The 288,358-nt window shown below is 39.3% G+C and overlaps 5 protein-coding genes across 15 annotated transcripts; 3 read left to right on the top strand and 2 right to left on the bottom strand.

The window, feature by feature from the left end:
• Positions 1-9,811: 9,811 nt before the first annotated feature.
• On the bottom strand, positions 9,812-29,746 carry mdfic (MyoD family inhibitor domain containing). The gene is made up of 5 exons (XM_079869042.1): positions 29,425-29,746; positions 29,005-29,152; positions 27,100-27,234; positions 16,699-16,992; positions 9,812-11,023 (listed from the first exon to the last, which is right to left on the bottom strand). The coding sequence occupies exons 2-5, from the start codon at positions 29,084-29,086 to the stop codon at positions 10,773-10,775; spliced, it is 762 nt and encodes a 253-aa protein (XP_079725168.1). The 5' UTR covers positions 29,087-29,152; positions 29,425-29,746; the 3' UTR covers positions 9,812-10,772.
• Positions 29,747-50,425: 20,679 nt separating this feature from the next.
• foxp2 (forkhead box P2) lies at positions 50,426-196,498 on the bottom strand. Of its 10 annotated transcripts, XM_079869937.1 has the most exons (22): positions 196,318-196,498; positions 191,831-191,917; positions 164,566-164,611; positions 146,328-146,394; positions 145,846-145,911; positions 109,061-109,238; positions 90,498-90,587; positions 81,128-81,265; positions 79,230-79,319; positions 76,670-76,844; positions 75,740-75,953; positions 74,042-74,146; positions 69,278-69,365; positions 66,181-66,264; positions 62,865-63,075; positions 62,266-62,342; positions 62,036-62,137; positions 59,929-60,050; positions 59,771-59,840; positions 58,930-59,141; positions 58,532-58,561; positions 50,426-53,921 (listed from the first exon to the last, which is right to left on the bottom strand). In XM_079869937.1, exons 6-22 carry the CDS (start codon positions 109,226-109,228, stop codon positions 53,777-53,779), a joined length of 2,121 nt encoding a protein of 706 aa, XP_079726063.1. In that variant the 5' UTR covers positions 109,229-109,238; positions 145,846-145,911; positions 146,328-146,394; positions 164,566-164,611; positions 191,831-191,917; positions 196,318-196,498; the 3' UTR covers positions 50,426-53,776. The 10 variants fall into 10 exon arrangements, with proteins under 10 accessions (XP_079726063.1, XP_079726065.1, XP_079726069.1 ...); XM_079869939.1 differs by lacking the exons at positions 164,566-164,611; positions 191,831-191,917; positions 196,318-196,498 and adding an exon at positions 154,545-154,820; XM_079869943.1 differs by lacking the exons at positions 109,061-109,238; positions 164,566-164,611; positions 191,831-191,917; positions 196,318-196,498 and adding an exon at positions 154,545-154,848.
• ppp1r3aa (protein phosphatase 1, regulatory subunit 3Aa) lies at positions 157,790-163,176 on the top strand. The gene is made up of 4 exons (XM_079869933.1): positions 157,790-158,716; positions 159,013-159,065; positions 159,147-159,223; positions 160,528-163,176. The coding sequence occupies exons 1-4, from the start codon at positions 157,926-157,928 to the stop codon at positions 162,334-162,336; spliced, it is 2,730 nt and encodes a 909-aa protein (XP_079726059.1). The 5' UTR covers positions 157,790-157,925; the 3' UTR covers positions 162,337-163,176.
• A 1,594-nt stretch (positions 196,499-198,092) lies between the features above and the next one.
• On the top strand, positions 198,093-202,205 carry gpr85 (G protein-coupled receptor 85). The gene is made up of 2 exons (XM_079868762.1): positions 198,093-198,231; positions 199,372-202,205. Exon 2 carries the CDS (start codon positions 199,531-199,533, stop codon positions 200,662-200,664), a length of 1,134 nt encoding a protein of 377 aa, XP_079724888.1. The 5' UTR covers positions 198,093-198,231; positions 199,372-199,530; the 3' UTR covers positions 200,665-202,205.
• A 54,728-nt stretch (positions 202,206-256,933) lies between these two features.
• On the top strand, positions 256,934-265,785 carry tmem168a (transmembrane protein 168a). 2 transcript variants are annotated; one of them, XM_079868313.1, is made up of 5 exons: positions 256,934-257,012; positions 257,739-258,898; positions 259,779-259,921; positions 262,520-262,785; positions 263,526-265,785. In XM_079868313.1, exons 2-5 carry the CDS (start codon positions 257,810-257,812, stop codon positions 264,071-264,073), a joined length of 2,046 nt encoding a protein of 681 aa, XP_079724439.1. In that variant the 5' UTR covers positions 256,934-257,012; positions 257,739-257,809; the 3' UTR covers positions 264,074-265,785. The 2 variants fall into 2 exon arrangements, with proteins under 2 accessions (XP_079724439.1, XP_079724438.1); XM_079868312.1 differs by having other exon boundaries at positions 256,952-257,012; positions 257,767-258,898; positions 263,526-265,779.
• Positions 265,786-288,358: the final 22,573 nt, after the last annotated feature.

The raw sequence follows: 288,358 nt of genomic DNA, 5'->3' as shown, positions 1-288,358 counted from the left end.
ATTAGGCATCTGTGGACAGTTTCAAACACTATGCAAGCCAGTTTTGATGTCCTAAAGGCATCGAGAATGAAATACACATCATTAAAAGCCACAAATTCTGTTGCACATGCTGGAAAACATCTCTCTTGAATTAGAGCTTTGTTTACCGCCTATAGTGAACAAACTCCTTTTTTCACAGTCTGCATTTATGCACTACTTAGGAGTCTTAGCAGTGCATGCAAACCAAACCATTCCTGCATCCGGAATCGCATACTGTATAGTAGGTACGACATTTGATTTGAAACTTACTTTGCGACCATTAAAAAGAATGTTCTATATAGTATGAATGAAATTAAGACATACTACATCTGCCATGGTCATGTGACCCAAGGCGTTCACTTCTATACACAAACCTCTCCCGTGGCCTGACTATGAGTTCGAACTGCTCGGCTCACATACTGTATATTCGGATGCAGTGCATCATGTGTTTGGTTTTTGATGTATTTTTATCTCTGACTTGAAAAATATTGAACTAAACTTCTCTAGTATTGCATTTTTTCATACATTTGGGACATGGGCATGATTTTTTGCCAATGAAAATGTTATTTTCTTGAACACATGGGCTAGAAATGCTGCTTTATTTGAAAATTATTTTTGCAATATTTAGATTTTGTGCTAAAACTACATTTGGAACATTCCAATTGTTTTGTTTTTTTTTGTGGCCAAATTACCATTTTTCTTTCTTGAAAACATGGATAGAAAATCCTGCTTTATTCAAAAATAGTTTTGCGATTTTTTTGTGTGCATACATTACATTCAGAACATGGAAACAAAGCTAACTCCTGATGGATATAATCAAGCAAGTTCCTACTTTTTGTCATGGCATATCCTTTTTCCCTCTAAATTATCACATTATGGAAAATGGGTTACAAAAGCAGTTTTATTAGGACAAACAAACAAAAAAAAAATCATCCCACAATTGACACACGGTAGCCCTGTCAAAGAGTTTTTAGTCGCAGACTAAATGAAGGATAAAAAAAGCCCCCTTCCCTAGCGACAACTTCCCCATTCTCCTTGTATTGATATTAAAAAGCTTATGTGCTGCTAGTTTTTCCAGTAAATTAGAGAAAACAAAATCTCCTGATTAGTCAATTAAGTGGCACATTAGTCTGGGACTTCATTAAAAGATAGGGCAGCCTCTTTAAGGATATGCTACAATGTGTATGGAATGTTTAAACAGGAAATTGAACAAATGGAGCTTGTTAAAACTCGCTTGAGTCACTTGACATCTTACACGACTGCAAGGGCTTCACAGAGAGAATGTCAGGCTGCGGCGCTCCCCGGATCTCGCTATGCTAATCTGGGACGGGCGAGAAGTAGTGCCACGCAACAACAGCTGGCACAACAAGATGTAAACACTCATGAAATCACAGGCTTAGCGGCCCCGAAGAGCTGACGCAAGCACATGTGGGTGCAGACGCGCACGGATACACTTCCGCATGGTCAGGCACATAGGTAACCCTGCTTGGATTGCACTTTGAAAGATTGAGGGAACCTAAAAGACGTAATATAGGGAGGAAAACTCACAAATGAGATCTCTTTGAAATCACAATTGTTTATCTTAGACAGTAATGAAAGCAAATGGTGATTTTATTGCTCAAATCTCAGATGTTTCTCCTCTCGGTTGTGACCTAATGGTTCGAAAGTCGGACTTGTAACCCGAAGGTCGCAGGTTCGATTCTCAATACCGGCAGGAAATGACTGAGGTGCTCTTGAGTCAGGCAACTAACCTCCAATCGCTCCCACTGCTTCGGATGTGTGTCCACGGTTTGCAGTGTGTGTGTTCACTACTCACGTGGATGGGTTAAATGCAGAAGACAAATTCAGAGTATGGGTTACCGCTTGGCATTCACGTCACTTCACTTCTTAACAATGGTCTCAAACTGTAGTGAAATTTGCTAAGACACAAAAGTGTGCAATCAAAATTCAGATCTCAATTTAAACATTTCTCGAATTTTCTCGCAATCCACAATAAATGATTTCTTTTCAGAAACATCTGAGAAGCAGGAGACTAACAGTAAGTCTCTGTTTGCTCTGCATTTACTCTAATTTAGGGTAAAAACAATAAAGATACTGAAGTTGTCACTTAAAAAGTTTCCTGTAAGACCTAAGACCAATTTGATATTAAAACAACTAAAATCCTATGACAAAGCAACCACTGAATAATAAAAATTCCCCTCTGGGTAGACGTATATCTGCTCATTGACTTCCTCAGCAGTTGCGAAAATAATAATAGCAATCAGGTATATCACGTCATTTTCAGGAAATGGCGACAGTAAATTCACAGAAGATGGTCCAGTCGCGGCGCTACCAAATTCATATCCGTAATTTAAGAGACGAGAAAAAGGCGGATATTTCCTTTTGAGGTGGAATAAATTATGCATCATTTCATTCCAAAGAGAGGTAATATTATACTGGCTTTGTCTGTCCTACTTCATAAATCCTGAGCTTTAAAACACTCACGAATGCACGCACACCAACACGATCCCTTTCACGCTAACACACACACACAAAAGACACAAATTTTGCCAGTGCCCTGAGATTTAGGAGCCGGTACACTAAAACATCACAGTTCACTGGCTGCGTTGCCGTCTCAGCGTCACATTCTATCCAGAACAATGCGACAGCTGACAGCTTGCACAGAGATTCATCACGCTAAGCAGAATTATTTCTGCCACGTGCTAATTTATTAACAACCTGTGCATGCTCTAATGTAGTAAAATTTGCATATACATTTTTAACCTGGAAGCAAGATCATGAATATTCCTCAGGCAGTGGAGTATTTCTCTTTGTTAGTCACTTTCGATTCTTAGAAGAAGAACTGAAATGGGGAAAGAGAAGCCTCAAATCGCTCCAATCTTTTGCAAGGCACGTTTTCTTCCAGGGAAGTATTCCAGTCCTTCCTTAACCTTTTGCTCAGAACACAGCAGAATCTGACATTAAACCTTTTATGCTGCAATTTACTGCATCCACATGCGTTTGACCTGAAATAACATAATAATGCAAGAAATATATCATATTCAGTAATGCAGAAGTACTGAGAGCGCAGTGGATTGAAGATGGAGATTATCTGAATGAATGAACAAGTCTAGGTCGGGGTGGCAGATTTACAAGAAAGACCACAGGATGTGCAGCTATTATAAGAGGTGGTTACACGGCGTCGGGGCACAAGCAGTTATCCCTGCGAGAGAAGGCTGCAGGTGCACATTTCACACACCTGTGATGTTTCCCTGTATTCCCTCGCGTTACCCAGGGATGCAGCGATCAGATGCAGGCATAAACACCACGCTCCTGCTGCAATGCAACAAATCCTACCTGTCAGACTGACAGGTTGCCTCTATATTGTGAATAAACAAGTATAACAGAGACATAAACAGGTGTAGCTGTTGTCTGAGGAGCCTGACAAACAAATCAAGAGCATATGTAATGGTGTAATTACAGCAGCAAACAGATTTAATCGGTTTAATTATCTAACCTTGTTCTGACTGATGATGTATAGCGCATCCGAAAAGATGAATTAGCCTCATCATTGATGTAAAAACTGTTAAGCTGATCAAAGAGTGGAAGTTGTTTTGTTGGTTTATGTAAAGAATAGCATTGAAAAATATGAAAGGTTTGTTTGCTGTTCTACAGATGAAGCCTCTCATGTCATCCAAACAAACTCAATGAGAAGAGGCTTCTAATATTAGGGTGGATCTCATGAAAACATGTCCAGGCCCCAGGTTCACTCCTAAAGCAAAAACAAAAACAACAATAATAACATCAATAAATAAACAATGTATTTTGAATAAATTATGTATTAACATTTTTTAAAAATTAAATAAAAAATAATTGTATATATATATATATTTTTTTTTTTTTTTATTTATATAAACATTTGTGTTGGTTTAAAATAACATTTCTCATTTTTACATTTAGTTTAATTTGTGCATGTACTAAAATAAACTAAAAATGATATATGTATGTAAATATGTATATGTATGTATGTATGTATATGTATGTATGTAAGTATGTGTATGTATGTATGTGTATGTATGTATGTATGTATGTATGTATGTATGTGTATGTATGTAAGTATGTGTATGTAAGTGTATGTAATCTATGTATGTATGTGTATGTATGTTTGTATGTGTATGTATGTTTGTATGTGTATGTATGTTTGTATGCATACCTACATACATACCTACATACATACCTACCTACATACCTGCATACATACCTACCTACATACCTGCATCCATACCTACATACCTACCTAAATACCTACATACATACCTACCTACCTACATACCTGCATACATACCTACCTACATACATACATACCTACCTACATACCTGCATACATACCTACCTACATACATACATACCTACCTACATACCTGCATACATACCTACCTACATACCTACATACATATCATTTGTAGTTTTAGTTATTTTAGTACATGTACAAATTAAACTAAATATAAAAATGAGAAATGTTATTTTAAACCAACACAAATGTTTTGTTTATGGCTTTAGTTTTACTTTCTGTTAACTATAATAACCCTGATATAGGGTAATTATAGCAGTGAGGACCTTGGAGAAAGTCATCATGAAAATATCACGACGTAAAAATCTTAATGGTTCTAAAATATACAATTTCTTTTCTCAGTTGATTTGGGGGTTAAATACAGGTTTCGTGAGATTCATACTTGCATACTCTATCATAATTATTTGATGTCAGTGCCAAAATAACATCAGATCTTCACACTGAAAGGCTTCAGTAAATATGCTAGCCAGATTTGACATGCCACTGACTCTTACCACAAGATATCAGACTGAAAAAACAAAGTGATTAAACTGTTTATCTTTCATAAACCATGCCTGCCACGGCTGATTGACAAAACCATAAATAGAAAAAGTATGCTGCACTTTCAGACGTGTATTTAAAGGCCAGAAGAAAACCGATAGCATGTTTTTTTCTTAACCTAATTGCCGCCAAACCCTGTGGATTGTAGCAGCGGGTTGAATCACAACACACAAGCTCAAAGCATCATGGTAAACAAAACAGCCAATCATGGAGAATGACTACGGGCTATTGAGGCCTTTCATTTAAGTGATGTTAAGAGCAAACAATCAACTCCCTGCTTTGGTTCCCACAACACATCCATATCAAAGAATGACAAGTAGCAAAGGTGACATCCAATTTATAACTCAAGGACTGCGGACAAGCAAATAAACAGGCATTTCCGGACCACGCGTCAAACTCAATTTGCCTCTCCCATGGTTCAATGCATTTAGGGGGCGCAGAAAAAAAAAGTTGAAGGTGCAGAACTTTAATGCCTTTCTAATAGGCTAGACAAGCCCAGTCATTTACGTTCACAGGGAACGCACAGGCAATCCCATAGTCTTGATACGCGGTTGAAAAAGTTGCAAAAATGCGTATGAAAAGTTAAGACATGTGTCTCAATGTGTCTCTTTCATTTTAAATCCAAAGCCGGTGTTGTCAGCATTCGACTTCAAAAAGGCGAACCGTAGAAACTTTGAACCACTCCGTGCCCCGTCTGTGGCTGTGGGCTTGTTTTCCTGATCTCGCTAACTACCGCTTGCTGTCGTTACATTGCTGTTGCTTCGCCTGCAGGTAAAGAGAGATTAAACAGCATGCGGTGCCCTTGTAAAGCAGCAAAGGTTTTATGGAGGGGGTCTTTAAATATTTAAGGTGTGAGTACAATGAGGCAGAGCTGAAATACAAAATACAAACCTGCAAATCATTTACATTTCATTCGCCGTGTCTATTTTACACTTAATACAATTTTTTAAGAACAAAATTCCAAAAAGGAAGATAAATGCACAATATGACAAGCTGTTTGCCGTGAGGTGATTGTCGTAGGTTAGAAAATAGATGCTTTTTTCAGCCCATCATCCCTGAAATAATACACAAAAGAATTAGAATAAACCATCTCCCGCTACATAAAATAGTAGGTTTTCATGTTGCCATTTTTTGCCACTTCTCAACTGTATTTCAGTAAATAACCATTTTGATCAGCAAATTCAAGATAATTATAAGAAAACAAAAATATCGAATGCAAAACATCCCCAGCCATTGTCACACTCAATTAAGTGTGGCTAGGTAATGAGGCCATTTGCATTGTAAAGCATCCCCCATGTGTTAGGGTTTTAATGGGGACAGGACCTGAGGAGATTAATTGAGAGTGACATTTCTTGAACTCTATTTTTCCCCCTCCGTGTCTTCCACGTCTTGCCTTTGCTTACCTGACTGACAGATCTACCTTTCAAACTCAAATATCTGAAAGACTGTCCACTCAAACCCCTCATTGACTCTGATGTTTAAAAAGGGCAGGATGGTACATTATGCATATGGCTCTGGCGATGAACAGAAGTGCTTGACTTCAAGACAAGGGGTGGATTTGGTCCTGTGCCTGTGAACGTTAAAGAAATGGAAAACATCAGAAGAATGATGCACTGCCGTGGATCTACAGTCCTTATATCATTATTAGCACTTAAGAAGCCATAACGTTGGGTTAGCTGAAGGCCAAGTGCCAGTAATTATCGTCTTCAAATGAGATAAAATTCATATTATACTTTTGTACATTTTCAACTTTCTTTAGTGTGTGATGTTGCTGTTTGAGTATGAAAAATGTCTGCAAAGTTACAAAGCACAAAGTCACTCCAAAGACTGTTATTCTCTATATCAGAGCGCACTGTGTCTGAACTTCCTGAAACGCCTCCATTGTAGTCTTTTCTGGCAACACAAACGTCACAACATTACACATTTAAATCATTCCCGCCCACGGCATACACGGAGAAAAGAGACGAGGCCTAGTTGAGTTAATAGTGTGTTGAAACTCGCGGTTATGGTGGTAAGGGTCGTGACATTTCCCAAACACACTCAAAACTGTTGACCAATCACAACACACTCATCCAGTGACCAATCAGAGCACAATGTGCTTTTCAGAAGGATGGGGCTTCATAGAGACAGAAACTAAACAGAGATGCTGCAATGTAAAATATGTGAAAAATTATGTTTTTGAACATTCAAGCATGAAATCCTGTTTTTGTAAACCCTAAAAACAAAATCAAGACGGTAAAAAGGACATAATAGTTCCCCTTTCCCCTTTATCTTAGTTCTTTATCATTCAATTTCATAATACACACTTGCACAAATCAAACCGCATATTTGTGTCCTCTTATGATGCAAGCACGATGCAACTAGAACTTTGAATATGCGCTACGTAAGGTGGCGGGTAACAGCAGATAGTCATTTTCCGCTATCTAAGGTGGGGGTGTTGGTCACGGGTCTCTAATGACTTATTTAATATTGCAAGAGAAATGACCCAGGGTCCAAGAAACACTACGTCTCTCCAGCCTGAAAACAGAAACAATGGAGCCACCTTAATTGTGACATTACAAGCAGTGGCACAGCGAGGAACAGAGGGGGTTTGATTAAAAGGAGAAGAGGTGGGTGACTTTGTGAAAAGGTCACTGCACACTTACTGGACTTCTCAACTCCCCCTCTTTCTGAACAAGAAAAAAAGTGGAAGAATATGGAGAAAAGAAAAAAAAAAATCTCCCATGTGATTAGAGACGACTTCCAATATTTCCAGCAATGCCATTAGTGAAATAAGATGGTAATTTTCTGGCAGGCGGTATCTGGGCAGAAAAGGACAGAAGGAAGTGAGGGGGAGGCAGCAGGTTGTGGCTGGGAACAGAAGGCAGCACAGGTGGGGTGGTGTCGAGGTTAATTGAGAGGTTAACAGGGACAAAGGTTTGTCAAAGGTCAGGGAAGACCTCCATCCAGAGGGAAAGGCACCGGTTCCTCCTGACTTATGCATGTTCCTGGTGTAGCAGCACAATCCCTATGTGAGATTGTTTAGAGAATGAGTTTTATCAAAGGCAGATTTCAATATCTAGAAACCAAGGTGGCTGATGGCTAATACAATAATACAATGTCCAGTATACACTACTGCTCAAAAGTTTGGGGCCAGTAAAAATACTTTCATTCAGAAAGGACAAATTAAATTGATCTATATATAAAATCTAACTAAAATAAATGCTGTTCTTTTGAACTTTCTATTCATCAAATAATCATGAAAAAACTTTTTTTTCACAGAAATATTAAGCAGCACAACAGTTTTCAACATTGATAATAAAAAGAAATATTGTTGACCACCAAATCAGCATTCGAATGATGACACTGAAAACTGGAGTAATGGCTGCTGAAAATTCAGCTTTGCAATCACTTGAATAAATTATTTTTTAAATTCTATTTAAAACAGACAACAGTTTAATCTGTAATAATATTTCACAATTTTATGGTTTACCTGATTTTATCAAAGAGAGACATAGAGACCTCTTTCAAAAACATTTGAAAAAATCGTACCAAATTGAACAGAATTAACAGTAGTGTAAATATAAACATAAATATGCACACATTAAATGGCAGCAAAAGGGATGGTTTATTTTTACTCAATAATACTTATTCAAAATTACCCAAGAAAAAGTTTAATTGCAAATAATGATGGTATAATTATATAACTGACGAAAGGGAAGCAATTCTGTACATTGACAAAAGGGCACAAAGTCACGTCTTTTGGAAGCATTATCAATCACCTTCCAAAACTCCTCAGCCAATTTAATAGAACGTACAACCTTTAATTCAGTGTGACATACCGTCCTGAATCTATCACAAACCTTCAAAATCTCTCTGGAGACATTACAATTTGATACGCCGACTATGATGCTAACGATTTACATTATATCCATCTCTGAACCTTGTACAGGTGAGTCAATTACCGCATGCCTGAACGTGATGGCAAACCGCCGAGCTGCACTGATGCATGACATGCACCCGATAAACATTCAGACCACGGGCGGCTTTCTGAGAAGAAGAAAAAAAAAAAAAAAACGTGTAGACGATTTTCAGTGAATAATCACACAATTCTGCATCACAAAACAGGTACAGATGTCTTAGTCTCCAGTTTAAGGTTTTATTTTTAGAAAATTGTAATGTTGATGGTCCATTAACAAAACAACGCTTGGTACATAATGCAGTGATTTGAGGACAAAGAAGAAACATAAAACCATCAAACTGTGCTGAATACAGTATGCTGGACAGATAAAAATGCTAAGCTCGATTCACATTCCTTTAAAAAATATATATATATATATGTTTCATAAACATGGAACCTGCATTTCTGAATGTGGAAAAAAATATTTTTTTATAGACTATTACATTTTCGTCTGGTCCTCTGACATTGCAATTAGCTACAGAATTGCAATTAAATTTAAACCGGTCTTTTAAACGTATTTTCATTTTTATCTCAATCTTTTTTAATTAGTTTCTTTTTCTCTGAGAGTTTACATCAATGTATTTATGTCAATGTATATATTTTGTGTCAATGTATTCATGTGCATTTTCATTCTAATTAATTAGAAAATCTCAAGAAAATGACTTGAGTTTTAGTTTGCTTACTATTAAAATGCATATAAAAAGCCTTTACAGTAACAACAAACTTCTCTAGTATCTTAAGTCAACTATACTTTTTTTTCAGATTTTCAGTGTTAAAGAGCCAGTCCTAGTCAGTTTGGTCTTAAAGTGGGTCTCGTCAAAAGACACACTCCTTCTGGAGAGGTAAAGTCTGTAGAGGTAAAGTTGTTTGTTTTGAACCGGGTTCAGTTGAATGTTTCAGGTCACACTGTGTTTCTGAAGTGCAGTTTGGCAAGTATGTCGTAAGCAGTTTTGACGAGATGAGTCAGACGAATCACATACACACGACGTACCGAAGGCTTTACGCACTTTGAACAAAAAACAACCGTGTTAATGTTATGATGCTAACATAAGCTTACGTAATGCCGACAAATGCCAGCTTTGTACAATTCACAAGAAGGTCTCAGGCAATGCAATCTGAGCTATATAAAACAATTTTCACCTACGTACTAAAGCAAAAAGATGCTTTTATAGAGTATCTTTAGCAGAGGCTTAATAAAAGAAAAACAAAGTCAAGTTTACACGTAATTCGCAAGATGCATAAAGTGAATTTCTGCATCTGCATTCTACACTATGCGGTGTATCCAGTTCTTTTGTGTATCTTTAAAACACCAGCAAGCTAACTGCTAATGTTGTTTCAAGAACTTAGGGACATTTAATTAAATGAGCTACAGTAGACGCAGTTTAAATAAAGACTTACAAAATTGGCTATCATTTAAACAGCCCTGTCTGTTTTTCAGAAACAGTTCAAAATAAGAATTCCACTTAACACCCACAAAGGCTTGACCTCTGACAGTGTGAAAGCAATGTTTCCACTAAAATTACAGTGATGTGCAGTGCGACCTCAAGTCATGTGACGTCTACTGTTTTAATTCCACCATTTGCAAGTTTTTAAAATGATAAAAGTGTGAAATGTCTTTGGAAACAAAAGAAACAATGTTCAAAACCTCTGCAAAGAGAAGAAATGTAGTTAAAACAGTCAATAGAAGAAGCTTTGATACATTAAAGCATTGAATATAAAGCTATGAATATGCTTTTGTGCACTTTTAGTCTACAAGGATATGTGAAGTACATAATGTTTTTTCGTCCTTTTGTATGACCTTTATGGTCATTTTGAGCTCAGGAACAGACTTTTCACAAGTGTGAAAGGGACACACTAAGTAGCTCTCATCCACACACACACACACACTCACACTCACTCTTGCTCAACATCTGTCCTGGCTGTCGCCTGTATGCATCTGGGCTTTTATGTTGGGAAACAGATTCCGCAGCACTCCATGCAGATCTCCAGGCAGTCCGAGGACTCACAGCACGCATCCATAATGCCACAGTCCATGTCACAGGGGCAGTTGCAGTCGTCTCCCAGGTCGTCTCCGCAGCAGCAACAGCAACAGGCTTCTGACGTGCAGGTGCCGCACGAGGCCTGAGCCACCACCATATTGCACAGAGTGACAAATTCACAAAACAGGCAGGCCAGGATGCAGTGGACACAGCAGTCTGCTCTCGGAGGATTGCAGCAGGCAGAACAAAACAAAACAAAAACATCGAATAAACATTCAAAATGATTTTGAAGTATTGTCACTTTTCTTGTGGGATCATTTTTGCTATTTTGTCTGATGTTGCCAGTGGCTCAAATATTACGCACTTCACCTTTAAAATCAAATTTAGGCTTAAAAACTAAATTTAGCTTAATATGAAATATATAAAAATAATAGAAATAAACTTTTAAATATTTATAGTATTTTACAACATTTTTTTTGTTTGTTTTGATCATACTGGCTAAGAAGACTAGCGTACGCTTGTCTATATGCGTCGAGTGTGTGTGTGTGTGTGTGTGTGGGAGGGTAAGACGGTGGTTCAGCAGCGGTGAGAGCAAAAGAGGAATCAGAGAAATTCAAAAGGAACGAATTCCACTTTTGGGTTGATTAGTAGCTTTGTGAATAATGGGGTTATTATCATGCAAAAGCACAGGGTCGGTCACGTAAAGCTGATTAACAGCGTCCAACATTTTCACCAGCAAATTGGCGTGTTAATGCTGTCGTTTCTCTTATCTCTGATTAACATTTAACCTTCCTCTCGCAGGTGCACCACATACGATGCCAAATTACAGTTGTTTAAGGTGACATGGATACACAGTTTTACAGTAGCATTGACAGCACAACAGGTAATGTATTCTCTCTCTCTCTCTCTCTCTGGTTTTACCATTTATAGATGTGTATTTGGGTAAAATTTACATTTTTGTTTTATTCTATAAACTACTGACAACATTTCGCCCAAATTCCAAATAAAAATATGCAGTGTTTTTAGACCTCAAATAATGCAAAGAAAATAAGTATATTCATTTTTAAACAACACAATACTAATGTTTTAACTTAGGAAGAGTTCAGAAATTAATATTTGGTGGAATAACCCTGATTTTCAATCACAGCTTTCATGCCACCAGTCTTTCACACACTGATGTTGGGTGACTTGGGTGAGCACCCCCAGACCATCACCGATCCACCACCAATTTTCACAGTGGGTGCGAGACACTGTGGCTTGCAGGCCTCTCCAGGTCTCCGTCTTGTCTTGGAAGAACACTTCTTTCTGCTCTGACAATGTTCCCCAACTCTGAGGATTGTTTTCCAGCAGGACAATGCTCCATGCCACACAGTCAGGTCAATCAAGGTGTGGATGGAGAACCACCAGATCAGGACCTTGTCATGGCCAGCCCAATCTCCAGACATGAACCCCATTGAAAACCTCTGAAATCTGATCAAGAAGATGGATGGTCACAAGCCATCAAACAAAGCCGAGCTGCTTGAATTTTTGCACCAGGAGTGGCATAAAGTCACCCGACATCAATGTAAAAGACTGGTGGAGAGCATGCCAAGCCACATGAAAGCTGTGATTGAAAAATCAGGGTTATTCCACCAAATATTGATATTTTCTTTCCATTATTTGAGGTCAATATTTTACTATTGACAATTATTTAGAATAAAATTATTTGGAATTTGGGAGAAATGCTGTCAGTAGTTTATAGAATAAAACAAAAATGTTAATTTTACCCAATCACATATCTATAAATAGTAAGACCAGAGAAACTGATAATTTTGCAGTGGTTTCTTTTCCAGAGCTGGCTGTGTGAGAGTGGTCTGACAAATAATTTTATTTTTAATATCATTTATTTTGAGATATATATTTAAAAAGAAATGATCTTAAAAATAATAATATATATATATATATATATATATATATATATATATATATATATATATATATATATATATATATATATATATATATATATATATATATATATATTTTTTTTTTTTTTTTTTTTTTTTTTTTTTTTATGTATATATGTATATATATATTATTTTTAAGATCATTTCTTTTTAAATATATATCTCAAAATAAATGATATTAAAAATAAAATTATTTGTCAGACCACTCTTTAGCCATCAGTTGAGATATTTAAGGCAAATAAAAAAATTAAATAAAAAAATTATTTAATATTAGCATAACCAAACCAAAAGTAACCTGTTTGTGCATGGAAATATTACATCAACCAAAATTCTGGTACATAATTGACCTATCAAGAGCTGAATCCTCAAATCGCTAAGTAGAGAGTTTGCAATATGATACATACAATACAACTCATATTTAATAAATGGTAAACAACCAGACTGCAGTGTGCTAATTAGATACAAGGCATACAAAATCTGTTACAGAAAAAAAATAATGCAACTATAACAAACAACACCAACGTGAAAAAAGAACATCTTTCACTCAAACTAAGCTTCAATAATCGGCACGGCGCTCACACTGTGCTCCTGCATAAACAGTGCCGTAGAGAATAACAGTGAACCCCTACCAGCCGGACGTGCCGCTCGGACCTCTAATCAACTGTAGAACCCAAACCGCGGTGCATTGGAGAAATCACTGCAATGTGGTGTGTATATCGTTATCAGTTTAAAACGTGAATTTGCATGGCTTTCATCAGTCCGGGGTGAGCTGTCAGAGAGATTGCTGGGTTTGATTGGGGCTCTGGTGGTGGGGGGGGAGAGAGAGCAAGGACGAGGCCTGAAGACCACTGGATGTTCATGTTTGTTTGATCAAAGTGATTTTTTTGTAGGCGGTGGAGCTGACCAGCGGTGGTGCTGTGCAGCCTGGACAGTGTTTGAACATGAAACAAGTTTGCATGCAGGCCCACCAAAGGCTTAAAACATCAGCTTTCTGAAAGGTCAAACGGGCGTACTTTTAGATTTCGCCTGTGCCGACTACATCAGCTACATCAACTGTTTGCTTAATTCATCTGCTTAAAGTACTCATAAACAGTACATGCTAATCAAAAACGCATACTTCCTACTTGATTACCAATTCATTTAATAATGATTTGATTTGGGGCATCCTATTAAACAAGTGTGAAAAATTACACATGTCCACACCGATTCTTTCGCTCTATTTTTCTTGCCCTTTTTTTAACTAACAATTTCTTTCTAGAAATGGGTTTAAAAGCAACAGTACATAATGAATTCCCTTGGATGTATAATTTATCAGCAGCGATTAGTGTGAATCTTAAGGAATGAGAGTCTGTGTAATGTACACAGGAGACAGGCTGCCTTATCTCAGCCGCAAAACCGGCATCGCCCCAATGAGAGGGTTCATGTTTAATGTCAGCCCGAGCGGAGTATGCCCAGATTCAGCGAGGCCAAAAACAGCCCCAGCGCCTTGGAGGAAATAGTTTGAGACATCTGGAAAACTCCAAAGGCTAACATCAAAAAGAAAGGCAGCGTGACATAAAACAAGTGAGCTGTGCAGGAACATTCAAATGAAGAAAGACTGACTGGTCCATGGGTTGTACATGGCGGCTTTAGAGACCAAATGAGAGGGAGATAAAATAAAATAAAAAAAGTTGCCATTGAGCAGTTAATTTGCAGTCAATAAGGAAGTGGGTGCTGTAAACTTTCTGAAAGAGAACTCTGGATACGCTGGGGAAGCTGCAAAGACGGGAAAAACATGGCATTACGATGCACTGCTAATGACCGCGCTAGCTTTCTGCGTACATCCCGCAGCCTTAATTGAATTTGTCAGAGGGATTTTAGACTACTGCGTACTTGCAACACAACACAATCACAAACACGCCATCACTCAAGGTCCTAACCCACCCGCAACGGAACAAAAGATCTCTCAATTAGTTGATTTTCTGCTGGGGTTGCCGTTATCGCAGCTAGCGACGGCAGCCAAGAACACGAGGAATCGCAATCCCCTGAGCAGAGATCTTGTAAAGCTTTATTCTTCAGCTTCCCAGGCTGTTTAGAAGCTAATTTCACAGGCAAACAGATTATGGTAATCCGTGTAAACATTAAAACACAACAGCTTGCTGTTTTCCAGGGGGAAATTACTACTTGAGAGAGAACATATTGATTCAAAACACAGTTCTACAAATAACACACGCACGCACACAAGCTGTAATGAGACAGACTTATTGAACTGTTCATGCACCCCCCCCCTCTCCAATTAAGATGTGAAAACTATGACGCCTTTTAAGATACACATTTCCGTTAAATCCGCAGGGAGATGATAGTGTTTGTTACATGCACCTCGTAAAAGGCTCCTACTCGCAAATCACCTGAGTGATAAATCTGATCTTAAACTTTCCAGTGTTGGAAAATGTTCACATTCTTTCCTGACTTTTCACACACAGGATCAAGTGTCTCTAATAAGTGCGGGCCTATGGTTACCTTTGTGCAAATAAATCTTAAAATCAAACTAACAAACCAAGCAAATAAATTAATCCTGCATGCAAGACTGTATTATTCAAATTATTATTTATAAACGTATAAAACCGTTTCCAATTATTATATTACAAGAAAGTCCCCACTTACTTAAATCAACAATTGTAGCAACAGCAAACACCAATGATGTACTTTGAAGAGCATTACATATTTAACCAATAAATGATAAATTAATAAAAAAAATTAAAAATTAAATATATATATAAATGAATAATTAATAATAATAATAATAATAATAATGATTATAATTATTATTATAATTATTATAATTATTATTATTTTTATTATTTTTAATATATATATATATATATATATATATATTAAAAATAATAAAAATAATAATAATTATAATAATAATTATAATCATTATTATTATTATTATTATTATTAATTATTCATTTATATATATATTTAATTTTTTTTATTAATTTATCATTTATTGGTTAAATATGTAATGCTCTTCAAAGTACATCATTGGTGTTTGCTGTTGCTACAATTGTATATATAATATAATTTTATATACAATTTTATAAAATATATATATATATATATATATATATATATATATATATATATATATATATATATATATATATATATATATATTTATATATATATATTTATATATATATATATATTTATATATATATTTATATATATATATATAATTTTATTTATTTATTTTTTATTTTTTACTTCCTGAAGCTATTTCATGAAAACAAATTCCCAAATTATCCCTTTTAATTTAGCTAAATGCCAGGGCATGTTGTATGAAACATACAAACTGCTTTACAGAGAATCTAAAGTTCTCAGCAGGTGCAAGACTTTGCTTGATTTAAAAGGGTTACGGTATCAGACAAGCATGATTGAACATCACGCAGTAAAGAAAACTCAATACATGAGCCAGGAAAGTGGCGCTGGTACACAGAAGCAAGGCATAGAGCCGGTCTTAATGAGAGGACACTGTGAGAGAGGCTAGCGATAGCCCCTGCTGAGGTGGGGTTGACACATGGCAGACCCCCACTCTCCGCAGTCTTGTTAAAAGGTCACACCTTGGTGACCATTACTAATGCACCAGCGATCTCCTTCATTACTGCCCTCTCCTTACCATCACACCTGACAATGTGCAAGCTGCTTTTTTCAGATCGGCCTTCTGTTTTTCCTTCCCATTTGCGAGACAATACAACACCACAGAAATAAAGAGATCAATCTAGTTGGGAGTTATGAAAGATGAAATAAAGCAGTGCATTTACAGGACACAGAACAGAAAAGTCACAGATTAGTTGCGGTTAAGCGGAGGGAGGGGAAGACCAGAGAGTCACAAGAACAGAGGAAATCTGCAAGCACATACGAGTTTGTGTGCGAGTGTATATTTGCGTGTGTGTCATGTACCCTCTGGAGTAGAGCCGGGTTTATGGGAGCCCGTCGAGCTGCTTTTGCTCCTTCTGCTGCTGTTGCTGTTGACCGACAGGCTAGAGCGAAGCTTTCTCTGCACGCGGTGTGAGACAGGCGATGGGTGCTTCTTGGGCTCGGAGGTGTGGCAGGCGGAGGGCGGTTGTGTGACCCCGCGGGGCGAGCCATGGCCATTACTTAGCACTGTGTGCAGACCGTTCTGCTGCCTGCCAGCCTCTCCATCAATGGCATTCTGCATGGATGTTGCTGGCTGGGGCAGAGGCTGAGGTTGAGCTACACAGACAGAGACAGAGAGAGAGACAGAGAGAGACAGAGACAGAGACAGAGACAGAGACAGAGAGAGAGAGAGAGAGAGAGAGAGAGAGAGAGAGAGAGAGAGAGAGAGAGAGAGAGAGAGAGAGAGATTTTTTTGTAATCATCTGTTTTTGACCAGAAAGACTTCAAGGTGACTTCAACTCAAACGAAATTAATAACCTTTATAGCATTTTTTTAATATAAAATGCAAAACAGGAAAAGTTTTACTCTAGTACATTTTCAAGTAAGAAACAAACCAGGAAATGTGTGTTCAGCAAACATTCACCAAATTTTAAACGTCAACAGTACGAGTGACTCATGTTGTTGCATCATGCCCTGTAAAATTTTAAAGAAATATTCTGGCTCCTATTCCAATTCCAGTTAACGATTATGGCATCTTAATCATCCAATTATCAATATTTTTAAGTCATTTTAAGGAAGAAAGAATTTGGGAGGGGATTGGGGAGGACATGCAATTACCCGTTCACATTTAAACTGGCTCAGACTACTACTGGCATTTTAGGGCGATTTATCCTGATTTACCCCTCCTGGCAATCTGAGAATAAAATCTTCTCCAGGACCTTGGTTGGCTAAGATGTTTGGCCCTAATGTGAGGCGCTTCCAGATCAAATCTTAAACCTCCCAATCTGCTCACAGACACATCGGGCCCTGATAATATCAAACATGTTTGATATTTAGGATTTTAAACCGGGATGATTATGACTACGATTGCATCAGTACTTTCACAACAGCCAATGAGAAACAAGTTTGCAAGGAGACGGAGGTGAATGCGAGAAAACAAGCTGCTTTATGGCTCTGTTGGACAGCAGAGATGGCTTGTGGAAGAGTGGCAACAAAACGACTGCCGGTATAATGGTGTCTTCTAGAGAATCGTGTCCGTTTTGAAAATACTGGGTAAGTGTAGAAAACTGCTAGTGCCTAGCGCTATAAGCTAACATGTTGACGGTGTTGCCAAATAACAGTAAACATTATATCCCCTTGAGTCTGTGTGCGATGCAACCAGATTTCATAATCGGTAAGGATTTTAAAACTCCTGTAGTCTGAGCCCAGATTTAGTGCATCAAGGAACCGGTTTTGAATAAGAACCACTTCACAATTCCCAACCCTAACCCCCTGTGATCCATAACCTGAATACAGTCTACCTCAAACCTAGACCCACGTGAGACAGAAACCTAGTACTTCCAGTCTTCATACAAGTAACAAATGTGAGGAGGTGGTCATAGCCTGAACCGAGAGGCTCTATATGATGCAACAGTAGTGATGGCAAAGGGAGCAAGTGACACTAGTGTGCATTCAGCTCTGCTGGGAGTCTTATTGTACTCTCTTTCAGGATACGCACCTCATGTTTATTGGGCTCCTTTGAATTATTCATCATTTTCCTGCATTTTTTTCGACCTTATTCTTGCTTTTTGCAGAGATCTCAGCATTCTGTCTGGTGTGTTGTAAGGTAGAGAGCCTGAATTTCCCAATGAAATCTCAGTGAAATTAGTTCTCTTAATTACTTTGTTCTTTTGGTGGGAGGTCCACATTGACTGTGCTATTATTGTTAACAAGAGAAGAAATCCAGCCCACCTCTTTATAACATCATATCACCCTGGGAGGACACTGACACGAATGTAAAATTACAATTAAAAACAGGCCATTGCCAGTTGTCAAACACATGTAATGAAATACTTGAAATGAAGCTGAAATAAAATAAAATATAAATGTTACATGAAAAACATTTCTAGTTTTCGTATAGGATGATAAAAATGACAAAAACTAATATAAAAATAAATATATGCTAAACAAAAAGCGCATAAAATGACTAAAACCAACTAAAATTAAAATACCAACTGAAAGTATAAAATGTTGATGGAAGTAGTGAGAGTTCAAAACGAGTAGTTTTTGCAGCTCAGTTTCAATAACGTTCTGATGTTACTCCAGGAGTCGCTTCTCCATGAATTTACCGTAAGATGCTTTAGATAAATGATTACTGAAAAAAATTATTCACCTTTTTACATTTTTTTGCACATCAACAGCCTTCAAGGTCACAAAATCCTCAATACAAAAGTTTCCATTGTCTCTGCCTGCTTGGTAACTACCTTAAGCACAGGGAAAGTTGAGCTTTTAAAATGTATAAAAGCAACAGCAGTTAGAAGAAAGCAATCATTTATTAACTGATGTTTGTACATCAGGATAGCCCACCCGGAGCAGCCTGGTGTTAAGCGTCTAGCTCTAGGGCACAACGGTGATGGTTTATGGATCCCCCCCTTGAAGTGTTTTGAACCAGACCTGATCTTTAAACACAACACTACATTTGCCTTCTGCTTCGCCAGACAGCCTCAAAAGCGGCCCAGTCAAGGAACACGTTGCACATGCATCTTGCAATACATTGCTAGAACAACAGAACAGAGAACGTTGCGGGCACTTGGTGCACGCTGATAGGATCGCATGGGCCCGACGAAAGCCCAAAGGCCAACGCAACCCAAAAGTAAAGTTACCCCTCCATAAAATATAAATGTTGCTTTCAACCCAAGGCATGATAGGTGATAAAAATTGAATAGCGTAAGAACTAAGCGTAAAAACAAGTATTGTCTCGCAAACGGTGATTGTACACAAGCTGACAGGTCGCATTAAAACACCATGTTATGGTGAGGAACGGAAGGAGGGGGAAAAAAGAAAACAGTTCAAATTGGTCTTCTAACCGCTCTGCTTCCAACATATCAACAACTGTTGAGAGTGTACATTTGTAGTTGAATAATACATGGTATTCCTCTACACACGCTGTCAAACACATCACAGGCAAACAGGGGGTGAGTGCTTCTTGACTGTCTAAGCAGCATCCCAATTTGGTCCCCTGGATCTGACAGCCTCAAATATCCTGGGAGCATTTTTAAAAGGCCAGTGTTTGATGGATTCATGAAGAACACACAAATATAATTGCCATTTGTCACCGCACGTTCGGCGCACACCCCACGCTGGGACGGCGGGCCGGGACGCCCAGGAGAGACGCCGTGCCACCGTGGAGTCGCTCTCTATGTAAAACTGTGGATAAACACCCCTTTGCCTCGGTGTCACAGAAAATAGCTCCGCTGGAAGAATTCGAAATTGTACCCCAAAGACATGGAAGCAGAGCATGGCGGACCTCCCAAGAACGAATATGTATGAACGTCAACGGCATGGAGCGGCATAAACAAGACGGCGAAAATTCGGTCAAGCAGGAGAGATGTCGGAAAAGAGGTGAGACGGGGCAGGATGTTCTCTCATTTACGCTGATCTCTATGGAGACTGAAAGGTAAAGAGAGAGAGAGAGAAGAGAGAGAGAAAAGAGAGAGAAAAGAGAGAGAGAAAAAAGTAGGTCCCTGTATTTTTGCGGCTCGAGGCCTTTTAATATTTCATCCTGAGAGTGGAGCTGTTTGCTGTGCCCCATTAGGACGCCCATCAAACGGAACATACATTAATTCACTTGTCAACTCATGTCATCCAGCTAAACAGCCCCCATCCATTTCTTATCATCATCTGCTAATGGCTAACAATCATTACCTGTACAAAAGAGTTGGCCGGTGAAAATATGCAAAGTACTGTGATGGTGAAAAACCGCTATCTAAAGTTAAAATGGTCAAGTTAGTGGAAATTTCTCTTTAAACGGCTTGATCTTTTGTAGGTTTACTTGATGTAGGGGAAAAGTTACATAGATTACGTTTTATTACAAATGATAAAATCTGTGCACAGCTCATTTTGAACCTCATACCGAACTTACACAGTATATACACACAGTATGAGTAAATATAAAAAAAATACAGTTTGCATAAATAAAGACATCCATATATATAAGGACATCAATATATAAATAAAGGGCGTCTTTCAAAATGACATTTTGAGAATGATAAAAATTCAATTTTCAATTTACTTTTTAAATTTTTCAATAATATTACTATGAACCAAAGATAAAGCAAAAAAAAAAAAAAAAAACATTCTTTGAAAATCCATAAAAAAGATTTAAAAATAATCCAGGCCAGGGTTGCTGCATTAGAATTTGTTTAGCTTTGTGTATAAAATATGAATGCAACACAAATAGCTGTTTAATGCTCCATGGGCCAGTCTCTCTGATTGAAATGCTAATTTGCAAATGTGCACTGACCTACCAGGAGAGTTCCCACCATCTCCCAAAACAGCCCGGGGTGGCATTTCTCCTAACAAACACCTATGGCAAGCTTACACCTTTCAATCCAAAGCAATATACTCTTTCAGTTGAAATGATTTCCCCGTATTTATAGAAACAAAACCATGGGAATTTGGTTGGAGGGGAGGAAGTAGAATGAATATTATTAAAAAAGGGCTGTGACAGAAAAAAAAAACCTTCAGCATTTTAAAAATCGTTTACTACTTGACCTTCCGACTCTGTGGCAAGGTCTTACTTCCCGAGGAGAGAAGTAAAGAATTAAAAATTTCACTTAGCTGATCTATTGCCTGAGCTGGATCCATTATGTACATAAAATGAATCTGAACCTACCGAATAAAGTGTAAAACGAAAGGTGCAAATTGCACAAAGGTGTCTGGTACACCCAGAACTTTCTTGATATTGTCTTATGCACAACAGTTATCTATATTTTTTAGTTAGCTTATTTAAACTTTTGTCCAATTGTGTCTTTAATACATTTATTTGAGACTACGGTGTGTCTTGATCACAGTAATTGCCCTGTTCTTTGAAGCCGCCCCAAATGTCACATGCCAGAACTATTTTAACTCCATTACAGCACCTCCTCCGGTTTGCTGGCACCCTACAATATCTAATTTCTGAGAGACACCGTAGCTCACATCTTATTTTATACTCATTTCTAGCAGAAGATGAATAGGTAGTCACTATTACTCAGCTTTTTTTGTGCTACAGCACACTTTTAATTCTTTCTGACAATCATTTAAATTTGGCTGTTCGAATGAAACCTGCCGTAGAGATGTGACACCTGAGAAGGCGTTTAATATTCCAGGGCTACCCTCTTTCGCAGTCATTCACTGTCTGTCCCGCTCTCGCTCGGCTATTCTTTCACTCCATCTCTCTGTAACAATGACAAGCCGAGCCAGGCGTCTGGGATTTACTAATTTCAAATTTAGTAATTTGGCTGCTGATTGAGTGGAAAAAAATAACCCCTTCGGACCTTGTTCTGCTTAATTACATTTTATAAGGCAGCCGGCAACTCCAAAGACAAGGAGAGAGATTGTGAAGGCTTAAGCTTTTCATCTATTATACTCCTATTTCAAATCTGCATTTGCAGTATGTGGCATGCTAGCCATCAAAATCATTAAAACCCACCAGAAAACCTTATGATAGTGTGGAGCAGACACAATCCATCTGAAGTGGGGATATGCTAAACTACATATTTTTAAATTGATACAAATCGATTAACTAATCTTAAGGATGTTTCGCATTACCCTGACTCTGATTAGACATTTCACCATACACTTCAAATGGATTTCCTACATTAGGCACATTTTGTGCTCAAACACAACATAAAAACATATCAAGATGCACTTTTTAAAAGTTTAAACATTATCAATTAGTCAACCACTGTGACCATCCCTAGAATCAAGGTATTTTTTGTTTCCATTTAGATGCATGAATTTGGCAGACGCTTTTATCCAAAACAACTCATCTCTGAAAATAGGACTCATGAGGTTGCCGTTGCTAGCACAGTGCTCTACTGATTGAGCTGGAGCTTGTGGTTGTTGCTGCTAAAGTAGGCCGAAACTGTAGTTTTTATACTTTCACCTCGTTTCGAAACCTGAAACAACATTCAAGCAATCCATATCTGCACCTCCTTCCCTTCCATCCGTTTCCATCACGGTGGAATGGAAGAATCCCATAAACGCAGAGGTTCTACACAAACGCGGTTATAAAACGCACATCTTGCACAGATTTAGCCGTTTTACACAGCTACCACATTTTCTCGAAAGATCAATTATGACGTGACTCAGACCGAGCCTGAGGGAGCTGCCAGACTTCATACGTCGAGTGCTCCACCCTGCCTCCCGACAACTGCAAACAAAAAACCCCAGCAACACAGATGTGAGGAGTCTGGGGGTGTGTTTTCTGTTTCAGTTACATCGGTGACTCAATGATTCCACCAATCTCAACAAAAAAAACATCAGTAAAATAATCCTTGCATAAGGATCAAGAGGCAGCAGGCATCTCTTGGAGGACTTACAGAACGAGGCCTTACAGAGGGACTCCAGGGGCAACTAAAGCCAGCCAGGAGAGTTTATTAAAAATAAATATATCTATGGACAAGGTTCCTTTATTTGCTCCGTTTCAATCTCAGCATTAACTGCACTAATGTGACAGCTGTGGGTCACTGGACTCTGTCTTCGGGGTGCCAATCAAGACCTTAAGCCCGGGAATCAGGCTTAAGGACAGGGGTGCTCGTCTGTTTCTGAGAGGCTTTTTAAAGGGAGATGGCCATATCGATTTTAGCCGTGGCAGGGAGCACTGTCTGAATGGAGTGAGTCGGTGGCTCCCTGGTCACCCCCCAGTGATCAGAGGCCTGACGGAATGACCTAGCAGAGGTGCGGTGAACCTGCAAACATGCAGGGCAGGATGGGAGCACATCACGAGAGATCACTGTAATAGAAAAGGGGTTTAACCTTAATGTTGAAGCCAAAACCCTGTTAGAGGGCCAGTAATCCCTCCCGCTCAACTCTCATTTCAAGTGCTTTTCTGTCTGGAAAAGGCAGCGTTGTGTTGGGGTTGCTGCAGCGGGAGCGTTCACGCTCTCGAAGATGCAGCGCTGTGCCGTTAATCAAAGCGTGGGCCTCAAATCTACATCTTATTAACAGACAGACTCCACTTTCCAATCTATTATTCCTTGCATAGTTCAAACCCCAGTGCCGTTTCCCATAATGCCCACCCTGCGAAAGAAATAACACCGAGCTGATGGTCAATGAGTACAATCAGAAATGCTAATGGTGTGCTAAACCTATAGCTCACAGATGTGTAGATCACCTCTTATCTGAGGTAATTTAAATAAATGTTACACTCATAAATCTGCAGAGCCCCTAAAAGGGATTCGGCACTTTGCGAGGACGCTAATTGAAATGCTGGGCATTTTTACATATGAAATATGTCTACACCAAGACAATGAGGAAATAATTAGCACAGAGGTAGAATCACAATGGCCATTTTAATCAACCCCTGCGCTAGCATTTCACCCTATTTATTCCAGTTTTGATTCCATGACCCACGGCTAAGTAATCACTTGAAAATTACTCCTGTGTTCTAATGGGCTCTTGCTTCGGAGGAACACGTGGTCTGAAAAATTAGCATCTTGAATCAATCAACTCTTTACGCCCAAAATGATTGAAATAAAGGCACTCTTCAAAAGTGAATGCAGGTGAAATGCATGTGTACTCTCTTAGAAGCAATGATTTGATTTTGAGGATTAACAGCAGAGCAAAATTATGAACGTCAACAATAAATACCTGATCCTGAACCTAATGTAACCCCTGAGTGAGAGCACAAAAATTCCAGACATAACGCAGAGGCGTTGTCATCGTACAGAATGATATACATAAAAAAATGACTGACGTTCAAGTGAATTATTCAGTGATTAAACACCTCTTGATCATTACATCATTACCCTGAAATTCTTACAGGCCGGAACAAGTTTTTCTGTCGTTCAGCTGTGAGGCTCGCCACATCCCACACATATGAGACTGAATGTGTAATGCGTTTGTTCTTTCTGTCTCTACTGGACTGTCTTTTTGAAGCCTAATAGAGAAGTATGCGATTAAAAATGACACCGATAACTCAAGCGGAGTATATTCAACCATAGTCCATTTTTATCTGCCCATGTAAGTCAACGGACAGTGCTGAATAAGTGCGATTCATCTTTAGACAGTGAATTCTGCTAGCAAATTAAAATGGAAATATTATAATAATAATAAAAAAGATAAACTGTTGTAAAGTGGCCAGTCAAGTTGATTTCCTATCGATTTCCCGCTCTAGACTCTAAATATCACATCATATTTCCCAATCCAATTAGTGCACTGCCTTACAGCCCTGCTCTATCCATACTTGGCCAGACAGCCCCTTATAGTGTACATGGTATAGTCGCATATTGTAGAGCCTTATGCAGATATCCAATCACTTGAGATTTAAAACAAGTCAAACGTGGACCAAACTACTCGGGTTCGCTAAGATTTTTTAAGTCTATTATGCTCACCAATGCTGCATTTATTTGAACAAAAAGTACTGTTGTGAAATATTAATAGAGTTTAAAAGATTTCAGCCTTTCTCTGACGAGGTTCATGTTGTAAACACAGTGCAGCGATTCCAGGTTCGCTGGCTCAGTATTGCCCGGCTCCTGCGTAAGCACCGCACACACGTGTCATAGTGCTAACGTGAACAGGAACAGGAAGAGAAGAAATTGTTGAATAAAGTTGTTATTTTTGTGCACAAAAAGTATTCTCGTCGCTTCATAAAATTAAGGTTGAACAACTGTAGTCACATGGACTAACGATGTCTTTACTACCTTTCTGGGTCTTGAAAGTGGTTATGACGTTGCTGTCAGAAAGCTCTCGGATTTCATCAAAAATATCTTCATTTGTGTTCCGAAGATGAACGAAGGTCTTACGGGTTTGGAAAGACATGAGGGTGAGTAAATAATGACAGAATTTTCATTTTTGGGTGAACTAACCCTTTAGTTTGAAATAGAAATGTAACATTATAAATGTCTTTACTGTTACTTTTGATCAATTGAATGTGTTCTAGCTGAAAAAAATGCATTAAATAAAAAGTTGATGGGGAGAATTCTTTTGTGGCAAACTTGCATCTTCCGTGGAACGTGTTTCTTGCACGGTCCACCAGATTTCTACACAAAGAGACTGTGGGAAGTAGGTGTGTCAGGACTTTTTCCCCCTCCAAAAACAAGTGGTGAGAATTTTCCAAACACATCCTTTGTTTCAAATCTTTGTTTCCCTAATTATTTCCAACCGACCTAAGTAGTGATGAGTGAGATTTTCCATCACTCCTCATCCATTTGACATCATTTGCCTAAAACAATGCCCTGACTTAGTTCCACAACTGAGCTGATCCACCATTGATTTTTTGGAGGAACAACCTCCAAGATGTTATCAAGCTCAACATTTTTAGGGTACACAAACCCACATGAGCAGAACAAGAAAAGTCTCTATGATGCAACTCCATGCTTTACTAGGTAAGAGAGATACTATTTCAGTACATTCTAGTGCTCAGCCGTGATTTCCAGATCCAGGCCAACCAAGGCCAAACCTCAATGGGATATCCTTGCTCACTAAGCTTTCAAGACTTTGGCAGGAGAACAACTGAATGTAACAACTTCACTGCAACAGAAATACGCTGGTTCAAATCCAGTACATTTTCTTTTAATCAACACTTCACTAAAACTAATGCTTAAGACTCCGTGCTACTGCACCTATAGCATTATCTTACCAATGAAAATAAAAAAGCAAAGCAAGCCGCTTGCATACTGCACATATAGATTGCGCATTATCATAATCTCAAATCAAAGCTACACCCAAAGGCAAAGAATATCTGCGCGGCAGTAAATAATAAAATCAATTATCATCACAGTAAACGTTTTAAAATCACATCAGTGTTTTCCAGATGGAAGCTTCAGTTTTCAGTAACGCAGAACTGTAGAAAATGCTGACAAAGGTTGATGTCAGTTGATAATCCAAATTTGAGATTGGATCACAAACCCTTTGAAGTTTATGGTAAAGTATAGACTGGTAACAAATGAAATGCTTTATATGGAAACAGATCAGTTTCACATATACATCACTGACTGATTAAAAAAAAAAAAAAGGTTCAAGACTAGATATTTCAGATTGGATAAAACTGTTAAGAGAACCGTTTTTTTCCTGTCGACATGGCATCTGCTACACTGCATTGGTTATAGAAAGTGAAAGCTATGAATCATACTCAGTCCAGCGAGCAACATTTACCAAAAATATGCAAAAACAACAGTTACTGGAGTCTAGCCAATGATGTCAAGCATGTTTGATTAACACGTGTTTGTAGACATGACTAACACATTTGTCAGCACTTACTTCTAACAAGACCATCATGGGTGTGGTTCTCCCCTGTCATGTGACCCTGCTCGTCTGAAGTGTGATCTCCTGGTATCGGAGTTTGGGATGTTTCCGTAGCATCTGAGGATTCATCAGAGCAGCTGTTGCATTTATCTGGACAAAAAAAAAAAACAGTCATATTTTAAATCTCTGAGTTTTGTGTTACTTCATAGCTGCCAGAAGCCAAGCATGCAAAAGGCCAATATTGACTCGCCTAAGCCTCAAGAATAGAAAGACGAGCTCTAATTTGCCAGATAAAAAAGATTCCTTTGGAGAACAGTTGCAAAACCGGGTGGGCGGATCAGGTAGGCCCAGGCCAGAACTCTGGATCTCATTTTCTCGATTCTGCTCCCGGGTACACAACACCTGCCAAGGTTTTTACAGCTATAAAGAGCGCATTCATCTAAATTGGAAAATGGATGTGGGCAAAACCTGCCTGATAGGCATACAAAAAGATAGGCAACCTTTAAACGCAGCACTTAAACTTATTCAGCTCCCTATTCCATCGAGTAAACGAGACGGTATGGTGCTCCGATTCGTGCTATTTGTGGCGGCCCTCGATGTGGCCACACACGTACAGAGGCAGCAGGCAACTGCTCATTTATTTGGTATTGTCAAAGCAGTTCTGTTGCACAAACCTGTACTTTTCCATCACTCAAGTGCATTCTGGGGAAAAAGCATGTGACTCAGCAAACAGAAGCTTGTTTTCACTTTTGGCGAGCATAGAGTGTTTGGTTTAGTTCGGTTTTTTTTTTTTTTCTACAGCCCTCGTTACAGCGTATTATGGGACAAGATCAATACAATACAGTAGCTCTAGATACAGAGATTGATATCACTTCATCTGGGCTTGAGGCTGATGAATGGAAACCCTTTATTCCAGCCATGACTCCTCAAATGCACATACAGTACCAGAAGCCTTGTGATGCATCGCTGTATTTAGTGATTACAGTTTGAAATAAATTGCTCTATTCTCTAAGCATACACAGTCCCCGAGGAGGGAAATCCAGTCTTAACGGAGAGACTTTGAAGGCCCTACAAAAATCCATTTGTCACCGGAGCCTGTGATTGCTTACTTTGTCCTACTTTGCCATTTTTTGACAGTGCTATAATGATGCTTGGTATAAATAGGATGGTTAACGGTTCAGTGCCTAAGAAAAAAAAAGAAGAAGAGGGGGGCCAAGCTTATTTTACATGTGATAATCTCACAAGCAACTAGAAAGTTAATTAAAAACTATAATTGGCAGTGGTTCCTGCTAATAGTTACCAAGGCGCTCCTTCAATCTTTATTGGAAAATAATGAAAACATTATCATGCCTACTGGCGCAACATACATATGGGGAATCTGTTTGCTAGTTGCCATTTATGCAAGTCGGTTACTGGTGGGACACCAGGTAAAAATCAAGAGATAAATCAAATAAGTCAACATTATTAATGATTGTCAATAAGGTCATTCAGCAAATATTTTCAATTGCCTGAAATAATCACAGTGGATGTGGTCAAGAGATTTAACATGTTAAAAAATAATTACAAAAGAAAACTGCTCTAAATGCAGCAAACATATTTGCTATGCATTCAAAATCAGTGCCACATTTTTGCACATGATCTGTCACAGTTTTAAGTCAAGTGCAATGACTAACTGTTTTCAAAGACCTACAATTATCAAACTGAGCTATATTATTAATTGTTTAGAGGCAAAGTCATGGAATCAAAAGAATTAAAAACTTTATTGTGCAAAAACTCCCACTTTTTTCATAGACCGTCCGACTACTAGCCAATACAAATCACCATTTTATGCTACAAAATATGCATTAAACACTAATTAGTCAGTGCATCCATGGTATACAACTGAATCTGAATCTCAGAAATAGTAAATCAATCTCTTACCTCTTTTTGACAGAAGTTGGTTTGTCTCCTGCTTGTTTGGCCCTTCAGGCCCCTCCGGAGGTAAAATAGTCTCCGAGGACATGAGCCAGATGTTTAGATACTAAACACACCCAAAAACAACTCTGCCCCACGCAATTAGCCCTCAAACCTGTAAGATAACAACAAACTATTATTATAATATCAATCGCTGATTCACTGCGGAAAAGTAAACAGACGTGACCAATATATTTCCTATGGAGTGACGTCATCCAGCGAAAAGACGTTAAACTCGGTGGAAAGTTTTTCTTAGGTTTGTTCTTCTCTAACGAAACTCAAAATGTCGCAAACACACTCCTAAATATCTTATCAACTCGTTAAGTCAATATTATTTGTTTGCCAAGCATGTAACAGATCATTTCAAAGTTGGTTGATTAACGTTACCTTTCAAACATGTCAACAGAGAAACTCCTTTATTTGCATCCTTTCTTCCGGCAAAACCGGCGTGCCGTTAGGAAAAGTTTCCTTAATACCCTGCTTGGAATCAAAACTCCGTAAAAACTATCAGATACCTCCCCAAAATAGTCCACAAAATCCCTGTCAAGCAGATGCAGACGTTGGATAATGAGTTTGTGCGCGAGAGTCCCGCGCGCTCGAGCTCCTGCTCCTGGAGAAACTTTGAGCTGAAACATTTTCATCACATCCGGATTCCGATGATCACAACCAGCTGCATTCATACATTCAGATGTTCCAGCCGAGACTGTGTGAATTGTTCGTGAAGTGAGACTATTTATAAAAGAGACATGTCTGTCTGTCAGACTTGCAGGGGTGTTGTTTACCTAGATCTGAAGGAGCATGTCAGATTGACTTCTGTTGTTCCCAAAAATGTGCTTTTGAAAGCGTCAGTTGTTGATGTAGCCTAAATATTTATAACATTCAAACTTCTTGATTTCGTTTTTTTTTTTTTTTTTTTATTAAAAATATTACCAGCCTCGGCAATTGCATAAATAAATAGGCATTCATAGCTTGCCTTGCATGCATAAATCGCTTCTTATATTGTAAAGTTTACTATTGGGTCTAATACTGAGGATAGGATTCCTTATTTATGATAAATATTAACTGTAGGCTATAGCCTATCTTAACTAAATCAGTTTACACTCTAAGAAGTGTGTCATTTTTTTTCAATTATGCATTGCATTGCCTTGTGTTTTATGGTTAAGGAAAATGTCTGTAAACTTAAAGGGATAGTTCACCCAAAAATAAAAAAAATTATTCTGTCATTAATTACTCATGTCCCTCATGTCGTTCCAAACCCGTAAGACTTTCATTCATCTTCGGAACACAAATGAAGATCTTTTTGATGAAATCTGAGAGCTTTCTGTCCCTCCATTGACAGCGATGCAACTACCACTTTGACTCTTCAAAACGTTCATAAAGAGATTGTAAAACGAATCCACATGAGTACACATTAGTACAAATTTTCTGAAGAGACACGATCATGTGATGAGCAGGATGTTATTCACAAATAAACATTTATCAACTCACACATCAGTTAAACGTAAGCTCAAGCATGTTCGCTTTAAGTGCGAAAACCAATGAGGTTCATTCTCGTGTTACACAGAACGTTTACGCTTCCGCAAGAACAATGACGTTCATTCCCATGATGAGCTTCAGCAAGAGGTTTGTTCTCGTGCGTCAAGTTCGGTTGAATTTCTGTGTATGTTCTCTGATCAATGTTTATATGTGGATAAAAGCCTAAATTCAATCTGATCATCATATAAAGAAGTGATCGTGTCTCTTTTGTACCAAACCGCCCAATTCATATGGATTAGTTATACTTTCTGTTGTGATTGCATCAATGCTTACTCAGTGTCTTTAAAACCTTTACATTTTCAGCTGTCTGAAATCTGCACGCATACATACACAAAGAGCCCTCAACTGATTCAGTCCATTCTCGTGGTGGCCTTGCTGGTGCTTTAAGCCTATGAGCATGGAAGTGATTGATGTGAAATATGCCCTCCTCATTGACTGGGTGAACTCCATTTTCTGCTCCTAATACAGAAATCACTCCAGGTCTGTGGCATAATGATTTACGATGAATCTGTGTCAATGTTGAACTCACAAACCCCACCTAATCCATCTTGCAAAGACCCTCCTCGCTGTGAAGAAATGCTGCATTCTCCATTTATAAGTGTTGAATCTATTACCCCACTGATTGGTAATAACTTTCGGCCTTTGCGCCCCTTAGACAGTGATTACTCGGATACTGATGCTCTTTGAGACCCGGCAGCAAAGGTACAACTCAGTATCAGCAGGGCTTAGTTGACCCAGCTTGCTTTCAAAGTTATCACTTTAAAAGTTACAACTACTTTTAAGGAATAGTTGACTGGAAATAAACCAAGAAAGTATTTCATTTGACTTATAAGCCATATAATCGTGTGAGAAACAGAAGATGAATGTGAAATTGTTATTTCCTTACAATATTCTCCAAATCTAAGTTATAAGGACTTCTTTCATGATGGAAAGGTGCACCGTACTGCCATGAGACATGATTAAATAACGGCAGAATTGAATTTTTTGGGTGCGAACAATTCCTTAAAGGGATAGTTCACCCAAAAATGAAAATTGTGTCATCATTTACTCACCCTCAAGTTGTTTCAAACCTGTAAGAATTTCTTTTTTCTGCTGAACACAAAAGAAGATATTTTGAAAAATGTCTGTAACCAAACAGTTGATGGACCCCATTGACTTCCATAGTATTTTGGAAGTCAGTGGGGTCCATCAACTGTTTTCAACTGACATTTTTCCAAATATCTGGGGGTGGTGTGGCGCAATGGATAAGACACATGCCTTTGGTGTGAGAGACCCGGGTTCGAATCCACTGTGAGACACCAATGTGTCCCTGAGCAAGACACTTAACCCCTAGTTGCTCCAGAGGTGTGCGACCTCTGACATATATAGCAATTGTAAGTCGCTTTGGATAAAAGCGTCAGCTAAATGAATAAATGTAATCTTCTTTTGTGTTCAGCAGAAAAAAGAAATTCTTACAGGTTTGAAACAACTTGAGGGTGAGTAAATGATGACAGAATTTTCATTTTTGGGTGAACTATCCCTTTAAAAAGAAAGTATAAAAAAACACCACACTCTATGTTTCCATGAAGAACCTTTAACATCCATGGAGGCTTTCTATTGCACAAAAGGATCTTTATAGTGGAAAAGGTTCTTTAGATTATTAAAATGTTCTTCACACTTTGAAGTTCTTTTGGGAACCAAGAATGATTCTTCTGAGGCATTTACTGTGAAAACTACCTTTTGGAACCGGTGTAGTTTCCTGAAAGCCAAAATCAGACATTCCCATTTGAATATTTCATTGTGTTTTGTTCACACGGGACAGCGGTTCTATGATTTCCTGTGTATTCCATGGTGACACCGCTGACAAACATTTATCTTGTGTTAAATCATGCGCCTCTGAGCCGGAATAAGTAACTGAAGTCACAGAGAGTGCGTGAAGCCGTCATGTCGTGTCACCGTAGTGTCAGCAAAGCATCTGTCAGAGTCACATTTCAGAGGAAAGGGGAAACGTCTCTATTGACTTCATCTGTTTGTGTGGCAGGATGCCTGATTGCTGAAACACTGCCAAATCACCCTGGGTAATCCCGCTCGATGGAGTCCCACCGAACGCTGGGGTTCACAGTGCATGCATGCAAGAAAACCGCCTGTCACCACAACAACATTGCTGACAAGAAGCCACCTACCGTGATTTAGTCAATATTGGAGCTATCGCAGCAGGCGTGGAGGAGGAACAATCAGCAAGGAAAAAACAAACCAGAATTTTTAGGAAGCTACACTGACCCAAGCCAACTTAAAATTGGTCTTTGAGTAATTCTCACACTGCAAAGTAATTAGCATATGAATAACTCAGAGATCCTACTAGTGCGAGAAGCGATATGCATTCGCTCAGAGATCCGCCTACTGAAGTGGCTTCGGTGTTCGATGTGAGGTACCCACTTTGAAGTTGGCGATTTCCTCAACTTCTAGATTGGCTTTGCAGAGAAAACTGTGCCACTCAATTATACCTGTTATTCATCAAGGAGAACAAATTGCTGGAAGCAGGCGAGCGGGCAGGGAGGGAGGGTTACCTGTAGCTAACAAAAAGGCGCATGAGGCCCCTTGTGGAGCGCCGTGACTCGGCTCTCTGTGTTCTTACCATTTGGTTTTTGTTATGGAATTAAAATTTCACACCAAATGGGTAGAAGGAAACGTAGTGGAATAGGAAACCTGTAATTAGCACTAATGAGCTTATTCTTGGGGTCTGTGATTGGAATAAAAATGGGAGACTTACTGATTCTTTTCCCATCTCGACTTTAATGGCCAGCAAAAGAAAGGTGTCACTTTGAACCACGGCGCAGCCACAATGCACATCAGTAACTGATCAAATCTTCAAAGAAAGCTCGCAGCAGTCTCAGCTGAATATAAAAAAACTTAATAAATCCCTCTTTGAAGCCGAGAGAAAGCCCCCCTACTTCTCAAGCGGACCGTGAAAACTGGACGAACCCTGGCGACCTGGATGATTAATGGCGTTTGGGTTATTTTTGACGATTTTTTTTCAGATTCATACTTCTTTTTTAGTTCACTCTCTGATCAACACGCTAACGGCACTTGCCGTCTGTTTTATCAGCAGGGAGATGTTGTTTCAGTCGTGCTAAGTCAAGGGACATTATCAGGGCAGAGCGAAGGTGGCACGGATAAATAAACTCATTAAAACAACAGGCCTCGTGATTAACGATGTGTAATTGCTTTGATAGAAATGAAAACAAACATCATTTATAGCACGGCGAGAGAGAGAGAGAGAGGCCGAGAACAGTGGGGCGGCTTATATACGCTAATGCACATCTGGAAGGAACTATTCGACCTCTGAAATATGCAGGTATAATCAGTAGCAAATGTCCACACCGACATGTTTCAAGTTCATAAATATGTATCTCTCAAATAAAAGGAATGTTGTTTTCTCTGGGCCTGGGAGTTATTAGGTAACTAATAACATATTTTGAAGTAAAAGGCCATCGCAGTGTCTGCTGGGAAGACTGGAGCGTGCAGCCGCGCAGCCGTACACGTGAACAGCTGCAAAATAACTTGGGATCAAAGTACTAAGCCATATGCAGACAATCTGACCCAGTTGACATTTCACTAACAACCTAAAATATATGTCAAATTATCCAGTCTGTCGCAATACCGCAGGTTTGCTTTTAAGGACGTGGGTGTTCATGTATATTTAAAGAGAGAAATCTTGGAAAGGAAGACTACACTTTCTGCAAAGTCTGTAAAGAAATCAAAAACCATCCCATTTACTTTCTTAATACACATTCCTGACCTTACTGCACCAGATTTATCAGTACACACTATCCCATTTACTTTAAGTCATTTATTTTAGCAAGTTCATGCAGAATCGAACCCATGACCTTGGTGGCACTATGGTAATGTGCTGCTGTCTGATGGCTGAGTTACGGGAACGCTATAGCCTACTTCAAAATGTTAATCAAAAACTCTCTCAGCTTGCACACATGCAGCTTTACTTCACACAATGATATTTTGCACTGCTTTTCCATTGTTTTTCTGTGTAAGCATCTCACGTCTTTTGCAGTGTCTTGCTCATGACACAGAATTCTAAAAAAGTAAAAAAAAAAAAAAAACACCCACTGCCCTGTGACCGTGTTTTTGAATGCAAAAATGTGTTCTGTGAATAGTCCCTATGACTAGAAAAATGTGAATAACATAAGCAATTTGAATGCTTGGCGAACACATCACAAGCATTCTCTCACTTTGCACATATTTAGTGCAATAAACTATGCAAAAATAAAAATGAAAGGAAAAACAGTAATTAGAGAAGTAAACATGTTTATACATAGGGGGTATTTAAACACAGGGTATAAAATATGTCAATAATTTCAAGTACGGAAGTCTCTATTTTGTTCTAATCTCAGTTGTTTATTGTGACTCACAGGTGTGGATTTAACATAAACATTAGTTGGTATCACGGGTGGCGTACAGGCAGGGGGTGTGCGGCATGTATTCCAGGCATACGTGACGTCCCATATTCACACTGTTCTGGAAGTAAGCCACCTCACGCTGAGCATACATACCCTTGAGTCCTGTTAACCCACCCCTGGGTAACCGCAAATCAGTCGGGACACACACGCTCATGCACGCGCGCTCCGGAGAGAAGCCTCCATGCATTATTGAAATACAGAGAGAGAACACTAGCATTTCCACCCACTCTGATTAATTTAACGCTCTCCCTAAGTCCAAGATTAGGCTCTGGCATAGGTCGTTATTAAATATTGAAAATACGAAAGTGCAGGAATATTCAATTCCTTTTTTTTTAAATCAGAGTTTTAATTTACCTCATGTGGCGGCAGCCTCGGTCACCTGCCGAGAGAGAATCCACACCGCAACACCACACGCATGAAGCCGGGTTTGGCGAGGCCGTTCCAATTTATGGAACGGGAGTCAAATATTTATCCAGTTGATGAGGCAAACGCAGCGTGCCGCACTGACAATAATTAAAATCCGGCCCAGACAAAGGTGAACACCTGATCATTTCTAATAGTGTGCCTTCGTGTGGTCAGGCCTGGCTGCTGATTTCAGAAGCTGCCTGCTAGATGTGTGAAGCAGTCTGAAGTGTATTTACAATACGGTAAACACAGCATGTTGGGCCCGACATTTGTCAAAACGAATGTTTCTGTGTGGTTCGCCGTTATTAAACTGTTTAGATCACGTCCTACAGGCTATTTTAAAAACTCAAGTCACCCACTTCAGAGCAGACCTTTGGAGAGACTGAGTAAGAGGAGGACAGCTCTTTCATCTTATTGCTCTTTTAATTTCCTCTCCTCCTCTTCAGAATGTGAAGAACAGCTTTGACTTCACAACGGCTGGTGGACTGGAGCTGTATGTCTGAAGAGAGAAAACCTGTAGGACGTCAAGATTTAGCTTTGTAACTTCATAATCTGCCAACTTGTCTCACAAAATAGAAGAGGATAATAAGTAAGCTCAGTTCTCTACTCATGTTTTGTTCATATGTGCCCTTAAAAAGCAATCAATCAATCAATCAATCAATCAATCAACCAACCAACCAATCCATCAATCAATCAATCAATCAAGCAACCAACCAACCAATCCATCAATCAATCAATCAATCAAGCAAGCAACCAACCAATCCATCAATCAATCAATCAATCAAGCAACCAACCAACCAATCCATCAATCAATCAATCAATCAACCAACCAACCAACCAATCCATCAATCAATCAATCAATCAACCAACCAACCAACCAATCAACCAATCAATCAATCAATCAATCAATCAACCAATCAACCAATCAACCAATCAACCAATCAACCAATCAATCTCTTGAAAGACAGACAGACCGACACACATCTGTCTGTTCTGCATGTGTGTGGTACTTATATAAGTCCTGCTGAGAGACCCTGCTTTCATTGACCGAGAATCACAGTCTGACGCTTGTGTCTGCTATACTCAAACCCTCTGAGAACAAAACAAAATCAATGAGACACCACATTGCTCTTACTCATATACATCATATATGACAAAAATACATCTAAAAACACTTTACTGTTTTTTTGAATTACAGTAATGAGAATTAGATTTTTTATGTTATTTTATTTTAACAATGAAAAATCTTAATTGGTTCAAAAAATAGATATGACATTTGTATTTCCTTTGATTTCTGAAATATTCCTCAATCTGGATGGATAATTGTGAGTGTTTCCTCTTCAGATAAACATTTGAAACATCAGGCTGTGTGTCTTAAATATATTTCTGAACTTTTTGGTGTCGTACAGTTAAACATGTCCTTCTAAATGTCATATCTAAGCCAGGGACTAGCCGCATCGTGGCATGGCACGAGAGATGCGTGTTAAAATGAGGATTCCACAAATCACAGATCAAAGTTGTCTAATTATGTAAATCATGAATTCTCCAAATGTCAGCATTAGGAAAGAGGATTAGGATTTGCTATGGTAAATGATAAATTACCTATCAAGCAGACGAATCAACAAAAAATGCAGCTATTTGGTCTCCACGGTTGGAGTGAGTTGGGTAACTTATCAAATAAACACAATGAAATGTATTTAATCAGTTTAATGGTGGAAAAGCAAATACCATCAGTCAAATGAAAGGGGTTCTGTTAACATTTGAGAAAGATACCAACAAAACACGGACAAAGCCTGTGAAATCTTAACCACAAAGAGTTCCCAGGAATAGATGCTCTGTCTTCAAACAGAAACACATGACAGTATACAGCTGTTGAGATGTTATCAGATTGTGCGCGGTCTTGATGACAGCGGGATGTTGGAGACACATTCTCCACAGATGGCATCAGCAGCCAAGAATCTGACTGATTTTCCCAGTTTCTCTGAAAGACAGGCCAGCCTGCAGACACGGAGCGCTGGGCTTATGAGACCATAATGCATGTTCATTGATTTCTTGTATTGATGTCCAGCCAACAACAAATAAAACACAGTCACATAACTCAATCATGACTGCTTACCATGACACTAAGGCTCTGTCAAATTTATGAGGGCATATCCGTTTTAGAATGTGTGTGTGTGTGTGTGTGTGTGTGTGTGTGTGTGTGTTATGGTTTTAGAGTCAACTTATCATGTTTATGAAATCTATTCAGAAGAAAACTGATGTCACACTGGTGATGTCAGTTACTGTTTTGAAAGCAAGTTACTTCAGGGGTCAATAGGCATAAATAAATGTAATTATCATATGTTATACTGTCTGTATTTTGGCACAAACGTGCGTTTTGGATGAATGAATAAATAAGGTTATCAAACTTGAACAGGTAAATACTAAACACAACAACTAATTAATGCAAATACAGTGGACTCGAATCAGTGAATAATTTTTGTGATTCGATTTATGTACACGCACCGTCTGAATGAATTTGACTTTTCAATGCTACATAACGGATATATTCCCCAATAGCTCTACAGAAGTCTGTACTTTAGCGTTAGCAAACCCGGGCCTGTGTGATTGCACTTGGTCTGTCTGTTGTAAAATTCCTGAGATCCACTGTAGCATCATGCATAAAAAAACATCCCTGTTGCCTGCAGGTCTGTGGTGTTACTCACCTCCACGCAAAACACACCGGAATAAACTTGAGACAGAACAAAACATTTGATATTACACCCCATTTGCATATCATTAGCAGAGCAGGGACCACCACCCCCTATGGGTTACTCGCTTATAAATATATTTAAATATATAAATATCATGAATACATTAATTGATATTGCCCTCACATCCTCGAAAATGCATTGCCATCATTGTATAGCTACTTCTCCAGGGAATAAAATGACATATTTGCAGAATCTCGGCACTGAAAAAAAGCACTGAACAAGATGCTGTTGGTGTGTTTTTCTACTTTTATCATCCTCATGCTGGAGTCGGACTTAAAGCACACTACTTTTTCTATTTTTGCGGTTCACAGGACAGAGCGATTACATCAGCATCTTCAAGCCTGAAGACGTGAGCATGGCTCGGGGCGAACACCTGGCTGTGGTTACAGCGGTGTTTGAAGGGCAAAGCCTGTATGTGTGTGTAGCGGAGAGATACACAGCCACTCTGATGAACTCCCTCACAACCTCAGAGAAGCCCTCAGAAACTCTTATCACATTCGATTAATATTACAACCCTTCAGTTATGAGACAAGAGGCCACCCAAGTTTCCCATAAGGCTTCTGGTTTAGCGCTGCTGGCCTGTGTCTCGCTGTGTGTGTCTGAGGAGCGAGAGTGAGATGTGTCACCCTTCCTGTTTCAGATTCAACCGCTTGCTGCATGCGCAATATCCTGGAGATTTAACAACAAGTCAACAGTGACCGTTAGAGATCAAAATTAATCAAATACTTTCTTTTTTTTTTTTAAGTACAGGATTCGTCGGTGAACATTATTATTGAAAAACATTTTTAAATAATAATATTAATCAATATAGTACAATATTTACATAAAAATATTATTGCTTAAAGATTTAACAAAACATAATGGTTTTATGTTCATGTTTTGATGTATTTTATTTTGAAGTTAGTCATGTTTCCCGTCATGTGATTCCCTTGCCCCTCATGTGATCTAGTCATGTGCTTCCTTTTTTGTGCTGATTGGTTCATTGTTTGATTACTCACAGGTGCATCTTGTTAATCATTAGTACATGTATTTATAGCTCTCTCGCTTCCTTTGTCTTTTGTCCAGCTTTGTTTGATGGAACCCACTTTTGCTGAGTCATGGACTATTTATTTATTTATTTATTTATTTTTTTTGTATTTATTTATTTGCATTTATTTATTTATTTATATGCATTTATTTATTTATATTTATTTATTTATTTATATGCATTTATTTATTTATTTATATGCATTTATTTATTTATAAGCATTTATTTATTTGGGAACTTTTACTTATTTAGAAATGTTTATTTATTTATAAAATGTTTATAAATAAATAAATTAATTAATTTTTGGATGTTGACTTCCCCTGGTTGCTATATGCATTTATTGTATGCAAAAAAAAAAAAAAAAATTGTTTCCAGTGCCATTCCATGGAAGAAAGTCATTTGTAAGTAAATGAGTTTTCATTTTTGGGCAAACTTCTCCTTTAAAGACAGTTTATAGGAACACTTTCTTGTAAGTGACAAGTTTGTTGACCCCTGTGTGACCTCAATATCTAAGCCTGTCACGTGACCGTGATTCATCCAATCCCCTGCCCTCTTTCGTTGTTACTTGTTGCTAGCTCATTGCTGCCGTGCTCCACTTAGCCAATTAACAGTAAAATAAAGCCAACAGATTTGAGCTGATAAATCTTTAATGGTACGAGGGATTTTACACAAATGCACACTTGACAGTGCTAATTTAAAATAAATACTGAGCTTGATTAAAAATTCCCCCGGCTGATGGAAGATAAATGTTTAAATAATTTATCAGATTTAATTGACATGACTGTGATGATGTAAACAGAAATGTTTTGATGTTCTTAATGTATTTTGACACCATGGCTTCTTGGGCTGAATCCAAAAGAGAAACAGCAAAAAAAAAAAAAAAAAAAAGTGAGAAAGCTGGGAAAGCGGTGAAAGGACGTTTGTGTATGTATGCATGCAAATGTGTGTGTGTCTAGCTGTCTGTTCATAAGATGGCTATGCACTGTGTAAATGAACTTTTTCTCATCTGTATTTACATATTACAGAGTTTGAGTATAAGCTGTACCGTTGGGCATTTTATAATGAGTAATTATGAGAAAAAAGATGAAAGGATAGGGAGAAGACAAACGAGGAAATGAGGGTAAATGAGATGAAATGAGAAGAGAAGAGAATTGCATTCCTGTAGCTCTAAGAGTAAAGCATGGTGTTTGCAATGCCAAGGTTATAGGTTCGATTCCCAGGGAACATGTAAACTTTAAATGCATTATAAGTTTCTTTGGATAAAAGTGCCTGCTAAATGAATAAATGTTAAAAAAAAAAAGCAAGGAGAAGTGAGAATGAGAGGAGAAACTGATGACCCCAAAGGAATTCTCTTTAGGTTACGTCTACATTAATCCAGATATATTTGAAAATGGCATCCTCATCCACACTGAAACTCTCTTACTGCGCATGCATAAAATGCATTCATAATAAAGTTCTCACACTATACAGGCCCCAGGCAGCCTGGGCCGGATCTGGGCCGACACTATGTTGCTGTCTGGGGCATGATCATTTTATTAGCAAAATATTTCCCCACTCACTGGTGCATCCAGGATTCACTCAAAATTCACTCGAAAACACAATTGCCCTCATGCTTTGATGCAGGACAGACATTTTCTCTCATCTTTACAGGAATGTAAAATGAAGATTGTACAAAACTGAAAATGATACGAAAATGCAAAAATGGTGGTATTACCATTGATATCTATGGATACTATGTGTGTCATGACTAAGCATGAATCATTCATTTCGAATGCCTTCATTTTCTCAGTTCACACTACAGCGTGAAAATGGTATTTTCAAATTTAGCATAAAACCTCCATCTCAGAATGGACGGAAGGCCGAAAAATGTATTAATGTAGACTTATAGCCATAAACACCCCTAACAAAAATATGTATAAGAATGTTCTGCTAACTTTCCCATTACGTTATGAAAATGTTCTCTGAATGTTCAAAACGTCCAGTGTTTTAAATGTTTTTTTTTTTTCTTGGTTATGCAAAAGTCCTGCAAACATTATGGGAACGTAATTTTTGAAAGTAGTAACATGTAAAATGTTAGACGAACATCCAATTAAAACATTTCAGAAAAATTCACACTGTAAACAATTATTTACATGATTTGTTATCACAATTTTTTTATCTAAGATAATTAAAGTGGTTCAGATAACAATATTTTGAGTTTCTATTTATTAAACCAATCTCCACTGTATTTTAATTTCAATGAACTTCAAATTTTAAGGCAACCAGGGAACTTACTTTTTTAAGTTAAACCAACAATAACTTTTAACAGTGCAAGAACATTATTAAAGAGCAGATATCTTCTATTAATGGAAGAACGTTTCTTGGTAACTTTGAGAGAACGTTCAGAGAAGGTTCCCTGTTAGCTGGGACAACACAAACTCTGAGCGTGCTTCATGCAGGCAAACGGTCTTCAGCTTGAACCCTGGACAACTAAACAAACATGTAAATACAGTGAGCACATCTACTCACCGTCATCCAGCAGGGCAGGCCACGAGGGACACGAAACTTCCTGAGACGCTGTGGCATGTCCACCCCAGATAAGACTCATCAGAATGCTGGTGGCCGATATCCGCCAAGCAAACATCTCATCTATAAACAAACACTCTCACTCACCACTATAAATGAATACATCAAAATTTGATGGAGCGGCCGTGTTGCAGATCCACGACCCACGGCGAGACACGCCATGATACAATGTATACCAGCATACATGAATAGCAAACAAGAGGCTCGCGTTCGCCAGACTCTGTTGACTGAATTTTTAAAGATGTTTTTTGGGCTTTAACACATGCGGGTGTGACAGGGAAGCACGGAGGCATACATACCAACCCAAGCGTTCTGACCTGGTAAACAGAGAAGATGTGAGGGGTGGAGCACAAAATCTCACTTTCAAAGCCATGTGAATCACATTGAGTTTACTGAGAACGCAGCGTTTTCGTACACAGCATCTGCGCAAAACAGAGTCTGCTTTGTGCTGACATTACAACGCAAGACAGTTTATTGTGCCCCGTCGTCCCGCACATCAAAGGCAGACGATGCCTTTAAATGAAGTCGCCCAAGTGGCGGAGCGTTTTATTAACTTCCAATCAATAAACATGCAGTCGGGGCGAGAGGTAATCAGGAAACACTGCCAAATAAGCTGACAATGAATCAAAGCCTCCGCTCGCAGGCAACAGCTAAATCCTAACAAGCAGTTTATTACCGGTAGCTGTTACTGACATTAGTCAAAACCAAGAAAGATAAAATAGAATAAGGAATGTGATGCTGGGAAAGCGCCCACGGGCTGCGGGTTCCTCGCATGCTTTTGATAACTGCACGCCTCCTCTTTGATATGATAACAAATATAAATTGTTTAAAAACATCAAATGTGTGGGAAGTCAAGGCCCGTGCTTCTGTGAAACACTACGGTAAACTCAAGGTGCTGGAAGTTCTGCTGTATGGGTCGATTAGCGGCTTTTCTGCTAAAGTTTGCTTGTGTTTACCAATGCTACTCTCTCTCTCTGTGTCTCTCTCAAACCAGTCAATCAGCTTTTTAATGCTTTTTCTGAGAAAAACCTGATTTCCGCCCTCCCGTACAAAAGCTGCTATACCATGATGCTGCGCTGTGAGCTGCAGCTATAGGACGTTGTATTCTGGTCAATGCTAGGGCATGCTTGGTGGTTTAATGCTTAAGTTTCAGGGGTTTGATCAAAGTCCAGAAGTTCTCTGTACATTCTGGCATAATGTATCCGAATCTGTGCTGGTGCGTCAGACAGTGTGAAGATCTGGTAAAACTCACCCCAGCTTTAACCTCAGGCGGAGGGGCAGCTTGAAATACAGCCTGCTCTTGTTCAGGGGTTTGTTGTTTCAATCCTGGGATAAACTCAAGCAGGAGTTATTAAAGGCTTGCATGGTGGATGGTGTGTGTGTGTGTGTGTGAGAGAGAGAGAGAGAGAGAGAGAGAGAGAGAGAGAGAGAGAGAGAGAGATCCATATGCCTCTGGTATACTAAGAAGATGCTACTGAGAAGAAAAAAAATCTCATCCAAATAATTTTCTTGCCCCACAGGCAGTTACATGCAAATAAGAGATCAAAAGCGTGTTGGATGAAAAAAAAAAAGGAAGATTGGTGTGAATATCATCAGGCAGCGGACTACATGCACTGGAGAAAAATGATGCTGATGCTCACTGACCAGGTACAGAGAGAGAGAGAGAGAGAGAGAGAGAGAGAGAGAGAGAGAGAGAGAGAGAGAGAGAGAGAGAGAGAGAGAGGCAGGAGAGCTCTTCACATGAAACCACAGCATCTTTGATCAGGACACACACTCATACACGGGCACCACATTTCCTACATGTAGGTTCAGCATCACAAAGTAAAGATGTGAGACTGTTAAGGATAGATGTACAGTTCTTTGCTGTTATATACATAGCACACACACACACACACACACACACACACACACACACACACACACACACACACACACACACACACACACACACACACACACACACACACACACACACACACACACACACACACACACACATACACTCTCTGTTTCATTACACCTTCCAAAACTTGTTTGGATATTTGAACATCATCTTGCTGAAGAGAGGACAGAAGTTAAAAAGAATTTTCACAATATTACATACAAGACAATACATATCATCCAGTCCGAATGAAAAAAGGTGCAAGTATTTGTAATTTCATTCTCTAGTTATAGTGACTATTAAAATGTTAAGGCAGTGATCTCTCACAGCATCCGTTTCAATCACAAAATTACACTGACGGTCTATTAAGACAAACCTAAAGAAATATTTTAGAATACAAAATATATAGCCTATTATGAATTAGGCTATTTGTACAATTAAGATACATTCCGAGAATATCATTTATTATATGATTTATTATATTATCACCACTTTAAATGTTTGCAGTGATGTCTGCTGATGGTCCATAATACATGACCTTGACCAGAGGTCACTAGGCTATATTACAACATCTTTAGTGGAATTCCTAATATTTGCATATTTAACATCCGTTAAATATTTACACATTTAAATGGCCAAATATATATGAAAACTACAAATGATAAAAACTATTTTATTCAGCTCCAGAAGAAATGTGATTAATTGTGCTCTAAGAGTCGTATTTTTAATTGAAAGATTTCGGCATGTATAATTTAATAAGATGTACATTTGAAATCTTATTAATGTGATGTTCTAGGGCACAGGCAAACCCTGTGTATGCATTGAGACACCCGGAAAAAAGCGAGTTAATTTCGCTGGAGAAAAGATATTTGCTTTAATCTCTGAGGAGTCATGCCATTTAAATCCTGCAGTCATGGCGCGTGAATGCCAGCTATCCGGAGCAGCGCGAGAGGGTTCATCTGGCCGGATTACACACACACACACACACACACACCGCGGCGTTTTAACACTGGTCAGCAGAAGCATTGGACAAAAAAGGAAGGCTTTTCCATTCAACATAAACCTTTAATCCATCTCCTCCTGTCTTTTTCACCCTCTCGTTCCACGCCTCATTATTGCCAATCATCTGAACGCGAGTGCCCACTGTCACCTGCTCTGTAATCTGATTACTTCATGCCAGAATTAGTATGTATATTTAATGCAGGATTTTCTTTTTTTACCCCTCTCTTCTCAATCTTGATGAATGCAGTGACGAGGAGCGAGCGCGCGCGCCCGCCAGCGCCATGCTAATAAATGACAGCTGATTTATGCATCTGTATTCTTTTATTTATAAAAAAATAGCAAGCCGTCCGATATTCCGATATTAATAATACAAGTGGATCCACTTTGATTAGGCCAGCGCGGCGAGCTGTGCATATTCAGCATTACAATTAAATCTTCTGATGTGAAATAGGAATGACACGCTAATGAAGCGAGCCAGCGAGCCTGAACCAAGACTGTCCAACATCATTATGGGATATCTTAGATGAAGAGTAATTACGCGCGGAACACTGAAATGTCATTAAAAATCTTCAGTAAGTGATTTAACCCACTATTCCTCACTAATGCCAGACTGTTTTTTCTCCTATTTCCCCCTCCACTCCAGGCCGAGGCCGAACAGAAAGTTCATCTTCAGAAGTTGATGAAAAGGGAAAAAGAAATAAATAAAAGAAATGCATGGACTTAAGAGGGTGATACAATCGAGTGTCCTAATTAAATTTTAATTCGGTGCGTCAGTACTCTATACTGGTGGTACGTAATTGAAATCATTCTTTAATAAATTCTGATGAATTGGCAATGAGGTCGTGATCTGTTTCCCGAGGTCGGCCTGAAATTGATAGAGCTGAAGGTCCGAGAGCAATATTACTCAAGCATTTTTTATATAGACTATCAAATCTCATAGTTTGATTTGGACAAGTGTTCATTTCATTCATAAATGTTCATTTATTTGATTAGACAGTTCATCTGATTTCATTTTGATTTGACAGCAGGGTCTATGAATTATACCTAATCTAGCCTATATCTATATATGTCAAATTAAAATTATTCTTATTTAGAATTTTTAAAACACAATGATCCAGAGGGATTATCTGTTATCTTTTGAATAAAACAACAACAACAACAACAACATAATTTATGATCCAGGAAATTATATATATAGGCCTATACATTATATATATATATATGTTTATATATGTGTGTGTGTGTGTGTGTATAGTGTCTATGTGTGTGTGTGTGTGTATACATATATGTATGCATGTATGTATGTATGTAATGTATGTATGTATGTATGTATGTACGTACGTACGTACGTACGTACGTACGTATATGTGTGTGTAATCTGTATATATACATAACAATATAAATTATAAAAATATAAATTACAATTTTGATTTGATGTTAATAATAATAATATTAAACAATAATAATAGTTTTATTAATAGTAATTTACAATACATTTTTTATTTATTTGATACATTTTTTTAAATAATTTTAAAAAGTATTTTATGTAAAATAACATAATGATTCAATAAATGATTCAATAACAATAGTGTATAGAATATGTATCTGATAGAAATCCCCAATATGTAAAAATATAGGAAAATGTATCAATGTCAGCTAGTATTTATGACTTTCAAAAAAAGAAACAAAAATAAATCTTTACTTGGAAGTCTAAAAAATGTACCTTACAAATTCACCTGCTTATGTAAATCAGTTTGAATTATCATTGTGTATCATTGTATCTTTGATGTTATAGATTATACAGCTGAGCTCTCTTAATTTCATCAATGTTTGTTGTTAACCCCTTACATTAAAATACATTTCATCATGCATAAACACCCATAACGCAAACAATTTTTTAAAATCCTATTTATACCATAAACATCCACAGTAATTCTTGCATTTTAATTCAAATGGTCGTCTGCATCTTTAAGTGGCTCAGTGATCTGTGATATAATGTGTCAGTGGTTTTTGTGGCGGTGCAGAAAAGCAAATCAGTAATGGGGACATCCAGGAGACAGGGTGTACACCAGCAACCCTGAGGAGGAGAGACAGAGGGAGACAGATAGACAGAGAGAGAGAGAGAGAGAGGGAGCTGTCCAACCCAAACGTGCCTTGCAGCCATGCAATTATTTTTTGCAGTGTGTTCCAATATCAACTCGAGAGCAATGCAAATTATTTAAGACACACTTTTTTTAGGAGCTGCAATTATAATAATGATGATCTCAATTAGCGTTGCCATCGCCTCAGACTATTTAGCAGGCGATTCTGCAGCCGCAGGCGAGTCCCCAATGGAGATCAGGAACACAGTGTCAGGCCTGAGTGGAGAGGGACACTTTTGGCCTCTCAATCTCTAAACCCAACGTTTTTTTCCCTTCAAAATAGCACATCATTATTGACGCCTTTTGCTGAGCAACAACAAAATTAGGCTGTTGTATGTATACACACTGCATATAAAAGATGCAGTCGACTATCATGCACGTTCATTTCAACAGGCCTCTCAGTTTGTAGAAAAATCCTGTGTAATGCATTTAAAATGGTAGTCAATGGGGCTTTGCACTGGGATATATGTTTAAATACACACTGTTTTGAGAGTACAGCTCTGCAAGAACCACAAATTTCTTAACATTATGATAAAATCCCTTGCCGATTCATGTCGGTCTAAAGTTATATCACAGTTATCAACTACTTTTTACAATTTTAACTTAGTAAACAGTAACTTTTTGCATTCACTTACATGTTCATCCGCCTAGAAAAATAGTACTAAAGGGAAGACCTGAACAGTTTAAAGCTTGTATAATGACATTTTTTGGTACAGAATAATTAGGCCAAATACAAAAACTAGATGTAGAAGCAATTTGCACTCAAAAATTACAAAGAAACTGCACTGACATTGAATTTTGAGGTAGAAAGGCCGATGCTTTTAAACCCTGCAGAATGTCTTGCCCCATAGACTTCCATTCTTAAGTGCTTCACTGTAAACATGATTTTTTGCTTGTTTATATGGAATGAGGAACAAATGTATTTGTTTGTTCTGTGACAATTCATATATTTTGACTTATAATAAATCCCGAAAACATTAATTTCGCAAACCGCTTTTTTATTAGCGACACCGGTGGCCGTTAATTGAACTGCAGGCAGGAACTGATTGCTCGTGTTCGCACTCGTGCACATGTAAAGAGCCTGAATGTGATTCGAGAAACCAGGCCTTGTTAAAAAATCATCTGATCATAGCGGTGCGGATATGTTTGCACCAGACCAAATTCACCATCATCATGTCGACAGATGAGGTAATTAAAATTACACTGTTATGATAGTTTGATGAGAATGTAAGACTATATATGTCTATGCGAGACTGTAGTTTGAATTACTCCCTTTTCTTTGCATGACACATTAATATTACACTTACAGTAGAATAGCTCTTTCGGCTTTATCCTGAACAGCATTAATTCCATGTGTTATAGACCTTATGTAGCTCCGCCCCTTTTCAGCGCTGCGCTCATTGTCTTTTGACTTCCGGTCTGTATTTTCACAGCGTTTTGCGTGTTTATTAATGAACGGCTCGTTTTAAAATCTTCCCGGTCGATTTACATTTGTTAAGTCATCTGCTTTAAACATTACAGTCCTCATGATAACTTTCGTTAACTTTACATTAAGTAAATCCACTTAAAAAGCTAATTACTCCTGGACAGAAATGCCATATAAATATACAGAGCGACCGCAAAACGGAAGTTAAAAGACAATTTTCCAAAGATGGCGGCGCCCTTGTTTCTCTGGTGCATAAGGTCTATAGAACGGAAGAGAGGCTCTCGGGAGCGCGCGTTAACGTCACATCCTTTTGATTTTCCCGGCTAAAACGCCCCGAGTTCTTCACATCAAAATCAGTCTGCAGGCTTTCATAGACAACCTAGGAAGAAGGGAAGGTCTCGTGTTTTAAGTTTTGGTAATCTGTTCAGACATTGGCAATAAAAAAAGCGATTAATTCATAAGAATTATTATATATATACCCCCTTTAAAGAGTAGGCAATTGTCATAAGTAGGCAATTGCACCAGTGGATGTTTATGAGGAGACCTCTACCTAAAGAACTAAATTTATGCTGACCTATTTCAGCTCTTTCAGTTCATGTGGAAAAGGCTTGCACCACTATCCCATTCTTTTATTCATTGCTCTGTAAATAACTCCGCTTTATGAAAAGCAGCGAATGTGACTCACGGATACCTCTAACCACAAGCCATTATTATTTCATGGCCTTTGAAAGAGGGGTCTGTAATGTGGCTCACACTTTAATGTCTGCGCTCACTCTGATGTTGTGTGGTACACAGCGGCCCTTGTTGCACGTCGTGTGCCATCCCTCACTTGAATTCACAAACACTTCCAAGTGCATAAAAAGCACAGTAGAATAGCGTCCTGAGAGGTTCTGCAACGTGGAAACAGCCGGAGTAACTGCAGCAAACTGGGCGCAGGGGGGCGTTTTGATTGGGCGAAGCCTAAAAAAATCCAAATTCTTCTCAGTGACCAGTGGAGAACCTGCTAAAAGACATATTCTCAGGCGTCTGGTAGCTCAGTCTTTGTGGTGAAGTCGAATCCCTTCAGAGTGAAAAGCCAGTAACGGAGCGGCCCATCAGTCAGGCTAAAACTGTCATGCATGAAAATGAGCGACGGGGTCACACCAGGGACTTGGGTTCAATCACGGCCCGCCTGAGCACCTACCCGTGACTTTGACAAGTTTGCTTTAAGAATTTGACAATTTCTTGCAAATTTGTGGTCAACGCATTTCAATTTCAAAGGCAGAAATGAGGTTAAATCGCATCTGTCTGTGCTGACCTCAAATAAAACGTGCCATTTCCTTGGGAAAAGGGTTCATTTGTTTGATCAGAGTAAAACCCAAAACCAGGATAAGAATAAGATAATTTAACATCCACAAGCATGCTTTTCTTAAAGGCACAGCGTGCAATTTTTTACAATCTTAAGAGCTAAATTAAAATGCAGAGACCATTGAAAGTTTGACATCCGTCATCGATCTGTATGTATTAGCGTCCTGAAACAGCAAGATTGGCTCAACAGATAGCGTGAGTTTGGGGCGTGACTATCTGGTTTAAAACAATCAACTTTTGTTTGCTTCTAAAGTGCAGAAAAGTCAATAACAAAGAATCTCAGCGAATCGACTACATGCAGGCTACGCAGAAGGCCCAGCTCTATGCATTATTTCTTGCAAATAAACCGATCCTCTACATTGTGCTTTCAGTGTTCACGTAAACACATAACACACGCTGCGACTCAACTAGGGGCCTCGGATCGAAAGAAAGCAGCAGAAATGCATGGAAGATGTGCCGTTTCCCCCCACAGAGGCCCGACTGCATCCCAAATAGCCTTTTCAAGTAAGCCGTGCCGGGCCACGCTCTCTCTCCTCAGATCAAAGCCGGGGACGGAGAACACGGGCCGAGTCCATTACGAGCACCTCATCTAAACAACACTCGAGGTGCCGGGAGCCGGAACAAAGCCGTGTAAGTCCGCTATTAAAGTTTTATTGTTTTTCTTTTTCCCCGCCTCTCTTTTCAGAGATGTTTTTGAGTTCCTGCGACAAATTCCTCCACGTTGCATAAAAGCATAATGCAGCCCCATTTCCACAGGCTGCGTCTTTGTAGAATAAAAGATATACGTGTACAAAAAAAAAAAAAAAAAGAAGAAGAAAAAAAGTAAGAACTCCCTGATGTTGGAGGTAGACAGTTGCTTTTCAAATCCTAGTTTTGGTCCTTTATTTTATTCAGCAGTGAAAAGCCATGAATACAGAAAATAATAACGGCCGTTACAGTTCTCAATCGTGACCTCTACTCTCGCAGAAATCCGTAACATATGGACACAGTACACGGTAATGAAAAGTATCAAAAAGGAGTCTCGATTCGAAGGAAACGAAACCAAACTGAAAGGCAAAAACAACCAAAAGGTATTCACCAATTACATAAACATGTTTTTTTTTTTTTTTTTTTTTTTGCTACAGTCCCAATTTACTGTATACATAGGGGATCATATTCCCGGAGAATGATAGTTATTAGAAAGGATACATGACTCAACTGCCTGACGTAATGCTTCAGAACGTATGCACAGAGGTACAAGCAATAAATACACACATTAGGAAAAGCCTTACAGCTACGCAACGCAGATGCAGGAAAAGCAGGTTTGCTATTCTTAGCAAGCAATGAGAGAACAGTAAAAATTCATGAAATTCAGGAAAGAAAACAAAAAACAAAAAAACACTTAGCTTTTTAGCTTAGAAAAAAATGTCTGGTAAATTCATGGGTCCACCAACATTTTTTTTTTGTATCTTTTTACATAATATGCACAATTATCAAAATACAGACAAAATCATCCCAGAAAAAAACCCAGACAATCCTAAAATCTATTGGAGGAGATTGCCGATCTGGAGGTTCTTCTGGTATTATGTGCAAGCAACTATTTTAGACATTTTTTTAAAATGTTTTTACAAAACCCATGCAAACTCTACAGGAAATATGCATTCTGTGGCTGAGAGTTTCTTTTGTCCATCATCATCATCATCATCTCCCCCCGGAAACAGAATAGCTGAGGTATGCACACTTTATGCAATTAGTCCATCAACATCATCATCATGACGCTTTATTATATGTGTTAATTAATTCTTATTTCCAGTCCACCAAATGAATTTAGACATGCATTTTTTAATAACACAATATCATCCCCTTACAGGTTATTTTTACATATTCATTCTACAAATGTCTGAGGACAAACTAGTTCAATGCAAACCTTCCACATCTGCCTTTGGGAATGTAAACTGGCGCTTTTGGCGAAGTCCTGCGTGAATTAGGCGGAAAAATGTGTTGGTGGCGTTCTAACGACTCGTGCAATCTGCCATTTTTTCATGTTGTGAAGAGGTAGAAGCCTTTTTTGGATAAGTGGGAGAACCCTTTTTGTATCTTCTTATTCAAAGACGCTGCGTCCTTTTATTTGGTGCCATAAAATTATTATGAATGTCATCTTCAAGTCAATTTGCTGACTCCAGCAAAGGATAAGGGATACGCTTTGTTCCTGGATCCAGCTCGGCTGTCTTATTATTAGTGTGTGTGTGTGTGTGTGTGTGTGTGTGTGTGTGTGTGTGTGCTAAACTAGCAGCCAACTCCTCGGTTTGGCACGAAACGGGAACAACTGCACAGTATGTTTCACACAGACAGATACAAACTTTGACATTATCGGTTACAACACAAAGCAGTTATCCGTTTCAAATGGGTTTTCTGCATTAGAGAACAATCAAAGAAAGCGAAAGAAGAAAAGGAAACAGGCTTTGCGTTATTTTCATCTGCTGTATAAGAAGAGGCAGAAATCTGTATAACTTTGGTTTGACTGAAAAAGAAACTTTTAACTTTAAAGCAACAACCGCTTTTCCTCGATGACATCAGCGACGTTCGAATAAAAGCGAGCGATCACTTCTCGTTCCACCTCAAATAACGGGTTGCTACTTATACACCACAGACGGTCTAACCACAAACCTTCCCATGATCCAACACTAGGTGTGTCTGTATAGCCATGAATTATACAATGAGTCTGAATCAATGGAGCAAAGCAAACGTCCTCTTCCTGTCATGGCTCTGTTATTTGCTTTTACAATATAACCAAGCCACATCATTTCATATCGACTTGAAATCATGACTTTTTTGGCTTCACTAGATATCTTAAAAGTTTGGTTATTATATTTTCGGTTTCGGCTCTGAAGAAATTGACGGATATAAGACATGACACGCTGGACAGTCACAATGAACAGTACATTTCACTAGTAAAAACGATGACAAGATGGCTTACGCAAATAATAATAAAGGAATACAAAAGTAAATAAAAAAAACCTTTTTCTTTTTCTGCACTTCCACATAGTTATTTTGGTCATGATCCATTTATAGCTGCTCTCTGGACCTCATGACGGTAGTTGAATGGTCTTCCCGTTTCATTGGCAGACAGGGTCGAGCGACATCGCGGGACTCCGTCTGTCGATCAAATTACATCTTTATCTTTGTACAGGGCTAAAGGAGACAATCCCAGAGGTTATTCGAAGGTAGTTAGTGGAAAACAAAAACAAAAAAGCTTCTCTTTGTACTAGTTAAAGTCACAGAAGACGGACCAAAGAGTCTGGCGGCTTCTGTCTAAGCTATTGGCCGTTGATAGTGTTGGCTTTGGTTTCTAGCTGTTGCCTGTGACTCTTTGCAGGTAGACAAAGCTTTAGAACAAGGAGGTAAAGAGACTATGCAGAAACGCATCTTTTTCTTGCGTGTTTTTCCTCTCAGCGTTTTCAGCAGAAACAGAGCTAGTGAGACTCGAGACCTACTTTTTTTGTGTACTTGTTTTTGGACGGCTGCAACAGTCTTGATACCACGGTTGTGTTATTGACGTGACTTTAGGAAATGCCATTTACAGTTGGTGGTGCCGCAAACATGACTGGAAATGAACATAAGCTTAGTCGCAGGAGGAACAAAATGACAACAATGGGAAAAAAAAATAACAACAACAAAAAAACTGCTTTTTTTTCTCTTTTTTTTAACATTTTGTCGACATACAGGCAGTGATACTAATTTTTGATACTACTCATGTGCAAAAAATAACAGAGCAACAACTTGAATTGAACCAGCAATTGCATCTAACACCGACGACTACTGTGGCTTGGATATTCACAAACTTAAAACTTCTTTTTTTTTTGGCAGTATATGTGGCCGTTGGCTTTCTACAGAACGGACTCGCTCCCGTTTCGCTTCTGTCTTTTTCGGTCCATGAGCCTCGTGTTCGTTGTGTGAGGTGGCCTAGCTGATTCGAATGAAGTCTTGTCCTTTTGTTCTTCCTTTTATGTTTGTTTTTAAAAAGCAGACGTCTCATGTCTGTCCATCTGTGGTCCCTAAAGATCTGCGGTATAGATTTTCTTCGGGCCAGTCTCCAGATGCATGCTAAATAAATACTCCCGCCTGCTGCGTCCAGTCTTTCTGCTTTTGCGGTGGTTGTGTATTAGTTGAGGGGCGGGGCCTGAAAGGGGCAGAACCACTGCAGAGGGGTGGGGCAAAATAGTCATTCCAGGTCCTCCGATAGGTTGCCCTCCTCAAGCTCCCGGTCATCATCCAGCTCAGGACTGTGATTGGCTGTGGTCACCAGTGACATCGGACAGTCCTCGTCGTCCATGTTTAGCGGCTCCTCTTTGACGTGAATTGGATGCCTGCGTAAAAGACAGATTTTTAGAGAAAGTTCTGGTCAAATATGAATTCAAAAGATTTTATTACAATTTAAAATGTTTCTATTTTTATATTTTTAAAAAGTAATTTATTCCTGTGATGCAAAGGTGAATTTTTAGCAGTCATTACTTCAGTCTTCAGTGTAACATGATTATTCCCAAATCATTATAAAATATGCTGATTTAGTGCTGACATTTTTTTCCAGTTTTTTTTAAATGTTTTTGATGAATCGTCAGATCAAAAGAAAAGCATATATTTGAAATACAATATATATATTGTAACATAAAAGTCTATTTTCTGAATAAAGGTTTTTAGGTGAAAAACATTCTTACAGATCCCAAACTTTAGATCAGTAGTCCATATAATAATAATAATAAGGGTAATCAAGATCCTATATGACCATTTAAGAGATTTATTTTGCGATAATGATCATCTAACTGCACATAATCCCACTTATTACTTACTACACAGATAAAGAAATGTACATTACATATGATTAGAGTTGGAATGACTTTTTATATACGAGAAAGAAAGAGACAGCTTGCATAGCTACATAGAAAATTGGTTCTTCAAAATCTGACCAATCACACTCAAGTATTCCAGGAAGCTGTCAAAGTAAGTTCTCCTTAAGCACTGTCAACAGAAATGCAACTCTAAGATCTAATTACAAAACTGTAATGAAATAAAAGTGTAAACTCATCATCAACACAAAAAACTTAACTCAAGATGTCTCTGTTTTCAAAGTTGCAAAAAAAGCGTTAACAGCAATTAAACCCCGATTAATGAAGCGTGTGTGGAAACGCGAAAGCGTTGACAGTAAAATATGCTCGCCGCTGAGAAGTTTACTGATGGCACCTGCTATTTAAAAGGGAAAAAAGAAGTAGCTGCAGCCCCATTATAAATAATGGAGAATTTCTCATCCTCTCGCCCCTGGAGCAAGGGGGGGTTTGTTGGGTGGGTGGGATAGAGTGGAGCTTTTTTTTATTTTTTATCTTGTTAATAGAAAGTGCAGGCCTTCGTTAATATGCAGGGGCCGTGGTGGCACTTCTCGAGTGAGGAGACAACCTGCAGCTAGACTCCACCATTAATCAACTTCAGACTGCCAGTTGCCTCGGACACCATGATCCATGTTTTTAACTCCAAATGGATGAATATCTTTACCGACTGTCAATAAATGTAGCAAGGAGGGTTAAAAAAAAAAAAACACGAAGCGGTTTGGCGAGGAGTGGCGAGATGCCGAAGAGAGGGCGGAAGTTGGGTTACTAACAAGAATAATAACTCTGTCATACACAAACAAGGCTTAACATGATCTCGGGCACTTGGCAGGGAGAGAGGTTTGTGCTACCATGATAAATCTGACAAAACCTAATTATTTCTGACACGTCGGATGCATCAGGAAATCCCGCTGGACTGGAGAGAGAGAGAGAGAGAGAGAGAGAGAGGGAGGAATCCTTATCAACTAGTCTCTGTATTAGGCCGTGTCTGGCTGCTCTCTCCTGGGTCGCGCTCATCAATGGCACGGGGAACTTTGAATATGAAAAGAATTTTAAAAGGTACAGATTACTTTAATATTTATAGCAAAATAGATTAATATTCAGATGTGGAAGCGGCAGGATGTTTCTGTCTCCTGTACTCGGCTACGTGAGCTGGAGAGAAATGGGGCGACTCTGTCGGACCACCGCAGTGATATATTTCACACCCTCAAGAAATACCTGCGAATTAAAAACTTCTCCCTCCTTTATTAAAGCAATTAATTCAAGCACAATAGCGTCTGGTTGTCACACAGTGTAATCTTGGGTAGATACAGCACCATCGGCCTTCAATGTACCGGTAGTTCTTTTTCATTTGACTAATTTAACAGTTTTATACAATTTTAATCATTTTTTATGATTTTAGAATTCATTATCGTAATTCCCATTAGCGTTTGTAAACATCTAGTCATAGTCAACAATGTCTTTTATTGCAACATTTTGTTACAGTCGCTGCTTATTACTGAAGTTCTTTCCCGTATTTCTCCGCTGCATTTATCCTACAATAACAAACTGATATCCACTTGAGGAAATAATGTCTTCAAACTATGCCATTTTGGGTGGGAATAACCCATCATGCCTTGCTCTCATTGGTATATTCATCTGCAATTTTGTTATTTTAATTTGTCATCAATTTCATTAGTTTTTATCATTTAACAGGCATTACAGCCATTCCAATGAATCTATAATGTTAACATCTATTTTGTCATCATAGTTTTACTGTGTGAAATGTTTTATTCCCGTCATTTCTCTGCCATCATAGTCATAATGATGATGCTACAATGTTTAGAAACGTCTATTTGGGACCAAAAAAAAAAATGGGGCAATGTTTTGTCCGCTGCATTTATCGTTCAATAACAAACTGATACATACTTATATTTACACAAATGATCAAGCTTTGGCCTTCAAAAAGTGTTGATTTAGGCAAGAATATCCCATCATGCCATTCTCTCAGTATCTTCACCTGCAATTACATTTTTTAATGTTGTAATTTGCCATTTAATTTTTTTTTTTTTTACTGCTCTTTCAGCCATAATAATGAAGCTATAACGTTAGTAAACATCAACTTTGTCATAATGTTTGATGGAGCTACAAAAGACACCGTTGACCGTCAGCGCTCAGCTAATGTTCCGCTGGCCACATTTATCGTACAATAACAAACAGAGATACTTAAAGATATTACGGCGAGACAAATGATCCCGGTCGGTCCGACGTTCCACTGGCCATTAAGCTCGACACAGGCCTTTACTCCTAATGTGAAGAAGCATGGCTTACAGCTTTCATTTGCATTAATTATAAATCAGCGGCATGCTAGTGAGGTTGGAGGAGGAAGGAGAGAGGAAGAGAGAAATGATTAGTCCTCGCCGTCCCTTCTCCACTGTATTAAGATGTCAGGATGAGACATTTAGTGTTTAATGAGAGGCTGGCATGAGAAAATCTGGAGCCGGAGTCTGTGCCAGTCTGTGTCTGTGTGTGTGTGTGTGTGTGTGTGTATACACTGGCACAGCACTCAAGTAAGACACTTCCCTAAACCAAAATGATCAGAGATGACTATTACGGCAAACACCACTATTTTCAAGTGTGTTTGTGCAAACGTGTGGGTTTAACCACGTTTTATTACATGGTTCTCTGGAATGCTTGATTTTGATTGGTCAGTCACAGCAAATAGTGATTATATATGTATCTGTCTTTATATCCTGAATGATTACTGCAAAAGTTTTTGGCGCAAAGCTTGCTTTTTTGAAATGACTGCACATCATCCCTTAAAAACGAGGGTAAACGAGCAGTTTGCAACCCATTTTACTTCAATGAAGTGAGTGAAACTGGATAAACAATGAGCAAAAATGCAGGACCTGATTTTATCCATCGAGAATTCACTGGATAAAATGTGCATTAATAAATTAATTTTTATTTTACATTGAAGAGACTGTTAGATGATCATATTGTATTTTGCTTATATAAAAGCAAGCTTAAATTGTTCTCCTCTAAAGAGATATGGCAAAAATCATATATGTGTACACGTGTGGTTATCTGGTCTGATGCCATTAATGCAACATGTTCAGAGAAAGGTTAGTCTAATTGTTCTGTTTCTCAGGAGACAAAATGTGAATGTGTTGTCCTCTTTAGCTTCTTCATTATTAAATGCAGCCCGGAAAAAGCCACTCGCAAAACATACTTCTTCCATTTTGCGCATGTACAGGTCATGTAAGAGAGATTTCACCTTTATTGAGCATTTATGTCTTAACGCTTCAGCCAGAAAGAGAGAAAATATGAAAGACGGAGAGGCAGAAGGAGCGAAAGAGAGAGAGAGAGAGAGAGAGAGAGAGGGGTCTAAAAACACCAGACTTAACTGTCCATTATTAAAAGTTAAATAACCTGAGGGAGTGAATACACAGGGATTCTGTCTGGATCTCAGATTTGGCCCACTTCACACTACTGTCCCACTTCTGAATCAAACACACTCCCATTAACACACATTTCTGGAGCGTGCGGTGTGTTTTTTTTTAGCTAATAGTGTCTTTGGGTTAGCATTAGCAACTGAAAACGCATGAAACTCAAATGTGTGTGTGTGCGCGAGTCTGACTGCGTACGACACACTTCCCGCTGCCCTTGTGCTACTATCTTTGGCTCGGTAAACACAGCCATCCAGCATGAGTGACATCACTGATTAGGGCGAGCACATGTTCTATATCACCATTCCTCCGACCGACACCGCATTAATCTTTCATCAGCCTGTGCTCTCTCTCTCTCTCTCTCTCTGAGCCATTAAAAAAGATGGAAAGGCAAAGATTTTAAAGTAATTAATGATATAGTTAGCTTCTAAATATTAATAGGAACGGTCTTGCATAAAATATAACATCTAAACCTCTGCGATGTGGACAGTGGGGTAATTACAAGGGAATCTGTAATTATGGCAGCCTTTCACTTCTTACCTATTTATAGGTAAGAGCTGTAATCCAAGAACCAAATGTACACTTAACCTCAGGTCTAGATGATTTTGTGTGTTTCTTTTTTTGAGCATATGAAATTTAAATGTAATTTAGGAACCTTGCAAATATACATACCACTGCAAGTTCAGTGCTAAAACTCCTGATCTGAAAGAACAAAATGTTTAAATATTTTATTATAAATAATAATTTTATTTTTTTATAATAATTAATCATTTTGGGATCTTAAATACAAAACATAATTGACCCCCATAAACTTTAAAAAAAAAAAATGCACTGGCCGTTTTTTTTTTTTTGCACAATTCATTTTTATACATCATTTTTACATTGTTTTTCTTTTCAGCTGGTGTAATTGCAGATTAAAAAAACAAGCAATATTAGCCAAAAAAAAAATCATAGTATACTTTTCATGATCCAAGCAAATTTTGTTGGATAAAATCAAGCCTTGCCCATTACATCCCATTGAATATTGTCTAAATAACTTGAGATGTGTCTAAATGCAGGAGTGAACTTACAGTTGGGTCTGCGGGGAGTATCCGGGACTGCTGTGTCCGTTAGTGTCCAGGTGATCTAGTGTGCCGTTGAGATCTTCATGCGTGGTGCCCTGCAATAGGCCGGTCGGGCTGCCGCTCATCAGTCCATGAGGACTCGCCCCCATCATACCTGACGCGCTATTCATCAAGCCTGGATTACCCAGCAACGGCAAAGAGGTCTCCGCCAACGCAGCCTATGAGAGAAAGAGAGAGAGAGGGAATAGTTACACTCAAGCATTTTCAAGCCGTTTCAGCAGGCGGCATGTCACAGCGCACGGCTTCCAGCTCGTTCAAGATTATCTCCTCTTTTTTTATTGAGTCACTTCCGAATTATTGCTGAAGAATCAGTCTCGCCGTATGATAAAAACAGAAGAGAACTGCCAGGAAAAAAAAAAACTACGGGAGAGTTCTGAAGTTGCAAAAACAATCTCTTCACCCTACAAGACAGGCCTCAAATGAACAGCGAATGAAGAAAGCACAAGCATCCACATGATAATGAAACCATCCAAAACTTTACCTCAAAACAGTTAAAGAAAAAAAAAAAAAGACTCCTGACATTTTTGCCTCCTGCACATTAAAGTTAGATACAGTAATTAAATTTTAAAGTTTTTGCCACGAGCAGCTCGCTGGCCGACACTGCGAAGCCAAATCATTTATGACAGTTTGGATAAATATTAATGATTATGCCCTCGCATTTGCACAGGCTGCTATCAATCTGAGGCCAGGCTGGGGGAGAAGGTACCTGCCTCTACCACACGGTGTCCTTCTAGACTCTCACTGCCTGTGCCAACCTCACTCACACACACACACACACACACGTTACCTGTAAGCTGGCGTTGAGAGCCGCCCCATAACCCAGACTGGATGGCAGGTTCTTGACCAGCGTCGGGCTCCTGAACACAAATGTTAAACAATTACTATTAATCTGACTGTAACAACATCTGAAAGACATTTATACTGTGTGTGTGTGTGTGTGTGTACCCTGTTATCTTCTGAGATCTGCGTTTCTGATATTCCATTTCATCCACGGTCCACACGGCACCCTTCACGTTCTCCACCCGGACAAAACACTTGTGCAGGCTGAGGTTGTGTCGCACTGCGTTCTGTTAAACATACAAATATGGAATTAAAGTTGGGCATATTTACTCCAATAGAGGTCTCAGTGTGCATAATTAATCAATGCACATTATTCTAAAGAATAAAACTTTTTTTTAATATTTTTTTTAAAGCTTTCTATTGTCATAACCAAGGCATTTTCACTATTCTAAAATAAAATAATTGAATGCCCCAATATCATCTACAGCAGAAGACTATTTTTGTTTTAACATGTTATGGCAGATTAAACTAAATATGGGATATGGGATAAATATGGCAGATAAAACTAAATTATGGGACATTTTTCAGCAGTTAGTTTTTTTAAGCAGAAGAAAATTATATTACAATAATTAAGAACACAGAAATACATTTATTCAGTTTTTCAAAATGACCCATAAACACTCTTTCATAATCATGAAGCATAAAATAAAGAAATACGGCAAGTCTCGTATGTCGCCATAATAGAATCTAATTAAAACATGCAGCAAAGAAGCCAAATAATAACCTTTGCTCATATTACATTTTTTCATGTTTTATTTGAGGGGTGGGTGTTTTTTGCTCTAAGAAAAGGGAGAGAGAGGAATATAAAAAAAAAAAAAAAAACCCTCATAAGCAGATCTCGCATCTGACCTGAAAATCCCAGGATTTGATTGATCTTAATGCCCATGGCTCTGAATATGATAATTTTAATATTAATGAGCAAATGAGCAGTTTTATTATGCATGCTATATAGTTATAACTAATAAGCTGGCGGGGCTGAGAGCTCGATCCCCAAGCTGAGCTGATGAGACCAAGCACAGATATTAAATCACCTTTCATTCCTTTTTAAAAATTCTCTCTGTTAATCAAATGACAAGCCCGTCACCAGCCGGCCCTGCCTGGGCCCTCACAAAAGAGCAGGGAGGATCCAAATGGAAATTCCTGCTCCGCTATTGTAGAAGGAGGGACCCGAATATGCTGAAAGCCCCTGCTTTGCCTCTTTGTTCCAGTCGGGACTAGATTAAAATATTTCGGTTGATAAGGACAGAGGCAAAGAGGGATGCATTTGCGGCTACAAGGCCATAAAATGCCTAAAAACGCTCATTGAAGCGTCTCCGAACAGGCGCTCTGGCAGTAAATGAGTCGTGGCCCAGCATGCATCTGTACGGGGAGCTATTGCACACCCTTGTGGAGCTGTAATCATACACCAGCATCATTAGCAATCCAAATCCAAATTAATTCACTTTGCTAAATCTAGTGCTGGGAAATGCTTGGCATGCTGATGAGAGCCGGAGAAACCTTTGAGAGGTTAAAAGAGAGGAAAAAACAGACGCGTACTGTATCTTATCGACACGCACTGCTGCCCTGTCTAAAAATAGAGGATGGTTTTTATTGTATCCTCCTTTTCTTTTTATCCCCGTCTGACAACGTATTTGTTGGGACAGAGATACAAATGAGGCCTTTTGTCCTGGGAAATAAAGTGTGTTTCCTGGATGACAGAGGCATTAGCGCTTTAGAGCCAGGCCTTAACCTCTCTCTCCATTTGTCTTGTTCTCCTTGGCTTTTTGTCTGGCCGCATGAGTTATAGTGTGTACGAAGCCTTGGCTGACATCAACAACAACAAGAAAAGGGATGTAGTGGTGTGTGTCTACAAGGCAAACAGCCATCCTTCAACATAATTAACCAATAATATGCAGGGTGGGGAAGGAGAAAAAATGAAAAGGAGACACTGAGAAAGCAGTAATACGCCACGTCTAACAAAAGGTGCTGATGATTGAGTGGCTGGTTAGTAATTAGCGCGTCAGAGCACACACCTCCCCGTCAAGACTAGGCTATTAATTGCACCAAATTAGAAAATGATATCAGAGGCTGAATTATTCTTTCACTTGTCACAGAGTGAGCGGGCGAGCGAGCGAGAGCGAGATAAAGAGAGAATTCGCCCTTTTCAGGAGGCAGGTTAAAAAGAGGCGAAATCGCTGCTAATCGTCCCTCACAGGCCACCGTAACACGTTACCTTCCAGGTGGCGGCGTTGCGTCTGAAGTAGGCGAAGGTGCGTGTGAACCAGCTGTAGATTTCGTTGAGCGTTAGCTGCATGTCACCTGACTCCATGATAGCCTGCGATGAGATGCCATTAAGCGGTGCGTTAGAGACTGGAGTGCGTCAAGGCGCTCTCACCCAGACTTAATTCAAGCAGCAATTAATTACAATCTAATCAGGCTAAAGCTAATTTATTTCCCACTCACCTGCCTGATGAGGGTTGCATAAGTAAACGGTGGCCTGACGTCGGCGTTCTTGTAAAACTCGTAGTTTGGGGCGATCTCTGCGGAGAAAAAGAAATAAAAGAAACCGTAAGAAGCAGCAGATAAATAAAAAAATAAACCACAGTGTCGCCACCTGGGATAATTGCTAAACGCGCCTCCGCCAGGAATTCATTCAGGATTTTATCAAATTAAAACGGCAGAGGCGGAAGGAGTTGGGGGGTGGGGGGTGTTGGGGGGACACCTCAAATCAGCATTTTACATGTCCAACTAAATACATTTTTAATTAATCTCTCTCTGGAGAAATCTTAAACATTAACACGCTCATGAAATTAGAGCCCACGTCGATATTTTGTATGTGTTTGAATAATTCATGCCTTCCCGCTGCTCCGAACACTTGCACAAGACCAGTAAATATAAACATCAAACAAGATGTTTTTACATGCATCGCCTTCTTAAATATTGCATTATTTTATATTTGCCTGTAATTAAAATTCATTGAATATTGATGATTTGATTTGAGCCTGATTTGCATAAAAAGCTCACCGGAACAAACAAGCACAAAAAAAAAAGCTTCTACAAACCTGAGGACAAGGGCATGGAGTATTTGTCGGTGTGGCGTCTGCGCATGGCGCCCATGCTGGGCACGTTGGCTGGACTGAGAACGTTGGGCACCTGGGGCATCTGGGAAAGGGGCGTGACTGGAGCGGTGGGCGTGGTGGGCGTCTGAGGTAAGTTGGGGGGTGAGACAGATGGGAGGTTCTTTGACATTGTGACGCTGGAAACGAGATTCAGCTGTAGAAGAGAGAGAGAGAGAGAGAGAGAGCGCACGTTTTAAACGAGTGCTGGCTCATTCCTACAGCTGTGTTTCCCCTAATAAGCATAGGAGGAAGCAGCCAATCTGCACTAATTACAGGATGAAATTGTATCATAAGAATTCTAATTAGAGCACGCTGTTAAAGATTATCTAATGATCAGGCTGTGAGTTATCCCGGCCCATCTCTATCCCATAAGAGCTCCCTGGATGCAAAGCACACACACAGTGAGGAGATCACCTGGCTCTCTGCCATAGCCTGAAACCTCGCTAGTGATCCATCTCGCTTTCTTCCTGTCGTACCAACCAAACACAGTGGCAGGTTTTTAATCGATACGCGCTTATGCGGATTTTCCTCCTCCACTTTTTTGTGTCCCAACTTCACCCGAGTGGAAAATTCCATCCTGACCTTTAGTCTCACTGGTAATTCCTTTGAATGGTAATGACATCATTACATATTCAAACCAAATTGCCTTAATTGCGAATTGGCAGGCGGAATTCCGGTGCTGTTGGAATTGAAAACGACCGCCGGTTGAACATCAACAATCGCTTGTGGCACGTGTTGATAAATACAATGAAATGTCAAGCTGGCTATTCTCAGGCGACCGTGTGGCTGCTCTATAGACAATTACAGCTCCACTTATAATGATAATGAGATAATGCCAACACAGAGAGTGGCACGCGCTATACCACTGTGAGAAAATCAATGACTCCTCTAGGGGAATGTTGTATTCTGGCTAACCACTGGAACTAAGACCTTGAAAGGAAATTAATGACAGAGACGTGATGTCTACCAGAGGGATGTCTTAGCAAAAGGGTAAACGGTTATGTTTTTGACATCACAACATCACATGCTGAGTAAATACTTGAGTCTTAAAGTCAATATGAAATTAAAAAGGACCCCATTTACTTCTAAAACGTGCTCCTGGTCTTACTGTGAACAATTTATTGGTGCACATTCTTTAAAAAAATAAAATGAATTAATGAGTGAATAAATAATGAATAAATACTGTGATTTTCCCACATTGAATACACGGTTCAATTTTAAAATACACCACAGATGTTGAAAACATTTTTTTTTTTTTTTTCTCACCGTTACCAAAAAAAGCAACACTACAGTTACTGTAGCAATAATTGTGTGCATTATACTTATAAATGTAGCTTTCTAATATGAGAGACAAATAAAGTTTTTGTGCGAAATTTATTGCCATTTGTACATTTGTACCCTGCTTGCAAAAACAGTTTGATGTGTAAAATACATTGTATAATTCGTCAGGGTCCGGGTCACGGCACCAGATTTAAGGATGGTCCTTCTGAATGTCTTTCTCATTGCAGCCAAACCACCGCATCAGCCCGTAATTACACAGTACTCATCTAAAAAGGTTTTCAAACACTGCTAAAAAGCACTTCATAATAAATCCTATCAGTAGTGAGTGAGCGAGCGAGCGAGCGAGAGGGGAAACTGTTCTGCATGTATATTTAAAATGTTAAGACAAGATTTTCCTTCCTTCTCCTCACCTGGTTAGGGCAACAAGCGTAACATGTTTGCAGGCATACAATCCGGTGTTTGCAAAATGGAATTTATTAAAGCTTAACTGAGCAGGAGTGAATGAGAATATAGGGATCAGCCCTTTACTACTGCTGCTCATCTGAATATATATTCAAGGTTGGCTGAGAGGAAGGGAAGGGGTTGGGAAAAAAAGAGCCCCTCATTATTCAGGACTAGCAGCCTTGGTAACTTTGATTTTCAGCCATCCATGGCATGGCCAAAAGGTAACATTTAATGAAGTGCCATTCAGAGTTTAAATGGGGTCGTATAACAGTGTACCCGCACCCTGTGTTGGGCTACTGATAGCTGTTGAGCGTTTGTCGGTGCTCATTTTGTCGTGCTAATAAATTCGCACTATTAATATTTATCAAATGTGTGGGATGGTTCTCTGATGGCCCTGTGCGTACGAGGGTGTGAAAGTACCACCATATTATCTCTAACATCCCTTTTTTGCGGGGAGGATACACGTGTTCTCCTTTGTACCTGCGAAACCGATAACGCTGAAGCGCTCGCGTGAGCCCAACACTTGCACTAAAAGACAAAAAGGAGCGTGCCAAAAAAATCGCAGACCCTCGCTGATTATTTAAGAACTCGCCATTAATTGCTCATCATCAAATGCAATTAGCAGTCCTTTCATGTGCGGTTTATGTAATGTAATACTTCATTAATATTATTCATTCGTATGCGGTTGCGGATTATAGGCTGAACGTTTTTTATTAGAGTCGATTTCACCGTGCTGCTGGAGTTCTGAGAATGGGAAAAAAAAACCTTGAATAATAAATCGACAGAGGTGAGCAGTCGATTCCTGATGGATTTACAGGATAATTATTCTGTCTTGTGATTATCTGCTTTATACGGTGGGAGGTGATGAGAAAAATTATACTGGTGAAATTAGCTACTTCCTAAGCGGTGGAAACACATTAACAATGTTTTCCCTCGCAAAATATTGAATATCTAATAAATAATTCTGATAAATAATATTTATCACAGCCTACTCTCTTTTGTAAACACTTTCCTTTCCAGCACAACACTCTGTGTCTTTTGTATTTTGATTAATAGTTAAGAACATATTTGGGTGAAAATCTGATGTTTTTTTCCTTACAGGGATCCAGACAGAAGGGCCGTTTTCAAATATTGCTCAATTTTTTTCTTCAAACACAACGCAATATCTCTGAATGTTTACAGATTACGGGTTATTTCTTTACAGATCATCTTATCACAGTTTCTATCTATCATTTCAAACTGTTTGTTTTCTGAAACAAAACGTCTTCCCCCTACTTTAAGTGTGCCTGCGGTCGCGGTGCTAAATAGCTTTTACCCGCCAATAGGTTGTTTGCCGTGCTAAAGCCATCAGAGTGTAATGGCTCTGCGTTTTTGGTTGAGATCGGGTGTATGATTTAATGCTCTCTCCTTCCTGATAGGGTCCCAAGAAAGCAGGCATTACAAATCCCATTCTCCTCTCATCCTCCAGCCGTGTTTAGAGAGCTCATTTACCATCCGAGTCCTGTTTACTGTACGCGTACCAATATGCACTCACCGGTTTTGGTGATGGTTTGGGCTCTGAAGGCCTCATGTGCAAGTGTGCCATCATCGCCTGAAGACGCTCACGTTCTTTAGAAAGCTGTTAGTGGAAAGAGGGAGGAAGAGAGAGAGAGAGAGAAAAAAGAAAACAGACCAGTTTTAGAAATGAGTGATTTTCCCCAGACTACCACAGTAATACATCTTGTTATCGAGCTTGTCTGCTTGTAATAAATCCTGCATACGGCCGAACAGGCTTCCTTAGGCTTGCCTCAAAGAAACAGACATAAAGCAGCGGTTCTCGAACGGTGGGTCGCAACCCAAAAAAGTATTTTCTGATGGGGTCATGGACAGCTGCAAAACAACAATGTTAAATGCAAATAAAAGTGAAAAATTCAATTAACCATAAACTTGAGTATAGTTCAGAGAGAACAGCTTTGAGGAGAGAAAACATCACATATCTTGTCCAAAGCATCAACTGTTTTAGAGCAAATTCCTTTGGAAATCGGTAATATTGGTAATACTCGTCTTTTTTATGTACTTGAGTTGACTATATTTCTTTAGAGCATTTTTTTTTTTAAATCTCGGTGACGGTTAATGTTTAAAACATATTAGTATGTGCAGACATAACCAAGATGAATAAATGCGTGTATTCAACTCTTGTTGCAAAGTGTTTTCCTTTTATTTTTGATTTTAAGGACATTTTTGTTACTTTAAGATGATAAAAATAGTTTTGTACTGTGTTGGACACATGAAGCAAAACCAGTTGAAAACCACTGAGAGCGAGAGAGAGAGAGAGAGAGAGTGAGGCAGATTAAAGCAAAGATAAGAGAACCATTCCTCGTGGTGCGGTGATGGAGAGCTGAAGGTGGTGCTCGGAGGTCACCGAAAACAAATAGCACTTCATCTTTTTGTCAATAGCAGAATTTAGGTCAGCAAAGCTCTGACAGTAACAAGATACTCAGGCCATAAATTAGAGGGTCCTGGTCGTCGACTCAAAGTCCTGTGGACACTGTTAGGGCTGGACTGGATCTAGCAGCTGCCGAAAGGTGAAGGGGTCCCGCAAACAGAGTGCCAGTCGGTCCCGCCTCCCTGCCTCCTCCCGGGTCCTCTGAGGTCCAGTTAGTGCCCCGGCGATCTGTTATCATCAATCTAACTCACGGAGAGTGACAGGGACCGGCCCGCACAGCGCACCGCCTTGAACTCCACCAGCGAGCCGGGATCCGAGCTCTGAACCGGGCCTCATTACCACTGACAGAGGACAAAAAAGGAAAAAAGACCGGAAAAAAGCCCAGAAGGACAGAAAACAGCAGCGCTGCTGTAATTGGTCACAGTGTAAGCACGCCGGCTTTGTGGTATCAGCGAACAAGAGAACAAGTCAAGGGAGAAATCGTGATGTCCGTCTGTTATTTTACATATAAACAAGAATTATTCATCGTTCTGTTTCAAGAGCCCAACAAATAAATAGGGAGGGTTTCGCCGAGCGTAAAAACCTTTAAAGGTTGTGGGGAACGCTTGGCTTGCATTCAGATGGGCATCACGGAGGCTTAGAGGGGCCACGATCAGAGAGCAATCCACACTACAAAGGCAAGGCGGCTTTTTGCGCGAGTAAACGTCAGGGAACGGCGAGAACTACATAAAAAAAAACTAAGCACGGGCCGCAAATACACAGCAAGAGAAACTGGTTATTTATTTGAAATTAACAGAAGAAAGATGGATTTGAACCCCAGCGCAACCCTGACGGCGTATCCCATGGTGCACCGGAAGGTGTGAGGCAAAGGACAGAGCGTTAACTGGCGGGAGAGATGGCCGCAGCGCTGAGTAATAGCATCCCTCAATCACTGCTCTCATTATCTCGCCAGCGTGACACCTTAATAAGGTCACGCTCCAGCTACTGAAAATAGTGCCTCTCTTTAGAGGTTCCTTCAGGTGCAAAGTGTATTTAATTAACACAGTCCAGCCCAGATGCGCGCATATTAATTGGACGGGATAGAAAATAAGCACAAACCATGATTCAATTATAAAGGCCTGTGATGGTTTTCACCTTTGTTGGGATGGATTTGCTCAAGGTGTCCCTTGTGCATTTTTACAGTTTATGCGCTGCAAGTTTTTTATGGCAACAAGCTAATTAATGAAATGCACTGGAAATGTTTGGTGTCATGCTGCAAAAAAGCGGTTAAAGTTTAACAAGTGTGTGTTAAAGACAACGTGAAATTCAAAATTGACATGATTTACTTTTATTAAGCCCAACATGTTGGTACTGAACACCCACTTTTCACAATTCATTCAAGTCCTGATGACAAAATTAAGTCATTTTGAAATATTTCCTGCTTTTAATACATAGCAAATGCAAAAAAACAGGCTTTCCGAAAACCCCCACTATCTATCATTGGTCAGATAAACAGATAAACAGCTCAGTGTTTACAAGACGCTGTTATCCAAATGACAAACAACACAGGAAATATATTGTTATAAGAGCTAATAATATTTGCAATACACAACGCTAAGTTTCAAGTATAAGCTAGAGTGACACTTTAAGTGACGTAGTTACATTGCACTTACTCAAAAAAGTACAGAGTAATAATAATGAACTACATGTACTTACTATAGAGTTACGGTTAGGATTAATTATGCATAATTTACAGTTATTACTACAGTAAGTACATGTAGTAACGTGTAACTATGTCACCTTAAAATAAAGTGTTACATAAGCTAGTATGCGAACTAGGTAAAGCTAAGCTTTGTCAGGTTTGGTCAAACGTTTGTGAAGAAATTAGCCTACAAATCACACATGAATTGTAAATTCCATGTCATTCCATGTTGTCTTTAAAGTGAAAAAATTACAATTCTGTCACTTACTCACCTTTGTGTTGTTCCAAACCTGTATGACTTGCTTTCTTCTGCTGAGAAACAATGAAAGTCAATGGGGTCCAAACCAATGCTAAACCAAATTGACTTGTATGGATACACTACATTTTCTTTTGTGTTCCACAGAAGAAAGAAAGTCATAGGGGTTTGAATAACGTAAGGGTGAGTAAAGAATGTCAGAACTGTAATTGTTTGGCTGAACTGTTCTTTTCAGCGTGTGTGTGTTTATATTCATGGGTCTACTGTACCTGAATCTCTAGCTGTTGTACCACCTGCATCTGTACTCGGCACTGGGCGGTACTCCTGTCGTCCAGAGCGTGCTCATTGTTAAGGTGCCTGTAGGCAAACAGGAGAAACTGATGAAAAACCAACCCCACATACACACACGAGCTGAACTAATAATAAGCGGTTGCTGTTGATCAACTACCACCGTTGTTGATGAATATGATTTCTGGATTACAGGACGTCCAGCCCATTAGCTTTTAACAAACCGCCGCTGTCTAACAAGTGTGTCTCTCTCTTGTTGAAAGCCGGTGTTTAACATCACAATAGAGCGACTGTCATGCGAATGAGAGGCAGCGCTCAGAACACAACAGCTTATGAGGGATGTTGGCGTACAAAAGGCCTCGCGCAGAGGTTTTGTCTTCTACATTTATCAAGAAATAAATATAATAAATGCAATTTAACTCGAGTAACATTTAAAAAGCGCCTCCTACGGAGAGTGCATTATTCCGTCGACATATTAAATGTATCTACTCATCCTTTCATTAGAATATTACGCAGGAAAAAAAACCCACTTCAGACTGCAAGAGCAGTCAATGGCGGTTTTCCTTGATTGGATTTTGTCTGCAGGACACAAAAGAAGCCCACCATTAAAATAGACCTTTATTCCCGGCAAACGCACGGAGGCGAAAAGGTTTTTAAAAGTGTTGTGATGTTCGGTAATGAGCCTCTATCTAAATTATCATTGGTGACAAACCCACAAAGCGCTCTTTTAGAAGACATGCTTGTGAAATGCCAATGCTGCCACTCTCTTTCCTGTAATTATAGGTTAGCTTGCAGACCCTTCAATGATCATTTACAGTACAACCTCCAGTGCATTAGTGTGAGCTTAAAATGCGCACACACACACGCGCGCACGCAAACACACACCCACCCACACTGAGCTAGTTTTAACACTACTAAGCATTTTCTCTATTCATTCTCTATTCATAGCGCAAGCTATTGTTTATGTGCAAAACGCAAAATAACAACGTATTCATAATCCTCCTCAAACACGCCAATCAAAGCAGAGGACATTTGAGAACACAATGGCCACCGCTACCTTTCAATTATGTCTGTGCCCATTTAAAATTATTTCATTCCATCACGCCCGCTTTTGCTATTGTAACCGTTTCAGGTCTAATGCTCAGATATTCTCCATTATAAATCAAGAGTGAGATAGCATTGAAAAAAAAAAAATGGTGAGGATGACTGGAGAGCTGGTGCCTTTCTCCGGCCCCGTGCCTAATTGCTGTTTCAGAATGCGCATGCAAAGGGGCATTTCATTAATCATGTAATCAGGTCCCTCGCAGGGAACTAATGCTGCAAATACCCTTTTCATTTCAATGCTCATAATGCTATCTTGGGCACTTGATGTATGGTGGATGTCATAAATTACAGCTGCTTCAAAAGCCACGACTGGCTAGTTCCTCTGTCCCGACAGGTAGCTTGCTAAATAACACATCTTATCTTGCACGCCCCGTTTCTCATTAGCGACCATCTAGATCTTAATCTCGTTTCCTTGTTTCTTTTAGGAACGTGAGGTTTTCTTTTCTGATGGAAGCCCGATTCCACTTCCAAGAGTAAAAAAATAAAGAAAGAATTGGAAAGTATAAAATATTAGATTCTTTAAGCATTTTTTGGAGATAGAAAGTGACGGTTGTTAAAATAGTCACAATTGTGAGATATAAAAACACAGTTATGACAAAGTCATTAGTGTGAGACATGATATCACAACTGTGCAATACAAGGTTACAATTGTAAAATATAATGTAAGTTGTATGAAATTAATTTTGAAAATAGATATAGAATCACAATTAAGAGGGAAAATAATTGGGAAAATATGAAGTGACAATTGATTGAAAAAAATAAATAAATTGTGATAAAGTGACAATTAACAAGAAAGAAAACATTTTGATACGTCTATAAGCAATAAAGTCGCAATTGTGAGAAATTTAATTGCAATTATGTGAAACATAAATAAATTGGGAAAATATAAAGTCACAGTTGTAAGATAGTCACAATTAACAGAAGAAATAAAATGTAATATATATTGTCATAATTGTGACACATAAATTACCAATTGTGAGATATAAAGTTCAATTAAATGGCAATGACCTTTTTTAGTAGCCAGCAGAAAAACATATGGTACAACAGTCTTTTGCGAGTGCTAACGTTAGCGAGAGCCAGTTAACGTTGGTGATTACATCCAGATTACTGCATGGCTATGAAATATTCAGGCTGTAGGTGTTTGACTATGCATTGATAAAAGCAGGGGGCTGGAGGGGGGTGAGATGCAGTCACCAATATCTCTTAATGAGCCTGTGGCGCTGGGTTTAGTTCAAACAGAGAGGTGAGAGGAGAATGAGACGGGCCGCCCGCTCGCTCTGAGCAAACATCTCTGGAGCCGTCTGTAATTTATGGGTCACTTTATAGGCATATTGATTTTTGTTTTGAGATGGGGAATGAGGGCTCTGATGGTCTAAGAAACAGATGGACAGGTACGCAGCAGACTGAAAAGTGCATTTGAAAACCACAGATGGAATGAAATCAGTTGAGTTAAAGCTAGCTGCAAAATATATGCTTTAAATCTCACGTTTGCCCTTTCCAGTCAATGCGGACCAATCAAATCATTATGCTAATGTCAAAGGACTCATCTCCCTCAACCGGACTTGGACTTGATTAATCAAACCAGGGACTTCCCTGTTGGCTTTCATGAGCTCCCAGTTTAAGACGCTGCACTTTAAGTGGTGAAAGCTCGACAGGTTGCTTCACCAGTGTTAAATGTTAGGTAGGTGAAAAAGAAAGATACATTTCCCGGCAAAAGCCTGATTAAGACAGGCAAGGATTTGTTTACTGAGATGAGACACACAGGCCCTTGTTGTGTCAACATTGGAAAGACGCTACTGCAAATGCTAGCATGCGATGACAGCGTGTCAATCTTTATTACAGGCCAGAAGGTATGTCTGTATTTTTCTCTCCACACTCATCCTGACTCTTCTCAAGCATGTGAGAGGAAATCAATAAGAGAACTAGGGGAGCAATCTGGAGCTTAAACAATAACAAAATCGCCTGCGTGGCAGAACAACATTAGAACGCTATGAATTCATTAGCCCCCTCTTTTAGCTGCACATAACCCCCAAATAAGTTGCCCTGAATCAGACCCGCAAGACGTGTGCTTTGTTGCATTAATACACACGTCTCAAGGTGTACCCGCTCGCATGCATGCTCACGTGCGTCTATTTGAACTTCAGAGCTAATATAATGTGCCAGGCACCTCTTGGCTACCCCTCTCCAGGTGCGCGGCGCATGAAAGAGTGCAGAGCTGCGCTTAAATGCTGATCTTGACAACTTTCTCAGCAACACAACAAAGATTACAAAACCGTGGCTGGTTTCTTCTCCGCGAGCTACAAGCTCACGCAGGCTGGGTGAATCCCTCCGCCCTCTGCTTCCCCATCAAAGGTGCCATTTGAATCTGACACCTATTTTATGTAAACCATTTTAAGCGTGTGTACCTGGATGATACGCAGCAGTGACTGGCATCTCCGAACGACATTAAAAGCTTCTTTTTGACACCGACAATCGCTCCTCCAAGGCACAGCGCCACCCGGCATCTCGCCGGCTCAGATCACACTGTCTTTTGTTGGAGTGTTTTCATGTACGAGTTACAGTACGGGCGTCTCCGGCTCCGGGAGCGAACGAGGGTGTCTCGCCCCCATTTCGACAAAGATTTGGAGGCTGATTGCTGTAACGGCGTCCTACCGCACAGCTTGTCAGACACAGAGCAGTTTTATTAAGTTCTATTCAACCATTGACTTGCACACAGCGGTGAGCTGAATTTGGCGGGAAAAGATCACATGATCTCTGATGCATGCTATGCTGCAATGAACATGATTAAACGAGTGTCAATGGGGTAGACGGGAAGAGTTAACCCTGTACTTTGAGGTAAATATGTTCTTCTGGTTGACAGTCATAACTAAGTAGTTAAATGGTTGAAACGCACTCAAAGTTGTTAAATTGTTTGATGTGGACTCTTTAGATTGCATCTGGGGCGTTTGTAAAAGAAGAGAACGATGTCGCCACTCTCAAAAGCCGTTTACAAGAATTGACGTGGACATTTACACCCTCCAAACGCACCAGATTATTATTTCACAGTTAATTACGGATCTAATTAGAATATTCAAATGAACCTTTTTCTCCATTCTTTGATGGCGAGGCTCTTTCCTCGGAGTGGCAATGTGATAACCTGCAATCTCCAGCACTGCAAACACCTTCTCCTTTGATGTCCCCCCACTCACGTCCCGGCAACAAAGCCGACCAATTACAAATGAGCTAATTAACTAAATTGTTGATGGAGCATGAAGAGTTCATTTCACTCCGTTAGCCACGCCATGACAACACTGCATGGCTATGCGGGTTGCCATTAGCTTCTGCCACTCGGCTCCAACCCATCATCCACTCACAAAGCCTTGGAGACGCACGGTCATTCTGAGCACCACCTCTGAGAGGCTGACAGGTGTACTGAAGAAATCTGTTGGGAGATTCGCTATCCGTTTTGTGGATTGACAGCTCAGTGTCAGCTAAACTGTGAAAACTTTTGAGATTGAATAATTCGAATTTGTTAATGGAGAGATCAAATAAGCATCAAACTGTTTCTATATAGAGACATACAGAGCAAACAGACAAACTACTGCTTTAGTCCGACTGAGTGTGCATATAATTGAACTTATTCTCTCTTGATGGTCACTTACTTCAAAAACTGTCCAAAGTCATCACAAATACTTTCACATCCTGGCCACTTGCACACTCCATGACCATAGAGGGAGTGCGACGCTCCAGTCTCTTCATGCAGTGAACTGAAAGAGAAATAATGAGCATTATAAATTAAGAAAAAAAAACATGGTGGCTGCAACTTGCCACCTGTTAGGATGATATGACCTAAAGTGGGGTAAAAACGACTCAATTTAGTGCACTTCTCTGGCATGAAAGCTTGTGAAGAGAAGGTGAATGTGGACTTGATGCTCAGAAAAGCTGGAAAAACACACGCTCTCTCTCGTCATCAGGCCACCTTTTGATTATTGATCCAGAGTATTACTGAGGAGACACGGATGTGTTAAAAAAAACATGGCCCGGCCAAGTAAAATCACCCATCAACATTTTTTTCCACATACTTTCACCTTGTAAAGCCATTACGGACAACTTGTGAAAATATCAGAAAAAAACAGCAGCTGTGCTTTAATTTTCACCAGGAGATTCATTTGTGGCTGAACTGGCGTTTTTAAGGACACAACCTGTTGTGAAAAGACATTGCGGTAAGTTACGACCGCCGGTTCTAATGGTGCTGAGGGGCTAATGTGCGAAAGTGAGGCTAAGCAGACCAGTACGCTGTGTTTGTGTGCGGCACACGCTCACACACACAAACCTCACCGGCTGTTTTACCTTGCTGTTATCGATCCAGCACATCTTAGAAAACAGCTGGCTCTGACAACAAAACACACTCTGTGATTACGGACGACCGTGGACCCAAGAGACTCCGCCAACACACAAGAAAAGAGGGTAACCTATTTCTTAAATTATTTCCCTGTCTCTCTATTGCTCTGTTTTTTGCTTTTTCTTCTCTGCCTCTAAAGATATCTCTCTCAAGAAAGGGCTTTCTTTGAAGATGCTACATACTTGAAACCAATTACACAACACATCCACCCCCCAGTGAAGTCAACGGCTGTTGCTATGTACTAACATATGGCCGCTACAGACTGAATAATACATAGAGAAATATGCGAATCTGTTTTACAGCAGACGCAGAGCATATAAAAGGGTCGTTGTGTGTATAAACGCTCAGGAAATGCCAACCCGACATAGTGTATTCTATTTACATGACAAGCCGTGCCGGCAAAGCAATTTCAAAAGAAAAGCGAGGTATTAAATACTTAATGTACAGTGAGGTGAGCTGTGTGTTCCTGCCACTGAAAGTTGCACCTCCATGTGTTTGATATACCGGAAGGCACTGCATTCAATAGTGCGCTGTCTCAAGGGAGGTTTCGTCTTATTTCAACTGTTATCCAGACATTAATAAACTATTGATGAGCAAACAAACAAAAAAACACAGCCCTCTCCCAGCAGGAATGAGCATTTTCCTTTTGCAAATGGTGACAAACACATCAACTGTTCTTCTGTTTTTTTGTGTCGCACATGAAAAGTAGATTAAATGGCTGTTTGGTTTGTGTTTGTTAATGCATCTTTGTGTTCATGTGTACACGAGACCCTTTATCGGGGGGTTTGTGATCACGTATGTCTGAAAAGCGATTTAGAGTTTGCGTCAAGTGAAACGAAGAAGACGCTTTTATCCATGGTAACTTTACATAGCCAATCCAGCTGGATCTCAGGGGCCCAATGGTGATCAGGTAAGCGGAAGAATAAACCAGCTTTAGCATGTGTGTGTGTTCAGGTACCTCTCTCTCCGGTTGTTGAGGGCTGGGGACTGGCCGTTGGAGATGCCATGATGGGTGATGGGCGGAGATGCTTTGGGGTTGCTGGTGGAGGTAGTGGACGAGTTGTTGGTGGTGCTCAAGTCCAAGCCGCTGTGTTTTAGCCCATTGTCCTCCATGGCGTGGCTATTGGTGACGTCTTTCCAAAGTTGCTGGAGTTCGGCGGGGCTCAGACCAGCTGCAAGAGAACCACAAACAGCTTTAGAAAAACAATAATTCACAAAACTCTCATTATGAGCTACCGTCTGCCCTTTTCTAACAAGGTAGGTAAACCTGTTCTGCTCTGCTGCGAAACCTGGGCATCGCACTTAAGCATCTGGAGGTAAACCGGTGCAAGATCGACTTGGACGCTCATCCCTCGCTTCGTTTCCGTGGTATCCGAAAGTACAAAGCAACCAGGAACTCATCTGCACATGATTATGCATTCATAAACGAGCCTCTGTGTGCAGAATCAAATCATCATATAATCCCTTGGATGATAAAATGACTATTCCGCTCTTTGTCGCCCCGACTATACTCCAATTAAGAGCCATTTTCAAACTATTGTCATCCAGCGCCATTTCGATAAACACAGTATAGGCACCAGGTGTTTGTTCCAGGAAAAAAGCAAATGGCAACAGCTCGTCTTCCTCACAGCTCTGAGCTCGCACTGCGAGTCCGTAAACAACAACAACAGGCAAGGAGGGGAGGGTGAGTGAGAGAGAGAGAGTGAGAGAGAGAGAGAGGGAGAGAGGGGGGAGATAGGAAAACAACAAGAACACAGACACAGGCAAGAGAGAAAGAGAACTAGAAAAAAAACTGAAATGACAAGGAAACTGCAGCATAAAAAAAGGGACTTTAAAAGAGGACGCAGCCACACACACGAACTCTCATATGGTCATGTGAGGACATTACCTGGCGGCAGAGTCTGTCCGGGGAGGGTGGGCTGTCCTGGGCCAGGGGGCAGAGAGAGGAGGCCCTGCCTCTGCATGTTGAGCAGGTGCTGCTGCTGCTGCAGTTGCTGCATTTGCAAGAGCTGCTGCTGAAAGACCAGCTGCTGTGCTGCCAACTGCTGCTGTTGCTGCTGTTGCTATAGTGAAACAGAGAGAGAGAGAGAGTGAGTGAGCATACACACGCAAAACACTAGTCACACACATGGACGAGAAAGTGCGTTCGGTAATGCATGTGGCCCAAGTGAAACCTTGCCGTCTCGTTCTCTTCGCCTCGCCTGCTTGCGTGTACTAAGAACTGTGTTTGAGATGTGGGTGGGGGGTGGAGCCCCCTCCTTTCGCCATTGATAGTTAATTGTCTTGCATTTCTAATGGTCCATTACAGCTTATGGGGCCACAGGGAGGGGGTGACGGAGGGAGGGAGGCTGAGAGAGATTTACAGCACCCACCCCCTCCATCCCCTCCAAACCCTGTTTACCGCCAGTCGAGCCTCTTGCATAAGCTGGCGAAGACAACAACAAAAACAACAACAACAACAACAGCAGCAGCAGCAGCGGTGGAGGCAAACCACAGAAAAACAATGCAGCGCTTCAGTGATCAAAGCACAGCAACTACGCTTGAAATCTTTCCACGGACAAAAATAAACCTGTTAAATCACATAAACAGGATTAGCAAAACTACATTCACATCATTCACAGCGAACAAAACATCTATGTAATGAAACACTTTTTGTGTAAAATGTTCATAAAGACATAAATTGCCCCAACCTGATAATCCCATTACATGTTAAATAAAACCCAAAACAAAGCATTTAACTGAGTGAAATTAAACCGAAAATAACAGTATTTACAGCAAGCAACATTTTCGTATATTGGATCTTATTCATGAAACACCAACCATACAGATGTCTGTGTAAATGGTTTGTAGAACAATTTTCACGTAAACTGTCACATACAGTAATATGGACAGAAATAAACTTGCAAAGTAGATTTATAATAGTGTTGCAAAAAAGGAACAAAATATGTATTAAACTGAGTGAAATTAAATAAAATAATTAGCAAAAAGCAATCGCTAATAGAAAACACAATTTTGGCCTCGTTCATTAAAACATAACAGAATGAATGTGAGTGTTAAATTGTTTGTAAAATCATTCTTACGTAAATTGTTGCAGATGTAGACAGAAATTCATTCAGCACGTTTCATGTAACAGGCCCAACATCGAATTATGTTGTACTAGTTCGTAACACCATTTTTACGTAAATTCTCATATATGCAAATTCATTCTGTTAGTGAATCATGAACGAGGCTCAAAGTTTGTATAATTTTGTATGTGATACAATGTCTGCGACAAGACACCGTTCTTTAAGTCTTGGCTTTTTGGAAATGTAAAGTGGTGTAGTAGTTGCAATTCCATGTCGTACAGACTCAGTTTATTAGCTGTTTTTAAGGAGGTCTGGCTTAAAAATGACTGAAGTTTGCTTCTGTGGACAAAGTCTCCAGAGGTCCATTAGCAAACTGAGAGCTAGTTTCTGCTGAGACCCTGTTAGCTTGAGCTCTCTCTCTCTCGTCCCCTTTCCCTTTCCTCTTCTCCTGTCAGAATACATTACGGCCTACTCAGTGACAAGAAAGCAAAGACCCCCATTACAGGAGGAAAGTTAAACTTCCAATTTTTGCTTGGAATTACACTAGCGGTAGGACTGAGCAGACTCCAGAGGAAGACCTTCAGTCAAGAACGGTGAGGAAGACCTCACTCTCTTAGTTTAGGGATGAGAGAGCGAGAGAAAGAGAGGCAAAACTTGTGATGCGCTCACTGGAAAACAGACTGCATAATGGAGTGAGCCATGCGGATTGGCCCCGCTGTCTCGTGAGAAATAAGGGAGCAATTTCTATTCCATATTTGATGGCTGGGGCCTGAAAAAAATCTATTCGCAAATCCAAACAGAAACAAAGCCTCCGGGAGGTCAGTCCTGCTTTCTGTAGGCCCTGCATAATGGCTTGCTTGAAGACAGACAATGGTATAAGGTGCTAGTTGAAGAGACTGCTGGGGGCGGGGGACGTTTCCCGTCCACGATACCTAGCTGATCAATTTAACTGCTTCCACACGTTTTGTTTGGATAGCCGCCCCTCTCTCAGACGCGCCTCGCTTTTTGATGCCTGCGTGTCAGCAACCTTCTCTCTCAGTCTCCTTCTGTCTGTCTGTCAGACGGATCCACAGTCTGACTGCCAGTTTGATTTATGAGCTCGCTGCGGCCCAACTTTTCTGCTCGTCGGCCCAAACTCGCCACGGTGGTTCATTAACGAACGGATCCTGTGTGGTACGCTAAAACAGGCGTACCACGAACTCTGAATTGCCGTCAAGGACAGAGTTGAGATCACCTGACAATGTTGTCTGCCTAATTTGAGCGCTTCATTCGGTAGCATGCAGAAGAAGTTTCGTCTGTGTCTTTCGTCTTACTCGTGGTTGACGAACGTGGAGGAAACCTTTACTTTGCATCATGCATATGTTTATTGTGTGTGATTTGTACCTCTTTCACTTGTTTGCCAGGGTGCTGTTGCTGCAAAAGCTGTAGATGGAGTTGTTCCTGTTGTTTCTTATAAAACTCCTGCAGGTGTTGCTGTGGAAAGACATAGACCATAATAATGTGTGGAAAGAAACAAACTGTACACAAGAACATATGCTTACACCAAATGTGCTAACCACTAAGCTACATTTTGACCAAAAACATTTGAAGAATATGGATTAAAAATATTTCATGCTTATTGCCTTTTGCCCAAGAAGGTCATCATAAGAATGCTTGCACTAACTGCTTGGAACAAATGTGGTTAGTGTAAATGTTTATATAGCAAATGCGGCAAACCCTAGGCTAAAGTTGTGACAAAAGAAACTATCTATTTATCAATTTATTTCCCATTTCCATAAAGTTTATCACAAGAGTGCTTGCAATAACTGCTATACACAGAGTTAACCGCAAGGCTACATCTGTGACAAAACAAAGCAGCTGTTGTATATGGCTTGAATATATATCTATTACTTATTTCCCTTTTCCCACATAAGTGTGGCCATACCTCAAAGCAGAGCTACAACAGAACAAACAGATTCGTAGCCAACTCCAGGCTCCTGAGGCTGCACAACATGCCTGGATGTGCTTCTGCACGTCACATCATAAATAACGTCTCTCTCTGGTCGAGACAAAGAGACCAGCACTTCCCCTCATCATGGATCTCCATACGGACTTTTATGCGGCTGCACATTACCGCTAGAGGAACAATTAATCTTACTGCCTATATATTTTTTTCCTCTCTGATGCCTTGACAGGCAGTGAAATTCTAAAATGAATGTGAAGCACTCAAAGGAGAGGATTCATCATTGTGAATTAATGCATTTAGCACACTTCTCTTCTTCTCAGAGTGCTGTCCTCATCGTCAGAACATAGGAGCCGAGCTCTCCCATCTCGTTCAGCGGGAGACGTCTTCAGTACACTTGTCACCGTTTATACAGACCTAATTATAATCAAGGCTAACTGAGTTAATGGAGATGTTTTTAATGAAGAGCTCACTCTAAGAGATTTTAAAATCACTTCTGAAGATATAATCTACTCTTGTCAGAGATGTGGCGTAGTTGTTAGCTCGCATGCTACGACACAAAATGGCGCTCATGCGGACAATACAATCGTTTTTTTTTGTTCTAAACTCCCCTTTTTCCTCATTATTTCATGTCCTCAACTGTACTTCCACTGCTTAAAAGTGGTTTGCTGGTCTTAGCTGGTTAAAGATCGCTTGTCTATATCCAGCCTGGTAAGGCAGGGGAAACAGCTAAGACTAGCAAAAAGCTTAGGCTGGTTTAAGTTGTTTTTCAGCAGGGATCGCTGCTGATTTAAGTCACAAAAAGACCCTTGGTAGATACTTAGACATTCAAGGCAGAGATAGAGTTCAAATGTCTACTGTAACTACTTTACATAACATGTTGACAGTTTAACTAACTGTAACTCGCTCAGCAAGACTGTCTTCAAACTGCTGCTTCATTATTGTAAAGTAAAAACCTGTAGAAGAAGACTGTAAAAGAGCATGCTAGTTTACTCTAATGCTCATTATAGTAGCCAATGCCACTACACTAAAAATGCAATGCGTCTTGCAATGCTAATTATGCTCTGACACATTAAGAAACCAAACAACACGTGAAATCATGCTTGTGTTGTTCAAAGCATTCATACGGCTAACTCTATTTGACTAGCTTGTTTCTGTGCTCCATTTGTCCCCAAAAGATGTCCCAGTTGAAAACAACTAATTACACGCTGGTCCATATTTGTTTCTCTGATCTAACTATGTCAAGGACAGATGAGAGCAAGAGAGGATCTCAATGCTACCATTTCAAAACATGAGTGCGTATGGGACGGTGAGTGAGAGGGTGTTTATGTGTGTTCACCTGCTGAAGCATGACTGCCTGTTGTTGTTGTAGGAGGGCTTGGAGCTGCTGGGGGGACAGGACCTGCTGTTGAAGGATCTGCTGCATCTGTTGGGGTGTGATCACCTGTGGACTCATCATTGCCACAGATACTGGCACCTGAGAGTGAGAGAGACAGACAGAGACGTAGAGAATGTCACATTAACCATGTCACATAAAAACTCTTCAACTGTATAGTCAAGAGCTTCTTCTCGAACTCTCTGGAAATGGTGCGAGTGCAGTATATGTAATCATTTGGCAGATGCATGTGTACTTTCTTACTCTGTCAGCTACTCCCAGTGGGAAAAGCACTGTGCTTTAAATAGAGGAGGACCTTAATTAGCTGAACCCTTCAACTCCCTCAGGCGAGTTCTAGTGCTACAACACACAAGGCGAGCAGAAAGACACACATCCAGACCCGACAGTGGGTCGTAAGCGGACACATGGCCTGTTGAGGAGTAACTAAGCTAAGTAGTATGAATTCAGCCTGCCGTGGGTTTGAAGCTTTGAAAAGTCTGCAAGAAACTCCTGATTGAAGCTGAGCCGCTGTGAAGTATTCTGTTTTACAGAGGTGAGGGGAATTACCAGTTGCCTCTCGCTGCGCATTGAAGTTTCCAAGTTGCATGCTTGGAAGAAAGCAGCCAGAGGCACAAGTCTTCCACGAGATGTCATTTTTAAAAATTCATGTCATTTTTTAAATGATAAGAATCATTAAAATGCCAGCTGTCAAACTGAGTGAGAGAACTTTTTGGGCTAAAAAACAAAACAAAGAAAATATTTTCGCAACCCAGCATTGAAATAAAGCGAGCAGGTTTTCTGGAAACACGTAACATTTACATTAATGTGACTCATTTCTGCGCTTGTATCTAAAACTGAACAATGAACAGAATAAAAAATAATTGCCATATAAATGCTTTTTTAAGAACAATTTCCCCTCCTTTTTTTCTTCCCTGGACACTGCACCTGTCTACAACTGACTCTACAGGGCATTCTTTGTATATTATGAAGCATGCTGCGCGTTGCATCGCCCAACAGAGCAGCTTCGACAGATGCTGTCTATCATCAAGACAGCCGAGCCTTTGGGCGTCATGACAGGTAAACATCTCTATTGTTGTGGTTTTTGAGCTTGAGAAAAAGATGTGAGGCTCCATTAGACGTTGTGAGGAGTCCGAGCTGCTCCTCGCGCTTGCTAATCAAGGCCGCTTGATTGCTTTCCGTACGTCTGAGCTCTCAGGGCCTTGACACGTCCTTGTTTTAGTCTCCTGGCTCGGCCCAGCTCAGGTTCCCCTCTTTGATTAGCAGAGACATTTGCATGGTCACTACACATTTTTCATTTTAGAAGTCATTATGCATTAGCGCTCCTGAGCGCCGAGCTTGACTAATCCTGATGAACTGAGTAGCGGAGCTGAAGGTCACACTCCATCCCCACTCATATTCATATTCAAACAAATCCAAGCACCATTCTTCATTAGACTGGCCCCAAAACTCAATGAGCACCACCACGGAGGGAAGCGCACACACAAATACACTTTCTTTCTTTCTGTCTGTCTCTCTTTGGGGAGAAAAGGTGTGACGAGGGAGAAGGTGGCGGAAGAAAAAAAAAACAAAGGAACAGAGCAACAAAGTCACAAATTAAACAGCTGCATGTAATTATGCAAATGTATGCTTACACCTTCAATGTTATTAAACCTTAAGACACATTTGTGATGTGTAATTACCCCCAGGTTCAGCCAGGGTTCTGCGCCGGCCTAAATGACAATATAAAGACCAAAGCATGAAAATACAAGAAGAGATGTTCTCATTACACCCAATATTTGTATATTTAAATGAGCTTTGGACTGAATAACCAACGATCACCTCATTTGCACCGCAGTGCTGCGAATACAATAAACATGTAAATTTCAGAACAATTCACTACGTTTATTTATCGACTACGGCTGACTGTGTAATCTGAAGTTGCATTTTAGCCTCGAACATGCCGAAGAGTGGCTTGAAATGACAAATGCGGCGAGAAATAAAATGAAATCAGGATATGGCCCTCAGCCTCTCATTAGCTTTTTAGCAGATCGACAGATGATACACATCTTCATTTCATTGCTTTTCCAAACAAAAAAGACGAGACAAAGTTGAAGTTTCGGCCCACTCACTTCCGAGTCGCGCACAATGCTAATTCCAGCATTTAACGCTGGCGTTTTCTGCATGATATATCAGAGCTTGAAAGATGAAAGCAGATAAGTAATTGCTCTCCTGGTTCTTATTCTTCACTGACAACCCATAAATTTAATTTTACACACACGTTCATTTACATTTTCGAGTATATGACATGATAATTGGCGGAATATAACACCTCCATTCCGTGGGATACTGCGGGGGGTGATGATTGACAAGCCGGGTGAATTGAAAGGAACAGAGGCTGAATTGCTTCTCCCAGAAATGATTTCACCAAGACGGGGCATAATTAATGAGCGTTTGCCAAAGGGTCGAGCCGTAAACAGTCGCAGACAATGGGTCTTTTCCCTTGCAGGATGCCAGATGAAGAATATGACTGCTAGAGGCAATGATGCAACCCAACGAGTGCTAGAAAACTTCACAAATAATGGTATTCTTCACAAATCAAAGCATCAACTTCAATCATCTGCACTTGAAGCACTCGTGCTGTGAGAACATTTACTTAAAGACCAACAACTGATCTCTTTTTCTCATTCTCGTTTTTTAACAACAAGCACGTCCAAAAGCTTTGATTTCTATTGGAAAACTACAAATAAAATGTGATCTCCATTGACCTGCACTTTAGATCCACGAAGCTCAGCACCTGAGAGAGAGTAGAACAAATAGCTTTAAATTGGTCAGTGATGAGAAAACATCAGTAGCCCTCCTGAAGAACGAGGAGATCATTACAGGGCTCTCGCTATGCTGAAACGGGTCTTGACATGAGAAAGGTCAACTCCACATCACAAGAACGAAGAAACGCATGACTTGCGCCTTCCTGCATTACCTAAAAAGACATCAAATGTCCCATTGGTGTATTCCAAAATAACATATGAGAAAACGGTATTAAATAACCATAATTAATCTATGAACAACAAACTAGCTAAAACACCTAGTGAAAAGTGATTGGATTCTCTATATATGCAGTATTCATTGGCTCGATAAGGGAAGTTTACAGATCAGATGTGTGCAGACACATCTGAACGTGCTGAACCACTTGCCAGAGATACTGTTCAGATAAATAAAATGAGAATTGGGGGTGTGTGATGGCAAATACTTTAGCAGAAAGCAAAAACTTGTTAATTAAATGGGTGAGAGTTTGGAAAAACAAATTCTTAAGCTCACTGTCCCACTAATTAATCTCATGGACTAGGGCTTTTCCTGAACTTTGTAAAGGATCCTGACCTTTCCACTTTGGTAAAGATAGCATTGTTAATTCAGTCAATAATTTATAGCTCCGCAGTCAAGGGCTTTTTGATGGAGTTGTTTTACTAGGGGACCAAATACACACACTCATGGATTCAAGAGCCATTGACAACATAAACAAACACAGTTGCACTAATCTAAACCTGAAACACGCTAACATGCATACGCACTTACACACTTACACAGTGATCGTTTGGATTAGAAGATCAATGCGAACGCTCCTTGAGATCGGAGTTAAGTAGATTATAGGAACGTTTTCCCAAATCAATTTATTTTACAGTTTAGCAAAACAGTATGGGAAGTTTAATGCACTTCAAATGATGATAGAGTGGATGTGGCCTCAGTTCGATGGGATACAATGAACAATCCGCACAATTATCACCATGTAGATAACCACACTTTCATTTCTGTCAATGAAGGGAGGCATCAAATTCTTCCCAAAGGGAATTATGAGAGGAATTAAAGAGACTTGCAGACTTTAGTACCCTTCTGCCTCATGGCAAAAAAAAAGTACACCAACCAAATGTGATCTTTAGGAGTTTGTGAGATAAGAATTAATTCTACATGACTTTGTTTTCCTCTAATTTGTTTCTCACCATATCTGAAACAGAGCATTGTCTGGCATTTACAGGGAAATCTGTCTCTCTAGCTCACTCTGTATCAGCCCCCCTCCTCTTCTCTCTCTTGAAAGCTTTGTGATGTCGCAGGTAATAGGGAGTCTGTTGGATCGCTCTCCTCGTCAAGTGACACACAGTAAATTACACAAGCTTCAAGCAGCTCTGTGAATTATAGTTCATCACTTGGAAAGACTTCCCACCACCGGGCTACACGTATCAGATCTGCCAGTTAGGATCCAATTAACACCCTGGCCAGAGTAATCAGACTGCATGTGTAAGGGCTGCTGGAACTGGTTTATTACTCCCATGCATCTTCTGTCAGAAGGTACAGTTGTTGCTTCTACATCAAAGCTGTGCCATGGCACTATTTTTTCCCCTCACTCCCACCGTTCCACTGGTTCTTGCCTAAGGGTTATGCTTCAACTTCCTTTGCATCGCAATGCGAGTCCCTGCAAACCAAATCCCTTGCAATTTACACATGCTGTCCGCTAGAAATGTAGGATGTTTTCCTGGTAACCAAAAAACAGAAAACTGCAAATGTTTTTTTTCCTCCCTCTTTTGTTTTGGAGCCACCAAAGTTATTTTGTTCATGTTGTTTATGTTCCTTGGACAGAATTGGCCACACCTCAAATAAAGTTGATTTGGAATGCACAGGGAGTGTGTTTTTAATCACTATACAAATGCAAATTTCTACCTATAAACCTTCAAATTTCAAGACTTAGGCCCAATCCCAATTCTATTTTATACCTCTTCGCCTACCCCTTACCCTTCGCCTACCCCTTACCCTTACCCCTTGAAACAGAGTGGCAAGGCATAGGGGTGAAAATTTTCCCCTAAGAAATGGGACACCACTACTACACCGTTACACGTCATTATACGTCGTTGATAGCGCCTACGTCACAGGAGATGCGCCAATGTTTATCACAAACTTCCAAGATGCCGTCGTCAGCTGTAGTCTTGCGTGAGTTACAGCTATGTTTTTGCATTTTTCTTCTGAAGTTCGCAGAAAACAACGGAGATGACGATATCTTCGACGCCTAATGCTGCGTTCACACCAAACGCGAATAGAGCGTCTGGCGCAAGTGATTTCAATGTTAAGACGCATTTACGCGCGTCTGGAGGTCTTGCGGCGCAAATGAGGCGTTTAGCGCGGCGTGGTTGAGGCGAATTCGCCTCATTCGCGCGTCCACTTCGCTTCAAACTTTTGCTTTTTACACACGTCATATTGTTAACTTTAGCGATTTTTTTGCAACCGTCTATTTGAATAACATGACCGTAAATATGAACACAAGATTGAATGTGACATAAAGAAAATGATTATTGGCAGTCATGTTGCCTCTGTAGCCGGTGTATGCAGGTACATTTCTCATACCCCTTCGTTTGAAGTGTGGTCCCGAAAAATCTTCGTTTCAAGGGCTATCTGGCCCTTCCCCTTACCCCTACCCCTCCAACCAAAAGAGAATCGAGACAACCCTACCCCTTCACGGGAACGCGCAAAACGGAGGGGTAGGGCCAAGGGGTAGGGGCAAGGGGTGAATTGGGATTGAGCCTTATTAAAACTTTCAAACAAAACTATGTCAAGTCAACATTCAAAGTTTTTGTTGCCAAACTTTGCAAAGTCAGGAAAACTTCTTTGAATTTCAATGTATTTGAATTCTACTTTTACATTCAAATTCAAACTGCAGTTCTGCATTACTTGCAACCTCAATTCCAATTCCAATTCAGCACCTGGACTGGAATTTAAAAGGCATTCCAAATTCTCCGTACTGCTGGGTGAACGCTGTTAATAATCAATGTTAATATGAGTCGCCTTTTATAAATTCCGCTGGCTTTGTGCACGGTTCCAGTTGGCGGTCTGAGTAGATGAATTTTAAGGAACATGGCGCAGGAGTCGGACGCTCAGATGAGCTGTGCGTCGCTGACCTTTAAATCGGCGACACTCAGAGGATGGCTCACTGCTCAGGAAGTGATTGGGTTGAGCTATCTCGCGCTTCTCTCTAGTCTTGGAATGTGCGCGAGCAACGAGCCGCTCAGCCTTCCTTCCCAAACGCAGGATTGAGGAAGCCTCCGGAAGGATGTATGGTTGCGAAAAAGTTACATTGGCATTAGTTTAAAATGAACAAAAAGGTCAACATATTGGCCGCCTGTTTCTGTCGTGGAGGCAAACGTGACAGAAACAGAGAGTGTTTGTGCAATAGTCGCATGCTAGTGAGCTGAAATTGTTTTGTTTGGTTGTTTCATCTTGTTAATGCTGGTGTATCACTCTCTGAGCCCACACCGCTAACAGATCAGAGGTCAACTCTACCTCTTTAAACACCTTTCTGACACCTAGATGGCTGTAATATGTCATCACAACAGCCCGATGTCACGCCTACATGCTTCTGTTTGTTCAGCATCCTCCTGTTTGCTTCTTACCGCTGTTTCGTCAGTATTCAGTATCGCTAACATGTGTTTTCACACTGTTAAATGCCCATTCTGCCATCAGGACTAGATGCCTGGGCGGCACATGGAGCCAAACAAACAAACCGGCATGTAGCTTATAGTTGGAGAATGGCAGCTGGGCTGATTGGTAGGGCAGGAGACACAATTGCCAGTCGCGTAAGCTTTCTGTAATCCCCCTTCCCTTTCGTCCTCTCGCTTTTTATTTGTGTTTTAAATGTCAGTGTATAAAACGCACAGGAGATATTGCCACTCGGAGGGAGAGGCTCTACGACGCGAGAGGACTGTTGTGTGCCTTGGGAAATCCTTGTAAGCAGCATGAAGAAGGCACAAGGATTTACGGGGAAGAAATAGGTGTTTATTGACTTCTCCTCTGGGCTTACGGGGTAATAATAGACCCGTCACATTACGCAAATGTGGAAAAGCGGCTTCTGAGCGTGTCAAAAGCGCGAGATGAGACGCTGGATAGAATTAGTCAGCCGACAGGCTTTAGACACTAATACAAGTAATTAAAACCGTGAGCTCCAGCACTTAGATGCTTGTGCGGTAAATAATTTATACGCCATGATCTATGGATCACTTTCCCTGCCTTTCCTGGACAGGGAAAGGGGCGGATTCATCAGTGTCAGGAAACGAGCAGGCGTTTACTTTTTAATGTAAATAAGTCATTCTTCAAAATGCTTGTTACTTGGCTAAGTACACGCAACACAATCTGAATCGAGTTACCGTAAGCATATAAAGGTCAAAAAGAAAAGATATTTGAAGGTATATTCCATGTTTAGTACAAGGTAAGATCAATCGACAGCATTTGTGGCATAATGTAGATGACCATAAAACCTAATTAAAACTCATCACTCTTTTTCTTTAGAAAAAAGCTGGGTTACAGAGTCTAGCTACAGGTGAATGTGGCCAATCTGTAAACGTTTAAATAGTACAGTTCAAGACGTGAAAAATATGTGTGTTAACATTATTTTAATGTGAAAAACAGCTTTCTAACCTGTGTAAAGTTGTTAAATTGTACAACTCTGTTGCTAGACAGTGTAACTCCACCCTAAAATGACTGTAAAAATGATGATTTAAACAACTTTACAGCTCAAATAATACACAAGTTTTAACAGAAGAATTAATGTAAATGCTTCATAGTTCTGCTTTTAAATGCTTAAAAAAATTGTCCCCGTTGACTTCTATTGTACATACCTCACCTTAACCTTGATTTTTTTTTTCAAAGTAAAGGAGTCTAAATAATTTTTTGGGGTAATCAACATACTGTTGATTAAAACGGCTCTGAATAAGTTAATAAAGTAAAGGATCGACAGCATTGATTAACTACACCTGGAAGGCAGCACTCAACAAGCCCTGATTCATATTGATTCATATGGCTAACATGAGGCAAGGATGGCATAAGCAAATGTAAATATTCAATATTTACCATCCTCTGGTGTTATTAGAGTCAGGGGCTCGGTCATGGGCCACCAGTTATCACAGACCTTCCTCATCCAATATCACTCGGCTTCCTCTGGAAGTATCGCACGGCAATTTGCAGTCACGCTGTGTGCCGGGAATCCATTCTCTGAGTATACAGACGGTGGCGAAACTACAATAGATACACGAAAGCGCATCCACCTAGGCTTTGTTTTACAACTAATATCTTTCCACAGAAGGGGAAAAATTATTTGATTTCCCAAATACAAAACTCATATTTGCATGGAACGGCCTGAATATATTAAAAGCGAAAGGCACCAAAACTTTAACTTACGGATAACTAGATACACAAGGGTGTGACTCTTGGAGAAGGTGTCGCCATCGTTATACTCTGTGAAAATATTAACGATGAGGGTTAGCGCCCATTTTCCCTTCCTTTAATTAAATGCCCGGGGTACTAATGAGGTAAACCACCACTGATAGCGCTTATTAGCAGGAAGGAGGGCAAGCTCTCTCTCACACTTAATTTAAACCTAAAAATACGGAGCCTGGCAGATGTCAAGCACTTACATAATTCGAGGCGGCGCATTTGTATTGTGGGGATGTGAGAGAAATAACACATCGGCAGTCAGCGGGTAAGTAAACAGGTCTGGTAATAGGGGATGCGACGTGCGCGATGTTGCTGTGACCTTTACCAAATCACTGACAATAGCGATGCGGCAAAGCCGGAATCAATAATGGCAAATTATCTTGGAGGGGTACAAATGACAGCTAGTTAGGATATGCAATGCTACAGGAAGCTACAGAGTTGTACAAAACTTAACTTGCACTTAATGTACAATGGAAGTGAATGGGGTCAATCCATAAACATTAAAGTACTCACTGTTTAAATAATAGTATCGCCTCAAGAGGAGAACAATATGTGAGTTAAAAAGATTTAAACATCATAAAATCGATTACACATTTCTGTGTAGTTACATCCAATTTCACTTGTCTAAAATTATTTAAACAGCTCAAATAAAATGCAAGTTAAGCGCTTTTATTAAATTAAATGCTACACATTTCTGCCTTTAATTCACTTCTATAGTAAATGCCTCATCGTAACTTTGATTTGCTTTTTTATGCAAAATAATTTTTTGTGGTAATCAACATTATGCCACAAATGCTGTCAAATGTGCTTGTATTGAACCTGAATAATCTTTTAATATGTCAAAATCTTTTGTCACAGCATGATTTCAAGGTTGGCCAACAGAGGTGGTGAGGTAAAGTAGCTGTAGACAACAGAAAGGTTTCAGGTGTGAGGTTTCTTTTGGAGAAGGGCCGGCCTGACAGGTTGAAATTTTACTGACAGCTCCAGAATTACATTGCCAAATCAAACAGAGTAGCTGGAACTGAGGAAATCTTTTCCAGAGCGCCATGTATTATGGATGGACTTAAGAGATTAGCGAGGAACTGCTCACCTGCAACGGACGCTGTTTGTCGTTGTTCTTTGGAGATTTCAGGCCACTGCCTGGTTGCTGTAGGAGTAATTGCCTTGCTGCTTGTAGGGCCTGCAAAGAAAAGAGAAGAGAAAGAAAGACGAAAAATTAGTTTTTTTTTTCTCCTCCACTTCAACTCCGGCACACTCAAATATCAGACACTATGAAAGGTGAAATCAACCCCACACATTCCATCCACTACACTATTCATTGTTGTTGATGAGCCATGAATCATCTCTAAGATATACATTTTTCATGATAATCCACAAAGCCGTGATGAAAGATAAATACAGTTTGTCTAGCACCTCTGAAGAGCACGAGGGGAAAAAACACACACAGAGAGTGTCAGTGGTATTGACCTGTCTAGTGTGTGCTCAGCTGAAATACCCACTTCTCAGCAAATTACCGTCCCATTTGCATATTCATAATATCAATTTGAAGTAGAGGCAGGCAATGTGAAGTGTTCCTAGAAGCTGTAATTAAAGTTGACAAAATCAACATCAGATTACCTCAGGAGTGAATTAACAAGGAGCTGAGCATTAGCAGGGCCCCTGAGCACAGGGGTGACGCCGGCCCCACTCTGCCAAATCACTCCAAATACCTACTTATCCAATGTCATATAACAATACAAGAATACTAGGTTGCTAAGGCAAGCATCCCTATTGTTCATACTTCGTTTTAAGGGTTTGTTCAAATATTTTAACCATTAAGTATTCAACTTTGAGACGTAAAACGTTCCGCACAGTTTGTGCTACAGACATGAATGATAGCTCAAATTGTGCAATTACTTTTCTTTCTAAGGGACAAAACTAATGATTTACGCACTGATCTATATAAATGACTGGATTGCTCATTGCGTTCTAAACTGCCAGCAAGGAAGTGTTCGATCGGCCATATTGGTATTCCCTACCGACAAAGGGCATCAATGACTTACAGCCAAAATATTGACCTAAAATCACCTGATTTGCAGCGTATCATTCGCACATGAAGAGTTTTTAAGATGTACACGTATGCATGTACATTAATTGATACTTTGAAAGTTATCTGTAATGTTTATGGTCTTTTCGGGCAGGATAAGCAATATCTAGAAATCGTTAAGATTGGTGTGTCTATACAATCCCCTATTTCTATTGTACTAGACTATATTAAAAATGTTTACCATGCATCATCTTGCTTGGAGCGACAGTATAAATACTTGGAAATAAAAGCTTCATGTCTTTTAATCCATATGCAGCCAGCGTCATTTCTCTGACTAAGTTGTGAAGCATGTAGGATATTATTTCCTGATGTTTTTTTGTTGACCAACATCCATTTCAGACTCTTGGAGATCTTGGAAACTGTTAAAAAGCCACAAGTCAGCTCAAATGCCTTACAAAGCATTAATCTGTATTCATAAATCATTGTATCATTTGTAATATAAATGCTGAGGTGTCTCGTTCGTTGGCTGATCTAATATTCACTACTGTAATGAACATGAACATAACTTTTAATAACCAGACTTTAAACCAATAACCATTTAAATGTTTGGGACGTTTGCGGTGTAAGAATGTACAGGGAGACTTCAGATATAAAAACGCTGACTCGTTCGGTAATGTTTTCTCATTAAAATCAGATGATTTCCTATTAATTCAATAGAATGTGAGGGAATACTAGGGAATACCAATATGGCGGCGCGGTGGCTTCACTTGTTATGACGTCATGAGCAATCCAGTCATTTATATAGATCAGTGGATTTATGCCATATAGACGAAAAATGGGTAAATATACCCATTACAAATATAATATTTACATGTATGAAGTCCCTACTCTGGGCTCTTTTGGCCTGGACCAGTTAGGTTGCTTACCTAGCAACCTCTTAGAAATATCCTAGCCATCCACATCATCATATTTCACCTTAGCAATGAACCGTCACTCAGAGCACAACCACCACATCCCCAAAGCACCTAGAAATACCCCAGCAATCACCCTCAACACCCAAGCAACTTTTACACGGGCAACCATTTTTCTTCAGAAAATGTAAAAATCTGTTGAAAAACATGTTACAGTAGGTAGGATGTCAGGTAGGTTGAAATGATGTACCTTACAGTGTTCCTCATGTATCTACAGGAATACTGATACACACTTTCAAGGGTAAGCAACTCTTTCCAGACTTCCTGGAGTTGAACAACGGCTATGTGAACACACTTGCAGTCGGCCTCAGTGCCCCGACACGAGGAGAAAGCAACAAAATAAATAAAGCAATACAAACAACACAATAACTTCACAGGTGTTTCATCTGTCTGGAAAGAGGAGAGCGAAGGTCGAGGGGTGCGATGAAGAAAAAAAAAAAACCCTTCAGATAAAGAGTGACACTTCTTCCAGCAGAATCAAGGGCTTGCTTTATTTCCTGGTGCTTGCCAGTATCCATGACAACAGCTGCCTTGACAGGATGTGCATATGGCACTTCTCTGCCAGCTGGTGAGAACAATGTTTGAACTAGTACATTGAGATGCTGAGCAAACAGGGGGAGAGAAGGAGAGAGAGAGGTGAGGGAGAAAGGAAGAGAGGGAGAGAGAGATAGGGGGAAAAGTTGCCACGTCTTAACCCGCTGGGAAGACAGCCATCCCCCTGATCAATTATGAAGAGACAGGGCGAGGAGCTGCCACTGTCTGTCTGGCTGTGCGGTGAGGAGCCAGGCTCTCCGAGCTCCTGGTAAACAAACACAACACAGTGGCGCTGGGTCCTAACAGCATCGATCTGTCTCCTCTGATGCACACACACTCACAGCCGTTGTCTGATACTTCAGGGGACAGCAGGATGTGGAGAAGAGCTGGACTACTTCAGATCAGATCCCTGTCCTGTCCTGTCTTTGAAGGAACCAAACAGACAACAACAAATGCAAACAGAGTCTTGAGCATTGAATGTGGGATAGGCTACTTGTGTAACTGGATACGTTTTGGGAAAAACTCAAGGTTTTAGGTTCTCTGAACTAATCAAGTAACATCCGAAGTTGGGAAGTTTGCAACAAGCAAGTTTCCGTACTTCATTGTGCCTTATTTTTCCATTCTGAACGATGCATTTATCGATTAGTCATGGTGCTTTCAGATGCACGAGTGAGTTATAAGTACCCTCGCCAAGTCATTATCAGTTGGGCCGCGTGGATGAGATTGTAAATTGCGGGAGATTTCACGCCCATCCAAGCGGTGACTGTGATTGTGTGGCTTTAGTGGTCGGCTAATGGCTTTAGCACAACAATTAACAGGAGGAAATGTTTATCCGTGCTCCGATCGATACAGACTCACCGTCCTCTGATGAATAAAAGGACAAAGTCAAAGAAGTCATTCAATACAAGGTAGAGGTCAGGAGAGTGGCGCTTCCCACAGCACACGGATGGAGACGTTTAATGGCTTTTCCAATATGAACATGAACGCTGGGAAGGTGGGGGAATGTAATCAAGTCCACTTTGCATATTAGAGGGACCATTGTTTAGAACTGTTAAAGGGATAGCTCACTCAAAAATTAAAATCATGACATTATTTACTCTCTCAAACCCATTTGAGATTCTTTTTTCAGTGAAACACAAAATCCTGGGCCTCTTTTTTCCCCCAATATAATAAAGGTGAATGAAAACTGTAAATGTCAAGCTGCAAAAATGAATTCCAGAACCAGATAAGTCTGATTTTAGACTGATTTCATCAATGAATCGGATTTGTTTGTTAATCTATCGTGTAAAGAACAGACAGACTCTGTGTAAAGAAAGGACTGAACAGACAGCCAATTCATGAACAACCAAATCAGGTTCACTGAATCTGTTCACAAAACCAGTCTAAATAATGAATTCGAATCAGACTGATCTGGTTCTTGAATTCAATGATCCGAACACAATGGTGAACAGTCCCGCAAGTTGAATAACAACTTAGATTTTGCATCTGACTGCAGAAGACTAAAAAAAAGATTAAGACATATTCATTCTGGAGCCTCAGTCCTCATTCGCGTTCATTACATGGAAGACAGACCAGGAAAAATGATCCTTTTGTGTTCTACGAATACGAAGAAAGTTATAAAGGTTTGAAATAATGTGTGAGGGTGAGTAAATGATGACAGAACTTTCACTTTTTGGCTGAACTATTCCTTTAATATTTCCTGCAGAAATTTTCGTCTGCCCTGGTCCTGTAATAGTGCAAAAACATTCCTTATTAGTGACAACACCAGACTATATTACTTATATTCGTCCTTGTGTGAGAAAAAAAAAAAACACAAGAATGCAACACAAAGGCATATTAGGTGCTTTCCAGATTCAACAAAAGCAAAGCAACCACTGAAGTTTTGCTGGACGTCTGGAAGCTGCTTGCTTTGCTTTGCTTTTCTTCATCCTATAAGTTTTGTTGCTGTGCAGAAGAAATGCAGGCTGCCATCCATTAATGCACACATTGTATAAACAGCACAATGCATCACATTCCACAGAGCTAGGAGCTCAAGGAGAACCTGGGCTGGAGCGTAAATAACAAGGCACTCAGGAACATATTTGATGTTGATATCTATCTCTAAGGACTGGAGGAGGAGGGGGGGGGGGAGAACAGAAAGAAACAAACTTGCACATTCAGTACAATGAAGAGCACATGGAAGACACACACATAAACACATGATTGCGAGGGCTTCGCAATCCTTATGAAAATACGATTCGGCCCAAATGGATCAGCTGTAATTGGTTTCAGATAGCGAGGTCGAGGGGGAAAGGCGATACCAGTCACTATTATACAAAGCGGAGGGGAGAAACACGAATGTTTACACAGGCGTTCCTCCGCTATGTTAATAGCCAAGCAGAGATCACCGGAGAGAAAAAGAGACAGGCGAAAGAAACATATGTCAGCTCTCTCACCCCTTTCACCAGGCAGTCTGCGTTTAGACTTAACACAGGGGTAATGAGGAATACATTGCAACGTTCCCAGCGCTAAAACAAGCATGAAAAGCATTAGCAGCCAGTCGCAACTTGGCACATCATTACAAATGCATCCTCGTTTCCAAGGATCAGCCTTTAAACCAAGCTTTTAGAGTCGATGCGGCTTCTGCAACTGTGACCAAACGTATTACAAGACTACACAACAGTGTTACAGTGAGAAAAACTAGCTTTTTGAGAACGGAAACACAGTGGATTCATCTGGATTTCTGAGAACGCTAGGTCCACAATACTTACGGATAAACAAGGGTGGGGTGCTTTTGTGCACTTCAAATGCCTGTGATTCAATTGAAATGTGTTTTTCTCATGTGACTTCTCTAGATTACAATGCCACACGCGTTCTGCAGGAAGTTTTGTGCACCAGAAGATCTCCGGGCTTGTAGTCGCAGAGGGCACGTCAACCATCTCTTATGGAAAATGCACAACAAGACAGAGATAGAGCGAGAGAGCGAGAGCACAACCCTTATCAAGCCGACAGGAGTCGGCTGCCACGAAAAACAAAGGACAAACAGTTTAAGCTGAACAAACAAACAGAGCTGATTGGCCGGTGGTCTGCGCAGCCTGTGCAAAGATAGGGCCCCACTCTTGACAGCAAAATATTGACACCATATCTGTTATGTAAGTGTGTTTAGGACATAGGGGTCTGATGAGGGGCCAGGCCACTCATGAATAGAAAACGTCGCTCCAGGCACGGATTTCATAAACAAGACGTGCGCTGAGGACATAACAGCCCCGCAGCGGCCCTGCGTTGGGCGCCACGCGCTCTTCAGTATGAATGACAGCTGAACACGTTAAAGGTCCATTTGGACACACAACAGCAGTAGGTCAGTCTGTGGACAGTGTACCAACCTCTGTTGTGAGGAGGTTGACTGATACAATGGTGGAACAGACTGCCTTTTATCAAAGGTCATCCATAGCTGTGATCTGTGTTAGCGCACCAGTGAACCAGGGCTTATCGAGGTGGCTGGGCTGTCTTTTTGAGATCCAAATACTGAGGCTGCATTTGGCTCTATGGAGACAAATTGTCTTTAAATTAGTAACCGTGAAATTACACACTGAATTTTGTTTTTATGTGAACACTCCGAAAAAAACATTTAAAACGAACCAAACTCAGACTATATCAGGTGGCACGTATTAGGGATTATTAGTTTAGTGATGATCATATGATGTTATATACAATTACCATCATATTAAGTAAAAATACAACAAATTAATGAATTACTATAATTCAAGTGATTAACAAGCTCTGTTTTTTTAGAACAATTATTAACAACAACAACAATAATAATAATAATGAAAATGATCATCTAATTATTAATATAATCTAATTTTATTATTAATAAAATAATGTCCAGTTTACAAAAAAAGAGTATGAATGAAATGAAAAGAATGAAAAGACTTATAAATTATAAATAAGATACACCTTCCTTTGTTCTGTTGCTTGTTTATTCTTTAACTTTCTTCTACCATTTCTGGTTTTAACAAAAGGAGAAGTCTACTTATCCACTATGTGTGTATAACAAATAAATAACTTTTGACTTGTGAGCTCTGAGTTTAGTTCTTTAAAAAGGACTCAAGTGGGAAAACACCCCAAGACACAACATGTCCAGTAAGGATGAGCCGTGTACGCACAGCATCCATTCCAGCAGCCGACACAAATAAAAAATGAGGAGAGGAGAGCGAGTGAGAGAGAGAGAGAGAGAGAGAGAGAGAGAGAGAGAGAGATCTCAGTTATTGTGGATACAGACACAGAGTGTTTTTCCTCAGCCAAACGCCATACTTCTCAGACAAGAGAAAAGGATGTGGGAATAATGAGTGTTTTTATGTATGACTCAATAAATCAGCGGTGTGTGCAGCTCGCGGGCCGGTCCGTGGAGACACTCCTCAGCTGCAGGGCCAAGCGCGAGCTAACCGGCAGAACAATGGGCTTCTGTGAGCTGCGCTCTCTCTTTTTCTCCTTTCATTCCTTCTCCAGCTTTTTCCCCTCAATCTCTCGTACGCAGTTCCCATCTTTCCTCGCTCCGCGCCTCACATCTCCGTCTCCCTCGCTCGCTTCTTGTTTATTGATTTTCTAGATTAAGGATCCCAAGGAGAGGGATTGTAACACACAACCATAAAATTATTTTGGGGTGTGCTTATTTGCCTTCCCCTTGCATCTATTTGGCCTGTGTCTGTAGACAATTATGCTTCCCCAGCCCAGTCTCAGGTGCTAATAATGAAGGACAAATAGAATCATATGTGTAAACTTCCCCTTCTGATGAAAATTTATATTAACTTTCTGCCACTGTAAACACAGAGGCATAGCCCAGCCCTCCCTGGTGAATTTGAGATGAATTCGCTCATTTCTACCCCAGAAAGCCGGGCATTTACTGGTGGGAGAGAGAGAAAACAGAGATCTGCTTCATTGTGTAACCTCACACTTATTTTTTCAAGTGCGAGGAGACAAAACACGAGTCTGTCCGGCCCATCAGGGTTAGTGTGTATGCGCAGACAACAGTGATGTGTGCGTTTGCCCGTGTTGTGTGTGTGTGAACGCACGGTCCTCGTTGGGGAACCGGTGCCAGCAATAACAGGCCAAACAGAGTCGGCTTCCACCGTTCACTGCAACCACAAACATTCATACGCTTCCCGCCTCCTGCAGACATCGTTATGGATGGTTCTCGCAAATCCGCGCTGCACTTTAGCACTGGACCACGTATAATAGTTTACAGTATCGCCAGCAACCTGTGGAGGGAATCAGACGGCGGGGGCCCCGTACTGAAAACAACATCTGTATCCCATAGAAATCCAGCAACACGTACTGAGAAGAGCGAGAGAATTTCCACTCAAATTAGTTGCTTTCGCTAAGTTGAACATCACTATTACTATTGATCATTAGACTGATTTGAACAAATCATTAACCTTAGTTTTAAACTTTGGCATATAACCCTTTGTGATTGATTATCACAAATTATAATTATGCAAGAAAATCCACAACAGCAATACGTTCATAAACACTTTTGTTTGGAAATAATGGCATAAATGGCAAAAAGGACTGATAACCAAGCTGACAAGTTGAAGCTGGCAAGCAGAATTCATATCCAAGAATCAGAGAAAACCAAATGTTTAAGTTTCCAAATCCATATACATGTTCAAAAAATTGAAGATACGTACATTGGCCAAGGGCCAATGAGGCACCCTTATTATAGAGCCATGCGATTTCTTGCAGTTCAGATTCAAATGTTTTACTGGTCGACAACAAATTTTGTGGAAACGAGTCATATCTAAGGATGAGAATATCCTGAATATCTGAGCCACAAAGAAACCATCTAACAACCACCTAGAACACCCTAGTATCATGGCAGTATGATTTGAGTAAAATTTGCTATCATGTAATCTCATGCAATTCAATTTAAAGATGCTTAAAACGTCATAAAGAGGTATCACAGATCAGTTGGAGAACCAAGTGCCTCTCCTCCTCTATATCTCTCTGGGAGCTCAGACATTGTTTCTGCACATGGTTTCTTTGCTTTATGAAATTCGATCTCTCCCTGCTTCTCAACGGCTGGCTTTGGTAAAGCCCTTGCTTTCAACTGCTGTATATCATCTGGGTTTAGATAAGGTGACTCTACTGGGCCTTTTATCTGCCTTCTTTACAAAGCCTCGACCAAGAAAGAAGACTGCTTTTCACTTATACCATCAACACGTGCAAACTAGTACAGGTCGGCGAATTAAATGAAGGAAGAGAGAGGCGGCGAACGAGTCCCCACTTCCTAGTGTGTGCTCGATGCACTTGGCTTCTTTTTCAAGTGATTATGATCCATCTCTTTTTAGCAGTTCCACGCCACTGAGCGTCACATGGTTGGAGGAATACCTCTTAATAAATGTTGCATTCAGGGGCGAGAGAAAGCACACTCCACACTTTATTTAGAGAGAGGCCGCAGGAAATAAGAAGGAAAAGAGTAGCACAGAGCTTTTGTCAGAGCGAACGAATGGGCTTGTACTCCGTTTGGGCATAGCGTTTGTTGACAAGAACTTATTAAGAGGCTCAGACAGCAGAGTACACAGCTAGAGGCGAAGTGTAGACTCTCTGCAGAAGGGGAGAGAGGCACCAATCTCTCAGTCCCATTGACAAAAGAAGTGTTTGTGCAGGGTTTCGATAGCAATACACAGATGCAATGAAAAACAAACTACGGGTCTCATGCAGACCTAGGTAGGAAATGATTGCAGTTGACTGAGCAGGTGGTAAACTTTAACAGTACGAGTGAATGAGATCATGGTGTGCTTATGTTTCTATTTAAAATAAATAGACGAATGAATAAATAAATAAAAAGACAAACTCAAAATTGCATTGCCCACATGAGCAACACTGCAATGAACTAAACCTGGCAAAACCTAATTTTGGAGATGTACTCAACTGGGAAAAATATATTAAGTAAATGGCTAAATTAAGTTAATAATGTTGTCTCTTTTATTCTAAAAATGCACAATATTTTCTTTTAGGTGTATGTTTAGAGTTAAGTCTGTAATAATCATAACTAGTTTCACATAATATCCGAGCATGTGTGTGTGGTCCACGGTGAGCTCTTATATGCACTGTTACCCACAAGCTTGACTGGCCACTTTGTGACCTTCAACGCACAACACAAACCTTTGATTACTGTGCAACTAACCAGTAACCACAGATGAAATGTTGTAGAATATGCGGTTTCTACTCCAACTGAAAAATACATGCTAAAGGAGGCTCAAAAATGGTGCTCCGGCTGGTGCAGAAAAAATTATCACCACAAAATGGAATCGGGTTACAAGATCACGAGTCACTCCAGGTGAAAACAAACTATTGTTTTCAGTCCATTTACCTGAGCGCTCAACTGTCATTAGTTTGCGGTGGGCCGGTAGTCCATTCAGCCTGGGTGATGGATCTTCCCAGCCCATCTCAATGAGCGCTGAGCTGTGCCGGAGATCAGTGGAGTTAATAGCGTTACATCTAGCCGGTGGTGGGCCAATGCATCTCCGTCAATCCTTCCCGCTGATGGAGCACTGGGGCCCCGGGCCCTCCTGGCTATGTGTGCCAGCGATCTGCGGCGTTTGTCTTGTGAATATTCCAATTACAGTGCGTGCCTGACCTTTTGAGTGAGCTGAGCTGGGGTAGAGTTATCTTCCCTCCTGACACACAGCGCCTATCAGTCAATGTTTCAGCGAGAGAGACAGATCTGTTCTAAGGGTTTCAGGCTGATTACAAAGAGCTTTGGATTGTTACACATAGCCCTAGATGTGCGGCGATTAAGATGCATTCAGTGCTCAGATAAACATTCGTGTTCACTCAAACACGCCCGCTCTGTGTATCCACATGCCATGTATCTGCTATAATCATCTGGCTAACTGCCTGACTACACTCGCTCCCGTAAACAAACCCTGTGACGGGCCTATACGCCATTTTACAAGGTTTATTTCACAGACCTAGCGTGAACAAAGTCATACTTTTGTAGTTCCCTCACCCTCCCAACAGCTAATCTACATCTTTCATTGAATCAAGAATGGAAATGGCCAAGAAATGCTTCTTTTTCAATTTCATGCTGAGGTAGCTCAACTTAGTAGATGTAATTTCTCCTAACAAGAAAATTCATCACAATGTCGTTCACTTAGTTCGACCATGAGAGAAATTCCCCTCCTTCTTTCGCTTTTCCCCCCCTTATTCTACGCTTTGATGAACATCCCTAAAGCATCCCCACTTCCTCCATAACACTTCTGACCATAACTAGACAATTAAGTCAGCTGTTAAAAAGAAACAAGAGACTGTGATCTAAATCGAACAGAAATTAAATGTAAGAACATGCGTGCCTGGCAATGTAAACCACAAATAATATATAACTTGTGTACACAAGATGAATTATCTGGGATTAATGTTGAAACGATTTTCACTGAAATTACTAGTAAAGTTCACAAGTATTAATTTAAACACAAAATTCTAAAGTAGAAAGACTGAAATAGTATATTCTTGTAAACTCTTTGTTTTGTTTACAACTTTGAATTTTTATTTTTTATTTTTTACAGTGTATCACACATAATTATTTTAAATAGTTATGTTATGGCTATAAAATATGACAACATTTGCCAAAATCATGCAGTTAAGCCAATGATGACCTATAATACCTGGCCTTATTTTATAATCATATTACTGTTGTTGATGTATTATAAAAGCTCCTCTTAATTGTGGTAAAAATCACTGCAACATAGCTATTTGCTTTACTTCTTAATCAGATTTGGCTCAGACAACCATAGTCAAACTGAGGTAAGCGCCCAATGTCACCACACAACTAAGGAAATACCTAGCGGGCAAATTCATGCATCAAATAACTTCGGGTAAATACGTCTAGCAATAACAATCGCATTTCAATTGAAATGAAGTAGCATTGGAAGATTTGAGCGTGAAAGCAATATCAGCTTAGCGTCAAATCAAGCATGAAGCCTCACACACAACCTTAATTCATGTTTTGCATACGACAACAGCATTTCCTTATCACGCCGTTCACTCAATCCCTCTCAAGCACAATGTGGCGTACGCCGCTAGTTCCCACTCTTTGCACGTGCTAACATTCTCGGCTGTCCTCTGGCTCGTGATGGAGATGTTCAGGCCAAAATGACAGCGATGGAGAGGGGATATAGCATCTATCCTACACTTTAAAGATAAAAAATGTACCCGTACGAGCCCCCAGAAATAACACCCACTGAGAAAGCCTGCAAGCCCAGGCTAAGTGACACATGCGTGCATTTGAAAAGCCTCTTGTGTATTTGCGAGCTGAGGCCGGGCTTATTTACAGCATTTGTTGAAAAGCCCTGAAGAGCTGCAAGCTGAGAGGGTCTCTTACATATGTATTCAGTCTGAGGGCAGTGAGCTATGAGCCAGGCCAGACGCCACTCATATGATCTCCCTCTCGCTCGCTCTCTTCCAGCATTATGGAATTCAAATATTCAAGTGGAAGAGTGGCAACATCTGACTACCTTGTGCATAGTAAATAGACAGAGGGAGAGAGGAAGGAACAGGGAGAGAGAACAGCTCTGGCAATCGCAGCCCTCAACTCCTTAACCAGATTTACATCATTTTAATATTTGTTCCGGAAAACCATCACATACAAACATCCCCAGGCAGGCGTTTCACAGGCTGATTTGTTACTATTCATGGATAAACCGGAGAGAAACTGTAATACTAGACATGCTTGTTAAATTCACAAGGCTCCAAAGCTGCCTTCTAGAAAATCCTGCCTCTTGGTTGTCAGCTTAAGATGCCGGGCATCTGCATATGTGAGCTTTTTAAGCTCTGTTAAATGGTTTGTGGTGTCATAGGCTGTCAGAGATACTGGGAGGATGAGGTTCAGGATGCTCCAGTTTCCTCACCATGTTTTTATTGAGTTTGAGTTCAAGATGACTCTAAAAGATTCCTCGCTCTGGGGGCCTTTCTCTGAATTACCTGCCTCAAGAAATATAATGTTCGGTTCACTACTCTGCTCGCCACACAAGGTTTGGGCAATTAACTACACTACCCATAAGCACCTGCTCCATATTCTTAAAACAGTTTTTTGATGGCATAATCCACGGTGAAAATACGTCACTTTTGTCTCTGGTGGAGGCTTCTGCCCTGAGGGCTGTTATAGATTTCAGTGCTATTAAATTCCACAGGCAGGGCTGTTAGGAAACATCAAAACAGTAGGAAATGAGATGTGAAGTGGTCATTGATCTTGACCGACCAACTGCTGGAGTTTTATTTACACACAGAGGTTAAACGTAATTGCTAAACACAAGCGGCTGGTCAGAGTTGTGGCCTGATGGTTAGCCCCTGTGCTAACACGTTGAGCAGTGGTGCCCGGTCGGGGTCAAGGGAGTTTGAATCCGGGAAATGTCATTTCTTAATAACCCACTAGCCTCCATCCTTCTCCACTCTTGAATCAATAAAGAGGTATCGAATTAAATAAAAAATATAAATAGTATACCATAAAAGTACATGAGTATTTATAAATGTTAAAGTGGCCCTCCAGGGTCAGATTTGAGGAACCCTTATATAAAGTATAAAATAAAAAATATATAACACAAATGCATAAAAAGTATGAATACACAAACGTATAACATATAATATAAGGTTAATAATGTATAAAATAACATAACACAATTTAAAGAATCAAATAAGCATAAAAAAATAAGTATATTACAATAAAATAAAATATGGCTGCACTACATATGCACTAGTAAGGTAAAGGGACACCTTTGCAATATATAAACATTTGTTACATAAAACAATTCTCATTTGTTGCCTAAATGTGCAGACATGGCTTATTTCATTTATAACTCTAAGGCTGAAGGTGTGTGTGTTTCACTTGTGCACGTCTTTGACCTGTTTTTCGCCCCCGTGACGCGACTAGGGCTTGAGCAATGTTCACGAGTGTTTGTTTCCAGCAGATTTCACTCTGTTCCTTTCTCTCTCTATCCCTCCTCCTCATCCTGTCCCTCGCTCGATCTCTCTTTCAAAGCCACGGATTGACATTTCGCCCGGTCTCTAGAGAGGCCGATGGGAAATGGAGTTACTACTGCAGGCGCACTGCAATTTCCATACAGCCACATGTTATGTGGCCTAAACACAAGTGACCACTCCAGGATCTGAGCTCTGTGGCGATAATAGAATAATGCCTGCTGTTGTCTGGGGAGGAACGGAGCAGACACATCAGTCACGGCGAGGCTTATATCTTGCAGTGTCATCGCGAGAGGCAGCACGCCTCTATATGTCAAAGCTCGACGTCTACAATGTCCGCTGATAGTGAAATGGTAACCGTAAAATACAACAGCAAGCCATCGAGAGTGCATAAAACACATTTTATTCTTGTTTCTAGCGCTGATCTTGAGAGCTTTATGAAAGGTGGCTCTATGTGTGTGTGTGTGTGTGTGTGTTATTTACACACTGTAGTGGAGGAGTCTCAGGCCGGTGTGATAAAGCTAATGAGCTTCTTTGTGCTCGAGTGTAAATGAGACAGTCACCTCGCTTTCGCTATCTGCACGGTAGAGACTCCAGGGGTGATTACTGCTTTAAATTATGCTCAAGGGCAAAGCGCTATTTGCATCAGAGGGGCTTTTATTTGGCTGATGAGCGGCGAAAGCCGTCATCACCCTGCCTGAAGATGTTGCACTCGCAGCTCCCGGTGGACGGCGGGGGAGACAGGCTGTTTGTGTGGCGTCTCTGCGTTACTTTGTTACTTTCCCCTCCTGAATGACAGTCAATGGACCCCTAGAGACGCCTCCTCCCACCTCTTCTGAACGCATGCATGTGTGTTAATGTGTTTGTGGGGTGATGATGGAGTCAGACTCATTGAATATCAATTAGCACACTAGTTTTTCCTCTGTTATGCTTCCGTTCTTGGTCTATTGTGGGATATTTTCCAGGTGTTTTGGCGCAAAATCTTTGTGAAAATGAAGTAAATAAGTGCAAAATAAGTCCTATTTAGATCATTTGTTTTCCGTGGACACCCCCTCCCTCCCTCCTTCCCAAGTGGCTCCCTCAACTGCGATACTACCTCCAATTTCATTTGCTCTTACACCTGAAGAAGACGGGGAAAATATGGCTGACACTGGCTGTCAGGCGTCTCATCTTAAATTCTCCTCAAGCTAAAATGTCGGGTTAATTGCTGTCATTTTTACACCGGGCCAGCGACTTACACACCGCTTCCTGTAACAATTGCTGTTAGCAGGGGAAAAATATATAAAATGAACAGTGTCCTGTGCATCTGGACACGACATTCATAAATGCATTTGGAAGTGTGGCTAATAAAAAGCACAGAACTGATCTAAAAACAATATTGAGGGTTAAACAACAGAAATATAGCAAGAGCCAATGAAAATATGACGTTTAATAAACTACTGCAGAATTTATAATTGAATTCTAATGGATGATGGGGAAATAGATGGCGGGTGGATTTTAAAATGACGCTTTTTTTTTTAACTTATCCTCTCCAGACAGGAAGTTCATTTTTTAGAGTATGGCTAACCACACTATAAATCCATACAATCACAGATTATTAAACCAGAACAATCATCTAGAGGCTTCATTATATCACATCACATTATCTACAGATCAATGCAAACCTTCTTGTATACATGCACTACTATTAATTTAACAATATTAAAAGCTCATTTAACAACAGCCTACAATCAATATCCTTGGCAACCATTCTTGTCACAAACTAAAAAAAACAACAAAGCTGCAACACTAATTCCATAAAAAAGGTTCTTATTACAAAAAATTAGCCACAACACACCATCAAAGTTCATGCTTAAATGTGAAAATCCTGGATTTAGTGCTTTAATCAATGATGAAAATCGAAAGGAAATTAAATAATAATATTAACACCATAAATTTCTAAGTGTTTTTTCCTTAGTAAGAAAGTTTGGCAATGCACAAAAACATTACTTTACTAATAATAAGTAATACTTATTTTTAATTGGACTCTTTCATCTTTCTCTAACACACACACACACACATTATTAGGCAGATGTGTAGGAATTCTCTGACTGTGGCGTGTGTGAGAGGGAACTGTGCAGGAAGTGTGTGAAGTTAACAGCACCTGGCCTCCCTTTAAAAAGCCTCCCGAGGCCTGTTAGCTGGCCCACTCATTTCAATGTGTCTGTCTATGCTCTCTCGCTCGCTCTCTGTAAGTGAAACATTGTCACTCTCTCCACTGTCTCTATGGTACTTATCTCTCCTCTCTTCACTCTTTCTGCTTACACTGCCCTTTTCTTCCACTCTTAGTGCGGATTATCTACAGACAGATAACACAAAATTTATTCAAAAATCCAGCTATACAGGAATAATACTACTAACTGTTATTACAAATTATTAACAATAACGTTCATACAAATTAAATATTTTTTTAATAATGTTATTTGTTATACTATTTAAGACTATTAGCTATTGTTAAACTAACAATAAGTAACAATAATAGAAACATACAAATTAAATTTTACAATTTAATCATTTAATAACATTATTTGTTATTGTTTAACTATTTATGACTATTAGCTATTGTTAAACTAACAATAAGTGATAATATTAATAATAAACAACTTTAATACTTATGGTTAGATGCTTTCGTATTGTAATGCTGAATCTAATCTAATGTTGCGATATAAAAGCTATTTAAAAATATGTTTTTTTTATTTATACATATATTTAGATTTATATTATATACATTTATATTTAATAATAATGCTGTATTTTTTTACAATTTCTAATTATGTTTGTTTACTTAATAATAAAATAAAACTTAGCAATATTAAATACTGTTAACAAGTAATAATAATAATAATAATAACAACAATGATGATAATTGATAAACTACTACTACTACTACTACTACTAATAATAATAATAATACTTCTGATTAGATGCTTCTGTATTTTATTGGCTTTGGACAGTAGCCAGCACAAGACAAATTTAAATCTACAAATTAATTTATAGTAAATAATTTATATTTATTTACATTTTTGCAATTTATTTTCTAATAAATAATTTATATTTATACACATTAAAAATTCAATAAATAATTTATATTTGTATACTGTATATTGTACTGTTATATAAATGTATATTAATATCTTTCTAATTACATTTCTAATTATGTTTATGTTTACAGTATTATACAAATATGTTATATTAAAACATCTATTTTACATTCATTTTAAATTACAATAAGTAATTCAAAATTACTTTATTTTTAATATTTCAGTCTGTTTATAATATATTTATCATAACAAATAAATGAATATGTATTTATTTGTAATATACACATTTAAATTCATATTACATTAATATAAAACTAAAATTGAGATGTTCATTTTTACACTTTTTATAATATTTCAATAGGTTTATAATAATAATAACAATAGACAATCATCATCATCATCATCATCAACTACTAACAATTCACAAATATGAACTATAATCAATAATGTCTTTGATACAAGTTTACAAAAACACGTTTGAAGAGCACACTGTTAACCACAAAACACTGATCATCTCTATCTCGCACACAGTGAAGTGTGCAGGTTAAAACAGAAGTCAGTAATGAGAAAGCGGGGGGATTGACCCCAATCAGACACGTGTGTGAGACAGAGAGAGAGAGAGACGGCCAGTGTGATGATGAATGGGAGATGGGGGTGCTGTTGTAATCACCAGCTGGAGAGGGTGGCCAGGAGGGGGGTGTTCCAGGGGCCCACAAAGAGCCGCGGGACACACTTCACTCTGCTACACTGATCCTGTCTTACCCACAGGCTCATGGGCTGCTTTCGGCTGCTGTCAACAGGGCTGAGCCACTCTCACACACACACACACACACACACACACACACGCACGTACGCACGTACGCACACACACACACACACACACACACACACACACACACACACACACACACACACATAAACGCATGCACGCACAAACACACAACACAACACAACACAACACACACACACACACACACACACACACACACACACAAACACACACACACACAAACACACAAACAAACACACACACACACACACACACACACACACACACACACACACACACATAAACGCATGCACGCATAAACACAACACAACACACTCACACACACACACACACACACACACACACAAACAAATAAACACACACACACAAACAAACAAACACACACACACAATAAAAAGAGCTGTCATTTAATAGCTATAAACTTCAAGATGAAACAAATACAAGCGTATTTAGAATAATTAAATCTAAATGACATTTTAAAAAATATATATTATAAACTAAAATTCTAAATATAAATAAGAAAGATAAAAAACTTTTTATTTGTGTCCTTTTAAGCATTTTGTGAATAAAAACATTCACATGACGACCAAAGTGTTCAAAAGTATTTAAATCCTTGAAAATGATACAAATGAAGACTGAGGAATCACAAATTCTGTTTTCACAGACACATACTCACATCCAGTGACACACTGGTGAGTGAATAAGTGAACACACACTCCACACCGCCCGCAGACTCTCCCTGAGCTCAGCCTGACCTCACGCTGCTCTTTTGGTGAGCTGTCAAACCCATCATTCACGGCACCGAGACGCACGCATATACATCGACACACAACACTTCAAAATAATCAAGCACACAGCCCCTATGCATATATATGCTGACATAAATACAACATGCATTGGTCAGTTGATGCCTGGCAGCCCATAAAGTGTGCTGATGTCAAAGGAGGAGGCCCTCTAGTGGCCACAAAACAAAGACACACAAGCAATGCTCCGTACTTCACACCCGTCAACACACTTCTCCAACAGAATCACCAACAACACACCTCAAAAACTGCACAAAACCCTTCAAAGTCTACAAATTACATAACCTCAAATAAACAGCACAACAAATAAGAAATAAAAGTCCAGTTCCTGTCTAAATGCACACAACTGAAGGGTGTCAGTCAAATAGCTGCCTGCTGAGTCTAGTGTGAAGCCAGCGAGAGAGAGAGAGAGAGAGAGGGAGGGAGGGAGAGAGAGAGAGAGAGAGAGAGAGAGCGCGGCGGATGACAACGGACGGGGGGGAGAGACGTAACTTACCTGCTGTTGTTGCAGATGCAGCAGCTCGACTGCGCTTACTTCACTGCTCGTCTCCCCACTTGATCTTCCATCTCTACTGCCAGCATCTAATTGGCTGCTTAGGCTGCTCATTCCATTTTGACTCATTGAACTGTTGCTTATTGTCTCATTGGCCGACTCCTGCATCATGACTTAATACCTAGAAGTGATTAAGAGGCACCGGTTAAGGCTCTTGTTACAATCCCCTTTAGTTGCCTCCTAAAAAAAAAAAAGAAAGGGGGGGGGGGGGGGGGGGTAAAAAAGAAAAAAGAAAAATGGGGGCGAGAAAAAAAAAAAAAGCTTTCCATTATCAACCCCTGCTCCCTTTGCAAATTAAAGCATTTAACGGGGGGAGGGGGTGGAATTATGCATTCACTGTGTAAATGAAGCAATACAAAGAGATGCACGATTGCACGTTTCTTCCTGCCTTTTATTGTTTTTATTTTACTTTTTATATTTCAGTTTTTTTAATTGCACGTCGACCATCCCACACAGATAAACATCACAAATGGTGTTTAAAAATAAATTCAAGTGACTTCAATGCTGTGTGAATAATTTCAAAAGGAACATGCTTGAAATATACCATGTAAGAAACGTCCTTTTTTTTCTTCCCCCTGTTCGAATGTCTTAAAATATCCCCGTTGCGTCTCGACTGAACGGAGTTGCTTAATGACGCACAGCTAATCATGCAAAATTAAAATTTGGTACAGGAGGTGAGGGGAGAAGAGGGGGAATTACAAATCACATGCTTCTGTACTGTGATGAACGATATAATGGTCTTTTCTTTTAGCTGAAGCAAAATAAAATTTGCCTGCTAGTCAAATGAGGAGAGAGAGAGAGAGAAAAAAAATCTTATGTCACATATAGGGTAGTTCTTTCCCTCCCTTTTATTTTAATCACATACTCAAATATTCATTACTTCCGTATATTTAGCGGCGTCCGCCGAGCACAATTAAAATTCAAACAGAACAAAAATCGCACACGTCAATTTTTACCCTGGCAAATAAATGAAAAGATATTAAATTAATTTTCACTGGCATCTATTGGAAATCAAAACAGAGGAGAGTGGTGGATGCACAAAAAAAAAAAAAAAAAAAAAAAATCTTTCACGAATATCACTAATGATTGTGCTAAAAACAGCATAAATTATGCATATTACCTCTTCTCTGGTAATAAATGTTTTATCATTTTCCCTGCATAAATGTTGTGTATGTTCACAGGAACCCTGGCAAGATCTGTGATTCCTGCAATAAATAAAAGAATCGTCCGACCCAACAAACGCAAATCAAGGTGTGTTCTGCATAGCTAATATACCCACAAGAGCCTTAATACACACACAGAGACACACGATCTCCTCCGTCATTCACATATTCATCAGACCCCCCTCCTCTCTTCCCCTTACACATTTTGTTTCTCTCAGAAAATGATGACGGGCCGTCTCATATTTCAGCGCAATCAAACATAAACAATATTAATTACGCTAATGGCAAGCATGCACAATAAAATATCCCTAATCTCGTGTAATGTTAAGAGGGGATTCATTTTTCCTGCAACACTTTCATTTATTTCCCTGACAGCTCCACCATCCTTCTTTCCACAGATTAAACACATCAATTTTGTCACCTGCTACGTACGGACAATTAGCAGCGATCTTTGAACGAGAGCGTACAGTAGCTCGACAGCCGAGCCACGGGGAAAAAAAAAAAAAAGAAAGAAAGAGAAGAACGCCGCTAATCAAACGCACGACACAACAAAGACATAGTCTTCTAATCCACGGCTGCTTTTCAGATCAGCAAATTACATTTTAACGGCTCGGCTTATGTTTTATGAGAAACACAAGAAGCAAAAAAAGATATTTTTTTTTTTTTTACATTTATTTAGAAAGTACACCACTGGTCAAAACACAACTACAAAAGTGCAGAAGATTAACAGACAAGGAGAAAGAGAGAGACACACACACACAGTGTGAGGGCTGACGAATCTCTCCTGAAGAAACACAAAGCTGCCGTAGAGATTAGGCGACTAATAAGTATTCAAATTAGGCATAAATTTTACATGCCCAATGTTTAAAATATTCAGAGAAGGGCCTCTTGATTGCCTTTACGCGGATTTTATGAACAACGTAATGGAGTGTTTTTTAATGCCACAATGAAGGAGACTAAAAAGTAAGGTATGAGTTTAGGACACTGTTCCTACTCCAAAGTGGAGGAAAAAAAAATGCTAATTAAAATTACATTTCGGATCACTGTAATCCCAGTTTGCACTCTAGAAATTCAAATATGACTTCAATGAAAAGACAAACTGATTATTCCCAGAATTAAACACACGTATTTTTAAATAACTAAAGAACAGATAACATTTTGATGTAATATTTGAGAAAGAAAAAAAAGAAGAAAAGAAAAATCTTTTTTTTTTCACTTCAAATTTGGTTTTGGGTTTAATGACGTGGAATACTGATCCTGTCATTATAGAAACACACATTATTAACACTGTATCCTCTAAATCCACATGATCCACAACTGGCGTGTAGGTGTCTAACTGAACGTAATGCTCATGCAGATGTATGCAAAGTGTATTCAGAGAGATCAGGTGCTGCTTTAACCTTAATGACAGCGGTGAGATAAATTAATTAGCCATCTGAAGGCAGCATCCAAATCTGCCAATTACAATGTCAATTAGAAACACATCCTCGCTCGCGATCGTTTCCACGCGATGGAGCGGACGCGAGGAGGGTGTGTGGTTTACGCGTCTGAATGACACTGAGTGAAGGAGAGAGTCTAGTACGGGACTGTACCGCCTGAGAGAGATGGACGGAGCGAGAGGGAAAGAGAGAGAGGGAAGAAAGCCAGCACCCAAAATCTGTCTTCGTTCTACTGCATGACCCTCGTTTCTCCGTCTCTGACCCTTGAGACCGACCGCCTGTCACTATAACACACTGATTTTCCCTAAAAACCCACTGGGGTCGAGGGTTCGTGCTATTGGAACAATATTTACAGCCCTCGCTGTACTCCTAGTGTGGAAAAGCTCCGGTCCATTTGACACCGGAAAAATTGGACGAGTCCTGAAACACATTTCAGTGAGTCGCTGTGATAAACACAGAGCTTGAGAGCCGTTATTACCCATATCATCTTGATAACAGTCATAATCTAAAAGGAAAATCTGTGCTGGTGTGTATTCAGGAAGGTTGATAAAAAAAACCCCAAATCGCTCCATTTCTGGAATAAAAGATGTTATTTGGATCTGTTTCTTTTCTCGCTGTGTGTTTTTTTTGTGTGTGCTTTAAACGCTGTAACAGTACCAGGCGTGCGATTCCTTTCTGGCTGTGCAAATGTTTGCTCTCGAATCGTAGGCTGTGCAAATCTGTCCTTTCCATCAGGTGAAAAATCCCAGACAGGATCCTGACAACGCATTCAAGGGCTACGCCTGTGATTTCGGGTGGGTGGGTTAGCAAAGAAAGGTGTGGGGAGGGAAAGCCACAAATATAGCCCAGATGTTTCCCATACACACACGCACACACACTCCTCATCATGAAGGAGTAAAGTTACTCATGCTTGTTTGAGCTGATCTGATTTTACAACCGCAAATGTTGCCTCATTATCAAACGCAGCACCCTTCTTATCGGGGCTCGGGTATCAATTCTAAGTTCTCCATCATCTAAGGCGCTCGGAAACCACGGGACGTTTTATACAAGTCGCTGAAAAGGGGCACCAGAGGCTGCAACTGTGACATTAACACAGTCACACACACACACACACACAGAAGTCATCCACTTCATTTTTCCCCTCCCGTGGAAACCGGCAGCCCTCTCCCCTGATAGGACGAGCAGAACAGACCTGAAAAAGAGCTTGATGATTATTTCAGGGAGGCATAGGAAAGGCAGACTCTGTGATCCAAGAAGACTAGTCATTATCAGTGCATTGCTCAGGTGCCCGGAATCCTAACATTGCAAGGAAGGGTGAAAAAAAAAAAAAACTAAAAATTACATTTCACAGTCTGCTAGCTTCACTCGCTCTGATTCAGTTAAGATATGGATACCATTTAAAATAATCACAAATTCTGTGCTCCACTGAAATTAATTCATCATTGCCACAAGTTACAATGCATACAAAATAAAGCAGCGCGGCGCTCCACTATTCTCCAATATTTAACAGTCGGGAATACTTAATAAATCAAAATGCCAGATTTCAAAAACGATGATGCAAAGTTGGAATTTCATCCCGTGCATCTGTACTACACGAGAAATGGAGAATATGATAATTAAAAATGGCACTGAACACCTAAAAAATGCAGTCTTAAAGTTAAACAGCGCATGCCAGCAGTCCTTTTTGGCTCTTAGGGGTCACCGTACACCGTTAATGACTCTCCTCTAAACCTGAATGTAATATTACAGGCCCCCTCTTCTCAGACAGAGGGATTTCAAAGTGATTCACAATGGACGAGATTACAGAGTAAAAAGAGCATGAGGGAAATCATATTTATACCACGAGTTCAAAAATGAAAAGGGAGGATGAATACATCGCTTTTCAGGATTAATAGTATGCAAAGTAACCGAATCAAGTGTTGTTATCAGTGGTAAAATGAGAACACATTCAAGAAAAAAAAAATTCAATTCATCGTTTCACTCGTGATAAATAGACCATCTGTGATTCGATTCATTCAGCGCTGAATGTTCAGAACTTAATTCTGGGCTATTTACATTAAAAGTAGGAGAAAAGAAAGAGGGGGGAAAAAAGCACAGAGACTGAGGGGACAAAAGAACACTGCAATAAATCCTGGAGAAGCTCTGAAACAAAACCAAAACATACACAATTCATAAATGCTAAACACGTTGTGACCTACAAAGATTTTCCAGCGCTTCCGGGGGAAAAAAGAGAAAAGTGAGCGAGTGTTTCAAGTCTTTCCATTTGATTCAAATTTTACCCAGCAAGCACCTCCCTCTCGGACGTGGGTGACAAGACAGTGACGCTGGTATCTCATCAAGCGGTCCCTGTGCCTGCATTTTGGGTAATTTCTTTAATTAACTCAACCCACCTAATCACCAGTAATTGACCTATAAAAGTAGGAGGCCCCATTGTCTGCTCCAATCATCCTTGGCAGGAGGAGACGGTCTCTCCCTCGCTCTCTTTCTCACTATTTATCCATCTCCTTTCACTATTTACCTGCCTCAAAACGCATATTTCATTTCATCTCGTGCCGCAATTATCCTTTGTGACACCGGCTGCGTGTGGGGCGAGATTAAAAGGCTTGGGGTGGAGGGGGCAAGCGTGCTCGCCCCTGCCCGGGACACGCGGCCGCGTTAACGACCGGGACGGCCCTGCTGCCGCCACACAGACACGAACTCAGAGAGACATAGCTCATGGTGACGTTTCCACTTATTTGAGGCTGATTAGGGTCATTATGTCCCACTGCTCTGATTTATGTTGTCATTCTTTCGGCCTGGTCCTGCATCGATAGATCTTAATGAATTGGTAAATAAGGGTGAAGATTACACTTGACAACACCGCAACATTTCTCATTCATACCCGACAAGATTTATGTAACCAATTAGGGCGGTAACAGGCGAGATTGGTCGAGAGAAAAATAATCTTTCCCGAGGAAAATTACCCAGAGTCTAAAACCTCGACAAAATAGATAATGGGCAGTCTTTAAGGGAGACTTAGTCACAGAGCGAGAGCTTGGGCTGAAGGGTTCTCAGAAGTGCATTTAAAGAGGGAAGCGGCTCTTGTAGGACTTTCAAATTGATTTTTTTTTTTTTCTTAAAAATTCAACCACAAGACTGCAGGAACACGAGCACACTGCGCACACACACGCACACACACACACTAACTAATCAGCCACCATCTGCATGTCCAAACCAGAGGCCATGAAATCAATGGATTAAAAATTAACCTCTCACCAACAAAGAAGCACTTTGATGTGCAAATGTGAACTCAAGGAGGTAGATTGCAAACTAGTACAATGCACATAAGAGAAAAAAAAAAATACAAGTCAATCGTTTCTCCATGACTTCACTGTGTGATGATGCCTCGACTGAAGAAATCATTTGCATTTTTTAATAGTCTGGTATTTCAATTATTTAATTTACATCTGCGCGGTGTGAGTAACCAGTCGACTCATTTCGCATTAAAATATCAGATAAAAAAGGCTGATCATCAATGAGCGCAGACAGGCCGAGGAGGACCCGGAGGGACGTGGGAGAACAGAGGGAGGAAAACGAGAGTGATGCTGGCGTCGTCTCATCCAGCTTCTCCCTTCAAGCACATGCAAATAAGGCTGTGATGCTTAACTGCATCATTTATGGGGATAATAGCGGCATCATCATTACGGGACTCAAATTAAATTACATCACAATTAGCATAACAAAGTGATTGGTTAAACTTTCAAAACAAATAACCGCCTTGGCTAATGAGCGATGTTAATTGGCATGGGCTCTTTCTAAAAAAAAAAGAAAAAAAAAGAAATTGTTTTGGTTAAACAATTATTGAAATTCATATTTTTCTTTTTTGTTTTGTTTATTGTTTTCTTTTATTTTTTGAGATGGTATAAAAAAGGCATGAAAAAAAAGTTCAGCGAGGGGATTTGCATAATAAAAAAACACACCAAATATGCAGCATTTAATTTGATCACACTAAACAAGCTATTACAATCAGACTCAATGTAAATTATCCATATGATTCTCCATATGTACTAATCACCCAGCTCATTATGCATCAGAGTATTAAATTATAAAGAAGACAACGTCCACATTCCAGCACAAAGCCATATAAAAACTTAATAATATGCTCACAATAGCCCAATAGTGAGCGTTGCTCACCCTTATGAATATTTAAGTAAACAAATTGTCTGCCCGCCTTTGCTAGGGATAATTAGTACTCGAGGGCTAATCATTTGACTGACCCCACCTCCAAAATGGGACAGGCTCGTTGAAGTTTTAGGAGACTGAAATCTTAACTCTTTCAAATTAAAAAAGAAAAAAAAATAGGAAAAAAGAAATACACATGTAAAACTAATTACTATTTTACAATCATAAGCCTGATAAAAATTCCAATAGCTGCTCACAAAAATATTTAATTGCTAATATACAGAAAACAAAACCATAAAAAGCACTCAAATGATTTAATTTCCCATCAGCACACTGTAAACTCCACAAACACTTCACTTCAAATAAAATCACCTACTAGGCAAAGTCAAATCACACGAGAAACACACACACACTCACACACACTTAACGGCACGCGCACACACACCCGCACAAAACCACATTCATTATCGTCATTGCCATTATCACCAGCAATTAACCCACAGATGAAAGCAGCCCACAAACCAAGCCGGAGAATGCCTTAAGCCTTGAGGAATGACAGCGAGACCGAAAAGTCCCGATGGATGGGTGAAAGTAGGAAAGCATGGATGGATGGTTGGATGGATAGAGGAAAAGGTGGTTTTATTACCTGCAGGTGAGCAGTGTGGTACGGCAAGCTGGACAGGGTGTTTCGCGGAGAGTCGTGCATCACGGGGAAGAGCGTGCGATTATCAGTGTCATCACTCCAACTGTGTTTATACAGACTCGCATCATAAACAAGCGCCTCTTTGGCCCCGTCCCTCACGCGTCGCTCATGCATACTTAAATCGGCAGTGCACCCATTAAAAAAAACGACCCCTATCTCCTGACAATTATTCCTTCATCTCCACTTGTCACCAAGCAATTACGACAGCGCGCAGACAGGGCCCAATAGGAGACGCGGGGCTTTGGGAAGCCGAGCGACCGGCCGGGAACGAAGGGAGGTGATGAAAAAAGTGCCTAAAATGGAAATGTGTCGCCCTGACCCGGAGCTTTTCTGCCTTTTGTGACGCACTGGAAATACTGGCATCATTAGCATTAAATCTCTCAAAATTCTCCAAAAATGCAACTAATCATTGCAAATTTTCCTGCATCTGTGCTTCCTCTTAAAATGCTCTTCAAAAATGTGTTACTCTCCCTCTTTTTCTGTCTTTCTTTCTTTTTAAAAAAAAAGGAAGTCTTTCGTCTTGCTGACTGAGTTGCTGAGTGAAAGAAGCGAGTGTGTGTGTGAGAGAGAGTGTGTGTGTGTGTGTGTGTGTGTGTGTGACCATGCGCACCAGCGTCTGAGCGCTCCCTCACAGCCTGCGCGCGGAGCCGGGGACTCGGATCGCTCTCCGCTATACGCCTCTCGCAGCTCTCATTTGAGCGCGCGGCTCACCACACACGCACACACACTTTCTTTCTCTCCTTCTCCTCTTTTTCTCCTGCATTCGGACTCCAACCGAGAGGGGATTTAACACACGCGGCCAGCTGTGGAGGACGTCCAGAGCCCCTAAAAACGCGAGGTACGTGTGCCTGCCTTTTTTTAAAATTCATTCTAGCTTGAATGAGATTAGCAAGCATGTGACCTTCTCAAAGACGGGGGGCGACGCAAGTCTGCAAACAAACTAGTGAGCTTAGCGTTTTCTAAAATAAAAACCACAACACTCTCATCCAGGAAAAAAATTAACCTACCTTTTGAGAAACGACACACAATCCCACTCCCCGAAGGTACAGGCATTTGAAGATATTCTTAGAAGCCTTGAAGCATTAACTTGCATCAAATATGAGGAATAGGATGCCACTGGTAGGCAACAGCATCAGAGCAAGAAAAAAAATAGGAAGGGGGGGGGGTAGTGGGGGGTACGAAGAACGAAAGAAAGAAAAAACTAGCTGACGTTCACTGTCAAAGCCATCATTAGAGAACTATTTACAGCGGTATTTACGTGAGCATTGCAAAGCGCCTCTTGCCCGATCACGTCCGAGAAACCCGTGGCATTTTTACGCCTGTAATTAAAACAAATCAAGCAGACCTCTGATTGTTTTGGCACCCGAGGACTAATCGTACACAAAAATCAGCAGTTTGATTGTCAGGGTGGGGAGGTGTGTGTGTGTGTGTGTGTGTGTGTGGGGGGGGGGGGGCACTTCTTTTCGCTGTGTTTCCTTTTTTTTTTCCTTTAGAGATGGATGATAGGGCTACTTTAGCAAGTTGAGTGATAGCGTGGTGGAAATAATAAATAAATACGCCTGCTGCTTTCCTTATTAGGTCAAACTAACCCCAAAAAAGTCCCTACGAGGGAAATATTTGAGCGAAGAGAGAGAGAGAAAAAAGAAGCTTGGAAACCACTTTAGAAGGTTTGCAAATTTGCCTTTACAGATGTTAATCGTGATTATTTGCACTATTTACTGACTGTTGTCAAACCCACAAAATCTTTCGCTTTCGTATCAGTGGTATTGTCAACGACTGAACTAATGGTGTTTGTCAACCCCTTTTCTGGTTCTCTCACCCCGCATGCCACAGATGTTTCTCCTAGCAGTTCCCGCAGACAGGAATCCGCTCACAGAGACGAGAGCCACGCTCTCCCCCAGGAGAGGAGCACAAAGGCCAGTCTGCACGCGGCAGATGCAAAATCGAGTCCATCTGCTGCAGGCTTCCCATCGCCACATGGAGATTGAAAAGTGAGGGTCGTTGGGAAGTGTTCGCGTTGACGCCGCTGGAACGCGAACGAGGAACCAGCTGTTGGTAAACGGGGGAGACGTGAACGAGCAGATTTTAAATACAAAAGACTGACGTTGATGCTTTTTGCACGTGGTTTATATGAAAATGAACGACTAAACAATTCCATATTTCAAGCTGCTAGTAAAATCAATTACCTCATATACAAGTGTAGAAGGTCTGAAAACAAAAAAAAGCACACATCATGTGTGTCGTTTTTAATGTTGTGAACAATCCACCCAAGCCAAGCATGACAAATTTATTTAGTTAAAAAAAAAACCTAGCCGTAAGACCACCTGAAATCCCCGCTCTGAGCATGATATAACAAGCTCCAAGTAGCACATTATCTACCAGCTCTACAGGAACATATTTTAACTGTATGATATCATTAGAAACTACTGAGCTCGAGCCAAAATGTTTCTAGGCCTCCGCCACTCCAGACCAGGGCAAACGCTCAATGAAGAAGTGTAAAAGGTTTCTCTGGCAGGCATGGAAGGCCTCCAGATCTTGGCGTCAACACATGAATCGCGTCTAATGCATCATATTTATATTTCGCCTCAATCGCTAAGGGCTACATCGTGCCCTAACCTTCACTTCACGAGACAAACAGGCCGATTTAGCTTTTAGCGCTTGATAGCCGTTCTCAGCTCTCGCTCCTATCAGGTTTTATTCTGTCTGTCTCTCACTTAACTCTCTCTCTCTCTTTACTCCCCTCCTCATTTCACAGGGCTTTGGACAGCAAGGTCAATGAGGACAAACAATTCCAGCAGCGTCTCTCGAGCGCATGCAGAAGAAAGTGCCGGTTGAGGGGGGATGGACTCGTGTGACGGCAGCGGTGGCAAGAGTTGGTGGCTCTGAGCGCTGGCATCATTTCCATGGCAACCCCTCTAACTATTCATTTTCAATTAAAGCAGACACAAAACGTCCTGCCCCGAGACTAGGGAAGGTGTCAAGAGCACACTGGGGGAAACCAGGGCTTTTGGGAGAAAATGACACTACTGGGTTTGTTCATAGTGACACAAATCACACCACTGGGCATCTAAGCACTGTTTTTTTATTTCACAATCACACCAGTCACAACACCAAAACCACAACTGAAACTCATGCATGCTAAATATTAGCAATTGATAAGATAATAATTGAACATGTTAGCATTATCATCTCTATTATGACCCTTGGTTGTTTAACAGAGGTGTTACCTCCCCCTTGTGTCAGTTTTAAAATCTGACAGGATTGTCAATTGCAATATAAGCTTAAGGTTACAATTTTTTTTGAATTTTAAGTTAATATTGTGTAAAATAAGGTACACAAACCTAATTTAATCTATATATAAGTTGGGATCACTAGAAATCTATATATTTTTTGGACAAATTATATAAATCGAGTTAACATGCATGAACTCCACTATAATAATTGATTATGTTTGTCCACGTGTGGAGATGATCCAAATTAATCCTAAAATATGACCGTCTGTACAATCACATGATCATGGTCACAAATTTGCATATTTAATCATATTTAATTGAAAATGCATGGAATTAAAAATCTAAGTTTTGCATTTTGAAAGAATAAAATATATATTTTTTTTATTATTCTTTCAAAATGCAAAACTTAGATTTTTAATTCCATGCATTTTCAATGTGAACTTATAAACCTCACAGTATATGGGTATTATATCAGCCACCCTGCTCTCTAGATACCAGCATCAGCCCATGAAAGACTCCTACCGGTTGACCACCACTAAAGACTGATCTAACAGCAGATTACGCTGAGCCAGTGTGCACTCACTGAGAGTCTGATGTGTGTTTCAGGCCTCACAGAAATGCCGGCAGCATTAAAGCTGTTCTCTGGCTGGAGAGTTATCCACTTGAGCTCATCTCCGCCTCCGATCCATTCGGCTGATGACTGAGCCTGTGGAACGCTCTTGATGCTTGTAAACAGCCCTAATAAACTCTCAGCTGTGGGTCTGCATGTATACAGAAAATATACATGCACAGGATTTATACAAAAAGAACACTGCAAATTCAACAGTACCTAAGTCCCTAATGAGTCAATAACCACCTGCTGGGTCAACTAACAGAAGTTTTAGTTCCCCCTTGTGTCAAAATATACAAACAGCATGACCAACAATAATATATATATATATATATATATATATATATATATGTGCATATTTGCATTCATGTAATTACAGCCTATCCTTCTTTTTTCCATTAAATTATGACGTATTATTTTAAGCATATTATGTACACCTATATGAGTAATATATTGCCCTGGCATGTACAAAACAGAAATAGATCATCCACTAATATTTATTGGTTAACACTTTATTTTAAGGTGACATACTTACATTGTACTTACTCAAATAATTACTTGTAATTATGCATTATTTACTGTTATTACTATAGTAAGTACATGTAGTAACGCGTAACTACGTCACCTTAAAATAAAGTGTTACCTGTTCATTTTTCAAATGTATGATCAAAAAAAGCTTATTTCAGTTTTCAGCTAAAGATTGTTGCATCTGTGGTGATTCTTACGATTTCTCAAGGCAAGAAAATCACAGTTCGATTACCACGACTTGATCTATCCATACCCCAATTCTCTTTTTAAGTTGCAAAACGTAAAGAAAAAGAGAGATTAATGGCAAACTCATAAGACCGGCCTCTCTTCATCTTTATGATGCTCTTCATCGCCGATCGATATGACCTGAAATGGACCATTAGAGCACAATGATTATATAACAGGCAGCTAAACATTATAATATACTGTACTTAAGCGCCGCGGTATCCATGGCAACCTCCTTTTGCCTTGCATGGCGGAACCTTAATGAAGTCCTATTAAGTAGCCTATAATGATAGTGTCCAAATGTATTTGCATATATACTTCAGTAGGCAAGAGAGGGGGATGCAGCAAAGCTCAACAATCACAAGAGCGCAAGATAAGATGTGCGTTTAATCCACAGCATTACTCTGAAAATAACAACCCCGAGTCTCAAAGAGCTCAGAGTCGTAACGCACATCAAAATAAGCCGCTATCTGCGCCGGTAAATAAGCTACGTTTGGTGGCACCTCCATTAAAAAGCTAATTAAGCTCAGGGGCCAGGAGCGAGGCGGGGGCCGGCTTCAGCTCAGAGGATCCCTGTGCAGGATTCCTCACATGTGACTTTCATTTGCGACCCTGGCCGGACGCCCGACAGGACATCCCAGAGAGAGTGTTTGCTCGACGCAATATCAACAGGCGCAGCGAGCGGCCCCAGGAAAAGGGCCCTGCCTTCAGTTCCTATTGAAAACAAACCAGTCCGCACTCATCAATGCACAGAACCAGCAGCCGTGGCGAACACTCGGCGATGTTCTCGCTTTCTCCGTTTAATGATACCTGCTCCACTCTGGCATCTGTAGGGAGGATTGAAGTATACATTTCAGTGGAGAAATAAAAGAGATCGAAATGACAGAAGTCAGACAGTTCAAGCTGACCGGCCACTTCAAACAGAAAGCCCCGCAGAACGAGACAGACACTCCAGGTTAAATTGGCTCTTCTGTGTCTACCCTTAAAATGTGAGCTCCTTCAAAAGCGCATTTGAATTAGATGAGTTGATGAAATCAAAGACTTGACTGTGTGGGTAAATTTATACAAGCAAGTGCAGCTCACAGCAGTTTACCTGTTATGCGGCAGGTTGGCGGCAGATGAAAGCAAACTGAATGGCAGCCGACTTCCTCTCTCGCTCAAGAGATATTATCATACTGTAAAGGCTGTAATTTGTATTAGCGTGGCATTGTTGGAGATACGCAGGTAATGGGTATTTGATGCGCTCGGAGCTGCCAAACTTGTAATAAGATGAAAGGCAACATGACAAGCACTCAACGATGACCACGTTTGTCAACATGACAAAATAATTAAAAAAAAAATCTAAAAACAATCATACATTTCATTTTTTAGACTCTTAAACAACTCAAAAGATTAAAGACGGGAGAAAAAAACCCATTGATTTTTGAGACGCAAAATAAAGAAAACTGGGTCTTTTGTACATTTCGTGTTTATCATCATGACAAAAAAACCCTCTAAAAACAGTCATACTTTTGAATTTTAGACTTCTAAACAACTCAAAAGATGAAAGACAGGGGGTTAAAAACATAGATTATTGTGACGAAAAATAAAGAAAACAGTTTTGGTAATAAATTGAACATGTTTGTCAACAAGACAAATATAAACAAACAATCCCTCTAAAACCGGTTATGCCCAGTTTGTTTTTAAACAAGACTCTTAAACAACTCGAAAGATAAAAGACATCTTTGAAGCAAAAAAATAAATAAAGAAAACGATACGTTTAATAAATGGTTTCACACAAAAACATTTAACGCAACACGCTTATCAAAATTACCACAAAAAACATATTTTTTTATATCACTAAAGAACTTTGCTCTGTCTGCGTAATTCTTTATTCTTCAAATTAAAATGCATCAAGTTAGCTAAGAATTTACTACTAAAATTCAAAGTATCACGCCTAGCTTTCTTTCTTTTCCATTTCCGTTGTTGCCAAGGTGTTGCTATGTGTGGTTTTGAAGGTGTTGCTTAGCAGCACAAATCAAGAGGCCAAAAACCATTCATAGAAACATAACACTTTGCGTACTTCTGCTCAATAAGACTGAAGTTTAATACTTAGGGTTAAAGGTTTGTTCAAATCACTAACCCCAATATTAATAGAGATGCTTATAAGCATAAATGGTCTTAGTCTGTTAAATTTGCTACTTGAAGGCAGGGTAGGTGATTTGTTCCAGAATAAATTTTTTTTGTTATGCTGGTTGAAAGCCTCTTCACATCCTGATAGTAATCACTAAGTTTAGCGGTCTAAATGTATTTATATGTATATACTGTATTTCGTCTGTGGAAGGTGTAGGACCATAAAATGTTCGTCCAATCATTGAATTCGGTCCGAATGTGTGGCTTTGGAGGCGCTCTGAGGCAGGGTGTGGGATCTTATGCTTTCAAAGCTAGCATGCTATTGCTAGCCTCTCGGAAAACACTACCTTTAAAGTGTACAAATTCACACAATCAGATCACAAATACTCCAAACATTTAATTTTTCTTTTATGAAATCACAAAGATGGGGAAAAAAGAAAAACAGTCATAAAAAGCAGCAGGAAAGTTGGACATATCTAAGCTATTCTCACATTACACCAGAACCCAAAAAGTAGCATGAGCTACAGCCAATCCAGAGGTTTGATGCTATTCAATCAGACAGCAAATTACTTAGAAAAAAAAGAGAGAGAGAATTAATTCAGGAAAATGGAATCCCACCAAAGAATAATAAACTCATTATAAGGACATTTTAAACTTAACCGTTCTCCATGCCACAGCTAATTTAAACCTAATTTTTACTAGCCACTAATTCAGTGGGGGCGGGGATAGGAATTACATCTGGAGGTAATTCGCTGAATGGAGGCTAGCCAAATAAAAAAAAAAATATGAGAGAAAGAGGGGCAGGTTTGTCTGAGGGGGGTTTTTTGTCTCTGAAATTGCTGAATGTCTTCATAGTGCTGTCATCAGACAGGTCAGAGAGGTGTTACTTGCCGGAGAATCAGACAGAGACACTGGAGTCCTGATAAAGGCACCCGGTCCCAGATGATCCGACTCTAGAGAGGTGGAAGCCCTGTTTGGACTAGACGGTCTCACCCCACACTGATATTTAAAACATCTCATGCTGGATCACACGCCTGAACATCTGTGTCAACACATGACAAAATCTGAAGCAGGGAAAAGTTGTTTGGGTGCATCAGACAGCCTGAGAACGCAAGTTCAACCGCAACTCCCAACCACAATTCTGAAACAAATGGGTGTTTCTTCAACTATAAGCAGTTTTATGGCCGAAAGTTTGATCTTTATTAAAACAGATTTCTTTGTTTTATGAAGGTCACATTAAAACTGTCATAAGCATAGGCAAGATTTTATTGTTTTATCCATGTCATAGACCCAAACTTTAAATGTTATACTATATATAAAAACATCAAATTTTAGCATAAAAAGTAAAAATTAACCATTCAATTCAACCAAATTCAATTAATTGAGTAAAAATATTTATATTATTTTCCAGTAAAATTACGACTGCATCACTAGCATAATTTCCATCACAATTAATAATTTCGCCTCTAATAAAGTAAAAAAACAGTATACTAATGTACTTAGTGTCATTTTCAATCAATCAATCAATCTGCAACTGTCAAATTATGCAAAAAGTGTGAAAATGTTATTTACACTTTAAACCCGAAATTAACCAGTCAAAATGAACCAAATGAGAAGAGTTTATTTCACTCATATATTCCTGAAAGTCATTGTAATTAATGGAAAAAAGTTAAGTGAACTCAATAACTGATTATGTGAAGCTGAACTTGAAATGAGTGCAACAGAGTTCTAGTTCCCAGCATGCTTTGCATCAGACTGCATACTGAGAATACATGTTAAACTTAAGTGTGGTTTTGCACAAGATTAATAGGTTAACCTAAATAATGATTAATCGAGGACGGACAGCAACATTTTAAGATTATTGCTGAACCGCATACTATCAAACTACTCGTACTATTCCTGCCATAGAAAGATATAGTAAAAATAGTATGGGGTTCAGTATTTAGAATATGTTTATGGCATGCTGCGTACATGCAAATGTATGGTGATAGTTTCTTTGCAATATTAAGACATGCAAGTATGATATTGCTATCTAGCAGTTAAATGTAAAAGATCTGACTCAATTTGATGTTGATGCAATCAAACTGTATGAGTTGGCTAAGTCAACATTTAATTAGCCAATGTTGAGAACAGAATCAAAATTTTAAGTTCTACAAACTTAATCATGGAGTTTGTTAACTTAAATGAGGCAACTGAATACCTCTTTTTTTTTAGTTCTGCCAACCTACTAGGGTTTAGGGTGTAATTGTGTGCATTTAGGATGCATAAAATGCTGGATGAATTAAATTAAGCTAAACAAGATGGATTTTTTCAAGATGGAAAAAAATAAAAAAAATATTTTCACCACAAAAAGCTGAAATGACATTTGTTGCTTAAGAAAAAAAAAAGAGCTATATTGAGAGTGTGCAAAGTTGAAGAAATACCCACATATTGAACATTAACAACCTGTGAACAAGCAGACAGGCTCCTTGAATAGTTCAGAAACCGTACAAAGACTCAATGTGAAAGACTAAGACTCACTGGTCTCGTTTGTAGGCACGGCAGATACACGTCGGATCTGCTAGAGGTGGGAGAAAATGAAAAGATGGACTCCAATAATCTAGAGTGAAAAGTGACTAAAAGAAGACATTTACATTCGACACAGACCCTGACAGCCCCCACCTCAATCCCAACTACCCCCGTGTCCTCTTGAACAGAAAATGTGTTTTCCAAATGAAAATAAACTGAGGCCGGCCAGTTTGAAGCAGTTAAATTCAGGAATATGAGATCAAATAAAGACTCCTGTGGCGGCTGAAAAGAGAAATGAAATCGCTTCTGAGGAGAGATGCACCCGGTAATAAAATCACTCCTTTATATCTTCCTAAACGGCACATGTTCCTGTGGAGTGGTGAAGCTTTGGCGCGGTCGGTCAAAGACAGTATGCAAGTGGCAATTTTTACTTCCTGAAGATCTCCCTTCCGATATCCTTCTTCAGTCTTGCGCTCTGCAATTTGGTAGAAATGGCGAACTCTTTTAACGTCGAGTTTGAGGAAAACTTTTGGCCAGAATTGCTTTAACAACATACGATGAGCGAGAACTCCATATTCCATTAGCCGAGCATAACTGGAGGTCATAATCAGGTGCCTGCGACAACCTGTTTCCATTATGGTGGGAATGGAGGATGAATACTTGCTCTTGATTGGATGCAGTCAATAGCGCAGAGTGCAAACAAAAAACATCACAGGAACAACCACTTCTCTCTGAATCGCTTCAATTCATCCGCCAGTCCATTGACGGCGGAATTACGGTGCATTACCAAAAACATGTAATTGATTTGCCTTTGAAAAGGTAGCCACAGTAACTTCAGACTACGTTTTAGGCGGCTATATTGAAGGGCATTAGCAAATGGAGGAATACATTATAATTTATAATACAGTGGTTATTAAAGTCCAAATAAAAAGGGTTTAGAGAGTGGAATGATTCACTTATCAGTTTGCTTGTGCGGTACTTAGAAGCAGCCGTCTTCTGTCATTTTAGCCACAAAAAAGTAGCCTGTGATGACATTGAAAACAGCACTGCATGTACAAATTTTCCCCTAAATGCAAATGGTTTCCATTAATTCCTGGAATAGAACAAAATGATAATTGTTTATGCAAAAGGAAAGAAAAAATAAATGAAATGTAATAAGAGTTCAAAATGGAAGCATTTGCTATGAAACACGCACCAGTCCCAATTTGATTTTGAAATACAGGCCAATCAAAAAAAAGTGCAACAAACTTATTAAATGGCAACTTCTATTCAAAGTACAAATTGCTCTACGGTAAAAAGCTTAGACACATTTTATCAGAAGCCAAAGCTCAGGAAAAGGGCTTTTCAAGCCACAATAAGTGTTTTCAAATAAATCAAATCAAATGTTCCCAGAGAATGAGAAGTCACGAATTAAAACAAAAAGTACAGTTGTACAGGCATACATACATATATAAATGTCAGTCAAAATATAACGTACAACTTCCTGTCTCCAGTTTTTCAGTTGGAGAGGTGTTTATTCTCTTTAGCATGCAGTGTGAAGTAATTCAGTTCCCTGATCATTCAGATTCAACTTCAGCGAGTATTTCCTAGCCGGCAAGTATTCAGTGAAGTGATTGATTCCCATGAGTGTGTTATGTCGATGTTTTTAGTTCTAATACTCCAACGTATTTAATGGACGTGATAACGTGCGTGAAAGGGTGAACTATGCTTGATTTTTGGGTAACTATAAAAAGTGCTCGAGACGTGCTTTTTGCTCAGTTCATTATACTTTTTTACGGAATAAAGTTTTCTTAAATTTTCAGAGACTAAAATGTTCGGCTTGTCAAAAATGCTCCATTCAGCTGTTGCAAATGACTCTTACAACAAAAATATCTTATTTAAACCCATGAAAATAAAGATCCTGTTGTAAACAATAATAAAAAATCCATTATTCCATTATTATCCCTTAGCAGATTTTGACTAAATTATGTATTTTTTTCATTGTAGAATATCATTGTAGAAGTTTTGATCAATCAAATTGCATTTTCAAAACGCAATTACAATGTTTACACATGTTGATGTCATTCTACTGTGCTTTAATTCGTTCTCAGCAGATAGTGAACATTCATTTATTAATTAATTGATTAACTGCTGTGCTACTCTTATAATGAGTGTTTTCAGCCACACATTACAGACACAAACACACACGGTAAACACATATTGTATAATCTTAGAGGAAACTGTGCACGTTACAACCATGACCTATTTGAATTCACACATCGAACCAAAGCCTACAACATACTTACATTTTTTTCCCTCATTGGGAGTTTAACACTTCCAAGACTCTCTACCTTTTACTGGATGGAAGGCAGAAAGGGAGTAAATAAATGGAAGGATTTTCTGACAGTTTAAAAGTGCCCAACAGCTGCTGTCGGGTCATCTAAACGCACATCCACCTCCCCAAACAAACTCAGACACGACTTCAAATACTGCACATAGCTGGACTGTTAGCTAATCCTACCATTGTTCAGGCTCACAAGTTTCGACCCCAACTGCTCAGACTACACCCTTGGACTAACAACCCATCCCTCCATGCGAGCAAACTGCAACAGTAATAAATATCTACAAAAACATGCATGATGCAAATTTTCCCCAGAGGACATTTAATACTGTGCAGAATTGGCGAACGGTGGCTCCAGTAGTCCAATGTGCAGACATACACAGACGTTCGGGTTTGTGTTATGAAGTGGTTCGTATTGGATGCCGCACAGTCAATTAAAGAATGATTTCCTCCTGAAAAAGAAATATACTGTGGTGGACGGTTGCCACTGATGTATGTGCCAGAGAGAAGCTGAACCTCTAAAATGTATTTTAATTACTTAATGCAGCGTCGATGCATTAAAGGAACACGCCAACTTTTTGGGACTTTAGCTTATTCACCATATCCCCAGAGTTAGATAAGTCCATACATACCCTTCTCATCTCCATGCGTGCCGTAACTCTGTCTGACGCGCCCACCGCTAGCCTAGCTTAGCACAAAGACTGGAGGTAAACAGCTCCAGCTAGCAGACTGCTACCAATAAGTGACAAAATAACGCCTTTCCGCGCGTTTCCGCTTCCGAAGATGCACGACTTCAAAGTGAATCTGGCCGAGCATGCACGTCTGTACAGACACGCAGTTTGCGTGTCTAAATTAATTGCTTACATTTACAAAATGAGCCAACAATAGCAGAAATAAGCCCTTTTAATGAATATAAAGGTCCATGTTTAATAAAAATGTCCACGAAATTAAATGAAAATGGTTAGTGAAATTCGCTTAGTGAAGATCGTCATTTAATTTAGTTGTATACATGTTCTCGTATCCATATATTTTGTTCTAATGTCACAAGTAACAATCTCAAGGTTTACTGGGTTTTACACGATTCTTTTGTGGTATTGTTGAAGTGTACTTAAACAAACATCGTCTGATTCCTGTTGGTTTAGAGGACAATTACTCCCTGTCGTTTCAAAGGGTAGTACAACGATACGCCTTGTACAAGTATAAACGCCTTGTCCGTTTGGGAAGGTGCGCGCGCAGTCGGCGGGAGAGCCAGGCAAAAGTATAAATCAGGCTTTATGCTGGCAAACCAGAAGGAGCTGACGTCCAAAGTCACCTGACTAGTTGCGACGAAATCAAAGACAAATGATTCATTAGCAGGTAACTTTTTTTACAAGTCTCCGGCAGTTCCGATCACACACACACACACACACACATCCATGAACGAAGAGAAATTTACACATGCAAATTATAAATGCAAGGCTCTTGCAATGGGGACCTGAACTTTTCACACCTTTCAAAGCCACAGAATTGGCTGTGTTCAGCCTCTCTGCAGCTGCTGCTCTGCACTAATGCAAGACGGTGTCATATGAAAACTATTCCTCGACCCAAACCACAGAGCTGGTCATTAATGAAACACAGCCTGCACAGTGAGGTCATGAAAAGTCTACGTTTCAGCAGCCACATATATAGGAAAAAAAAGAATAATTCCCAAAGAATAGAGTAACAGGAATAAAAAAAAAAAAATTCCAAGGACAGGGAAAAATAAATAAATGGCAGGGAACGGTGGCCTCTCACATTTTCCCCCCGCGCTTTGCAAACAACCGTCAACTGCTGCTCAGAAACAGCGCTGCTTCACAATGAGAGCAGACTAAACAATCCCATCCCGGCCAAGGCAAACGCTCTGCAACTCTGCACACAGTCGCATTTCAGGATGTCTCAGCTTAATTGCTAACTATCAAATCTCACAATGGAATCTGTCCATTTGGCAGGGACCCCAGCGGCGGACCTGATAAAATGTTGTTTAAAAAGTGTCAGCTTCGTCCCCTGATGAGAAAAAAAATCATTTTGACGGGATTCGAGTTTCGTTTGGCACTTTTCTTTTTTTGTTGAAAAGGGGTGGACCAACTCTGCATAGTTACATTCGCAAAATCATAATGCAGTGAGCGAGTTAAAGACACCTTGAAAAGCACCTACCAGACGACATAGTTGTTCTATGTCTAATTATGAAGTAATCAATTTAAACTATTTGAAAATGATATTTTATTTTAAAAAAGTGCACACATTCACTCTTATTTGTATGTCTTATATGTCAAAACGCAAATGTTTCTTGTCTCGCACATTCATTTATGAATTACATGAATCATGATAGCATATTTTCAATTCAAAACCATGAAACTTTAGAAATTGTTGAATAGTTTGCATCACTAAATAGTCTATTACTGTCAGTCGCTGAACATTTCTATCATAAAACAGTTGTCTAATACTTACATCTTTCCACAAACTCTCGTCGTGTTGTGACAGAGACAGTAAGCCCCGCCTTCTTTGATTTAATTGGCCATCTCGATCCTTTTGACATTGACAAGTGCTGTTAGACCAAGGTAGAACAGCCTAAAAAAATTTACTTTCAAAACTTTTTGTCATCCTAACAACAAATAGCTTTAATCGTTATGTAAAGCATTATGTTTACACTGAAATAAGATAAGACAAATAAAATGAGAAAATATGAGTTCTTTTTATTTATTTATTCATAGCTGAGACAACATTATTGGCTCTAGTCTGTTTTCCTTTCCAGGAAAACAGAGAAAAAAAAAAGATCATTCTCATTCTGCACAGTTTTTTCTCTCCAATCAAATTCTCTCTAGAATAATAATGTCCCTCTGCCCATGAATTAAATGAATTCCATAGGCTTTTTATTTAAAGTAAATGTATACATTCATGTATGTATGTATGCACATATGCATAAACTATATATATATGTTTTTATAGTTTTTATATATACATTCTAGAGAGCTTTTGATTGGATAAAAAAAACTGCAGTGCTGCACGATTTCCCTGGAAGAGACTGCAAATATGAATGAATAATAAATATGTGATCATTTCATAGGGGACTTAAAAACAACAACACCACACCTCAATCAATGTCTGCACAGCAAAAATGCTACTGGTACACGAAGTGCTCGGGATGCTGAGGCTAACCCAAACCGGGGCGGGCGAGCCACTAACCGTTTCAACACGCAGAGGGGACGAGCGCTATCAGGACTACGAGGGCAGGATAATCGGTTTGTCACTCAGTGCGTCTTGTGGCATTCTGTTTTTCTAAGTCTGACTTTCAAACTCCCGGATCCCAAAAACTTCAAACAACCAAAATACCAGCACATTCATAAAACAGAACAGAACCACTGGGAATATAAGACGGGGAGAAAGAGAGAGAGAGTGCACACACACACACACACACACACACACACACACAAGCTCGCTCGCACAAAGGTAGCAGGCCTCGACAGCAGATGGTAAAATTAACATTTCAACAGTTCTCTTCTTTCATGTAGGTCTCGGCAGAACCGCCTTTTTTTTTCTGGAAAAAATGTAAAGGCTAGGGTTTGGAAAGATGCAAGGCTAGAGAAAGCATCTGGAAAAGGGAAGGAGAATATTGGCTTATTGCTCCTGATGGTCCTCCTCAATGAAAAATTAAATAGGTCTGTTTTGCAGGTTTGGCTCTCTGGAGTGCCCTCCGCTCTGTTATGGAAACATCATCTCAGTAATTTATATGTGCTAGAACACCTGGTGATGAAGGAAAATAAACTTTTTTGGGCTTCTTTAAAATCTAGACCTTTGACTTTTTCACCCTCATCTAATCTTATCCGTCTCAGCGTCCGGACGATGTTCGCAAATGCATTCAGGAGAAATAACCTGGAAATAATGGTGCTTTTCATAAATTAACACGCACTCCGAAACAGACACGTGCAGCGTCGCTGAGATATATTCAGACGCTGTCTAATGCATTTCAAATAAATAAAAATCTAAGTGGGTGGGGGTGGGGGGGGGGAGATCAAAATACAAAAGGTGACAGACTCATTTGAGTCCACTGAATGGAACGCCTGAGTAGAGGCCATTAATTTGGACACAGTTATGGCTAAATTACATGTGTTTCACCTCTGTGACATTTTAAATGCAATTAAAAGCTGGTTATGAAAGAGCGCGGACTTCCTCGTGATGCAGGAAATCACTGCGGTGATTAACATGCAAACGAGCTCACGCTGGCAGAGTAGATTGAGGTTTGAAAACCCCATTTACTTTTGTGTGATTATCTATTTACCAGTACACAGCCTTCAATCTCTCGCCCTTCCCCCGGCGCACATCACTCAATTACACTCCCACCTTTATTTACGAAGGTGCGACTGCATGGCAGACTCAAAGCGTCCATTCCGCAGAGCGATCTTTTGTCTAGAAATCGTGAGCCTGATCTGCGGCGGAGGGAATTCACAGCTGGAGCATGTCAAATATCAGCCCTACCATTTGGCTACGAGGATTCTGTAAACGGTTCATTAACAAAACGTCTCCGACCGCAGTTTTACAAGTTGGCCCCTGATAAATTGTTAAGTTGGAGGAGATGTTCCAGATGAAGATGAGGGGGTCTTCTGACGGTCTTGCCAGAGGAGCTCTGGATTTAGATTGAAATGAACTGCACTGGAAACACTCAGAGTGCTATTATGTTTCGGCGTGTTGATGCAATTATCATCTGAACGCCTGGCAGCATCAGAGGAATCTAATTTAATTAATTTAAACGGATGAATAACCACGAAATTCCTGTTGTAAAAATGTGCGAAGGGATGAATGCTGGAAATACAAAAATAATTCAAATCTTGCTTTGAAATAAAACAACAAATCATATTTGTTATGGAAATAGATGCATAAGATTTTTTCAGCAAAATTAAGATTTTATTTTAAGTCATTTTAAAAGTCATATGAATATATAAGGGAACGTGTACCATAACTAGTCACTAGCTCGTTGAAAAAATATTTTTAAATGCACAAATATTTAAAGCAGTCTCTTGATTAATATGAGCTCATAAAAGCGGCATGCATAATGATAAAAAATGATTAGTAAATGCTGTATAAAATAGTTTAGATGGTGCCTGTCACACCGCAGGACATATCAACTTTTCCTCTCTTCTCAAAACTACTTCAACTTAAATATAGTGAAAAAAAGAAAATGTATACCAAAATGTATTTAAACATTTATTTAATACTAAGTATACTACAAATCAATTAACATATTTACTGGCATATCGCTTAAAACTTATATTAATATATGAATATTATAATTCAACTTTATTTGGAGTACTTCTTTATTGCACAATGCACATTTCTTAATATTAGCCCTGAAATGTGTTTAAATATCACTATTAGTAATGATAGTATGATCTCTGTATAATATCAGTCTTTAAATGCAAGATATTTAAAGTGTACCTAAAGTATACTAGCAACAGTTCCACTTTAGCATAATTTACTTAAGTATATCTTTAGTTGGACCTCAGCACTATTTCCGGATATCTAAAGTGCATTAAGTACAAAATGAGTTGTTCCAATTAGCAGACTTAATGTAGGCTATATCAATTTAGTATACCAGCAGTACAATCGAAGTGCATAAATATATAAATGTATTTGTAGTATACTTAGCATAAAATAAATATATTTCAAATACATTTTAGTACATTTATTTTTCACTAGGGTATGATCCTACTAAAAAAGGTATATCTTCTTAAATATGCACATATAAATAAAATAATCAGACCAACTAGACAGCAATGTCCTGTTTCAATTAAAAAAATGCAGACGCTCTGGATTCTTTGAGGGAAGCAGCACTATAGTTTTCTATCTCTCACTTTGGGCCTCAGGTTTTACCACCCACTCCAGACAGAGGAGTCTGGTCGGTATGATCTTATTGCCTAGGATCTATGCTTGCCGCGATGGGACAGAGTTTTGAGAAGCCCTCGGCTCTCTTAAAACTCCTGCTTTTTCAAGTGCTCTCAGCCTGCTTAAAACAAACCCTGTTGATCCAGCCGAGGGGGTTCAGGAGAGCAAAAAATGGAAACAGTGCCATCCAGTGATGTGTCTGGGCATTCCTCAAGTGCTGGGATTGCACGATCCTGACCCAAGGAAGCCCACAGACTGATATGTTCTCTGGCGAAAGCCTGTAATCTGTCATTTCTTCTTTGTGGTGACTAAAGACAGGGAAACGTCTCGGCGGAGCGGTGGGCAATACACATCAGAGTGAATAACGGTAAGACCCTTCCAAGCAGCGGTTCAGCAAGTCTGTGAAGAGTTACATCAGAAAAACCTGAACAAAACTCACCTGTCGTAACCTAATCTGTGGCTCTGGAGTGGAAAATAAGCAGATAGCTTTAGTCTTGACAAGCATGCCACGCTGCTATTTACTACTGATCATCTCCAAAAAGCACAGCATGGAAACATCTGATTAATCTGTCATGAAAAGCATGAGGATTTCATTTATTGTATGAAAAAAATAAGTTGTGTAATGCAGACAACAGGGATTTGCCATCATTTAAGCCTCGTAACACTTCACATCACGTGATCATCAAACACTACAGAGTTGCTTTCTGTGTGTGAACTAGCATGAAACTATCAAAGATAGGGTTAGTGTGCAATACAATTGACCCTTTTTACTTGTTATTATTATTATTTATGAAGAAGATATTCAATTTGTATAATCTTTGGTCAAAATGTTCAAGTCAAAATGTAAAACCTGCTCCACCTCTGAAACAACTTTTCTTTGTGGATGACATGAAGCTCTCTTATTTTTCAGTTCCTCCCCTCCAATTAAACTACATAAAAACAATTCATAATCCAATCAATTCCCTTTTTTTCAATCCCATTTCACTCATAAATACACTAGATCACCAAAGTAAAATAAGCTTTGAACACTTTTAATGTTGTTTTTCAGATTTAACAGCATTAAATAGTTGACTGTGTAGTTAAATTTGCTTTGAAACGCAGTATTAAATATTTATTTATTGCATACTCTGTCCTTAAACACTATATTAAATATTGCATGCAAAATAAAGTGTATAGCGTAGTCGCCAGTATGCTGTACGATTAAATGTGCATTTAATTAAGGATATATGAAAGCTAATTACATAAATAAATGAGAGATTGGTCTGCTAAAAAAAACATCAGAGGGATATTTTGTTCAATCCACCCCCTTATTCCAGCTCTAAATCTATTGATCTATGAAACACAGAACTCAAGGCAGGAGATTCACTTAATATTATACAACTAATCATGAGATGAATAATGATTATACCATTCACTAATTAAACGTCTTACAAACCATTTAACTCACTGTACGTTGGAAAGGGCCACCGGAGGTTGAAGTGATTGTTTTGTTTTTTCATTTTTAGTTGCAGTGTGAATCAAGGGAGGAAAAGGGAAGGGGAAAAGAACATGCTATGTGACACAACGGTGAAAACACGTTGATGGTTGTTAGCAGTTGTGCTGCTAATCCTCAATGCTGTCAAGGCAATGAAAGGAAACAATTTGAGGAGGGAAAAAAGCCACGCAAACACCTCGTTCTCATGGTGAAGTGGGTAAATTATATATTTTGGAAGCTCATTAGTTGACATGCGTGGTTTCATAAAGAGAGAGAAACAGCAAATATATGCACAAACTCGTAAGTGTGTGTATATGCTGTGCGAGAGTGTTCTTGGCACAAAGACCTCTGTGTATCACGGTCTCTGATCAACACGCAGGTGCACAAGACGCATGCTAAAAGCCAATTTGCTGTCAACAAATCCTTTCTTATCCCTACTTAAAGGTAATAATTACCCTGCATTAGAGCTGTCAGTTTGTTGTCGAGCATGATGGGCGGTCCTGCGAACAGACAGTGTGTTTGTACATGCAGGGTCCAAAATTAACACTTCCCAAGTGCCAAACACAACTAAAGTTGGATTTGCATGCCATTTGGCTGACAACTTAAAAAAAATGCAACATTATATGGTTTAAAACAAACTGGAAGAACGAAACTCATTGATTTAATGATGTGTTCAATGTCAGAAAGATTGTTCAATGTAATTTTTTTTGTAAACATTTAACAGTATTTTCATTTACTCATCAAAATAATACAATTTTCAAAGTCACTTAACAGCTGACGCTTGCCCAATGGATGCCCAATGTCCATTATTTTTAATGGTGACCCAGATCGCTTGGGAGGATTATATGTTTGTTCGGAGCATTTGACTGCAGATTGTTTTGTAAATGAGAGTTTGCAAAGAAACTTGTGTTAAAAGTTGAAGCGGCCAACTGTATTGGATTTGGCAGCAGCTGTATCGCAAACCGTAAGTAAATGATTTTGTTATGCTTTGTCTGTAAATGAAGGTTTCACATGAATAACCATTTCAAAACACTTACACACAGGCAACAGTAGTGAGCGATGATACGGTTTCCTATGCAATGGCGTTAGCCAATCGTTACAGTGGCCGTTTACCTACGAGTCTTAAAAGAGACACCCCTTAACAACAGATCATTTTAGACAGACTTTTTTGTGCAAAAAAACGTTATTAACATTATAAGTTAACCTCAAGGAACATTTAAATAATAACAAAAACTTGTTGATGTTGAGTTTTTAAGTTGAATTAGGGGATTTTTTTTGTTGAACAAACATGAACACCACTACAATGTTGAATAAAAACAAGGTAAAAACACACCTGATACACAATCTTTATTCATCATTTTGTATAAGTAGAGCTAAAAAAAATTTGACTGTTAAAAAAAAATATATATATTTTTTAGAAAATGTTCATCGCCATCTTGCCCCGACCAAAGTTCCTTGAACACGCCTGCCATTAGAACTGCACAATTAATCGTTAAAAGATTGTAATCTCAAATCAAACACCCACGCAATCTCATTCCTAAATGACACCGATTCTCCTGTGTCTATTAAACCTTTACAAAATCAGAACCAGAGAGAGCAGTTGTCATGTATAGTTATGAAACAGCTTTACAAACAGTCTTTTCAACCACACAGTATTATTATAATTTCTGTTACAAATATCCATATCACGATGGTTTATAAATGTTTATAGTTTGATATAAACACTGATGTCCACATAAGCGATCAAAATAGAGTAAGTCACCTACTGAGAATAACATGGTGCTTCAAATAACGATTGTATCAATTACATCATTAAGCCACCAGATGGTGAAAAGTGACTGTTAAAAAATGTATTTGTTATTGAATCATTCATTCAATTGATTTGTTCAAAAAAAATTCTGCTGATTCATCCAGTAAATAAAACAAATAAAGTATTTATGAGTGAGTCATTGAATCATTCATCATGACTGATTTTTCATTCAGATTATTAAACATTTTACATAGAATGCAGCAATTAACATTTTATTAGAAACTCTATTAAATGACGTTATTTTGTTTAGTTGTCTGTACAGAATTGTGGGAGAATCGTGATCTCAGTTTGAAGCAAAAAAATCGTGATTACTAATTTATCCAGAATCGGGCGGCTCTACCTGACATCGTGATTAAGACTTCCCAACTCATAAATACAAACTTCCCAGGAGGACGTATAATCAGTGATGTGATTGTATTGAATAAAAGACAAAAGCGTGCATTAAAAACAAAAACTGTGCTCGTCACAAATGAAGTTCATCTAAGACGCCTGATGGTTTTTGTTTCTCCAATACTCAACATTGTGACATATTTCTCGCATTGAGCCATCATAAATGAAGACATGAGAAATAAAATCGTGACGCCTCTTCATGTTTATTTGACAGGCAGCATATGATGATGATGAATGGCAAGTTTCCTATTTTATATAAACATTAATGCAAAATACACTTTCACAGCCAGTGGATAACGGGTGGTAAACTTTCTGAATTCATCCACTATCCAGTAAATGTGAATTTTGGAGTGCATTAGTGCATTATACAACGCAAGCACACACAGATACACTCATTACCGCTCTCATGTTCTTGTATCATTTATAATACTTCATGCTTTTTCCTGAGACCAGTCAAAGGAAACATTGAGGTACTTGAGGTTTTATTGAATGGTGGCTTGTAAACGCTGTTGCGAGGAAAAGCGTGTGTATTAAAATCCTCTAAAAGGCATTGAGCCGGGCAGGAAAGGGGCTAGAAATCCCAACAATGGTTTCCAGGAGGGCAGTATCACGAAATGCAAACGTCTGCCGTGATGAGCCTGCGAGAGATTAGAGACGAACTCCCCCCGCCACCATTTACATAATGTAAAAACTCTATTCTTTCATTCTCTCCTTCTTTCTTCCTCTCTAACTATTCACTAAATAAATGAGGAAACTATCAAAGCGTTGGGATGTTTGATAAAAGACAGACAGAGTGGATTCAGAACGGCCCGGCGCTCTCCACAATACATGCGGCGAGTGGCAGCATTCAGAGGCAGCCGACTGAGGAAGGCCTGGCAGAATATTTATAACGGAGGACAATGCTAATGTATTAGGGTGACACCTATACCTCCTCTAAGCCAAAGGGAATCACATTCTGATGCTGGCTTTATCTTCTGAGAAAGAATGCTGCGCTCGGAGGGGGTTTTATAGAAATTTGGACAAATGTAAATGTAAAGAGAACGTGGATGATTCTTCACTTGGTTCAATAGGAACAAGGATCTTATTGAATGTGACCTGTATTGTCCGGCTTCTGTGCTTAAACCTGCTGTTCATTCAGATCAAGATGCAGCCAATAGACTGACAAACCTCTTCGGATTGGGTCCAAGACAAAACCTGTGGTTTCTGTTAAATACAAAGCGCTGTTAGGATGTCTTCTCGTTTTCTTATCCAATTCAGAATTAAACTTTGTACAGTTAAAGATTTAAAATAATCGAAACGCCATTTGCAACAGACATACTGTATCTTCCGCATTGTGATGTATTGTCGAATAACAATTTTGAACTCGCCAGGATTTGATTGGACCGTGTAGAATGTAGGCTAAGATATTAGATTTTTTTTTTTTTAAAGAAAGATATTTCATTTTGAGATTGATTAACAGACTTTAAGACTTCAAAAATATGTATAATATTATCATATTTATAATAATTAACATTTATTAAAGTAAATAGAGTTCATTTTAAAGTCATGTCTTTGAAGTCAACATTTTACTTACGCAGTGTGATGTATTTCTTGACTTTATGTTATGCAGTATATCGGCAATTGATTGGATTATGAAAAGTGGGAGTGTCATACCGAATTCAATTTACCTTAAAAAGGTAAACGGGGTCATTTTAATACACTATTGTACAATATAAAACAGCAGTATGTGGTGAAGATCCCTCTGTGGATACTGACAGCCAACAATATCAAATGTCTCTGTGCCTTTCATGCAATGACTTGTGTAGCACTAAAACAACTTAAAACTAAGTAAACAGAAAAACTAGATTACATCACCTGACAGCAATGACTGAGATCAGCGCTATACCTCAAGAACTTATGAAAGTCATTCCTTAAAAACGGATTTAAATTGAGCCGTTTGCTTTCTCTCAGCCCTCTCAAAAAACATTGAACTTGTGAAATTCCTAGCTCTCCCATTCCTCTAGAAAACAGCTCATCCCAGCCATTCGCCTGGAATCTATGAACCAATCAGAGAAGCGTGTGTGCAAGTGTGTTTTCTAGATCATTCTGGTCTATTTCAGTGAATTCTCATAAAGAAACCTATTTTATTTACTTTATCTTCAATAAAATGGTTCAGTGAGCATTAGCAACTTTGAGACATGAGTTTCAATCAGCGCTGTGCCAGCACTGTCAGTCTGCATCCAGACTTGTGTGTGTGTGTGTGTGTGTGTGTGTGTGGTGCAACATGCCGCAGACAGGCGAGACAGAGGGAGAAACTAGTCTAATAACAAAGAGAGCAAAGCTATGAATGAAAGAAAGGGGGAATTAAGTGATAAAAATAGGTCTGGAGAAAACAGGAGAGAGAAATATTTTGGATAAAACAAATGGAAAAGCAATGGAATGGGACGAGAAAAAAGTGAAGATAAAGTCTAAACAAAACTAATTTCACTTAAATTAAACTTAAAAGCTTGATCAACAACAGTCCCTTTCACACATATAGTCTTTACTGCTAAATTACCGTTATAAGATCATGTGTGAAGAGGGCCTTTTCAAAAATACTGATAAATAAATGTCCAGGTAAGAGAAGTTGTAACATTAACAGTAAGTTACCGGTATGATGCACAAAGAATGAAAATTACTAGTACGAACACGTATGAGTTCAGAATGCGCCGACATAAAAAGTTTGCTTTGGGCCAATCATAAAGCTCTGTCGGAGCCGTTTACAGTAAGTTCCACTGCTTTTAACCGTTTTTCTATGTAAACATGCGCTAGACGAACATCTGATCAATGCGCCGCGTCTTGCGTTCGAGACCCTGCGTTCTTTTCCATTAATCATCGCTGCGGCTCTGCAGTTTCGATTGTAACTGCAGAACTATATGCGTCTCATGTTTTTAAGAGCAAAACCACGTTCTGTGTGATCATCCCCTTACGCCTGTCACTCAGAAGTAAAAAAAAAAAAAAAAAAGTAACTAAAATGAACCTAAAGCACCTCTCCTCATCCAGGTGGATGAAGCAAGCAGCTCAGCATTTAAAGGTCATTTCTGATGAGTGACAGATCACAGAGTTTTCCGGTATTTTGGTAATGATGTGTGAATGGTATCTTACCGGTAAAAGGATGGAACACCATCGCTTGTGTGAACAGCACATTTGTGTTTTTACCGGAAAAAGAATTCTGGTAATTTCACGGTAATTTACCAGAATTTCTCTGTGAATGGGGCTAATGTCTGTGGTACAAATGTTAATAACACAACTCAACTCAAAATTGTCCCCAGTTCATAAAAACAAAATCACAATTACAGTAATGCTCTATCTATCCATCCATCCATCCATCCATCCATCCATCCATCCATCTTTCAAACAAGCCAAGGCAGTCAAACCAACATTCCAAGTTTCGTCTTGACTTTTCAAGTAAAAAATCACAGTTATGTGAACTTATGTTTTTTCAGTCAAAAAAATCATTTGAATTGCAATTATGGATCTTGTATGCTACCTCAAGGAAAATTAAAATGTATTGCAAGTTGCAACAAATCCAGAAACTGAGCAACTGGATCTGCTCTCGATTTTTGTTTTATTTTTATGTTTAGCCTATTGCTTTGCACCACGCTCGAAAAATAAGAGGCAGAAGTCTAAACCGTTTTTAGAATGATGCAAAAAGTATCTGCTCTCCGAGAGTTTCATTTAACAGGACTTGAAGGAAACAGCTGGAGAAGTACGAGAGAAAAGGAAAAGGGAGACAGACAGGAAAGGATTTGAAAAGGCTTCACAGGTGAGGTGGGCTGAGGGACACCCTGTCTGTTTGGTCTCTCGTAGAAGAAGAAGGGCATGTTTATGCAGACGGAATCTCTCTCACATGACTCCCTCTGGCTTCAGCACTCAACATCACTCCACGAGCCTCAGAATCAGGTAGTGTGACCACAGAATTGGCCCAGAGGCACAGCTTTCATGAGAGAGGGTTACAAAAGTGAAGCGCACGCCATGGAGAGAAATCAGAGACTCTTGGATTTGGCAGCAAGGTCGCTCCAACAAACACATTCCAGTCTGAGACGGACATGTGACCCAAATCGGGTTGCTCTCGTCCCAACAACAAACAGTTTCACCATCTATCAAGGCAGGTAACCGTGACACAGTTTGATTGTACGGGCTTGCGGTTTGCGGCGGGGAAGCCAAATTCCAGGCTCTAGTACCTCTCCTTCCGCAATATCACTTTTCAAACCATGATCAAATTATCGTGAAGAACAAAGCGGTGGGCTTGTATCTTTTGTAGTAAAGCTTTTCCTGTGAATGAGGCCAGACAAAGCGTTCAAATGGAGAAAGCATTTCAAAACAGCGTTGCGGGGGAGAACTCTGTTAACGTATAAGATTTCTTTCTTCCGACGAAAATAACATTAGCTGTTTATATAAAATATCAAATGTGAGAAACTCATTGAAATCCTGGAACTCTTGTAAGAAGAATCATATTTTATAAAACACACTAACACACACAAAATAAGACTAAGCTAATTTAATCTAATTTACATTTAAATGAATCCTTTTTGTGGCCAATTATTCACATAATCTAGGAGTCTTACAACTCCACAGGAGGCCGAAATCCTTCATACTCAGTTGGTTCAAAGCCTCTAAATAAATTGGCTGCAAGAAACCAATAGCAGCTTCCATCGCATGTTCTGTGTTGTAATCCTAGTTTAGTCAACTCAATTGGAGTTGATGTGACAATTGTCTGAACATGTGTTTCTAATTTAACTCGGGTGTGTTTAATACATATTCTTAATGATGAAATTGGCAGAAATTGGTCATTGGAATCACATTCTCAAATATTCAATCTGCATCCATTCATTCCTAATCCACCCATGTCTATTCTACACCGCAATCCATTTCATGACTGCACGGGGGGGACTTACGGCGACACACAGAGGGAGAAGACGGCGTGAGACCAATGCATCGGACATGATCACCTGCAAGCAAAGTGTCTGCCTAATTCCCACCATCTGGACCAGCGGGGTCAGACCTATGTCAGACCGCCCTGATGTCAAAAAGAGGGTCTCGTTTCAATTGGAAACATTCCAGCGCTCGTGACTTCTCCACAATAAACCATGTAGATTTCTGCTCATCAAACATGCTGTTTACGTATTGAAAGACAAAAAAGACTAGCAGCCAAAGAATAAGTCTCAGTGAAGGACACTGACTCTCGGCCCATTCAGACGGCTGATTAGCATAGCACTCCTGCCGGATCAATAACCTCATTGACTCTGTCTGTCTCCTCTATCAGGAATGATGGTAGACTCTCTTTTGTAACTCTATTCTCGGGGCAACTGTCCATTCTCCATGAACTCTTGCTCTATTTTTCAAACGGGCCTCGATTTGTTTCCTTCTGTCTCGCAGTCTTTGAGAATGTGAGTAAATAAAGCTGTCTAGATGCCACTGAGAAAGATTAGCATGTAGCTTTTCGCTTTATCTGGTTCTGAATGCCCGGAAAAGAGAGAACAAAGGTGCCACCATCATTGCCAGAGTTTACTTTGCAAACCTCTTATCACTTCAAGAAAAATGCGTCCAAGAAAAGGAGGCACTCAAGCTTCAATTTGCTCACAGCAAGCCCTTTGCCAAACCTAGCTTAACAGGAATATGGAAAGTTGGACCACAAAAAAAAAAAAAAAAAAAAAAATCTAAAAAATCCTTTTTTCTAATTTGGAGACAAAACAATGAAGCGAAGAGAGTTTAAGAAGACCAGAACTATGAAGTGAACCACTGATGGCCTGAACTTTTTTTCCCCATTCATCATAAAAAGGCTTAAATAAAAATATTCGATCAAAATGGGGGGATTGACCAGTGACCTGATCCCAGGAGCGGTTCTGGGGGTTAATGGGGGATAAAGATTAGGAGGAACCGGGCTTCGCTTCATCTCCGTCCCCAACCACCTTCCCTTTCCAATCCCAAATCAGCCACACAATGAGACTTGCCAATGGAGACAGAGCTCAGTTTCCTTTGATATCCTTCCGAGCTTTCGGCTCTGAGTGTCCAGAGAAAAGCTCCATGGAGGTTACTCTCAACTCCGGGGAGTGGAAGATCTCTCTCTGAGCCATTTTAGATGGAAATGACAGGCACTCTACTAGAACAAGAAATCAATTTTCAAAGCGAAGAACGCACTAGGCCGTCCATCCGAAGAGTGAGCAACGCCATCCCTCGTCTTTAAACTCGGGTGAGATATGCTTAATTGCTGTAGATTTTATAATGTGTGCATTGGCGGTGTGAAGTTGGGCGGCAATTATACTTTCTTTTTTTTTTCATGCACTGATCAGAGACTTCTGTTCCAGAACAGATATGCTTTAAGAGTTCATCTTTGAAGATTTAAGTGGATACTCGTCAAATTAAAAACTAACATTCAAATCTCTTTAAGGTGGGGAGAGAGGAGCTGGGTTTTGCTTAGCCTTGTGATGCAGTGACTTCTGGGGATTTCAGCCCCTGCCTTAAGCCAAGCCTCCCAACCTCTTCAGCATATGCAAACTTTAATCAGTCCCGCACCTCAAAGGCAGAGTAATGGCTTGGAATAGCCTCACTGATGGATGCTTCTCTACAGAGTTGAGTTTGGATGCTGGACTCCGCTGAGTTTAGCAATTCAGCAGCAAAGTGTGGGCTGTGATTACTTGCTCAATGTGAAACTTTCTTAACTTGATATATTAATGCAAGAGTATTGACAGAATCCCATATCAACCATACATAAGGTGCTAACCCAAGTTTTTTTCTTCATATTAAAGCTGCATAATATCAAACATTTTTCTCAATCATGATATATAGACTAATTATTAAAGTGGCATTTCACTCAAAAATTTAAATTGTCATCATTTACTCACCCTCATGTCGTTCCAAACTCTTTTCCATATAATGAAAGTGAATGGGGATACATCATTAAATTTTAATGGGAGCAGTCAAAAAAATTTCACTTAAAATCATCTGCTATTCCTTCAGCTCTCATTCACACTTCTACAGTACATATTTAAACAAAGTTATTTTGTGATTAAACCTTACATGTTGCATCTAGAGGCACCATATGCCTATATATATATATATATATATATATATATATATATATATATATATAGTCATAGGCAATGACTAAAATGTTGATCTTTTTGATGCAAAAAGCTATCATAAGATTTTCAATATTCTTGGAATATGGCACATATGACTACTTTTATAATACTTTTATAGTGCTTTTTTGGTCCTCAACAGCCCATATGTTAGCAAGTGGCAAGTACAATCTTTTTGTGTCAGACGGGTTTGGAACGGCATGAGGTTGAGTAAATGATTAATTAAAATAAAACAAAATCAAACTTGATAATGAAGAAATAATGCTAATATCAACAAAAAAATCAACAAATCTCAGTTACACTTTATTTGAAGGTGTCCGTGTTACAGTGTCATAATACATTTAATAACTGAATAATAATAATTAACTACATGTACTTTTAGGGTTAGGATTAGGTTTTGGTTTAAGGTTAGTTGCATGGAATTATGCCTAATTTATAGTTACTTCTACAGTAATTACATGTAACATGTGTAACAAGGACACTGTAAAATAAAATGTTACCCAAATCTCTTGCTCAAATCATCAAACATGACCTAAACTCTGCATGAACTGGCTTGAATAGGTGCAAGTTTCTCTAATTTACCCTTCGCAACTGTAGCCGCTCGTCTGGCAATGTCTACATCGCTAATGACGACTACCACAACCTCCGTCACATAATCAGCAGTCACATTCTCACAGATGGTGAGATTCTTTATGCGTATTTTTCACTTACTTGGTGACAAAACCATCATCAGAGCTTCAAGGGAGTGCCGGAGGGAGCCGGACAACATGCTTCAAACCTTTACCTGCTGTTTATACACCACAATTGATTTATCTTGACTTCAACTGCCTTTAACATGAAACCCCACAACCGTCAAGAAACTAAGTGGACTCTCTCGACTATCATGATGCATCAAGAATCTTTAAGAGATCCCCGGACTCCTCATTATTAACGCTCCTCTCAGGATGTGGTTGATGGAATATATAATGGAAGTGATTTTTGAGAGGACATATCAATTATGGCTGAGACAGACAGACCGAACATGCAAATTAGCACTTTAAAGATTGCTTTTACTCACCACTTTCGCCTTGGTTTTCAGAGTACTCCTGCTGCGCTATGAGCAACGGCCATACCAAGTCTCATCCTGACCGACACAGAATAGGAAACATGTAAACATACATATATTTTTCCTCAAAGCATGCATTTTTTTTTCAATATTACATTTTTTGAATGCTATAAAAGGTGGCAAAACCACAAAAAATGACAGTGTAACCATGTTGTCAGTGATATTTAGGATAATTGCAATGACAGACAAGGTTTACTGTATGTGTCATGCGAGAGTTTTTCATCTCCACAGCAAAATAATTACAACAAAGTCTGTCACAGTCCATCAATACGACAGGTCAATCAAATAACTGGATGTGGGCTCGTTTCACGTCAACGTGCCGCGGTTGCGTACGATCACGCACTCGTTTTTTATCTCGTTTTCAAAGAGTGCATCTGCCAAAAAGATGAAAGTGTTGACAGAAGTACAAGAGAAGCTGTGTTTTTCGATCTTACCCTGAGGGGAAACTTTCAGTTGATGTCCGTGTTTGTTTGGAAGAGGAGAGTCCAAGTATGAGAGAATCTGTCAAAAAAACAACAAAAGAAAAAGTATTACTAGGTACATTTTTCAATTGTACATTTTTGAGAACACTTCGATACCTTCATCTGCATTTCAGACTGACGCATATCACGCTCAGAATAATAAAATCAGAAATGAGGGAAAATGTTTTGCCCTCGAAACAGCTTGCCATGCCTGGCAGGTTAAAACTAACCGAGCATAAATCAAACTTTCCATCGAGGCTTCTGCTGCTTTTTTTGCTGACACTCACAGATATGTTCAACTAAATGAGCGTGTGCAGCTCAGTTCACCTCATTTAAAAAAAAATAATAAAAAAACTGCAAGTTGTAACATATTTCTTTTTTTTTGAAGAGTACAGTTCACTTGTGAAGCTCCAGTATGATACACACACACACACACAAATCAGCCGAATGGCTTCAGATTCTCTCTGTCCCAAAATTCCAAAGACCCCTGTAGGCAACTAACAACTTCAGGATCCCGAGGAATGTGCTCCCTGAACTGTATGAAAAGAGGAGGGGGTTTGCTTAGGAGAGCATTTCTGCAAACACAAACCCGCCGCTGCCTTAACCGCTTGTGTTTGAGGAGGTGTTACAAACTGAGATGGAGTGTTTGGAGGAAATAGCACAAACTGTCTATTAGCCCGAGTATTAAAATACACATCTTCTGCACTCAATTACATGTGCACGTAGATGGTGTGCGTAATCCTGGAAGTACGCTTGGTTTACGAGCACAAGTAGTGTATATTTAAGCTCACTAGCTCAGTCAACATTTGAATTAGGGATTTATAATCAAAATTTGATTTAAGACTTTACTGTCTGTGCTTTTTGCACGTGCAAATGTACACAAACTCTAGAGATGAAAAGCCATAGAAAAAGCTCTGAATAATCATCCTGGAAAAGCGTTAATGCCCCGTATATTTCAAACTTTGTGTTAATACCACAATCTGTGGACTAGGGCTGCAAGATATATCGTTTTAGTATCGATATCACGATACGCGCATCAGTCACATCGCAGGATGTACAATGTCAAGTATAGGGATCGTAGATGATCCGTACGTACCACATTTCGAAATGCATGTGATTCTCAGATTAATTGCAAAGTTTAACCATCATAGAGCGAAGGTTTAACGTTTGCACATGTTTCAGGTACTGTCAGTCTAAACATTCGAGTTATTTTAAACATTAGAGCACAAGAGAACGCACAAAAGAGAACTCAATTCGGACACCGAATTACAATCTCTTCCACATCTATTTGTGCTTGAATGACACATACATGCAAAAATATATCAAAATGCCTGTCTTGGTGAGTATCCTCAAAAACGCTTATGGCTTACGTGAATGTAAACAGTTGAGAAAAATGGAGATCACTATATTGGATTCTTGCATTCGGTCTTAAAGTGACAGCAGCCTAAAATTCCTGCTGCTCTCTGTGTCATTAATGTTAATCAAACAACAAAATACACAGAGAAAATCCCTTTTGTAGCTTTAACAATGATTCATTATATTTAACTTATAAAGTGAAGACTTTGCAGTGTTATTTTTACATTTGATTATTTTATTTCTATAAAATACTGTTAGACTTTATTTCATTTGTATCTTTGTTCTATTGTATTCATCTGTGCTTGTAATTTGTTTCTTATTTTCCATGCAGATTCACTCCCCTACAAAATCGCCCAATCATTCTGGAATGATTCATTCTTTCCGAATAGAGCTATTCGAGTCATCTGGGGAGTCAAATTTTTTCATATCGCAATATATATTGCGGCAAAACAAAATATAGCAATGCCAGTTTCTTCCAATATTGTGCAGCCATACTTTGGACTGATAAAACTCACCTTTAAATCGACTTACCGATGTCATTAGTTTGCATGACCTCATTGTGACAAGTTTCCACAATACCGGACCCGTTTCAATTCGAGATCTCTAAATACTTACACACACACACAGACACACCGCATTAGCGCAGGTCGTCCTAATGTCACTGTCTGATATTTACATGAAGCCTGGCGTCGAGATAAACTATTTCAAATCAAGGCCAAGAATACCTCTCCGGCCCCTCTGCTGGGTGTGCGGATGAAAGAAGACATTATGCAAACAAGTCAGATTACAGTACACAATAAATTTTTACCTTTTCAAGTAAATACTATTCCCGTGTTAGAAGGTGGAAGGCAACGCAATACATTTTGACTGAGGGCCGAACGGCCCTTATCAGCTCTAGTCAAGCAATTCAGGCCCCCCGAACAAAGATGAGTCTTCAAACTCCCTCCATTCATCAGTGGACGTGTAATTACCCCCGGTTCACAGTCTAGACGTTACCGCTTTCAGGGTATTTAAGATCCCCTTTGCAACATGCAGCATGCTTGCACCCGGCCCAACGTTAAATCTTCGGCAGATAAATTAGCAAAGAATGCAAGTAAAAAAAAAAGAAGCGCGGCCACAATGAAAAGAACTTTATCCTCCCTGCTGCTAAATGAGATTTCTTTGAAATGCAGATCAGTGGCGCTAGATTAGTGAATTTTAGCTGCTGTCAACATCATAACAAAATACAAATGCGATTGTTCGCCTGGGCCTTATCTCCTTGCTTCCATCTGCTTCTTCCCGTATTTACTCGGGTCGATTTACTATGCAGATCTAAATAAGACGCGCTCGCGGCACAATGGCTTCTTAAGCTTCTACATCAAGGTATTTGAGAGCGCCGTCACATGAAAAGCTGGCCCATCAAAGGCACATCCCTAATGAACTTCCCTATCACAGAGGGATGGCGCGGCTCTCCGGAGAGGCTCGTGGAGAGGCGCTAAATCACAGGAAGGATACCTCCGCGGCCCGTGGAGATTAACACACGACGGGGACCCTCAAACAGGAGGCCGTCCGAGCCAAACCCAGGGTAGCTTGCGGTTCAACGGCAGATTAACGGCCAAATTAAAACACCCAGGTAGGGGAAAAACAGCGTGCACTTCAAGGTAAGATGGACGTTTGTAACTAATACAACAAAAGGTGAAGCGTACAAGGCGGCGTTCACCACAACGATGACAGTAATCTTCAAAGCCGAGGAATAACCTCTAATTTCACGCCATATTTGTTGCATCCTGCGTACACAGATGGGATTACAACTCAAATCCCACAACTTACTCACAAAAAGCACGGTGGGCAAGAGAGAGGGAACATATATAAGGGTGCAAAGATGCATTTCAGGTTTAAAATCGTCATGCACCACTGGTTTATGGAGGGGGGCTGGAGCAATTAGCCCCAGAGGCAGTGCACACACGAGACCGGCACATGTGGCTCGGAGTAGAGCTCTGACATCACGGCATGATGAGAGGGCAATGGGAATACGGCGGTGGGGGTTGAACGGGAGCGTGTGCCAGCCACGCTTATTTGCCAGGTTCCAACTTCCGCTTCACACCAAGGAGGAAGACAAAAAAGAGCGGGGGGGGGTTAGCACTGCATTCTCCACAGAGGCCCTTTCGGGAAACATCCTCACACGGAAGCGGCATCCAACGGCCGCGGTTGTCTTCTGCTCATCTTTCCCTCCTCCCCTCACTGTCTTCACCCTGCCAAGTGGGCTCGGTGCCAGTCGCATTTGCAACCACGAGGGACCGTTGCTTTTTTTTTCCTTGTTTAATGAAATGACAAAACAACAGATTTACATATGCAGAAACAGGTGTTGTAACAGGTTTGACTCCTCTTGACCTAAAACGTGTTGCGTGGGGGAAAACGGGGGGAAAAAACAGGGAGGGGAAAGTTTATTAGCAACAGCTGCCTGGAGGGTGTTTAGGCTCTGATGGGCATTCAAATCTACACCATCTGCCCTGCTGGTTGCCAGAAGTGACAATCTAAATTAAAAACCACTCATCAAAAATCATAAAAATAAACTATTGTATTGCTGTGGCCATATGCTGTAAGTGGCCCTATGAAAGACAAAAAGGAAATCAGACGGTGTGTATTAATTAACCCTCTGCAGTCTAAAAGATATTCCTGAGCACCAAACACAGCAATGGCTTGCTTGCCATCCACAAAGTACACATACCAATAGTGATATTTACACTTCACAAAGGATGCTTGCGTTTCAATATTCAAAGTGCTATTGGTGAATTGTATTAAATTGGGCTACATATGATTCTTAGATACAATTATAGTCTCTAGAGTATAATTATAAAATCTGATTATTCACAAACCTCACGAAAACTACTGTGACAGTACCATGGCATGAATAATGTGTGATGTATACCATGGTACTGAATAATTAGAATATTCGTGATTCACAAACAGGCGATAAATGTAAAATAAATGAGAAAATAATATCAATATTAGTAATAAAATCTATTCCAACTGCACTAACCCTAATAAAAAAAAGTACTGTGCAATGATGTATTATACTTTGATGTACTATGGCACTGAATGATTGCCAGGTTTATGATGCATATATAGGTTTAAAAACCTATAAATAAAATAACATCAATATTAATAATAAAATTGGAATATTCTGCAATAACCCTTACAATAAATGTGGTAACATGGTAAAGTGGTGGTATAAGATGGTGACCCCACGGTATTTTGATGTATACCATTTTACTGAATGATTACCATAATCATGTTCCATACATAGTGTAAATTTGGAAGATCAATAATAAAATATCATCAATATTAATAAAATGTTAATGTTCTGTACTACTGGGTTTACATGCCACTCAAAGTTACCTTGAAGAATAGCATGGTATATGTCCACAAGTCCAAAAACATTGTTTACCATGGTACCATGTCCAAAAAAGCATACTTTTGTGCACATAAAAGATCATTTGCTATATAAATTAAAACACAGCAATCAGGCTTTCCTTTAAAAAAATAGAGAAACATGAAGGTCAAACTCAAACACGACAGCTCAGTAACTCAACAACAACATGAAGAGAAACATAGAAAACAACAATTCGGGCCAAAGAGTCAATCTAAAAATATTCGCTCTGCCCTTGTCAAAGACAAAGGGAGCATTAATTTGCCCTGTTATTATTTAGAGAGGGCAGGAGGAACAAACCTGAGCCCGTCGTGACCCTGCCGCAGTGTTGCAACTTGTTCTAGAGCGATGCCAGCAGAAGGCAGTACCATATGCCCACAGCCTCGGGCCCGATGCTCTTTCTACAGCCTAATACGCCTGTCAGGAGATGTTACTGTCACAAATCCTCTGTTTTTCCAGAACGTGTTTCAAATAAACAGATTTTTTTTCTCTTACTAACAGAATTGTCCTCAGAGATTCCAGTTAGAAGGTCAGAGTTTGATTCTACTGTAATGACAGCATCTACACTCTGAAAAATGCTGGGTTGTTTCAGCCCATGTATAATATATATATACATAATTTGTGGAAAAGCACTCATTTAATTAATGAAAGTAGGCTGCATCTCAACAATGATGCTGAAACTATCACACAGACTAGCATTAAGTCTACTTCCACACTTCCTCTTGTCACAGGCCACAGGCAAGTTTGGGCCGAGCGGGGCTGACCTTGCCGTTTACTACAAATGACGCCCTCTTGCATCTACAACGACTGGGGTTTTAAGTCAACCAGAGACTAAAACGCTCAGTAAATCATTGCCTTTAGCCAACAAGACCCTGTCATGCCTTCAAATCGCACAAAAAACGAGATGACAAAACATATCAGCACTGATATTATCAGCTATGCGTACAATTAATAATTTCAAGGGCATTTGTACTCCAAGATAAGATGCTTATGGGTGATTTTAATACCTCTCCATAAAGGTCATGTGATATCGTTGGTGTGAAAGAGCGCCGTCACAGTCAAAAGACTAGAGTTAGGGATTATATGCCATGTTTAAGGGAAAGAAAAAATGCAGTTCTCAGCTATCAAACGGACTGTGGAAAGGTCTAGAGCGTCGCAACCTCAGATACAGATGAAACCGTTCCCTTTAGTCAATACATTAAGCATCATAAAATCCACTGTAATACACACACAAAAAAAGCATTTCTCGTGACCTCAGAGGAAGCCCGTGCTCTCAGCGTCTTAGTTTCTGAATCGCACCAACCGTCATTAGGATGATGTGGATAATTATGGCGCATAAGACCTCTTAAGCATGTAATACAGTCTTTTATCAGGAGAAGTCAATCTCTGCGAGGATGACAGCTAGAAGCATATGATCACGGTAAACAAATACTTTCACGCGGCACCAAAGTGCCATTAAAGGCCAGAACTGTCAACACAAATTCCACTCTTGCGAGGGAAAGGAAAGGGGAGGGAGGGGGGAGAAAAAAAGAGTTGATCACCTCTGGTTGCCTTAACATGCATGGAGGTTGTCATGGAAACATTTCTGTGAAGTTAACATGGATACAAACAGAAGGCTTTCCGGCTTAATTGCCATTAGAGTTTTATGACCCTGTTTAGGGATGTATATTAAAACACACATGGGGTAATACGTCGATTATCGCGGAAACGTAAAGGAAAACTAGCCTTTGACCTTCTATGGTTGTTTTTTTTAACCCCCCCTGAAAAAAAAACAGTAGAATATAGGAAAAGGGAGTTTTGATGGTCATTTTCTGTCAGTGGTGACTGCAGGATGCAATATGAAATAATTGAAAGAACTAGTGATTTCAAACAAAATGGTTCCACCCACATTACAGTACGTATAAAGGCGTAACCTCAAAAGTCAAATCACAATGCCATCTTATTTTACTCAATGCACAATGGATGTCTTTCCTTTTAACGCAAAGCAGAGCACGCACACACCCCAGCCGTAATCAGGCTGTGCCTACAAAAACATCAGGATAATTCCAATATCGGCCCCTCTTTCCTGTCTCAGGTCAGCCGTCAGCCGTCCCCCTCCCTTCACACGTCGTACGTGAAACATCACGCTCCAAACACTGCTCACTGAAACAGTGCTAATTAAAATCACCTGGGAAGAACTGCGTGGGGCTAACAAAGGGCCGGGCTTCACATTACAGGAGCTGCCGAGGTGTGTGTGTGTGTGTTTGCTTGAAATTTTACTACTGCTATTACAGCCTTTTTGAAGCGACACAGCGTTGAGTGACGAAGCACCATGATGCACACCTGCACTTCACCTGCACAGCTGCCGGAGCGGAACAGAGGTGCTTCTGCAACCCAAAGCTCTCAGAGTTAATCACAGCCATGATACGAGCTGTAATACTACACACCTTGTTAAAAAAAAGGAAAAAAAAGAAAAAGAAAAAGTCCCAGATCCCTTGAACCCACTGAAACTGGCACTGGCAGTAGATGTGACTGTGTCTTAAGAGAGGAGTGCTGTCCATTAACACTCCAATACATCAGCCTTACTGTCCTGACACACTGCTCCTGTGAGCAGCTCCAAAGCTATGAAGAATTCACTCCGGATCATGGAAATGGAGCAAGCAACCACGGTAAGATTAATGTTAACCTTGATGATGATGATGATGATAATAATAATAATAATAATAATAATAATATAAATTATCTTCAATACATACCGTATATATATATATATATATATATATATATATATATATATATATATATATATTAGTAAATGTACTTTTAGACGATCTAAAATTTCATGCAAAATCACAAAGCTTAAACACAGACTAAAACTAATCGCACAGACAACCTAATCAGTGTATTAAAAAATAATAATACCTGATTTCATTTTTAAAAACTATAAACCTATTAAATAGTCTTAATCACTTGAAAATAATTGTACAAACAGTAAATGTAGTGATACGAGTGCAATAATAGATAATGTACATTTCTGCATATTTACATCGTATGCCTTAATGCATTAACTAAAAATCCTTTATTTTTAAACGGACAGGAATTATGCTGTTGTTATTATTATTATTTTCAAAAAATAAACTAATGTACGTTTACATTTCACTCAGGTTGTTTTAAAACTAAAACGCACAAATACAAACAGCAATAAACACAACGAAAGTTGATGAGCATTAAAAGGCGATGCAATAATCTAAAAAATGCCACAAAACTGTCACTGGATGTTTATTGATTATGAGGATAGAATCACAGTACTGACTTCTCACAAACTCTCTAACAACACAAACACTTTATAAACCATCCAACAAGCACCAAACAACCCATCTTGCAACTTCTGAGTGAAGTCAAACTGAGAAGGGCAGTGTATGAAAGGCATAAACGTGAAAACTCACCAAAAATAAGTGAATGTATCTCCTTCGCGGATGCAAAGTTTCGCGTGTTTACAAGTCAGTGGTTTAAAAAAGCGCTACAAACAAACGCACAGCACGCGCTGTTGATATTCCTCCGCTCGGAGTCTCGAGACGCTGCTGTCTTCAGTCAGTGTGCTGCTGTTATTACCGACGCAACAGTATAAAAAAACGCACGAGTAACACCGACTCCTGTTTGAATGCGCTCGCATGACGCGCAACGCGAAGCGGCAGCTTGTTTTTTTGTATCTCAATTCAATGCATCGCAATGTTTCGGCCGAGTTTTTTTGAGGGGGGGACTAGCTTATTAGAATGCGAGGAGGCACTTATGCGGACGTGCATGTTGTTATTTTTTAGCGTACTGCGACCCCACGTGACACATGTCCACCTGCCGCGTAAACAATACAGTCATTAGAAGTTTGTTTTGCTTTTCGAGTCACTAATCACTAATCAGAAGAAACCAAGATCAGTTGTTTCATTTGCTAAAGAGATGAAGAGTAGGAATGTGAAGTGCTGTCATTTATTTTATTTTTATTTTATTTACTAATTTTATTATTACTTTGTTTAGGCTATATTATTATTATTATTATTGTCACAAGATTAGGGTCCAATTTTTACTTTTAACTAAATATTAACTACGATTTTTGCCTCAAACTCCTAATTACTGCTTATTAATAGTTAGTAAGGTAGTTGTTACGTTTAGGTATTGGGTTTAAGGGATGTAGAACATCATGGTCATGCAGAATAAGGCATTAATATGTGCCTAATAAGTACTAATAAACAGTCAATATCTTAGTAATATGCATGATAATAAGCAACTAGTTCATAGTGAGAATTGAACCCTAAACTAGTGTTAACATTATTATTATTATTATTATCATCATCATCATCTAAATGTGTAATCCATATTCATTTATGTTTGTGATTAAATAAAGTTAATACATATTTATTGTATTATTATTTATTGCACATAAATAAAAATAAGCAAACAAACAAACAAACAAACACAGTCTTCAAAATTGTAATTTATGGAGGTTAAGTAGTCAATATTCAAATTCTGAGCAATGAGCAAGAATTTGTTCAAGAACAAAAGAACAGAGCATTATTGTGTTTTGTTGTAAAATGTAAAAATTGTATTATATTAAACATTTTTTATATCATTGCACATGAAATTTATCAACACATGCTAAACAGTTCACACACCCCTGAACCTTGAGATGATCAACTGTAGATCGTCAGCATCTCTGTTCATTTTGATGAGATATTGGTTATATGAGTGATGAACTTCTGGTTTTCAAATCATTTTTGCTTTTGATCATTTATGTGCTTGAATTACTACAGCTTTTGAGAATGATGCACATACTGTAATGGTGAGTTCTGCATCACATGTGTACTGTAACTGTGTGCCACTGCCTTGACATTTTCATATGAGATTAAAAATAAAAGACGTTCAGATTAAAGATTGATAATATCATAAATCTCTCTTTGTGAATTAATTATCTGTCTCTGCCTGAATTGAATATCTTCATTCTATATTTTGGTTGCAAACACTGGCTGTTTTAAAAAAAGGGATATTAGTACACAGTAGATGGCTGGTGATATTTGCATAACATCAAAATAATTTTAATCAAATGCATATTTAAATAAGGGAGGCGATGCAGCAGATTTTGACCTGGTTTTATGAGAACATTTTAACTCTCCAAAATCCGATAACAAATATCTGTCAGATGTCTGCAAAGGTGTTAAGGATTTTTTTTGATTTGTTCATTGATCAGAGAATTTTTGATGCCTTCTTTTCACCACGTGCATGCCATTTAAAGAAAAAACGTTTAATCACGAAAATGCAAATATTTCATGGCTTATATCACAAAGAAATCAAAAACACAAATATCAAATTTAGAGGGGGAAATCATTTTGAAAAAAACTCTGGGATCCTAGCACAAAACATAAGAGTTTGCTGCCACCTACTGGAATGGTTTGGAATCCACATTTGATTGTCAATGAAACACCAGTGTGCACAGAACTTTGATTAGACACTGCCACCTAGTGGTCAATTGAGATCATGCACTAAAACACTGAATACAAATGGACTGCAGCACATTTTTTGGAATTTACAACACACAAGGATTTAATCATTGATTAAATAAGTATACAATTAAAGGAAATATCCCATAAATAAAATCCACCCAAAAAGTAAGCATGCTTTAATAATAATAAAAAAATAATTATGAAGTTAATTCTGGTTCTTGAAGCCTTGTACATATAGTTTACTAATCACGCACTGATTAAGTCTGACGACATGCCCCATAGCAAACCCTACTGTCACAATCTATGGTAAGCTGTCACAGTGGGAACTTGCTGCTCACTGATTTAAGAAAAATATATTTGTTCAAATTATAAAAAAAACTATTTAAATGTAATAATAAAAGCCATCGTACACAGCAAGCGTACACACACACACACACACACACACAAACAAAGTGTTTCACATAAAGTATATATGAAGAGTTCAGATGCAAAAGCCTCTAAGTGCCATCTGAAACTTTCTTCTTGAATTATCATTATTATCAAGCTTGTATATTTAAGTTCAGTAATTTCACTTAAATAGCAATGAAAATGACCTATTAATTGTCATTTAAGTTAAACTACTGAACTTAAATATACGAGCTTGATAAAAATGATCATTCTAGAAGAAAATTTCAGATGGCACTTAGAGGCTTTTGCATCTGAACTCTTCACATATATATATATATATATATATATATATATATATATATATATATATATATATATATATATATATAATCAATCAATATACAATATATATATATATATATATATATATATATATATAAATTTTTTTTTTATTTTATTTTTTTCCAAGAATTCAATCATTAAAACTTGCCCCAACCTGACATATTATCATTATAATTTCTGAATATAATTAATGCGGTTTTATTGATTTCACTTGTTTATCCAACAGCTATAAATAAAATATCACCATTACACAAGTTTATTTGGATGACAGAATTCACACACAAAAAAAAAAAGTCTCAATTATGATTTTTATGAGTTGTATCTAGGTGTTTGAAACCAATATAAAAAACCCACAAGCATTTGAAACTCATAGTTACTGTAATGTTGCTCCAGGTTCAGGAGAGTTCAACAGATGACATAGACACATCAAACTGCCTGCACTTTCGTCAACGAGCCTCTAGTGACCAGGAAGACAAGCATAGTTCGCAGCTATTTTTAAGCCTGGCAACCACACAATGTTCAGCCGAAACCTGATGCTCTGTGCCAAGTCACGTTGTAAGCGAGTCTTTCAGGCGGTTAGTGCTGTTACCCAGTCAGCATTAGCCAGGCATGTCTGTGGAAGAGCTTGCACCCTCCATGGTCTCCCACAACATGGAGACTGACATCTGCAGGGACTGGATGATGAAAAACAAAGAGGAAATCATAAAATTAGAGAAAAGCGTAGAGCGGATATCCGATGGAAGCTCTGCAGATGAATCGGAGGAGGTGGAACCCGAGCCCCCACCGGTAGCCGTACGAAGAAAGGTGTCGTTTGCGGATGCCTTTGGTCTAGACCTGGTTTCCGTGAAGGAGTATGATAGCCGGCATATATCGAGGCCGGAGGCGGACGGTAGAGAGGGTGAGGAATACTACATCTCATGCCTCTTCACCGTCCCAGTCTCAAACCAGGACATGGAGGTGAGACTTCAGCAGCAGAAGCTGGAGCTGGAGCGCATCGAGCTTCTCCCTGGAACCACCACGATCCGGGGCATCGTCCGCGTTCTCAACCTCTGCTTCCGCAAGGCCGTCTACATCCGCGTCTCGCTGGACGGCTGGCAGAGCCACTCCGAGCTGCTGGCCGAGTACGTGCCCGGGTCTAGCGATGGAGAGACGGACTGCTTCTCTTTCCTTCTCGTGTTGACGCCTCCATTTCAGGTCGAAGGGGTTCGGATGGAGTTCTGTCTGCGCTACGAGAGCGATGTCGGAACCTTCTGGGACAACAACGGAGGGACGAACTACATCGTCTTCTGCCACCAAAGACGAAGGAGTGATCAGAGAGAAAAAGAGAAAGAGAGTGAAAGGGAGAAGTTAGTAGAGGAGAGTAACCAGAAAAGCATCAGGAGCTGCCTTAAAACAATCAGGTAGGAAACACTGTCACTAGAATCATCACTTTTACTCACACTTACAGTCAGGATTTGAACACAGTGCTTATTGGAAGTATTAAACTTAGGTGTGAGACATGAATGATACCTAAAATCATGCAGATTACTGAAGAGTTCAAGAGACTATTTTAGTCATGTAGATGGTGAAACTATCAAAGAAAAAAACCCAGACGTATTTCTCTGGTTGTCCAATCAAGCGCAAAACTGTGTTTTGACTGGAGATGGTGTGTTATATGGCTGGTGTGTGTAATTGAAAACCTGCCGTACATTTACAGTAAAGAGATCTACACGGAGGCGACACCTGCAGAGACGAGCGGGGAGATCTCAGGTGGGTTTCTTATGTGGAAATCTGGAAATATGGTGCTTTGATTCTTCATGAGACTGAGTTTGACTTTGTTTTCTTTTCCAGAGCAAGTCACATCCAAAACAGTGGAAGAAGCAGGAATCACTCCCTGCAAATCCATTAAGGACTGCTGCAAAACTCTGGTATGGTCAATGAGTGTCCTGTCAAGGTTTAGAGACAAAGAAGTGCATTTAGTGAAGTGAAGTGAAGTGACGTGAAGTGACAAGTATGGTAACCCATGCAAGTTAGTTACACACACACACACACACACACTGCAAACCATGGACACACACACCCAGAGAAGTGGGCAGCTATTCGCTGTGGCGCCTGGGGAGTGATTGGGGGTTTGGTGCCTTGCTCAAGGGCAACTCAGTCGTGGGTATTGAGGGTGCAGGAGAGCGCTGTCCATTCACTCCCCCCACCAACCTTTTCTGCCGGTATTGAGAATCGAAACCACGACCTTCGGGTTACAAGTCTGACTCTCTAACCATTAGGCCCGAAAAAGGGGCAGTTAGAAATATAATTTACTCAACTTTGTCATTTTACCAGTTTTTTCCACTCGTGGAACACAAACAAAAGGAAATCATTACTTTCATTGAATAAAAAAAAGAAAAAAGAAAGAAGAGTATCCTGGTTTTGTTCTGCCAAAAAAAACAATGGAATGATATAAAGAAGTTGGAACAATGTTTTTGGGTGAAATATCCTTTTAACTCTTTCCCCACTCTTCCGGCTTTCCATGTTTTCACTGTTATACGGTAGGGGGCGCTATAAGGTATCTTCTGAAAGAGTCCTGAATCTTCTGATCAAAACACAGGCAAAGAAGAGGCAGAAACAAGTATATCATGCAAAATAACGCGATCATCAACATTAAACAGCATATAGATCAAAACTGCCTAATGCTACTGAATGAACTGTCGACCCAGGACGAGCTACAGGACTGTTCAGGCATCCGGGGTGTTGATGGACTCGATCTACCCCATCTGTGTGTTGATCATCGTTCTGAATCCGATCTTGATGGTCTGATATTCTCAGCTTTTTGCTCAAAATTTTGCCTTTTTTTTTTTAAGACTTGCCCACATTCAAACAAAGATAAAGTAGCAAGAATAAAACAGGTTTTATGTTTAAAAGCAGAGGCTTTGCTCTTTCTTTTGATATATTGCATGTTCAGATATTTATACAACAAAATATTCTGGTGGCCATGAAACTTTTGAAAACACTGGCGTTTGCTGTCAACTTAAAAAAAATAAATAAAAAAAAACCTTTGGGGGTGGGGGGTGGGGGAGTTCAAAAGTACAACAATTTGTGAACTACAAATTATTAGTCAGGATAAATTGAAATAAATTAATGCCATTTTGCAAAAATGAAATACCTCTCATTACAAACAAGACAAGATAAAGTCAGCAGAAAACCAAAACATTTTCTCCATATTATCTCTTTTTTTTGACAGGTGGATCGTCGTAGGAAACGTCAAGCTGCTCGTTTGGCACACGTGCAAGACTTCTTCGCTCAGAAAGCAATGGAAACCCAGAATAGATGTAATTCCAACACAAATGAAAGTGCCACATCCATCTCAAGGCTTAGTGTGCCAAGTAGAACTGACTTGCCGGTTGTCCACAGCCGACAAGGATACGGTATGGACATGCCACCTATACTAATGTACCACCAGATCCCTTTACTTTCTCTGGATTGGGGCAGTACAACATCAACAACAACAACAACAACAACATCAACAACAACAACAACAACAACAACCCCTCCCCATGCAAACCCTCCCGATGCCTACAGTGAAACAGGCTGGCAAGTTGAAGATCACCTAGCAAAATCGACTTCTGACATCTGGAAAGCTTTTCTTCACAGCACTGACACAACACACACTCACAGTGATATACAGGAACAAACGTGTGCTCCTACTGAGACACTTTGCCAATCAGAAGTTTTAGATTCAAGGGACAAAGTCGTAATTCCATTGGAGGACAAGGGAGCTGAGAAAGACAACAATCATGGGTCTTGTGACATGACAGCAATGGAACTTGTAAGATGTGATCCGACAGAGCAATCAAAAGGTCCTTCTAGAGATCAGGTTTTGGGTTACCAGCTAGTGAAAGAGCCAAAGCTCACTACCATACCATGTTCTGCTCTGGGTTCGGAGCCAGAGAGGGTGGGAAGAGAGTTTGAGGCATCTCGTGACTGCCAAGCCCCACATCACGAGCACACAAGGGGATCTTTGAGTCAAGACACGACCAAAGCAAGCCCGGGGGACGAAACTCGAACCGCACATGACACCGAGACTCAGAATTCAGAAGCCGGAGATGGAATCTCACCTGAAGAATGCACAGGCAGCTTCGACACCTCAAAGGTTAAAGAAAACACACACAGAGCGGTCAAAGACACCCTGACATTTACGGGTATCAGGGACGTGTCGCTCACAAATAGACAGGCCGAGGGATCTTCTTCAAAAAGGAAAGATATAAATAAAGATGATAGCGAGGAGCAGGTGGAAATGAGAGCGTTTTATAGAGAAGTGCATGAAGTGCACATTAGAAAAGGACGAGATGAAACAACTACGGATCACAGCACAGAAATACAGAGCGTTTCATCGTGCGCGAGCGAGGCGTTTAATGAGAGCGAATTATGCATGTCGAACAAGAATCTTAACAAAGACAATTCAGAGCTGCTGAAAATCGAAGAGAGGCGGTTTGAGGCAAACGAAGGACTTAAAATGAAGGAGCAACTGAATGAGACGACTGCTAAAGAAGGCGAGGGCGCTGAAAAACGTTCAGAAACCAAACGAGAGCTTGTAGAGGACTCCCGAGCGGTGGGCGACAATTGCACAGACGGAAAAGAGAAAGAGTTTGAGTTGCTCAAGGTGACCTATCCAACAGTTAGCACTGACCCATCCAAGCTCCTCCTTCAGACATCTGCAAAGAAAAGTGAGCTCACTTCTCCAGATGAGGACTTTGAGCTTGGGAAGACTCTCAGAAATTTTCAAGAACCCCAGCGACCGAACCGAGAAGGTGAACACCTCCCACCATTACCCATGCACCTGTCCTGGGTGGACGGCAGCAGCAGGAATTTGTCATGGTGGAGGGAGTTCAGCTCCATGGGTCACATGGCCAAGGCTCTTGTGTACGCTATTCTGTTTGTGATCTTCATAACGGCGTATCTGTACGACCTGCCGACCTGGCTTGGACTATCTGTTTTCTCTGTGCTGGTTGTGCAGCCAGGGCATGAAACAGCGTCTGGATGGGGCTGTTGATGTGGACTGAGATCAGGCTTGTCAAATGATGTGTGTTTCTTAAACGAGAAGTGACATGAAGTGATGCTACGGGCCCAGCTTTGTTTTTCATTGAAAATATCTAAAAGTCCTTAAAAGAAGATATATTTAAGCGACTTGACAAGAAACAGCACACAAGATATGAAGAAGTATTTTGATTTTCATATATTGTATCTTTTGTAAGTGTAAAAAAGATCTTCCACAGACAAAAAAACAAACATATTGTAACGGTCACCAGCTATTACATCTGACTATTGTCATTCCCTCATGAACTACATTTCCCATAACTCACTGCCCCGGTCTTCATCATCCCTGATTGCATCCACCTGTATCTCATTACCTTGTCAGTCTCAGCCTATTTAGACCATGTACACTCATTCATTCCCTGCGAAGTCTTGTTTAGTGTTAAGGCCCTTGCACACTGAGTCCGAAATTCGCAGTCGAAATTTTCGCACGTTAAAAAATAAATACGACCTCACGTCATGTCAATCACGCTTGCACACATGCCTCCGAAACTTTCGTCCGTCATAAAAAAATTCGGATCAGGTTCGATTTTCAGCGTTTTTACGCATCCGTAGCAAGCATTTTGAATGGTGTTTTGACAATTCAGAGTCACCGAATCACCGAAAATTTTCGAAAATTTCGGACTCAGTGTTCAAGGAACTTTACACTGGTTTCATGTCTCTTGGTTTTTGGATTTCTTGCCTGTTCCGTGGATTACTCTTTTGCCCGTGTTCCCTGCCTTGTTGTGTTTGTTTGTATGGACTTTGGATTACGTCTTTGGATTACCCTGTTCAATAAATACTGCATTTAGATCCTCAACCTTTGTGTCTCAGAGCAGTTCTTGACACATATAATGCCTCATGTATTGTTGCTTCTCAAATTGATCTTGTTTCAAGGATTTTAGATATTTTAGACTTAAAATTACATAAAACAATAATAATAATTACACATTAATTTGAATTGTACTAAATATTTTTGAAAAGCAATTCAAACCTACCCTAGTGAAAAAAAGCATATATCAAAATCTATTTAAAATGTTTACTTCAAATCCATTAACATTTACTGCATATCGCTTGAGACTTACTAATATAAATATTATAATTAAACTTCATTTGGAGTACTTCTTTATTGCACAATGCACATTTTTTTAACACATCACAGTTTTAATATCACCATTAGGATAATATGATCACAGTATAATATCAGTCTTTAAATGCAAGATATTTAAAGTGTACCTGAAGTATACTAGCAATAGTTAGCACAATCTAATTTGCTGAAGTATATCTTTAGTTGGACCTCAGCACTATTTCTGGATGACTAAAGTGCATTAAGTACAAAATTAGTTCCAATTTAGCATTTTTGTACAATTTAGTATACCGAAAGTACAATTGCTGGGTATTTATATTAAGTACATAAATATGTAAATGTATTTGTAGTATACTTAGCATAAAATAAACGTATTTCAGATACATTTTGGTATATTTATTTTTCACTAGGGTTAGCAGAGTTTATAATTGTATACAAAATGTCTACATTTTCAAGTGTCTGGATCAACAAGTTTTGAAGATCACGAGGAACATATATTTAGTCTGGTGTGTCCAAAATGTTGACTGGTACTGTACCTTTATGAAATGTTTCACTGGGGTTATACAAAGGCGTATCAAATGCGCTATGTAGCCCGTGAGGACACAGAGGGCATTTCATGTTTCTTTAGGGATGTGTGTGACAGACGTGACATTTCCTACAAATCCCACAATGTCTCTGTTCCCATGAGACAGGAGATATGAGACAGAGGCTGGAAAAAGGACAGGGCTTCTAGACCCTCTGATCTGTGAACATGGCTATATGTAATTCATACCTGTACATACCAGTTAAAGGCATACTTTATGGACAAGTGGAAATTCCCATCATTTATACACCCTTATGTCAGAACACAAAATTAGTTTCCCATGCAATTACAGTGAATGGATACTCAATCTTTAAAACACCAGTTTACACACAAGCATGGTGTGTTGGGTCAAAAGTACGACATCATTTTTACGCCTTGTTGAACTGGATTATGGATGTTTAGTCGGTAAGATGCATGAGTGTGAGTTGAAATGCGACACAGAACTGTGCAACTTTTTACTGAATTTCCCAATGTGTATACGTGTGTGTGTGTGTGTGTGTGTGTCTGCGGTCATATGATCCAGTCATTATGGCTCTGACCTTTCAGCGTCTGGCTGCTCACCTCACATTCACTGGAGCTGTTCATCTGTACAGAAAGAGCACACATTCATAGTTTTACTGTATTAATACCTGTATTCACAACAATATTTACACTATGTAACCATTTTTAGAAACATTAAAATCCCCAAAAGTAGGAAGCTAAGGATTTACTTTTTTTTATTCACACATTAAGTGAAAAAGGTTGACAATATTACACTGGAATATTCATTTTATGAAAGTTTACACTGCTAAAAAAATATTAGCATAACTGTCCACATTGGACCATGCTGGTTAGAACTGGTCTTGAGACAGGAAGACCAGAAACATTATATTGTATTACATCTAAGGAAGTTTAAAGATCATCTAAATCTCTCAGATGTGCATTCTGTAGCTAATAATGTCCTAAAAGGCACTTTTACATGCTGGTCTTCTATGCAATTTCATGTAGGCCTATTTGAATAGCATATACAGTGTTTGCAGATGATCTAGGCATTCACACATGGTATTTTGTGTTGATCTACAGGAGAAATGCTGAAATTAAAAAGAAAGCAAATGAAAAATACTGAGGTCAAATTCAAATAAAAATGCTGCCATAAAAACAACTAATTGAATAAATAATAGACACCGAAATCAAATATTCCAGGGCACAACCAAGTACCAATTTACACCATCTGGCATTTGTGGTTTTATTATGCAGTATGTGCATATGTGCTGAGCAACTTCATGACAAACACACATAGGTCCACTGAATATTACAGCACGTCTGTCCTGTGCATTTACATTGCGTTCAGCACAGTTTGTAATTGAAGTGACTCAGGAGGAACATGATCTCCCCAAACCCGCTGACAGATGAAAGACACAAGGGCCATGAGCTAAAATGTCACAACGATCACATGAGGGATTTTTTCGAAGGCGTGAATACTTCAGATGTTTCATGCATGCTTGCTTTGCATTTAATGATGTGCTGCATGTTGGCATCCTTTCCTTTTTTGAACTTTTTCTTAAAGCTGATCAGTCTAAACATTTCTGGGTTTCAAAAAACCACATACAGTATACTGCCAAATTTTGCATCTACCCATATCAAAATTAAATTAAAATTAAAATTAATTCATTTGAATTAAATAATAATAAAAAAATAATAATTGTAAAAGTTTTTTTTTTTATTAATACCTCATTTTTATTTATATATTAATTTAATTTATATTCAAATTTTTATTCATTTAAATTTAAATTTAATTTAATTTATATTTTAATTCTTATTCATTTATATATCAGTTTTAGTTTTTTTATTGTATTTTTGTTTTGTTTTGTTTTGTTGTTTTGGAATGGAATGGAATGGAGCCACTAGATGGAGCCACAACAGCAATTTTACTCCTTATTTGGAACAGGAATGAAGCAGTCTGGAGGAAACCTACTGACAGATTGTGCTGGGTCAAACACTCAAACAACAATAGAAGCCAATGAAATATGTAGCTGCCATGTAGAAAATTGTAATACACACAAATATTGATTGAATATGTTTGTTTTGGGGACTGAAGGGCTAGCATTAGCTCCCAGCTAAAACAGAGCAGGCTACCAGACACACGATGGCAGCATGTACAGTACCATTGAGATCTGCCTCGCTTTCTCATACACCCACACATATAAAACACATAAAACACACAACACAGTCATCCGTCTTCTCGCATGTCCGAGCACAGAATCTGGGTTACATCCTGGGTATCCCAGGAGGCCAAGTGCTCATACATCATTATTGAAACATTCAAGCACACGAGGACAGATCACACATACCTCCAACGCTCTCTAATCTTTCTCTCTCCCCCTCTGGGTTTCGTGTGGGCTTGCCAAGTTACCTCATCCCTCCCTGTACACATTTATATAGTGTTGTGTATGTTACCAACAGAATGTAGAGTGGTGTTCTGCAAACTCTGCAGAAATTGCGTAAACTGCAGAAGCAATCAAGTTAAATGACTGTTGTCCTTTCAAGCTAAATTCACATGCAGCCTAATAATCCATTTAATAATTTGAAAAAATGGTGCAATCAGACTGAAAAGCCTTCATGTGCTTTGAGCAGATCATAACTGCCCAAAAAACCCTCTAAACCAGGTAAGTCCAGGTAAGACCAGCAAATCATCTTAGGCTAGTTTAAGAAGGTTATGGATCCAACTAAATTGATTTAATCAAGCTAAATCTGATTGAAATATAAGGTGTTGTAGATCTTAAAACAATCTGAAAAAAAAAAAAAAAAAAAAACAACAACAAAAAAACCCAAACATCTTAAACCAGCCTAACTTGCTTTGCAGGTCTTAGCTGGTCTCCTAGGTTTGAGAGAGTTTTAGATCACTTTTCAGCTAATCAGACTGGGAGACCAGATGAATGACCAGCATAAACCAGATAAGACCAGCAGCCCATCTTAGGATAAGATATTTTTTTCAGCAGGACCTAATAGATCTTTCAGATCTTAACATAGCCTGGGGAAAACCAGCCTTAACTGATTGCTGGTCTTGGCTGTTCTTCTAGCCTGGTCATACCCATCTATAGACAGGTTTTAGAGAGGTTTGCAGCACTTTTCAGATGGTCAGACTGGGAAAACCAGATTGACGACCAGTTAAGACCATCATAAAACAGCAAAGACCAGAAGATCATCTTAGGCTGGTTTAACATGGTATTTTCAGCTAGCTAAACCTTAAAATCTCTGATAAAAGCATGGCTCGGTTAGCTTTTCCACTGCAGTTTAGAAACCCCTTCAAAGTGTGTGGGATTATAGACTAATCGTTATAGTTGTGCCGCCTCTACTGCCGTGACATCATCGTAAATGAGACACAATGCACAACACAGGAGCAATGGAGCATATCGATGGCATGGTGTTTTTGATTCTCGGCATGTGGATGTTGTTCACTTCAAGATGAAGAAGTTTGTTTGTTCGAGTTTGATGTCTAGTGTCACAAATCCAATGACGCTGGTACTAGTGACGATTCTCTCTGACTAATCAGTGATCTTCAGTGTTTACACGTCACATTTGAGTATCGGTACGGTAGTACTATTTAGGTGAGCCTTACCTATAAATGTCACTTTTTGCATGGGCATGCATTTTGTTCAGGATACACATGACCCAAATCAAAACGTACATTGTCATTATAACATAAAGTTATAAAATAATAGATTTGCAATCTGCATTAGACTCATTAGACATTATATACACACACATTTAAATTCTGTTTATTACCCATGAAGTCACTATTCGATCTGTGCTATCAGTCAGTCAACTGAAGGTTATCTATCACTTCATGTGGATCCAAAGCCATGTCTTCAAGGTCAGAGCTGGGAATGAATAGAGGACGAAAAAAGAGATTGTGAAGGAGGAGAAGTGTTGTAGGTGTTTGGAAGTGTGCCCGTGGACCCCTAGGGGCCTCTGTGGTGCCCTGGTGGCGATGTCTCCACTGGATGAATCACAATGAGGTGTCGGCTTGTGCTACAGCTCGGGCCCTCAATGCAAGAAGACAGGTTGCTCTTGAGACAACGTCCCACAGGAAATAGGTTCTCTCTCTCTCTCTCTCTCACACTCACGTTTTTGTGCCACAGTTTGTCACAAGGCCAGTTTGGATGGCCACTCGGCCTGAGCCAATCACTTTAGTTTGTTTTTGCGGTAATTAGTCATTACAACCGAGGCTATACGGATAAGTGCCAAGACAAATTAAATGTTAGCATAGCGTATGAGCTGTGGAATAGCAAGTTGATGCATCAGGTTCTTTTGGACATGTAGCAATAATGCTGCCTTTATGTGCTATCAGAATTATCGTAAATACGAGCTTTCTAGTTAACCGTCCTCTCAAGTCATATTTACCACTGGAAGGCTCTGGGATAATTTTAATAGCTGAGTTTCCAAGTTGGACGGGCAGTGAACTTCAAACATGGTGGAGAGGAGAACGTCTGCTGCTGTGACTGCTAGTCTCTATCCGTTTTTTCCCACAACGGCGACATTGCATCGTTTCGTCGTTAAAGTAGTGCATATTTACATACTGTAACGAATGAATCCACTGGAGGCAAGATGGAGCGGACCCAAATGCAACTTTAATAATAATAAACAAAATCAAACATAAAGGCTGTAAACTGGTAACTCAAAACAAGAACCTGGACAAGGCATAACACAACTAGAAACATTCAATACTAGACAAAGACACAGGGCAAACATGAGGGCTTAAATACACAAGACTAAAGACAAGACAAGGGACACCTGTGAATAACAATTAGACGATTAAGCAATAACAAGACACATGGCAGGATCACATGACAAACAGGGAATCACATGACAAGACGAGTACCAGGAACAAGAAACAAAACCCAAAACGTGACATAGCCCCCCCTCTATGGGCGGCTCCCGACGCCCATCAAAACAAAAAACAATAGTTCAGGAGGGCGGTGGAGCGGAGGCGGACCCGGGGGTGGGATGGAGGGCCAGGTCCGTGGGGCGGCACAGGACCTGGAGACTGCGGCAGGATGGGAGGCCAGGGTGGATCAGGCTGTGCAGGCGACCAGGGCGGATCAGGCTGTGCAGGCGACCAGGGCGGATCAGGCTGTGCAGGCGACCAGGGCGGATCAGGCTGTGCAGGCGACCAGGGCGGATCAGGCTGTGCAGGCGACCAGGGCGGATCAGGCTGTGCAGGCGACCAGGGCGGATCAGGCTGTGCAGGCGACCAGGGCGGATCAGGCTGTGTAGGCGACCAGGGCGGATCAGGCTGTGTAGGCGACCAGGGCGGATCAGGCTGTGCAGGCAGCCAGGGAGGAGATGACAATTCAGGCGGCCAGGGAGGAGACGACACTTCAGGCGGCCAGGGAGGAGACGACCCTTCAGGAGGCCAGGGAGGAGACGACCCTTCAGGAGGCCAGGGAGGAGACGACCCTTCAGGTGGCCATGGCACAGGAACAGACACCGGCTCAGGAACAGGAACAGGAACCGGCTCAGGAACAGACACCGTGGCAGCGGCTATCTCTGGTGAGGGCTCAGGTTCAGGCGTGTCGGCGGCCATCTCTGCTGAGGGCTCAGGTTCAGGCGTGTCGGTGGCCATCTCTGGTGAGGGCTCAGGTTCAGGCGTGTCGGCGGCCATCTCTGCTGAGGGCTCAGGTTCAGGCGTGTCGGCGGCCATCTCTGGTGAGGGCTCAGGTTCAGGCGTGTCGGTGGCCATCTCTGCTGAGGGCTCAGGCGACGTGGCAGTGGCCATCTCGTCCAAAGATACTGGCTCGGCGGAGACCATATTGTCCTGAGACACTGGTTCGGCGGCGGCGGTGGCCATCTTGTCCGGAGACACTGACTCGGCGGAGACCATCTTGTCCTGAGACACTGGTTCGGCGGCGGCGGCCATCTTGTCCGGAGACACTGGCTCGGCGGCGGCCATCTTGTCCGGAGACACTGGCTCGGCGGGCGTGACGTGAACAGTCTCTGGATCGGCAGAAGTGACGTGAACAGTCTCTGGATCGGCAGACGTGACGTGAACAGTCTCTGGATCGGCAGACGTGACGTGAACAGTCTCTGGATCGGCAGACGTGACGTGAACAGTCTCTGGATCGGCAGACGTGACGTGAACAGTCTCTGGATCGGCAGACGTGACGTGAACAGTCTCTGGATCGGCAGACGTGACGTGAACAGTCTCTGGATCGGCAGATGTGACGTGAACAGTCTCTGGATCGGCTGTGCAGGCAACTGACTCTGGATCTGCTGGAGTAGCATACTTGAAGGCCCCCCTGACAGACATAAGGGCTGGGTCGAACATTTTTGACGACAGATCGGCGCTATTCGACACCAGCTTGCGGGCTCGGGGCCAGATGATCCCAGCGTCTGATCCAGGGCGGTTACGGAGCTCTGGTTTACCGGGCTTGACAGGGCTGACGGGCTGAGTGGGTTTTGCTAGGCTGATAAGGTGAATGGACTTAGCAGGGCAGAAGGGAAGAGCGGGCTCAGCCTCGCCCACTGTGAAGGGAGACCCACAAAATAGCAAAACAAAATCTATATATATTGAGCCAGAGTCCATCTGGGGTCAACCTCAGGCAAATAAAGACTCACGTCCTGATCCAGTCCCATCTAAAAACAATCTTTGAGTTCCCTGTCGTCCAGCGGGGCCAGGTGGCAACAAGCCACAAACTCACCCACATAGTCCTCCATGGGGCGGCCATCCTGGAAGATGGAGCAGAGTTTAGTTACTGGGTCCATGGTTTGGTCTAGTATTCTGTAATGAATGAATCCTCTGGAGGCAAGATGGAGCGAACCCAAATGCAACTTTAATAATAATAAACAAAATCAAACATAAAGGCTGTAAACTGGTAACTCAAAACAAGAACCTGGACAAGGAACAACACAACTAGAAACATTCAATACTAGACAAAGACACAGGGCAAACATGAGGGCTTAAATACACAAGACTAAAGACAAGACAAGGGACACCTGTGAATAATAATCAGACGATTAACCAATAACAAGACACATGGCAGGATCACATGACAAACAGGGAATCACATGACAAGACGTTAAATACACAAGATATTCATTTGTTAAATACACAAGACTAAAGACAAGACAAGGGACACCTGTGAATATTAATCAGACGATTAACCAATAACAAGACACATGGCAGGATCACATGACAAACAGGGAATCACATGACAAGACGAGAACCAGGAACAAGAAACAAAACCCAGAACGTGACACATACATGAATAACCATTTGAAGCATATTTTATGTTTTATACACAGCGAAAATAGCCTGCATTGTTTCAAACCTGTATGAGTTTCTTTCTTCTGTTGAACACAAAAAGAAGATATTTTAAAGAAGGTTTGTAACCAGACAGTTGACGGTAACCACATTGTTGAATGCAACAAGCTCGTAACCACAAATTCATAAGTGGGAAGTAGGAAGTTTCCGATAGCACGAGAGGGCAGCATAGCATGTTGTTTTTTACATTTACCATGGTATTCGAAAAAGTACTTTTTTATAAGGAAAAATATTGATCTATGGTGCTCATACGGGCAATTTCCTTAATCCCACTCCCCAACATTTCATGTAATTTATTTTTCCGTATGGTTTCTGTCCTACCCATAATGTCCATTATTATTAGGTATTGGTGGGACAAAGTTATTTGTGATTAATAGTTATAATAATAGTAATAATGTTAATAATAATTGTTTTTGTTCAAGTAATTGTTGTTATTAATAATAGCTTAATATTATTATTATTATCAGAAATTAAATAACTTGCTTATTTCCAAGAAACAAAAATGATAAAATGTTTATTTATTAACATCAGACCAGATATGTTCTTAATGTAAACAGACAAATTACTTGTCACTGAAACCTTGATGCATCACGCCTGGTTCGAACATGTGAGAATGTTACCATGTAGTGTGAGTTTTTTTAAGCATAAGAACTGCAAGACTGTGAAAACTGGATGATTCATCCCAACTGTTCTGAAAAGAGAGAGTTTCACTCCCCCGCTACTCTGAATGTTCTGTCTCATTCACTTTCTCTCCTTCACACACACATACACTGTGAGATTGTGAATGTCAGATGAGTACGTCTCTGTGTGTCATGCTCTTTTATTCCCGAACTCTTTCTGTTACACACTCACTCTCTCACTTTCTTCCTGTTCCTCAATAACGATGTTTTATTCTATATACAGTAGACTCAATGCCACATGATTACACATGATTGGAATGCATAATCAATGCGAAATATTCAAATACCAAGGTACCATGGAACACCATGTCAAAAAAAAAAAACCACATTGTAATACTATGGTACTTTGATGTTTGCTATAGTACTAAATGATTACCATAATCACATGGTATTTACAAAGAATAATACTAGGGTATTACCATAGTATACCAAAACACAGCAATGTCATGGTACAAGGACACAGTTTATTTACTATTAATTATTATATTAAATATTTATTTAGTTAGACATTTCTTTTGTTATTTTGTAATAACACCAGAACAACAACAACATTATTATTATTATTGGACAAAAAGTTATTGGTGGTTACTGGTACCATTACAAAAAAGTACTATGGTGATAGCATGGTACATTTTTTTCATTAAACTCTATCAATAATAATACATTATCGTTATTTTATGGGTATGGCAAAAAGTTATTGGTGGTTATTGGTACCCTTACAAAAAATCCTATGGTGATAATATTGTTTACTCCATGGTGCTTCCAAGATTATTACCATGCTACTATATCCAAAAAAACAAAAATCAAACAAACATGGTATTATTATAGCAACAATTATAAAAATGCCATGGTAATACCATAGTACCTTTTGGCACTTTTATTGTTAGTGAAAGCAGAGGAGTTCTGCAGTGATATACGGCATAGGGTCACACTTCTACACACACACACACACACACACACACATCCTAACACAGCAGAAGGAGCTAGACGGCAAATGGATTGAGGAAGTGTCTCCTCCGTCCACTGGATTGTGTGCATGAGCCTCAGAGCTTTCAATCACCTGCTCCTGGTCCAACTAAAGCTCGGCTCCACAGCCATCGAAGTACGCTTTATTATCGCTCCCTGTCCAACACATGAGCCTCAACATGACATCCATCTCCTCCACTGCAGTGTTCACGGCCTGACAAGTGCTCAGACTAGGCGTAAACACAACCTCTGCCATCAGCTCCATTGCTGAAGGCAAAAACGATGGCACAGATGCTTGGCTCCGAGTCCAGTCTGAAATGAAGGGACCAGCGAGATGCTTGTGAGTGGAGATGAAGAGGAGGTGTGTTGGATAATGATGGCTAGTTCGTGATGGGTATATTTGGTGTGGAGTGTAGGTGGAAACACAGAACCTGGTGTGCAAATAAACTGAGGCATGTTTTGAAGAGACGTCTGTGGAGATTCTATTAAAATACCAATACCTACAGGAATAAAGAATATTTAGGTGGCATTCAGCATGGGAGTGTTGACTGCGAAAAGTCACCATATTTATTCCGGCTAAAAAAGCCACACACACACTATAATGATGAAGTGCAGAGATGCCATGTCTGACATATTATTCTTGTGCGTTTTGTCCCCACATCCGCCAACGACTGTCTGTTTGCTCAAAGCGCCTGGCTTCCTCTTTTGATGCGCACACATCATCCGTCCCATACAGCACAGAGAACGTCGCCAGTGATTCACATGGGGTCACATCACAGGGTTCTGCAGCTGCGTATGTTTCCGCCACACGCAATAGAGAGATCAGACCGTGAGGGTATTTCAGTTCAACATCTAACGGTGGAATACTAAAAACTTCAGGACAACATTTCTGTTCCACTGATGACCGATGTGTAACACTGAGGTTTGTCCTGCTCTGCTGCTGTCTCGTAAACAAGCTGAAATTGCTGACGGTTACATCAGCAATGGTAATTAATTTTGATGACAACATTTACAACATTTCCTCTTTTCTGACTAGGCTGCCAAAACATGTCGGTTTAAATCAAGTATAAGTCCTCCAACCAATAAATGTTGCTGGTTGATTGTCTTTATTTAGTCTCTACAGAGGTTTTCTAAGTCACTATATACATTAGCTTGCTTGATAGTGAATTTACACCAGAATTACCCAACAAAAAAGTACCGTGGTATAGTGATAGCATCACTATGTTACGTTGATGTATACTATGGTACTGAAAATGATTTCAACAAAAAAGTACTAAGTAACACCTTAGAACCGTCATGGTATTTTATATATATACACTGCTCAAAAAAAATAAAGGAACACTTTGAAAACACATCAGATCTCAATGGGGAAAAATATCATGCTGGATATCTATACTAATATGGACTGGGTAATGTGTTATGAACGAAAGGATGCCACATCGTTTGATGGAAATGAAAATGATCAACCTACAGAGGATTGAATTCAAAGACACCCCGGAAATCTAAGTGAAAAAATGATGCAGCAGGCTTGTCAATTTTGCTGAAATTTCATTGCAGCAACTCAAAATGGTACTCAGTAGTTTGTATGGCCCCCACGTGCTTGTATGCATGCCTGACAACGTCGGGGCATGCTCCTAATGAGACGACGGATGGTGTCCTGGGGTATTTCCTCCCAGATCTGGACCAGCGCATCACTGAGCTCCTGGACAGTCTGAGGTGCAACCAGGTGATGTCAGATGGACCGAAACACAATGTCCCAGAGGTGTTCTATTGGATGTAGGTCAGGTGAGCGTGGTGGCCCTTCAATGGTATCATTCCTTCATCCTCCAGGAACTGCCTGCATGCTCTCGCCACATGAGGCCGGGCATTGTTGTGCACCAGGAGGAACCCAGGACCCACTGCACCAGCATAGGGTCTGACAATGGGTCCAAGGATTTCATCCCGATACCTAATGGAAGTCAGGGTGCCATTGTCTAGCCTGCAGAGGTCTGTGCGTCCCTCCATGGATATGCCTCCCCAGACCATCACTGACCCACCACCAAACCGGTCATGCTGAACGATGTTACAGGCAGCATAACATTCTCCACGGCTTCTCCAGACCCTTTCCTGTCTGTCACGTGCTCAGGGTGAACCTGCTCTCATTTGTGAAAACCACAGGGCACCAGTGGCGGACCTGCCAATTCTGGTGTTCAATGGGAAATGCCAATCGAGCTCCCTGGTGCTGGGCAGTGAGCACAGGGCCCACTAGAGGACGTCGGGCCCTCAGGCCACCCTCATGAAGTCTGTTTCTGATTGTTTGGTCAGAGACATTCACACCAGTGGCCTGCTGGAGGTCATTTTGTAGGGCTCTGGCAGTGCTCATCATGTTCCTCCTCGCACAAAGGAGCAGATACCGGTCCTGCTGATGGGTTAAGGACCTTCTACGGCCCTGTCCAGCTCTCCTAGAGTAGCTGTCTGTCTTCCTGGAATCTCCTCCATGCTCTTGAGACTGTGCTGGGAGACACAGCAAACCTTCTGGCAATGGCACGTATTGATGAGCCATCCTGAAGGAGCTGGACTGCCTGCGCAACCTCTGTAGGGTCCAGGTATCGCCTCATGCTACCAGTAGTGACACTGACCCTAGCCAAATGCAAAACTGGTGAAAAACAGTCTGAAAAGATGAGTAGAGAAAAAATGTCAGTGGCCTCCACCTGTAAAACCATTCCTGTTTTGGGGGTTGTCTTACTGTTGCCCATCTAGTGCACCTACTGTTAATTTCATTAACACTAAAGCAGCTGAAACTGATTACCAACTTAACTGTTACTTAACTGACCAGATCAATATCCCAGGAGTTTAACTGACTTGATGCTATTCTCTGATTAAAAAGTGTTCCCTTTATTTTTTTGAGCAGTGTATATATATTAGGGGTGTAACAATACCCTCATGCAGTGTTGGGGGTAACTCATTACAAGTGAGTTACGTAATCAGATTACTTTTTCAAGTAACTAGTAAAGTAATGCATTACTTTTTCAATTTGCAATAAAATATCTAAGTTACTTTTTCAAATAAGTAATGCTAGTTACTTTTTCACATTTATTGACTGGCAGCTCTCCTGTCCCCATGTTGAGAGAAAAAAAGTGAGGTGGTGGTGTGTGCGCTGTGTAAACATGATGGTTATTGTAGTTCTAGACTAAATGTGAACTTGCATTTACTCATCTCACTGCCACGAAAACAATCAGTATTCCTCAAAATGAATAAAAACAGTAAAATGCAATCTCAGAATTTTACTCAACTTTTACAATTAACTATTAAAATACACAAATATACTTTGTGTATTTAATCTCACTTTATTAATCAATGTCTTTGCTGCTGACCTTCAATGATCTAATTCAACCATACTAATAAGCAAAAATTACTTTAGATAAGATTTAGAAATAAGAGTGTTGAACTTCCTTCTCCTGTATATTATTTTTCTTTAATCCAGAACAGCAGCGCAGCAGAAAGGTTAGTTTGAGCGGCGCCCTCTACTGTACAAGCGTAAATATGCATTTCCTTCAGCCTGAGGCTTATTCAGTTCACTTTTGGGGCCCTATTTTAACGATCTGAAAACGCAAGTGTCAAGCGCAAAGCGCAAGTAACTTTGTGGGCGGGTCTTGGGCGCTGTTGCTATTTTCCCGGCGGGATAAATGACTCTTGCGCCCGGCGCAAATCTAAAAGGGGATGGTCTGAAGTAGCTTCATTATTCATAGGTGTGGTTTGGGCATAACGTGAAATAAACCAATCAGAGCATCATCTCACATTCCCTTTAAGAGCAGGCGCGCTTGTTCTATAGCGGATTCCTATTATAACGGCGGATTTGCCAGGCGCGCGCCAGGAGCGGTTCACAGCCGAGGAGACCGGCGTTCTCGTCAGGGACGTTGGGGATGGAGAAACACACCCAAATTAACTTCGGTTAAACAGGCGTATGATAGTTTGGGTAAATGTGTAAGCTAGATGTATGCTTTTATAATAAACTCTATCTATCTATCTATCTATCTATCTATCTATCTATCTATCTATCTATCTATCTATCTATCTATCTATCTATCTATCTATCGTAATAATGTATGATTTGCAAAAATGAAAACCGCTGCTTCTGTGTAGATGAGAGAATCAAAGTGTATGCACGTTGTGCACACTCTACATTGTTTATGGCCAAGCATGCGCCCTTAAAATAGCATAATGAACAACGCGCAACGTGCCACTGACTTTAGACCGGCGTTCTCGTCAGGGACGTTGGGGATGGAGAAACACACCCAAATTAACTTCGGTTAAACAGGCGTATGATAGTTTGGGTAAATGTGTAAGCTAGATGTATGCTTTTATAATAAACTCTATCTATCTATCTATCTATCTATCTATCTATCTATCTATCTATCTATCTATCTATCTATCTATCTATCTATCTATCTATCTATCTATCTATCTATCGTAATAATGTATGATTTGCAAAAATGAAAACCGCTGCTTCTGTGTAGATGAGAGAATCAAAGTGTATGCACGTTGTGCACACTCTACATTGTTTATGGCCAAGCATGCGCCCTTAAAATAGCATAATGAACAACGCGCAACGTGCCACTGACTTTAGACTAGGTTTTTTCTGGTCAGTGGCACAATTGTTTTATGGAACAGTAAAATAGCACCAGGGATTGTTTGCGCCGGAACACGCCTCCTTTTTTGCGCTGAACCGCCCAGGGAGTGCAAGTTCATTCCCTAGTTTAATGACGTGCTTCTGTGGAGGGAAAAGCGCGCTTTGCACGGGTGCAAAATAGGAATGATACATGCGTCGGTGTACAAAGTCAATTGCGCTGGGTGCAAGATAGGGCCCCATGTGTGAAAGGGCCTTAACATTTGCCAAAAATATAACTTTTTAGTTGTTCTTGTTATTAAAAAACAAACAAGCAAGCCCAGCCCAGGTGAGAAAAAGTAACGTAAAAGTAACGTAACGCATTACTTTTCATAAAAAGTAACTAAGTAATGCAATTAGTTACTTTTTTTGGGAGTAACGCAATGTTGTAATGCATTACTTTTAAAAGTAACTTTCCCCAACACTGCCCTCATGTCATGATTCGATACATATCACAAAACTGAACTCACGATACGATTTTATTGCGATACTCCCGATGCACACACATAGGGTAAGCATAACGCGGTATACGACTTCAGTACTTTTTTGTGAGGGTGATTGATTCAAACCTCACAGAGCAGAAGCACAAATAAAATTGTGTGAATGAGTAAAAAAAAAAAAAAAAAAAAATAACACCACTCTTTTCACCCAGCAAGTCATTTAATGGAAGCAGGGAGGTGAGGAAACAAGGCACACAGCCTGCAGAGGATGTGAAACAAAGTCGACAGCCCTGACTTTCACCTCTGCAAACGCTGGCAGCTCACACTCCTCCTCCTCTGAGGTGCTCACACACACACTGGAAAGCAGCTTCCACTGTAGTCCCAAATTACACCTGACTCACACTAAAAAAAAACTGGCCTTGATTACAAAAACCAGTGGGCTTGTTTTTATTGCTCTGGTGGAGGTTTTATGCTTGCTATGCATGAGGAGGAAAAACGTACATTTCCTTGCATGGCTTTTCACAGTGATTGATTTTACCTTGAGTGGCATGCCAGACAAACAGCACCTCGGCCTGCAGCTGTCAGCTCATGAGAATTACTGCCTTTAGCTCATGAGGCTTATGTATGCGTGTATGTCTGCTTAAAAAAAAGTATTATACCAGTCTAAGGTGGTTTGCTGGTCTAAGCTGGTGTTTAGCTGGTTGGCTATAGCTGTTTAAAACCAGCCAACATGTCAGCCTGATCAGGTTTGGAAGTTATCAACCCAATTTAGGCTGCTATTTTATTGTTTTTTGCAGGATAAGTGAGGGAAAATATTTATTCTAAACCTTAAGCTGTCTAACTGTGTACTCCATACATAACAACTACACATGTAATGGAGAATGCTAATTAAAATCTCAAAAATGGCTGCTTTAAGAATTAAGATGTTCTTCAAGGGCTGCAACTCTGTTTTTGACAGACATAAAGGGCACAAGAACTCAAAAATAATTCCACCAGAATCTGACATTAGCATTCTGCTAAGCTAACGACCTGATATTCTAATGTACACGATAATCGCTTCTGTTCATCACAATGCATTCTGGGAATCTCTGGAAAGGACACATGAAATACTGCCATTTATTTTTTATAAATAAAATTACTTTCCCCAAAATTACTTGGAAAAAAAATAATTGATTAAAAAAAAAAAAAGGACATAAAAATACCCAAAACAATAGTCAATTATACAGTTTTCAGTACAAACAAACATACGTAAATACATTTAACGGCAAACTGCAACATTGACCAATCATTACAGCATAAAGGTGCCATCACATTTACCATTGTTCAGCGAATTTTCTTGGGTTAAATCGAGTCATTTCAATAGGAATCTACACAATAAACAATTTCCTCACACAGATTGGTCGTGCAAATTCCCCACGTTGACCAACATAAAGCTGCTTGGTTTGAAAGTGACTTCTGTGTGAGCTGTGCTTCATACATCGCTACATTATATCGACAAAGGATATTTTTTGCTGAAAAATTATATGACCACACCTTAAGGCAAGACAACATTGCTACCTATACTAATTTGAAACGCATTTCCATCAGGTGCGCACCTGTGATTCCTAGATGTACAGCAAGCTTTGGAACAGAGCTACAGCGTGTGGTTGGACGGGTCTCTTTCTGCATAGAAACACTTACTTACACTCGGTCACACACGCCAACACAAGTGCACCTCAGGCCATGTGTGCTTTTCTTAAGTGAAATGGGTCACTAGACTCCATATGGGCAGGTAATGATGGCAGAGATGGAAGTCGTCCAATCTGATGGTTTTCACAGCTGTCAGAGAGCTATAGGAGCCATCACACATCACGACTCCATGGCCTATGCCTGGCATAAAAGTATGAGGGGGCGGAAAAGCTCCCTTCCAGACCTGATAGGTTGCCATAGCGACTGTCTTTGCATTGAATCGATATAGCCATCTAAAAAAAGCCATGCATTTCAGCTGTAGCCCAGAAAAAAGAAGAAAAAAACAAAACAAAAAAGATAAAACATTCCAGCCTGCACAAGACAAATTCAGCTTGATTTGTAAATATGGATACTGTTTGCATTTGAATAATTCCCATTTGATTTGGTCTGCTTGTGTTTGGGAGGACAAAACAGGGTTTTTTTGGCTCTGTGCCGCCTGTAGAGGTTGGCCGAGTACTGCCAAACAACAAAATCAATTAAGTCTTCAGCTCTCTGTAGCATTACAGTGTTTTACATTGACGCACACAAAATGTGCATGCTACATGTATACAGGTGAACCTGATTTCACCAGGTACAACATGTTCCTGGATCCTGGAACAACGATCCAATCAAGTTTACAGTTTATGTTAAGTTTAGGCTTACAAACAGGGTGCTTCTTCATCAGCATTATTCACCTATCTTTTCCCTCTGATTTTAGGGATAATTTATGGGTAGGATTAGGTTTAGGGGTAGGGATAGCACAACATTTTTGGACAGGAATATTGTTCCAGGATCAACAAAATATATTGACCCAGGTGCGCATCTAACTTGGCAAAATCAGGTTGGTGTCGACGTTACCAACCAACCTGATCAGGGGAAACACAGGCTTTCAGTCATTACCAAAATAAACACATGACCCGATTTGCCATAAAGACAGATTGGTTTGTGTTTGATGTGTGTGAAATTTAATTCGCTCTGTATTCGTCTGAGATGTCAGAAATGGACCTGGCCTCATTTCACAGCGAGGGAAAGGATTCCTGCTTAAACAGGCACAAAGTGTCTTCTGGGGGAGAGAGAGAGAGAGAGAGAGAGAGAGCGAGAGAGAGAGAGAGAGAGAGAGAGAGAGAGAGAGAGAGAGAGAGAGAGAGAGAGAGAGAGAGAGAGAGAGAGAGAGAGAGAGAGAGAGAGAGAGAGAGAGAGAGAGAGAGAGAGAGAGAGAGAGAGAGAGAGAGAGAGAGAGAGAGAGAGAAAAGAGAGGGATGTCCTTCTTCATGTACAGACACAAGGAACAGTCACCAGGCGCTCAGAGACACCCGAACACATCAGGACAGGACTCCACCAATGGAAGCTCACACGTGTGGCGATACGAAGGGTTTCCAAGGCTACCCCTTCTCCCTCGTCTCCGTCCCCTCTGTCTGAATGTCAAACAGCTAATAAACGTGGCTGGAACAGCTCCATCAGCTCATAACCCTCTGTGTGCCTTCATATAAGATCTACAGCATATGAAGTTCAAAATGCATTCAGATCTGACTGAAACAGTTTCCTCTAATTCTCTGAAGAAAATGTGAAAGGTGCTTTCCTCATTGCTAGGTGGTTTTTCTATGGTTGCTAGTGTGTTCTGGGTGGTCTAAAGTGGCCATATCTAATTCTCTGTGAAATTGTGCTCCTTCAAAGTGAATCTTATCACTAGAAAAGTTTTTGTCAGTTTTATGGTGTGAGAACTGAAAATAAAGAGTAACTACAAGCCATTTTTTTAATCTATCATATTTAACAAACTTTGATACTTAGGTTGCATCCAAAATTGCATACTCTCCAAGTACTTCTTTTGAATTGACTGTTAAAAAAAAAGTATGATTTATACACTCCTGGGGGGAAAAATGGACCAAGCTCAAAATGGCAAAGCACTAAGCTTTTAATTGTCCTAACCACAAATTATTGTGGTTTGCTCAGGAAACTAGAAAAATTTAAGCAAATGCACTCAAAAGGCCATTGATGTCTCAGAAAAACATCAAAGACAGAATTACGTTTTTGGCAGAAAATGGGAAGTTGTGTGTGGAGTGATGAATCACAATGAAACACGAGTTGCATGGTGATGCTTCAGGGCGATGTCTTAGAAACTCTGGTGAGAAATATAATAATAATGTATCTCTACCACAGTGAAGCATGGAGGAAGAGGTGTCATTGTGTGGGGAGCCTGGTATTGGTGAGCTACTTCACTGTGAAAAAGTACAGGAGAATATTGCAGAATGGTATGCTTCCCACAAATGAAAAGTTGTTACCTAAAGAGGAATAATCAGATGTTATTTTTCAACAAGACAATGTTCCTGCCCAAATTGCAAAGACAACCAAGAAATGGCTTGAGAACGTTTTGTCGTTAAACTGCCACTCACAAATCCTTTCGCATGAACTTATGGGATAGTAAAGTGTCCATCAGATGCGCACTTCTGAATCTTGAATGAAGTAAGAGGTTAGGTCTGGGTACTTTGTGCCTGTTATACTGTGAATTCAGACATACATTTCTTTTTCACCCACTATATAGTAGGGAAGTATAAATATTCAGATGCAGAGTTGGGCTAAGCTCTAACCCTAAATATGAGCAATAGCAATCGTGATGTTTGCCTTGGCAAGCACCACTAATAAAAAGCTACAAATACCCTAAAAGGCGCCTTTTGGTCAAAGCTATTGAGTAAATGTAGTTCTTGAGAGGGATAATCTCTGTTCCCTTTGGAAATGTGGAGATAATCCATGCGTACGGAAGATCTCAGCCATGTGCCTTTGGCTTGTTAAAATAAGAGGCAAATTTAGTAAAACCATTTTGTATTGGTGAGGATGGGTTTTTGAAATAGAAATTTGAAATAGCAACAGTAATAATATAAATGCTATAATATAATATAAATTACCAAGGTGCATTATCTTAATTGAAAATACATGAATATCCTTTTGTAAAACCTAGGGAGCACGAACATCAAATTGTGAGGCTTATCAACTTGCAATTTTCATACAATGAATGAGGGACCTGAACCATATTTAGAGACTTGGGCTAGTACGCGACCACCTAGCAACCACTCAGAACACCTTAGCAACCTCAAAGAAACAAATTGGCAACACCCTATGTAGGGCATTGTGGCGGTGGGTTTTGCACAGGAAAATGCCATACATTTTCTCCAGAAAATGTTTTAATTGAAAGAGCGTCACACAAACAGACAAAATCATTCTTACCGAGTCAACACTAATAGTCCTTTTGTTTATAGACTCCAATGTGTGTGACTGTGTGCATCGCTTCGCCGTTTGGTGGGCGTTCGCTTCATTAATCTGACTCTTTGGCCCAGTGGGGTACTGGTCTGTTATGGAGCAGTGATAATGCATGCAAACGATCTGCATCTCTTACCAGCAGAAAGAATAAACAGCATCAGATATCGACCCCATGGAATTATGGCACAGTCAGCTGATTTCTTACAAATGTTGGTTAAAAACTGAATGGAAAATAGCTAGTTTGAACTTTTAGGGTAGACAAACCAAAAAGGACATCTTTTTAATATCTCAAATGTTTCTCCTAGATACTATAGCAATGAGACATTTCCAATCAAAAGTCTCTAGATCTCAATATGAACTGAAATATTTCACATCAAAGTCTTCCAAAAGTAATCAGAGTCATGCCATCAGCATTCATTTTATAAATAAATTAAATGAGCCTAAGCTGGTTTGGTTGTCTCTGAGCCCGGTCAAGATGGATCATTGGCTGGTTTTAGAAGAGTGTTTGGTCAGCCCAACTTAAACCAGCTAAGACCCCCAAACCATCTTAGGGTTGGTTTATGTTTATGTAGTTTTATCAGAAGGATTGCATGTCAACAATTGGCTCATTTGAAAGAAATACAATTTTAGGACACACGGTTAAGATACATGAAGCATATCTCAACTTGAACTTGACAAAAACACACTACTTTAGGATCAGAAAACAATGGTTTTATTTGCTCTAGCCCTACGTAAAACAGGCCTTTGGGTCCTGCTGCACATTAAGAGTTTACTATGTCAAAATCAGCAACGCATCTTAGGAAATTGTGAGACGTTTGTCCTCAGGAACATCTTTCTAGAATCATGTTTTACCTCTATTGATTGTGAATGAATATGTCATTTCACGTCCTTGGTGAAAGAGGACACTGGGGGATTATTCTTGGTACCTCAACAACCTTACGTAATCCTGAGATTGCTTCCTTCCACTTCACACATCAAATGTTCTTTTGGTGTACTCCGCTGTTATGTACTGTAGTCCTCTTCTTTCATTGTGACAAAAAGAGAGGGCACATGTGTTTTGACACATGACTCAAGGTTGTGTCATCTTAGCACTTACCACAGCTGTGGTGCATCTGGTCTTTGTCTCTTTGACAAAATGTATTTAAAAGCTTAGAAATTGTGCTTCTGCCTACTCTCTGCAAAGTGTCCACTGGCTCAAACATGCTAGCATTACATTAAGAATTAACATTTGCAATATGTGTACACAAAATGACCTACAGGAGAAAGCTGTGGAGTTGAAGTGTAATCAATGACAACATTGGGGTAAATCTATGTAAGCCTTGTGTACATAATCATGTTTTTATAGATTAAGCCAGGGAATGACAAACAGGCCACCGCTGTAATTCATCCGTACCAGTCTGATAATTCTCAGCATTGCAAACATATCTGCTGGGCACCAGCTCTGTAGATATACAAATCGGGGCACGTCATAAAAATCAATTAGAGGAGAGGTTTTTCTTTCTTCACTCCGGTAAATTAGACACTAAAGACATCTCCTCATGAGGTGGCCAAAATTAAATTATTAAATCCATGGGGATTACTCCCCCTTCAATGTCCTGATGTGACATAGCAAAATCAAAGACAACCAGATGTGTTTCCACATACATGCAGTGCCATTATGCAATGGCAGTGTCCCACATATGTATGTGGATAATTACAAAGCTGGGAAACTCATCATGTGATAAGTTAGCCTTCAAACTTGCCACTTTCACCTGGCAGATGATAAAACTGGTGGGGGAAAAATCCCATAAATTTACATATCTAAATGATTTACACTATCTCTCTAGACAACAGAATGTCATACAAATTAAAGCATGGACTTTTGTCACTTGGGCCAGTAAGAAACCACTTAGAAACCACCCAAGCAACTACCTAGCAACTCCCTAGCAACCACCCAGAACACCTGATCAATGACCAAACAACCACCCAGAACACCTGATCAATGACCAAACAACCATCCAGAACAACCGAGCAACCATCAACTACCCAGAACACAATAGCAGTCACTTAGCAACTACCTAGCAACACCCTAACAACCATCCGGTAATGCCCTAGCCTGTAAAAAAAAAAAAACTTTTAAAAGATGATTAAAATTATATTTTTTTTATATTTAATTGGTCTCATTTGAAATGATTTCTTAATGGAGCTTTTGATGTATTTTTTTAAAATGGGATTTGAAAAAAAAAAAAAGTCTGCCAAAAGAAATAGAGTTAAAGCAGAACCATTAAACCACAATAATTCACATAGGAAAAGTTATTTTTAGGGGCAGATGTTATAAACTTTGAGATTATCATGAAAAATCTCCACTGAAGTTTCTATAAAGCACTTTTAGCATGTAAATGAGTTCTAGATGGTACCATCATTTCATTCAAATTGTATTTAGACCTCTTAGACAAAATTGCTAGTGGAAGAATCACAGTTTTAATGGGCAGAGATGTTTTATGCATTTAAGAAGTACCTCACTTATAGCGCATGACTGGAGAGGGATTCTAAGAGGAATTTAGAAGATCCCAAACTAAATGGCACATAGTTCTCGAAAGCTGTCTTCTTTAGACATGTGCGTGTGATATGCAGACTCTGAGAGATATATTTTAATTGCGATGTGATGTTAAAAAAGTGTTGTGCAAAGGGCAGAGGCATTAAAAAAAGTCTGAAAACCTTGGGAAGAAAGCCAATGGAAACAGCCTTTTCTACACTCACTTAAGCATAGGAAGCCAAGTCAGGGAACTTTGCATTCACAGGGCATCCAAACATCAAATTACGGCTAAAAAAAGATGTGCTAATTGCATAAGAGTGACTTGTAACCACAATTTCTTGCTGTGCGGATGACACCAAGAGTTACAACACGCTGAAAGGTGTTATGGTATGAAAAGCAAAGAGATTAATTATCGTCTAAAATGTTCACTCCAATAAAACTGAATGTCTCTCCAGAGGGAAAATAAAGGCTTGCAGCATCTCTTACAGTGTGTGCATGTCTTTTAACTTTATTAAAGTCAACATGAAATGACATTCACAATGCAATTGTACTTATGAGTGAAACATAATATTCAAAATATTCCCTTGCAAGTCTATTGAATATTGAAAAGTGGGCATTCCATACGAACCATGCACAATTAAGAAAGTTAATATTGTGAATTTTGATTTCATGTTGACTTTCTAGTCACTGCAACACTATTGTTTAAACACTGACTAAAACTTAGTGCATTCACATGTTCTGATGACTACAAAGAAAAATGTACTTCAAGCACTATTAAAAGTGACTAACTGATGAGAATGAATCTTGCTGTCTTAAAAATGAAGTGGCACACAATGGACCATATTTCCTTGGACTGAGAGCTATGGAGATCGGCCTGAGTCATCAATTAATCAGCAACCCATGTGGTGCTGTAACTGACTCACCACTTTATACATATCTGCCAAAAAAATAAATATTTTTTTAAATATTTACAGAGAAAATCAACAGTTGTCAAGTGGTAAACATGTTTGAACAGTTCAACACTCAAAACGAGACAGGGATAGTGCCGGTCGGAGAAATCGACGTACCAAAAGGTAGGGGGCGTGGTGAAAGGTACACAATGCTACATCGAATACTAAACCCTAACCCGACCCTACACCCTAACACGCAGCTTTCACAACCTGACTTTCAGCACGCCCATTGCTCCGGACATTCAGGCCCAAGAGATGGTTAATTTCTTCAATGTTAAAATATTTTCCCCTATTCGAGCAGGAAACCTGTTTGAAAGCAATACTTTTTGCAATTCTGTCTGGCAAGGTTAGAGGCACAGAAAAGTCTCTTCCTCCAAATCTTGTTTTTATCAAAATGATTTTTCGGTTTCTTTTTCACCTCTCATCTTCCCACCAGAAGAACATGGTTATTAAAGTAAATGACTACACATTACCATCCAAAGACATTCACCTGGTATTTCAAAATGAATCTCTCTGATGTGTCATTTCTTCACCCCATCATCTCCCTATATTTTTTGTTTTCTTCCTGTCCATCAGTACATTTTTTTTTTTTTTCTGGAAGACAAAGACAGTAAATTTAGTCAACTTTAGCAGTATACTAGCATCTTAATGGATTTAAAGCTAACAGACATGAACTAAAACCCAGTAAACTCAATAACTTTGATTTCACAAGGTCTCTAAAAGCATTGCAAACCGATAGATATGGACACAATGAGCCCCAGTTTCACACACACAAGCAGGAATGGAGTAATTTGCTTTGAAACTATTCCGGCCGACAAAAACAAACAGTGTACTTTTGACCATATTTATGTCATTTTTGAAAAGTTCCCCCAATGAAGGATAATGATTTCCTCAGTACTCTGAGCCATCTTTACCTGTAAGTCCTTCCTGGAATTCAGGAGAAATGCATGGTTAAAAATAACCCACCTCTCTGACACAGCAGAGCTTTCGCTGCACTCTGTAATTACCAGCAGTGCAATCAGCAATGTCGTTCATTTCCCCTGATTGGCAGGCGCTGACGGCTCAATTGTTGGAAATGTACAACTACGATCTTCATAACTAAATGGAACTGGCATGTATGCGGTTGCGCAGCTCTCGCTGCATTCGTGAGACACTTCCATCGTGTGACACCTGACCGCCAAGCATCAGTATCCATCAAACTTCATCTAAAATAACACCTGCTACAGACTCCATGCCATATCTCGAAGCAGGAATGTAGATGTCAAACCCTTATGGAGTTTCCTGATCAAAACTGCATGTAGCTGAGTGAAATGGATTTTGCTATTTGAACCAAAGCCAATGAATCTGCTATACATTCACAGTACAGTCTTGGACCACTCCACGTAATCTTAATATTACAGTAGAGTGCCTGTGCTTTTCTCGAAGAGAGAGGGGGGAGGGGGGCGTTCATCGATTTGAAAGCGAAGCATTCTGAAGTGCTCCACCGCAGACGTTCAGCCAAAGTAATTGCCGTGAGTGAGCTAGCAGAACTGGCCACGGACAAATAGGTCACTTAATAGGTTGTTTACCACGCACTTGGACATGATTCATGGAGGGAAAGCAGCAGAGGTCCTGTGGACAGGGCCGCGGAGGGAATTCTGGGATGGCGCTACGATTATGATGGACAACGCATTTGTAATTGTGGGCTTGCTGCCACTTTCGACAGAGCCTGCACAACCCCTACAGAAAAGACCAGTGAAAAATCACCAGCATATGTTGCATCCCCAGCATGCATTGCTCCCTGCTGGACTGCTAAATGAACAGAATATCTTGTTCAAACCAGAACAGCAATGATCGATCAACTTCATCTTCTGGTGAAGGCTGGTCTAACTAACATTATTAGCCTAAACCACCATGGAAATGCATACTGGTTTAAGCACTGAGATGGGCATGCAGCAGTCAATTATGGTTAAATATGCATATCTAGATTGGTTTCTACAGTACATACCAGTGAAAAAAGATGGTCTCTTAGCCTGATCAACCTGTTTTTCATCTGTTTTAGTTGGTTTACGAGCTACAAAGTGGCAACACTTCTCTAAAAGCAGTCAACAGACAAGCCTGGAAGACCAGCAAACCAGCTTAGACTGGTTTAAGATAGAAATGTGCTAGTTTTAGCTTGTTAAAATGGTGAAGGTGATTTTTTTGGCAGTTTTAGCTATTTTCCAAGCTACAAAATGCCCAAAATCTGTCTAAAACCTGTCAACAGACCAGCAAACCAGCTTAGACTGGTTTAAGATAGCAGGGATAGAGGACAAATTGCATTCAAGGCATGTTTTCTATCAGTTCATGGATTTCCTGGGAGTTAAACGCATAACCTACTGTTGCTAGTGCTATTCTCTACTATTTGAGCTACAGGAACACATCTAGGCACCATGTATATGGTGCGTTAACACGCAGAGACAGCATACACAAACAGGAAATCATGGAAAACAACATCTCACATCGAACAGCGATTGTTTATTCACATGCACAGCGGACAGAAAGCAAGCGTAGCTCAGCATTTATACCTTCTACATGCCAGAAATCTGAAAGACTGACTAAATTATTTTCAACTGTGCACAAAAAAGGCTTAATAAAGCTAAAATGATTAAACAGATTGGCCAAATGAAAATCAGTGATACTACCATCAGAAGGGACCACAAGAGGTGTCGCCATCTAACAATTTTTTTTGACAGTTTGCAACTGACACTGTGGAAAAAACCTCTGACAAAGAGAATTGCTGATGAAATCTGCTTTGAGGAAACAGTCAGCGCGCACGTTCACCGAGGGCTTGATGGCCCAATTATTAGTCTGTTGACATCCCTCTTGGAAACAGCCAAGAATCCTCTCCTGATGCTTTCATGTGGACTGTGAACCCCGAGCGAGGGCAGAGAGCTTCATGACAACAGCGAAAGCGAGGCTGAAGTCTGCATCACCATGGAAACAGTGAAACCACTGAAATGTTGCCGTCTCTCTACCCTGAAAAAACTCCTCTTAGCAGAAATACACGCCATGCAATCACTCCATGAGGAAAATATTAATGCTAACATTTAATTTATATTCAACAATTATATTGATCTGCCTGCATTGTGACACACTATTATACAAGAACTGAACTGAGCTGGACGATGACATCATGGCTTTCTCCAGAGCGGCTATATATATAGGCCTATACATGAACTAAATTAATAACTTTTTTAAAACAAAAATGAAACATCACTGAACTTACTTAAGCTGGACTGTGACGATATTTTCTTCTGGAAACAAACTTTTTTGCATTATTTTCCAGTTATCTCTGTAAAGCTTCTTTGAAACAATTCTAAAAAGCTCTATATAAATAAATGTGACTTGACTTGACTCGACATAGCACTATATTTTGTTTGTGGGCATTAGTTAGAGAGCCAAAAAGCAGTTCGGAAGTATTTACATAAGGGTGCAAAGGACTGAGTCCACATTGAAAATCTTTTTGCATTTAAACCTGGATATAAAATGAAAGGTTCAGAAAAGGTTAAAAAAAAGAAGGAAATTATGTGAGTCATTAATGCTAAAGAGGGACAAAACGCTTACTGAGACATTCTGAAATTGTTTATTTTTAATTTCAATGGAAAAAAACACAATTTTAACCAGTGGTTTCAGACTTTTGGACTAGAGGTCTGCGTGGGATGGATTTTTCAATACTCCTCCCGCACGCTCCTGCAAGATTCTCTACCGCTCTCGCCAAAAATATGCTATATTTTGTCCCACTCCTGCCTGAAACTTTCACATTTTGTCCCTTTCCCGCCTGCAAAAGCCCGTAGGAAGAGGTTTACGTGGATTTGTTTTAGTCCCGGTCCAGTTAGATTCTGTCTAATTCCAGTCTTTAGGCTATTTTTTCAAATCTCCACACACATGATGCTTCAGATCTCCAGTTACAGACTTCTGAGTGCTGTTATTTTTAGATAATTATATTTTGCGGGAGCCAACGAGTCATTTCTTTCTCCTGCTTCCCGCGCACATATCAGTAATTCAAATAGCAGAAATTCAAAACTTGTCCCACGCCGCACTCTGTACCCACGACATCCAAGGGCCTCAGGGGGTACTAGGATCTTTGTGTAAAAGTTTATTCAAAAATAGTGCTAATATATAACCTAAAAATTATGTATGCTAAAATAAATCTGTAATAATGAATAATTGTAAATAATGTGAAAATAATGTATAATAAAAAATAAAATAAAAATTCCCAATGATCTCCATATGTTTGAGAAGAAAAGTAATTTCATGACATAAAAAAGCATTTTGTTTCATCCTACTCGCCAACCAAATGAAAAACACTCAAGAAGAAAACAAACCGTTTTCTAGTGCTCCTAGAAATATGGTATTCAGACATAATCTGGATAATCTGCAAAAACCATTCTGACAGATAGATTAAGTTTCCAAATAAGGAGAAAGCCATGGCTTCTGCAAAAAATGTGGTGTTGACATATAATTTTGGGTACAAAATAAAGGCTCCAAAAGTGGGTTTTCACAGGGAATGCCACAGAAGAACCATTTTTGGTTTGCCAAAGAACCTTTCAGTGAACAGCTCTTTTAAAATAACCTTTTTCCACTGTAAAGAAGCTGGAAAGGTTTTATGGACGTTTAAAGTTATTCATGGAACCATCAATGCCAATACATTTGAATTATTTTTGATATACTTAGGATACTTACTGTAGGATTCTTAGAAATGACACAACATTAAACTTGCATGGCTACAATGCACAGTACAATACAATGCATATGTATACATAGAAAATGAAGATGTAAGATGTTTTGCTTGAGTGACCACACAGGTTAGCCTTTGAGAGGCAAAAAGGTCCCGCTGTAACCACCCAGTCACTGGCCCATGAAATGGTTTTGGATTTTGGTTTCTCAGATGGAGGCCTGCACTCGAGGGGTGAATTCAGAAGCGGTGGAAGAAAAGGAGCGCAATCACTTCTGTGCAATTTATCTTTGTAAAAGAAAGAGAGAAAAAAAAAACACCAGACAGAACACAAACAAAACAAGAAAATAAAGCGGTTTGGTCTCAAAACCATTGATCATAAAATCCATTAAGATTTGACAGCGCACCAGATTGAAACTAGGGCAGTGAGCTTCCTTCACTTTGAGATGGAGCAATATGGAGAGAAAAAAAAGAAAAACTCAGAGGTATAATTGGATTAAAAGGCAATCAAACGACTTAATTGATTTCTTGATTTTTGTCCCACAACTCTCAGATTTTGAGTGCAAACACTATCTGCTTAGCATATTCCCCATAAAACGGAGGAGATAAACATGGAAAACACATCCAGATGCTTTGTGGGAGACACTTACCTTGAAGTCATTTCAGTGTCCCTCTTTCAGTTGTCCGGCCATGAGTCATGAGACCATTCGCCCTTCGTCTCTGCCAGCATCTGAGCTCTGTTAAGTATTTAACATCCAGAACATTAGCACAAAAGCCACAGGACAATCCATTCGTCATGTCTCCTCAAAGGAATTCATTATGGATGTACCAAAGTCTTTGTACAAAGACTCCCATCTTTTCCAAGTCTTATCTCTACTAAGAAACCTATTTCAGTGCACAATTAATCAAGAGTGTTTTGTTCTATTCCAGTACAGATGCTTTGGTCTGTTGTGTAATGGACGACCGCAAGTTTACTAAGGTGTTTACACGACACCATTTTCAAACTAAAAAATGTAAAGTTCTTATGCATCTTTTGGCGTTCATTTACACGACAACGGCGGTTTGGACACCTTTTGAAAACGATACCATTATCATCTCCATGTAAACTACAAAATGTGAATTTGTGGTGACATCATGTGTGTTCAATTTATAGGCGTGTAGTGTTTCAAGTGACATTGCCATCTACTGGCCTGACATGCATAATACAGCATTTTCTTTGTCTTTTTCGCAGATCTGTGCGAACAGGGATCATTTTGACAACATTGGTGTCTGTACGCAACAAATGCGAAGGAAAAACTTTTCCGTTTTTAGTACATCATTGCCGTGTAAATGTAGCCTAAAACTGAAACACAACTATACAAATATATTAAACTAATTATACCTACAGTACGATGAAATATGTCAAACAAAATGTTGGTATACAGTTCATACCAAAGCATAAAGTAGTTTATGATTGTCGAGCAATTCAATTCATGTGTCAAATGGCTATTATGGCTAAATATGGCTAAATTGTGCAGACACAATTTTTGGCCAGGCAGGGATACAAAGAAATTATGAATACACGCAAAATCAAGAGAGAAATAACAAAATATTAATAGCTGATTATGTTGGAGTCAATGTGTGCTTTTTTCCTGTGAGCTTTCTGTATTTCTATGCAGTTTCTATGCCTTTTGTAACTTTTTAGAGTGCCTGTAGTTTGCCTTTTTTGCCAGATAAATATACCTTGTTTAGTGTTTTGTTTTTCCTCATATTTAATATATATATATATATATATATATATAAAATATTTTCCCTCATATTTTGCTGGTTTAAACAAACTTGTAGGCTCATTAAAAAACAATATCCCCTCCGGACATCAATTTTGGCCACTACTGTAAACATCAATAAAAAATATATCTAAATATAAATGCCCTTATATCACAGTCTGAGAATTAGATTTTTTTATGTAAATTTTTATAACAAATGTTTTTTTTTCCAATATAAATATATTGCAATATATAATAACAAACAAAAATGATCTCGTACAGTGATATAAGATCATACTGTCAACTCCTACTAAGTCAGCTAAAAAAAAAAAGACCAGTATTGCTAGTCGCCAACATATACAAGTTGTTTTTTTGGATGCTGTACTCCATCTTCTTATATACCACCCACGTGTGTTTATCATCCAGTTCTCCATAACCCTACCATCCCACCCGGCTTTGAGCGCCATGTGGAGGCCCTAGTCATCGATCAGTGCTCAAATCGGCAAATGTCGAAAAAATACGAAAATAAATTTTCTAGCAGGTCAGGACAGTGCCATTCATCTCCTGCCGTATGTGTCCTGCATCTAAATGAATGCTTTAGCAAAGAGCTTGCATTTCAAACCAGGTGATAATCTCTGAGCCAGCATGTGGGAGGGAAGGGAAGCGAGTCGGTGGGAGGAAGACAAGGTCGTACAAGCACCATGGCAGGCTTACAAGGTCAATACTTTTAAGTTTGGCAGGTGTGCTCTAATTAAATGACATAGATCTGCGCGGCACGCAGATAGCGAGATGCAAAAGTGCTAAGACCCCACCATGACATACGCCAATTAATCTGTGGCATGGGCTAAAAAGAAACATCAGTAGTGGAAACACAGAAGACTGGAGCAGATTTGTTTTTTTGGACAGCGCTGCAGTCAGAGCTGGCAGGATCCCTGAGAGATGTCATTTTCAGACATATTTGGAATGAAAAACATAAGCTATCATTCATGGCATTAAGTACACAAAGGTAGACAGTAATTTAACATGGAGTGACGCTCTTTTTATCTACGACTATAAATTGTCAAGGGAGACCTACCAATCAAAATGAATCATTACTGAGGACATTTGATGGCTTGATAATTTATCTTAATTTTTACTCTTCAGTCTCTCACCTGCTGTCAGTGTGATAAAGAATGAGGTTCTCAAGAGGTTTCTAAAAACCACAAGCACACACACACACATTCACCTACAACAAGGGCAGTTAGAAACAACAAAAACACCAAATTAACTCAATAAGAACAATAAGGACAAACTTTCTGTAATGAGATATTATTGTTCTGGTTACATCCGCTGACATGTTATTACCTACTTAATAGAAGGGTCCTTAAAATGAACCGAAAACTACATGTAATGTGAAACCATCAAACTAAGAGGCATCATCTCTAAGCTGAAACCTTTTCAGAATTCACAGAACCTAAACCAGTCTCTGAGCAAACAACAACAACAAAAAACTCAGTTTCATTTTATTTTAATCAGCACAGTGTGAAATCTTTGATGGAAATGCTTTCATGCACTAGCACGAAATTTTTATAAATTCTAGCTCCGCTGTTATGAAAAAAAAAATGTCTGGTGTTATTTAGATCTGATTTCTTTTGGTTAGTTTAATAAAGTTCAGAAATGTGACTTCTTAATTTATGCTTTAATCACTTTTGTTAAGCCATCACTGTGTTCAAGATTTTCTTGCTGGAAATGTTATTCTCAGTCCCCTTTGTCTTTCAGTTAAAATATTATTTGGTTTTATAAACTATTTATCTTTGGTTCTGGGTTTGCATTAATGGCGTCACATTAAGCAGTTATGTATAATCTGTGATTCTTTTATCTGAATTTCATATGCCAATTATTATTTTCAAGGCCCTCCTTATACCCTTTATATCCAATGTCCATTTCCAAAGAAGCTCAGTATTCAATTCAAAAGCTAATTACCTTATTACATAACCAAGACTGCAAAAATTATTTTCTTGGCCCGTGTTAGTTAATTAAGCTATGAAAGACTAATGTCTTTTCTTTTGGTTAAACCTATAGAGCTGTTCAGTCATGGCATCAATCTATAGGCAAACTCAGAGGAATAACTTGCTATTGATTCCCTTGAGATTTTCTTATCGATATTTAGAATGGCATTTTTCCTTTATGAGCAAAATAAGGCCCATGGTTCAATAGTTCACCCAAACATGAAAATGTTGTCATCATTTACTCACCCTCAAGTTGTTCCAAACCCATATGAATTAATTTTTTTCTGTGGAACACAAAATAATATATTTTGAAGAATGTAGATAACCAGACAGTTGATGGGCCCCATTGACTTCCATAGCCAATAGCGTTTAGTTTATCACAGCTCGGCGAGAGCCGTTGAGCTCGGTAAAGCCGCAGTTTCCTCCTAATCTCTAAGGTTTATCCTACTAATCTCCTCCATATCGCTTTAAAAATATAATTCTGTACAATCGAAATGGGTCCGATACGTTTTCTGGTCTGGGCCGACTTGCACATATGATCCGCTCTGTGCTATCGTGTCTCTGGACCGGAGCTGCGGCGGTTCATGTGACGCTAACGTCAAACCAGACTTCATTCGCCACAAAGGAATCTGAATCGTTCACATTATGCATTTAGATTCTAGATTCTTTGATTGGACAGAAAATCTGATGAGAAGCTGAAAAGCAGAGTGGTGTCATCGATGGAAGTTAGAGACTAAGTTTTTAATGCTTATATCTTCTTAATGTGAATTATGTCGTTGTTTTGAAGCACACTAGCTGATAGATAACAGTAAGGCTATCATATTCACAATAAAAGCCAAAAAAACTTCATTTTTGATTTCATGGGGACTTTAACCACCGACCCAATTTTTCTCATAAATTGAAAACTGCTCTTTTAAAACCCTATAGGAATTTCTCCCAGCTCAAAGTGCAAATACTCTTCTTTCGTTTTTGACTTCAAACTTATCTATTTTTTAAGCCAACTCAATTCAGTGCAAGCTAGTTGGTAGCTGGTTTAGCTGGGTATTATAACTGGTTGTTCCAAAAAACATCTTCAGCAATATTTCAAGCAAGAATCTAGCCTCCAAATAAACATTCAAAAATACTTTACTTTTGAGTATTATACCTACAGTGAACAATTTTGCATGTGAAACGCATAATGAGGGGCGACATTACGAAACCTACTATGGGAACATGTAGCCAGGCTCATGAATATTAATTACGCGATGCAGACGTTGCCATCCAACTGTAAAAACACATTATTTAAGTGTCGCTGACGTTGCGTCGTTACTTTCCAGCGGCTCGTCGTGGCTTATCAATATTAATAACCAAACCTTTCCCATAGTAGGGTAGGGTTCACAAAATCAGGAAATGCAGCGAGATCACCTGACGCGTCGTCATTGCAGTTGCGCTTCCCTCCTCGCAGCAGACCAACAACAACATGGCTCCCAAAGACCAACACACACACATGATGCTCTGGCTTTTCCTCCTGGCGCTTGTCCAGACCGCCGAGGCGTTTGACGGAGGAGATGCTCTGGCTTTACTCTTGGGCGCGACCGTGACGCTCGTGGGAATCTGCGCGTGCTTGGGCTGGTACGCGCGCACACGGAACGGCCAGTTTTGATGACCAACCTGCTGATCAAGGCCTCATCCGGAAATGTGACTGAGTGCAGAAGGACTGTCATGCATTTCTACTCAAGAGAATTGGAAATGCACGCAGAGGAAAGGACCTATATGGATAATATAAGCTGTTGATTTTATTCTTGACGTATTATCCATTTCAATGACACTATCCTTCCTGCCCCTGTGCACCACGTGAGAAACGTCTACATTATCAGCGTTGAAAAGTCCATTAGATTATCACTGCATGAGAACAAGATCATGCAGACATTCTCTGACACATTTCTTTGGACTTGGACATTCTGGCGGGCTTGTGATGGTCTCCTGCCATGTTACAATCACTGCAAGACAATCTGCTTTCAATTTCACTCCTAAAATTGTTGAATGCTTTCTCTGTCTGCATAAAGCATTTAATGTCTTTGCCAATGTGCTTTAGAGAGGGAGGGTGATGCTGTTTGCTTTGTCTGTTTAAAGTTTGTACATGTTATTAACTATATGTGCCTATTGTCCAAGTATGAGACCTTGCATCTGTTGCAAATTAATGCTTTCATTTTCATTAATTTTTAATTCTTTGCAAAATGCACACTAAAATAAACTGCATATACAGTGGGTGCAAAAGTCATTCCTTCTAAGTCATTGAAATACATATAATAAACCAAGTTACATTTTCAAAAAATGATGGCGGTCATATTTCTCAAGCAAAACATTTCACAAAAGGGTATTAAATTTATATAGGATTTGGACACTATTTATTTATTCATTTATGCATTTCTACAACTCTTTTACAACTTACATTGCACACAAGGTGTACATTTTTCAGTTCATGCAGTCTGATTTGAACCCAGCACTTTAGTTTACTGTTTGAGCTAAAGGAAATTTAGCCACTAGATGCCGGTCCAGCTTGTAAAAGGTTGTTGCAACCATTCTACATGATCAAGTTATTATTAAGTGTTCAAAAACAACCTTTGGGGTCACTGCATGTCCAGTGCCAAGTATGCAATAGAACTAGACACCCATGTTGGTTCTTATTCAGGGCAATGAGGTGTATCACACACAATAGGCAGTGTCAATTATTAATGCTGAGTAAGTGTATCCTGCGCTGAACCATATGTAATATAGGCTAGCCACTCCTTCTAACATATTCAAATACACAATGAAAGTAATACCCCTGATTAGATAAGCTTAAGTTCAAGGTTTCATTTGTCAAATACAGTATGATACACGGTGATACAAAATAGGTGAAATGTGTGACACATTATACAGTATAAACAAGAATGAAGTTTTGTTAAATATAAGGTGGCTTTATTATAAATAAAGCCCACCATTATTTTTCTCTCTCCCATAGACATAGATAGATATATAGACAGATAGATAGATTGTGACATATAGGCTATTGACAGATACAGTATACACAGTAAACATTTATTATAACACATGCGACGATGTATATTATACAAAAGGGCAAAAGGGATCCGTGATGCTGCTGCACCCATCAGTGCAGATGATGCTGCTGCTGCTGGGATCACAAATAGCGCCAGTGCGCATGCGCCGTCCGCACCGTTTACTGTATAATCACAGTGGGGGAAAAAGAGCAGGCAACAAAACTAAACCTTTTTTTACGGCAAAGTGACTGCTGCCATGTAAATAACCGCCAGGGAAACAAAGGGGGAATATCAACAGGTATGTTTTGAATTGATATTTTATAGCGTTGTCTCTGTTGCACTCGATATTTGCATGCATGTATTTGAAGGAATTGCTGTGCCTATAATGGACGCTCAGCCATCCAGAAATCATTCCGTTTTAAAAAGCAAAGGGAAAAATTGACCGCTTGTGTGCTAAATTCACACGCAGTCACCCAAATGATCCTGTATCTGTTGCTTATTTTGATACAACGCACTAAAACGTCTTCAATGGTGGATGATTTTGTAAAAATGCAACTGTATACAAAGGTTTATTATTTATTATATAGGGAAAGGCTCTTCGTGCATTATAGCTATGAAACAAACGACGGCTATTGTATAGAGTCGGTTAATAGATGCAATCCATTGTTTGTTTTTGTTTTTTTACTCGAATTCGTCGTCATATTAATACTAATTGTTTATAAACAAATAAATCTAGGTTAGAGAGAGAAAAAAATAGAGATGTAATTCTAAAGCATGTGCTTTTCCCCAAATGACTTGCATTATATTGTGTTGTTGCACTGAACGTATGTATGGAAGCCACAAATAATCTCTATTTTTATATCTAAAATATAACATGATGCATTTCTTCATATTCCTTTACACAGTCAGTCAAATAAGGATTCATGATTGAATTTCCAAAGTATCATGATAAACAAGAGAGAATGAACACGGTTAGATTCTGCAGGATCTTTGGGTGTGATCAACAGCTTTTCTTGCTGCATTTAGACAAATGTTCCTTTCGGGTGTAGCTGATAACAATCATTAGATTCCACGTCTTTTTCCATTATACCACAGATGAATACGCCTCTAGACGGATGTCTGGTCGTGGTGATGAGCATCTTGTCGACTGCACTCTCTTTCTTTGCTATTATTTATTTAATTTGCCTTGGAAAAGGGGAGATGTTGGGGGTGGGGGTCTGTTATTTTAACCAGGATTTATGTTGGTGTCCAACGGCGAATCCTTATGCTGAATTAAGCAACTGTGTGAGCTCGACATAGACGGCATACCGTTGCAGCCGCAATTTTGTATGCAATTAGAAAAAAGAGCCTCAATGACAAAAGAAATGAGCGATGCAATGCAAAGCCCCCCAGTTTGTTTTGTGTGAGCGAATCCTAATGGGTGGATCGTGTTTTTCAGGCATCCTTTTAGGTGTGATGAGACAAAGGAACAAAGGATGCCTTAGAAGAGAGGCAGCGAAGAACAAGGCTGGAACCTGCTTCAAAGCACACCAGATGGATCTATCGCTCCACTCTCCATCTAGATCATGATACTTGGCTAAAGCTTTAAGCGTTCTCTATGATCCCTTCTCCATCTATGGCGAACTACAGCCATGCAGGGGACCACAACATCTTGCAGAATGTCTCTCCGCTCGCCACTTTCCTTAAACTGACCTCCTTGGGTTTCATCATCGGCGTCGGCGTGGTCGGAAACCTCCTGATCTCCATCTTGCTGGTCAAAGACAAGAGCCTTCATCGAGCGCCCTACTATTTCCTGCTGGACCTCTGCGCTTCGGACATCCTGCGCTCGGCCATCTGCTTCCCCTTCGTGTTCACCTCCGTCAAGAATGGCTCAGCCTGGACGTACGGCACCCTGACTTGCAAAGTGATCGCCTTCTTGGGCGTGCTCTCCTGTTTCCACACTGCCTTCATGCTGTTCTGCGTTAGCGTGACGCGGTACCTGGCCATTGCCCACCACCGTTTTTACACTAAGCGGCTGACCTTCTGGACATGCCTGGCCGTCATATGCATGGTGTGGACCCTGTCGGTAGCCATGGCGTTCCCTCCGGTGCTGGACGTTGGCACGTACTCCTTCATCCGCGAGGAGGACCAGTGCACCTTCCAGCACCGCTCCTTCCGTGCCAATGACTCGTTGGGCTTCATGCTGCTCCTTGCACTCATCCTCCTGGCCACCCAGCTTGTCTACCTCAAGCTCATCTTTTTCGTCCATGACCGCCGAAAGATGAAGCCGGTCCAGTTCGTGCCCGCCGTCAGCCAGAACTGGACCTTCCACGGCCCGGGAGCGAGCGGCCAGGCCGCGGCCAACTGGCTGGCCGGCTTCGGCCGGGGTCCCACGCCTCCGACCCTGCTGGGAATCCGGCAGAACAGCAATGCGGCGGGCCGCAGGCGTCTGCTGGTGCTGGACGAGTTTAAGACTGAAAAGCGGATAAGCAGGATGTTCTACATCATTACCTTCTTCTTCCTGAGCCTGTGGGGACCCTACCTGGTGGCCTGCTACTGGAGGGTGTTCGCCCGAGGCCCAGTGATCCCGGGAGGCTACCTGACAGCGGCCGTGTGGATGAGCTTCGCCCAAGCGGGAGTCAACCCCTTCATCTGCATCTTCTCCAACCGGGAGCTCCGGCGATGCTTCAGCACCACGCTCCTCTACTGCAGAAAATCCAGGTTACCGAGGGAACCCTACTGTGTTATATGAAGGTTCAGTGGCATTTTTTGTTTTTCTGATGTGGTTTTTGTTTGGATGCCCTGGTTGATCAGGGATGTGTTCAATTGTACAGCTCTCTCCTTCTCCTCCTCCTCCTGCTCCCTTTTCGAGGCCTGTAGTTGAACCGTCCGAATGGAATAAGATGATGAACGGACAGAGGACACGTCTCACGTTTATGTTCTAGTAAACAACCAACGCGAAAGGCCATTTGAAACCCAATACGCAAAAAAAAAAAAAAAGAAAATGAAAAAAAAAAAATGTGAAAAAAAAAATTTTAAGAAAAGAAAAAATGGATACATCAAAAAGGGACTTTGGATATCTGGAAGACTCTGGAACAGGTGTAAAAGAAATCAAACTGTTACCTTAAGGAATCACTGGAATTTGTGTCTAAAAAGTTGCACTAACGAGAAGACCAGAAGATGCTTTTTTCGCTCAGTTGCATTGCAAGGATGTCTTGTTTTTCCCAAACTGAAATACGAATGCTTTAATCTGCAACAGACTTCTCTTTCACTGTAAGTAAACAAAACATGTGGGGTGACTAACTGTTGGAATACACCTTCACGAGAGGATAAATTGGTTTAAATGTAAGTGATATCTTTTTTCCTTTTAGGGTTGGGTTGGGGCGGGGCGGGCTGGTGGGCGGGTCTTAAGGGGGCGGGTCCTGTCGTGTGGTTTTCGATTTGCAACTTAAATTATTTCCTGTAGTTTTATGATCCATATGGTATGTCTCTGTTGTCTGGCAATGTTATTTTCTTATCTCATTTTTCTAAGTCTAAAAACAAATGTTTGAATTTTAAAACATTGCTCTTGAGAACCTTGTACTTAAACTGACAGTGGAGAACCAGTTAAGCTAAGTTGAGTACGGCATATCCATGTACCCGAACACGCAAATTTTGTTACAGATACCACTCCAGCTGTTCTTGCCTTAATGGTTCTGGTGTTTTGTTCATGTTTTCATTTGCAAGGTGAGGGTTGTTTTCTAAATCCGCTCCTCTGAAATGTCTTTTCACATGAGGGTGAAGTGCATTTTCATTTGAAAAACAGTATCCACCACCAACACCATCACATGCACAGCCCATTTCTTACCCTGTAACGTTTGCTACACCCCACCGAGTGCGCAGAGCACAGGGAGCATGTGTGTGTGGATGCCTGTGCGTGAGTGTGCGCGTGTGTGCGAGAGTGCTAGACGAACAGCTGTCATGTCAAGACCAGAGCCTTAGTCTGAAATCTTGCACAATTTGTAAAAAATGTAATAGGAAAAACAAAAAACATTGTATTTAAGGCACAGAGTCTTGTTTCTACTTTCCCAACATTTGCTCTCTACTAATTGTTTTGATTAACTTACTTTTTCTCTTGTGGCCATTTTAATATTTATTCTGTATTCTTTTTGTATATTATAGGTAGATAGTGTGTAAGTTTGTGAGTCTTTCATTTTGAAGTCCCGAATGTGAGTACTGTTTAAGTTAGGACTGCAATTGCTGAAAGTTAACTGTGTAATCTGTTGCTTACATTTTTGAAAATAAAATTTTACATTTTGCAAAACCTGTTCTTGCTATTTACTCCAAAAAAGTACGCTTGGTTAAGCAGGCCCAAAGCAAAATGAAAGCTCAATTAGCGGGGGAAACATGTATAAATATTGACCGAGGCAGGCTAACAAGCTTATCTTTGCTATTAATGATCGCTTCGCATTGAACTGTCATGATTAGTCTCTCGCTAATATGTTTCTGTGCCCTGTTTGTGTTCCTGTTTAATTACTGTAAAAATGTCCTCTTGTCTCCTCTCTGATATTACTAGGCTCTCTTTAGCCATTATGTGCTTTTTGCTTTGTCACTTTACCTCTTCATCTTCTCTGTTTCATTTCTGGCTAATTTCAGACTGTGTGGAGTTTGTTTGGATGCCGCTTTTCCCTTGTGAGCGCTGTTGAGAGTGATGAATTATCTCTGCATTCTGCAATACGATACAACAACAGAGTTTTTCCTCTGTTAAATGTTACATTTTCAATGCGCATTTCAAACTGACCTGAAAAATGCTTCAAGTAGCCATGCATTTGCAGCAAAAGCGCCCACTATTATGATGTGAGGAGTGTCATTAATATGGCAGAGAAGTTATTCATTTAACTGCAGCCTTCGTCAAAATCCATTTAGGTTTTGTAGGCGACCAGGGATGCTTTCATTTGAGTCCATTAGGGCTTAAGTAATAGGACGCCGGTTAGAATAGATCCTGCCAAATATTTCAACAGCCTCAATTTAAAGCTTTGGATTTTATGTAAACACCCATAGAAATTTTGACATATGTGGGACGCTGCATATCTAAATTAATAATGGAGCAAGGCCTGGTGCATTTTTAGCAGTAGTTTCCTCTGTAAAGGTCAGCGCTGTCTTATGACCTTATGTCAGAATTATATAATCAAGTGTGTCAAGTAAGATTAAAAGTCATTTGGGGCTTTTCCTGTCTCTATGATTCATGTCTCTGAGATTAAAGTCATGCCTCTACTTAATGTATTTTGATTATGCCCATTAAATTACACAATTTTGACATTAATATAGGCCTACAACATATGTTCTTTTCGGTTCACAGTTTGTTGCATGTGTGCATAGAAAAACCTCTCATTCACTGATAATCCACAATGAACGTGAATTCTTTAAATTGACTTTACAGAGAAGACATGGTTGAGTCATCATCATTTGTAATCATTGGCCGCGTTTCCATTAAAGATTCACGCAAAACTTTTGCGATTTTTTCTAAATATCGATAAAAAACTATTGCGAAATGACGCCGTTTCCATTAACCGATGTTATGCAACTAAAACGTCATTTTTTCCTCTCGCGATAAGTCATTCCAAAAATCATGGCAACGGACGTTGGTAAGTTTATATATCTATCACTGGCCATTATTATTTTTAATGGAAGGAAACGTAGGCATGTTATCCAAGCATTAATGGAAAGACCCTTATACTGTGTCTGTGAGCGGCACATATGAAGTGTTTCTGGGTTTTTCTCACTCATTTCTACTCCGAGGTCTTGATTGTGGCATTTCTTTGAGGTTTAGAATCCAGTATTTCTGTCATTCTTTTGTCTTTTATGAATTCAATAAAGGACACTGTCTCGTATTCTGTCCAAACACACCGCGCCTTCTACGTCAGGTGACCTGTAAATGCGCAAAAACTGTTTCCATTGCAGTTTTGCGAAATATTTCTTTTTCGAATAGCCTGAAAAACCACCTCATGCGAGCGTAAAAACTTTTTTGCGATAAATGGGAGTTTTTGCAAAATTGACGTGTTTCCATTGAGCGTATTTTCAATTCGCAATTTCAATTTGCGCAATTTGAAGGGTAATGGAAACGCGGCTATTGATTACTTTTACCTTTACTTTTGTCTTGTTGACCTATGCAACAGTCCAAAAGATTCACCAAAATTCAGTGACCAATACCATTGTAGAAATATGTTATTCACAGGCATATTCGTCACACATGATTGATTAATCCTGCCACCAAACGTGTTCAATAATGGGGAAATGGGGGGTATAGTAATAAAGACCTATAGTTACAGTGGACGGCATTTTTGCAGCTTTCAAAGTAACCACAGCAGAATAAATGCCAATGATCGTCTTTGACAAAGGCTTCTAGGCTTTGTTCTGTTGCTGCCTTTAGCGTGCAATAAACCTCACATAGACTTGTGAGAGTCAATGCAGTCTATAACATGCTGACCAGCCAGGCCGCTTTAATGCATGCAAAGGTCAGAGCTGTAGCATGCTGATGTACTGTGATGGCTTTATGCATGTATGTTTCATCAGTTCATTACTTGACGTGTGTGAGGAAGGTGGAGCGGAGTGGATGGGGAAGGGGCGATGGGGGAAGTTCATTACCGCACTGTTAGCGTGAGCTGTAAAGCACGATTGGGGCCACTAGGTCCTTACTTCTCTCAGCATCCCTGGTTAAATAGCACAGAGGTGGCTAACAGTTATCAATGTTTCAGGAGACGCCTGGTGCTGTCGAGGCAGAGCAGGAACAGCGGAGGTTTATTCTAGCTTTCGATAGGGCACAGAACTCCTCTAAAGTAGCGCTTGTGGATCGATACCTAAAGTGAACAATAATGGATAAGTCATTGTGTTCGTTGTTGAATTTGTGCCCTACAAACAAAACTGACTCAATGCTAACTACAGCAGAGGAGTTCTCATTGTCGCTTCAAGCAATACACATTGTGTGGTATTAAACCTCAAAAATCACCATTAATATTTACCAGCGCAGAGTTAAAGCTGAACTGAACTTTGTTTTTTTCCAGTGATTTCTGATCTTTTGCTATTCTGTTTGCATGACACACTTTTAACAGAAATCAGAACATGTTTAACTACACAAAAACAGCTGCATCACAAACAAATCTGTTTGTTGACAAGCTGTCTGGAAAAAAAAAGCCTGTCTGCTTTAGTCTGAAGATGTATGGATGGGTTGATATGGAGTTTCCTTTGTGTCTTTTTTATTCAATCAAACATACTCTGCTTGAGAGTAAAACGAATTATTTTGTAATAAAAAATAAATAAAACGTTAAGTATTTAAATGGGAGAGCATAAGAAGAGAATAATTCAGTTCACTTGTCACTGAGTTTATGATGTTAAATCATTTATCTTACTCAGTAAACGACCTGTTGCTGGCCATGTTACAAGTTCGCTCGCTCCTCTCTCACAGAGAGACAGCAGCGGGAAAACGTAGTGGGCGTGGTCAACCTGTCACTTCGATCCAGGGTGACCAATAGGAAAGGACCTTTCATCCTGGTTGGTAGAGACCGCCCACTGAGACACAGCAAAACTTTTCAACTCGCACGCAAAACTTTTCAACTTATAAGCAAAAGATTTAGACCCGCAAAAAAGACAGCAGAAAAGAGAGCAACATGTTTTGATGTTTTTTTGATGAAAAAGTGTTCGAAATGCACATAGAAAAATAAAGGTTTTCAAAGAATTACAGTACACGCACTGCAAATCATTTTGTTATCAACTTCTTTATTTTTGAGCCTTAAGAGCCTTTTTTGAAATCTTTTATTTTTTTAATTACAAAATAATTAGTTTTACTCTCAAACCCATATGTTTGATTGAATAAAAAGACACAAAGAAAACTCCATTGGTTGAATGCCCTTTATCTGGAAGAAAAAAAAAAGCATGGCGGAGTGCAAAATGGAGGTGCTTGAATGAAAGGCCAATAAAAATCAAGATGATGATGGCCGTTCCCTTGGGACCTGCTGCGCTGCTGTATTTATCATCATTCTCATTCCTGTAACAGCCCATTGGGGCTTTGAATACAAATGATCGGGTAGACCAGACCAGAAGTATGTGTGTAAAACTAGATCCTTGTCTCGAAAAGTCTGCATACTTAGTTTTATCTGCCTGACATGCTGCTGGCTTTGTAAAAAATATCCCTGCTTTAAATAATAACTGATTAAATGGCAGGATATGAATAGAAGAAGCTTCAAAGGGTGCCTGCAGCTTATTTAAAGGGATAGAGCTAATGAAAATCTGTCAGCATTTATTATCACTCTCATGTTGGACTATTTTCTGTGGAACAAACAAAGAGAAAAGTATCAAAAATAGTGATGCCAGTAGGTGGCGACAAGTTACTAACTGCATCCGAAATCACATACTGAGTAGGTGCTACATCTGAATTTGAATTTATTTAGCAGAAATTAAGTATGTTCTATATAGTATGAATGTGTGTAGTATGAATGAAATTCAGACATACTACATCCGACATGTTGTCAGTGTCATGTGACCAACCAGCGTCAGTTGCATCACTTCACTGCCATTCATAAATCCTCTCGCATGGCCTCATGGGATAGTAAAGTCTCCATGGAATGCGCTCTCCAGAATCTCCGCGAAAGTAGTAGGTCATCCGGGGACTTTTCGCCTACTGTTTTTCGAATACTATACTCGGACATACTGCTCTCGTACTTTTTTTTCCGCATACTGTATTGTGGGGAAGTGGGGAAGTATTTGATTTTCGATGCAGCATCTGTCATGTCATCATGAGTGAGTCACTGAGTCATTTAATCAACCAATTCGTTCAAAACACAGATTCATTCACGAACGAAACAACTGACTGTCATAGTCAGTGACTTACTGAATCATTCACTCAACCGATTTGTTAAAAAACACTTATAGAAATAACACTCGATTGTGTGTTGCTCAGAGATGCACATTGTCCATTTGAATTTTCATTAACTTAGTTTGAAGCAAAACTAAACAAATTAACTGGCAACATTATTTCTAAAATGAAAGTCACCCAATCTTATTTTTATTGAACCATTGTAGAAGCAATATCACACTTGCAATATATATAATATAGGCTACTGTATATAGTATAGTTTATTACAAATATTCTACTTAGCTTTAATTTATATTTCATTTTAGTTCCTTAGCAACATTTCTAACTTTCATTTAAGTTTTTTACGTTTTTCATTTAACATTCATTTTTTATTTTACCTTAGTTTCAACTAACGAAAATGTTTTCAAAATTTTTAATTTAGTTTAACCATAAAACACTGTGTACATATTAAGAAACTTGTGTGTTACAAAAAATATCTGCAAACAAATTTGAAAGGGCATGAGAATAAGTAATGACAGAACGTTTACTTGTAGCTCTTTAAATACATTTCATTGTCTCTTCTCCTCTGAAAGAAGGATTAAAATGTAGTTTCATTATACCATCCCAGAGGAATTCAGACATTGTCAGATCATCAGTGCCATACTCCGGTGTGGATGACGTGACGGCTGCTTATTTTCCTCACATCAAGCTGACAGAGGACATTATTCATTCATTCTCTATCATTTCCGTCATGTCGGTGCAGCATAAACAGCGATTATCTGCTGGAGATCAAAGATCTTTCCTATAGCTGGGTGGAAACCTTGATTAAAATCTAAATGTTTGCTTTTGTATTCAACTACTGACACATCCCCTAAAAACCCCTTTAGGGTGACTAGTAACTGAATGAACACACGGCTCGAAATGCCTCTCTTAGATCTCGGAGAGAGCTTATGGCACTACATGTTATTTAATAAAAAAATTAGTCAGTTTATTTCAAAGGCAAATCGTTATGATGATTGGTATATTGTTATGACTGAATGTTCTTCAATATGCAAATTATTCAGTTACACTTTATTATGTCCATTTTAGACATTCTACTAATTATAAGTAACTTTGCAACAACATGTCAAAATAACTCATTAAAGGGGGGGTGAAATGCTATTTCATGCATACTGAGTTTTTTACACTGTTAAAGAGTTGGATTCCCATGCTAAACATGGACAAAGTTTCAAAAAATAAATTGTACGTTTGAAGGAGTATTTCTGTGCCAAAAATTGTCCTTCCGGTTTGTCACAAGTTTCGGAAAGTTTTTTTCGAGTATGGGTATGTGTGACGTCAGATGTAACGGAATTTCCTTATATGGGTCCTAAGGGCACTTCTCCGGTAAGATCGCGGGCGCGCGCGCACTCGTAGACCAGAGCAAGAGAGCGAAAGCAGTTCGCCATCAAAACGCCCTGCCCGGCTTTTGGGAAGCCAATGTCACCAAAGAAGTGTGTTTTTGGTTGCCAGGGCAAGACAACCCTGCACAGATTCCCAAAGAACCCAGCGTTAAGGCACCAGTGGATGGAGTTTGTTTTTCCTGAGCATAAACGGAGTTGTGTAGACTGTTTGTTCCCTGCATTTCGACGATGATTGTTTTATAAACAAAGCCCAGATCGACGGATTTGCAGATCGTCTAATGCTTAAGGATCGAGCAGTCACAATGATAAAGGTTCGGTGAGTAAAACTGCTTCTATTGTCTCTGTGTTGTTAGCTCGGCGCGTTAGCACAGCTTTAGCTTCGCCCACAGGGCCCGCCTCCAGCCGCTCGTTTTTTTCCGGAAAGACTCGGTACAGCCTATCTTTCTTTTATAAATATAATAAAAACTAAAGACTTTTTGGAGATATGAAGGATGCAATACTACTCTATAGGTACTCAAGATTAACAGGAGATTGAGTGAAAATTAGCATTTCACCCCCCCTTTAATGTTTGTTTAGGTGTAAGGGTTCGGGTTACTTATATATTGTATGTGCATTACAGCAGTTTACCAACATAAGATCAATGTTTCTCGACTGGTTTTGCTTCAAAGACCCAGATTTTACATTGTACATCAAGTACCAAAATTGAATTTCGATGGTCCCATGCTCTTGGCAGCCAATAATTCATCTCACATTGTGGTCGACACAAACCATATTTATCTTTATTATAAGCGAACCCTATAGTTTGGGTTGCATTTTCTTTTACCTTATGTGGTTTTATTCAGGGGGTTTTGAGGATAAAGATATGTCACACAACTTGTCCATGTTGACATCAGTCTAATTTTGTGAGCTTCCACCAAGTGACAGATGAATCTGTCAAAATACCGCAAAATTTGATTGGACTAGACATTAACATTATATGTGACCCTGGATCACATGACCACTCACAAGTCGCACAGGTATATTTGTGGCAATAGCCAACAATACATTGTATGGGTCAAAATGATCGATTTTTTCTTTTATGCCAAAAATCATTAGGATATCAAGTAAAGATCATGTTCCATGAAGATATTTAGTAAATTTCCTACCGTAAATATTTAAAACATTTATTTTTGTGAGTGAATGCAGCACAATCGTTAACATAAATTGATTTTCTCAATGTTTTGATTGTTTTGCACCCTCATATTCCAGATTTTCTAATAGTTGTATCTCGGCCAAATGTTGTCCTATCCTAACAAACCATACATCAATGGAAAGCTTATTCAGATTTCATATGATGTATAAATCTCAATGTACAAAAATTGACCCATGTGACTGGTTTTGTGGTCCAGGGTCACATAAGTGAATTTTTTTTTTACCTCTCTTTTATTATCTATCTTAAATGTGTGCTTCTTTTTCTGTTTTCCACAACCAGAACAGACTGATTTTTGTGTTGCAGCATTTGCCCAGTCGACCACCAATGCTTTTAGAGCATCTAAGCATGAATGAGGATTCCTGCGGCGAATGTGTTACATGTTTATCTGTCATCTCATTTCCAGCCTCATGTAGTACAACAAGCTGATGTGTTTGAAATGCGAGGACGGGATGTCATTTGCATATCAGCTCTTTCAGTTACAGTGACAGGGAGCGTCAGTGTAAATGGGACATACAGTACAGACCGCAAGAAAAATTCTTCTTATTTTATAATTTAATTTATATTATAGAATATATTTATTTAATTTTAACCAGGGTTATTATTATTATTAACTAAAACTATCAAAAACATTTCTGAAATAAAATAAAATATAACTCTGTATAACTCTACACCCTTGCTTCATTTAATATAGGTGGAATATGAATATGTAAATTAGTCCCCGCCTCCACTCAATCATAGCAGCTCGGACTACTTGATCCAATTGGTCAAATCTAGTAAACGCAACACAATGTCAAGTGAAAACATTGGTTTAATTCAGCCATATGTTTGAACCAGAAAATGATTCAGAAGAAGAAGAGGGAGAGTGAATTATACAGGGTCATCTACAAGTCAATGTATCAGAATGTTAATGCGTTTTATGTATCGCTCTCTACAACGTCGGACACATAATGGTAAATGATATGATTAGCCTTTGGCTTGACTACGTTATTAAACAGCTAATAATGTGTTGCTAATGTTACACAAACCATGTTCCCGTTCGCCATCTCTGAGTCAAACAGCAGCCTTCTAAAAATCAGCATCATTAAAAAACACTTTGAATATCATAGAAAGTCAGTGGAGAAAAGCCCCACCCACATGTCGATGGGATTGGCTACATGAGAAACGGGGGTGGTTTCGGACCAGCGATACAGCCCCACATGTGGGATCTTTATTTCTGTGCCTCTGGGAGTACAGTCTCATCACATATACTGCCAGATTCAAATATGCTTTTTTCACACTTTAAATGGTGCTGAGCCAGAGACGGACACGCACAGCGCTTGTCATATTTACATTTATGCATTTGGCAGACGCTTTTATCCAAAGCAACTTACATTGCATTTCAAGGTACACATTTACATTCTTATCAATTCTTGCTTTCCCAGGGAATTGAACCCATGACCTTGGCGTTGCAAGCGCCAACGCTCTACTGTTTGAGCTACAGGAAAGATATATATCACATACATTTAAATACATACATATAAACATCATTAATTCTTCCCCTGCCATTGATGGAATTTTCCATAATTTATGACACAACGCTTTCCAGAATTTTCCGGCAATCCATGTTTTCACTGTTATACGGTAGGGGGCGCTATTACACAGCTTCTGAAATTGTACCGAATCTCCAGACCTAAAAACAAGCAAAGAAGAAGCAGAAACAAGTGACAGAAGCTTTTCTCATGCACATCATCAAACATTCAGCAGCATTTAAATCAAAACTGGCAGAATGAAATGTCGAGCCAGGAAGAGCTACAGAACTGTGAAGCTTTTGGGGGTGTTGATGGACTCAAACTACTCCATGTTTTGATCATTGTTCTGAATCCGATCCAGACTTGACAAAAACATGATTTTCTCAGCCTATTGTTAAAAATGCCACATTCCACATTCAAGTGTTGATAGAAAAGAATGCATGAAGCTAGAATAAAATGTTCTGTTCTATCTTTTGATGTATTGTATGTTCAGATATTCATACAACAGAAGATTCTGGGGCCATGAAAGTTTTGTGAAAATGATAAAAATAAAAAATAAATAAAAAAAATGCTGGCACTGGCTGGCAACTTAAAAAACAAACAAAAACAAAACAACACTGGAGGGGAAAGAGTTAAAAACTTTTTATTAATCTTTTTATTAGTCTTTTTATTAATTTTGCCCATTTTTTTTTTTTTTTTTTTTTTTTTTTGCATTTAGCATTTAGCACTGAAATACTGTGGCTAAAGTGACTATTTAGTGAATTTTTAGTGAAATGTCAAATGACTTTGACTTGTAGCGTGTTTGGCCTCAAAGAACGCTCTAAATGCATTGTCAAATTTGTTTATGGCAAGACACCAGGATGTGAAGGCTATTTTGAGCATGATGGATTGAGGGAACATGTTTTGAGTGGCTGTAATGGGACACTGGGATGATATAATCAAAGTTTGGATTAATTACCATCTCTCATTCTCAATGAAAGAGCTCTGTGATTCTTACTACATCACACTTATCCTGAAGCAGGACTCAATCTCCATCTGCACACACACCATCATCACCATTGAAAGTGAGGATATCCCGCTCCCTTTGGACCCAACTGGGAATCAAGGGGTTTCCGTGGTGATTCTGACCGAGTAGATTATAATCTGAGGACCCGTGCCTGGCAGATGGGAGTGAAACGGAAAGCAGAATTGAAGATGAATATTAAGGTCATGAGAAAACTGAATGGGAAGCTTTGATTGTGGGAAACCAGCAGCTCTTCTTTAACTACCACATGCTGGCCTTGGTTGGTTTTGCCGGCAATATAAACGCTAGCGGGATTAAACAGGCCACCACAAACATTTCCCATTTGTTTTATGAAATATTTAAAAGCCACTTAGAGGAGGATGAACTTTTTCCAGGAATACATTTCCAGCTTTAAAAACTCTTTATATAGCATCTGTGTATGAATAGCCAATAATATGAGTTAATATACATTTGTTTACCCTTTTTATTTCTCTTCCTTTATATACTAGACATGATTTTACTACATTTTCTGGTGTGTGTTTGCCATGTTTACTGCCCTACATCTAATAACGTCCGAGGAAGCTTAATAATCATAGAGTCATAATGTTTCATCTGTTTAAAGTGTAGTGTGAAGTGTAATTTTATCAATGCTTTCCAATACAAGTTTAATGTTCCATACAGTACTTGCATTTTCTGCAGGATGCAGCTTTTTGTGTGTTCTATTTTTATCATGTTTATTTTAGGGTTTTCTAATGCTGCATATTGTTTTTTATGCTCTTTATAATGCTAAATAATGTTTAATGCTTAAAAATTGTAGGCATCATGCAGTACACTGGTATTCCATTGTAAACATAACATCTGAGTTGTTCAACATGTTAACTTATGGCTCAACCCCTGGCATGAGTTTGGGGCGGGGCTACTCGTTTGACTGGCCAATGGGAGAGGGGGGCAGGGTATAAGGGGCAGCTGAAAAACCATTTGGTGACACTAGTGTTACAAAAATTAGCAAAAAAGTATTTCATTGACTCTTTTAGGATATCAATTTTATATGAAAGGACATATTTATAGATATTTTATGGTAGAATTACCAGTAATTGTTGCTGGTCATCATATACTCAAAACCCGTAATTACACACTCTTCTTAAGCATGAATTTTGTAAATGGTTATTCCTTGAAAAACTCGGTTTCACTTTATTTTGATGGTCCATTTAACACATTGTGTTGACTATAAGTAATGTTGCACCTACATGTCTACTAACTCTCATTAGAGTGTTAGTCGAGTATTAGTAGACTGGTAGGGTTAGGGTTAGAATAAATTGACATGTAGTTGCAAAGTTACTAATAGGCAGTAGAAAGTCTGTTGGAGGACCATCACAATAAAGACTTTATTGTGATATTGCAGATATTAAACACACAGTTTACTAAGACTCTAATGGGAGTTAGTTGTAGTTGCAAAGTTACTTATAGTCAACAGAATGTTCAAAAGGGACCATCAAAATAAAGTGTTACCAAAAACTCCTTTTATACTAATACTTGTGAAGTGCACAGTGCTAATCCAACCCTATGGCTTATATTAAGCATGTTTGTCCTTTATGTACGGCCATTAATGCCTACCATTAGTGCCCCAACCTAATTCAACCCAAAAAAGCCTCAAGCAATTTCAAAATTTACATTTTTCTCTGTACTAGCAGTGTACACAAACACTACATTTATGAAGACTCATTTATTCGTCATCGTCTCACTCGGATTAAAAAAGTGTCTCAACAAGAGTCGCTCTGGCTGCCTGAGAAACTAGATCAGCGATGATGGCATTCCTCAGCTGACACAGATCAACCAATTATCACTGCGTCACCTTATAAACCTCGCTATAATTAGAGCGCTACCCTTTTGTCATCCCAAATGATTGTGTTTTGGAGCTCTTATTGGTCTGATTGTGTTTGTCAGCCACGCTGATGATGCAGAGAGCTTGTGGTTTTTGAAGCCATGCTGTGTGTATGTGTGTGTGTGTGTGTCTCTCTCTCTCGATGGTTTCCAAGGCAACCAAATCAGCTGTGTGAATAATGCAGCACTATAGAGTTGTATAAGAGTCTCTCATGTTACTGTAAGCTGACAGCATCAGGGAGAAAACACACATATCATTCCCCCCTCTTTGTTTAAATGAGGAAAACATCTTCTGTCCCTGATGTGTTGAGGACACAGTCTCTCTGGTTTACTGATCAGGGGCACAATGGTTCAGTGTAGGGTTTAAATCTACAACAACTCAGACCATCTGAATTTGCAACTTACTTCTTAGAAAAGTGCAACAGAAATTTTTTTAAATTGGAAATTGATGTGGAAATCCATGACATAAGATAGGTCTACATGTATGCAGTTAATAACAAAAATTCAGTTTTGAGCAAATCAAATGCATAATGAGTCCACACATTAAAGTGCCCCTATAATGCTGTTTTAAAGATTTCTAATTTATAGATTCACATGCATCAGAGGTCCAAAAATAATATACACTGCACATCACCTCATTTCTCAAAGAGTCTGAAAACGGTTAGTTCGAAGATTCAGTCTCTCTAAACCCTTCCTTTCCAAGAGCCTACTCTGCTCTGGTTGGTAAGACGGCCCAGTCTGTTATGATTGATATGATTGCCCCTAACCGTACCAGAATCAGCTTCTGATTTTCCTCAGCTCTTGATACACAGCGATACGAACAGTGTAACGATGGCTTCGGTTTTACCGTATCAATTCAAGTCAGTGTCCTCATCCTTTTGAAGTGCATGCACAGTGGATTTGCTTCTCGACATGTCGACAACACGAACCAAACACTTCCAGGCCTCAGCTACAACTATAGTGTTTGAGGGCGGGGCAAAGGAGGCGCTGCGCTGGCATTATGCAAATTTGTTACATTGTTATATAGGTTTGTGCAGGAAGTGAGACTGGAATTGCTGGCAACTCATTTTAGGGAGTTCCGAATCAGTTCTTTCTTTTAGGAGACAATAACTTTATTTGTCGTGCACTTTGATCTTTAAAACTTTGAGGAACTTTGACATTCACAAAAAGCTATATTACACACTGCCTGAAAGGTCGAAAAAGCATAATATAGGGGCAATGATGATAAAATCAGTTTAGCAAACATTTGCAGAGACAGCCAAGTGTAAAACATGGAAATACACCTGCACAACAAATGCAAGCATTCAACAGCATCAGACTGCAAGGAGTGATTATAGGGGACTTGCTATTTTATCAAATAACCCAAAAAGTAGTTTGCTTTTGCCTCACAAACGTTGGGTAATAATGGAATGCCTTTCTGGTCACAAAACAGAGATATTGAATATAAATATCCCAAATCTTAGCATTAGATGTCTGCAGCAAACTAATTCTGGACTTGCTGCATTTCCCTCTCGGTAAAGCACAGCCTCAAGTGCCTTTAAACTTTAATCCACCAGTAACCACTTAAAAAAAAAAAAAAAAAACAGTTTTTTTTTTATTTGTGTACTATTTCCAACTTAAACTTATTTATTTCAGTTAGTTGAAAGGAAACATTATTTTTTTTTAGTTGTTTTAAGTTGAATCGTTTCATCTAATATCTATATTTTACTTTAGAATGATTTCTGAAGGATCATGTGACACTGAAGACTGGAGTAATGATGCTGAAAATACAGCTTAGCATCACAGGAATACATTACATTTAAAAATGTATTCATATAGAAAGCAGTTATTTTAAATTGTCATAATATTTAACAATATTACTGTTTTTTTTTTTTTTTTTTTTTTTTAATCAAATAAATTGCAGCCTTGCTGAGTATAAGAGACTTCTTTTAAAAACATAAAAATCTTTCCGATCCAAAACTTTTGAACGGCAGTGTGTGTGTGTGTGTATATATATATATATATATATATATATATATATATATATATATATGGGTTTAAAATGGGTTGCAAATGCACAGCTTTAAAACTCTAAATTATATACAGTGCTTGAGTCCTTGTTGCTTTGATTTTACCCCTCTTGAGCTCCACAAATGATGATTTATTAACGTGTCAAACGCTTTGACTTGTTTTACAAGCGTAGCCTTTGAAAACCTTGAGGATTATAAAGGGTCAGACCCATCTATGAGAATTTTAAGAGCCGCTGCTGCCATTTCATCAATGCATGTTATTTACATGAACGCATTCTCGCAAAGAAGAATCTCGGATGGGATTTCGTAGGGATTGTGTCTGCATACATCCATCTGCTTGTATATTTCCTGATTACAGAGACACCATTAGGATCAGATAAACCTGAAAAGATTACCCAGAGTGAGTAAAGTTCACTAAAGGTTCTGCGCTTAAATAAACAGTCTCCTGCAGCGGGGGCGGTTTGCATAATCAGTGTCGACACAATGCAAAGTGGGAGGGAAGGGAGCTAGATGAGAAAAATAACCCTTCCTCTCTCCCTTCAACACGTCTTCGAGCAGCAAATCTTACACAGCATGCAATTAAAAAAGCAAGCAATAGGTATACTGCACACGCACATGGCCTTCAGTGTTGTCACGCCGCCATGGCTTATCATGGCCAGAGAGGCCTGTTGGGCCGAGGGGCCTGGAAATTACAACACTGTGAGATACCGCTGTGAGACTTGGCCGCTGATTCCACCTCGCTTTAACAGAGCAATCACTTAAACCAAATGAGCCCCGTCAGATCACAGAGGTCAAGTGCTCTTTGTGCTCCAATTAGATCACAAATGGGACTTTCCACAATTACAGCCACGAAGCATCGGTAGCAAGGACTGCGCTATTCATCTATCAGATGATTGCAGTTACATATGTGTGAAATAAACACCGCGATGGCGCTTGGAGAAGAATAAGGTGTGATGTGTTTGTTGACAGATGTGGATGTATGTTTCCTGTCACCTGAAATGACAGTCTGCTGTATTGTGTTGACACTGGGAAATCAATGCTAGTGGAGATATTCTTCTGTCAGACATTGATTGATAAGCAGTTTACTAGTGTTTCTTGTGACATAACATAAAATGCATTGTTGGTGAGAGTTAAAATTTTCAGTCGCACAACAATAACTCGGCTGCTTTTAATAGCGTAGCAATCTATCAAGCTGTTTTTGCCAACACAGCAGTGTTTTTTTAGGGTCTTTATTCATTTTATACAATGTAGTTTATACACTGTATATTCATATTTACATTTTATTTCACCTTTATGTTCCACTTGTTTGTGTTTGTGCATTTAAGAAAGACTGTCATTCTACAGTTACATTGTCAAACCACTAGGTATTGACAAGTTATCAGAGAATCATTTAAATCATTAACTTTGTTCAGAAACTTTGATTCATTCAGGAATGAAACGAGTAACTGTCTGTATGAGTGAGTAATTGCATCATTCACTCAACTGATTTGTTCAAAAACAGTGATTCATTAAAAAAGGAAACATGTGAGGTCCTGTCCCAAATAGCACACTGTATGTGAATTTGTGGACTTAATGGCTGCCACGTGGGCATGTCCATTAAGTCATCAAGACCGTAGGATGTCCCATTAACATTAGTCAGAAGAGTGTTCGCAAGCACCCCCTTTCCAGCTGATATGCGCCCTCAATGCACACCTTCACCTCCGCAGCAAAATTCAACCCAAAAGTCAAATCGGCATTATGTCATGAAAGTGTGCACTCGGAGGAAGATCGCGAGGGCTTAGGGTTCCATTTGGGACAGGGCCTGATTGTCTTCATGAGTGAGCCATTTTAATTATTCATTCAATGATTTGCTGAAAAGACTGATTTATTCATGGAAAAAACATGATTATCGTTATGAGAGAGTCATTGAATCATTCATCCATCTGATTCACTCAAAAGCATTGATTCAGAAACTAAACAAATAACTGTTCAACTTAATGAGTCATTTGAATCATTCACTCAACCAATTTATTAAAAAACACTGATTAATTCAGGAACAAAAACAAGTGACTGGCTGGCTAAGATAATAAATTGTATATATATATATATATATATATATATATATATTAGGGCTTTCAATAGATTAGGGCGGTCCAGTGTTTATACATAAATACACATATATACACACATATATATACCGGTATATATGGCTTTTAATCACATTTTATGTAGTAGGGAGATAAGAAAGCTCGCTGAATGATTCTCAATACTCTAATTGCTGCTTACTCGTTTCTTTGCTCTTTCGTCCTCCAGCCAGTGACCTGGAAATCAATCAAAGTCATGAAGGACATTAGCCTGACAAACCAGACCCACATCAAAATGTTGGGTCTGGGAACACACCCATTGGCAGGGCTTAATCCGAGGGGCGGGATAAACGGTTGTCTTTCAAATTCCCTCTGCACGTAATAGGATAGCGCTACAACCAACCAGAGCAACGAAGAAGGTGACGTAGTCAGAGCGACGGAAATGAGTCCATAGGGGAGTGTTCCGCGTATGGTGTGTTGTGGAAAAGTTTGATGGAGAGATTCCATCAAATGAAGCCCAATGACTGTTGCCATTTTTGCGCAAAGAATATGAGAATTGCGGGCATGCTTGTACATTCATCAAGCATCTTCGAAAAACAGGAGAAACCCCAAAGTATTGCAGAGAGACTACTGCATGTTGGAGTGGCGGTAGTTAAAACACCGGCAAAGTCGAACAGAATTTGTCAGCGGTGTCTCACCCTTTTATCGAGACTTGAACGTGACTTGCCGGTGTACTGAAGATGGGTGGAGGATGAAAAGAACGAGGAAGTCTCCACAGTAAAAACCATGAGAGGTCGTTCAGATAAACGAGACCGTGAGCCTACTCCGTCAAAGACACCCAGGGCCTTGAAAAAGTTCTGCCATAGCCCTGCAAGTCCTGGAAGAGCTAATATTCGACGCAGCATCACCGAGGTATGTTAGTTGTATTGTTACATATGTTTTAACATTCACACGGAACGTCGCAACTCTGCCGTCATTATGTTAAGCCCGCCCACCGACTCTATACACGATGTGATTGGCCTGACTAGAGTTTGTTTTTTCCAGCTCGCAAGCCAACGGAGAGTTGCTAGACGACACTGGCTGCAAATTACATTTGCTGCCGCTAGGGTGCGTCTAGATTTATAGGCTAGAAGGACATGTCAGTTCTTTGAATGCACTTCGAGGAGATTCAAGGAAAGAAGAAGCTTCCAGAAGAGAAAACACAAAAGTCAACATGCATACATTCTCCTCCACCTTCACATCTGTCACAACAGTTTAAAGTCACGTTTTACCTTTGTTGTTTAAGGAATAACATACGTTTCACATATTTCAACAGCTCATATTGATTTATTAAGATTTATAAAGGATGTCTGGATTAATCAAGGTCTAAGAACATAACAGCAGTTTCCATAAGAACAGAGACGTTGCTTTGAAGGGACGCTTGAGTGAGCAGGATATTCATTTTTACAAATAGCCTACGTCTTGCTTTGGTTATCGCATCTCATCCTTGCATCTTTTCCATGCATCTTAAAATGCAAGAAAACAACACAAGAAAAGGAAATGAAAGGAAAATTTTAAGTACAACTTAAAGGGATACTTCAGGATTTAGCATTAAGCTTTGTATTAGTAGAAAACCTGTAGTATTTTCGAATTACCGTGCTTTCCACCCTCATATCCCCCTGAGACAAGAGATTTATGTATTTTTTGTCAGGAAAAAATCCTCCGATGACGCAAAAATCGTCATTTTGCGTCATCGGAGGATTTTCTGGCCAGAGGCTAAAGACTACAGCCAGTAGATGGCGTTGTTCCGCATGTTTTCAGCCCGCCCATAGAGGGTGGGATCTCACTCACAGAATGTACACAGTGTCAGCCGTCTTTCTTTGGAAGCTAAGCTAGCAGGCTCTTGTTCTGTGGAGAAAGCTGAATAGTAGGAGAAAGCTGAGTAAGTTGGGGTTACCATCCTCCTTTTCCCGGACTTGTCCGGCGGGCGAGATCGTTCAAAATGTCCGGGATTCAGCTTTTGCGTTCTGCGGTCGCCATTCATTGTTTACATGCACACCTTTTGTTTCAATCTAACTGAATTCATTCCGATTGGTGAATTTGAATGTAGTGTTTACATGAACGCTAAACAAGTGATCGGTTGGTGTGCGTTTTAACATTGCTAAGAAAATTCCCGCTCCTCCGTGAGAGATGCGAGGCCTCGCGCCGTTCTCCCGCGGCCGTCAGCCTCGTCCTGCTCGCCACAGTAAACATGATGAATGGCGACTGTAGAACGCAAAAGCCGAATCCCGGACATTTTGGGCGATCTCTAAATCCCTGGCAAACTCATCACATAGGCTAGCCTTGTTGTTTTCAACTGCACACTCTTACCGGTAGGCGTGGCCTCCTAAGGCAGCGAAGCAAGTGCATTCTGGGAGTTGTTGTCTTTCATCCACATAAGCCAAAAATACATTTTCTGGCTTTTCTCAGGCTAGAAAGCTCCAAATGCAATTTTTTTTTCACATTTCTTCTACTTAAATTACCTATTTTAAATACACATTCATCTTCCCAGAGGTGAAGTATCCCTTTAAAAAATGTCCGCGAGACTATCACAAATTAGTTTGAACTAGCTTCCCCAAAACTGATGCAATGAAACAGAAGTTCAAATCTCTAAGTTAAATGTTAATACTCTGTCTAGTCATCTACTCTTGGTATTTCTCCAGCAATCAAAAGCCTATCTGACATTTCAGAAAGTCAGCCTAAAGAGGCAGATGATGATTCTCGGTAAGTGAAAAGTTTGCTGAAAGAGCTTCCTGATCATTAGCTTGGACTTGTGTATTTATTGGATAGCTAGAGAGAAATGTCAGGTTAGGTTGTGCCTCCGCTACATCATATTCAGCTGTCAGAAACAGAATGTGAGAGCTAAGAAGAGCGAGAAAACAGACACAAAGGATAAAAAGAAGCAACTTATTTCAAAGGTTTTGGCAAAATGGGAGCAGGAGAAAGAAATGACGAAAAATATGCTTTCTCTTGAAAGAAAGGATTTGTGCTTTTGCTGTTTTATTTATTTTTTATTGTTTGCATTTTTATTTTTCTCCAGTGCACCACTTTCCCCAGCAGAGAAAACACTTCTGCTATTTTAATTAATAAATAATTGAATATGACCAAACATTGTTTTTCCAAAGCCAGTGAGTTGATTTGCTAGTGTTTGTCTTACTTTGTGTAAGATGATCACTTGCATATTTCAAAAGAAACAACACATTCAAAAATAAAATGAGTGTTCATTAGATGGTGCAGGGTCTTGTCAGGTGAAGCAGCCTTGTTTGACCTACAGTATCTATCTATCTATCTATCTATCTATCTATCTATCTATCTATCTATCTATCTATCTATCTATCTATCTATCTATCTATCTATCTATCTATCTATCTATCTATCTATCTATCTATCTATCTATCTATCTATCTATCTATCTTAGCACATGCCCAGCTAATAGGGATTGTTCTCAGAACTTTGGCTAACGTTCTGGCAAGGTTCTCTGAAAATTATGAACAAACAATCTTCCAGTAACATTTATAGAATATTTGTTTAAAGCTATCTTTAATAAGGTTCTTAAAATATTACCACAAAATGTTACTAGGCCTACTTGTTTCAGAATGTATTAAGAACATTCAGAAGTAACATTCCCATAATGTTTGAAGAATGATAAAATGGAATGCTACCGTAATATTCGCATTAACCAAGAAAAAGCATTTGAAACCGTTTTGAAGATTCAGAGAATATTTAATGGAAATGATAGCAAAACATTCTTTGAACATAATATCGTTGTCGAGCGAAAACCCAGAAATCTCCATATTTCGTAATTTTTTTATATTTATAAATCATTACTATTGGTAACAACTTTACGTGTGTCTATGAGTTGTGCAAATATTTAACCGATGAAAAGAACTGCTGACTAAACCTCATAACTCGGATCCTCAAACTGTCAGTTAAACCTCATAACTCCACTCGCCTCTATTGTGAATGTTAGTGTTGCACGCAATTTGGACCATCTTTGCTTGTTTGCTATGCAAGGGTAAATAAAGAACTGCTTCTTTGAAAACGTACAGCGTTTTCTTTACTCAAGAAACACTATATAAAGGCTAATATTTTACGTATCCGAGGAGCAGAGAGTAGTCAAATACTTCAGATATACACACAAAGCTCAAGACGAGCTTTAGGACTGTGCAGTTAGGGGTGTTGATGGACTCGATCTACTCCATCTGTTTTGATTACCTTTCTTCATCCTTCATGACTTTGACTTTTCTCAGCTTTTTGCTCAATATGTTGCTTTTTTATGAAATTTACCCACATTCAAGTGGTGATAAAAAAAGGAATGCATGAAGCTAATATATATATATATATATATATATATATATATATATATATATATATATATATATATATATATATATTTTTTTTTTTTTTTTTTTTTTTAAGCAGAGGGTCTGTTCTTTCTTTTGATATATAGCACATTCAGATACTTATACAGATACAGATACCATGAAACTTTTGCTGGCGGGGAAAGAGTTAATTGTCAGTTCAGGTAACAGTTTTAGAGATTTCAGTATTCCCCCATTCAAGTAGATAGGACTTGGTATTGAATGCCAGAAAATAGCTGCAAATATGGCCACAGAGTGAACAGACTTTCCTTGAAAGGGACTTTGGAAGAGTGTCTAGCATTTGTCATCGAGTCATAGCCAGTCTTAAATAGCCCGTGTGTTTACTTCGTCTTTAATCACATGAGATTTTGGCCAAGTCTTATGCTATTTTATAGTTCAAGGGGCGGCTCTCAAGTCAGAAACCTGTGTTTGGTCAAAGCAGGTGTCGGTGCCGCTCTCTGTCCCTACATGCATCTCTGTCTCTCTTATCTTTGGGGACCAATGCTCCAGCACCATGTTTGTGCCAGGACCACAACTCAAGATAAAGTTGAAAGTAAAATCCTGCAGCCAACAACCTCTCGGTCTCAGATAAGCATCCCGTGTCCGCAGGTCCTACAGGGTTTGGTGTAAAGAAGAGCAACGAGAATTAATGGAGACAAAATGGTTACACCCATAGCCATCATTTTTTTGCCGTCTACTAACCCCAAAACCTCCAACTGATAAATGGATACTTAAGCAGATGGGTCACTGCTTTCTTCTTCAAATTCTCAAGAGAAACTTTACTTATTTCAAAACAAAAATATAAGCTCAGAATATCAAACTGAATGGGAATGTTCACTTTAGAGGAATTTCCACTGCACACTTAATCAATACACATCTTAGTGAATTAGGCCATGTAGACAGGGCCGAGCCATCAGCACAGCGGCTTTCGGGAGCCTCAGGGATCTCTAGTCTATTATCTGTTAATGTACAGTTTGCAGGCTGAGCCAAACTAATCCTCTCCAGGTCCATCCCTAACATTGACTCAGTGTTGTACAACATATTATATCACAACAGAGGAACGAAATGTGGGTGTGTGTCGTTTTGGAAATGTGGGTGCATGACCCTTTTTTCGTCATTTTCCAGTCGGAATTCCTTAAAGGACACATAAAATGGCATTCTGCAAGACATTTAACTTCTTTAATGTGACATTCCTGAGTAAAACAGAATGGACAGGATTTGATTCGGTTGGTTAATATCATGTTGGTCAATATCATTTAAAACTGGATATGAAATATTTCAACATATTTCGACCATAAAGTTCCATCGGCCAATTTTTGGAAGGAATCAAAAAGGATTTGCTAACATTAGCTGTGCAGGTTTGAATATCAGCAGCGATACATCAACTGTGGAGGGAAACATGCAATGCTAGCATGATTGTCAACAGGACCATTTATCAAACCCATTCATGTAGGAAATTCGACTCAGTGATGCATTTTATTTGCTTGAAAGTTAATATTTATCATCAATTTATCATCACTCCGGGTGCTGCCGTGTTTGTGCAGTCTTCAAGTGTCATTCAGTTGCATTATTTCCCAACAGGAAGGTGGACATTTCTGAGTTTTATCTGAGCATTATCTGCAGCAAATCACAATTTAATGAAAGATTTACATTGTTACAAATGATTCTATTTCAAGTAAATGCTGTTTGTATTATATCTATTCATCATAGAAAAAAACATATCAAGGTTTCCACTAAAATATTAAGCAGCACTGTTTTTAACATTGATAATAATCAGAAATGTTTCTTGAGCAGCAAATCAGCATATTAGAATGATTTCTGAAAGATCATGTGACACTGCCTCATTTAACCCTTACCTCTGTTTACTTTGACCACATAAACTGAGGTGGAAATTATAGGATCCAATTCAATTAAGTACAGAACAACGATCAATGTTCAGGAGGAGCAGCTCTTGACTCACTGCCAGCCGACGCTTTCTGCCGCGCACTGACTAAAACTGACAGCGTGCGAGGAGCCGCGGTCCCTTCTGCTTAAAAATGCACACACAGTTGTTTTTACAAGATGACTCCGCTGATGAAGGATTCTGGGCCGTCCGACCCAAATCACTGCACACTGATATTAAGCATTCGCTGTATGAACTAATTAGAGCACCATTAGCACCCGCCCTTCCTTTTCTCTCGGATTTCATTATCACTTGTGCAGCAAGAGCTGGAGGCGAAAAAAGAGAAAGAAACCTAAGAAAGAAGAAAAACATGCATTAATCATCTACGCTGAAATCCAGGTTGGACTACGGAAACATGCAAATTTAGAATATTGTTTTTCCGTGAGTGTTAACTAATATTTTGCGGCTTTCTAGTTAAGATGAAGCGTCCTTCTGTTAAGCACATTATGTTTAATCCTTTCTCAATATAAGGAAATGATTACAAAAAACTAATTATGGTTTAGAATTTAAATGTGCAAGATGTGCAAGACTAAACAAAAATGCAAATTTCAGACTCATTAACATATTTTTTTTTTGGGAGGGATTTAGGCCTGGTTTCACAGACAGGGCTTATATTAAGCCAGGATTAGTTAGTTCATTTAGGACATTTTAGACATTAAATGTGCCTAAGAAAAAAAAAACATTACTGGTGTGCATCTTGAGACAAAACAACAGCACTGACATATTTTCAGATATGTCAGTCCAACTTACTTTTAGTTAAAACATCTCAAACATGCATTTTAGTCTGGGACAAGGATTAAGCCTTGTCTGTGAAACCGGGGGTAAGTGTTCTTCCAAGAAAAATCAATCCGTGCATTGTCTTTTGACCCGTATGTTCTTTGACAATGGATACGCAATACATCGGTTATTGTCCATATTTGATATTTTGGATATTTAATTGTGCATGTTAATTTTATATTTTTTTCATTTAAATTGCCTTTGTTGATGTGACAAAATGTAATTTTTACACTAATAATTTAATGACACTCTTAAAGTACCTCCATTATGCTGTTTAATAGGTTCCCAATTTTGTTTTGGAGGTTCTCTTCACAAGGTTAACACGTGTCAAAGGTCAAAACATTTTTTTTTTCACAATATACACTGCACATCACCTAATTTCTGTGCCTGAAAACGGTTTGTTCAAAGATTCAGTCTCTCTAAAGCCCTCCTATCCGAAAGGCTACTTTGCTCTGATTGGTCAGATGGCTCAGTCTGTTGTGATTGGTCTGCTTACGAAAACACCCATTACCATATCTGGATTTCAGCTCCAGATCTTCCTCAGAGATTGATACACTGTGACACAAACAATGGCATCAGCATTTTCTGTATCAATGCTAGCACGAGTCCTCATCCTTTGGAAGAGCATGCAAAGAGGATTTGCTTTTGCAGCGCTGGAAACAGAGTCTTGTTGAAATGTTGACAACACTAACCAAACTCTTCCAGGCCTCAGCTACAACTACAATGTTTTAGGCTGCCACTATGCAAATTTATTAGATTATTACGTATTTAGGTATTTAGGTATTAGGTATTTAACAGGAAGTGAGACTGGAATTGCTGATGACTCAAATTCTTTATTTTGGGAGTCAATAACTTTATTTGTCGTGTACTTTGATCTTTAAAACTTTGCAGAATTTTACATTCACAAACAAACTATATTACACACTGCATGAAAGGTCATATTTGAAAAAGCTTAATATGGGGCACTTTAAAAGTCTCAAAATAAATAAACATACTGTACATTATAATCTTGTGATGCATTAAATTGAATTTTTTTTAGTGATTCATTTTTTGTATTCCATATCTTTGACTTGTGATGTAATAGCAACAATCATCCAAATAATTCACTCTGGTGGAAAACAAACACAATTAACCAACAAGGGATTTTACAACCTAAAGAAAAAGACATTGTGTTATTTAAGGTGCTTTTAACTAGGATGTGGTTGTTGTACTTTCATGGGTCAAACACAAGAGTCTGCATGCACATTTTAAAGCCTCACTGCTTTCTGTTTCATGTAATTGTACATTCAGAACGATGTTCTGTTTTTGGCACGGCGCGCACAACTGTAAATAGCACCGGGAGCTTGTGCGGTGTAAGCCAGGCGTTTTGTTTTGCCAGGGTTTTGATAAAGAGAGTCTCTCAGCGCTGATCAGAGGAAGCTTTGTTGACGAATCTTTGGCGATTTATAACCAAACATGACATGAATCTTTATGAACACACCACTGCTTTTTAAAAGGGGGGACGGGAACGCAATAGGGACACCTTCAACACACTTAACAACCAACCGTAAGAGTCTGAAGGAATAAAAACACAACATATCCATCATACATATACAAGCCAAAAGCTTCATCTCTGCCTTGACCTATTTGTTTTGCACGCAACGGAAAACAACATTGCAGCTTCTTACATAAGAGTATAATTATAGTCACTGTTGGTGGTTTGTGATTGGTGCGCATGCTAAAACAAGGAACATTGGGGGCGTTACATGCTTGGATGTTGTTTACTTCTTGACAACCCTAATTTTTTTTGGCTTGATATTATTGTTTACTCAGACAGCAGTGTTTTAAAGCAGGAACGCATCAAGCTTTTATCACATTTGATTAGAATGATTTCCAACAAAAACACACAACAGCACACTGAGTTCCATGAACCGGTGGGTGCAAAACTGTTCCAAGAGAACATGATGAATGTGTATTTTCCTCTACTTCAAATCACAAAGTGGTATTTTGCACCATTTGAGAGAATTACAAAGACAACTGGGATTTAAAGAGAAAAAAAAAAACATTCTTTGAAACATTTTAAAATGATTGAAGGAATGAGACAAAAGCTCTTCATATTTTTCAAAGCATCAAAAGGCCTTCAATATGTCTCTCTGCTACAATACAGAGAATATAGCACTTTTTAAAAACTTTTTTAACTGTTCATTTCATAGGCAACAAAGGCAAAACATAAAATGAATTGATTTGTTAATTTTTCCTCCTTGTGTGTAAGCTAATTGGCATTAGAGGTCTTAAAATGTCATGAAATTATTGATTTTAGCTGTTGCATATGTCAAAACTCACATGCAAATGTCCATTTTGCATCTCAATGTGTTCACCAGGCATCATTTCCTATTAAGAAAAGATAAGTACATGTTGGAAGACAGCAAACCAGTCAAAACTGTCATGCATAATTCATCACATTTTCCATATCTGAGCATGTGAATGTCTTGTAGTGTCAGTCTGCTTAAATGGAAATATGTGATGTCCGAGTTAAACGAAGTCACTTTTGAATATATGGTGTTGTGGAGGACGAGGAGACTGCCTAGATTTCACCGGGCAACAAGAGACATTTTATATGGATCTGCATCCATTCATGGTGGAAAGAAGGTAATGGAACGAGAGCTGATCGTGTGTGAATGAGAGGTAGCGTGAATGCATCACACAGGGCGGCTGAAATAACACCGTCACTGTATCCTCAAATACCTTTTAACATCTTATTCATCTCAATATTACACCCCTGCAATGTGATCATTTTCCACTCACATCCTCCGTATGGTGTGCAACTTCTCTGAGTTGGTGATATCCATGAATTAGCATTAACAACCTGTTTCACTGTAATGTGACATATTTCAAAGTGAAACTATGAAAAAAGGCCAGCTGACTGGACCATGGTAACTAGCCAAGAGGGAGGAGATTGTAAAGAATTAAAAATGTTTACTTAAATTCTGTTTTCTTAACGGTCTGTTTTCTTAACTTTTATGGAATACGTATTTGGAAGAAAAGTCACAGCTTATTTAAAAACTCATTCATGTTAAAACATATCTCACAAAAGGTGTAATTACACAACCTCGCTCGTCAATGTTTTAATGTGCCCCTATTATGCAGTTTTAAAGTTGTGAGCTGATTGATTCACTAACAAGAATGATTCATGTTCAGGGATTGGTTTCGATCTGTTTGGGATTCTGTTTCGGAATGTACATTTAGAAAAAGTGTTGCAGAGTAGTAGCTGAATAGTAGTGCAGAAAACTATTGGTATGGTATTTCGTTCGCATAGACGGATGAAGGCATTTGTGAAACAAGTTAATGGGACCGAACCTCATGAATAGTTCACAAGACCAAAAGCATGTATAAACCAAGAAATTTGGGTCCATTTTGATTTAATGCTGTCTTTAAAAAAACTAAAACAAAGAGTCTGCATTTGTAATAATATTTCATCCACAGTAAAAAAAATAAAGGATAGTTTGAGTGCTTAATCTGAAATAAAACAAGCTTCTTTGGAGGCTCAACTTAGGAAACAATCTAGCAATATTTGAAAAATCTCTTTAGTCTCTGCGGGAATCATCAACACCGGACTCACTCTGACATATTAAACATTCACAGCAGTATAATATGAGAGGATTTGTTGAGCTGTATCCCTGATGTACAAATATTGCAAATTTCGCATGCATATTTGTAATATTTTATCCATTTTCTTGTTGATATGTGTGCCAACCCCTGCACGCTCCACCACGGGAGGTTGTGTGATTAAAGGTGTTTATCAGCTGGAGTGGACGGTTTGCCAGCCAGCCATAGCGCATCCTAAGATCCATCGTTCAGAGCGGAGTTCAAGAGCGCTGCTGATCCACCCTGCAGGCAGCGACGTCGACACAGCATGGCACACCTGTTTCACTGATCTCCTTCAAAATCAACAAATGACTGGCTGCCAAAGCAAGCACTATTCCCCCATGAAGGGAAGACTGGAGGCCAGCTCTACCGAGGTACTAATATTTCAAACTAATGAGGTTCTGCGCTACTCATAATTATACTTTATATTCTAAGGCAGCTTCTGTTGCCCTGGGTCTTTCAGGATTGCACTGCTAAAATGCAATTTGTAATGCAATCTGATTAAACAGAATCCTTATTATGCACATTCTTTGAAATTTATTTTGCTATCTATCCATCTATCTAATGAGTACTAACTACTCATTATCTGCCACGTGTTCCATAAACCAGGTGGACCACTTTAAACTCTTATGACAACCTGTTTTTTTTTTTCTTGCAAGCTAGACCAGCTTAGGTCAGCTTGAAACCAACAACTTCCAGCCAGAGGTTGACAAAGTACATTTTCTTGAGTACTGTACTTAAGTACACTTTTTGAGTATCTGTACTTTACTTGAGTATTATTTTTTCTGGAAACTTTCTACTTTAACTTCACTACATTTGAAAGACAAATATCGTACTTTTTACTCCACTACAATTCTGTCAGGTCCTTGAGTAGAAAGTAGTAACGTCAGTCAGGGGATGATTTTGGTTGCAGGGACCCGCAGGGGTTGCATTTTTGCAGGGGTTGCATTTTGGCTGGAAATGAAAGTCAGATTGACATCAGAAACCAACTGATTTTGGTTTCAGACGTCAACCCGATTTTCGTTTTCAACCACAATACAACGTCTGTCCAACGTTGGAGATTAATGTCAATCTGACGTTGGATTCTGACATCAACCTGATTTTCATTTTCAACGTTGGGTTTGGTCTTCTAAATGCAAATTTTGTCATTGTTTTTGGTGCACACTAGCTTATAGATAACAGTAAGGTTAACATATTCATACTAAAAGCCAAAAAACTTTAAATAGGGCAGTATTTGAGGGAACAGCCATTTGGGAGTCTGAAACCATTGTGGACGTTATTGAGTGACTTATTCAATCTCACATTCAATCCCACTACTGGAACTGTATTCTAGAAATAAATGTGAAATTCATATGAGGGCAGGCATAGATTCAGAGGCATAAGGTACTGTAAATATTACACACAACAATGCAACAATAATAAAACAATGCATTGAAATTTACTTTTGATACTTAAGTACTTTTAAAAACAAGTACTTTTGTACTTTTACTTAAAGGACAAGTTCGGTATTTTACACTTAAAGCCCTGTTTACAGATCGTTTCTGGTGAAATAGAACAGTTAAGATTAAAATTTGGACACATGCTGCTGTCCCGAGAATTTTAGGTTTATTTTGTTTTCCCCAAAACCTCCAGAATGGGTGTATAGGTGCACTGGAACAATCCTTCATAAAACGCATTAAACTTTCGTTTACAAAGACGTGAAACTCACCGAGTGGTCAGGGTTGTTCACTGATATGCTCACACAAAAATCGCTGCAAAAGATGCTTTCCAACAGGTTTTATCGTAGTTTTTGTCCAACTCCATTGACTTGTATTGAATGTGCTGTGTGAGGTACGGTATTACTCCGCCGCTTCTTCTTCTGCTTCTTCTGTGTATTCAATGAAATGCCAGCAGTTTGCTTGCAATTGGCAAAGGTGCATTATCGCCACCAACTGGGCTGGAGTGTCTATTATTCAAGCTCTCAACGGAAGAATCTACGGGTGTGAGACGTTTGGAAAAATAGGTCCACAGTTTTACAACGAATGGTAAAACACCTGTTGGAAAGCATCTTTTGCAGCGATTTTTGTGTGAGCATATCAGTGAACACCCCTGACCACTCGGTGAGTTTCACGTCTTTGTAAACGAAAGTTTAATGCGTTTTATGAAGTATTGTTCCAGTGCACCTATACACCCATTCTAGAGGTTTTGGGGAAAGCGAAATAAACCTAAAATTCTCAGGACAGCAGCATGTGTCCAAATTTTAATCTTAATCGTTCTATTTCATCAGAAACGATCTGTAAACAGGGCTTTAAGTGTAAAATACCGAACTTACCCTTTAAGTAAAAATCGGTCTTTACAACTTTTACTTGTAACGGAGTAATATTTGACCAGTAGTATCTGTACTTTCACTCAAGTAAGGAAGTTGAGTACTTTGTCCACCTCTGCTTCCAGCAAACAGTTCTTTCCAAACTGCCAGCTTAGTGGATTTTAAAACAGGGTACGATAGGTTCTGGTCTAAACTGGTCATTAGCTGGTTGACTAGACATCACGTTCCAAAAACCTGCTAAATGTTGGCTTACTAGCTGTTAGGACCATCCTTAGACCAGCTAGACACCAACAACCAATCTATCAGCATAAGATGGATTTTAATGAAGGGGATGGCTGACTCATCATAACAAACTAGGATTGGTAAGATTGAAAAAAAAAAAAAAAATCAAATCATATCCAGATATTATATCATAACAGATGTCTGCTGTATCCAGCCATAAGTGATCCTGACTGTGTCACATGCACACACACATCTTACTGACACACACTCGACATGTCTCTATGGGAGCTCATGTGTCTATTTGTTGTTCTACAATCACAGTAGTGCTTGTAAGCACAGACTCTCACATTAACTCCAAAAGCTGTTGGAAAGCGCCCCCTGCCAAATGACAGCTGCGTCCCCTGGAGCGCCTGCGTTTGCCCCCGCTAGCATTGCCTGCCGGGAGCCAGGTAGCAGCCAAAGGGGTGCGCAGACCCTGATCACATGGTTATGTCACTCGCTACCTCAAGCTCAATATCTGTAATTGCTAGGTCTTTCTCTTTCTGCATCATTGCAATGCGTGAGGCATTTCAGTTCTTTGCCTGCATGGATAGAGTTCTAACACCAAAGGGTCAAAAGGGCAATGTGACATTGGGTTAATATGGAATGAATGGGCGGCCATGCCCAGAATGAACATTGCTCCCTCTGAGGTCACTTATATTGCTGATATTTCATATCATTTTCATATAGCTACTCCCAGGAATATGTTTCCGTATATGTATATATGGTCAAATCTTTCATCCTCTTTTATAAAATTAACTACTGACAAATTCATAATCTTTAAAGGAGAACTCCGGTCAATTTTAACATTGAGCTCATTTTTTTGTACATTTGGAGTGCTGTCAATACAGAGAACAATGACAAAAATCGGTGTTGCCTACACCGAGTTATCCTCTTTTTAAAATTTGCACCCTGTTGACTTCAATGGGGCAAGTTTTAAACCTGCTTTTAGCCTCTTAACATCCTTGATGTGTCATTACAAGTGCACAGGTCATGTGAGTGATTCCTTTAGAGTCAACACGCGGTGAATCTGACTCCAGTAGATGTGCAAGATATGAATAAAAATGATAAAATTTCAGCCAGCGCACATACCTGTATTTACATCCTGTTTTCGGTCGAAGCCCACAGTAGTCGATTGTCGAGTTCACGCGCATAGGTTTAGTACGTACGATCATGCGCCTGAACTCGACAATCGACTACTGTGGACTTCAGCCGAAAACAGGATGTAAATGCAGGTATGTGCGCTGGCTGAAATTTGTGCGCTGGCTAAAATTCTACTAATTTTAAAAAGAGGATAACACGGTGTAGGCAACACCGATTTTTGTCGTTGTTCTCTGTATTGACAGCACTCCAAATGTACAAAAAAATGAGCTCAATGTTAAAATTGACCGGAGTTCTCCTTTAACTACATGTTGTCACATGAACAATCAGTCAGTAACTACACGTATTTAAGTAGCTGTTAGTTGTAAGCTGATTGATTCACTAACAAGAATGATTCATGTTTGGGAATCGGATTACACTGATTACGATGCAAGTTTTTGATTCAGCTTTAGGTGCGCCTTAAATGTCAGGGTCATTTAGAGGTCTTCAAGAATGGTAAAACTCTCTGCAAGATATTTTCGGTGGGTAAAGCCATTCACTTCAACAAAATTCACATCAAATTTATAAAACAGACCAAAGATGACAGCGTCTGCATCGGTAGCCTTGGATGACTCCATGGGTCTTTTGAAACCCAGAGAACTGTCATTAGCTCGGGATCCAAAGCCCTAGAGATCCTCCAACCCAGTCACAATGAATTTGAATTTCATGTTGATGATTTAGGTGCAAGGTTATTTTATTTATTTATTCCTAGACACCCCCTAACACACACTCCAGTCAGGCAGTGTTCCCTGTCTACTTATGACCTTCTCCGCAGCCATATTCTTCACAGAGTGAGAACACAGCCCTTAGCAAGACACAGTCTCTCTCCAAAGTCTCTCTGTGCTTTGGCACTTGTTTAAATTTTCCCACCGAGACAAAAGACAGATTAAGTAAAATTGCTTTAAATCCTCGGCAGGCGAGTTAAGGGTTCTTCCTGAATAATGATGATAAACATATGCTTTTTTTTCCTCCTCAGATTTAAACAATGCATCAGCTTCTTTTAAAAGTTAATATTTTTACAACAAATTCTCCCTCCATGCACGAATGCCCAACCAGGCTTGAAAAACAATGCTTAATTTTACAAGTCCCTGTAGCTTTAGCGACAACGTGAATTATTAATCTTTCACAGCTTTCGAAGTCTTGTTTTAAAGCTTTGTATTTCCAGAGAGAGAGAGAGAGAGAGAGAGAGAGAGAGAGAGAAAGGGGGGGGGGGATTTAATCAAACACTAAGAAAGAAGAGTCAGAGATGCACATTGGAAGGGTGCACAAAGTCTTCAGAGACAAACATGCCACTGTGAGAGGAGAGAAAAGGACAAGCCTGACCTCTGCTAGCACGGCTGAGCTTCACCTCAGGTGAGTTTCTGCAGCACGAGTCTCACGTTGGCATGTTGCTACCGCAGTACCGCATCTGTCTCCCTCTCTCTCTTTCCTGAGGCCTGCTCATGAAGGGAAATGTTATATTTAGCTGACCAGTATTTTGTTTGTTCACTGGATGTAACGGTGCCCTTGGAAGACTGCCAGATTGCTGCAGAGCCCAATCTCTCTCTCTCTCTCACTCTTGTTCTCTCTCATATATATAAAATTTCCAAACATATTTTTGATTGACTGCCTCGCAACCTTTCAGTGCAAGACAGCTGATTTATTGTGACATTGCAGAGCTCATATGCCATATCCAAAAGTACCAAGAAGTTGACTTGATCGCATTCCCAAATTACAAATAATCTTGAAGAAGCATCAAGAGTTATAAAAGAAAAGTGCATGCCCCTCTAATCCTGTCAATCACAAAACCTTGGGTGTAATAATATGTTCAATACCATTACCAATATTAAAAGAATAGCGGTTGTACTTTATTTTACAGTATGTGCACTTATACATTTCCTTAACAGTGTGCTTACCTAAGAAAGTACTGGGTACAATTCTCCCATCACAGACTTACCTCAAACCCTTTCAACTTTCTTTAATCTGTGGAACACAAAAGGAGAAGTTTTGAAGAATGATCATGCTGCTTTTTTCCATACAATTAAAGTGGATGGGAACCAAAGAATTTTAAGCTCGTAAAATGACAAAAAAAGCACCGTAAAACAATCATGAAAGTGGTCAAAACAATGTAAAGTATAATTGGCAGTACAAGTCATTTAAACTATTTGTTTTAAATATTGCCTCCTTGAATCTTATATAACTTAAAAAAAGAAGGTTACATTATTGTTATCAATTATTGTTATAATATATAATATAATTATTATTGTTACTTTATATTGAGTTAAAGTAATGGAAAAACATATGTTGTTATGACTTATTGATAATTTTCAATAAAAAGTCATTTTTGCCATTGTGTGTTATAGTCCAAGTCTCAGTCATGACATACTCACCCTCAAACTCGTACAACTTTCTTTCATCTGTGGAACACAAAATGAGATGTTTTCAAGAATGATCATGCTGCTCTTTTCCATACAATATTGGATAGGGAGCAAAGACTACCAGGCTCCTAAAGGGACAAAACAGCACAATAACAGAGTCATGAAAGAGGCCAATACAACTTGTGTGTTGTATTTCAATTCTTCTGAAGCTTTGTTTAAAAAACATACAGAAGCATATAATACCGAATAGTTGTTATTAGTTGAACATTTTGCCTTTTGTGGTCGCCATTCACTTTCATTGTATGGAAAGCAAAACAGTTGATGCTGCTTTGGCTTCTTTGGTACAATTTCCATTATCGCAGCAAATTGAACAGAAAAACTGGGCATTGTGCCTGAAATGTCAATTATTTATTTGATTAACTTTGTGTGATGTTACTTAAAAATCATTTGAAATATACAATGCATTTTTGTACATGTAATATTAAATGGTATTGGTACTGACCTCACTTCCATGACGTTTCATCCTACTAAATCCGTTCCACCACAGCAACCCACATACGTTTACCTGTATCTGACTCGAGGATTATATCAAAATGAGAATTTATGAAATCGATAATTGTCATGTTGTTTTATCTGATACATATTTAGATAGTAATGAGCTCAGCTCACATCAGATACAGGCTTAATCGGATACATTACCTTGCTTGGCAATGCTTCTACATGCGTGGGTGCCGTGATCCTGGAAGGTTTCGCCATGTAAATACGCTTTACGGGTCTTTAACGTCATTTGTTTTTGAAAACAAATATCCTGAGCAGTCATTTAGGCTTCAAAGGACCCTGACCTATTTCTAAATGTGGACACACTCAAGAAGAAACAATTGAATCCTTCTGAATGCTTTCTTGATTATAGTGTAAAGTGCAGCAAACTGGCTGCCCTGATGGTTTTTGACACAAATTCTCTACGAATGAGATTACTCTTCTCAGAAAGCTTTTGTGCACTCCAAATTTGTTTTCCATGTACTCACGTGTCTTTTCGCAGAATCTCTACTCTCCACGCGAGAGATTAATGCGAGCGGACAGGAGGGAACAGCTGAATCACATTTTCAAAGGCTGCGCCGCATGGCAGTGGGGTGGCCACCTCTGCTCTGGCCTCGTCTGATCACTAGACCACGCTGGCTTTTATCAGTATCAGCACAATCTGCTCCAGTGTCCCTCGTGATGAGAAAGCACTCGTCCACCGCTGGCGGACAGGCTGCCCACAACAACCGACTTTTCCCCAGTTTGTGGTCCGCACCTTAACACCCACAAATCAAACGTCGCCGCCACCTCGCCCAGACGAACATGAAACCACACCGGCGGAAAGACTCAAAACACAAACATTTCACTGTTAATCATTACGAAGATGATTTCTGTGGAAGAGCGCTCAGATTGAATTTGCTCATTTTAATTGGATGTATGGATCACATTTCCTAAACAAACAGTGGGAATTGAGCTTTTCCATTTTCCGAGTGCAATGAGTCTCATCGTACATCAACAAATGGAAAGTGCAATGAGGAGGAGCTGTGAAATCATTTGCGTATTCATAGAGAATTATTCAACCTCTGCTCTCACTTGGAGAGCTAGTGTGAAAGCCCCAGATTGTTTTTGGACACAAAAAAGCAACAGCATTCCTATTCAAAAGTTTGAATTTGTGTCAAAAAAATAAATAAAAAATGATGGACTAAAGTGACCCGAAAAGCACCAGTACCTGCTGTTAGCATAATAGAGCTTTAGTGAAGCTTCCTGCACTACACTGTAATTAGATTTTGTATTTTTGCCTTCCTCTGCCAACCTTCCTGCTTTGCTGGTGTCACAATGGCAATTTAAACGATTAACTGGCAACAGAGCTTCTTCGACTCTTTCATAAGTTTAAATTTGTCAGCTAGCAATGTCCTATAGTGGATATACATGCATCATGGGAGAATTTTGTAATTGTTTTCTGAAAATTAACATTTCCACCACGTCAGTTTATGTTTGTGTTAAATAGCATTCTGTAGGGGAAATTATATTTTAAACATTTTTTTTTAAATAAAATTCTATCTTGCATTTAAAGAACATGAAATACACAAATAATAATTATAATAGTCATGTGATATTTGATTAATATGTTTTTTTTTTTTGCATAATTTTACAAATTGAAACTTAATCACAAATGACGCACAATAAATATATTCTATTCCCAGTTATTTGACCTTGATTTTTCTTTCAAATCACATCTCATATTTCATCTCAAGCTTGCTCTTCACTGATGCTGCTGTCTCCATGCTGTCTTTTTGCAACCAAGTACAGAAACTAAAAAAAAATAACAAAATGTTATTAGTGGCTAAATTGTAAGTTGTTGTGAAAATGATGCCACAGCTGAATTGTAACTAGTTTGAAAATAGACATCGCTTTCATACAATAAAAATCGAAGTGGTTTATTTTAGTCTGTTTATATGGTTTAAAAAAAAAAAAAATTATAATTAGTATTTTTAATCATAGATTTTCATATTTTAAGATTGACGGTCTAGGTCTGGGAGAAATAATAAAATAGCAAAAATAAATTAACTTTAGTTTCAAATAAGTCTTGATGTGACCTTCATATTGCAAAATCTGTTGATTTTGATCTAATAAAAATCAACAAAAAAATCTAGAAGGTTAAAAAAGTCCGTAATTGAAGAAACACCCACTTGTGTGCATTATACATCTGTTGCAGTAAAGCCATCGCAAATGGCGACGTCGTTGAGGTTCCGTAGGCGGAGAATCGACGCCTCCTTGCGTTGCTGCTACGCTTATCTCAGTCAACAGGCTGCGGAGAGTCTGACACACGCTTTTGTCTCGGCCCACATGCACTCCTTTATCTCCTTCTTTCTTTCCTTCACCCTCCTCTTCTTCTTCAACAGCTGTCCAAACCGCAGCACTCCTTAGCCTGTTCATCACCCACACGCCAACTTTGAGAGGCCAATTAGCATGTTAAAATCCCAATCAAAACAACAGGCTGTCAGTCTGTAAGAGAACGACGCTTGGCAACTCTGCCTCTATAATCCATATGCCTGAGAGTTGAGCTTTGTCAGTACAGGTGTTTTAGCTGTGGTGATATCCGTGTTTGTCTGCAGACTTTCTGGATGTCTTAGCATGCCGACACAAACCTTGACTCTCAATGCAACGCAGAGACTACCTTATATAGATTATTTCAGAATGGTAATCTGTGAATTGTAGCCCTCAAGGCAAATTCATTAAGTGTACTAGTGCTTTGTTCAGCACAATTTTTTTGATTGTGTTCATTTACTCTAATAGGCTTAATACAGTTTGATTTGGTGGATATGGGACTAAAATTAAACTTGGCGACTGTGATTAACAAAATTAGCAACTAACAACGGACATTTCCATAGCATGCTTAATGTATTGTTCAACGGCTGATGTTTTTTCAATTAGCAGGCATTGGTTTCTGCCACCTGCAAATGAAGATGTATGATTCTACATTTCTCCCAGTTCAAGTTGCATTGTGGGCTCTCTGGGAAGTGTTTTTTCCACCACAGATTTCCCAGCTTCATTCTGTATTCATTTCAGCATCAAAAAAAGAAAAACATCTGCAAAGGGTGAAGGACGTGTCATTGGAGGACGAATGAGGAGAGGAGGCGTATTATTTGCATAAGCTGTCTCAGCATTAGCTATAAGATGGATTTTGCATCACTAGTTTTGTGATCCCAACTGTAAGAGTTCCTCTGAAATACCGGACAAGATTAGACTTCTTTTAGATTTGATAGAAGAATCCAAAACTTGTTGGATTTTTAAGTTTTTTAAGAGTTTAAATGTAATACATAGTTTAAAGGCCCATTCACAGCTAGAACAATAACTACAGTTTAAGGATAACTATACTAGCATCCACACCATGGGATGATAACAATATCGTTTCTCTGTGTTGTTATTGTTATAGTTGTGGTGTGAACTCTACTATTCTTTTATATTTAGAACGATTTTTCAATGGGCCTTAAAACGTAAGAAACAATTAGTCTACCATTGTTTAGTTTTTTGTCGGTCATAAGCAACATGATAAAATCAAATAAAAGAGATGTAAAAATTGTAAAACCAATAGTAAGAAGAGGTAATTGAACTGGATTGATTAGTGTATTTCTGCAGATTATATCAATAAACCAGAAGAATCATTCACTCAAGCGATTTGTTAAAAAACTGATTCATTATGAGTGAGTCACCGAATCCTTCACAAAAGCAAATTGTTAAAAAAATCACTGATTCATTTAGGAAGAAAACACGAGTCACAGATTTATTGACTCAACTGATTCAATCAAAACATTGAATCATTCAGTAACTACACAAGTGGGTGCCGAGTCAAGCAATGGTTAAACATGCGCCGTGATCATTTAGAAATCTTTTTGTATAAGTGGAACAAAAACAAAGTAACTGGCAATTTTTTTTCTAAAATGTCAGTTACTCGATATTAGATTCTTGTTTATTGAACAACAGTATGAAAGCAATATCACACGTGAGGATACAGAGAGATTGGTTAATATATAATGTTTGACACAATAAGTGCTGTTTGCCGCAAATATACAAGGGAAATATTTCTTTGACACAGTGACTTGACTGTTTTATAATGAGATACTGCAAACTACATTTTCATGGCCAGTAAGAAATATTTATGGCCAGTAAATTTTCTCAATTCACCTCCTTTAGGCAGGTAAGTCACAAAGTAATTTTTTGACCTAGCTTGTTAACTCTTTCTATTATATATTCTGCGCTGTTTGCCAAGATGGAAAGTAGCACAGTGGAGAGACAAATGGGCAAGCCAAGGAAGCGCCACAAATTATTTTTCAAAACAAATTTGTACAGCGATTCCCTCAGGTTGTGGAGCGAGCGAGCAGATTTAATTGGGAAGATGCCCTAGAATGGGAGCTCACCTGGAGAGGACCGTTTTTTACACTCTTCCCTTGTCTCTCTCGTTCTCTCTCCCTCCCTCTCTATTTTCTTTATCTCAGTCTGTCAGATAGGCCCTGTAATCGCTTCATCTGTTATCAGTCATTCCCACTGTTTCTGCCATCCCAGAATGCTCGGCACTTGGTTGAAAGTCTCCTCTATAGACAGCCCCGGGTTATCAGCAGCCTGTGAGGGAACATCACTCTGATAATACATTTGCAGTGCACGTCTCATCTAGATTTATATTTTTTTATTCTAATCTAGTTCATTAAAGGTAAACTCAGTCATTTTTGTTCACATTTCATTGGTTCTTCTTAGAAATGCATGATATACGCATGGTACCACATCGTTATTGGTTAAAAGTAGAGATGCACAGATATGTCGGCCAATAATCGGTATCGGACGATAAAGGAATTATTTTCACGATTGTTTAAATCCAGCAGATGATCAGGGCCGATTATATCCCATAAATCAAAAGGGGGCAGAAAGCTGTGTCAGGCTACGTCTACATTAATCTGGATACATTTGAAAACTACGGTTTCGTTTAAAGGGGTGGTATAATGCCCTTTTCACAAGATGTAGAATAAATCTCTGATGTCCCCAGAGTGCGTATGTGAAGTTTTAGCTCAAAATAGCCCACAGATATTTTTATAGCATGTTAAAGTTGTCCCTTTTTGAGGGTGAACAAAAACGCACCGTTTTTGTGTCTGTCTCTTTAAATGCAAATGAGCTGCAGCTCCCGGCACAGGGGGCGGAGCTTCAACAGCTTGTGTCCTTTTATCTCACATAGACATGCACTGAAAATTTCAAAAACTTTCAGCCTTTTATGTTCAAACCGGAGTCGGATAATGATGGAGAGACTCAAGAAGAAGTGACAACATGTACACAACATTTCCAAATGGTTAGTTGATGAATTAAGGTAGCTTATGTGTAGTTATCTTCTAGTCATTGATTAGCATATTCTGTCTTGATAATCTATAAATCGTGTTCCGTTGACAGGTTTATGTAAATTTAAGGGTTAGTGATGTCACTAACCCGGGAGGAATGTGGTGTAGTCCCTACCAGCCGTTTGTTGTGGTCCTTAAAAAGCGATTTCTTTAAAAGCAAATATCTCACTTTGCTTTGAACTGTGAGCATTGTAACTTTGCAGATGTTGTTTATGCTCAAACAGCAACATTACACACTAACTAGAGTTTGAAAAGTGAAATCATATTCAACCACCCCGTTAAAAGCGCTCTCTGTCCACACTAGCATTTCAGCCTGAAAACGCTAAATACACCTTACTGCGCATGCGTAAAACCTCACTGAGATGATACAGACGGAAAAATAAATAATCGAGCGCAGAGTTAGTTCAGACAGGCCACGTAGGCATAGGCCGCGGTCAGCTGTCAAATCGCTCCAACCAATACCATTCTCCTATCAGACCGGGAGGATATATATATACGTGGCACTATTGCCCAGGAAATATGCTTAAACTGCTCGCAACCCTCCCACTATAAGTATCAAGCATACTTCTGTGCACTTTCTGGCTGTTGTCTTCTTTGTTTCAGATTACCAAGGCTTCCAAGTCCTAGCGTCACGGACATCATCGCCGAGAGACACTCATCCCCATAGCCAAGCTACAGTATAGACGTCCCGGATTTCACTGCTACGTCTACCATGTAAAAACTGTTGCTTAAAGACATTACTAAACTGTCTTAAATCTGTATATCACTCAAGCTGATGGTTCTATGGGGAGTTAATTCTAAAGCTCAGTATGTCATCAATTATGGAGCAAGAACCCCCATAAGGAAACATACATAATAAGATAATTGTGTTCAATAAACTCAAGTAACTTGCCAAAGTGGTCTCGTCTGAAATAAAGTTATCGCACAATTCTTCTGGCAGGGTAATTTTATTTAGCAAAATATCTCACCATTCACTGATGCGTCCAGGTCGCACTCAGTCACATACGTTTGGTCTAAAACGCAACTGCTCGTATTGCCGCAGGACAGCAAATGTGAGTAAATTTCTGTCATCTTTGCAGGACTGTGATATGAGGAGTGTGCAAAGTAACTTATTTTAGCAACTGTGTGAAAGTGAATAGCACATAAAAGGCACAATACCGGTATAAACATGAATATCTATTAGTGCAATATGCATCACATGACTAAACTTACGTCATTGTTTTTAAATACCTCCATTTTGACAGTCCACACTACAACGCGAAAATGGCGTTTATCCAAATTTATCCACTTTGGAGAACGTTTTCAAAAAGTTTAATTTTCATTAATAAAAATGGCGTCTCAGTGTGGACGGAAGGCCAGAACGGAGAGAAAAAGATGTGTTTTCAAATGAAATTGTGTTGAATTTAGGGCTGTTGATGTTAACGAGACAATAACGCATTAACAGTTTAAAAATAAGCAGGCTCTATTTGACCCTATAAACACCTGTGGTTCAAGTCAGCGTTGCCAGGTCTATGGTGTTTCCCTACATCAACAATTATTGCCTCCCATCCAATAATCAAAGAGCTTTGTGCTTTGATTTAATTCAGCTTTGTGCTTTTATTCACATATAAACATTCATCAATGCACACATTAGACTCTGTAAACAGAAGCTCAAGCTTGAAAATTTCTATTAAACTGCTCAATTCATATGGGTTAGTTTTAAAATCTGTGTTGCATGGACTTTTTAATGGAGAGACAGAAATCTCTCAGATTTCATTAAAAAGATCTTCATTTGTGTTCCGAAGTTGAATGAAAGTCTTGCAGGTTTGGAACGACATGAGGGTGAGTAATTGATGATCATTTTTTATTTTATTTAGGATGAACTAACCCTTTAAGATATAACTTAGTTATTGTTCTTCAAAGTACATACTGTATATTGGCTCTATTTTTAAATATATTAGCTCTATATTTGAAAAGATTAGTTTAAATTATTAAGAAATGTATTAAAAGTTTGTAAGGAATGTGTATTAATCTAATGCGAGATAATATTCTCTAATATTATAATTAATATTATTATAATTAAAATTATGAATTATTATAATAATTATAATTAATACTATAATTAATATTCTCTAATTATTCTCTAAATTACTTGAATTGCACCGTTAAAAAACTAAACAAAACGGATAAGACATTGGTAGCTACAAAATGTGGTCTAAGCTCTTGAGGCTGCACAATTTCTAGTCCTTATTTATTTATGTAAAACAGTTTTGGAATGAAACAAGGGTGATCATTTTAATTTTGTATGATCATATTTTTCATCAGATTTTAAAAACCTTTTAATTTGCAAATAAAACATCTAAAATAAACTAGCTTGTCTGCTTCTGTTTTACAATATGCATCGATCACCTTGATTAGCAATGCTTGTCCTGGAAGTGTTTTGTACTGTCGGATCTGTTGATTCGCCTCTTATTTGTTCCCCTTTTTTGCATCAGCTCCAAATCCATATCATGACTCAGCCCACAAGCATGCTGCCCGCATCTATATTTGCTCTGTCTCAAAAGCATAACGTTAAATGGGTCAAATCTTAGGAAACTTTGGCCTGCTTTGCCAGTTGGACCCATGGTAATGAGGACAAAAGGAGGGCGAAATCTGTTGGCCCTTGTGTGGCGCTGACTCATAAGTGAGAGCTTCACATATTGATGTAGTCTCACTGAATTTTGGCCCGGCTTGCTCCAAGCTCAGTACGAGGGCGGCCTGCATGACCTCATCGAACATTCTCATAAATCAGAAAAGTTTGGCAAATGTGCCTAAAATGTATTTTCCGTAAAGTGTGTTGCAATTTACATAGAAACTGTTCAACAGAAAAGCCTGCAAAGGAAGCTGCACTTTTATGACATTGCAGCTGAATTAAATGAGGCATGTTGATGGCTTTGTGCCTTGGGTGATAAAAGTGATTTTATTTTATTTTTTTGCTACCAGGCCTCAGTGGTACAGGTAGCCTCAGTACTTGGCTTGATGGGGCCTGTCCATTTTCAGCTCCCTTTTGCTCTAGTGGAGATGAAGAGGCTGTGATCGTGCTGAAAAAAATATCCGTATGTGCCCGGGAGTGCATGTGCCCTGAATCAACCCCCGTTCACTTTGCTCGACAGTGTAAGGTCACTCTCGACGGCTGGAGGGAGGAAGGGAGGAGTTGTCCTGCTTGCGCAGTGCGACCGGCTAATCCAAGCCCTCTTCCAGCTCACATAGGGATTACATCCTCCCTTTACATTACAAAAACCACCCCCCACGCATCTCGCCGATGACCTGCTCTCCAAGCGAGAGAAAGAACATGACTAAAACACATGCTTAATCACAGCGTATCTCTACAGCTGTTGAATATTCTGTACTTGAGGAGTTGCTATGGTGACAGTCGACCATGTTGGCCTTGATGTTTTCACAGTCCCCTCTAATTACGCTCCGTGGATTGAAATGACTCAGGACGTTTCGGTGTGCCATGCAAATGCTTTTGACAGCACGGTCTACTAAAAGACAAACTGTGAAGGTTATGACTGAACAATGTCTTTTACTCATATAGTGAACATATAAATCTATAAAGTAATGTATGTCAACAGGTTAATGCTGTTCATTCTACTTTACAATCTGTGTTTCTGTAGGGATGCACCAATATTACAATTCTGTCTAATATTATTAAATCATACCTCGGGGTCTTACTTGCTCACAACAGCGTGTTGTATATGTTATGGCAGTAGCAAGTCCCGTACTTGCTTAGCAGCAGCAGCAGCAATAAAAGCAGCAGCAGCGTAGCAGATCTATTCTACCAAGACTAAACATTTCAACACTGTCATACCCATTACCATGCCAAACACTGCGAGAGTTGTCATTACAGAATTAGCATTAAGCTAACAAGCCGCTTCGGTAGTTTCGTTTACACTCTTGTTTCCGGAAGTCAGTCACTTGTTCTGCCTCCTCTATGGCATCACGCACGTCGTTAAAGACGGCAAGCGATGATTGGTCGGGAAGCATCATGTCTCTTGTCCACGACACGACAAGAATTTAGGAGTCAAAATCGCATAATCTGAAACAGTGATTATTGTAACAGACGAAAAAATAGTGTTGTCTGAACCTGGCATTAAGTAAACCTAGCCATATTAGAAGTACATTTTTATACCTGCCATAAAGATTCTCACATTAAGTCGCCCTGAAATGACACACTTAAATGCTACATGGTGATTTGTGTAAACTGTAAGTTTCATTTATCATTGGAAACACATTAGCAGGAGATCCATAAACAAAATACAGCCTGTGAGGCAAAGTAGTTTTGAGGTGGCCGACTCTCTCTGACAGCATCTCAGTGAGGGAACGCTGAAACCAGCCCCTCCGGCAACTGATTTATTTTTAACTCTCCCTCATCCCACCGTCTGCAAAAAAAATGCTCCTGGCTCTCCATTAGTGCGGTCACGTGCTGTCAGCGATGCACGGGCCAGCGGATGGCAACAAGGGACCAAGAGTCCCCTCCCCACATATCCAATCAACTCCCCTCCACGTGAACTTACATCTTTACCTTAAGGGTCTGTGGTTATATCTGACATTTCCTTTAAACTAGCTTGGACCAGCTTAAATTTAGATTTTAGAAAAGCTGGTTTCAGACGGCGTAATGTCTTTAGGCTGGCTGGTTGTTTTTCAGGTACAGTCTGACCAGTATAGCCATGATGACACCAGCATTTACATGCTTATACTGAGGGTTATTACTTATTTAACCACTATAGATGTTATGTGGATACATTATTATGGAGAACATAGCTCAGTTTCAGTCTTGGATGAATTTGATAAGAAATCTTTGAATTATAATGATATTTCTGACTTGTATCTTGGCAAATCTGAGGGCAGTACAATGCGTGGTTAAAGCTGTCTCTGAAAGAAGATCTGTTCTCATCTAGAGATGAATATGAGTATGAGTATGAGATGAAAGTGAGCATAAGAGACTTCTTTCAAATACAAAAAAACCAAAGCAATAAAATATTATTAATGCTGCTAGACAGCAATACGATTAATGGAGAGCATCGTATCCAGCATCTCATACATTTTTACTAAGAAAAAGCCCCAAATTATTTCTTATTTATCTCCCCAGACTTTAAGAAAAGATCTCAACAACATATCAAACTGTGCTCTGATTTACCAAGATACAAAGTCCACAATCAAACATTTGAGACCTCAATACGAACTCAAACATTTCAGAAAAGTTATACTATCCACTTTAATACTGCAGCTCTATACTTTTATTGCATGCCAGTAATTATCTATTTTTATTTCAAAGGATTGTGGAAGAAATATCAAAGTTAATACTTAAATGAAACATAAATGAGAACTCCAAGTCTCTGGAGCAACAAAAACGCAGCAGTGAAGAAGTAAAATTCCTGTAGTGGGAATGAATATTTGCAGTTGACAAGATGAGGCAGAACCAATGGATGATTGACAGAAACATGACAGCACTGTAACACAAGAACAGCGTGGAGGACGGCGTGTTAGTGATGCTTTATTTTGTCGTGCTAGTTCCAGGACTACCAGCTGTGCCGTGTTCCAGTTTTAAGAGCCAATGAATAGCCTCTCCCGAGAGCAGAACATTGCAGTCTTAGATGCAGAAGAGGAACGGACGCCCACTTTCTAGCATTACCGCACTTCAAAAACAGTTTGGATACATTAACCATCTCTGGTTAATATTCTGAGTGTGTGGTGACCCTGATAGAGCGCTGCATCAAAACTCCTACCTGTTTTTGCCATGACAGTCGTGATCTACGGGCGAGTGTATGACCGTGCATGAGTGTGAGACCATGGGTGTCTTTTTACGATTCATTCGCAGAGCAATCAAGCATCTCAACCGCTGTGTCTATTCTGTCATTACTGCTTTAATGAAGCGTGAAAGTGGCTTGCTTGCTCACCTTGAGTGTGTGTATGGGAGGGATGAAGAGTGTCAAATGTCCTTTGCTGTGTGTCAAACTGACTCACCAATCAGGAGAGGAGGTGGATTAGTTCATTGGTGTAGCAGTAGGCGGACTATCAAGAGCTCCTCATGCAGTCATATCATCTCTTTCTCCTTGTGTGTGTGTGTGTGTGTGAAACTCTTCAATGGGTCCTTATGCAATGGCATCATAAAGTGTTCAGACACTTAACCCACTCCTAAAAATGGATGAACGTCAGTTGCATCAGAAAACAAGTGGCATTTATTTTTAAGACAGCAAGATATTTAGCAAAAAATCACCTTTCTCAGATCCTGCTATTCCACTGACCTGCATGTAACTGACCGACGTTACCACAAACATGGTGCATCATGGTCTTTGTTCACACCTAAAATTTAGCATCCAAAGCAATTTAATACAGCATCTCTAAACCATAAAAAGCTTGCATTTGAATGCTCAGAAGTTAATTAAAAAAAATAAAATAACAATAATTCTGCCTTTGATTTTTTTACTCTGAAGTGGAAATGGGCTTACATTTTTTAAAATATATTTATATATTAATTGTATTTCAGAAGGACGGAAAATATAAAGTGGCTGGAGTATCTGTGCAGTGTCACAAAAATAAATAGGACATATTTTAAAAAAGTATTTAAATTGAATTTAATCACAATCATGAGCAGGCTTTTGTATATTTATATAAACTATATATAATTATATATTACATTTCAGATGGAGGGGGAAAATAAAGATGCTTATATATATAAATCACCTTGTCAGGTAAAATAACTGCATAATTTGGTTATTTGTTTGTGTTTGATGCTACGTGGTTTGATATTTTATAATCTAATGCAATGATTTTTAAATGTAGCGACTTTTCTAAGAGAAAAATAAGGACAGAGAGGAATAATCACATGGACGTTCTCTCTTTCCAAGAGTTTTGGCTGTGAACCAAGCCCTCCCCACCCCCCGTCTCTATCTATCTAAACGCCTGCTCTCTTGCTCTGTTGAAAGAGTGATCCCAGGGGGCTCAGCGTTGTCTGGCTTAGGGGAGAGGAAACTCTCTTGACTAGGCAGGGTATGGCACAGAGTAAGTGGCGCTTGGCTTGTGGTGGTGCTTTGATTTTTTTATCTCTTGTGTTCCCTGACTCCTTCTGGCCGGGGCCGTAGAGCACTGGGAGATGAGAAGGGTGATGAATGGAAACATTCGTGTTTTGGGAGTAGCAGCGATCCCTCACGGAATCTTTCAGCAAGATGTGCTATCACTCACGGCTGGCCGGCCAGGAAAGCGTAATCCCAGGTGCTGCTGGCACCGGTGATTTTCAGCCTGTTTTTTTTTCTGGCCTGCTCAACACAATGGATAATAGAGTGTGACAAAAACAGGACTCAGCGGTTAAGATATGTTTCTCCTCCAATGAGCCTTAGTTTGCATGTCTGCTCAATGCAATGTAAAAGTTTAACTCTACAAATAACCAAAGGGCAAAGTTTGAGCCTTTTACAGCCCAACATTGAGTAAAAAATCAATAAATTGAAAGCCTTTGCATTTACAGAATCGTCCTTGTCTTCAATCTTTTGTTGGTCCTCAAACAGCATTCCTGTCAAACAAAACCCAAACCACTCCTAAAATCAAACAGAAATGGCAAGTTGATAAGAAAAACACCTGAAGAAGATTTTCTTTCTGAACCCCTAAAATCTGATTGGTTAATAAGAATGTTGTTCTAGGATATCCTACATTTATGAAATCACATAAGCAATTTATTCAACACTGAATGCAAATAAAAAAACGAACAGCCAAACCAGATCATATGATGAATTTTTCTCTTTTAAATTGCCCTGTAGGTACTTAAATTACACATAATTAAATGTTCAATGCTAAAAGTTTATGCCACTCACGTCTAGCATCCTTGATTTATGTATGGCATTAATAATCATGTGCTTAATTTTTTCAATGAAGAATCAACATTGACTTTGCAATGTAGTCTAAAGCTATGTTTAAAGGTGCATTGCGCAACATTTCATGTTAAAAATACCCGTTTTTCTAACCCCTACATGCTTAAACAATTGCCTGATGGGCTGAATGAGCCCTTCTCTGATCACTGCGATTGCCTCTATAATCCTGTACAGTAAAATAAATAAGAGGGATTCGGGTCGGAATTTGAGACTGGGCGTGACGTCATGAGCGTGCACACCTCTGGTTGCAGTTTCGCTTGTCGCCAGAGGGGGCATAGTTCTGCAAAAACTCAGAGACTTGCGCAATGCACCTTTAAACTGTTTATAAGATACTATCATGTGTTGAATTGTTTATACGTGACACGCTCAATCAGTTTTAATCAGACTTCGCAATGGGCTGAATCAGTGAGTCAACAACTTGTCATCCAACGTTACATTTACCGGTAATTCCTGATTGAAAGAAACAGTTGTTTGACCCTGAATATTTCATTGTCACTGTCATTTATATGGCATTGAGAGGCATGAGGGACACAGCCACCTTCTTACTCTCCATCTGTCTAATGTGTCCTCAAGCGGAAAACTGCTGACTCAGCTTAAAGCGACGTCCCACTAGCCTACTCGAAACAACTTGATTTTTGGTCAGGTTTGGTCACAACTACCGAAAACCTGTTTTTGCAGCTCTTCAGGAGGAAAAAGCTTTCAAGCAGGCTAAGCAGGTTTGCAGGTGCAGCCTGACTAAGCTGGTGTTTTGCTGGTTTAGTTGATTGGATTTGGTGAAAACTTTTCTAAATACATTAAACTAACCCACCAAACAAAACAGAGATTGTATGTACAGCAAGACCAAAGACCAATTTTAAGCTAAGGCTGGACAACATTTGCTTACAAATAAACGGGTATTATCTTGCAACGGAGAAAGATTACACTTTGTTCATTTACAAAGTTCATGCTCTTTGTTCATTTCCTTCAACTGACATTGTAACAATCCAAAGGTAGTTGAAAATAGGCAAAGTTTAAAGTGACTTTTTCGGATATTACTTTTCATGTAGTGTGTAGCTGTTTGTGAATGTTAAAGCTCTGCAAGGTTTCAAAGATCGAAGTGGACGATAAATGGAGTTATTATCTCCCAAAAGAAAGATCCGATTCTGAACTGGCTGAAACGTCTTGTCAGTAAATCCAGTCTTCTTGTACGAACCTAGGTTTATAACAAATTAGACCAATCACATCAGACTGGGCCATCTGACCAATCAGAGCAGAGCAGGCTCATGGAAAGGAGGGGTTTAGAGAGACCGAATCTTTTATCGAACCATTTCTAACACTGTGAGAAAACAGGTGATGCTGCAATTTATATGAGAAAATGATTGTTTTTTTTTGACACTAGATGCATGTAAACATACCGTAAAACTTCAAATAATAGCCCGGGCTTTTATTTTCCCAAATCGCCGAACTGCACCGGCTTGTATTTGAGACAGGCGTCTATATGAGACAGGCCTTTGATTTAGTGTTGAGACTTCACCTTCTGCTGCAATATACATTTAGTTTTACATTCATTTACAGAAATCAGCTGGTTGAATGAAAATTGCTGATGTTATCGGATTTTCAGTTGATATTCTCAATTCATTCACTTAACGGACGCTCTGAGGTAAAGCGTTCAGACTGCAGACTAAGAAACGATTGTATTTAATTGTACAGTACAATCATAACATAGTACAGACATTATCTTAATTCCATAATATCCTTAAACATAACAATATTGCTGGCCATAAACTGACAAAATACGCGTGCGGTGTGCGATACCTCGAGTTGTCATAGACGCGACGCGGCCCTAACTCTCTCTGCCTGCCTTGCTTGCGCTAACAGCTCCGCCCAGATGCGCAGGGCTCTCTTGCGTGCGCAATCTGCTCCATAGAACTGGCTTAAACAGATGATCTGACGGGTTTTAGAAGATTAAATTGACATTTATGCATTTGGCAGACGCTTTTATCCAAAGCGACTTACATTGCATTCTAGGTACACATTTTACATTTAGTCAGTTCTTGCTTTCCCTGGGAATCGAACCCATGACCTTGACGTTGCTAGCGCCAACGCTCTACTGTTTGAGCTACAGGAAAGCCTAAATACAACCCGAAACTAAACAACAGACCAGGCCTCTATTTGAGACCGGCCTTTATTTATCCAAACCTGTAGCCACACCAGGCGTGTAAAAGAGACAGGCGTCTATTTGGGACTCGGCTATTATTTGAAGTTTTACGGTATTATAGGAGACTAAGGAGGAAACTAGCATAATAGGGGCACTTTAACTCAAGAAGAAATTATGCAGGATTTTATCTTTACTGTATCTCTAGTCTGTAGAGCAATCTGATTGAGAGGATCGGTTGACCCTGAAACCTTTGTCACAGTCATTGACAGGGCATCGAGGGGCATCTGTGACCCGGCCACCCTCTTACACTCCATCTGTCCAATGCACAGTCAAGCGCCCGGGCTGGAATATCACACACCAAACTGCTCACTCAGCTTAACTGATCTGACGATTCCTGTTTAGAGCCAAGAGGAACAACTGTCTCTCAGGATTCATCCTAGGGGATCGATTTCATTTACTTTCCATCTTTGATTGGTGAACGTAATGGCTCAGCCAGAGAGATGCATGCATGTATCCTCTGAATCTTAATCAAGCGGGAGATCACCAGTCAATTCACATAAACATCTCCGTACGAGACATTTCATCCCATCCTGAGAGACGGATTTATTGTATGACTGTAATATATTCTCACCAGAAGATCTCATCAATATTTCATTTATTTGATCATGGATATGGTGACTAATGCCTCCTAATGTTAGTATGTTTATAATTTTCTCTATTGGCCGTGATGGCCGTATTATGGTCATACAGTCCCGTCGTGTAGCTTTAGCTTCAACAAACAAATTAATGTTGAATTGCAATTTCCTCGCAGTCTCCTCGATTAATGGATCCTGGCGTCATTTCTGCAGCTCAGCAGCACTGAACAGGTCAGATTATTAAAAAGCCATTTTGGCTATACATGAAGGTGTTATTTGAGATCACCATCATGAAAGGAAACGTCTTAATGTTTAAGATCAACCGTGGTAAGATTGTCTTTCTCTCTTTTATTGAGAGAACACGATGTGCAAAATGTAAAGGAGCCAAAGACAAGCCAAGTGTATATTTAGCTCATGTAGGCTGAACCAGAAATGGCATTTTGTTCATTACTTCCAAGTGAAGTTTCCTTTTTGGTTCTGTCAGGGAAAATTTGCCGGGTGACATGATTAATTCATGCTAAATTAAATGCTCAAATGTAATACACCAGAATAAGGCACACTGTCTCAAATTAAACACCGTAACATGCTAACTGAAGCACTTGAATCATTTATCGAAGACATATGGCGGTTTTATACATTTACATTTACATTTATTCATTTAGCTGACGCTTTTATCCAAAGCGACTTACAATTGCTATATATGTCAGAGGTCGCACACCTCTGGAGCAACTAGGGGTTAAGTGTCTTGCTCAGGGACACATTGGTGTCTCACAGTGGATTCGAACCCGGGTCTCTCACACCAAAGGCATGTGTCTTATCCATTGCGCCATTGCGCCACACCACCCCTACGGTTATACATTGCCAAAACCGCCATGCCATGAACCAACAATTCCTGATAAAGACGGGGGAAAAAAAAAAACGTTCACCTGCAACGTTTATCCTCAGAGACTGACAAGACAATGTTGAGATGAAAGACTCTCTTTGTCCTATTGAGATGAATGAGTTTTGGGGCATTTTGAGATGTATCTTTGGCTTTCAACAGGCATTAATCAGCATCTTTGCCTTAGTACAACATGCCGCTATGCCATATCATGATACATTTAAATACATCACTAATATTTGACTCTTTATCCCCATCTGTCTCTTTCCCCAATTTCATTTGAAGCCTGACATGTTTCTTGATTTAGGCTGTGATGTGGCTGCCTTTCCAAACAGCCTCTTTATGAGACTCAGTACATCATATTGATTTCTGTGGGAATGAGATTTGTTGTGAACAAATCGCTTGTGCTGCTGATGCTGTGCTTGTCAGATAAAGGTGGTCGCGCACATGAGAAGGAAGGAGAATGGAAGGAGAATGGAAGGATGGAGTTTGGTGAATCTGACCCCAATACCAGGAAACGTAAATTATGGCAGCAATGGTCTAACGCTAGTTTCAGACGGCAAACCCACAAAACATCCACACAGTCCATTCACTGATCGACCGTCTAAGCATATTGCACACAAAATGGCAAGCACTGACCAAAATAACATGTCTCAATCCAATTGTCTATCATTATACAACTTCCAGGACTCGGAGTGAAACAGCACATCTGGAAACAAAGTCATATTTGGGTCAATGATGTAAGAATGTCCATAAAAAAATATAATACATATAAAAGGTTATAGGTGTAAATTCCATTTTTATGTATTTTTTTAAATAAATAATAGAAAGTCAATTTCTAATTTTTTTATATTTGAGGCATTTATTACTAAGTAAGCTATATATTTATGAGGAGAACTACATTTTTGAGTTGTCCGTGAGATAACTTTCAAATAGATTTATTTGTCATTAAAAAAAAAATCTATGGACAGTTTGACCAATACTTTTGATTAATTAAGTGAAATGTTTAATGTTTCCAGATCCTTAAACAGCATGTAAAACCAAAACAAACCGTTTTCAACTTTACACTAGCAAAATGATCTGGTGAAGCTAGTTAACCAACATGATCTTGCTGGTTAAACAAGTCAAGAACCTTCTTTGGGGCACCAAAGCAGGCCAACTCAGATGTTTAGGCACTACACCAAATGCCTAGCCTGGAAATCCAGACCTAAATCTGAAAGATTAATGGTCTGGCATCGACTAATGAAAATTGGCCAGCTCGAGGGGCGGCACCAAGCATGCATTTGAAAATCTCACTGCATGCAATTGGATAACACTACGACCAATCAGAACAAGTCCCATACGCTTAGCTACCAGCGGAGCTAACTGGTAGATTAGACTCTTGCCGTATCCGGTCGGCAAAACAGCAAAAACGCCCTTCTTGCAAAGGAACGATTCGAGCGCCGTCTTCTGTTCCTCTTTTAGATAAAAAGCCAAGTCTAACTCGTTCATTGTAGCGGCCAAAGCCGTTTCAAACAACTGGTGTTCATCCATAGCCATCTTGCAATGTTTACTAATGACTTCGACGTCACAGCGCTGTCGTCATCTGTTCATCTCGCCACTGGCCCGCCTATATCAGATAACCTGATGTGATTGGTGCAGCTCGGATACAAGGGCATATTTAATGAGCATCATTACTCGACGCCAGAGTAAACTCGCTGAGCAAATTCAACTTGTGCTCTCGTGAGACCTCTGGATTTCCAGGGTATATGCCTGGGCAAAAAAATAAACACTTGCATACTCTTTTTTTCTCAGTGTGGCAGTATTTGACTGACATGTTGTCTGCATGGCCGAGCAGGACACAAAATTAATTAGTGCATTATTGTCCTCTCTGGAAAAAATGTACTCAACATTCATATCAAGTCCAAGCCTGACTGAAAATGCTTGCTGCTCTTATTGCATGTCATGGTGTTGAACGGAAGAATGGTATTTATATTTTATATGCCACTTTTTAATGTGATGCTACATGCAGGTTGCCAGGTGGCACGGAGGTATACAGGTGCATAATTCATAAGTTTTTTTTCCCTTTTCTCTCTCTTATTTTTCTCTGCGGAGGAGGAAGAGGTGGATGGAGTCATGTAGCTCACAGTAAGTCCAGAAAGCAGCACATTCATGGACTCCTGCATTAATTCAACATCTTTAAGATGTTTAACATCTTTTCGACCGTTAGCTACAAAGATTAATATGTGCATGCTTATTTGTGTGTTTGAGTGACTGAGGAATCATTCAAACACGTTGGAAGGTTCAGATCTCTCAATTATACATTCAAATGTCAGTGCTAATTAAAAAAAGCCCACATTCCCTTTGTCGCACTTATCTTGTTCCTTCGGAATTACATGGCCTATTTTATGAAGAATGACCTCAATATTTCATTCAAAAAAGGTGAATGTGGACTAATTGAATGTATTTATAAAAGGGTATGACCCCTTAATGCACTCTGAGATCGTGGAAGGTTTTTTCTCTCTCCGTATCATCCTTTCTTCATACATCTATTAGCATGTCCCACACATTTATACATGGCTCAAACTACAATCCCACAAGTGCAGGCAGTTATGGAAACAAGTGAATCTCTGCCAACGGTTTGATGAGCAACAGATGCAGCTGTAGATTTAGACACATTCACCAAACTGTTTTGTTAAAATATTATGATTTTGTTTAACTACATGAGGGTTAGAATAATAAGAAACAACAATAAAAACATTCAAATAAATGGTGAATATTTTTTTAAATCAACATTACAAAATGTAGAAAATGTGATAATGTTGTTCAAGCTGTTTAGGCTAAGGGATAACAGCCTAAGCCTAATATATTGCTTTTTGTATTAAATTTTATTTAATAATAACTGTTGCACAGTGTATTTTTAACTAGTCAGGGAATTAAGTTTAATGAACGTAACCTACATGGTAAAAGTAAAGGTAACTCGCATTTCAGTTAGCGAGTTAGTAAAAGCTATGACTATAAACAAGAGTCACAATTGAGTCGTTTGCTCGTGAATCGTAGTTGTTTTATGTTTTTTTCTTTTTTCTTCACTGGGGTAGTCTATAGGCTCTCTCATTACATTAATTTCAGATTGAAAACCCAAATCTATTCGGGTCAAATTTGAATTCTTTTGCCGTGGCTGCTGTCAGCAGTGAAGCGGGAACGCTATATTGAACGATAAACATTCTTGTACCATGGTATTTATTTACAAGTGTGTATTTGCATGGTACTAGGCTAGCCTGCTTTTGGTATTTTGATTGATTTCGAGATCTGTCGATGATTTGAGACAATTTTGCGCGGAAAATGTCTTTACCTGAAGTAGAGTCGTTCGCAAGCAGCTCTTGTAGAAACCCGATCGTCGCTGCAATAAACGATAGGCAGGCTTGGTTTCAATGGACAGTTGGTCAATTATCAAATTCATCCACCGTTGTTTGTGTAAATTATTCTGTTTACGATAAATCTAGTGTTTCACAAATTGATAAACCGCTTCTGTTTTGCAAATCCATTTGACGTTTCAATTGAGAACCGACTCAAAAGAGTTTATTCATTCGCGAATCAGGCATAGTTAATTTTGATTCTATACAGCAAATAAACAGGAAATATTTGAAACAGGACTTGATAAAATATTGCCAGTAATATCTCCTTCGTAAAGTGGGATTTTTACGGTGGCATATTTTTTTAAATCAAAAGTGGAAAAAGTTATAGAGGTTTAAGTTTATAAAAATAATTTATAAACATTACTTTATAAAAAAATATTTATTTAATAAAACATGTTCAACTCAAAAACTGCTAGAAAATTAAAGTCATAAATCTAAACAAGTTGTGTTCCAAATTAGCTAATCTGGTTGGATTTGTGATTTGCAGTATAGGCTACAGTAGAGTTGTTCTCTTTCAAATACTACACACACACACACAATTTTTTTTACACACATAGGCTACAAATCACACTCTGACATAGGCTACCAACTCACTCACACAATTATAACTGCGTAATTTAACCAATTAGCTCTATAATATGCAGAAGCAGAAAACAGGAATAAAGCGAGTTTTTTTTCTTCTTCTTTTTCTTTATAGGTCAAACCTGAGAAAATTGCACCATCTGGTAGTTAAAAATTTGAATGAATCAGAATGAAAGCTTATTAACAAAGACTGCATCATTTTATTGTCAAATGGCCATGGGATTAAAAATTGTCGTTTTAATGGGTTTCAATGGGGACAATTTTGTCCTTAAGGTAAAATTTTAGTGAGCACCTGCTATTGACATGAATGGGAATAACTTTCTCCTGGTATTATGCCTCCTTGATGTACAGTAGACAGTTAAGGGAGCAAGCTTCTTCACTCTGACTTCACTGCTGTTCGCCAGCATGTCTTTAAACCACTAAGAGTTTTCTGCTTTCTATTATAGAAGCTTTATTTGTTGATTTTAAGTATTTTATTTTCAGCCATGCAAATGAGAAATGATTAAGCATTATTATCCACAGCAGTAGAAAAGCTTATAGCTTGCCCGTCATGAAAATCTAGAATTATGTTTTCTACAAAACAAACAAATGTTTTCTACTACAAAAAAAAAAAAAAAAAAAAAAAAAAGGAATCTGCATGACTTTCTGTTTTCTTCACAGGTACACTCAGCCCACAGATACAATTATATTTTCTTAGTAAATTGACTGTAGGTGTGTATAGCTTAATTTTTGGCACATGGAAAAAGTAAATAAGCAACACATCATAGCACAGGATATTTTTTTCTTTATTATAAACAGAAAGCCTTTTAAATGTTTCGTCATATGTATATCTCCGATAAACAAACCGACTACACATTAACAGCATGTGTCACCACCACCTGAAAATCGATCATGGATGTGGAGAAAAGAATTTCTAGGCAGATTTTACACTTTGCCTTTGACCCTTCTGAGCCGCCGTAGTTTGGAGTCCGGAAGCAACATGGCTATCGGGAAACTAAAAACTCTTTGCTATAAAGAAATGTAAGAATAATTCTGCTTATATGGTTTACTTTCGAACAACAATTAACCGAATTACAAAAGCCAGTCGTAAATACTAATTTGTTTAAAATGTAATCGCGGTATTTTAATGCTTTCAAAGTATTTACAGTGTTAAAGTTGAGAGTGTCTGTTCTGGTCTGGTCTAGGCTGATTATGTGGCAGTTTCACATCTGACATCTATTAATCTTGAACCTTGGCACTCGTAATACATTAAACGGGATCTGTCATCTTATGTCTGTTTTGTATACGTACATCGTTGTCAGCAAATCGAATGACCATCATGTGTGCAAAACATCTGTTCTCTTATACCCACATCTCTCTTTGTGTAGCCTATGTATACAAGTATTAAGATGAAACGGGGCTAGTTGTCACACCTTTTTACTCCATTCACAGTGAATATGTCTCTGGTTAAGGATTTAAAGTAACTGTATATTCTGTTTACATACAGTTAAATACAGTATAATAGCTATATTCTGTATTTCTGAAATTGGACTTGAGATAAATATATATACCATGCCATTGTTTGATTACAGATTCAAAATGAGAATACTCCTTTTTTCATCATTTATCAGTATGCCTTTTTAAGATGATAATGTAATTTTGAGATGACATGCATGATCGATGTATGTCGATTATATGGATGTGTTTTTGATTATTTTAGAATTGCATCACTGACTTTAGTAACTAGTAACCCATTATTGATTTCAGTGGAATGCCTCAACATTATCTCTCCTAGTGTTAGAGGAGTGAGGCCTAATCCTCTGCGATCATACTCAAAAATGTCAGGCCAAGAGGAATCGGACAAGGGTGTGGACATGTGGTCCTCTCTCCGCTGTCTGGGGTATCTCTCCAGCTTCAACCTGCTGGTCGCTGTGTGCTTGGGGATGTACGTACGATGGGAGCAGACCTCAGAATCCATGATTCTGGTCATTTTCATCCTGGGTTTGTTCGTTTCAGCCATAGCTTGTATCCTCTACTACTACTTTTCAATGGAGTCGGCCAGTTTATGTCTCTTCCACCTGTGGTTCGGCTTCTTGCAGGGTCTCCTGTGCTTTCTGAACTTCCCCTCTCTGGAGAACGACATAAAGGAACAGGTCACAAACTACCTGTTGCTCTCTAGCGTAGCTGTTCGGTCGCTCTGGGCCCTAACAGAGCGTCTGTGCGGTAGTGCTAAGTATAAACCAGTCGTTCTGACCTCACCTGAGCTCCTAGAGCTCCTGGGATTTGGTGTAGCAAGCATCAGCTTGGTTTTCCACAAATCACTAGCCATGATTGCTCTGACTTTTGCTTTAATGGCCCTTATTGTGGACCTTCGCATGAAGTCGCCCTTGGCTCTCCCCAATCTTGCCTGCTTTGCTGTAATCACCGCCGTTACCTTCTTCCAGTCCTTGGATATCCAAACAAATCCCTACGTGCTCAGCTGCTACCTGGGACGGCTTATATGCGAGCCCCTTCTAGACGTCTACTTCAGCGGCTTGTCGGCGACAGAACGCTGGAAGCAGTTTCTCTCAGCTGGCCGCCTGTGGAGGATATTTTCTCTGTTTCCTCTGGCATTCGTTGAGCTGGCGTTCTTTGTGCTCTGTGCCCTGAAGCTGGGTAACATGAAAGCCTGGTACCTGGTCATCCCTGGATTCTGCGTCTTTGGCCTCTTGTGGATCCTGTGCCACATGGTGTTCCTTGTCACACTTTGGTGCTTCCACACCAAGCTGACCGAGTGTCAGAAGATGTGGGCGACCCAGCGCTCACAAACGCTCAATTTGGACAGGATCATGGCCTCCAGGGGCATGCGTCATTTCTGCCTCATCTCCGAACGGCTGGTGCTCTTCTGCCTGATGTCCACTGTCATACTAGGGGCTGTTTCATGGCAGGTAAAGCATGTTGATTAATGCTTTTTAGAATCAATCTAATCTATCTAGATATCAAGAATTCTGTTTATACTTGACATTAACATCCAAATCTGATGAATCATGCTGCATTATGATACTATTACTAAAAAACTCTTTCATCCCAAAATGAAAATGATGGCATAGTTCACTCACCCTCATATTGTTCCTGTGGAACACAAAAGAAGATATTTAGAAAAATGTCTCATAAGTAATGTTAAATGGGGACATTTCAATAAACCAGCTATCAGTCCTAATCTAAACGTTACAGTAATCCATTTGAGGTTTAACGTTAAGATATGAATTCTGCAATGAGTCATTAGAAGCACTTACAATTTTGCTAATGTTATCCGGCATGTGAAGCAAATGCAGTGTTTCATTTCTTTTACCAACAAAAGCAATATGCTGGTGAGTCAGATCATTACACTTAGTACACTTAATTCAAATGAACAGGTCTGAGAACAATGTCTGTGTCTGGAACTGAATACTAGCATACTCACTGAAGACTTAAGGTCCTTGCACACTGAGTCCTACATTTTCACATGCGTTTTTTTTTCATATTCCTGATTCGGCGGCTCTGAATTGTCAAAACACCATTCAAAATGCTTGCTACGGATGCGAAAAACGATGAAAATCAAACCTTTTTTTATGACGGACGAAAGTTTTGGAGGCAGTGTGCAAGCGTGATTGACATAACGTGAGGTTGTATTTATTTTTTAACGTGCGAAAATTTTGGATGTGAATTTCAGACTCAGTGTGCAAGGGGCTTTAGACTGAAGTTAGACTGTGTTTGTTTGCATGTACAACTGTCCTTCTCTTTGAATTCACTTCATAATTGTTGATCACTGAGTGTTCATCTCCACAGGTCACTTCTGGACTCTTCATGAGTGTGTTTTTAGTGGTACTGCCACTGGAGTCTCTGACTCATGGACTCTTCCATGAACTGGGCAGCTGCTTGGGAGGAACCTGCGTTGGGTATGCGGTGGTAATTCCCACTTACTACAGCAGGTAAAATCATTCAATGGATATATGGCATACAAAGGCATATTCTAACTTGCATGTTGGTGTGTCATGTTGCATTGACCGAGATCCATAACCTTATTGGTGCTTATTGGTGGTTTATATAACAGACATTAATACCTGAAGATCTGGTTTTCTGAGGAGTCATATTTCTTAGAATCAATTCACAAGCATTTGCATTTATTCATTTAACAGAATCTTTTATGCAAAGTGACATACAAGTGAGAAATATGTGTAGTATATCATACAGGAACAATATTAGCAGCAATTCAGAGAAGTGCTATTATTTATGCTTGTGGATTAATTACATACATTAATTAATTATGTATTGTTTCTTCTGTTTGTTTTAATCCACATGTACCCATAGATATAGATGCCTCATTAGTGGCCCTTTCAATGGGCCGCTATACTGTACATAAGCCGTCCGCCATATTGGAGCGGTTTGTGAACATTCGAGAGCAAGTTGACTGAGCATCTGACACCGTAATTAGACGCATCTATGAATTATCTATATATGAAATAGACTTGCTAAACACAATGCAAGAAGATGAAGGCGTTAGCTGACGACACGACATTAAAAAGTTACCATAGTAAAAGTAAAAACATTAAAAGTACCATAGTAAAAACATGTAATATTGAGTTAAAGATACAAGATTGCAAGATGGCGGGCACGACGACATAATGTGGAATCTACCTATACATATCTATGTCTGTACCCACCTATTTTTTGTCCTGATATTTGTCAATGTTTCTTGCACTAAAACAGTTTTACATGAACTTTTTTCATCCTTTCTCTGACCCTTAAAATTATACAGTTTTTGCTACTGTACATTTATGACTTTTATAGTATATATAAATTACCTATATTATGATTGGCTAACCAGCACAGTTCTGTTCTCTAGGTTTGGTAAAGTTGCTGAATACCGAATAGTCTTTGATATTTGAATCAGGCCGGTCGTACGCTACTGAGTTTTTGGTCATGATCAATGTCACAACAATGATGATAAAGTCATTACAAAAACAGCTTTGGATGTGTAGATGAATCAGAAAGATGATAAATATTTATAATTACAACATCAAGGGAAATAGTCTGCTGCCCTACTCTTTATCATCTTGAACGTGCATCTTAAACAGTCAAGTGTCCAGAAAAAATAGAGGGGGTGTAGAAACCACCCTGGATTGGATCACTATAAACACATGCTGGCATTAAATAAAGTCATAGCCTTTAATAAACCTGGTCTGTTGCTGGTTCCTCTGGGAGAAGCCTGTGCCATGCATACTGAAAGAGAGCGAGGGTGGGGTCCGGGGCAGGCCGTCAGTCAGGTCGCTGATTATGATGTCGATTAGGATGCAGCTCCACAGCCTCTTCACGCTCAGTATTCCAGCACTCTTGGTGAAAAGGCTATGCGTGGAGCAGGCACATGAGGGGAATGTAGCTAGGTGTAATCTTCCATCTGATGGGTACAGATCATGTTTTTACAATGACGAGGGCCTCTTGGGAAGATGAGAGGGGAGGGAGGGATGAGAGAGAAATTCTCAGGTCGACGGGCTTGTTTTCATTCGTAACAGATGCCGTGGTTCCGTTTCTTCTCACATTTAAAGGGAATGAGCTCTGGCCATCATCCAAATATTCAGATAGTTCATCCAGAAAGCATTTTAATAGTTTATAAAAACCACGAACAATTCATTAGTCCTTTTTTAATGAAAATCTTGTTTGTCTGTTCTGATAAAAGCCTTGTGGCTAATAAACTTGGTGTGGAATTCAAGTGGAAAGATATTTCCGCAAAATTTTTGCCTTTAGTCATGATATTATTTTTGGTGCTTAAATTGTTGTTGTGTTTAGGAATGTGGGGCACTGAGCCAGGGATGGGTTGAGTGGGAAAAAAAAACAAGATCTAAAGTAGTAAAGAAGAAAACGCAAGCATGAAAGCTAAGTGATTGAGAGATAGAAGGATAGAGTCCTGACAAGCAAGCTCAGAGAAGCGGTCATTTCCACTTGAATAGCTCAGCACGTGCCTAGGTAGTTTTCATGGGTCACTGTCCCTTAGGCTTGCCATTTCAGTCTTCAGCAAGGATGTCTACCTATGGGAAATACTGGGAAACACTGCCACCGCAAATGCCTGGTCTTGGTTTTATAATCACAATCTTTGTGAAGCAAGGCTACAGGGGGTTATAATGGTTTTAATTGTTAATTGTCGATTTGTTATTAGCGAGTGCTGTTCTGGGTGATATTTACTGCAGGAAGTCTTGTGCTCTTTTAGAAAGGCAGAAGGAGTTGACGCTGCAAGGTGATGTTGATCTACTTGCATTTTCGAGCAGATTAATGTCATCCTTACTAAGGCCTTTCTCCTTTTCTTTGAATCCTTTTCTCCATCTTACATTTTGCACTGCTTATTTTCAAGGATTTTTTGCATTTACTCTCCATTGTGCTTATCCCTCTTCGTTTTTTGTACCTGAGTTAGTGTACACTCAGAAGGTCAAGTTGACCCAGTTAGCAATCAGCCAAGCATCAGCCTTTCTTCCACATTTCACCCATCGCTTTATCCTCTTTTTTTCTTTTTCTTTTTTTTCTCGACTTCTTTGCAGTGCGGATGGCCAGCCATTGCTGTTGCCTCCAGGGCAAGGCCAGGAATTGCACTCCACAGCTACTCTGAATGCTGTGCAGCGACTCTTCTCCCATCACCTCATCCAGACCTTCGGATGTGATTACTCCACCAGTCTAAGCCTGGACACCCTGCAGGCCAAACTGCGCTCCTTTCTGGAGCTCTGCACCGCCGAAGGCCCGCGGCACGACACTTACATCCTATACTACAGCGGCCACACGCTTCCCAGCGGAGACTGGACTTTAGCAGGTAAGAGCTGGATAGCAATTGATAGGGTGGAATTTATCTAAATTAACTGAGAGTTGAGGTTATGAATTGTAGCATGTCGAAGTATTGACGAAGACCCAAACTAAATTCATTTCTGTATATCATGCACCAATCGGGAGTTATTTATATCATAGGTTTTTTCGAATGCTAAAATCAGTATTGCTGTTTCAGGTCTGTGTAAAAGAGATCAAGAAACGAATGCTTTTATTTTAACTAGAATTTAGCAATTTATCGCTCTGAAAGCTCTCTCTGAACTCCACCATGCTTTATCTTCCTGCCTGTGTGTGCGTCCTGTAACTCGGTGAGGTATTAATCCTCAGGAGCGATATGGGATGTCACAGCCTCTGTCATAATGTTTGATCAGGCAGCCAGGAATCCTCATTCGGTTTCTGAACGAGGTAGTTGCCGAGTGTTATTCACAGTCTTCCCCACAGCATTGCAAGCTATCTTTTTATACCTTTACTGTGTTGCTTGCACCATCTCTCCGTTTCCCTTGCAGCAACAGCCTGTCACGTCTGTGTCAACACTTTATGTATTTGTGAATGAAAATATCTTTAGTGAATGCAAACTGGTTTAATTTAACTTTTTGGGATATTTGTGTTGTTTGAACTTGTCTTGAGTTGGCAGACCTTTAAATAGCAAAAGGTTTGGTCCAGATTATTCTGCACAGGAAAAGACTTGAGACCTTCTTGCGACTGATTGACAACCTTTCTTGCCTGCAGGTGGTGATAACTTGCGTCTGCAGCAGATCCTTGATATGTGGAGAGAAAGGAACAGTGGCCTCTCCTCCCGCCTCATCCTGGTCCTGGACACTGAGAATTCTGCGCCGTGGGTGAAGGCGGTGCAGAAGGTGGAAGGGATGTATGTTGCGGTACAGGGAGCCAAGATGAGCCCTGTCCAGGATGCCGAAGCCCAAGAAGCCCCCCGTCTGGGAGACTTCACCTCTGAGTGGGTGAAATATAACTGCGATCCTGACAGTGGCGTGCAGTGGTCAGAGAGGGGTCGGGTCATCTCCGCAATATATGGCGTGTCCAAACCCTGGAGTGACTACTCCCTCCACCTGCCCACCGGGAGCGATGTGGCCAAGCACTGGAAAACACACTTCCCCAAGACCACGTACCCACTGGTGGCTGTCGCCAACTGGTGCTGCGGACTCAACCTCCTGTGGCTGTGTAGTGTGTGTTTGCGCTGCGTCAGGAGACTGAAACTCTCTTGGTTCCCTCCCAGCATACTGGACACGGGGCAGGGGATCAAACTAGTCCGATCATAGGGGACCAATTGCTTTTGTTCTACATGATGTATATACATCACCATATATGTTTTCTATGCAATTTTTGGGATATCATTTATCGAGTGCTCCGTTGCCTTTTACTTTGATAATCAGTTATCGATGGGAAGCATCATTCACTGTTGAATTCACATTCAGTCCTGTTCCTAGAGATCTACCTTCCTCTTGAGTTCAGTCACACTAATTTTCAATTGAACCCTAATACTTTGATTAGAAGGTTCAGGAATTTTTGATTTAAGTCAGGACTAACCCTTGCAGGAAGGTCGAAATTTAGGAACAGGATTGAACACCATTGTCAAATGATGACTTCTTCTGATTATCTGTTCCCTATATACACACAATATAGCCACTGTCTTGTATCATATGAATCTGTGCTCTTTCACAATATTGAGACTGTCAGTGCCAAGTGCCTTGTGTTAATTTATTAGGCTTTAAGTGGATTTTCTATGGATGTGGGTAAAATACGTGTATTGCAGTGAATTCAGTCTCAGGCAAAGTTAAACAAGAAATCTCAATTGTTCTTTTAGAAGGTTTTTACTTATTTTGTTTTTGCCAAGAAGAAAAGTAGGTCTGGTTTAGTTATTCCTCAAGACCTCTTCAACAGCCAATGTTTAAACCATATCATGCCATAATGTATTTTGTATTTTCAGTGGGGTTTTTGTTTTCAAGAGTTGACCTTTATTAATTCTTTATCAACAGACCAGCATCCTTTAATAAAGACTGTTTAAAATAAGCAGCTTGGTAAGTAGGTGTTCAAGCATGTGCGATATACCTCTGTTTAGTGATGATTAGCTAGCATAAATTGTTCTGTTAATACAACCAGCACTTGGTGTGTCTTAATCGGCTTCCTGGTCAGTTCACTGTCCAGGAGTTTGGCAATTTCATAGAGTCACTTTCATGCATTTATTAGTTCAGCACAGGAGGTGGATGAACTATGGCTACCTTGAGGCTGTTCTTTCAAAGTGAGGGGAAAAACATTTCCTGCTTGTCTCTTAAAGGTATGGGGAACTTTCATGCCATTGTTATTACAAACCCTCTAAAATCCAGTTCCTGCTACTTGTTGACATAAAGATTGTTGTTAGCAGAGCGGCAAAGTGTAGCATCTTTGCTGAGGTCAGTGATTCATGTAAATTCGGCAGAAATGTTTTATGCAATGATTAGATTAAGGCTATAGCTTCATCCTCTAAACTGAATTAGCAGTGCTCTGCTTCATCTATTGAGGGTTACTGAGTCAGAAGCAAACACAAGCACACTCATCGGGACCTCGTATGTCTTTTCAGATCCAGATACATCAGTTGTGAGTAAGCAGATGTCAAGAGTCATATAATGGAACTGCATGATTGGGTCAAAATCATAGCATGGAAATGCACAGTTAAGGTGTTTGAAAATTCAAATAAGCTGTGCATACAACAAACAATTAATTAGTGAAGATTCAATGCATTTTTTAAAACGACCTCTTTTGACCAAGCACGTCTATAATACCTGAGAAAGCTATCCATAAGAACATGCACAGCCTCAGGGCCTTACCAGAGACAAGTCATTGGTAAAAACATACTATAATGTAATAAAATACAACATTTTTTATTTATATGTTGCTTATGAAAATTTTTATTTTGTAAGAATAAAACTTTTGGCCAATTTTTATATAGCTGTCAAAGGAGAATAAGTAAGAATAAAGTATGGCATTTATCAGCATTGCGATTCCCTCTTGCATGTATGGTCTCAAAGCTCATTGATATGGACTGATTTCAATTGTGATTTCAAATTATTTATCTGAACAGCTGCAGCTGAATAGCTTGAATTAAAAACGTTGATGTGGCCAAATAACCCCGTGAAGGGTAATTAGCTCACCTGTCATGAGCGAAGCCAGGCAGAGAGACAGAAACTCACCCAGTGGACTGTGTTTAAAATAGACTCTCCCCACAGATGCTTTGGATTGAATATAGTCATTTAATTAAATGCCAACAGGAGTTTGAGGCATCAAATGAGGGAGACATCACTCCTTTCTGAATCACCTGATGGCATGTTTTCATTGAAGTTAAAAGGCAATCACGTACATCTTATAATCTTGATATATCTTCTGTGGTGTGGACTTTAGACATGATAAATTTGTGTTTGCATAATACCAGACTGCAGAAACGAACACTTAGAGGAAGAATTAGTCACTGGAGTTGCCAAAGCATAGGAGGTTTGTGTCATTCAAAATATTTTGTCTAAAGTATACTGGTTCTTAGTATCCTAATATCTGTGATACAATCAGTAGTACGTTTCTAACAATTTTTAATTGTTTTCTTTGTAGCCAACAAAGATGGCTTCTGACAGTTCTTGGTCAAAGTAATTTGTAAAGTGGACCAGTCATAATTTAAATAGCATAAACCATCAACCCTGCTAAGAAAGATTTTTATGCCTTTTATCTAAGCTTATACCACGACTGTTTCATTTTAATGCATGTTTTTACCAAGAAACTCCTCTTTCTCTTTCTCATTTTTTCTTAGCTGTTGGGCAATTGGGCAGTGGAACGGAATAGCCTAATTTAGAGGCAGCTGACAGTGACTGTGCCTGAATTTAGTGTGTGTCAGTGTGTGTGATTGTGAAACTACATATACATACACACTAATACACACTGTTCCCTTCAGAATAGTTCATCCTCTCTGAGATGCAGGAAGGTGCCAGTCCTGAATCTACTGCTAGTGAGCTTAATGATTACTGACCTGGACACTAGAAGTGCAAGCTTTCCCACACAAAATGATATTAATAGCAGGCTGTAAAGCAGAATTGGTCCCCATATTGGGAAGGGTTAATAACTACCTTAATCACTGGCAACTATTCAGTTGATGTTATTACATAACGGTAGCCATTTTGTTACCATTTAGAGGGGAAAGTGGCAGCATATTAAGAAAAACTACTTTGCAGTGGTCCAAAACTGTTCAAAACTTTTTAGGATAATACAAACATTCACCGGCCACTTTATTATGTACTCATTGCTCGTTAACGCAAACATCTAATCAGCCAATCATATGGCAGAGACTCAGTGAATTTAGGCATGTAGACATGGTACCACTCCTGTCTAAGAACAGGAAACTGAAGTTGTTGCCTGGTCTGGTGAGTCTTGATTTCTGCTGCAACATTCAGATAGTAGGGTCAGAATTTGGCATAAGCAACGCTAAAGTATGGATCCATCAAATATTCAGTCTGTTAGTGGTGGTTTAATGGGGTGGGGGAAATTTTCTTGGTACACTTTGAGCTCCTAGAACCAATATAGCTTTGTTTAAATGAGTTCACTAAACTCAAATGGCCTCCACAGTCAGTAGATCTCATTCCAATAAAGCAGCTTTGGGATGTGGTGGATCGGGAGATTCACATCATGGACGTGCAGCCGACAAATCTGCAGCTACTGCGTGAAGCTATCATGTCAATATGGACCAAAATTTGAAATGAGGAATGTTTCCAACTCCTTGTTCAATCTATGCCACAAAGAATTAAGGCCGTTCTGAAGGCAAAATGGGTCAAACCCGGTATATTCAAATACAACAAACATTTTGTATTACACTAGAGAGGGTTATTTTGCAAAAAATGACCAGCTGAGTACATTATTCCGGTTATTATACAGCTACTAAATTATAATTTTATGGTTTAAAATAATTACTTGTATTACTTTAAAGCTAAGAATAAGAAAAATAGTCCATTACAAAATAGACTATAAGTTACTATATTGTACTGTAGTATATAGGCCTACTAAGTTCCTTGACTAGCAAACGTATTTTCTATGGATCTGTTTTATCTTGTTATAAGCATATTGTCTTGAGAGAAATAAAATCTTTCTAAAAATGTTCATCCTAGCATGTATACTTTAAATGCACTGTTGCTTCAGAGTAAAAAACAGTGTACCAAATGGCTAATTAAATGTTTATATTGTAGTACCCCTGATATAACTGCACTTAAGGACACCAAAAAATAAAAAATAAATAAAAATAGACACACAGTAGACTTGAATGCAAAGGTCTATCTGTAGCATGCACTTAGATACTTAGCATATTTAAACCTTGAAACACTGATTTATAAATTCAGTTCCGCTCTAATCACATATTGGGATTTATTCATGAAACACGAGCAGAATGAATTTCAGCAAGGTTGTATAAATGATTTACCCAGAAATTAGTGTAAATCTAAGCTAGATGCATTATTGCAAATGCAATAATTATTTAACCATGAACTTTATGTCTCTGGGTATCTAAATTGTCCGCACAAGACAGATGGAGAGTTCGCACTGTCTCTGCTTTATAAAGTGAAATCGACAGAGATTAATTCACATGCACTTTGAGTCTCGTGTGGCCATAAGAGGAAACATAAAAGCCTTGGTTGCTAAAAAAAAAAAAAACTCCCTCTCTTTTTGATAGTGTTAAAATCTAGTTTTTTATGAGCTTTAGTTAAATAGCCCATCTCCATTTAGATTAAGCGGCTATATGAATTTAGAAGACAAATCTTATTTCATATCATTAAATGAGTCAAAAGTAAATTCTTTATCACTGAATGAAGCTCAGCTCTAGATTCAGGTGAAAATAACATCCCTTTCATGGTTTTAAGACTAGTGAAGATCAGTTACATATCTGTAAAGCAGTGAAATACAGTTTCCTCCAGTGTTTTTGTGGCCTTGGAAATACGGTCGGAGAGTTGCCTGCACAGAACAGTCACGAATCAATAATTTCATTTAAATTGTTTTGCAGCATTTCAACATGCCTATTCATTCCGTTAAATTGAGAATTGGATACTGCACTTTGAAATTTGTCTTCTCCGTTTTTCACAGATATTTACAGATTGAATAGAAGAATGAAGAAGGAAAAAATATAAGTGATGGTTGTCTGTGGAAATCTAACCGACGTGTTATGCATGATTGGCAGGCTGTTATTAAGCTCTACCACTTCACAATTTGAGGTGTTATTCAAACAGTGCAAAGATGAGTTTTCGTGCTAAAGTTTAATACTTTAACAAATCAGAAACTGACTGAGTGCAGAATACCATCTGATGCAAGCTATTTTTCTTTCACATTCATTAATGTACTGTCTTGTCCAGGACAGCCTCAAGCTACAGACGTGATTTAATATTGGGAGTGAACTCTGCGAAATTCTCATCAAATGCCCCTTCAAGGTGTGTATTCAACTGTAACAGAAGCGAATAATCAATCCTGACTTCCTTGTCCACAAAATGATTAGATGTTCAGAGCGTACAGATATGTTTGTTTAAGACCTAGTAGGTCTATAAAAAAATGCTGAAAAATGACCAAAAGATGAACTCAAAAAGGAAAAACGGTTCATAAATAAACAATGCTGCTAGGTCCCTGTAAACAATGTTGCGAAAAGTTACTTTAATGTAACCCATGTAGAATTGAACCCGTAACCCATATTTGAAATGAACAAACTACAAAGACATTTGCTTGACTGTTTTTCTACCCCCTCTTTCTACCACAAGGACCATTTGGAGTTCCTAAAGGCACAGATGGGCTGATAGTGATCTAGGCCTGTCAGTCAAAATGTTTGTATTTTGGGGGTCAATTAATTGTCACACCTTTAGTACGGTGGGGGAAGTTCGAATTATCTGATTGGTCAGTTTAAACGTCTCACAGTTGGGTTAAACTCTCTCTCTCTCTCTCTCTCTCTCTCTCTCTCTCTCTCTCTCTCTCTTTCATATATGCTGGTACAATTAATAATATAAGTTATCATCATCTCATACATCTATTTTGTAACTATTTTAAGTGTAACCATATTTTGTCATTAAACCTTTTCAATTACAACTAATGTGCTAACTAGTTTTGATTTGGTATTGACTTTGAAGTGCTACATATTGCAATACAATATCGTCACTCTCTATAGCAACGCTCTCCCACATATTAAGCTAACTGCGCTTATTTCCGTCGTTGGTATAAGTGGCAGTGGGTGGAACAGACAAGAAATGTGCAGTTTTCTACCATCTTGCTAATAACATTTCTTTAGTCATTCGGCAGTCTTGCAGCTTGAACCACTGCAGGAAATCCACCCTTACACCCAGTTAGTATTGTGTAACAATACTGTCCCTAAAACGTTACTAATTGTGTTACTTTTTATGGAAAACAATGCAGTGTTACTTTTGCATTACTATTTCTTACCTGAGCTGGGCTTGCTTGTTTTTTTAATTTATTTTTTAGCATCAACAGAAATGTTCTATTTATGTAAATGTAATAGCCCTTTCACACCAAAAGTGAAATGAATAAACTCAGGCTGAAGGAAATGCCAATTCACTCCTGTACAGTAGAGGGTGCTGCTCAAACAAACCATTCAACTGAGCTGCCATTCTGGACGAATAGGACGCTGGAGAAGGAAGTTCAACACCATAGACAGTATATAAACTGGACACAGCGACCCCATTGGATTCAACGGAGACAAGTGAAGTCAATTAGAAGCTCTCACTTCCTGGGGGTCGAGCGTACTGCGCAGACTCAAACTGAGCTTGACGACGTAGATGTGACGTGAGCAACCCGTTTGTCTTCTAGTAGCTGTGCCAAGAGAAATCTGAATCATTCCCTTCCGAAACTTGCAGAGACGGAGAGCGTGAGTAGGAGGTGTTCATGAGCTAGGAGCAGGAGCAACTTTTAGTAGGTATTCTGATTAATTATTTTGTCATTTTGCCTCCACGTCCCCCCGATTGCGCGCGAGCTTCTCCTCCTGTCCATACGGTAATCTCTCTACTGTGCGACAGAGAGTCGTGTGGTTATGACGCAATCGTTAACCTATTTTTACAAAAACGGCTTCTACGGGGCCATAACGGAAGCTACAAGGTAATGGAGCCTTTTATACATTTTCGTGTTTCTTTATAAATAAATAATGGACAAATGGAGTCTTTAAACGCCTCAGATGTAAAGTTATTCGCTGTCAAAGTGACGCCAAAATGAATGGGAGTCAATGGAATGCTAACAGCAGGTGGGGGTCCGCTAATCAATGGTGGCGCCCGGGGAAGCTTCAAAATAATATGAAACCCTGCCCCCCTGTTCAACACTCTTACTTCAGCAATAAAAAGAGAGAAAGAAACACAAATGTGATGTTTATCTAGTCATTTTTGCTTATTATTAGTAGCCTACGGCTGAATTGATCATCGAAGGTCAGCAGCAAAGACATTGGTTAATAAAGTGAGATTAAATGCATAAAGTGTATTTGTGTAATTTAACATTTAATTATTGCAGGTTTGCATAATTTGAGTTTGCATTTCACTGTTTTTATTTATTTTGAGGGATACTGAATGTGTTTTTTCTGCAAGTGAGATGAGTGATGGGACCCCCTCGAAAACGAGACGGTTCATCTCCAGCAGAGGTGGACAGTAACAAAGTACATTTACTTGAGTACTGTACTTAAGTACACTTTTTGAGTATCTGTACTTTACTTGAGTATTATTTTTTCTGGAAACTTTTTACTTTAACTTCACTACATTTGAAAGACAAATATCATACTTTTTACTCCACTACAATTCTGTCAAGGTCCTCGAGTAGAAAGTAATAATGTCAGTCAGGGGATGATTTTGGTTGGAAATGAAAGTCGGACTGACGTCAGAAACCGACTGATGTTGGTTTCTGACGTCAACCCGATTTTCGTTTTCAACCACAATACAACGTCTGTCCAACATTGGATTCTGACATCAACCTGATTTTTATTTTCAACGTTGGGTTTGGTCTTCTAAATGCAAATTTTGTCATTGTTTTGGAGCACACTAGCTTATAGATAACAGTAAGGTTAACATATTCATACTAAAAGCCAAAAAACTTTAAATAGGGCACTATTTGAGGGAACATATGATATGAGGGTAGGCAGGCATATTCAGAGGCATAAGGTACTGTAAGTATTACACACAACAATGCAACAATAATAAAACAATGCATTGACATTTACTTTTGATACTTAAGTACTTTTAAAAACAAGTACTTCTGTGCTTTTACTTAAGTAAAAATTGGTCTTTACAACTTTTACTTGTAACGGAGTAATATTTGACCAGTAGTATCTGTACTTTAACTCAAGTAAGGATGTTATGTACTTTGTCCACCTCTGATCTCCAGGGGTTAATCTTAATAAATACATTTCTCTAAAATAACCATCATGTTCACCAAGTGCACACAATGACTTTTGCACTTACGATTTCTCTCAACATGGGGGCAGGAGAAGAGTTAGTCAATAAATGGTAAAATGAAATAACCTGCGTTACTTATTTGAAAAAGTAACTATTTGTAAAAGTAACTAAAAAAAGTAACAATATGAAAGTAATGCATTACTTTACTAGTTACTTAAACAGGAATATGATTACGTAACATGCGTTACAATGCAAGTGTTAGCAAACACTGTTAGCAAAGGTGTAGGCTCTACATACCAATCCCAACAAGTTTAATATTCGCTTGTTTCCTCGTGTTATTAGTGTCACGGGCACATGTTTCACAGCATTACAGACAATTCATCGGCTCAGTAACTTAACCTGAGTGCTCTAATAAGACCTGTCCCTTACACGGATGAGAAAGCAGTAAATGCTGTAATTACATTTAGAGTGACTGTTCGCTGCTTTCTGGACAAGCCGTTATCTGCATTAACATTTCCCAGACACCTTTAGATAAACAATCCTTTCATTTTAATTCACGTTTTACTAAAATGAACATTACCCTTATGAATGTTGGTGTTTAGTTATTAATTTAATGAAATCTACCATTAAATGGTTGAGGGTGCTTAAAACAGATTTGTTTTGTCATTAGCTTAAAAAAAAAACTGAGATAAGCTTCACAAGAACACACTGTTTATTATGAATGTGAGGCATCAGGCTAGCAGGAAACATACAGTATGTCTGAGGTTTTACTTGCCCAGAAGAGTATTTGGATACATCTAATTTACTATTAATATTTAATAGATAGGCTACTTTTAACCAACCATTTGACAACCAGAAAGTCTCTTTCTTAATTTTAAACAATGTTATTTTCTTCTTCTTCTTCTTCTTCTTCTTTTAATTATTTATTTATTTATTTTTTGCTTGAAAACTGCTTGTTCTACATTTCTCTAAAATACACTAGTTTGGGTTCCGTCTGGATTTTGAAATAAGTCTCTTATGATCAACAAGGCTGCATTAATCTGATTAAATATACAGTAAAAAGACTATTGTGAAATATTATTAAAAATGAAAAAAAAAACTATTTCAATATATTTTAAAAATGTAATTTATTTATGTGACGCTAAGCTGAATTCTTATTATCAGTTGAAAATCATTGTGATTAATATTTTTCAGCATTGTTTGATAAACAATGCAACAATATAAGTCTTTACTTTCACTTTTACAAAAGTATTGATTTCTTAAAAAAAAAAAAAAAAACTCACTGAACCAAAACCCCAACATTTTTATTTGTTTTCTGATTTTGATTGTCTTCATATTATTTGTTATTTGATACAATAATATTTCCACGTGACTTCCAAAGCTCTGTTCCATAACCCAGTGAGAAAACATATTTCATTTAATACTGAAAACCAATTTATTATTTCACCCAACATTTTGTATTGTACTATTTATGCTTATTTAGCATTCCATTTGATTAGCAACACGTGCTGACGCAGACTCCGATATTTAAATTATTAGTATTATTAAATAACATTCAATGTTTTAGTTGTAAAGTTGTCTATGTAAGCAGGAGACAGAGAGGCAGCTCACAGAGTTTTGAAATGGCACTAATATCTCTTCTTATCAATAAAAGCAGTGTACAGTAGGAACACTTACCACTGAAAGTTCCCGTCCTTGCCATTTGGCCCTCAAAAGATTTAGTAAGACACAGTCACCTAGACCTGCAAGCCAAGCATCTCACCAATTTCAGCACGGCTAGCAAGTGTACAAAACGTTATATTGTGTAAGTTACGTTTATGGTCCAAGCCAATCCCACATAGTTACTTTCTGTCTGACCTGGTAATGATATTTATGCCCTAGTTGAAATTGCTTTTCATCTCTCCTTTGGTGGGACTCGAAAATGAGCCGTCCGACCGGGATCCCACACTTGTACACAGGGCTGAGAAAAGGCCCGAAGCCGTGGTCGTCCTGCATGCTGGGGTGATATTACAGAATTGATTTATATGTTCAGAAACATTGCACTCCCCCTAATAGAGGTTCACGACAGCATGATGGACGGCTCTCTGAATAGACTGCATTGGTGCATTTCTCCCCGTTAAAAGCGCAAAATTTATAGTTGCTCTGTCGTGATAAATTAAACGCACACACGAATTCCACATCCAAGGCTTTTCACTCTAATCAACAGCGTTGTAACACTGCCAGATATGTCACAGCGCTGTGAAGCCCTCTCTTCATTTATTGGAGGAATAATGAACACTTTCATGCTTTCCATCCCGCGACGTGATGGTTTATTTGCGGCTGTTAACAGATAAAGTACTTCATCGCATAGAAGAGATCCTGACTGCTCTTTGCAGTGAGAGCAATATGACATTTGAATACGAGTGAAAGGCCTTAATATCTGTTTTTTCGGCTGTCACACTTGATTCAATTGCTTAGCCCAAATCCAAGTTCAGTTCAACCCTCCTCCCCCGCTGGCATCTATTCGCCTCATAATTTTGGTCAGAACCACTACTAGTTCACCACTGTAAGATGAGAATAGACTAAGCACCAGGGCAGGGTATTAATACACGCTCCTTGATACATTTTACATTCCGATTCAATTTGATTATTCTGATTAATTTAACATGTCAGTGACAACATGGCGGATGTGGTACATCCAAATATCATTCTTACTACACACATTCATACTATATGTGACCCTGGACCACAAAACCAGTCTTATGTTTTTTTTTGTTTTTTTTTTATTGAATAAATAAAATATGAATAAATGAATAATAATGAATAAATAAGCTTTCCATTGATGTATGGTTTGTTAAGATAGGACAATATTTGGACGAGATACAACTATCTGAAAATCTGGAATCTGAGGGTGCAAAAAAAAAATCGCCTTTAAAGTTGTCCATTTCTGTTCACGATTGTGCTGCATTCACTCACAAAAATACATTTTTGATATATTCAAGGTAGGAAATTTACAAAATATCTTCATGGATCATGATCTTTACTTAATATCCTAATGATTTTTGGCATAAAAGAAAAATCGATAATTTTGACCCATACAATGTTTAGTTGGCTATTGCCACAAATATACCCGTGTGACTTATGACTGGTTTTGTGGTCCAGGGGCACATATAGAAATGTTTTGGTTACAATACAGTACTATTGTACAGTACTATTGGCCTACTATACAGTATGCGATTTTGGAAGCAATTGTACAACACTGGTTGCGCTGTATGATTCACTAAAAATAACTGGTTTGTAAAAGTCATTTGTTCGTGAATCATACTTCTCTGATTGTGCTGCATGGTTTTGATTGACTAACAAGAATTGGTCCATACTGTAAGAGTCACTTGATCATGAATAGTAAGTCAGTGGTTGTGCTGTATGGTTTTGATTTGCTAAAAAGAAGCAGTTCATAAAAGTAATTTGTACCACACATGCTGTATTTTATTCACTAAAAAGAACCGGTTCATAAAAGTCATTTGTTTGTGATTCATTCTAACCCTATACTACCCCTAAACCTAACCCTACCTGTAACATCCCTAAAATCAGAGGTATAGGTGATAGGTGAATACGAATGGTGTAGAAGCACTTAACCCTTGTTGTTAAGTCTAAACGCGACATTAACTGTAAATCTATCCCTCAAATGGGATTGGTTGATTAAAATGCTTGAATGCAACATTCTTGTTGATCCTGGAACATCCGATTCAATTAATACTGCAAACTTTGGTAAAATATGAGCACCCCAAGTTTTTTGCTTCATTTCAGTGGGTGGCCGTATATGATGCCAAATATTTAACATTTACACTACCCACTCTTTCCCATTTATATTGACGTGGGCGACTATCTCTCCCCCCCCCCCCCCCCCCCCCCCCCAAAATGAGGATCATTGTCACATTTGGGAATTGTGACTGTCATAATTCATGATTCCAATTGTATGATCCAATCAGCTGTAGCGATTTTCTGCAGCCCTGTTCATGTGATTGGAGGAGTCCTTAGCATATCAGAGACTGATTGACCCTCGTGAGTTCTCAGCAAACTCGTCTAAAACTCATTCACCTGCTAAATGGCATAAATCTGCTCCAATCACGTAAAGTTAAGGAGAGGGCTTTTTTTTGTGATTTTTCAAGTGCCAGGATTTGATTCAGCCATCAAGGGATAAAGTGTCTTGAGCTCTGACTCTGCATTTATAAAGCAGAAAGACGGAGCTGAAGCACACATTTGGACTTTGTGGGAAAAACTAAATTACTTTAATTAAAAAAGCTACTAGCACATACCAGCTGTTGGTGTTATGTGCCGCTAAACCTAATGAGCTTTTCCCACTGCTGCCAGGCAACTTGACTGAGATGCTCTCATACTTGAAGCTCTTTTCACAGCATCTCTTTAATGCCACATAAACTAAATTGTGTTGAACAAAATAGGAGGCTTATACTGTTTAATATTTCTGTGACATGGCATTGGATGGTGTTGTGCCCTATACATGCAGAAATCAGAGGGCCCAATTAGATTTGCCTCTGTGCAGGACTACATTTCTAGCTTGTAGTAAGCAGTTATGTGAGTAGCATTTAAAGTGCCCCTATTATACTATTTTAAAGTTTCATAATGTTGTTTTGGAGACTCCTACGACAGGTTTACATGCATCAAATGACAATTTTTTAAAAATGTTTCTCATAATATACATTTGCACGTCACCGCATCTTCAATGATTCTCAAACGACTCGTCAGATGAATCAATCTCTCTAAATCCCTTCTTTCCGCGAGCTACTCTGCTCTGATTGGCCAGACAGCTGTCTGTTGTGATTGGTTTACCGCGTACAGCACATGTGTCGAAAACAAAAACGTCCATTGCCATAACAACAAGATCAGCTCTGCATGTCCTGAGGCTTCCTACACCGTAAACTAAACACAGTAAGGAACAATGACGTTGATTTTACCATATCAATCCGAGCACGAGTCCGATGATGAAACATTTGAAGAATTCATTCAACCCGAACCTCCATCGCAAGGACGACTCGAGCAGGACTCATTGTTTCATTAGTGATACACTACTCAGTTTGAGGTACATTATGAGATGTTGCAACTGTAATTCCTCACCATCAGCATTTACAAGTGCATGTCCATCAACAAACCGATTATTTTACTTATAGGCCTACTTATTTATTTACCAAGTATTTTTTCTAATTTATTGCGGTGAACATGTGGAAACTGTATCAATAACAGTGCATACATTAGCCGAGCTCTAACGTGAATGACTGATGTAACATGAACGTGGGTAAAACAAATCTTGCTCCATCCTTAATCTTTACTCAAAGTAGTGAGAACGACAGACGATCTGCATTAATATACACAGTTTTAGGTAATAGTGGCCCACAACTGAAGTATTTCAGTAAGAAAGGAATAATGTGAGTTAGCCAGAAGCAGGAGACCTACACATTATAAAACTCAAAACTAAGTATTTTGAACACCATCTTTCAAGAGCAAGCGGTTTGCGAATCCTGGATTGAACTCTGAGATTTGAGAAGCAGTCGTCTGTCAGTAAAATAAAGGGAACACAGCAAAAGTTTAGGATTACACTGCTGTGGTATAAGGGTAAAGATGAATTTTAACCACTGATTCTTCACATGCTCATCCTTGGGCAGTGAAAAAAAACTGGCTTTACCTTCACATTGTAGAGCACAGCTTCTTCTCGACATGATGCTATCCAGTATCCACAGGAATCAGCTGCAGGTTTGAGGGCGTTCAAGCTTTCCCTGGTGTCTGCGCGCGCAATATGCTATGCTAATGACGTCACAACGAAACGGCTTATGACTCGTTTGAAAAACGAGAGTCGACTCTTACTTTTGAAAGACAATAACTTTATATACGGTGGACTTTCAGGTTTAAAACTTTGCAGGATGTTTTCATTCACTTAGAGCTATATTACACACTACATGAAAGGTCATTTTCCAAATCCATAATAGCTAGGGGCCCTTTAAATGAACTTATAGTTTAAAGAGTAAAAATGGTGATTTTGCTATTGATTAAAGTGCCCTATTATGTCAATTTAAAGGTTCTAATTTTGATTGGAAGGTCTACAATCGATTTACATGCATCAAAGGTAAAAAAAAAAAACACTTTAATTTTCTCATAATATAAATATAATTATAATAATATAATATAATTCTCTCATAGTTCTTAGGTATGTAACAGGAAGTGAGTGAAATTTCTGGATACAAAAAGATTTCATTTTATTTTATTTTTATTGTGCATTTTATTATTTATTTTATTTACCTTTATTTTACCAGGAAATAATCCCATTGAGATTCAGAATCTCTTTTTCAAGGGAGTCCTGGCCAAGACAGCAGAATAGTAGTTCCATATAAAATATATATATTTACAGACATTTGACAGAAAAAGACAGTTGGCAATTTAACATCATCTCAACATAATCACCAGCAGCGCTCAGTAACAGCACATGTGCATTTAGTACTCAAATAGTCCTTTTTCCTAATTTTAAACTGTGTCATTGTCGGTAAGTCAAATTTTCGCTGATTCTGCAATTTATACCAGGAAAAAGGTGCAAAAACTTTAAAGTTCACCAAAAACAGTTCACGTTCGTGGGATATCATACATGATTTGCCCATGTGATTGAAGATTACATTTCCTGGTAGTGACTTTAGGAGTCAGAAGAGAACATAAGAAAGGAGGCAGTTTACACAGTATGGCCTTAAAAAGAAAAATATTTGTTAGAATATGTGACAAATCTTAGTGCTGCATGATACACTGAATCCAGTGTTGAATCCATGATTTGCATGCATGTATAAAATATAAAATATCCAATCAGCTGTAGCTGTATCTTTAAAACTCACAAACAGCTATTATGACAGGTAGCCTAATATTCGAAAAAGCATAGGGACACTTTAATAAAATAGTCTTGAGCAAAGTCAATATTGCATTAATGTAGTTTTACCTTCCATCTGATCATTATTGCCAATGTGAGTCTGGACATCTTCTCTGTGCAAGAATTTTATGCAACTAAAGTAAACTACAAAAATAAAAATGACTAATGCAGTCCATTTCTTGTTAGAAACAGTTTTTGGTGTATCGAGCACTCAGTTATGACCCTGAAGCATGACACGGGTATCTCTGGAGCGGCAGCGCTCTTGACCTTCACTGCGGTTTTACAGCAGCACCCAAATGGCTCCATTGGGTGTCATTTCTAAATAACCACCCTCTCCCCCCACTTCAACCCCTCTCTCGTCCCGATACCACAGCTCGATGGACTCATTGAGTCAATTACACCGAGCGCAGCCGCTTTCAGAGTGCTTTGTGATACAGCTAAGTGAGTGCGGCTCTGCGGCCTGAAACATTTCCTGCGACGGCCAATCGTCTGTTCCCACTCTCATTGGAACCACTCAGCCATCCCATTATAACCGCTCCGTATATAATAGTGTTGCGGCGCGCGGTGGTCCTATGGAGCAGATGCTGGCCCAGTGATGTTCTGGCTGAGGGCCAAACCCCCTGTGAGATACCGCAAAACTAGTTAAGATGACTTCATCAATTTGCTGAGTGACCTTTAACCAAGATTGTTATCTCCAGCTTGTGTTCTCCATGCCGGGGATCGTCCGTCGTGCTGAAATTATTCATTAACTGATCGAGCGTGAGCTCCAAGGTTAAGTGTGCGTGTGTTGACGGGCCCCGCATACACACGGGGTCACCGGTGTACACGCGATCACGTCGCAAATGGAGACTCGTGGAGAACTGCAAGCAAAGGCGATCGATGGGTTTCGCTCACTTCGATGGATGAGAATGAAACTCAATTTTAATACGCTGACTGCTGTGTTTATGAGATGAGATGGTATTGATGATGAAATGAACAGGTTTCTGCATTGATACACAGATGTAATGTTGATAACAGTTTGAATAAAGGCAAATGCCAGATGTTTTTCATGTGTATACCTACTTAAAAGTTCTTTAAGGTTAATTTAAAGGGGCTATATGTAGGAATATTCATGTAATAATCACTTTTTTATTCCCATTGTGTGAACAGCTTGTAAAGAAACTTAAAAAGAGAGACCTTCCCCAACTTGTCTATGAAATCCTGTAGACTGATTTTTATGACACACGAAATGAATGCTTATACAATGTTTAGGATAATGGTGAAATATCATTTCTGTACTGTAATGTCAATGTGTCATGCAAACAAAAAAGGATTAATTCAAACTATAGTCTCACATAGCTATATCTATATAGTCTATACTTTCAAATATACTTAATAATTAAACTATCATAACAGTGTTATTTTTAATCACCTCATCTGTCGACATGATGGTGGTGAATTGCAGAGCTTGTGCAAATCCACAACGCTATGATCAGATGCTTTCTTAACTCCTATTTTCTCACCACTCTCATTTTTGTTGTATGTTTATTTTGTTATTGAGATGAAAGCGCACAGCACATATTTACATATCATGGTATTCATGGTAATTTTGGGGGCGTGGCTACTTGTTTGTCAGAACAATTTTAGTCAGAGATCAAAAGTTTTTTTTCTTTTTTTTTTTTTGCCTGAAGTCTTCTCAGTATCGCATGTAAACAGTCCAGAAAGATTCATGAGAGAGCCTCAGATGTGGGTCATGAACATGTTTTTGAGGCCGTAAACAGCACGTCTACCTCAATGTGAAACTCCATTAGGAACGTCACTCTGCAGGGAGTGTGCTTTTCTGTGCTCTTTAGGAAGATGAATGATCAGCTCTGTATTCAGGTTGCTGATTCAATCCACCCACTCCACCTCTGAAAACCATTTGCATCTCTTCTTCTCCATTTCCTTTGTGATGATCATTGTCTTGTTCATTCATACTGACTCTGAGGATGCGTCCCAATTCGCGTACTTATGCACTATGCCATTTTGAAGTGTAAATAATGTGAGTGTTCACTCTGAATATTCCAAAAGAGAAAAATGCACTTTAAATACTCGGATGATGCACTTGTTGGAATGTTGGAGACTTCATGCGCTCAACTGTCGCACCTTACGTTGAGGAAGGGGAGGGGATATCAGACTTGCATGTCTTAATTTTGCAGAGTTAGAAACATTCCTGGGTCAAGACATTTTGTTGATCCTGGAACAACATTCCTGTCCGAAAATGTAATCCTAACCATATCCCTACCCCTAAACCTAACCCCATCCATAAGTTATTAGGGAAATGATGTGGATAACGCTGATGTAGAAGCACCTAACCCTGTTTGTAAGCCATAACTTGACACAAACTGTAAACTTTTCCCCCCAAATCTGATTGGTTGATTGGAATGTTGTTCACAGGAACATGTTGCACTTGGTGAAATCAGGTTCTGCATCAGACTCAGATCATTAAAATTCATGCACTACATGGTTGAGAACATCATGCATAGTATACTGTAAGTGCATAGTGGATAGTTTGTCATTTGGGACAACATTAATCCATCTGATTTCAAAGTCATGTGCATGTGCTTGTGTACATGGGGTTTTAACAACCGCATGGAGTGTTTAAAGAGCAGCAAACTTTAGGAAATCCCATTTTTTCAATGAGGATCTGGAGAGTTACAGTATTAAACCCTCCTGTGGTGATAGTGCACACGGGAAATGACCTGGATTTAGTAAAACATTAACCCCTTAAAGCCCTCGTAATGGTATGTCCACTCATCCCCGCTCTGTGAGTTATATTCACAGCTATGACACATTATCCAGCTTTAAATGGCTTCTCGGGAATATCGATTTGCCTACTTGTTCGTTTCCCCCGACGTATCGTGTTTCAGATCATAGTATTTATTCAGGCTTTAGAACCGTTCCCAGGGTGTTAGCAAACAGTAATGTCCCAAGTGTGATTTAAATCATCTTCTCCAACTGAAGCGCACACGCTTGAGATCTTTGTCGTCCTGCAGGGTGGCGGATGAGTTACACCCTTGAACTGTCCTGCTGTCCGCACTCTAAATTGCCTCCCAAAAGTCCTGCCATGCAATAACATTAAATCACCAAGTGAGAAAAAATGATTTTGCAGTTTTTAAAGGGCAAGAGAGCTCAGGCAATGAATTAAGGTGTGGGGTCGGACCGAACCAAAAGGCCAATCAGAAGACATCAATAATGGGACATCTGAAGACTGGTTTGAAACCTAGAGGTCAAAAGTTAATAGATAAAGAGGCCCTCTGCAATGAAAGTAAGTAACTGGAATATCAGGTATCGCTGTGAATGGCACTTTGCATTGACTGATTGGTGTATTATAATCTCTGTTAGTTTAATGCATATAATGATCAAATACAATAGAGTTGCACTGAAAACTTCTCCTTGTGGCAATTTAAAAAAATGCTTCGGAATATTTTCATAAAGCACTGTGTGAAGAGCGCTGATATTAATATTGAGTGTGTGTTTATGAATTAGTTATTATTATCTGAGTGAAACAGCTTATCGAACAGGAAAAAAAAATGTAGGGCGGGATTTTATTTTTTCTATCAGGAATTTGCTATTGGTCGATCTCATGTGAGTGACAGGTTGAGAAATATCCATTTTAATTTCATGTTACTTTAATGCTGATACTTTAAATATGGGCTAACGCTGAATTCGACTGAAGTAACATGACTTTTGAGTAACATGCTGTCTATGTAGAACATTTGGTTAATATGCTAATATGCTGCCTATAGCACAAGCTATAACACTGTGGTGACTAGTACAGATTACTGGTCTGGATTGGTACAGATTACTAATATGGTGTGCTCAGATAATCCACGGTATATGAAAATCCACAGAAGTATACTGACCGTCATGGGGAAATCCGAGTCAAAATAAGATGCAATGGTGTTTTTGCCAGATGAGAAGTTTATTTACTATTTGAATTCATTTTACTCTAATTCCTTTTATAACTGTTTTAATTTCCACTGCTTTTCTTTTGTGTCTATTTTCTATGCAAAGCTCTATGAACAGTGCTATAGTGTGTTGTGATAAATATATTCAACAGGTTTAAAATGGAAATATGCTAAATGACATTTTCAAGTCAGATTTGTTTAGCAGTGGTGTTAAAAATGAATTTGTAACACATCCATCGAATTTAGGAACGTTCTAGTGCTCTGTTGTGTAGACACAACATCTGGATGCTGTGATGGTATTTGGCAATGCGGAAGATGCTTCTCTTCAGCCTTATTTCCATAATGAGATTATGCGTTGTGATTTATGCCTGAGTCACAAGTTATTGTCTACGGGGAATGATGTTTTGCTCAGGAGGGACGGCAGATGAATTAGATGCACAATGTCGCTGATTTATTCTCAGCCGTTTGGATCCTGTTTGTCTGTGTTAGATGAAAAGTATATTGGAATATTATGGTTGTTTTTGCATTACCTAATGCAGAATGCCCTAATGTAGGGCTTTTTTGTGCATTTATTTAAGTCATTATTTATTTTGCATTAGACATTTGTCCAGACTGAGAGTTGGAGACCATTGGATGATTTTTCTGCCTGATCATGAGAGAGCTCAACTTAGACTCCCTGATGCTATTCCCAGAAGCTATTAGATGATAATGAGCTTCTCGTCACTCACAAGGAAGGTCTTTTAATAAAGTATTATCGTCCAAATATACTGCTATCACACTCACAAATGGATGCAAACACATGTATAAGCACGTGTGTGGTGTAGTCTGTCACACTAGTGTGCATGAAACTTGCATGCAAACCATGAGATGTGAGGAAAAAAAGGTAGATTAGCATTAGATTGGATGTTCTTCATAGGTTGGGCTGATTTGATATGCATGGCCTGGCAGGATTCGTCTGAAATGTGATTACCATTTTTATGTTTTCGGTGCCAGGCTTTTGCATTATCTATTAGATTTTCATTTGTTGCTTGTCCATCAACTGTGAAGAAACACACGTTTGCCTGACACAACCGTTGTCTTGCGCAGGTGTACCTGCTGGTCGTTGCACTGGTTTTTATTATAAATATCACAGCACCGTGGCATTTCCACGGATGGAATAATCAAGTTGAAAGGGTTGTTTGTGGAACAGGACATGAAAAGGAAGTGAGAGTGAGACTGAGAAGGAAAAGGAGAGGGAGAGGGAAAGAGCAAGATATAGACATGCCGAGAGAGGAAAACATGCAATATCTGTACTGAAGCATTCAGAGGGCTGCTAAGGACAGTCCTTCAAACCAACCCTCCCGTTTCGGCAAGACATTTACACTGAGAGAAAATAAAACAGGCAACACTGGGATTTGATTTTCAGGGGTGTCTATGAAGGCATTTAATGTATTATTTTATTTGATGCATTTATGCCTTTGTGATGGAATAGTTTTCCTAAAAATACTGTGTCATCAGAGTATAAAATGAGATTTGATACACTCACTGGCCACTTTATTAGGTACATCTTGCTAGGACTCCTTTTGTCTTCAGCCTTAAAACAGCCTTAATTCTTCGTGGCATCGATTCAACAAGGTGCTGGAAACATTCCTCAGAGATGTTTGTCCATATTGACATGATAGCTTCACGCAGTTGCTGCAGATTTGTCGGCTACACATCCAATATGTGAATCTCCCGTTCCACCACATCCCAAAGGTGCTGGGTTGGATTGAGATCTGTGACTGTGGAGGCCATTTGAGTTTAGTGAACTCATTGTCATGTTCAGGAAACCACTTTGTGACATGGCACACTCTCCTGCTGGAAGTAGCCTTTAGAAAATATGTACGCTGTGGTCATAAAGGGATGGACATGGTCAGCAACAATAGGTTTAAACAATGCTTAATTGGTACTAAGGGCTTTAATGTGTTCCAAGAAAAAAATCCCCCACACCATTACACCACCAGCAGTGGTGTTCCAAGAAAAAAATCCCCCACACCATTACACCACCAGCAGCCTGAACCGTTGATACAAGGCGGGATGGATCTATGCTTTCATGTTGTTTACACCAAATTCTGACCCTACAATCGGAATGTCGCAACAGAAATCATGACTCAGGCAACTTTTCTCCAATCTTCTGTTGTCCAATTTTGGCCCATGTGAATTGTAGCCTCAGTTTGCTGTTCTTAGCTGACAGGAGTGTCTTCTGCTGGCTGTAGCCCATCTGCTTCAGGATTCAGTGCGTTGTGCATTCAGAGATGCTCTTCTGCAGACCTCAGTTGTAATGAGTGGTTATTTGAGTTACTGATGCCTTTCTTTCAGCTCGAACCAGTCTGGCTATTCTCCTCTGACCTCTGGCATCAACAAGACATTTTCTTTTTTTCAGACCATTCTCTGTAAACCCTAAAGATGGTTGTGCATGAAAATTCCAGTAGATAAGCAGTTTCTGAAATACTCAGACCAGCCCGTTTGTCACCAACAACCATGCCACGTTAAATCTCCTTTCTTACCAATTCTGATGCTCAGTTTGAACTTCAGCAGATCATATTGACCTAAATGCATTGAGTTCAATAGGTGTAGCTAATAAAGTGGCCGGTGAATGTGTGTGCATCATTTATAATTCATTTATAATTTAAAGCATTTTGGTCAAGATAAAAACCAGTCATCCATATGTTTTGCTTATTTTCTAGAAGAGTAAGTAAATATTTCAGGCAAAATGGACATTATGAGATATACAAGATGAACATTAAATATTTTGAATTCAGAGGCCGTTTTCTCTCTTTTTATTTCTAGCCCTGCCTCACGAGCACAAAAGCAACATCCAGGCCTGATGGAAAAACTCAGCCGCCCAATAAATAATGCCAGCGTATTTACTACAGCAGTAAAAGGCTGACGACGGGATACTTTTGAAGCCTTAGTGCATAATAAAACGGACGAGAGATGCATGAAATCATGACTGGCAGTAATTGCCGCCTTTGTTTGAGCAGGCGTCTTTTTTTTCTGGGAGGTGTTGTAAAGAGGTTATCAGTGGTATAAGTATATTTTAGAGGGTGACAGAGTAGAAAATTGTGCAGTGAAAATGTTAATCCAAAACGCCGGTATCTTTGACCTTCCATCATCCCTAAAGCCTCCGAAGTTCTCTCTCAATCTCGGCTCATCTTAAATCGTCCTCTGCTCTTTAAACGTCTCTGGGTTTATACCTCTGCAAAACACTGTGCGCATTTTAATGCGGCTTCCGTCTAGTCACCGAGACGAAGAGCCGTCTCCAATCCATGCCACTTTGGTCTTGACGATCTCTTTGAAAATGAAAGGGAACCTTAAAAGGAATCAATTAACGTGAACTGTGGAATTGATTTTTATGGATTTTTGTAAGAGTTGTTGACTAAGATGTGCACTCGGGTCGGGCTGCTTGCTGAGTTAATGTGACTAGTTTGGAATCCTCAGTCATTTGAGGGAACCAATCAGCTCGCGTTCTCCTTCAGAGCCCTGGCAACAACCCCCAGAGCACGGACAAGTGTGCTTTAATCATCCTACTGAGCAGCCAATAGTGGGCACACACATCCTTAACAAACTCACAGAGGATCACAGGCAGAGTCAGGCACTGATTCATATAAACACACGCACACACAGACACACACACACACACACACACACACACACACACACACACACACACACACACACACACACACACACACACACACACACACACACACACACATATGTCTGGTTCACTATCTTTGTGGGGACTCTCCATAGACGTAATGGTTTTTATACCGTACAAACTGTATATTCTATCCCCTTACACTGCCCCTGCCCCTAAACCTGCCCATCACAGGAAACATTCTGCATTTTTACTTTCTCAAAACAACTCATCCTGTGTGATTTATAAGCCTTTTGAAAAGTGGGGACCGCTGGCTGGTCCCCACAATGTAGGTGATCTCATGTTTTACTATTCTTATGGGGACATTTGGTCCCCACAATGTAATATAAACAAGGGCACACATACACACACACACACCTCAGAAGCCAGCTGGGCGCCTGTGCTGAAGTTTCGCCTTTCTCCCATAATTCCCTGTGCTATGTCCTCATGATTCCTCTTTTGAACTGACCACGGATGAACTGAAATCTGCTCCCACAGCCCCATAACCTACATTTCATTCTGCTGTATTTATCTAATTCAGATTGTCGTAATAGGACAATCTGAATTATTTTCAGTCCTCGACATATTGTTGCTTGTCTTTCTACGTAGATTTTTATACTCTTAAAAATGGCATTGATGGTTCCACGAAGAACATTGAACCATAAAACCTTTCAATTGCACAAAAGGTTCTTTATAGTGGAAAAAGGTTCTTTAGAATTGCTAAAACGCTCTTCACGCTAAGAAAACGGTTCCATGAAAGGTTCTTAAGGGAACCCAAAATGGTTCTTCTATATGGCATCGCTGCAAAAATTCCCTTTTGGAACCTTTGTTTCAAGTGACATTCTGAACTGATGTAGAAATCTGCTGACATGGAAAAGATATATTAAAATGGGAAAATAACTCTTATATATTCTGCCTGAAATGTTTAAGAAAGGTGTGTGGGACACTTTTTTGGATGATTTCCATGGTAATACTATGGGTGTTGTTGACATACACAACCTTTCCAAAAGTTTGGGTCAGTAAGTTTTTTTAGAAGATGTAAGAAGTCTCTTATGCTCTCTAAAGGCCAATTTACACCACACAGACAAACACCAACAAACAAGTTGGCAGTCGGATTTAGATTTTTATGAAAAATAGTGTCATGTTCACACTTCCCCAAGTGAAAACAGGTGAAAACAAACCCTGACCAACGCCAACTGATCAGACAAAATCTAACAAACGTGTTTGTTGGTGTTTGTCTGCAGTGTGAATTGGTCTTAAGGCTGTATTTATTTGATCAAAACAGTAATTGTTTTACATTTGAATATATATTCTAAAATGTAATTTATTCCTGTGATCAAAGCTGAATTTTCAGCATCATTACTCCAGTCTTCAGTGTCACATGATCCTTTAGAAATCATTCTAATATGATGATTTGATGCTCAGGAAACATTTCTGATTATTATCAATGTTGAAAACAGTTGTGCTGCTTAATATTTTTTTTGTGAGAACCATGATTCATTCATATTCTTGGATAAATATAAAGTAGAAAATAATGCATTTATTTGGAATATAAATGTTTTATTACATTTTAAAAGTCTTTACTGTCACTTTTGATCAATTTAATGGACCCTCGTTGAATAAAAGTATTAATTTCTTTCAAAGAAAAAAAAAACTTTTGAACAATATAGTCTTATATAGCAGTATCACCAAAAACC

The sequence above is a fragment of the Squalius cephalus genome (genome assembly GCF_949319135.1).
Source record: "Squalius cephalus genome assembly, chromosome: 4".
NCBI lineage: Eukaryota > Metazoa > Chordata > Actinopteri > Cypriniformes > Leuciscidae > Squalius > Squalius cephalus.
The sequence above is the reverse complement of the archived record's forward strand: the minus strand, read 5'-3'. Positions and strand labels throughout refer to the sequence as shown.

Coding starts and splice junctions, on each gene's coding strand:
- mdfic (XM_079869042.1), bottom strand. CDS start 29,086: ATGTCCTCGGAGACTATTTTACCTCCGGAGGGGCCTGAAGGGCCAAAC. Junction 16,993..27,099: donor CCATGATGGTCTTGTTAGAA/GTAAGTGCTGAC, acceptor CTGTCTGTGTAG/CTCAACCTCAGCCTCTGCCC. Junction 11,024..16,698: donor ACCCGGCTCTACTCCAGAGG/GTACATGACACA, acceptor CTCCGAGAGCAG/ACTGCTGTGTCCACTGCATC.
- foxp2 (XM_079869935.1), bottom strand. CDS start 116,697: ATGCATGAGCGACGCGTGAGGGACGGGGCCAAAGAGGCGCTTGTTTAT. Junction 90,588..116,526: donor ACCACACTGCTCACCTGCAG/GTAATAAAACCA, acceptor TTTTCTTTGCAG/GCCCTACAAGCAGCAAGGCA. Junction 62,343..62,864: donor CTCCATGCCCTTGTCCTCAG/GTTTGTAGAAGC, acceptor TTTTCTCCGCAG/AGATCGCCCCAAACTACGAG.
- ppp1r3aa (XM_079869933.1), top strand. CDS start 157,926: ATGTCTGTGGAAGAGCTTGCACCCTCCATGGTCTCCCACAACATGGAG. Junction 159,066..159,146: donor GACGAGCGGGGAGATCTCAG/GTGGGTTTCTTA, acceptor TTTCTTTTCCAG/AGCAAGTCACATCCAAAACA. Junction 159,224..160,527: donor AGGACTGCTGCAAAACTCTG/GTATGGTCAATG, acceptor TTTTTTTGACAG/GTGGATCGTCGTAGGAAACG.
- gpr85 (XM_079868762.1), top strand. CDS start 199,531: ATGATCCCTTCTCCATCTATGGCGAACTACAGCCATGCAGGGGACCAC.
- tmem168a (XM_079868312.1), top strand. CDS start 256,972: ATGGCTATCGGGAAACTAAAAACTCTTTGCTATAAAGAAAT. Junction 257,013..257,766: donor ACTCTTTGCTATAAAGAAAT/GTAAGAATAATT, acceptor TATCTCTCCTAG/TGTTAGAGGAGTGAGGCCTA. Junction 258,899..259,778: donor TAGGGGCTGTTTCATGGCAG/GTAAAGCATGTT, acceptor TCATCTCCACAG/GTCACTTCTGGACTCTTCAT.